Source organism: Nothobranchius furzeri, chromosome 7 (genome assembly GCF_043380555.1).
Source record: "Nothobranchius furzeri strain GRZ-AD chromosome 7, NfurGRZ-RIMD1, whole genome shotgun sequence".
Lineage (NCBI taxonomy): Eukaryota > Metazoa > Chordata > Actinopteri > Cyprinodontiformes > Nothobranchiidae > Nothobranchius > Nothobranchius furzeri.
In genome coordinates this window covers 79,243,358-79,527,053 of record NC_091747.1, presented here as the reverse complement: position 1 = coordinate 79,527,053, position 283,696 = coordinate 79,243,358, and the positions used below count along the sequence as shown (strand labels likewise).

Sequence of the window (283,696 nt, the reverse complement as noted above, 5' to 3'; positions counted from 1 at the left end):
CCTTTGACCTTGTCTTGATTATGGATAAGCTTGCGTGTGTTTATGCTGATTTGCTCTGTGTGCACACACACACACACGGAGGGATGTCCTCTGGTAGCCCCAAATGTGAGAAACATAAGACTGGATGTCTGGTTGTTAGCTCATCAATAATGGAGAGTACCCGCATGTCCAAGGCGAGAGGACCGGATTGTCTTACGGTGCTGTTGCTTTGTGACACGTGCAGGGACGCCTGACTTTAATTAACCTGGAAGACCTGATGGGGGTTTCTAGATGGTTGAATCTGAGCAGCAACATCAGAACAAAACGTAAGAAAATATTCACTCACATGCATACATCACCAACAAAAATATGAAAGTTCGGACTTCTGTTCACATTCAAATCAAAAGCTGGAGATGCTGAAGGGTTTGTCCTAGTGATGAAGAGTCTGTCAGGACGCCTTGGCAATAATAAGGATGCTCATGAGGAAGACCATGAAGAAGAAGATCCACATGAAGAAGCGATCCATCACCTTAGCCACCTTCTTCCACTCGGCCACCTTGACACACGTAGCTCTCTGCTCACGGAAGAAGTTAGTGATGTACTGGATGTTCTTCACCACCTGTAAGGCAGATGGAGAGAGTTAACTTGAGCTGTGAGGGCTGTAATGTGGGGAGGTGTGTGACATCACCTGTTTATGTTGGAGGCAGGGGCAGCAGCAGGGGCAGGATGGGACCTGAAACCTCTCTGAGGAGTAGAGATTCTGCTCCTTACGTCCTCCGTTTAGATGCTGGAAGTTGTGTGGGTCTGGAGGAGCCCGGTAAATCAGTTCGTCTCTCTGGATGTGGTGATAGCGCTGTGTGGCCTCTACCCTCACGTCACCCCTCTCCAGCCTGGAAGCATGGTTGTTCTGATTGTGGTAATGGTACCTGCTGTTGGCATTCCCATTCGCTTGGTTCCTGTAATGTTTGTTGTGATGGTTTCCGGCTAGACCGTTGCTGTACTTGTATGGGTCGCTGTCCTGATGGTAGAGTTCATTGTGGAGGCTGTCGTCATGGTAACATCCTTTGTCTCCCATGGGTTCCTCTGGGTACAAAGGGGTCCTTTTACTCTCAGGAGTGGTGCAGTTCTCTCCCACTTCATAGACAAAAAAGATCTTGGACATGTAGTCAATGATTAGCACCTTGGCCCACTGTGGGACCGGTTTAGCCTCAGCACCACAGAAATGGATGTTCATGATGAAGATGGTGAGGGATGTGGAGGCTGTGATCATGGTCATGGTGGCGATGTAGTACTTCCCTATAGGAGAGGAAGGTGAAATAGATTGATTAATTATGAATTATCTGTTTTGGACATCGTGTTTGTACATTAAGGCATGAAAAGGTTCAAGAAACCCAAAAAACAAGCAACCCAACATATTTGACAGCATGTTATTTAAAACCATGTTCCCTTAGTTTCCTTCTCTGCACCAGGAGAGATGGACTAACAGTTAAGAAGTAGTTTCACACGTTTCTGTTCACAGCTGCAATCTTGCAGGGCTTAAGGACACTACACTGTTGTAAACAAGGAAGTGTTGAGGCCTAGAATTTCTGGATGAAATGCAAAAAAAAAAAAGAAGTTTGTGATAGGAGCTGACTAAGGTTTTAAAAACATTTGCCAAGAATGAATAAAATATTTTCCAAATAATAATTCTAAATATTCTTTTCGGGGTACAAAAATGTTCAGATCTGTAACAGTTTCCAAAGATGGATTTGTACCAGTGATAGAATCTGCACAAACTTTAGATCTGTTGGAACATTGAGGAGATAAATCAGTTTATCTCCATTAAGGTGATGCGTTTAAAAAAAGATCATCCTTTACTCACTCAGACATTCATTTAAAACATAGATCAAAGGTAACAGATGCCTTTACAAAGTTAGAAGGTGATATACCAGAAATATGTCACAACAAAATAAAACAAACATCTTAATACCATGACATAATGCATCCATATGTATGTCCTTCGCCCTCTGGTGGACAATCTAAGTACTGAAGAAGGCAAATGCTAATTCTATGACATTTCCGATTTTATGCATCACAGTTTTTATAAGTATAGGCATTAACTCTGATCTAGTGGTAAATTAATAGTCAGCATCTTATCTGTTTCCTGTTTTAAAAAGGTTAGTTGTGTGATGAAAATCAGAATCCAAAGAAGAACCCAGACCTATGTAGGGCATGCTTTCTGCAGGAGGCATGCTCTCTGCCACCAGCAGCTGGAACACCGTGAGTGCCAGCAGCACCGTCACCCCCAGAGAGACCTTCTCCCCTGAGTCGGCCGGCAGGTAGAACCCCAGAGGAGCCAGGAAGGAGATGAGGAAACAGGGCAGGAGGAGGTTGAAGATGTAGAAAGAGGAGCGACGCTTCAGGTGCAGGGTGTAGGTGACCTCTGTGTAAGGGTCCGAGCAGCATCCGTACATCATAACATTCCTAAACGCAGGCATGCCGTGACACTCCCACTCCACGTTCTCCACAAAGTCAGACAGGTCTCCGGTCTCCATGGCCAGACTGATGTCCAGCTGTCAGGAGGACACACACACACACACACACACACATGCACAGGAAAAACAATGTGATTAAATAAAAGTGTTCAGAATAAGATAAGTCGAAAGCCAGCAGTCTTTAAAATGTTTGATGTCTAATCTGTACTCTTTTCTAACGTGTCCTCAGCTGTCTGAGTTCACATGGTCTACCTGGTTGCCGTTGTACGTCCAGGAGCCGAAGGTGAGATTGCACGACTGCCAGTCAAAGGGGAAGTAGGAGACATCCACCACACACGTGCTCTTTGTGATGGCTGGGGAGTCCCAAACTATCTCTCCATTATAACGCAGCTTCACGTTGGTGTTTGATGGTCCAGAGGACTCCTCGTCTGCTCTAAAGAAAGAATCCACACACCCAGTGAGATCCTGTCTTTATGTTTGTCTCGTGTGTTTGCAGCCTTGTGCTGTCTCTAGTCACTGACTTGTTGTAGAGGACAATGTCTGGCTTCCAAACCAGGTCACTGGGGATGTTGATCATCTCCAAGTCATCGTAGTCCTCTTTATTCCACTTCAGGTAGGCATCGTGCCAGACCTGCCTGATCCACAGGTAGGTGGTTAACACCTGGTTCCTCTCATCCTAAACACACACACACACACACACACACACACACATACACACACATACACACACACACACACACACATACACACACACACACACATTCAATAGAAAAAGAAACCTAATTTCTACAGAGAGTTTGTTTATCCTCTTGAGACTTGTGCCTTCACTTGATTTTTTATTTCATTTTTGTTTTTGTTTTTTCCTGTTGTTGTTCAGGGACACATATATTTCCTTTTTCTAATTTTAGATGGGGTAATTTTTTAATTCATAAACTACTAATTGGTCAAAATTAAGCTTTGTTTTTTGTGTGTTTATGTGGTCAAAATGATTCCACTTAACAGTAGTGGTGTGCATCTCTACCTGCCTCACGATTCGATCTGATTCCGATTATCTGCCTAACGATTCTATTTGAGTCTGAAATGCATCACGATTCTTCACACAAAAATTTTCATTACTCAGTAAAAGCAGTAGAATAGTTTTCAATTTCTTTTTGATTTCGAAATCCCTGAAAAACAGAACATTCATCTATTCACTATAGTGAGCAATAATGTTTAAAGTGTGCTGCCTATAATGACTTAAATAATATAAGAAATAATGTTTGCGGTAGAACAGCTTTAAGATAGAATATTACTGAACTTAAAAATAGTAAACCAATACTGTGTTAAGTGATTCTTTCACATCCAGGATCCCAAAACAGAAATTAGCCCAGACATCCGATTTAAATATAACGGGTACATCTTTGATTACTGGTAATGTTGGCCCTGTATCCCTGTCCAATTGCTTCTAGGACAACGCAGTGCGCATGCCATTGCAACTCTGCCCCCAGAAGTAATACCTCAAAACTTTATTGTCCTCGCATAGACATAGACCAGGGGTCGGCAACCTGTTCCCATCAAAGAGCCATTATTACCCGTTTCCCACAGTAAAGAAAACACCGCAGCAGCCGCGGCGTTGTGGGCGGGGCCTACCCTCAGACAGCAGCCGGTACCGGTCGCTCGTGTACGTCAAAGTTATCTTTCATAAGACGATAATCAATAAAATGATTTATATAAAGTGGATCCAGAAGTTGTAGCCCGTCTCTGCCTACAATATTTTGATATTTTTCACCCTGTTGGTGGTTTTACTGAGCAGGTGCCACTTTTGTCATACGTTTCTTTTTAAAACATGTTTAGACTGTTCAGAATACTAATCCAGGCTCTGTCACGTTTGATTGTTGTAATTAAACTTTGTAGGTGGGGAAGGTCAGAAAAGGATCCGATCATTTTGTTTTTCCCTCATTTACAGTGACGGAGATAATGGCGCGGTGCGCCTGGCTCTGGTGTTAATCAAGTTAAATTTAACTATTTTCACAAGAAAACAGAACAGTTAAAAGCAGGGCTTGTGTTGTGTTGACCGGATAGTTCCCGTTTTTGACTATTTATTTTGACGGAGAAAGAATAGAAAGAATTACCCCAACGCATGCAGACGAACTGACACTTTATTTGTTTCGCACATCGCAGATGTAGCTAAATCACTTAAGAAAAGATTCCCATCTGAGCATCTGAGCTGGACACTGAGCTCAGCGCAGCTCACTGTCAGCATGTACGTACGGCGCACAGTGAGCTGAAGATGTGGAGAGGGGCTTTGAGCACGTCGCAGAACCAGAGCGCATGCGGGAAGATTCCTCTGACTGAAGCGAGACTTGTCACTTAGAAAATGTTCCCTGATCATGAAACTTTGGCTGAATAGCGCTTGTTCCTGTCTCCAATGTGGCGACACATCCAGGAGCCGTCTGAGGAGAATCCCAGAATCTCACATCCTCGTCAGCTCAGAAAGCGCCTATGATTACGCACAAGTGTGACGCGTCAACCCGGTCGCACTTTAGACCGGGTTGGACCTGTTCAGGTTTACGCAGACAATCTTTACATAGAATTAGCTTACAGATGTAAAATTAATGCAGTAAAATATAAAGCATTTTATTTAAATATCCATTCATTATTTTACAAGCACAGAGAGCCGCATCAGATGGATGGAAGAGCCGCATGCGGCTCCAGAGCCGCGGATTGCCGACCCCCGAATAGGGAGAGAATCTCATTATGTCACGTTGCTGCATCGATGCGGAATCATGCACGGCTGAATCGCGATGCTTCTTAGAATCGATCATTTTTCCCACATCTACTTAACAGGGAAAAGGACTCTGAAAGCTAAATATGTTGATGCCTTCTTAGATGGTGACTGTTCGGCTGACACATTTAAGTTTATGTTTATGTTTATTCTTTTAGCAGATGCTTTTATCCAAAGCAACTTACACTTTTACTCTGTCATTTACACCAGGTTAACAAGTTTCTGTTCTTGTGGCAAGAGATCATATTTTCCATGATAATTCTGGTAAAGATGTGCAGTTCTTTTATTGAACTGGTTTTAAATTGAGACGACTCATTAGGTTTCAGGACTCACAAACATTAGGATCACAGACCTGCATGGGGCCAAATATTTTCTTTTTTTAAAATGTAAAGAAAATAAAGATCCAGTTTTAAACACAAAAAGTTTGTGCGAAATTAAGTCACACACACACAGTGTGTGTGTGTGTGTGTGTGTGTGTGTGTGTGTGTGTGTGTGTGTGTGTGTGTGTGTGTGTGTGTGTGTGTGTGTGTGTGTGTGTGTGTGTGTGTGTGTGTGCACAGCTCCTTAAGCCTATACGTGGTTTTGTTTTGGCTCTCAGGTCTGAGGTTTTGTCTCTACTAACCATGTCTTTGATCTGCGACAGCGTGATCTGCAGGGAGACGTTCAAGGACTTGTCTGTGTCCTCCACAGGTCTCAGAGCATTGGAGTAGTTCTCCATCAGGTCATTCAGAAGCTTGTGAGCGTACAGACCCTGAGCACACTGGGACACTGTGGGGACAGGAGGGAAACGGTGGGGCACACACACACACACACACACACACACACACATTAAACTATCAAACGTTTCTTATATCTTAAACATCAAGAAACAAAGAAGCAACCAGAATAAAAGTGACTAGCAGACATTTGAAGAAGACCTGATGATGCAGCTTAGATAATAAACTTGTCCATCATGCAGAACTAACCTCTCACCAGAAGCATTATCCAAACCATCAGCGCTGCCCACCTCATTTTTTGCTCCTCAGCAACCGTGCAATCAATAATTTAACTAAGCAGTTGCTGTGGTGGCCCGGGTCCAGAGCCTGAGCATCACCCGATTCTGATCTGTGTCGTGCCGAGCTGAGGCAGAGCGTGGAGACACCACAGAAGAGTCTTCAACATCCTGTCAGGAGCCCTGAATGCTTCACTAGCTGTTAGTCACACGCCTGTGTGTGTGTGTGTGTGTGTGTGTGTGTGTGTGTGTGTGTGTGTGTGTGTGTGTGTGTGTGTGTGTGTGTGTGTGTGTGTGTGTGTGTGTGTGTGTGTGTGTGTGTGTGTGTGTTGCGTTGCTCTGGAACAAGACCTGACGATATATCTCACACACACACACACACACACACACACACACACAGAGGTATACTGCTGTATCACTTTGCACAATGACACCGGGTGAAATGTGACGCCTAAAGTTCTCTCCACTTGTGTACACGACCACGACGGCCTGTACAACACACCCAAACACACACACATTACTGCATTACACAGCTAGTGACATGTGGCAGTCGCTCAGGTGTCAGGTCACCCAGCATAGAGGAATTTACACATCGTGTTTGTGAAAAATCATATCCGACCCATGATCAGGTCGGTAAAATGAGCCGTGGACGTGAAGAGAGTCAGACTGTTTGCAGATCAGATCGGCGATAAGAGCGGGTTTAGCTTTCTTTCTACACAGCTACAAGAGGAAGCAGCAACCCATTGATTTTACATCTATCTCTGAGACTGAGACCCTCGAAAGATCGTAGTATCTTTATTCATGTGATTTATCTGATTATTTTTGTCTGTCAGGAATTGCTTTGTCTTTTTTTCATCCCCAATAAAAATGCTTATTGTCAGCTGCTGCCTTACATGCCTAAGATCTGATCTCCTAGCGCTCTGACTACGTGATGTGAAGGACTCTCAGTTCCTATCACATCAATATTTAGCTTAATGTCTGATAATGTAATGTATCCAGTGGTTCATTTAATAATTTTCAAAAAATCAGACACACAAATACATGAAAGCAAGGACTTTGTCTCCTGTCATTCTCCTTCTGGCAGCAGGTGGAAGTTCTAAGTAAACAGCAAAAAAGTGACAACCAGTAAAATGTAGTGAACACAAAGAGAAAGCCTCCATTTGTCTAAAGTAGCTGCAGGGGGAAACTGCTGAACTCATCGTACATCAGAAGAACGTGAGCAGTGAGACAAGCGAAGACGGCAGAAAAGAGCACAGTTCTGTGCATTTCACAACCTGCTTGCATCCTTTGGTAAACTTTGCTTTAGCCCTTTATGGTCACACACCTGCTTCCACTGCTGCATGTCTGTACTTTTTACTGCCAGTGGATGTTGTTCAGAATAAACTTTGGGATTTGTTAAAACAGGACTAATTGTTCATGTTTCTCCTTAAACTAAGATTTTATGATTTAATTGATTTGCAGAGGAGCGATGCTCTGTTTTTAGATCTGTTTAGCACAATTTGCAGTAATTTGCATGATTTGAAATGTATTTATTACACAAATATTGTAATAATATGAGTGTGAACTTTTTGTCTCACTTCTTCTCTTTTTATATATATATTATTTACAAATACTTTTCAAATTAAATTCCAGGCAGATCAAAATGTCATCATAGGATTGCTCCAAAGAAAGCAATTACTATTGCTATTACCAAGCAATCCACAGACTGGTACCAGTCTTTGACCCAGTGACTGGAGGTCTCATACCACAGACCAATTCCTGGTCTTCAGAGGCGACATTCTTGCAAGCTGTAGATCAGGGCTATTCAATTCCGGGCCTCGGGGGCCGGTATTCAGCACGTTTTGGTTTTAAACTTGTTTTAACACCAGATTTCAATCAGCAGGTGATTAACAGACTTCTGAAGAGCCTGATGAGCTGCAGCCCAGGTGATTCAACAACTGAATCAAGTGTGTTGGAGCAGAGAAACCACTAAAACATGCTGGATACCGGATACCAGAATTGAATAGCCCTGCTATAGATACTTTCCTGTTCCAAGACGCCTGATTTAAAGACCGAATCATTAAAGTTCTGCATAAATTTCAGGACATACTGAGGAGGAAATTCAATAAAAATCTAGATTTTGTTTCACTTCACCAATTTATATGATTTCAGATGAACCATCCCAGTAGTAATAAAAATAAAGCAGTGTGTGCTTCAGGTTAGAGTAAATAAATCATTTTAGTCTCTGAGGAGAATCAGAAATGTTACTGACTAGAAGCTGCGTTGTGTTAATGCATCACTCAGTTTCTGTGGTACTGAACTCACACAGGACAGGTGTTTCCTGTGTTTGTGTGTGTGTGTGTGTGTGTGTGTGTGTGTGTGTGTGTGTGTGTGTGTGTGTGTGTGTGTGTGTGTGTGTGTGTGTGTGTGTGTGTGTGTGTGTGTGTGTGTGTTTGTGCGTTTGCATGCGTGTGTGTGTGAGCTCAACACAGTCATGTAGTCATTTTCATTCATTCATTGAAGTATAAAATCTCCATAATTATGTTTCATAACACTCAGAGATATGGTTACATGAATTCTTGGGGGAAAAGTAAAACATTCATAATACTTTATATCTTTTTTGTTTGTTTTGCCTGATCAACGGGAATAATTAAAGCCTTCTCACTGATTTCAGATTGAATGAAGTAAAATTCAACTTAAATATTTATTTAGAGGCTTTTTACAAAATCAGGTTGTTTTCACTCTTCGTGTGATGGCTCAACAGCTTGTTAAGACACATAAGGGGATATTTGATGAAAAACACACTAATTATGTACAGTATTGTAAAAATGTAATTACACTGCAAAACAAAACCAAGTGTTAAAGGCAGAATATATAAATTAATGGTTGTGAAGTGTATGATTCACAAAAGTTCATTCAGCTCACTACATACAGCCAGGCGCTAACCGCTGAGCAGATTGCACAAATAATTTAAATTCCAGCACAAGCGCCCAAAAACATGAAGTAAAAGAACAACAAATGTCATTACATCTACTCATAAATATTAAGTTGCAGCATTTTTTCCTGTGAAAAGTAAACAGTAGACACAAAAGTGTACCGAAACAAACATTCTTATAATATTGAAATCCAATATCGCTGCATTAGCTTTTCTGTGAATAAATAAAGAAACTGGAAGGTTTAACTTCAATTAGTTCAAGAAAATAAAACTATTTTCTGTTTTTTTTTCTAAAATAAAATGTTTACATGATTTTCATAAGTAAATAATGCACTAAATCCAGCTTGTTTTATCTCACTTTTTGTTTTCTATTTTTTATTTAAAATAAGACTTTACATTTTTAATAGAAATACTCGATGTTTTCTGGTAAGTAAGGTGTAGAAACGGGAGTCTGAAAGGGATTGTATGTATAATAAATTAGATGAAAAACAAAGAATGCACAGATTTTTGTGAAACACACTGACCTAGAACAGATTACGTTTTAATACAAATTTTCTTACAGTTTTTAAAGGATGTACTCCAAAGTTAATCAAAAGTTTTCAAGTTAACCTTTCTCTTTCATTTATTTGTTCCTAACTTTATTGATATCTGTAAAAATGAAAACATTTAGAATGTCATTAACTTTATGAATACAACCCATGTACAAAGTATTTTGGTAAAACTGCATGAACATGTATTTAAATTACAAGGCTGTAGGATTTTTTTTATGTTTGCTTTGGTTTGTCGTAACATCAGGATTCAAACATAAACTGTTTTAAAGGGTCTCAGGTTTATCTGGGATCATTGTATCAAAAAATCCAAAGAACGTCCACTTCTTTACGCTGGAACAAAAAAATCAGTTAGGTGTATTTTTTTATTATTATGTGCTTGGGTTTCGTGTGTTTGGTGTTGAAGTGAAATAAGTGGAACCCGGTCTGGCTGCTTGCATGCCTCCATGTCCGACTGAGTCTGAAAAGGACACCAAGATGCAAAATCGATGAAAACCGAACAAAGTCAAAGGTCAAAAGATTTTGCACTGGTTGATGCCGAACATGCGTCTCCTTTCTTGTTTCTTGTGTTTGTTAAAAACTGTCCGCACCGCGTGTTCAAACACCTGCTGCACGCCGCGGTTACTCAAAGATGAGCACTCCAGGTAGCCCTTGGCGTGCACTTCGTGAGCCACGCGCTTCCCCTCAACCGGCGTGATGCAGCTACCTCGATGAACTCCCATCTCCCTAAGGTCCGTCTGCGTGGCCACCACCAGCACCGGCACCTTGGGTAGGTTTTCTCTCACCTCAGCAATCCACTTGCGCTGAATGTTGGCTAGGGAGTTCGGGTTAGCCACAGAGTAACAGATGAGGACGACGTCAGCGTGTTGATACGATCTGGGTCGGATCTGCCTTAAGTTTTCGTTGCCCGCCGTGTCCCACAGGCCGAGGCTGATCTGGACCCCATCCATGAACACCTCCACTCCTGTGTTATCAAACACTGTGGGCTTGTAGGAGTCTGGGAAGGTCTCCGAGGTGAAGCGGACCAGCAGGGCCGTCTTACCCACCGCACTGTCTCCAACCAAGACACATTTCACAGACAAATCCGTCATCCCATTCATGTTTGCTGGTTATTATCTCCGTCTGTGTGGGATTCTTGGTAGAATGCCTGTAGCTAAGGCTGGGTTTAGATCTGATTCATGGAAACTCCATCAGTGGAAGAGCTCCTCTGCAGAATGACCTCAGTTAATCAAATACCGATAGATCTGGTGTGACTCGGTTCCCCAGCAAAGGAAGTTATCTCCTGGGTCTTTAGGCCATATCGACGCGTCTCACGTCCACTCGGTCTCTGCAGCAGGTTCGACTCGAGCACTTCTCCTCAAATCATCACTCGACCCAATCAGAAGGCTAACTGGAGAAGACAAGAGAAGGGAGGATACCGTAGGTTAGCCACATCCACAGTTTATAGATCTTTCATTTATTTGCCTACAGTTTCTGCTGACATCTGTCAGACTGGACCCAGTCAACAAGGCCAGATAGCAGCAGCTTATTTCCTGGATAAAAACACTCATCTGTAGCAATGGTTGGAATACGGAAGTAAACGTTATGCATGGTTGGGCGTGACCCAGAATTCACAGCTTGATCCTGAAGTTTTAAGACATGTGCTCTAGAAAAAAACATCCATCTGAACCAAGCTGCCATCCACCAGTCTGTAGCTCTTTCATTTTAATACCAGACATTTTGATCCTGTAGTTTAGTATCAAGCACGACAGCTGATTTCAAATTATGTGTCAGTTTGAGTCAGAGATGCAAATATTTCTTTTTTCATGGTTAACTAAAGATTTACTGATGATTTCTGATGATTTCTGAGTTTTCATGGGCGGTTTTGGAGTATTTATCTAAAGCATAAGGAGAAATAACCTCAAAACAATCCACCATGACATCTGGATGGAAAGATCATGTCGATGCGACGCATTCATCATTGGGTTTTCCACCATTCACCTCAGTGATCTTACAAGAATATGTCTATTTGGATATTTTACAGAAAAGACTAAACCTTATTACAACAATTAAACTTTTTCAACCTATTAAAACAGCTCATTTTCTGATTTATAATCAACTTTTTTGAAAAATGTAATAAAATATATAATCCATAAAGAAATGTGTTGCAATCAAGACAAATTACAAACCTGATCTGAGAATAAAGGCGACAGAGAGAAGATGTGTAGGGCCTACCTTGTCAGTTAGTCCAATCTCTCACAGACGGATGTCGGCTGATGCCTCTGAACCTTCACCCAACTGCGAAGTCAGACCAGAAAAACGACTCATTAAACTTTAGTCAGCACAACTCTGGTAGTCAGGTCAGGTCATGGAAGATTAGGACGACACGGATAGATAGGGATAAATGTTCTGGATCCTTCTGAACAGTTTGGGCGGTGGGTGAAGGAGGGAAGTCAGAAAGTGAGAGAGAGAGAGGTAAAAAGCATCCGCTTGTTGGAGTGTGGAGAAGTGACTGAAGCGCTTACCTCCCCCTCAGCAGCTGTACTTGATTTTTATCTCTCTTCTGACAAATTTTCTCATTCTGCTTTTTACTGCAGGTGCACACCACGGACTGACTACACTAATAACCTCCTCTTCAATAGAAGCTGATATTATTATAGTAGATGATGTCGAAGGGAGAAAAAAAACTACCATTTAAGTTAAACGATCAAAACAAATATCGATGGATGGCAATTATCCTTTTGGCTGCAGCTCAGCTGACCTGTGTGAACTGAACAGGAAGTCCGATTGTGTTCCAGCCAACCTTTTTTGGTGAAACACAAAAGAAAAATAATGTTATTTTTATTCAATTCAATGGAGTTTATTTATGTAGCGCCAATTCACAACAAGTCATCTCAAGTTGTTTTCCAAAGCAAAAAGTACAATTGATGGTATTAAACAGTATACCAAGTTCTGTTCATCATTCTAGCTGGTTAAAAGTTTTCTATCTATGGGAACCCAGCATCGTGTCACTGACTTGTTACATCAGTGACTTTACAGCAATCCTCATACCAAGCAAGCATGTAGTGACAGTGGAGAGGAAAATTCCCTTTAACTAGGAGAAACCTCCAGAGGATCCTGGCTCAGTATAAGCAGCCATCTGCTACGACTCAAGGCTGACTTATACTTCGCCGTCTGCGTCGGTACGGAGACACGCAACAGCACTGTACGTTGGCGCGAGGACTCTCCGACAGGCACACAGAGAGTGATGGAAACATGCCCAAACTTTTAACTATCCGTCCAAAGTGACCGAGATCACATGCTTGTTATTAGACAGGACACTGCTTCCTTTAAATTCGTCAACAGCACTGCCACTGCCCCATCAAAAAGTAAAAGGACATTTAGCAGCAAACACAGAACAGGTTAAAAAACACCTTGTGGAAAAATCCTAAAACATTTATGTTAATTCAACCATGACTGAGGGCGAACAAAGATAGGCAGCTAATGCCAAACCCAAAAACTAGCCAAACCCTTGCAAATTTTCTTCTTAATTTAGAAAAAAAATTGTATTTCTTCTAAAATGAGAACAAATCTTTAAATATTTAAGAGAAAAAACATCACTGACTTACAGTAATGCAATAAAACTGCATGAAATTCAGACTATGAGGAGGACCATGAGATATTTGACAATATTGATAGCATCAGCTTCACAACCATTACATAGACATTGTCCAAACACGGAGTGCGGATGAAGCAGCTCTGCACTGTTCCTTTTGATAGGAACAGTGACAGTCATGGAGCTACGATGACTATATGTCCAGAAATAGCGTAATTCTTTTCTCAACCCCATAGAGAAGTTCTTTTATGCATGGAGGTGGAAGGTTTACGACCATCAGCCACATGACCACATGTCCCTGCTGGAAGCTATGGATGCTGGCTGCATGGTTGATTGCCAAGGGTGGATCCAACATAGCAAGCAGTGTTATCCCAGGTGCATTGCTTTGGATGATGTCAGGTGCGATGTTGATGAAAACATGTGGCCTAACCCAGAAGATCACAGAGATTAGCTACAGTAATTTTGTGTGTTTTGCCTCCTTTCTATCTGGGCTTTGTGCTGTTAATTTTTTTTGTTTGGTTTTTTGTTCAGAATGCTCTTGTTTGTTTCATTGATATTTTGTTCACTACAAGCAATAATGCTGACATTTTTCTGTTTTCATACTGTAAACATAATTCCTGCTGTACTTCACGAAATAAACAGTAAACAAAAACAAAAAAAAAAAACAGAAAAGGAATTAGCTTGTTACTGGAATGCTTTGAAATGTGCGTGTATGGACATACGGTTCACAACCAGTGAATATAGTGTAAAACCATGGATTGCATGTTTTGCATGCAAATATCTCTGAAACTGAAACATAAAACTCTACGCAGTTTTTCTAATGTCAACAATTGCCAGTATTTTGAAATCTGCTGTACTTTGATTGGCTGAATATATCTTGTGAAGTGAAAACGAGTTCTACTTTTGGACAGAATAATTTCACTTTACAGATGTCCAGTTTTTGGGTGAAGGTAGTGTGTGCAGAGAAAGATATGTTCTGTTTTGAAATGAAGAGTTAGTTTATGTTTATCAAGATGTGTTTTTGGGAAGGCAGTTCTCCATTTGGCCAGTCGTGTTTGTGGGAGTCTGTGCTGAGTTTAGAACAAGTATCTGACGTATGGGTGAAAGCTTGTTAGCAATTAAAAAACTGTAAGCTGAGTTATTAATGGTTACTAACCTCAACTCACATCTAAAGAGCTGAAATACAACCACCAACTTATCACCATCATATTTATATTGTTGAAAATGTATTTTGCAGATGCCTAAATACAGCAATAATCCACACAAACATATGCACAAAATGTTAACAAATACTTTTATTTTACATTATAAGGATCTCTGTAAAAATCATATAAACAAAGCAGATTAAAAACACACATTTTTCTCCTATATACCTAGTATGCTTTAAAAATATTGGATAATCAAACCTTTGTGGAAAAAATATCACAAAAGTAAATGAATTTTTTTATTTTAAATGCATAAAACTCCTGCAGTGGTCTTTGGAAAACAAGTACTACAAATTTTGGCACAATCTGCTTTTTATTGTTTTTAAAGCTGCAACCAATCCACTGGCCTTAAAAGAGAAAAACACTCAACATACCTCACCTGAGATTTAACACCTGTATTACCAGCTAGAGTTAGCTCTGTATTCAACTAAATAACACTAATTCGACTAAAGTCCTACACTAAGGAGGCAGCTGTTGAGAGAAGGAGGGCAGTCCCTACAGAAGGACAGTAAAGGCTGCTCAGTCTGTTAAATGAGGTTGTTTAACCTTTACGATGACCTTTGACCTCAGGTTGTGGTGACTGACACACTCATCACCTAAAGTCTGAGATAACCAGATCTCGATCATCTAAGGTGGTGCATTCACTGCATCTCAAAAATATGTTAAAATCTGCATGGAGTCAGCATGGCTCAAACAGATACGTACACCCTGAGTGAAGCAAGACTTCAGATGGAGAAATGTTCAAAGCACAAATAACTCCGCCAGCTAACCACTGTGAAACACATAAAGGCTGATACACATTTTAAAACTATTTTAGAGATAAAATGTTTGTTTAAGTATGTAAAAAGTACTTCATATGTGCTTCATACAAATGCAATAAATTATGTGGACAGAATTAAATAATTAATGTCAAACATAACCACATATGTAATTATCAGTAGCAGAGATGAAGATGAGAGGGAGTAAAAACCAAACACTAAAAGAGAATGACTGATTTTATGCACACTGTAAAAAAATATGTACATTTCTTTAAATGGAGGAGCAGGAGGTGAAGAAATGATCTCAGCGGCACCAGCAGCATACACGAAGGCTTTTCACTTCAAAGAGACCAACACGAGGCCTGGCTTTGGCTCAGTGAACCTGAGAGATGAAGAGATATATACGAGGTAGGTGAAGGCAAACGTGTCTAGCTCAGTCTGTGTGTGTGTGTGTGTGTGTGTGTGTGTGTGTGTGTGTGTGTGTGTGTGTGTGTGTGTGTGTGTGTGTGTGTGTGTGTACCTGTAGTGGTTGTTGGTGAGGTAGTCTATAACGGCAGGCCGGATGCGGGCCACTCCCCCCTGGCTGTGGTTCCCTCTTCCTGTGATGACAGACAGCTGGGGCTGACACAGACCCTGCTCACAATCTGCTCACAAGAGATGAACCGAATACAGTAAACGTCACATTCACACCGCAATGCAAACAGAAGTGTGCAGCGGTTAATAACAAGGTGCTTTAATATGTATGACAGTAGGGGAGGTTAGAGCACCTGCTGTTTTGTCCTGTAAGACCTGAGCCAGATGTTCCAGGGCTTCGTCCACGTGCAGGCCGTGGAGGTCCAGGATGTTTCTGGGCAGCAGCGATGAGTTGACCCTCTCAAAGATCTGAACAGCTGCTCGGTAGTTGGCTTCACGCATGCGCTGGCCATGTAAGTGTCCCTAAAAGAAGAGCAGACATGACATTACATCTCACAAGTCCATTAATGACCCACTCAGAATTGGAAAAATAAGACATTTTTTTAAACTTTAATACATGACTGTTGCTGGTTTTTCTTTTGGTCTGTTTAGATTATTTATTGATTTTTTTGTATTTAAAGAAAGGCTAAATGCTATGTTTTGAATTTTTACATCTTGACAAATCTCATCAAAGTTCCAGATTTCAAACATGAATCCTCCAGTTCAGGTGGCTATCCTGTCATTTGATCCTAAAACAAGAAGCGGTAGAGTTGGTGGTCTAAAACAGGAACAGCAGCCTATGAGAAGGAAACTGAACCGCTCAGTTGATGCGATTAATCATGAAACTATTCTCACCTGTTGAGCATAAAATGAGGCTACTTCTTTGCGCCCCTGTTTGTAGGCCTCTGCGGCTTTGGCAAAACTTTCGAGCTGTCGCCTCCTCTGAAGGTTGGCCTCGGCCCTGAAGTCTTCATATTCCGGGTCGTCGGTGTCCTGATAGTTGACTACGGATAACTCCTCCAGCTTCTGCCTCTGTCAGGTCCAAACAAACCACAACACAGACCTTTAATCAGACAGTTCTGATAAAGAGAGGAAATTAAACATGTTATTCAGCTAATGGAGTCGCTACTCAACACTTTAAAAACTAAATAAAACAATATCCGAGATGTGGAGGTTCAACTCATTTATGATCATTTTATGATTAAATTTTATAATAAATCTGAGTCAAAAATAAATTTGACTCTTTTTTTAGATTTAGAAACAAGTCTGGATTCATAAGAACTAACAATAACAGATCAAGCTAAAATACAAACATTAAACCAGCACATTTCTAGCCTTCCTGTGAACACCTTCTCTCTATCCTTGCTGGCTGCTCTGGGGGGGTCGGACCGAGGAGCTTCAGGAGCAACTACGGTCTTCACAGGTTCCTCGTTCAGTAGAGAGCGGATAAACGTCTCTGTCTGGATGAGGTTGTAACTGCAACAAGGAAATGCACAAAAACATTATTCAGACGGATAAACACATCCCCCCGTTTCTCCCATTTATAACGGAGAATAAATAAGTCAGATTTTATGTTGGATTTAGATTTGTCCAAAGGAAATCAGTAGAAATGATACAAATTATAAATGCAACGATACCACTTTTTCCCAAACCGATACGATACCAGTACTTTGATCTAGTACTCGCCGATACAGATTACTGATACAGATACTTCCACCACACAAAAAAATGCTATGAATTGGAATACAGGTTTTATTTTCTTCTCTGCTTTCAACAGGATGGTAGATAAAAAGTAAAATACATGAATAGAAATGATCACAAAACTAAATTATTAGGTGAACAGAAATGAGAAGTTACAGTGAAGCCACTTTCAAGCAACTGCATCGGTATGGGTTCCTGGTATCGGTATCTGCACAGGTATCAATACCAATATCGGTATTGGTGCATCCCTAATACAAATGCTTGTTTGAACAGCTAAATTTGACATTTTTGACTAAAAACTGCTCTCTTAACTTTTGACATAGGTCTTAGGCCCTGTCCACACGTAGCCGGGGATCTGCCAAAACATAGATATTTTTCTACGTTTTGGCCTGTCATCCACACGAAAACGGAGTTTTTTCACACGAAAACGGATCTTTTTAAAAACTCCGGCCAAAGTGAAGATCTGCGTTTTCTCTGTTTTGGGTGTCTGCGTGTGGACAGACAAAACCGGAGTTTTAAGGTCACTTTCCGCCACAAAAAAATTCTGACATCACGTGTGCGACCTGTGTTTACACTAGCCGACAGCATGGATGCCCTCAGAGCTGCGCTCGCTTTATCAATTGTCCAAGCGCTTTTTGCTTGTTTGTTTTTGCAAGTGGAATTACTGCTCCTTGCGGAAGACCACAGACGAAGGACGAGGTTAAGAACGGGGGAAGTACTGCCGCCTACAGGTCTGGCATGTCCTTAACAACGTATTTATCCGGGTACGTGTGGACAGAGTTTTTTTTTTTTTAAACGAGGTGGTGTGGATGCAAGTTTTTGGAGGGGCGGATATTCGTTTTTTTTTAAAACCAGCTACGTGTGGACTAGGCCTCAGTTTCCCTCAGAGCACTACTGAGAGGTGCAGACTGATGACAAGTGTCCCTCCTGTCAGAGGGAGGAAGGAAACACCACTAGGGGGAAGTGATGAGTAATACTTGAACAATAACACTAACTTTTGTCTTTCCGCTAATATGATACAGAGCTATTACAGGTTTAAATGTTTATCCAAGCCTTACAAAGACCAACACAGATGTATTGGGTGGATGGGTGGGAAAGCCTAGATATTCCTGAGGGATGTAAACACCTTCAGCTGGAAGCCATTCCAGAATGATTTTCCGTTTCTTATTAAATTTATCTTGGGTTTCCTCGTTGATGCATCTCAACACAACACCTGCTGCACACAGACACTAACGTCCTGGTGAAGCTGGACACACAGCTCTGAACTCAGTCTACCTTTCACTCACCGAACTCTGAACACTCACAGTCTGAGATGATGAAAACAGTTTTCTCACTTGTGATCTCTGAAGATGTCCTGGAGAAAATGCCTGTCGATGGTGGGGAAGAGCGAGTACAGCTGCTTCTCCTTCAACAACGTGGCTCCATCCCGACGGTCAAGATCACAACGACTCTGTCTTGTCTAGAAGGGAAACGACAAGGTAGGTTTTTGAACAAAGGAAAAAAAATGATTATTTGATGACCCCCCCCCCCCCCCAAAAAAAATAAAAGACAAATAATAAAACCTACCTTCTGCACATTCTCCTGCAGAGCCTGTTCCTCTTTTATAATCTCTCTAAGAGAGACGTGTGGATGGGACACATTCCAGTGGTCCATGAAGGGCATCTGACCACAGGGATCTGACTGGCTGACCCCTGGCGCATCTCCGTCTTTACTGGTGAGGAAAGTAGCTGGGTGTGTCGACTCATGTGGTCCGTGTTTGGTTACCTGGGACTGCCCTCTGCTCACTAAACCCAAAGAGCCAACAGAAAGAATAAATATTCAAGACAGTGTATATCCCTGTCGGTCTGTCCCTAACGATTTACTGATGCTTCGAAGATAAAATCTAAAATCGCATTTAGGTACGGTACAACTTACTTTGCTGAAGTAAGTGAAAAGAAAGAGTTTCTTGTCTTTGTCTTTCCTAAGTACACAAACACACACACACTCACGTTATTTCCAGATGAAACAACATAAACAACCACAGGGAGACATTAAATCAATAGAAAAACACTAAACTTCACACCTGGATGGTTTCCTTCCACTTTTGGTGAAGCTGTTTAGCCAGATTCAGGTCCATCTGCACCGCAAAATTATCTGCAGAGCATGAGCCTTAGAACAAAGAGCCAGACAGAACAGAGAGTCATTTCAGTGATGCATATATGATACATATCTAGTTGGTTCAGTTAACAGCTCATCAGTTACCTGGGTCGACCCCAACAGGCCCAAAGAGTTCTGCTAGCTGTAGCGCCAGCTCGGTGGGAAGGGTGAGCTCCACTGACTGAATATCCAGATGTTGGCTGCACCTCTGCTCCTTCCTCTGTTTTTCCTCCCTCTCTATGTCTTCTAGCTCAGCCTGCAGCAGCCGATTGATCTCATCTATGCTGGCCATCTCGTCCTGAACATCAACCCTCGGCTCATTGGGGGGATCCTCCTGTTTCGCAGTCCCACTCCAAGCTCCTCCTTCCTGGCTAGGTTTTAGTTGGAAACCATTTTCTGCTTCAGGAAGGAAAAGCTCTAATGGAGTAGATGTTTCCACACCAGAAGCTGCATTTGAGCGCTGCTCGTCTGCTACTGGAAGAGAAGAATCTGTTTTGTTTTCTGTCCCACAGGCTGACGTCTGACCATCACCTTCAGTCTCAGTTTGTTGATTTGATGTATCAAAACTCTCACATAACCAACTAGCTGTATGCTGGTCTACACCAGCTGCAATATGCACCTCCTCATCCTCCTCAGCATCTTCTTCCCTGAAGAACCTCTCTCCAGAGTCCAGCAGGAGGTTGGTGGTCCAGTCTAAGTCCTGATGGCATTTGTCATACAAATCCTCCAGTGTGTCAAATCTAACAAGCTTAAAATGACGATTCAGAATTTGCAAGTTCCCAATCTGGTCCTGAGTCACCCCGAGCTCCTTCTCCTCCACCTGAGTGCCTCTCTCGTGCACTACACGGTAGGGAACCTGACTGGCAGCTGCTGCAGAAGCCATGGGGCCGGGCTGCGGCTCAAAACAAGAAGCATGGCCCTCTAGGACAGTGACGTCACTGGAGTGTCTGCTCACAGCGACAGCTGAACTGTCAGAGGGGGCGCATCGATTCAGGCGCCAGAGAAGAGCAAAGTCCCGAGGTTCTGTTTGCGTGCAGCAGCTCGTTCCCACCAGAGCCAAAGGAGCCAGCAGCTGTGAGAGTTCCTCAGATTTAGGCCGGGACAGCAGGTCCAGATCTGTTTTATGATTAAGACTGCTGTCACAATCAGGACTACACACACAGACTTCTGTGTTAACCTTGTTGGTGTTGTCATCTATGGGTTCATTTGTAGCGTTAGGATGGATCAGCTCGGTCGGTAAAGAAGTAGGACAATTCTGAGTGAATGTGAGGGCAAGTTTACACGGTTTCCCTGACCTACGACCTTGCCGCTGCTTTCTCTCCAGACTGCCTCCAGAACTTTGTGTTTCTGATAAGCCCTTGCACGCCGGACTCTCGCACGTCTCGCTGACAAGACTTCCATCAGCCTCCGCTGCAGACTCTTTGCCATTTTCTGCAGAATCTTTCAGATCCACATCCGTGCTGACCTGATCAGGTGTACTGGAGTCTCCCTCTTTACTGCTGCAAGCGCCGGTTAAGTTGGAATCATCTGATTTGAACACAACCAGTTCTCCACCATCCCCTTCACTGATACTACTCACTAAATCATCCGTTTGAACTCTCTGCCATTCATCAGCTCTTAAATCCACACTGACAGACGAGTCCGCTGCCTTCCAGTCTTGGACACAATCCGGTAATTCACCCTTGCTGCTGGACTTGCTGCCATCTTGCTCATCTTCTTCATCGGAGTCTGCTCCAGAGCAAGGAGAAAGAGACTGAGAGGGCGAAGAGCTCATCTGAACTGGGACCTCACCAGTTTGAATAAGATCAAGAAGCTTCTGAAACTCAGTTACATCTGGCCCTGGCATCACTCCCTTTTTGTTGTCATCATCAATGGCTCCTCCCTCCTCGCTTTCCTTTACCTGCCTCTCTCTTCTCCTCACTTGTCGCTGCTTAAGAGTCCCTTCAGTAGGCCAGTCTCCAACGAAATGAAACGTCTTATGCACTTCCTCCTCCTTTTCACGCCTTGTCGCCTCACCATCTTCTGATTCCTCATCCTTGGAGTTCTGTCGGTCTGATCGGTCAGCGTCTTTCACAAGATCTACAGGCTCCTGCATGTCAAAATCAGACCTCCTGCTCGCCCTTTCCCTCCTCACCCTTTGTCCAATAGATGCAGAGAACGCCACATTCATCTCATCCCCTTCACTCATCACCGACTCCACAATGCAGTCTGGAATTCTCTGGTCTCCTTCTGGGAGGTGCTGCTCTAACTGGAAGTCCAGATGAGCATCTAAGTCACCCAAATCTGTGACATTATCCACATCAGAACCATCAGGCGAGCTGGAAGGCTTTTCCTGGTGGTTGAGGGACTCTGTGGATCTGCAGCTGGTGTCCTCGCGTCTTCCAAACTCTCCGGAGCAACTGAGAGACGAAACATCAGGAAGGGAGGAAAACAGCTGAGGTTTTTTATGTTGCTCCATCAGTCCAGGTTGACCCACGAGGTCGGGGTTAACTGAGCTGAACAGAAAGAAAAATAATATTAAACAGATTATGACAACTAGTAATAAACATAAACTACATAATCACTCAGGGATCGTCAACACTCAGCTCTGGAGCCGTGTGAGGTTTTTCATAGCTCAGACCAAAAATAACATTAAAATTTAATATATCGTTTAACCCTCTCAGGCTCAAAATAAGTTTTGAGAAAAGGACGAACAACTAAGTCCTTCAGGGAACTTCTGAGTTAAAAAATGCTGATGAAATACGTGTGTGGAGTAACCAGGTAGGTAGGTTTTAACGTTGCATATCTGCAACGCCTGCCTCCAGAAGGTTAAAAGACCATAACGTTAAAACCAAGTTCACACATTTTAACACCTCTGCAGTGGTCTCTAGTATAAATTAATGTCTTGTGAGTCGATCTCTGTGGGAAAAAGCTCTGGTGCTCCTGTTTCAGGAAGTAGAAGTCAGCCAGAGCAGAGGTGAGCTTCAGAAAGCAGGATTTGTCTTAAGCTTAGTTTATACTTCTCTGTCAGCAAGTTTGTTCACAGACAAACACAAACACACACACACACACACACACACACACACACACACACACACACACACACTATAGACACAGAAATGTTTTCCTTTTATACTTCTCTGTTGGTTCTCTCCGGGTACTCCGGCTTCCATTCCACCGTCCAAAAACATGACTGTTAGGTTGATTGGTCTGTCTAAATTGTGTGTGTGTGTGTGTGTGTGTGTGTGTGTGTGTGTGTGTGTGTGTGTGTGTGTGTGTGTGTGTGTGTGCGCGCGTGTGCGTGCGTGTGTGTGTGTGTGTGTGTGTGTGTGTGTGTGTGTGTGTGTGTGTGTGTGTGTGTGTGTGTGTGTGTGTGTGTGTGTGTGTGTGTGTGTGTGTGTGTGTGTGTGTGTGTGTCCTGTGTGGCTCTGTGTTGCCCTGCGATGGCCTGGCTCTCTGTCCAGGGTGTACCCCGCCTGATTGCCCAGTGACGGCTGGAGATAGGCACCAGGCACCACCCCCCACCCCCACCACCACCCCACCCCCCGCGCGACCCTACATGGACGAAGTGGGTTCAGACAATGGATGGGTGGACTTCTCTGCTGGGTGTGTTAGTGTTGTTAGTGTTGCCAGGACAACAGAGGGCATGGCGCTTTTCTGGGGTATCCTGCCATCATTGCAGTCATGTCTGTGGTGTGTTGACACGTTGTGTGTTTACATTGTGTTTATGTATCTCAGAAACTTTACAACACTGAAAAATGTGTCTGTCCCTCATTCTCCTCTACCTCTTCATGCAGTCGCCCCCTCTAAAATCTTATTTCTCATAACTTCCGTCAGAGAGTAAAATGTTTGCTGCATGTGTTTGTGCTTCTTAAGTTATGACTCGAGTGTATTAACTTTTATATAGTCTGACTTTGTCCGCAAGATATTCTTCAATTTGCTCCGTGTCGGTCACAATGATTTGTTCAACTCTCGTTTTATTTGTTTCCAGAGGGGATGGCGGTGCTGTTGAGGAAGTGGCGTCCTGACCAATCACAGGCTTGCTGCCTCCATCACATTTGACGGATAGTTAGAAAATTGAACTCTGTTCCATCTGTTGGAGAGCCCTTGCCACCACAGTCTCTGCATGTCTCTGCACCTCTACAGATGGAGAAGTATAAACTAGGCTTTATTCCTGAGAATTGAGAACTGGACTAAACCCACTTTGAAAAGCACTCACAGGGGGCTCCTGGTCTCCTGAAGAGGGCGCTGTTTAAACTCAGGCATGTGAGAGCCCATGATGGACTGGACTGTGACGAAGCGCTCGTATCCGTTCAGCATGCGGCAGATCGTTTCCACTGGAATGTTGTGGATGGAACGCCTGCATGTGTGCACGTACACACATACAAAAGACAAACCAAAATAAAAACTGGTTAAGTTGCACTCGGCACCACTTTTCACTCATGTGTACCAGAATTCAATCCAGACACGATGTTACCTCTCCAGTTCTCCGGGCTTGTTCTTCCACCAGGTATCTGGCTCTCTGAACAGCACTTTGTATCCGTGTCTCAGAGCCTGAAGCAGACTTAAAAACTATGATATGCTGCCATCTATAAGTAACAGTGACTACCCCTCACATCTAATGCAACATTATTGATTTTGTTATTTAAAAGCCTGCTTTGGTTACTGGGAATCATTCTCATGTAAACTGCCACACTTTGCATGTCTAAAAGTACAGATGTTAATCATTTTAAGCTCATCTGGTTTAAAAACAGACTATTGATCTTTAAGAGCATGAGTTAAACAGTTAGCCTGTCCTAGCTGAATAACCAGACCTGAGCCACGTAGGGTTTCATCTCCCAGCCCTGCATGTTGGTGTTGTCGATGATGATGGGGTTGGCGCCCCTCTGAAAAGCCTCCATAGCTGTGACGTAAAGGTGGCACCAGAGAAATATATGAACTGAGGTCAACAAAACACAAATAATCCAAATACGTTGTTGCTGTAGGATTTTCTAACCTCGTTTATGATTCCACTCATGGGCCTCTCCCAGAACCATGGGGTTAAACTGGTATTGTCCCCCAATGGTGAAGTAGTCATCGGTGCTTAGTACAACTCCATCTGGGTTTTGCTCCAACATGGCTCTACAGAGACACAAAAAGATGGATTTTAACTGATGTAACATGGAGGCCGAGCTCCGATTGTAGCCAGGAGGGCACACCTGTAGCCACAAACGGCTGTGACTGCTATCCCGTAGCTACGAGAACAACCAATGGCTAAAGCTATGATTTGTTGTGACACTGCCCGGACAGAAACAAAAAATGTCCACTAGATGGACAGGATGAAGTGTAGAACTTTTTTTACATACCGGCTCAAGAAAATGATTTAAAAAATATGGCTGTTGAAAAACTGACTCAGTTTCAGAAGTTTGGTGAAAATGCGGTGGAAAACGTCGATATCGACCATGAAAATCAGCCCAAAATATCGGCAGCACTAATCAGCCGACCATGACGTTTATCTATCAGCATCGGTATCGGCAATAGAAAAACAAATATCAGTCGACCTCTAGTTAGGGTGAACTTAAACACTTGTGGATCTTTGACAGAATGCATCATCAGAACTTGGGAGGAAGTGTTGACATTTTAATGTCCACCTATAATTTAACCGTAGGTGTGGTGATGTGATTAGCCTTTTTGTTCATTTTTGACCTAAGCTACAGTTTCACATCATCAGTGGCTGGAAATAGGGAGCCTAAGTCATGCCCATCTACGTCCAGACCATGGGCCTGAGGCTAAAAACACTATTTTCTAATTCCGCTTGTTTTCCGCCAAGGACTTCACGTATGATGTCCGTGAATTTTAAAGACTCATCTTGATACCAAGAACGTGCTTATTTTCGAACAAGGGGAAACGCTATTTTAGGTTTTGTGTGAAAATAAGTCCAGGACTACAAATGTGCGTCACCAAAGCGACGTCATCGAACCAGACACAGAGAAAAACAGAAGGGAAATGGTTGTAAGTTCAGCAAACTTCAAATCTTTCCTTCAGGAGGAAAGAAGCACCATGAATCTGGCAATGTGCAATCCTAAAGAAAACTCCAACTTTATTTGTTCTTTTAGGTTTTTATCCATTCAGGTTTTGTTTCAGTCTTCTTTCTGCCATTTATTGGTTTATTTTAGTTGTTTTGGTGATGCTTAGACAACTTCCTACCTCTAGGATTAGCTTTCAAACCTCCCATGAAACCTCCCATGAACACAGCATTAAATATCTTTCTCTCCTTCTATGGACCCATGTCAGTGCCAATTGTTCACATGCCACAGGTCAACGTGCACGTCAGATTTTATTACAAATATGCACATTTGTTATTTTTAAAAAACAAATGAGCTCTCTGTTAAACTGTAACTTGTTTTCATTCTACAGAAACATATATCAGTTATGAGAATAAGATCACATATTACAAGAAACCAAAACATTTTGTCAGATGTACTTTTACCTCGCCAGAGTTGACTTTCCAGATCCTGGAGCACCACGAAGCAGCACAAGCAGCTTCCCTTGCAAATGCAGCCTGCTGGAGTGGGAGGTAGTCTGTGGAGCAGTCGGCAGGACCCAGGACCTCGGAACAGCAGCAGCAGGTCTGAGAGGCGGCTGACTGACAGGACCCTGATTCAGCCATGTGGAGGCATGTCTCATATGACCAAACCAAACGGAGGATGTCTGAGCAACAGGGGTGATGAAGGTCGGCCTCTTGTTTCCATGGAAATGGGGAGAAAACACTGGCGGTGCCAAGTTCCAGGGTACTGACCTATGGCTGTGTAGATGGGAGGATTCGTTCTCTTGAGATCTTGTTCCACTGACTGAGTCGTTGGGTTCAGTCCTCTCAGAGGACGAATCCTGTTTTTTATACACCTGAAATGCTGAAGGGCGTCCTGAGGCTACCAGGTCCAAAGGAGGCTTTGAGTTATCTGAAGAGGTTTCTGTCATCAAGTGGGTGAAATCCAGTATGTCATTTTGCATCTCAGGGATCTGATGCTCCCAGGTGCTGAGCTGGTTGAGAGGAGAGGAAACTCCAGACAAAGGTTCCACCACACCCCCCGATAGTGTTGGCTGATTGCCAAAATGCTCACTAGATCCAGCCTCTAGGCTGGTCTGAAGCAGCTCTGGGAGTTTCTGCTGAGGGATGGGCAGTGGAGGGAAAGAGGAGAACGCTGCTTCAGCACATAAAAACATGCTACCGTGCTGCTCCTGCATAACATCCTGCTGTGTGGCTAGTGTCCTCAGTTCTTGATCAACAAGCAGATCCAGCTCTTCTGTCAGGAGGCTGGTGGACAGAGGATGAGAGGAAGACTGCTGCAGTGGACTGGACAAGCCTGCTTCCGGTTTAGGTCCAGAACAGTGACGAGGGCTGAGCAAGGCTGCAGCAGTGCGCTCAAAGCCAGAAACAGGTGGAGGATTCGGGGTCACCACCTCAGCAGCTCTAGACAGCTCCAGAAGGGAGTCCATTGCATTTTCAACTACAAGACACACATACAATGATGGCAATACAAATACATGCGTAAAGCAGAAACCAAAATGCTAGCAGGTTATATTTAATTTCATAGAAATAATTTTAATTATCTTTAACAATAAAATAAAATCTCTAGAAATAAACTGACAATGGTTTTAAGAATCAGTACTGAATTCCGATCCTCCTCCAGCTCTGACCTGCTGATTCTAATTTTGGTTGATGTGTAATTACTAACAAAATATTTAAAATATAATTATTTTTTCAATTTCTGATGAATATTAAAACTGTGATTCTGCAACATACATATGAAAGATCTAAAACTGCCAGCATGAATAAGCACTTAGCCATGGTGACTTCATGGTGTAGGAAAAATGTTTTGTTTGTTTTTTTATCACCGTTTGTTAGTGATGCATTCATGGATCCGGGGAAAATCCGGTTTATTTGTTTCAGACTGACTGATCACTCATTAAGCTGATCCTGCTGAATACTGGCTGATCACCATCAGATATTTTGGTACGTCTCTTAAAATCACACTTAATTAATTTGCTTTAAACAAATGTTTACATGTCTAGTAAAAAAAAACACGACTGTTGATTCTGATTATATGCTCACTGGTAGCAGCTGGACTGTTAAAGATACTAACGGTAGTAATAGTGAACAATTCTGCCATTCAAATAACACATGCCGTGTCTCCAGAGAGGACAAGTGGACTGGGAGAACGTGGGTTTGTAAACCTCACCCATTGGGTGAGTCCTGATGTACAGCCATGTGCTTCAGTTACGATAAAAATCAGTCCCACAAACCACCCAGCTGAGCTAAGTGTTTAGCTACAACCTGAACCGTTGCTACTAGTTGGACAGCTTGGCTTACGTGTGTTTTGGTACCTTTAAAGTCGCATTCAGAAAGCACAATGTGTATAACATCTGGGTCCAGGTGTGAAAACATCTCCTGCATGCTTTTAACGACCCTCTCCTTCTCGGCGCTGCTGGTCTGGAAGTTGCTCGTCATACCGAGGTGGTATGCTTGAGGCAGCGGGTGACTGGTGGTGTTGTGTCTTTCTGGTGGCCCAGCGGGCTGCCTGGCCGGGCTTTGGCCGTTTTTCCTTTTCCGAGGCATACCGACGGTCATTAGCTGCTAACAGAGCTAACAGGTGACCGGGTAGCTACCAGGAGCTGACTCAATGCTGGAAACAAAAACATGCTACAGTGATATATTACAGTAAGTCGGGTTTAAGCTAACCTACAGCAGCACAAGAGGAATGGAGGAATGTTTACGTTCCAGCAGCCGTTGAGAACACCGGAAGTAATTCCTTACAAAATAAAAGCTTCCCCTCGCAATAAAATACCTGCCAAACGTCACCAGCAGTTTGGTGGAGATTTTCATATATAGTGTTTTGTAAATGTTATAATATGAGCAGATATCTTCCGTCCACAATTCTGTCCTTGGCCTTCTTATTTGCGTAATAAAAAAAAACAAAAAAAAAACTGAAATCTCTACCCCCAGAATCAGAACTGAATTGGACAAAAGAGTTTGTATTTGTAGCTACTGCATGTTTTCTTGAAACCCACAGAAGAAAATAAACATATAAAAACCGATTTTATTAGGTGGATTTAAAGCACTAAATATTGGCAATTGTAGCAGATTTTAATAATGAATTTAGTTCCACTTTAAGTTTTTAGTAACATTTTATTGTCTAGACATTGTTTTGGTTTTAGTGTTTGAATTATGTGAACATTTTCGTATTGCTCTTGTCCTGCCTTCTAGGACCAAGTCATTCTTGAAAAAATAAATTTGATGTCTCATTGAATTTATTTTTAACTTGGTCAATAAAAGAATAATAATCGCCTAATAATGTGATAAATTTATTTTGATTTAAGCCACTTTGAAAACGGGCATCTCTCAAGCCATGTGTCAGGGTTTTGCTTAATTTATTTTTCTAAAGAATTATTAGCATGTCCAAACACTGTTCTAGTTTTAGGCGCGACTCTTCCTGTCATGTGAATGCTGTTTGCTGTATACTGCATCTCCCGCCATGGATTTGCAGCTGTAATACTACTTTTCAACCGATGGGGGCGCTCCACACCCAGCCTTCAAACACAGCATTGACTGAACGGACAGAGCTTTGTGCCGAAAACTAAACCAATCTGAGTGAGACTAATGAATTAAAACGGCCCATTTGAGAGGTAATACGTTAAAAGAAGAGCGTCGCATATATTACATGTTTCAGGTTGTCGGTGTTTTTCGGAAATGGGTCGATTTAGCATGTGTTGGTGTGTTTCAAATCATTCGTGGGGCAAGTTGTTGGTAGAGAGAGGACTCAGGGCGACGGTAGCAGCCCTGCCTCGCCAGTGACTAGCGGCAGTGAGAAGCGATGCTTGGAAGTTGACAAAAGGTCGTAACAAGTAAATTAGCTACATTTTTAAACAGATCAAAGTTGTTGAATTAATTGAAAACCACAGGAAGTAACCATAGGCACGGCTATTTGAAGCATAAATGATAGGATACTTGACTTCCTCACTGATTGTCCGTGGACGCAGATGTGATGGGTACCTGGATAGTTTGCGGCCTACGCTAACACAGTAGACTAGCCAGTTAGCCTAGCTTACACGGCTTCCTTCCCGCAAAATGATAGCTAAGGCTGTTTGAACTGTTTAGCTAACTGGCTAACTCGAGAAGCTGTTTGACAGTAGACACACCGGCTGTATCGTTCGTAAAGTGCTTGCTCACTTGCGTACCTCGGTAGATATACTTGTAGTCTAGGTAACAGTCATGCTCTTTTATTTAGGTTTATGTTGTCTTGTAAAGATAAGTAAACAGTTGATCTTTAGCTGTGGTAAGTTAGCGTGTAAGCTAATAACATTCATTATGCTACTTCATTTTGGGCCATTTGTTTAATAAGTGTACTAGATCCAAATGTCGTTTAATAGTCAGGTGTGCTTTCATCAATTTTAACGGGTTACAGTGATCTTGTGATGCTGTAAAATGATGTCTAAAGTGAGGTTTTGGTGAGTGCGGTAGCATGATTGTGTTGAACTTTTGTTTTCTGACCCATAGAGGCCAGTAGAAGACCGTGTGGACTATACAGTATCAACAAGCATGGAGTTCCCTCAACAGCAAAAACCGGCGGGGGACGGGAAGATCATCTATCCACCCGGAGTAAAAGAGATCACAGATAAAATCAGTAATGATGAGGTGGTCAAACGATTGAAGGTACGTTGATGAGGTTCTTTGCTGCTCAAAAACATCCTCTAACTCCACTAATTTTAATATAGACTTGGACACACTGGCCTCTGACTTTACTGTCATTATGACTGACTTACTTGGCAGGCTCTTTTACTGTATTGCCGGTTATATATCAACCATGATCATTCAAAAGGACATTTTCTCAATCTATTAGAGCTGATGCTGGTCAATATCAGATATTTAACATGGTGAGTACTTTTAGTATAGTGAGAAAATACTTAATCCTATTTAGCTCAGACTTACTGCATTATCTGTGAATGTCTTGCAGGAGTCCTCTCCTTACAGTTTAAATAGGGGCTTCCCTTTTTATTTCTTTTTGGATCACTCTGGAGGACACTGATGTTGCATGCAGGATGTGATGTTTAGTTTAGTTTGGTTTTATTGTACAAGGACAACACAAAAGACAATGTTACATGTAAGGGCAATGCACTGTTGTTTTGTACAGAGGTTTTCTAGCCAGAGGCTAATTTGTACACCTAGTCCTTGATTGGTCTTTTAGAGACAATAAAATATGTATTTGACAATTTTAAATGGTTAAATTGGATCAGTTCAACCTGTTTCCAATTTAGAGACAATCAAAAAGCAGCATTTATAACATTTAACACCACATGCACACACACCCAATCAATATCAATAAATTATTTTAGTTGATTAGAAACATCAGTATTCACAAGTTTGTTTTTGTTTCAGCCATTTTTTTCACCTGGGAGTTAAAAGTTGTAAAATTTGTTAACTGCTTTATTGCTCATGGTAGATTGTTCCAAATATGAGGTCCTCTAAATGAGAACAAGGATTGACCAGCTGATGTTTTGTATTTCTGTGGTTTGCAGTCTCCATTGGCTACTCCTGTGGTTGTAGCTCTTGTGCTGCTGGCTTTTGCGATCAGTCTGCTCACCAGCTCTGGGACAAGGCCATTTAGACATTTTGATGTCAATTTTACTACAGAGTTTATAAGTTAGCGAAACTTAGGAGATTGTACGTCTCCTGTATTTTGCAGTGGTGCCACTTCATTGGTTTTTGGTCCAGGATGTTTTGGGCTTGTTTGACAAGGTTTTAAAGCAGATTGGGTTACTTGGGTCCAAACAGTTACACAGTAAGAGAGGTGAGACAGAATCATGGCATGTAGGTACAGCTGGGCAGCTTTTACAGGTAAATATGGCCTTATCAAATGGAAGCAGTTGAGGTTGGTCCTAATGGTTCTGGACACAATGGGACTCAAATTTAAGAAGTGAATCCAAAACAACAGCCAGACTCATCCACTTGTTGGATGGTGAATGAGCACAGTACAATTGTCAGGAATCTTGCTTTTGATCATAAAACACATGGGGGTGGTTTTACAGTAGTTCAGGGTCAAAAGGTTATTCTTGAACCAGTGAGACACCCCCACTCTGTTCATTCAGTAACTTTGCAGCCTGTTGGGTGTCTTTGCAGTTGCATAGATGACGGCATCATCAGCATACGTTTGGCACTAGACACACTTCACATCAGCGCTTTGTGATTTATATCTGTGAAAGGCGCTATATAAATAAACTTTTACTTACTTTTTACTTAATTACTTACAACTGTTGGATAAGTCATTGATGTGTAGTCAAAACTGTAATGGACCTAGGATGGAACCTTGTGGAACTCCTATTGTACAGTTTTTAACGCTTGATTTAATTCCATTGACTTTAACACACAGTTTTTAGTGTTTTAGAAATGATTGATCTAAACCAGTTAACAGCTGGATGTGAAATTTTTTTTAATATGCTGAGTTTATGTTGGAGCATCTCGTGATTCACTGTGCCAAAGGCTTTTTTCAGATCTAAGACAACAGCTCCAACTGCGTTACCATCGTCTAAGGATCTTGTCATATTTCCTGTGATATAGGTGTTAGCCAGTTCGGTTGAGTAACCTGAGTGAAACCCAAACTGTTCTGGATGCAGTAGCTGATTTTTGTCCAGGAAACCGATTAGCTGCTCTGCTGCTCATTTTCTAATGTTTTGTTTATTCTGTTGGATGCAGGATTGGACATAACGAATGATAGGCTGATCAAATGTCAAAGCTAATCAAGATGAACATTTGCCTAACGTCTGAAAGGGTCAATTTTTCACCATCTACATTGACCAACATAGTCACTTTTCTTCTACAGAAATAAATCCACTTTCTATTTGGCCTTCCAAACCCAGAAGGTTCTGCAGTGCTTGTTTACATACCATGAAGACAAAACATTCAAACAAACATTCTCATCCAAGGTTCTTGCACTCACTGTGTGAACGTCAGACGTCAACATTCTTCACTCTGAATAAGGGAAGACTCCATGACTTTTACAACTCATGAGCTTACAGTAATCATATGTGATGAATGAACAAGAATGTTTAAATTAAATGTTTGAATAACATGTTCCATACTGTATAAATAGAATGTGTAAAAAGTATCATTTTTATGTTTAAAAGGTGAATTTTAGCATAATTAAGTGATGTCCCAAATACAACTTTTTTCACTTCCGATATGATACCAATATTGCAGCCTTCAGTATTGAACAATATTAATCTGATATATCAGCACAAATCATACATACTTTTTCCTATTTCATAGTGTGGAATGTATAAAAGGCTTGATCAAGTCATATTACTCAAGCAGAAAACAAAAGCCAGCAACAGTAATAAACTGACCAATTTTTGTTAACCTTTGGTTGCATAAATGTGAACAGCTGAGGGTGCTCAACTCAACTTTATTTCAATAGCACATTTACACAATTCTTATTGACCAAAGCGCTGCACATATAACAACACAATATAATAGTACAAAACATTAAAAATGCTAAATCACTTTGAAGTAAAAGCTAGAGAATATAAATGAGACTTTAACCCTCTCGCTGTCTTTTTTTCTAACTTTTATTTTAATGCAGTTTTTCAACAAAAAAAAACAAAAACAAAAAAAAAACAGAACGAAAGAGAACCTGGTCAGAGGAGATGAAGGAGGTTATTCTCATTACCACAAATACATGTATCAGTCATAAGTATACATACAAAAGTTATCAATACACTTGTCACTTACTGCACCCATAAAACAAATCCACATTTTCCATTTATTATCGTACTCCTCTTAACCTTAAAATATATGTAAGTTTTCACATCTGTGATATGACTCGTACAGTTGTCATCCATTGGAGTTGGTCCAGTGCTGTGGGCTTGAGCCAAAGTCTTGTTATGGTCTTCTTTGCAGCAGTTAACAAAATCTTTACAAGGTAATGGTCCTCACTCCGTACCCATTTAGTTATGTTTCCCAAAAATAGTACAGTAGCTTCTCTTGGCACGTTGTATCCCAGGATCTTTTGTATTGTGGTTTCAACATGAGTCCAAAACGATTGAATAGTGGGACAAGTCCAGAAAATATGGGTGTGATGAGCATCAAAGCTGCCACATCGTCTCCAACACGACTGTTTTATTTGGAGCTGTGTGCTCTTCACATGTGGAGTGATGAAAAACCTAATGATACAGTTCCAGTTAAATTCACGCCAGCACATAGTTTGTAGATGTCCGTGATATACTGCAGATTTGGTACCATTCCTCTTCTGTTATTACAACATTTAGTTCTCTTTCCCATTTTGCTTTAACACAGAGGGATGTAGTCTTTAAGTTATTCATCAGGCTGTTATATAATTTTGAGATATTCTTGGTGTTCTTTTGATTGTAAGATCGACATATTGTTTCAACAACTGGGTTAAGCTCTTCAGAGGCTGCCCCTTTAATCTCCTTGTTGAAATAGTCTCTCAATTGAAGATATCTAAAGAGATCCTGATTTTTCCAATCAAATTTGTCTTTCAGGTCCTGGAAAGTTCGTATCATATTATTTTTAGTAGCCACACAGAAGGTTGTTAAACCATTCCTCATCCAGTCTTAAAAAACAGAGTCGTAAAACCCTGGCTAAAACCCCTCATCCTGGGCAGTCCACTTTAGCAGTTTTTGACAATTTTTCAGTTTTAGTTGTTTGACCAGCGTGTACCATGATTCTAAAGAGAATATAGTGACAGGATCTAATTTATCTCTAAGTGATTTGGTCAAACCCTCCTCCCCCAGTGCAGCTTGAATATTATAGCCTGGGACATAGATCTCAATGTCTTTCCGCAGTGCTACATAAGTACGGTCACACCAACAGCATAAGGGTCTAAGTTGTGCAGCTTGGAAATAGGGTTTTAAATTTGGCACAGACGTTCCACCTTTGTCTTTAGACAACTGAAGTGTAGAAAATCATATTCTGGCCCTTGTACTACACCCCCACCCCCCACCCCCACCCTATATGAATCTGGATACCATTTTGTTCCACACTACAAATTGTTGGGCTGGGACTTCGACTGGAAGAGATTGAAATAAACAATGGCCTTGTTTGATACCATCTCCAGCATCGTGTCTTCTCCTCCGCATCAGGCTCAGCTATCTTCAGCTGATGACTGTAACAGATTTCTTCACTTTTTTGAAAACAAGGTGTTGAATCTGAGATCCAGCATTCCACCAACATTTCAGATGGACCGTATGACAGCTGCTAACGTTGGCCCTGCCCTACTTTACCTCTACATTACAGTTCCTTTATCCATGTCCATCCTAGAGCTCCTCTCTGACCTTCATGCTTATTTAGAGCAGCTGATTTTTAAAGTTAGCAGAGTTCATCCTTGGTAGTGGGTTCACTCACTCATTTAACCCTTCACCACTGAAACCAGTTTGTTCATTCCAATCCTCCTAAATAATCCTACAATCATCCAACTGGAATCCTTCCAGGTGTTACTAGAACTAATGGTGTCTCCTCACCAGCGTGAGCCTCCAAACTGTGAAGGTTGGTCTCCAAACATGAACTTTAAATTCATGCATTTATCTCATCTTGTAGCACTTTAACATGTTTTAAAAGGCTTGTATCATGATAAGTTACACCTCCCAGACCAAAGATAAGATAAAACATTATCGTAAACACTATTAAGAAGTCATTATTTATGATATATGTTATTTTCCTGAGCCATTACTGCAGCCAAGATATAAGATGCACGGATTTGATGAAACCACGCTGTCTCATGCAGTCCTATGTCACATACACGTGCGCGCGCACATGCACACGCAAGCACGCGCACACATGCACACACTGCAGCATGTCAGAATCATTTGAATGAATAATTTAACTACATTGAACTGCTTTTGTAATCATTAATCTCTTATTCTGGAGTAAAATAAAGAAACAAGCTAAATCATCACATATCTGTGGCATCAAGAAGCATCTTCTGAGTTCAAACAGGGATGGAGCACAATGTTTACACCTGAACAGTATCAGGATGTTTTAACTCACAGAGGCCTGCAGGTCTTCTGTTTTATGAGCAAAGCACTGAGAATCCGCTTGTTAGGAGCGCTAAACATTATTTTGCCGCTTCCGTGCGGAGCGGTAGAGAAACACAATTCAAACACGGAACCGAGTCCGGCGACCGAACCAAGCAGAATTCTGACGACGTCACACCGGTGCGCGAAGGTGCGGGATCCAACCCACAGGAGAGGGAGGAGAGAGGAGGTAAACAGCGAGTTGATCGACTGATCTGATGTCTTTGAGCAAAAGTGTACACCCACACACCCCCAAAGGTTTAGACGTGGCGCTCATGCAGGTGATTTACGTTCCGACGCTGCTACACGTAATATTTTTAATTTATTAAGCCTATAATTTATTTTTACTCAGTAACGGATATCATTTAAAATGTAGCGAATTACAATTCTTTTTTAAAAACTTACTCAAGTAAAAGTAAAAGTACAGCTTTTAAAAATGACTTAAAAAGTATAAATATACAAAAAAGCTACTCAATTACAGTAACGTGAGTAAATGTAATTCGTTACTTTCCACCTCTGCTATTGGCATTCTATATTCTTCCCCTAGCTGGCATCATTCAGTCTTTCCCAGACATCTCCTACCACATCTACCCTGATGATATTCAGCTCTATATGTCCTTTATGACCACCCTTGTACTCTGCCTGACCCAGATCAGTAACTGGCTGTCCAGCAACTTTCTTGTCCTCAATGCTAACAAGACAGAGACCCTGATCGCTGCACCCCCGGAACTTCAGCCAAAAATCGAGCAAGAAATTGCCTCTTTTTGCCCATCAGCCAAGGCCAACATTAGAAACCTAGGAGTTATTTTTGATCCAGCTTTAAGTTTAGACTCGCACGTCAAAACCATCTCCCGGTCTTGTTTCTTTCAACTGAGAAACAATTCAAAAGTCCGTAAACTGGTTTCTACTGCAGATCTGGAAAAAATAATCCATGCCTTTGTGTATTCACGCTTAGACTACTGTAACGCTCTTTTTACTGGTCTCAGCAAAACCTCCCTCTCACGCCTTCAAGCCATCCAAAATGCAGCAGCCAGACTCCTAACCAAATCCAGCAGACGAGCTCACATCACTCCAGTTTTACAGTCCCTCCACTGGCTCCCGGTAGAATATAGAATACAGTTTAAAGTTTTAGTCCTGACCTATAGAGCTCTTAACAACCAGGCTCCAAGCTACCTATCTGAGCTTTTATCCCCACACACCACCTCTCGGAACCTTAGATCCACATCTGAAAACCTCCTGGCTGTTCCTTGAACCAGACTGAAAACCAAAGGGGGCAGGGCCTTTCAGACTATTGCACCCAGACTTTGGAACAGTCTACCTTCAAATCTCCGTCTCTCTAACACTGTAGAGGTCTTTAAAAATCATCTAAAAACTCACCTTTTCATCCAGGCGTTCCCTCCCTAAATGTTCAAAAAGATGGCTTTGTTCGGGTTCACACCTTCACTTTGTTTATACTCATGATTTTATTTTCTATTTTATCACTGCTATTGTTTTTCTGATGTTTTTATTGGTTAGAGGTATTTGCACTGATCTTTATCTGGTTGTACAGCGCTTTGTGATTTATATGTGAAAGTCGCTATATAAATAAACTTTTACTTACTTACTTACTTACTTACTATGTTCATTTTTACCACACTTATTTTACTAGCAAAATCAAATGGGTAGGTGGACCATCTCTCCAGATCCTTTCGTAAGTTATCATTAACTAGATTATAGTTAGCCGCATATAATAATTCTGTTTTTTTTAGTTAAATTAATCCCCAAGTATTTTATTACTTCTGTTTTCCAATTTATATTTAATCTATTTCTAATTTCCTCTCCCGGTGTATAGTTGAAGTGGATAATTTGTGATTTTGCCATGTTCATTTTGTAACCTGAATAAAGATTGAATATTTCTAATGAATTCAAAAGTCTAGGAAGAGATGTATCCAACTCACTGAGGTATAACATAACATTGTCCGCGAACAAGTCAATTTTGTGTTCATTTCCACCTATTACAATCCCTTTCAACCCTTCCTCTTGTCGAATTGCCTGCGCCACTGGCTCGATATACAGCGCAAAAAGCGTGGGACTTAAACAACATCCCTGCCTTGTGCCTTTATTTAGCTCTAAACGATCTGACAAAGAGCCATTCACCTTAATTCTAGCAGTGGGGTGCTGATGCAATGCCTTAATGGTCTTGACTGCATCTTCATTAAATCTGAATCTTTGCAAAGTTTGATAGAGAAACCCCCAATCTACTCTATCAAATGCCATTTCAGCGTCAAGGCTTATCAAGGCTCAACTAATTTTATCTCTATTAATTTTATGTAGTATGTGGATATTTCTTCTAATATTGTCCTGTGTTTGTCTTCCTGGTATAAACCCACACTGGTCCTCGTCAATTAGAGCTGTTATAAAGGTTTCTAGTTGCTTTGCAATAATTGAGGTGTATATTTTGTAATCTATGTTCAAAATTGATATTGGCCTGAAATTTACACAGTCTTTATCTTTATTTTCCTTAGGTATCAAGGAAATAATAGCTTCCTTCCAAGAGGGTGGTATCTGACCTTCCTTAATAGTCCAATTAAAAGAATTTAACAAAAGCGGGTTTAGTCTATCTCAAAGTCCAGTACCATTCTGCAGGAAAAACATCACTACCCGGAGCCTTATTTGTCTTCAATCTGTCAATTGTGTTATTTATTTCGTCCATTGTGATTTGTTTTGTGATTGTTTTGTTCTGTACTTCACCAATACTGGGTAAATCCAATGAGCGTAACAAATCTTTAACTAATTGTTCGTTAGTAGTGTTGTCCTTAATGAACTGACCTGAATTGGAATGTTTATTATGTGAAGTGCCTTCAGACGACTCTTGTCGTGATTTGGCGCTATATAAATACACTTGAATTGAATTGAACTTGAATTAAAGTTTTTTGTAGTATTCTATAAAAATGTATTCTATATCTTTTGGTTTAGTTACTATCTTCTGTGTGATAGGGTTTTTAATTTTGTGAATGGCGGTATGTACCTGTTGTCTACGCAACCTTCGTGCCAGCAGTTTTATAGATTTGGGACCATTTTCATAATACTGTTGTTTTACATACCTAGCTTTTTTTTCTACCTCTTGTCCCAACAGTTCCTCTATTTCATCTCTCACTTCTTTTATTTTTAACTGCAGTCCTTTTTCTCTCTAAACTTTAGTTCATAATCCTTTAAAGTCTTTGTCAGGTCATTATATTTTTCCAATCTGGTCTTTTTGAGGTGTGCAGTTTTTGCTATAAGGTTTCCTCGCAATACAGCTTTCAAAGAATTCCACAGAATTAGTGGGTCAACTTCACCGTTGTCATTCTCTTCTACGAAGGTGTCAATTTCCTGTTCAATATCCTTGATTATTTTATCATTATTAAGAATGCCAACATTAAGACGCCACACTGTATTCTTTTTAGGGCTATCTACCTGAATAGTCAAAACAATTGCATTGTGATCTGAAACATCAGCGACCCCAATTTCACAATCTATCATCCTGTAACAGTCCTCATCCCCAATGAGGGCCCCCTCCCGGAACTAGCGAATACCCCTCTTTGGATTTCACTCATCCCAGTTCAGTTCAGGTGCTTACCTAACAGTAGAGCTATTGAGTTATTACAGATGTGATGCGATAATTTAAACACAGGACAGAATAGATTTACTTAAGCACTGATACTCCTTGTGTGCCCAATAAAGGGCTAACGAGTACCTATTGTTAAGTCAGCAGGTCAGACCTTGTTATGTTGAAATTCCTGGAGCCGTTCACGCACGCGCTTGGCCGTTCCCTCGTTGTGTCGCCGGGCGACATGTTGCCATGGTGACGTGCCATCCAGCTGATCCAGTAGAGCTGTAGTGTTGATTCCTTCGCATTCCTGGGGCTCCGCCACCTCCATGCCCCGACACTTCAGGTCTCAAGCTGCTTCACTCGGGCTTTGGTAGATCTGAGGACCCAACTCCCAGTGGACCTGCAGCTTCGTAAAAGGGGACTGGAAGCGGATGCCTTTCTCCTTTAGCGTGCTCTTCACCTCCTTATAGGCTCAGCGTTGTTGCATCACCACTGTCGTGTAATCATGGTCGAAGCTCAGAGGCCTATTCTGAACAGATATTTTCTTCCACCAAGCATTTCTAAGCACTTTTTCATTTATTTTAAACTGAAGAAAGTTGACAACTATAGATCGAGGAGGCGTATCGGGGGAGGCTATGGCCCGAGAGATCGGTGAGCTCGCTGTATTTGAATGTCTGTCCCCTCTTTGACAAGTCTCTCATTTCGGATCAGATTCTCAACAAACTGTCGTAGCGTCCCCCTCCTCTCCCCCTGGGACTCCATAAATAAGCATGTTGTTTCACCTTGCTCTTGACTCCAGGTCATTTATTTTGTCAATCATTTCCTTTTGTTCTGCTAATGACTGTCTAAGTGAGTCATTGTCTAAGTGAGAGCATCTACTCGTGTTTCTGCCTCCTTCAGTTTTTTACCTTGATCCTGCATGGTTAGCGTAGCTTGTGTGAGCCGCTGATTGATGTCTTGTTTGAGCGTGTCAATCTCTTTCATGGTTTTATTAAATTCGTCCTTGAATGAGCCCAGGTCGGACTTCAGTTCGGACCTTAAGTCGGTGGTTTGTTGGCTTAGTAATTTTAGTTGTTCAAGCAAAGTACCAGCAGTAGCCGCTTGTTCACCACCGCTGTTGCCCTTCTCCTTGCCGTCGTGCTCTTCATCCCGTGCTTGATATATCTGTTTCTTTGGTTCTTGCATTGTCTTCGTTTTCTTCTTACAATCCCCTGGCATACTGTCCATGGAAAATGTAGACACAATCAAGATTTGTTTGAATTTTAGGGGGAAATGCTGCTCTACCCTCAGGAGCTCAAGCTCAATCAACCATCCTGTGTCGCTGCCAACCCGGGAGTCCCTCCCACTGTCTTTATGGGTGACCCCCGCAAGGAAAGTTGACCATTGAGCAGGATTGATGGTTTGTCCCTTGAGGTCCACGTGGCAGGGGTGAGGTGGTGCTCACTCCTCACCCCTGCCACGTGGGCCCAAGGGATAAACCATCAACGCTTCTCAATGGTCAACATTCCTCGTGGGGTCACACCCTTTAGGACAGTGGGAGGGTTACAAGAATCTTAAACGATCAACTGAGGAAGCTTGTTTAATAAAAAGCGGAAGCTGGTTCAGCAGTCTGGGAGCCACTGCTGAAAATGCACGATCACCTCTGCGCATTAATCGTGTCCTTGGAATCACCAGAAGACGAGCACTCTCAGATCGTAATGCCGTCAGATTGTAATGGTTAGGAACATGAGGAAAAATACACAATATTGTTCACTGACCCACTGCTACAAGTTGAGTGTCTAAAGTTTCTATTTCACACACTGGAAAAATCTTCATGCAATGTTTTGTGATCCTGCTTCTAATGCACGATGAATCTTCCCCGGTTCTGTTCCACCATGGGAAACATGTGCATGACAAGTGCTGCACTGAGCCAAACTGTCTTTTTTGGACTTTTACGAACAATACAGCCGCATGGCTGACATTGTTCCTTGCTACTTAGCTAGCTCACACTATTCTGATCAGGGTTTTGCATGCTGGATCTGGGTGATGCTGGATAGAAATGCTGGAATGGAATTTAAAGTGGAACGTACGGCTAACATCAGAGATTTTTGATGCAGTCTGATATAATCCGATCATAATTTGAATGGCAACATTGTTACCCCAAAGTGCTGCACAACAGTAATAATGATAAAAACAAATCAAATTAAATTTAAAAGATGACAAAGAAACACAAGTCTAAAATAAGTTATCACAGATTAAAAAAAAGACATAAGAAAAACCTGGGTCACTTGATTATAAAATATCCAGTCTAAAATGCCAAAGAATACAGATGTGTTTTCAAATATGCTTTAAAAGTGGCCAGTGTATCAGCTGTCCTTACATCCAGGGGCAGGCTGTTCCACAGGGTAGGAGCCACTACAGAGAAAGTTCTGGCACCCTTGGTTTTGAGCCGAGACCTGTGTGTGGCTAACAGATTTAGATCAGCTGACCTAAGCGCCCTGGACGGGACGTTTGGTTGAATAAGGTCGCTCAGGTTTGATGGAGCCAGCCCGTTCATTGTTTTGGGGCTGATATCAATATTGGAATGGGACACCCCTACTAATTAGTTTATTTGCTTCCTTAGATGTTAAACTCTTTTACTTCATTGGATTATTGAGCTTTGGTATATTTCTTGTTTTGTAGAGAAAGTTCAACAGATGATCTTAAATAACAGGGACATGTCTTACACAATGGTAAAACTCTAGGATTTGAAAAGCCTGACAGCTCTACATCACACTCTCACTTAACATTCATGGAGTCACCCATCTTGACTCGCGACAGGTAAGGCTGTTGTTGCCTTAGCGTCTAGAAAACGGCAGAGAACGTCGCGACTAGTAGAAGCTAACCATTATCATTAGTAACTCCACAACATAGCAGGACTCATTCAGGCTTGTGTTATTTGTGAAGATAATGTTGCAGAGCAAGCAGAATCAGTGGTAGAGTTGTGTTGTTGTTAGCCAATCCGGGGGTGGGGGGTGGGGGGGTCTCCCATGTAGGGAAAACACTTTTGTCAGCCAGTCCTAGGTGAGGTGTTTGCGTATCATAAACATCCCTATAAACTTCTACCCCGTGACACAAAAGTGTGAGAACGTTTTATCCACAAGTCAGTCATTTATTCTAGAGAACCCAGACTTGTTTGCTTTGGCATCAACTTTGAACGATTTAGACTTGAACTTTTATTTGCGACGTGAGCAGATGGAAGTACTTAAGTTCTTTATTTAATAAAGGGATGCATTTTCTTCTTCGGTAAGGACTGCCCCTTTAGCTGATTTTCATTGTGATGAAAATGTCCAGTTGTTTGTCACTCTGATCCTGGCGCTGTCCAGTTGTGTGCTTTGACAGTTGGTAAGACAGCCGTAGATTCCGCCCTACGACAGGCCCATTTAGACTGTGGTCATTGCATTTATATTGGTGTTGTTCATGTGCTGCCTGTACGGAGACAGCCGCGTTTTTGTCCCTGTTTCTCTGTGGTCCATTTCATGCTTAGCCGACTAGATACAGCCACCTGTGGACTGATTGGCCGACTGAAGTTATTTCACTTTCACATCTTGCTACTGGTAGGAACCTCCTATTGGTGTGGGTAGAATCGGCCAGCGACGCTTTCCCGCATGCGCAATTATGCAGTGGGGTAAACATCTTCTGACTACAGCAAGGACCAGTTGGAGCTGCAGTGGCAGTGCGAGGAGGACTGGCAGTCTGCCTTAAACATATTAGATGGGAGAGGAGTCCACGGCAAGTAGGATGCTGTGTGCATCATGTCTCAGTCTCCAAAAGCAACACTAACTCCTCTTACAAATCTGGTGAAGTGGATTGCCTGACAAACCAGAACTCAGTTGTAGGGGGGAATCTATGGTTGTCTATCAAACATCTCCTCACGCAATTGGTCAGCCCTAGGACCAATCACAGCAACAGGGACGGATTAAGGACTGAAGAACATCCGGGGCTTAACACACGCGCGCACACACACACACGTGACACGCACTAGTCAACATCATATATATATATGTGTCTTGTACCACATAATTTTTAATCTGAAGCTACATGTTAAGCATTTTCAGGGCAGAGTATTGTTCCTGTTAGTGTTTAGTGTGAGAAGATAGTAAATATTCCCTTTCTTTCTCCAACAACTTTACCTGATAGTAAGCTAACTTTAGGCAAACCAGCAGCACAACAAATATTTTCAAATAAGACTCACAAACCTGAGTCAGCACCAGTCTCATCAAAGCTGGGGTTCTGTCGTTGTACTTTTGGTCTAAAAAACGTTCTTATGTCCATCTTCACTCATGCGTTTCAGGCAGAGACTGTAGAAGAAGCCAGCTGCTGAAGGGCTTCTTCTTCAGTGGTGGAGGCTCAGGCAGGCTGTATACAAACTACTGCCAGCTGCTCCCTCTCTGTTGGACTTTGGTAAGGCATGTTACTTCCGCGATTTAGATCCGGGGCTTTCTATGAAACATCCGGGGCTTCAGCCCAAGTAGCCGGGCCTAACGCCGCCCCTGCACAGCAACAAACAACGTGGCTTATTCATCGCCATGGAAATCAGTCAACAGTGCAGTTTGCCATACACCATCAAAGAAGAAGTACCTCTATCTGCTCATGTCACAAAGTAAAGCCCAAATCTAAATGGTCCAAAGCAGACACCATCTTTGTAGTTTTTCTCTTTTGCAGCTCTGGTGCAAAACCCACAAAACATTTCTTTAGACCTGAGGCTACAAGGGAGCATGGCTAGACCAACATGCAGAGTAAAATCTTTAGCTACTGCTATGGTTTGTCTAGATTTCTGGGCTAATGGACTGCATGACTACGTGCCAGAATGTTTGATGATATAATACAGTTGCATGTAAACACAGTTTTTTAATTTAACTGCTGGTCAAAGGAGAGTTCTGAAACACACAGCTGTCCAGCTCATTCTGTAAAGATGTCAAATATCTGGTTTAGTTTCACATGAGCTGAGACCATTCTGAAGAGATCTGCCATGGTGTCATCACAGCTTCCCACAATGGCAGGAGATGCTGCCCACGTTGAGAGAGCAATGCTCACAGTGGAGGCGAGGGAAAAACTATTTAACACTTCCTTTATATGTTTCTCTTCTAACTGATGTTTAGTGTTGTCATTGGGTTCAAACAGACAAAGGACGAGGTGTGTGTGTGTGTGCGTGTGTGCGTGTGCGGGTGTGCGTGTGTGTGTGTGTGTGTGTGTGTGTGTGTGTGTGTGTGTGTGTGTGTGTGTGTGTTTGTGTGTGTGTGTGTGTGTGCGCGCGCACGCGAAATTACGTTTTGTCTCCACTCATAGTTGGCAAAGCCTTCTAAAGTTGCACTTATTAGAGCCGCTTGCATAAGCTACTAGGCAAAGTTATGGCTTTAACAAGGTCTGGATTTTAGGCCATGTTTGTATTTCTTGCTGGTTTTGTCCACATTCACTAAATATTCAGGCTTTAGAGATGCAGGCTGTGTCTGGCTGATGAGACCCACACAGTAGTCTGTGTACTGGAAGCTTTCTTCATCTAAGAACTGTAAACGTGTGCGTGGACTGAGCGTGCTGCTCTGCAGTATGTAGGGTCTGTTTTGCCCTTCCCCCACTCCAACTGGCTGCCCGACTGTTTTCAGCTTGTGCTTCAACTCTTGTGCACTCACTAGTGCACAGAGGAAGTGGCGGCTTGAAGTATGATGTTTTATCACTTGTCCACCAAGCAAACATTTGATAACTTGTCTGTGAACATCACCTCTTGACATAAGTGTTCGTATTTTGCTCAAAATGAAAACTCCAACTTATCCTAACTTTAAGAGATGTTGGTTTTGTATGAAACAGTTGGGAAAAGCAGACCTTGTACATAAAATGTAAACCGAGCAAAGTGCTTCAGCAGAGCTGTGGGGAACGTCTGAACTAATGCTCCTGGCACGACTTGGCCTTATTTGATGCTTGTCACCTTTGAACCTTTTTCACTTTATACTCTGGTCTATGGCATCAGTCTGCCTGGTGTTCCATCCATTTCCATCCATCCATTTTTGGCTGCTTATCCAGGGTCGTGTCGGAGGGGCAGCAGCTTAAGCAGAGAGGCCCAGACTTCCCTCCCCAGCCACTTGGGCCAGCTCCTCCGGGGGAATCCTAAGGCATTCCTTGGCCAGCCAAGAGACTTAGGCCCGGGCCGGGTAGCCCCAGTCGGCCCCAGCCTGGCCCGGTTGATTCCACACATCCTTGTCTTAAGCCCATGTGGGCTGATTCTACCCACCAATCAGAGGCTTGCTCTAATGGAAGGTGTGAATTTGCTGTCAGCAGTGGGTGTGTTGGCCCTGGTCGGCCTGAAGCAGACCCCCTCGAGAAGAGGGCTGAGAATGAGCCTCGGTTGGCCCGGAAAAATACCAGGCCACCCAGATATGTAAACAACCTACGCTACCCGGCCCGGGCCGACCCGGTACAGATGGGAATGGCCCAATAGTCCCTCTAGCATGTCCTGGGTCTTCGTTTAGGTCCTGGTTTGACGTGCCTGGAAACCTCATCAGGGAGGTGTCCTTACTACATGCCTGAGCCACCTCAACTGGCTCCTCCTTTGTGTTGCAACACAAAGTTGTTTTACAAGAAAAAAAATCCAGCTGGAATAAAAGGTTTGATATGGTTACAGTGCAGTGCTGCTGGCTGCTCCTGATGGTACTTTAGCCTCCAGTCTGATAGCTGCAGCTTTCTCATGAGACCTGTGTAGTTTTACTAAATGCATACTGACACGTTTTTGTTTGGATACTTGAGGTTTTTGTATTTTACAGGGTATCCGCGGGTCCTTGAAAAGTCTTAAAAAGTCTTAAATTTACTTTTCCAAATTTAAGGCCTTGAAAATCCTTAAAAATGACAAATAATCCTTAAATACAGTTTCCAAAGGTCTTAAATTACCAAAGATCCAATAAACTAGATTATTTTATTTCTATGAAATTTTTGTGAATTTCTAGTTAGTGTTCAGCATTTTTGTGTACGATGTTGGCGTAAGCAGAACCGTACACATTCAGGTGGTTGTGAAAGGGGGCTATTTTTAGATGAGCACATTAGCTGGTTAAGCTAGTGCGAGCTTGTGCCATGGGGAAGTGCAAGTTTAATGGATGGCTAATCATACGTTCCCGACGTGGTTAGTACCGGTTCCAGGCAATAGCTGGAAATTATTGCAGAAATTTAATTTAAAAAAGTAGCTTAAATTTGGTCAAAGTGGCCTTAAAAAAGGTCTTAAAAAGTCTTAAATTTGGCTCCCTTAAACCTGCAGATACCCTGATTTTAGAACAGTTCTGTCACTAATGATATTTTAATTTACTTTGGAAAAATAAACACACCACTGTCACAGTCTTGTTACAGTAAAAATAAAATATGCAAAAATGGCTTCCTGTTACGTGGTTGGTTGTTTTATTTATTTACAGATTGAATTGGTATTTTACATTGAGAAGTGAGATTATGAGGGCTTCCTGGCGAATCACTATAGATTACCTGGCATCATGTTGTACTGCGTTCAGAGCGGCTGTTATAGTAACGGTTCTATATAAGTGCAGTAATCCTGATAAGTGACATGGGGAGAAGCACAGACATTTGACCACCCTTTTAAATGTGTTCAACAGATGGTGGTGAAGACCTACATGGACATGGATCAAGACTCTGAAGAAGAGAAGCAGCAGTATCTCGGCCTGGCGCTCCATCTAGCCTCTGAGTTCTTCCTAAGAAACCCCAACAAAGACGTGCGGCTACTGGTGGCCTGCTGTCTGGCTGACATCTTCAGGATCTATGCTCCTGAGGCCCCCTACACCTCCCACGATAAACTAAAGGTTGGAAGCTTGGAGCTGTGTCTTGTAGACAACAGTATTTAAAGAGGCATTATGGAAGTGTCACATGCATGTATAGAAATAATAAATGTCTTCTTCATACATTCTCCTGCAATGCCCTGGTCCTGTAGAATGAGCCCTGGCATTTTTACTGTGATTGCCTGTTTTTCTGTAAAATCACAGAAAAAGAGAGATGCTCGGGTCGAGCAGGCTGCTTCATGCACGTTCACGCTCAGGCATAGCCCTCCGAACCGTTCTTTGAACATTGTTTCAGCTGCGATCAAGGATATAAATGTTACAGGTACAGAAGACACCACTGGTGGCTTAACTCGCCTAGTAATACTTCGGGCTTTCGTGCAGAAGATCTGGGTTTGATTCTGGATGTGAACATGGTTGTTTTAGAGTTTCTTTTTTACATTAATGGTATATTTTTTTACAGTAAGATGCCCAAATGTTTATTTGAGACTCGCCGAACGGCATTGAATTCACAGAATTCATTTTGGAACAATTTTTCGAGCAAGGGAAGGGAATGATCTGAGCATGCAGGAGGACTGACCCATCATAAACCTTTGCAGGGTATCTGCAGGTCCTTAAAAAGTCTTAAAAAGTCTTAAATTTGCTTTTCCAAAAAAAAATCCTTAAAAATGACAAATAATCCTTAAATAGTTTCCAAAGGTCTTAAATTACCAAAGACCCAATAAACAATATTCTTTTATTTCTATAAAATGTTCATGAATTTCTACTTAGTTTGGCATTTTTTGTGTATATTGGCGTAAGCGGAACCGTACACATTCAGTTGGTTGTGAAAGGGGGCTATTTTTAGATGAGCATGCTAGTGGGAAGTGCAACATTAATGGTAACTGGATGGCTAATCCCACGTTCACGACGTGGTTAGCACCGTTTCCAGCCAATAGCTGGAAATTATAGCTTAAATTTAATTAAAATAAATAGCTTACATTTGGTCAAAGTGGCCTTAAAAAAGGTCTTAAAAAGTCTTAAATTTGGCTCCCTTAAACCTGCAGATACCCTGCTTTGTCGGCTGTGCTGAAGAGAAAGGTACAGAACCAAATTATTTAATTAATTAGCTGCGTGTTCTCCTGTCCTCTGTCCTCTGGGCCACACACACACACACACACACACACACACACACACACACACACACACACACACACACACACACACACACACACACACACACACAAGGGACTGTCCCAGCTGTTATTTTCGTTAAGGAGTGTGCACGTACAGCATGCGCGCCTCGTGCACAAGCCTCCTATTGAAGCTGCCGTTACACTTTTGGCCTGAGGGGGCAATCGCGAGCATAAAAATTCAAAACTCTGTAAAGTCCCTTTAAAAACAACCAACCACATGCTAGTTTTTGCTTGTAACTGTTATAGTAGACATCCTGGGATTCTGTCATGTTTGTTTTCATCTGGTTGCTTCATTTTGACTGGAACAAGATGAACATTTTAGCTCTTGCATTGAACTAGGGGGTTCTGTAAAAGTGTAACACATGTTCTTTTCCCTTTAGGATATCTTCCTTTTCATCACAAGACAGTTAAAAGGGCTGGAGGACACAAAGAGCCCCCAGTTCAACCGATACTTCTATCTGCTGGAGGTACGTTGTTACAGTTAACTCTTAAACTTTCCAAATACAAGCTGTTATGGCCTTGTGGTTTTCAGACATTAGCTGAAACAAAGCCACAACAGAAAAATAAAGCAGCATGCACCATGATGTAGTGTAAGGATTCTGTGAGACTGATGGAAAAGGTGGATCTGTTTTGTGTTGTTGGCAGAACCTTGCATGGGTGAAATCGTACAATATCTGCTTCGAACTGGAGGACTGCAATGAGATCTTCATCCAACTTTTCAAAACCCTCTTCTCCGTTATCAAGTAAGATGTTTGTGTTCGTCGGCAAAGTTTTACATCCTGTTGCTCCAGTGGCTGGCGCCTTTTCTTCGGGGCGACGGTAGTACAGGCGTTAAGTGTTCACCCCATAATCGGAAGGTTGCAGGTTCGAGCTCCGCTCTGTCTGTCGCTGTCGTTGTGTCCTTGGGCAAGACACTTAACCCACGTTGCCTGCTGGTGGTGGTCGGAGGGACCGGTGGCGCCAGTGCTCGGCAGCCTCGCCTCTGTCAGTGCGTCCCAGGGCAGCTGTGGCTACATCGTAGCTCATCACCATCAGTGTGTGAATGGGTGAATGACTGATTGTGTTGTAAAGCGCCTTGGGGGGTTCCAGGATTCTAGAAGGCGCTATATCAAATACAGACTATTTACCATTTTTCTGGAGCTGAAACAATCAAAGCTTTATTTATAAAGTGCCTTTCGCTACCCTGTCGGGAAGCCCAAGGCGATGAACATGAGAAAAAAAGGTAAAAACATTAAAGTAGAAAACAAACGGGTAAAACAAGAGATAAAGACCGATGAAAGCAGGGAATTAAAATCAACATAAACGAAGGCCTAACTCAAACACATTCAGGGAACGCCAAGTGGAGGAGGTGGGTTTTTAGGTGACTCTTAGAGGCTGGCAGAGATGGGGATAGCCTGACTGAGGGTGGCAACTGGGTCCAGAGTGACTGGGCTAGGACTGAGAAAGCCCGGTCCCCACGCCTAGAACGAGGGACAGCTTTTCGTCTATTCTGTAAATTAAAGGTTTATATTGACCTGTTCTCTTGTGTCTATTGAGAAGAATTAATATTGCAATGGTATCAGCTCTAATTAGAAGCTTAGTGACAGATTTTATAGCTGCAGGGTGCATCATGTTTTTATCTTGCAGCCTATAATTAGCCTATTTTGTATTATTTATTTAAAATATGTGACAGAATAAAATGTAAATTGTCGGGTATCTCATTTAGAAAGCTGCCAGAGCCAGTAAAGGTGCTGCTGAAATGTTACTGTGATGCCTGTCACTGCTTTGGCCTCATAATCACGTTGTGATGGATTCCTTTGTGGGGTTTTTATTTGACAGGAATTTAAAGAAATTATGAAATTGCTGTTTTAATAATTGTGATTTAATAGGTTAACTTTGCTTATTCCTCATCAGTAACAGCCACAATCAGAAAGTGCAGATGCACATGATGGACCTGATGAGTTCTATCATCATGGAGGGAGACGGAGTCACGCAGGAGCTGCTGGACACCATCCTCATCAACCTCATACCTGCACACAAAGTAAGACTACCTCACACCTGGCTGGCAGGGAAGTCTGATTAGTGTTGTTTAGATTTGAATGGATTTTCTGAGTTGTCTTAGACTTGAGTCACTGGAAATGATTGTTTTTTGTTCCACTTTTATCTTATGGGTTTTTTATTCTCTACTATTTAAACAGAATCTGAACAAGCAAGCATACGATCTTGCTAAGACTCTGCTGAAGCGGACGGTCCAGACTATTGAGACCTGCATTGCAAACGTAAGACAGATCCTGTTGTTTTAATCCTCCACATGCTCACTGCTCTTTCTCTATCCTGTCATACGTGATCATTTCTTACATTTACACACGTCTGACTGTTTTTCCTTTCCCCCCTCAGTTCTTTAACCAGGTTCTAGTGATGGGGAAGTCATCAGTCAGCGACCTATCAGAACACGTCTTTGACCTCATCCAGGAGCTGTTTGCCATCGACCCTATGCTGCTCACCTCAGTCATGCCTCAACTGGAGTTTAAACTAAAGGTTAAAACAACACACACACACATACACACATTTAGAATGAACCACTACAGCGACACGAGGCACTTATCTGTGTTTAAATTGAGCTTTTTTCATCTTGTGTTCCATTGCTGGTATTCATATTTTAAACCATAAATGTGTTAATGGGTGTTTGATTTGGGCTGCTTGAGTAAAATAATAGAGACGTTATAGAGGGCTGCTGTTTTGACACATGACCAAACTAATACCGCCTGTCCTTTTTATTTATTTTTTTATTTTATTTTTTTTTTTACACAGCTTAGTTAAAAAAAAAAATTTTTTTTCTTACATTTCCGATAATGACTCATCATCTAACTCTGGAGAAGGCTAGAGTCATTAGCTGAAACACGTAAAACAATTTTTTTACTAAGCTGTGTTAAAAAGAAAGAAAGAAAGAAAGAAAGAAAGAAAGAAAGAAAGAAAGAAAGAAAGAAAGAAAGAAAGAAAGAAAGAAAGAAAGAAAGAAAGAAAGAAAGAAAGAAAGAAAGAAAGAAAGAAAGAAAGAAAGAAAGAAAGAAAGAGCAAAGTAACGGAAATAAACCAGTTATTAACATCAGCCCAGAAACCGATGTTGATGCTGATTTATCATCCCTTGTTTTGTCACATGAAGTGTTGAGAAACAGTCAGAAATGCCTACATGCCTTTACACCATCGACATGCATGTAGCTTTACACACACATATACACACGTCTCACACACACACACACACACACACACACACACACACACACACACACACGTCTCACACACACACACACACACACACACACACTTTTGTGTATTTAACCCGTTACCCTGCTGAAGAATTATAAGCTTTAAGCAATTAATTTACCTGCAGTCAATATGACATTCACGTGAAACATACAGATCCAAAGTGTGTGTGTGTGTGTGTGTGTGTGTGTGTGTGTGTGTGTGTGTGTGTGTGTGTGTGTGTGTGTGTGTGTGTGTGTGTGTGTGTGTGTGTGTGTGTGTGTGTGTGTGTGTGAGACAGATTTAAACACACACACACTTCTTTTTTTATCTCTCACTACATGCTGAATATTCAGACTCTTTTTTTCTTCTTTTCCTGTGCATTAATAGGAGCTTTATTTTGTTGACTTTTGTAAAGCTGTAGTTGTCTCTATATTGATATTTTATATATTAATTTGCAACTTTTCATTTTGTAGGACTGTCTACCACAAGTCCCAAAGTGAACAGTTACAATACAAATAATTGAATTTTTGCTAAAGAAAACATCTTTGTTGTTCAATAATGTAATAAATATTATACTTTATGGAATTAATATATAATATTATATTAATGTTAATTAATGAATTAGTGCTTGAGGAGAAGCTTAAAGATGGATTCTGTGTTTTTGTCTGTAGAGCAACGACGGTGAGGAGCGCCTGGCTGTCGTTCGACTGCTAGCAAAGTTATTTGGGGCCAAAGACTCGGAGCTGGCCTCCCAGAACAGACCACTGTGGCAGTGTTTCCTTGGACGGTGAGTAGCGTCAGCACCGAGCAGCCCTTCAGACTAGGGCTGCATGGTGGCGCAGTGGTTAGCACTGTTGCCTCGCAGCACCAAGGTTGCAGGTTCGAAACTCGGCTGTGGCCTTTCTGCGTGGAGTTGCGTGTTCTCCCCATGCATGCGTGGGTTTCCTCCGGGTACTCCGGTTTCCCCCACAGATCACAACATGCCCTATAGGTTATAAATTGTGTCGCTTTGGATAAAAGCGTCTGCCAAATGAATAAACATAAACAAAAACATAGACTAGAGCTAGAGCAGTTGGAGCTGGAGGTCTGAATAAGCTGCTAGCTGCAGGTAAGCTGGGGTCATAACCAGCTTTCAGTGATCAGAACCATAAATGGCTCTAATCTCTGTTTCTTATTCATTAGATGAGGAAGATTTGGGTTTTTACTCTTACTAATCATTGCATGCTTGTTATGTTTATCCCAGGTTTAACGACATCCATGTTCCAGTCAGGCTGGAGTGTGTGAAGTTTGCGAGCCACTGCCTCATGAACCACCCTGACCTGGCCCGGGACCTGACAGGTGTGCTTTGTCCTGTGTTTGTGCTGATTTAACGTCTGTCGCTCACCGCGTTTACAGAAACACGCTTGTGTGTCTGTCATCTTTCTTCAGAGTATTTGAAAGTGCGTTCCCACGACCCGGAGGAAGCCATCCGCCATGATGTAATTGTCACCATCATCAACGCTGGAAAGAAGGACCTGAACTTGGTCAACGACCAGCTGCTGGGCTTTGTGCGAGAAAGGACCCTTGATAAAAGGGTGAGATAAATATGTAGGAGAGCTGTTGGGAATCTGGACTCAGGTGGTTCATTAGTGTTGTTTGTTCTTAGGGTGGAAAGAGTTTCTATCCTCTCCTTTGACACATTAAAGGCTGAATATGGAGCACAAACACCAAAGCGACATCTAGTGTGTGGAGGTTGTAGTTGCAACAATAGAACAAGGTTTCTAGCTACTGGGATACCAGGTTTGCTGTTTCATTTGTGTCCATCTGTTGTTGGCCTCACCTAAACTCACTCTGGTTCTAGATCTTTTATGGCCACTCCTCTTCTGATGAGCATAACTACGTCTTCTTGGCTCAAAAGCAGCTGCTTGACTTGCCGAGTCCGTCATTTTCCACAGCCTTGCCGTGCCGAGTGCATGTTTGACAACCCACACCGGTGGCTGGTAGATGTAAACGTAAACCCAGTGTTGTACCCGTCTAAATAAATATTTGATTATTTTTTAATGAAAATATAGCTTTTAAAGGAAATACTCTACCTTCATTCTGCACACCTCTAAATGCCCCGTGGAGGTATTATTTTGAAAAATAAAGCTTTAAATTGTTCCATATTCAGCCTTTAATATGCAAACACCATCACAGAGGTTTGAAGTGAATCTCTGACCACAAACTTGATCCTAATTTCATTCTCCCCTCTTTAATCTGGTTTCCTCGCCTTCCCCTGCAGTGGCGTGTGCGTAAGGAGGCCATGATGGGCCTGGCTCAGCTTTACAAGAAGTACTGTCTGCACCATGAGGCTGGAAAGGAGTCGGCCCTGAAGATCAGCTGGATCAAAGACAAGCTGCTGCACATCTACTATCAGAACAGCATCGATGACAAGTGAGTGGCCTCCCACCGAACCGAGGAGGCAGTTGTACGTTTTAAATTTCATGATTAGTAAATTTGATTTGTTCTTCCCACAGATTACTAGTAGAGAAGATTTTTGCTCAGTACATGGTTCCCCACAGTCTGGACACAGAGGAGAAGATGAAGTGTCTGTACTACCTGTATGCCTGCCTCGACACCAATGCTGTCAAGTTAGTAACTAGCAAAGTCTGCACAATGGTTTTAATGTTTTACACATAAATGTTGACTTGTGCGTTAATTCAGAAGTGTTACGTTGGATAAAAGGTCAGCCATATTCCACACACAATATTAAATCAAAAGCATTAAACCATCAACAAGTCCATAACAGGAGGATGTTTGTCTTTGTGATCTTTGCTTCCAGGGCTCTGAATGAGATGTGGAAGTGTCAGAACATGCTGAGAGGACTCGTCAAAGAGCTGCTTGATCATCACAAGCTGCCAGCGGTGCGTTCAAGCTCACCTGTTGTCCAACAATTATGAGACAAGAATCTAAAATTAATCTGTAACAAGTTTTTTCTGTCTTCTTCCTGGCAGTCCGAGGCCAATAACACAGCCATGTTTGGGAAGCTCATGAGCATTGCTAGTGAGTTAGAAACATAAACATGCACATATAGTTATTCATCTTGGCTGTTAAGCAGGTTTATTTTACCTTTATTGATGTTTGCAGAGAACCTACCAGATGCTGGGAAGGCCCAGGACTTCATGAAGAAGTTCAATCAGGTTCTCAGTGAGGATGAGAAGCTCAGAGTCCAGCTGGAGATGCTGATCAGTCCAACCTGCTCCTGCAAACAGGCCGAGATCTGTGTGGTGAGACGAGGCTCTCTAGCTGTGGATTACATCCAATTCAACGTGCACAAAGCAGAAACCTAATTCAGATTCTGAGTTTCATAGGTCAAGTTTTTTTTTATCATGCAATAATTAGTATGAATGCTTACAGGGGGTACGAAAAGAATTCAGACCCCAATCAAGTTTTCACTCTTTGTTATATTGCAGCCATTTGCTTAAATCTGTTAAATAAATTATTTTCCTCATTTATGTGCACACAACACCCCATATTGACAGAAAAACACAGAATATTAGACATTTCTGCAGATTTATAAAAAAAAAATAAACCTGAAATATCACATGGTCTTAAGTATTCAGACCCTTTACTCAGGATTTAGTAGAAGCACCCTTTGACCTAGTACAGCCGTGAGTCTTCCTGGTAAAGATGCATCAAGTTTCTTACACCTGGATTTGGGGATCTTCTGCCATTGAATACTTTCTGTACCCGCTGTATATTTACTGTTTCCTATTTCTACTTGTGCAGAGGGAGATTACTCGTAAGCTGACATTCCCCAAACAGCCCACCAACCCTTTCCTGGAGATGGTAAAGTTCCTGCTGGAGCGGATCGCACCGGTTCACATCGACTCCGAGGCAATCAGGTCGGAGAAAATCCTCAAAGATTAAGACAACAATACTAGAACTGGCTTGTTTTATGTTGCGGTGATTTTAAGTTTTTTAATTTTATTGAGGTGAACATTTTTTATTTAAATGTGTTTTTAAATTCTAGTTTTAGTTTTCAATCACAGAAAAGAGAAACTGTGTCTTCAGGTTTCTGAACCTGAGTGCTTAATGTGTGTGTGTGTGTGGTTGCATAACACTGAGCTATCATCATTCACTGAGCCACCTAGCGGTGGTCATGTGCAACTGCAACTCCAGTCTCCGCTCCTCTTTAACCCTTTCATCTTTTTGGGAAACCACACTAATAAATGAGTCCAGACACACGTGTGGATTAGGGATGTTGTGTTTTTGGTTCAGTGCTCTGGTGAAGCTGCTAAACAAATCCATCGAGGGAACAGCGGATGATGACGAGGAAGGCGTCACCCCTGATACAGCCATCCGCTCCGGACTGGAGCTACTCAAGGTTTGATCGAAACCAGAGAAAACCTTGAAATGGCCCTTTACAGTTGGATAATTAATGAGTTTCCCTCTGCTTTCAGGTCCTGTCATTTACACACCCCACAGCCTTTCACTCGGCTGAGACCTACGAGTCACTGCTGCAGTGTCTAAAGATGGAGGATGACAAAGTGGCAGAAGCAGCCATCCAGATTTTCAGGAATACCGGGCAGAAGATTGAGACAGAGCTGCAACAGATTCGATCGTAAGAAGATGGATGCGTTGATCCTTTCATGTGTTTGTGTTCTAAATAATTGACGCTTAGTTGGATTTGACACAGGTTTCCTCAGTTTGACAAGATTGTCCATTAAAAGAACATTAAGATGCCTCTGTGAGAATGAACATGTAAATGAAAGATTTCCTGTTGTTCTTCAGGACACTGATTCCCATCCTGCACCAGAAGGCCAAACGAGGAACACCTCACCAGGCCAAGCAGGCGGTCCACTGTATCCATGCTATTTTCAACAACAAGGAAGTGCAACTGGCACAGATTTTTGAAGTAGGGAATAATTTCATGTTGGTCTGTAGGGATCAAACTTTTCATGTTAAGTGTTTTTATTGGTGTCACCAGACCGTTTATGTGTCAGGATGTGTTCATCTTCCTCCACAGCCTCTGTCACACAGTCTGAACGCCGACGTCCCGGAGCAGCTCATCACTCCTCTCGTCTCCCTGGGCCATATAGCCATGCTGGCTCCAGATCAGTTTGCATCACCGATGAAATCCATTGTGGCTAACTTCATCGTGAAAGACTTGCTCATGAATGACAGGGTGTGTGCAGCAGCCATCCTTTCACCTAAATCAGGAGTCACACACACACACAAGGCATCAGGAGTCACTTTTTTTTTTTTTACCTGTCTGGCCCGTTTAGCTTTAAGCTTTAGCATCTTTTTTTAAGTTGTTACAAACTGCATTTTACTGGGCAAATACATACAGCTGTAAATAAATGACATGTGTGTTTGTTTACATAAAGAAAGCAAAGATGTGGTTTATCTCTGTGTCTTCAGTCAGTGGGAAACAAGAACGGGAAGCTATGGACCGCTGATGAGGAAGTTTCTCCTGAGGTCTTAGCAAAGGTACCTGATTACAGATTGCTGTTTGGGCCCTTTTTAAAATATTAACAAACAGATGTTAAGTGTCACAAGAAACAAAAGACACGTTTCCCCTCTGTCCTCCAGGTCCATGCCATCAAGCTTTTGGTGCGCTGGTTACTGGGAATGAAGAACAACCAATCCAAATCGGCGAACTCCACCCTGCGCCTGCTGTCGGCGATGCTCGTCAGCGAGGGAGACCTGACGGAGCAGAAGAAAATCAGGTAGCTCAGCTGAGCTCTCAGTCACGTGTGGCAGCCATCATTCCCCATGAGACTCCAGACTTTAGCTGCTTCTGTCCTCTTTCTCCCAGTAAATCGGACATGTCTCGTCTGAGGCTGGCTGCTGGGGCGGCCATCATGAAGCTGGCGCAGGAACAATGTTACCATGAAATCATCACACCAGAACAGTTTCAGCTCTGCGGCCTCGTCATCAATGTCAGCGTCACTTTTACAAATATTTTTCATTCCGTAGTTTATTGGACTCTAGCGTTCTTAAAACGTAAACAACCAAGTGATGGATGCATCTTAAGGCATGCTGAATCATTTCACACAAGTCCCACAATGTGCTGTGAAAACAACTTTCTTACAGCCAGATGTCTAAAACATGAGCTCCATGTGAGCAGTTGGTCTCATGAGCATCTTAACTCTCCACAGGACGAGTGCTACCAGGTTCGTCAGATCTTTGCACAGAAGTTGCACGTAGCTCTGGTCAAGCTGCTGCTGCCCCTGGAGTACTTGGCCGTTTTTGCTCTGTGTGCCAAGGACCCGGTGAAGGAGCGGCGGGCCCACGCCCGACAGTGCCTCCTCAAGAATATCTCCGTCCGCAGAGAGTACATCAAGCAGAACCCCGTCACTCAGGGTCTGTGGTCATAATTCATAATTCAGCTGATGTCTCTGGTTGTTCTCATTAAAAGGAATTTTCATTTTCCCACCAGAAAAACTCATCTCCCTTCTTCCTGAATACGTGGTTCCTTACATGATCCACCTGCTGGCCCACGACCCAGACTTCACCAAACCGCATGAATACGAACAGCTGAAAGACATTAAAGAGTGAGTGTGTGTTGTGTTTGTGTCGAGCTGAACGTGTGTGTTTCAAACACGGCTTTTTTTGTTGTGAATCCTGAAAACCAGACAAATGTGGTTTAGCTACAGCTTGAATCCTTTTACGCTTTGCTTTCTTCAGGTGCCTGTGGTTCATGTTAGAAGTCCTGATGACCAAGAATGAGAACAACAGCCACGCTTTCCTTCGGAAGATGGTCGAGAACATCAAGCAGACAAAGGACGCTCAGTGTCCTGAGGATGTGAAGGCCAATGAGGTGTTTGGCACATGTGACGTTAAAAGATTTAATCTGGTGTTGTAACGGGCAAGCAGAATGTGGAAGTCTGACATTTAACACATCCATTTTTGTGAAAGCAGGAAGTTGATTTGTTTACTTTCAAATGATTCTTACCGGGAATCTTGTGACCTTACAGAAACTGTACATCGTCTGTGACGTTGCACTATTCGTCATCGCTAACAAGAGCACCGCGTGTCACCTGGACTGCCAGAAAGAGCCAGTCTTACCCTCAAAGTTCTTCCTTGTACAGGACAAGGTCATACCACACACACACACACACACACACAGAGATGTACATTATATAGTGTGCTCATAATGTTTTGGGACCTTAAGCCATTTCTAACACTAAATGCATGTTGTCATAACATTTCAAATCCTAGTGTGTGCGTGTGCGTGCTTGTACGTGTGTGTAAATAGATGGAGAGAGAGAAAATAATGATTTTGTAATTTTCCTTGTCAGGATTTCAAAAACGATAAGGAGTACCTCACGGCAGAGATGAGACAGATGCTGCTCACTGGAAAGGTAAACGATCAACACTGGAGTGTAAATCTTGACACGAGTTACTCTAGTTTTCAACTTATGGGAAGTTTAATTTGGAATAGCTCGGCAGCAGTAGTTCAGGAGGTTGAGCGGGTTGTCAAGTAATCAGGCTCCTGTCAGAGAATGCTGCTGTTGTGTCCCTGGGCAAGGCACTTAACCCTCCTTGCCTGTAGGTGGTGGTTAGAGGGACCGGTGACGCCTATGTTTGGCAGTCTTGCTTCTGTCATTGCGTCCCAAGGCAGTTGTGGCTACATTGTAGCTCATCATCTCTCTCTGTGTGTGTGTGTGTGTGTGTGTGTGTGTGTGTGTGTGTGTGTGTGTGTGTGTGTGTGTGTGTGTGTGTGTGTGTGTGTGTGTGTGTGTGTGTGTGTGTGTGTCACTCTAGTTTATCATCTCAGCTGGTTCTGATTACAAAAAGGAAACTTGTTGCCGTGTTTACTTTATTTTTTAAATAGTTGCAGGCCGGAGCACGGCTGCAACTCCCCACTCCTCCCTCTGTTGCACCAAGGCGTAATATGCGTTCACAAGTCTGGCATTGCGGTAATATGATTACCAAGCATGGCGGCATGAATGCCACAAAACTCCCGCTACGCCATGCCGCCACGTCACATGCATGACACGCCGTGGCGGCAGTGTTATGCGGATTTGCCGGCATGGTGTCTTCTAAAAAGGACTTCAGATTGATAGGTTGTGAGATGGAAAACATTTGCAACAGCACTGTTTTGTTAGGTGAATATTTACTGTGGGGTGCTTGTTTTAAATTGGAACCGGTAAACTTTGACAGAATTATATTTGAAACAAAAACCAATGATGCATTTTAAAAGTTTGGTTTTAATGTTTTTTATCCTGCAGCCAAAACCAGCTCCAGTGTTGGCCGCTGTCAACAAACCTCTGACAGTACCAGGGCGGAGGATCTTCAAGACCCCCACAGCTTCTGACACATCCAGTAATACAAGCACCAACGCCTCTCCTATCATCAAGAATAGGTAAGCACACACACACACGCACACACACACACACCCACCACCTTTGCCTAACCAGAACTGCCCAGTGCTGTCCTCTTGGTCCACCAGGCAATCCCTCCTGTTGGTGCAATTTTCAAACAGGAAGTGTGAGTGGAGTTGGATTCTGGTAGGGGGTGATTTGCTCTTTAAGCTCAAAACCAGTGGATTGTCAGACTTCGCACCTACAACACTGAGTGCATATCCATGTCTTCAACCAACCACTTACCACCACAGCACTGTAAATTATCAGACCGACACTACTGACATAGGGAGAACCACACCACCCATCTTATGGAGGACAGACTCGAAGCTTTGTTAAACTTACCACTTCGCTCAACTGTGGCACCACTCATTGTCAGTTTCACATGGACAGTTACGAGAGAGAGAGAGAGAGAGAGAGAGAGAGAGAGAGAGAGAGAGAGAGAGAGAGAGAGAGAGAGAGAGAGAGAGAGAGAGAGAGAGAGAGAGAGAGAGAGAGAGAGAGAGAGAGAGAGAGAGAGAGAGAGAGAGAGAGAGAGAGAGAGAGAGAGAGAGAGAGAGAGAGAGAGAGAGAGAGAGAGAGAGAGAGAGAGAGAGAGAGAGAGAGAGAGAGAGAGAGAGAGAGAGAGAGAGAGAGAGAGAGAGAGAGAGAGAGAGAGAGAGAGAGAGAGAGAGAGAGAGAGAGAGAGAGAGAGAGAGAGAGAGAGAGAGAGAGAGAGAGAGAGAGAGAGAGAGAGAGAGAGAGAGAGAGAGAGAGACCCTCATATTTGTCTCTGTTCTCTCTGATTTCAATAATCTCTTGGTCTCCAGTATTATGATTTTGACTACAACACTATTAATTCTTTTTCTGTCTTTCCAATTGATCAATCAAACCCAATTATTATGCAAAAAGAAAGCTGGGATGCTTAAAATTGGCTTTTTACCAGTGCACCCTAAATATTATAAGACTCTTAAATTATGATACCGTTATGAACAGAGATCTTTTATATAGCGCCTCTCAACATAACGATCATGAGGCGCTTCATGAAAACAAAAAAATTAAGATATTAATATTTCTAAAAATGATAAAAAATGATCATCTACCTGATGTGATGACTTATACAAAAGCAGTTTTTCTACTGTTTGTATTATTTTGACCAAAATAACAATCCCGGGCAAGCCCTCAATTTTTCACGCCTGGCTCTGGTGTCCACGACTAAAATTACAACATTCAATCAAACTGTTGAATCAAGCTGTTGATAGCTCAGTCATAAAACTATTTGTTTCATTTACTTTGTTTTACAACAGCACTACTACAGAATCATCAGAGAGTCGAGCGCAGGAGAACAACGAGAACCCGGTCATCAAAAACGAAGAGGTGAAAAAGATAAACGCAGATGGGTGCAAAATATTTCCTAACTTCACTCCTCGTTCTCCTAACTCGACATTTGTCGTTGTCATTCAGGATGCATCCGATCAGAAATCAACCCCCGACACTGGGACCGATGGGTCACCTGTCAAACGGCGTGGCCGGCCTCCTAAAGCTGTGGCTGCTGCTTCTGCAGGAGCAGAAAAAGAGGGCACGGTGCCGTCAGCGGGGGCTGGAGGTGGCCGAGGAAGGAAGAGAGCAACTGATGCGTCTGCAGACCCCCTCAACATCAAGATGTCAAAACAGCAGCTGCAGCAGAACGATGAAGGGACAAAGAGACAGATTGATCTGCAGAGGTAAAAGTGCAAAATGCCGGATCTCAGCAGCTTGAATTGTTGTTTCTCAGCAGATGATTCTTTATAAGCAAACAGGCGTGCCTGAAAAAGAGAAGGGATTGGAGGATTTTCCAACTTCAGCTCAGTGGAACAAAACTTTTAAGGGCAGTTTTAATATCTAACTGAAATCTAAGCTTGACATAGACAGGAAGTAAGAGGGTCTTTTGTTTTCTGCAGCCTCTACTAGGGCCAGATTTTAATCACAATTACCATCTGGGTTTTGAACAATAACAAAACGAGCTGATTATTTGTTCCTCCCTCATGTGCTGCTCTGAGTTGCAAATCAAGCGCATCTCCCACAGTGTTACCAAATGTGTCGCTTTTCATATCCCCCTTTTTGACTTTTTATCCTAAAAGCACCCAGCAAATAACGTGGTAACATTTCTGATAACTAGCTACTTTGTCATCGATATTCCCCGCTGGTTAGCAAACCATCAGGAGAGGTAAACAAGTTCACATGTGCGGTGTATGTCGTCTGACTAATCATTCTCTGCGGATCTCACTCATTAAAACACTTTTTTGTGAGCTAAATAAATTCGAGACATAGCGAGTCGTATCTGAAGTGGATTTATATTTTATCAGGGCTGCAAATTCTCTCACGATAGGTGTGAGACACACATTTGACGTTTGTCTTCATGTGCTCTCACACCACACCTCCAGTTTCTCACACAGATAAGTAATAGTAGTTCATCTTTCTAAGCGTCACATTGCATCGTGCTGCTGTGCACACACACACACACACACACACACACCTACGGCTCCGCTGACAGGACTAAATAATTATTATGTAGCAGGTTGTGAAAGTTCATTACAACAGAGATATTTATATTTTTATTACAGATGTTTGCACTATGTGGCTCTTTTGTGTCAGCATTTTCTTTTATTAAAATAGGTCTGTATTGCGTAGGCTTAAGTCAAACTTTCATAGCCTTTTGGTTATGAACTCTATTATTTCCATTAACGCTTTACAATATTTTCAGAGTAAAAGTCAAAATTTGCAGCTAAAACAGTAAAATGCATGAATGCAGTCAGAAACAGGTTTGATGATTTATTTTTTCGTGTGGAAATAATATCAGATGGTAAAAAGCTCCAAAAAGTATTTTTTCCATATGTCCTCTTTAACAACGGGGTTGTTGGTTTAGTGTCGAGGCAACAGCAGAGAACGTCTCCGCTAGTAGAAGCTAAGCATCAGCAAGTTCACCACACAGCAGAACTGCTCCAGGCTTCAGTTATTTGTGGACATAAAACACCAACGTTGCAAGTCAGTGGTAGAGTCGCGTTGTTAGATCTGAGATGTTCAAATATCAGGAAATAAGACTCCAAATTCTGTTGTGTTCAGATCAGCTGTGATCTGGCACACTTCTAGTTCCTGATATAATTGTAAAAAGGTGTGTTTCAGCTCGTTGCGTGGCTAGAGGTGTATATTCATGGAGAGGCAGTGCTTCCAGTCCTAAGCAGGGACTTAAGGTGCAATATATATTTTCTGCCTCTAGATGGTGCCCTTTAAGAAAAACTGATTTTTGCTTTAAGTTTTTTCTTTAACTCTGAACTAATTTAACTTTGACCAATATTTTTTATGTTTTTGGTGGAGAAAGGACAGAATTAACAGCCTTTAGGAGTAGTGTTGATCTTGAACAAATTTTTTTTTTATCAATCTGAAGATTGTTTTTTATATTTTCCTGCACCTTGAGGTCAGTCTGGACTCCGGTCAGCCTTGCAGCAAAGTGCTCGATTAAAAAGTATTTTTTCCTTATGGATTTCTTCCATTTTTGCTGTTTTTCACTCTTAAATATTTCAGATCACCAAACAATCATAACCCGAGTAAATGCAAAGTGAGGTTTTCTGATATTATTAAAGTCTACCTGAACCAGCCCGGTCCAGTGTGAATGATGAATAAATCTCTCATATCACTGTGGAGGAATCTTCCCCCATTCCTTTTTACAGAAATGGTTTATTTCAGCCACATTAGAGCACCTTTTCAGCACTTGTTTAAGGTCAAAAGTCAGACATTCTCATTTTCTGCTAGAAAGCAGAATTCCTGCTCCCATCAGTTACAGCAAGTGGTCCAGGTCCTGGAGCAGCCCAGACCATCACACTACCACCACCGTGTTTGACTGTTGGTGTAATGTTTTTTGACATGCTGTTGGTTGGAACCGAACAGAAACCTTCCAGAAAGGGCTTTTTCACATGCGTTTTTTTTTTTATGAATTAAAACTTCTTTTTAGAAACTGCATTTAATTTTCATTAGTTATCTTTGTCTAATAATATAAGCTAACTAATCCAAAATACACCACTCAAAAAAAACAAATTAATAATGGGAACAACACAATGCAACTCGAAGTCGATCACACTTGTGTGAAATCAAGTTTCACATGCTGATGTGGAAATGGAATAGGCAATTAACAAGACACTCCCAATAAAGGAGATGTTCTGCAGGTGGTGACCACAGACCGCTGCTCTGTTCCTTTGGCTGATTCTTTGGTCACTGTTGAATGCTGGTGGTTTTTTCAGAGTTTACAACCTGTGGTTCAGGTAGTGCAGCTCATCCAGGATAGCACGTCACTGAGAGCTGTGGCAAGGCGGTTTGCGTTTTCTGTCACATACTGTGCATGGAGGCACTGCCAGGAGACAGGCCAGCACAACACAGACGAGGAGGCCGTAGGATGGCAACAACCCAGCAGTAGAACCGCTACTTCTGCCTTTGTGCAAGGAGGCACAGAAGGAGCACAGCCAGAGCTCTGCATGATGATCTTCAGCAGGCCACAAATATGCATGTGTCTGCTCAACGGTCAGAAACAGACTCCACGAGGTGGTATGAGGGTACGACGTCCATAGGTGGGGGTTGTGATTACAGCCCAACACTAATAAGATTATTTCATTCAGATCTGGGACGTCTTATTTTTTGAGCAGTGTGCTTAGTGTGAACAATTCACAGCACAACAAACATCAGATGATGTCATTGATCATGTGACGTTATTTTTCAGGTAAAGAGGAGACCGACGAAGGTGAAATCAGGACTGTGGAGAAGGGGCCAGAATTTTCCTCATATTCCTGCCTCTACACACCAAGCTCCTGACTCTTAAAGCTTTCTTGGAAATATTATGGACCTTTCTTAAAATAGACAATATACAAACACAAACACACACATACACACACACACACTAGGTTTGAACATCTTGTAGTCATCGATTGAAGCTCTGTACGTAGGCCTTCAGATTTTTCCCCTTTGTGTTTGTTGCTCTTTGCTTTTGTGGAGCCATTTTTAAGACAAGAAAAATCAAGATGGACATTTTACAAGAATTTTAATCTGATAATAATTGTTGCCTACTAAATTTCCTGGGAAAACTCCCCTCACCGAGTCTCCACGTCTTCCTCCTTGTGTCTGCAGCACGTTTCCTCCCAGCTCACTAGTTTCGGTTGTAAATACACACGCGTGACATTCCAGGTCAAGCTTTCTAAACCTCACGATTGCAGCGAATCACAGAAATAACGGGACACCGAGGCCTGCTAGAGTGCTTCCTACAACCTTTAGGTTCACTCCCAACTGATCAGTTTGTTTTCTAACACAAATACTCCTCTGTGAAATGGTTTACTATAAAGTATGTGAGTGGAGATTTGTTCCTATTTTTTATTAAATACATTTTTTTTTTTTTTTTGTACTTTGTCACTTTTCCTTTGGGTGAGTCCTACTTTTGTGCTCTGAAGTGGAGCCCTCTGCAGGTCGTGATGACTTATTTTTCTGTAGTAAGTATGCCTTTTAACATATTTAATTTTTTTCTCCAAATAAAAGCTTTTAGATGTCCCCATCTCCATTTCCACATGCAGCCTTCAGAAACACCAAAAGTTTTTACTTTTCTTTTTTTTTAATCAAAGAAAACATGTCACTGTCACAATAAATAACCATGCTTTTTGAACCGCTGATGATTGCTTCCAAAAAACAAAACGGAAACAAGCCTCTATCCAAATAGCGATGCAACAGCCTCTTGCTCTATTATGTAAATACTTAAGTCGTCGTGCAGCATCGTACATGGTGAGAACAGCAGGAAGACGGGGTGGAAGAGGCTTCTGTTTGTGTTTTCTTTCAAAAACAAAATAATCCGCTGCAGTTGGTGCACTCGTGCGATTACATCATGGCTCTAGATTCAAAACCAAACCCAAGTTATTTACAAGAAGGCTGCCTTCGGTTTGGGGCTCCGACGGGGAGCTTGTTCCGGTCCAGCTTTTGTTTTTGGCTCCGTAGCACATTGACCACCAGTTCTCTTGTATTTATGACAAATGTTCTGATCAGCTGGTGCTGAATGTAATTGTGGTTTAATTTCTTAATTTGGAGGGAAAATTTTTAACCTGTCTGAAAAGAAATAAAGCACTTCAAACGATAATGTTATAACACTCAGTCCCTGCTGAGGTGTAACACTTACATGTTCCAGAAAGCAGCTTGTAAGTTAAAAATAGAAAAGTTCATTTTCCACAGATAAAACTCCAAACAGGCAGCTTTCTGAACAGAGGTGTACAGAAACTAATTCAACCTAACACCCAGTACACCGTTTAGCCAAATAAATTAAGGCAACAGACCATGCAGCTATTAAAGAAAATCATTTCCACAAATCTGCGTTGGCATTACGGGCAGAAGCTTTAACACAATCCCAGAAGATGGAGGTGTAGGCGGGAAAGAACCAAACTGATCAGAGCACCTCGTCATCGATCTCAGAACATCGCTCCATGGGATTGTAAAGTAGGCGTAGCATCTATTCAAAATAACCAGTTTTACAACGTCATCCATGTAATAAAAAAGAACATTAGTGTTATAGTTTAAATTTACACTCATCTATTTACAGGAAACTTGTGCACGGCAACCCTGGAGGATGTGGCTGATCTTTACAGACGAGTTTAAAAAAATATTCCAAACTTGTGTTGTGGATGGAAACACGATGGCACATCGGGAACACCACTGCTCATGCACCGCGCTATCCAGTCAAGTCTGTTTAACGCTGCAAGACTTTTACAGTCAAAGTCTGGAGGAGAGGACAGCAGTTACACTTTACCCCGCAAGAACCAACCATGGCAGCCGTTTAGAGTAAAACCACAGAGCGTCCAGATGAATGAAAGTTTTCCTGCTTAGCTTTTTTCTTTACAAGAGCACGGATTAAGTCGAGAGGAAGGAGCGCCTCGGTGTAATGATGGGATCAGACAGGCAACAGGGTGGTGAGCATGTCGGCAACGGGCGTGTGTGTGTGTGTGTGTGTGTGTGTCTGTGTGTGTGTGTGTGTGTGTGTGTGTGTGTGTGTGTGTGTGTGTTGCTACTGGTGTTGACTTTGTAGCTAACTGATTGAATAACGGAAGGCTCAGGCTGCTGTGTTGAACATGAAGAGGTGCTCTCTGCTTCATGAAATGCAACGCTGGAATGGTGCCGGGAAGCAGCTGGTGCTGTGGTGGACATGATGGATCTCAGTTGCTGAGCAGCAGTTCTGTCGCCGTTTCCACATCCCAGGATTTCGAAGACAAGGCTGCTATTACTGCATTCTGAAAAGGAGAGAATTCTCTGTCATTCGTTCAGTTTGATGCTTACGTTCTTAAATAACATCTCAATAGAGTTAGATTCCTAAAACAAGCTGTTAAATATGGCTTCCAACTACGGATGTCAAAATTAGGAAAATATAACACCTTTTACTCTTTTGAATAATGATTTGACAATGAAAATTAGGAGTTCTACAGATTTATGTCAATCTCTACACATGTACAGGTCCACTACACATTTATGGGTCAAATGTACTGTTTCCTAAAGATCCAGATGACAACGTTGTTTACTCCAAACACGAAGGTGTGGAACACTGAAAGACAATTTTTAAAGTCTCATTTCTGATTCTAATTGGTTATCCTCAGTTTTTCATGCAGGCTGAACATGAAAATAGTCTCCTACACCTATCTCCTTCATTCGCTTCTAATAGAAAACAGTGAATTTGTGGGATTCAGTCACACTGTCACTTAACATTCATGGACTCACCCATTTTGAATCGCAAAGGGGAATGCTGTTGTTGGTTTAGCGTCTGGGAATTAGCAGAGAACATCTTTGGTATGTTCTTACTGTGTCTAGTCTCTTAATTCCATTTTTGGTTCTTTTTAAAACAGGAAAGGTTTCTCTACCTTGCTGTCCGTTTATCCGTGGGCAGCAGAGGACGTTGTCGCCCTCTGCTAGCCGCTCTCCCCTCTCCGATGATGCAGTCCCATGCACGATCCAACGAGTAAACTCCATCGTCTCTGTTCATGGTCCCACATCCACGTCTCCTTATCTCTATAGCTTCTTTTATCCATCTTTTGTATTTCTGTCGTTCGGTGTTTATGATCCTTGTGTTGTCCCAGTCCATTATATGGTTTTCTCTTGTGCAGTGATCTGTTACGGCTGACTTCTTTATTGTACTTTCTGCTTCTTGTTTTGCTGCTCTTGTGTGTTTTCCACTTGTTTCTGTCTCACACTCCTTTCTGTGTTCTATTGGTCGTGTGTTGAGTTGGCGTCCGGTTTCTCCTATGTATGTTTTATTGCAGAGTTTAAATGGGATTTCGTAAACAACTCCACATTTAACTCCAGCTGGTTTCTTGTCTTTTGGGTGTACTAGTCTGTTTCTAACTGTTGTGTATGGTTTTGTTTGTGTGTTTATGTTGTGTTTTTTCATTGTTGCTCTTATTTTTTCCGTTATGCCTCTGATGTATGGTAGGGTTATCACTGGTTTTGGTTCTTGTCTTTCTGGGTTTCTGGTTCTTTGGTTGTTCTTTTCTTTCTGTTGTGGTTTGTTGTTTTCCTTCGTTTATTGCCATGTCGGTACCCGACACCAACTCAACACACGAACATAGAAAGGAGCGAGAGAGAGAAACAAGTGGAAAACACACAAGAGCAGCAAAACAAGAAGCAGAAAGCACAATAAAAAAGTCAGCCGTAACAGATCACTGCACAAGAGAAAACCATGTAATGGACTGGGACAACACACGGATCATAAACACCGAACAACAGAAATACAAAAGATGGATAAAAGAAGCTATAGAGATAAGGAGACGTAGATGTGGGACCATGAACAGAGACGATGGAGTTTACTCGTTGGATCGTGCATGGGACTGCATCATCGGAGAGGGGAGAGCAGGCAGCAGAGGGCGACAACGTCCTCTGCTGCCCGCGGATAAACGGAGTAGGAAGTGACGCCACCATCAGCGTCAGCTCTGAGGAAGTTTTGCAGTCGGCAAATGTATTATTCCTACTAGAGACTACTGCAAATGTATTGAATAAACGAGTGTTCCACACCTTTAAGTTTCACAGTGGTTCAACCAAAACTGAACAGTGGTTCTAACCTTATCAAAGCCCATGGCACAGAGTTTGTCTATTTTTCGTGTGTAGTCGGGACTGGAGACAGCAGCGCCTCCATAGACGTGCGACCACAGCCGTGCTGTCTGTTTGAACATCTCTGGATTTTGTTTGTACTGGAAATTCAAACCAGAAAACACTGACTGCAACATTATACCTTACAAAAACAACAATTATTATTGATATTATTTTGAACCATAATTTTGAACCATAATTACCAAAAGGGTAAATCTACCCAAAATTAAACATTAACCCTGGAAGTCGGGCCCACCTGATTTGCTACTACTGCATCCTGTGGATCATCTGGTTCTGCTGCAGCAAGAAGGGCCTGTAGAGACAGCAGCACCGTCCTGAGGGTCATCGCAGCTGCCCTGGGTGAGACAGGTGAGATGTCGGAGTAGATACACAAGACAGTTGACCACTGAAGCCCAGAGATCACCAAGCTTTCACCCTCCACACTCACCACTGGTCCTTTAAAATGTCCAGACATATTGCTCCGGTCACTGAACTGATGTTAGGATGCCAGATCTTGGTAATAAAACGCACCTGAAGCAAGTGAGCAAGAAAAGATTATTTAGCATATATGTTTTAAAAGAAACAGAAAACCAGTCATTTTCATCAGCATGACATACGTAACATCTTACACTTCATTTACATCTGTACCTACAATAATGTTAAATGTTCTGTTGTCACACTTGTTTTTCCTGCTGAGCCGCTGCAAACGGATAACTACCTCATTAGATCTCATATGTGAACAATAAAAACATTCTCAGATCAGTACTCATGGATGCAAACTGAGGACATTCAGGAAGCTACAACAGATATGAGTAGTTATTTATAAAGTTTAAACACAAAACAGCCAAAATGGATTCCCTAAACACATTTTTGTCACTGAATGGCTCCAACTTAGGTAGTTGCATCACCGCTGATTCAAAGGTGAGTGACCAGAAAATGTCTCCCAACTCAGCATTTCAAGAATTTGCTTCCACTAGTCATCTGATGTTTGATTCAAACAAGTAATAAGGGCATAAGACAGACTCACTATTGCAGAGGGACATTTACCTTTGGTGGGTTAAAAGGGTATGTTTCTGGGATTTTTATTTCAAGTTGATATCTGCCACCTTGGAGAGAGACCACACAAAAAGAAACGTTGAGAGTAAATGAATGAAATGATCTGAGTGTTGTGTAGGAGAGAGATGGTACCTTCGTACGGCGTGTCTGGAGGTCCTGCTATCTCCCCCCTCAGCTCTGTGAAGTTCTCATCCACTAAATCAACTTTAATCTGGTTTTTACTTGTCTGAGGATTGGGACAAAAACAGGGACACCAAAAGCATTTTTTACCATCCCTAGTTCCCATTTACATGTGAAAGGTGGTTAAATGCGGAAACTGTAATGTTCGTTTGATTGGTCCATTTATAGCAGTTACAGTAAAACCAGGACGTCTACATTAGCAAAGCAGACCACTAGCTGCTAGAGCACAGCGAGACACCGTTGTCTACAGATGATCTAAAACACACCTTAAAAGGCAAAATAAAGACGGTTTATAAAGAACCGGGAACAATAATTTCAAACAGATTAGGTTTATCGACGTTTACGTTTCAACACAACATGCTAATGCTAACTAGATGAGATGTCATAACACCGTTTCCCCAGCTAGTCAAAAGCTGCTGCGTAGAAATGACAATATTAGTGAATACAGAAAGAACAATGGTGGCTACTTTTCATACGAGGCTTGTTACATTTTTCTAAAAAAGTATGTGGTGTTGTTGTTGGTCACATTGGGCCTGTCGGGTGATAGAGCTCAATCCCCGGTGTTTCCTGAACACACACCCCTGGCACAGCAGGAGAGCTCCGGGCATTTGTGAGGCTAAAGCTAGCTAAAGTTCTGACTGCTAGGGCCTGACCTGCTGCTGCATTACAGACTTCAGGTTATTTTGTTTCCCATAATTGTTGCTGTCACAGTAAGAGTTTATCACGATCTAAACCAAATACAACCCAGATAGTGTAAGAACAAACTGTGGTAGAGACTCACCTCTTCGCTCTTGAGAACTTCTTTAAACTCTCGCTTAATCCTTTGGACTGCGATGTTAGCCATGGCTGAGTGTGTCTGTGGAGCTAGTGCTGCCTCTGAGGTAGGTAGACCCGGTGTTCTGAGAAAACGTCCTACTTTGGCAAAACGTCCTACCTGTGGGCTAATTTTACGGTCTGGGCTCCACTCACGGTGGCGCGCGCGCGTGTATGTGTTTGAACACAGCAACAGGTGAATTAACCTAAAAAATTACATTTTAAATAAAATTTGGAATAACATTTTAAATAACTGAAATGTACTGTTCTGAAATATTTGTGTTTGTAAAATCAAGTTAAATGTTTTGGATACATGCTGCTTTTTAATGAAAATGAATAAAGGAGCTATGCAACACATCACCACAGGCTAAACTCTCCCAGAGTTGTCACAAGGACCAATTTGGTGTGCCACCCCAAAAAACTGTTTGGCCCCATCTGGCCACCCCTATCAAAATTTTCTGGAGGTGCCCCTGGCTTCAGTGCAGTCCATTACACACTGGGAGAGTCTTGGCCATGAAACAGCTTCCTCTCTTAACTCGCGAGATCACAAAATCCCTCAAGACTTCAAAAGTCATGTTTTTTTAAATGCAATCTGCTATTAAACAAAAGAGAAGGAAATCGTGTTTTGCTGTTTGATGTCATATTTGATTATCCTCTCCACTGCCAGGATTAAAGCCCTGGAAAAAACACGGCTACCATTCTAGAACGATGCATGGAGCCGCAAAAACTCTGTGCAGCCCGGTATCAAATGACCCAAGGACCAGTACCGGTCCATGGCCCGGAGATTGGGGACCTCTGATCTAAAAGAACAATCATGGGGTGACTAAGTTATAGAAAGTTAAAGCTGTTGATTTATCTTCTGTAGGCTTTCATTTAGTGAGCAGCTGTGATTAGCAGCAACACCTACAGATGATCAGACCTGCTGCATCAGTGCCACGACCTGGTGAAACAGCTAACTAGGATGAGCATCGGTCAGAATTACTGCCTAAAAGTAACTTCAGGGTAGTTTCATTTTGCGTTTCATGGCGATGACGTAGATGTTTCAAAAACCAAAACTGTTGGGACCCTTTTCTTTAAATGATTCTAAGAAGTTAACTTTAATGACCTGCTGCACACCTGAAGTGTTAATAGATTCATAGTAGATGTCTGGAGAAATGTCCAGTCTCCCTAATGAATGATGAAACAACTATCTATTAGGTGTTTTATCACCGTGTGTGTGTGTGTGTGTGTGTGTGTGTGTGTGTGTGTGTGTGTGTGTGTGTGTAGCGAGTTAAACTTATCATGTTTTAGGGACAACAGAACGTTTTATGAAGTTTAGAGGTGAAGAGTGAAGCTGTTTACACACACAACCACAGAAGTTCTGCTGTGAAAAGTAGTTTTACATTCAGGGATTTACACAGCTGACACGTTTTATTTAAGTAAAAAGTTTGTGTGAAGAATATAATTTTTATCTTCTCATGTGGATAAATGTAAAACTGTGTTTATTGCCTTTTTGTCACCTGTGCTCTGATTTTCTCTGTAGGACTGCAGGTGTCCAGGGTCAGGACAGTCTTTACCTGTTGGTCCTCCTGGGAGAGAGGCCTTCTACTGTAATCATGTTAATGTTATTTAGCTGTTTGATATTTGAACACGTTTATTAAAACAAATACTAACTGATAACTCTTTCTGGTCATTGATTTTATCACCAATTTTATTAATTACAGATGCTTTTGAACATGTTACATGAACAGAAAATGAAAAGATGGTAAGGAGACAAGATTATTTATAATAGGTTACACTTATTTACAGATCAAAACCAGTATGGACCAGTTTTGTACGGTTAAAGCAGGATTAACCTGAGTGACTCTTCCTGGATCATTTATTTAAACTGAGTGAGCAGGAAGTCTTTAACAGTGCAGCTGGATCTGCTGCAGGAGAATCCAGACGTGGATGGAGGGCTGGAGCAGACCCGTGGCTGGACGTTTCTGGCCAGAGGAACATCATACAGGACGGTCTGCAGAGAGAGCTTTGGGACGCTTCCTCTCACTGTCCACTCCATCGTCCATCTACAGGACCTGCTGGGCTGGCTCAGACGACGGCTGTTACATCTCTAAGATGTATTCAGAAATATGAAATGAGGAGATGGTTTATGGATCCACTGGTATAACAATTGTGACTCTTCAGCAAATTAAACCACAGTGTTGTTTTTAATAAAGGTTCCTACATAAATGACTTGCCTGTTAACAGTAGTGGTGGTCTGCTGGGACCTCCTCCAGGACAGAGCGCCACTGACCTCCTCCACACACATCTTCCTCAGGCCCATCCTCCAGGCCTAAAACTTCACCAGCACAGATGCAGATGTGCAGCACGGTGCATGCTGAATGCCTGTAATAGATTAAAAGAGTTTTTTTTTTGAAAAATGTAAAACAAAACATATAACCTGCAGTACACTGGTTCTGTTCAGTTTAAAGAAAAGCAGCAGGGAATAGTTAAAAACTACAGAGAATTTACATTTTAACACAGATCTAATCATTAGGCTTAAGTTGAATAAACAAATGCACATTGAAAACACTATTTTATTAATAAGCCTGTTTTTAAAGCATTTTACCCCCATTTGATGCAAAATAAGAAGTTCTAAGGTCCAATTTACATTAGAAAACATCCGACTGCATTTAACATTTCTAATGGATTTGGTTTATATTAATTACCTCTGTACACTGTGTTGTGTATGTTTAACAAGTTCATTCTGTAGCTTAAAACATACACGAAACGATCTAAAGTTAACATGTAAGTCCTGAAGACTTTTAGAATAAAAAAAAATTACTTTACCGGAAAACGTTTGTGAACAAACGCTGCTGATGGACGTGAAGCTGCTGTAGCTCCTTAATATTCCTGCTCGATTTTCGCTAGCTTTAGCATTTTTCCTTTTGCGCGTAGCTGCCGCCACGGCTGAGACGGGACCTACAGGCCACCGTAGAGGTGAAGGCCGCAGCGCTGCCCGACGAGCGGTGGCGCCGCCATCTTGGATTGGTCAAGACCCCGCGGTTCGACAGTGAAACATCTTGGCAGCGTTTACTCTTTGACGCTTACAGTGCTCCGCGACCTGCCGACGTGGCGGGGCGGAAGACGCTGTGCTGGCTGGTACTGAACGGGTGAGCTGTGCTCTTTCTGGAAAACAAAATCATCTGAGGTTTACAACTTTCCGTGTTCGTTTAAACTACAGCGCTAAAAAGCTGCAACTAAACAAACTAAAATAATGTAGTGACTTAAGTAAAGTACTGGAAATGCGATGGCGTAACTTGTCATGAGGAATTCTTGATTTATTGGCTTATAGACACAAAATAACAATGGTGTTTTCTGTTGGTCTCTAAGTTTTCACTCCTTTGTTCTGCTGCTATTATAGTGTTTCTGAACGGGATTAAAATGAAGCAGATTTATTTTAAAAAGACATCTGTAGAAAATTATTTATGGAAAAGTTTACTGCTCTATACCGATTGGATTTTTTTTAAATTTGTGCTTGAAGGGAAAATTGTTAATCTGTGTTCACCATCCGAAAAAAATGTGTGTTTATTTAAAAAATAAACTTTAAAATAATGAAATTCAACTCTACACATTTATATAGTATATTTTTCATAGCATGTTGTGCATACACACAATTTAAGATAAGGCTTTACTGATTTTGTCTTTTGACATTTAGTTAAATAACTTATTCCTGCCTGTAAACAAACAAAACTAACTCAAATCAAAGAGGGTGACATTATGTCTTATGAATGTATTTGCAGAAAGTGACCACAAGGTGGCGACATTGTTTATCCATTTTAATCAGTGTTTCCTTTTATATTTTAGACACAAAAGGGTTCTGTAGGATGATCGTCTCAGGGCAGGATGTTTTTATTTAGGTTGTTCTGCAAACAATACAATGATTAAAATGTAATGAGTTCTTTACATCCCCTCTCAAACATTTAGCTCACAGTATGGTTAAGTTTTATTTTAACCACCATGGTAATGTGAGAAAAGTTGCTAACTGTTTTTATGCACATGAATTGATCTGCATTTTTGATGGTATTTAATCTGGGCTGAAGGACTGGCTGTGTTTTCCAGTTCACTTATTTAGTCTAAAGGAGAATATATTACTTGTTTTTGCTTCTCAAGGGATTTAAATGTCCTGCTTTGGGACATTGAGAAAGATCCGTTATAGCTCATGCGTTGCTTAGCGGGTCCATCCTGTTTCAGATCACCATGTCCCAGGCTTCCCGCTCTGATGCAGAGCCCTGCACTGACAGCAGGACTCCATCTGATCTGGGTCTCTGTCAGGATGTCCCAGTGTCCTCTGAGCACCCGTCCCCTTCACCAAAGCCTCCTCTCATCCCCACGATTGTTGAACTTCAGTTGTCCGCTGAGCAGACAGCAGAAGAGGATACGAGCGCCAAACCTGACCCATCAGAGGATCGGCCGCAGCCCCCTGCTGAAAATCAGCTGACTGAATGTGACCAACCAGTGAGCCTGGAGCCAGAGGCCGACGGGTCAAAAGAGGAGGTGAATGTTTGCTTTTTGTTAGTGTTTCTTAAGTCGGTGACCTCTAGCCCCTCAGGTAAAATATTTTTTTAAATCAGTGTTTTAAGGGCAAAGATTTAAAATTCATACACAATTTTCTGTAAGACCTGGTTTATCTACAACTGACACACCCACAATATTCCCTCTGTGCATCCGTTGATTACTGACCTGGGGATCTAGCTGCACACTAACACATCAGACTGCTCTCATACCAAACGCTGAGCTCAGATCAGCTGTTTATTCATCTCTTTTGCTGGATCAATAAAGTTAATAAAGCCAGTGAATCCTATTGGATTGGGGTGTTTGCTCATTATGACTTTAACTGACTAATGTTCACTCAGGAGGAGAAGAAGAGAACCCGCTGTGTTCTCTTAGCCTCCAGACTTCCACTTGGACATTACTGATGTCTAAACGAGGGAAGTCTGAAAGCTTTTGTTCATTCAGACAGTGTTTTTGATCAAAAATGTTCTATTTTTACTATTTATAAACTAAACAAGTGTCTCTCAATAAAAACCTGTTAGCATCTCTGCATTATAAACATAGTAAGTGACTTATTTAAATGTCCCTGTGTGGACAGATGTCTCTCCAGCAGAAAAGCTGGGGAGGTTGGAGTTCATGGGGGAAATCTCTCCTGAGCAGTGCCACCTCCACCGTTGGTACGACTCCTATTTTAACTTGTAATACCTCATTTTATTACTGTCCCCCTCCACACACTCATCCACCATGTCTTTGACTTTCTGCGTGCAGGGCAGAGTCTGACCTCTGTTAAGGTCAAGGCAGGAGAGGCTCTTCGTCTCCACAAGGCCTCGGTAGGTGAGGAGGCTCAGGAGGTGGAGGAGGAGGAGGGCGATGGAGGTGGAGCAGAACAGGAGGATGGGGGAGAAGGTGGCCATGTTGACCTGTCCAACTCAGAGGAGTGTTCAACATCAGGTGCTGCTCCTGCTGCAGCTTCAAGCAGAGGCGTCTTCTCTACAATCACAAATGCAATGCAGAACACTGTGAGCACACACACACACACACACACACACACACACACACACACACACACACACACACACACATTTAGCATGATGGAAGTTCAGAACTAAGCGGTGTGATCTTTCGTGTTGTGCTTTTCCTGCCTCTACAGGGTAAGTCGGTAATCAGTGGAGGTCTGGATGCTTTGGAGTTCATTGGAAAGAAGACCATGACTGTTCTCGCAGAAAGTGACCCTGGGTTTAAAAAGACTAAGACCCTGATGCAGAAAACTGCCTCGCTGAGTCAGGCATGCACAAACCAGTCCATCTACCTCTGAGTGAGAAAACCCAGCGCCAAACGTCTGTGCTCTGTTTCAGATGTTGAAGGAGGCGAAGGAGAAGGAGCGTGCACGTCTGAACAACCAGCCTGTCAGCGCACCCACCGCTCACTACGGGATTCTTTTTGATGACTACCAGGGTTTGTCACACCTGGAGGCCCTGGAGATTCTGTCTAATGAGAGCGAAGCTCAAGTAAAGCAGCAGACACTACCGGTCAGAAAGTGTCTGTTTAGTCATGGTGAACGTAACGCGCTGTGTTCACGCTTAGGTCCAAGCCTTCCTGTCCGCTCTGGCGGAGGAAGAGCAGGATGAGGTGAAGAAGGAGCTGATCTTCATCAGAGACATTTTCATCAAGCAGCAAGAAGAAGAGGAAGGAGAGGCAAACGGAGGACAGACGAAGGATAATGGTGATCTAAGTTCCCAAACACAATGTTCTACCCCTCTATGTGAGTGATCCAGAGCAGCCAGAGGTAGAGCCGTCCCTGAGCACTGACCCAGGATCAGGTGGTCTTAGGAGGCTTGATAAAAGCAGTCTGACATGATTATAGGTGAACTTTGAACTTCAGCCATTATTGATGCATCATGTGCTACTGGCAGGTTTTAGACTCAGCCGGACAACAAAACATCTCTTCATGAGGTTACGCTTTACTCCAGACAAGCTCTTTTTTTATGTGAATGTTGGTTTAGGGTTCCAGTGATGATCAAATTCTATATTTATATTTATTTTACTCTGCAGACACTTATTTAGCATGCATGCTTTTGGTCTGTGGGAGGAAACCAGAGAACTCTGAGATCCCACGCAGGTTCATAGAGAAAAGCTGCAGCCAGGATTCAAACCTTGCTGCGAAGTAACCATGCTGCCCACTGCACCACCATGCAACAAACTGAAAACTCATTTCATACAAAACATCACATGTGTGATCTGCTACCGCTCACATTATATGAGCTACTAACACCCAGAGTGAGAGCCATTTTTGTGTTCGCCAACGCTGATTAGCTATAGCGGCCATCTTGAAATGGGTTGTGATCCAGTGTCGGTGTTCAGGGACCAGCGTCACACTCACCTTGACGAAAGACACTAGAAACAATCCACAATCAAAACATGCATGTGTGCCGTGCATCTAAACGTAATTGTGATAAATTGTTGAATTAATTTGGCATGAAAAGATCAATCGGGTACCTGCACAGATCCTTTGAATCCATGCATGGAGGGAGTCCAAACGTGGGCGTGTCAGAGCTAGATTTTAATGTGTGAGCTAATCTCTGCTGACTGGTTTGTCTGTTCTTATCAGCTGCTGATGGTGAGGAGTTTGTCAGCGTTCTCACTGAGCTGCTGTTTGAGCTTCATGTTGCTGCAACACCAGACAAACTCAACAAGGTAACACGAGTTTGACCATTTTAGTTAAAACCAGTTTGGATGTGAGGACTCATCATTTCACCAAATATAAAAATTACAGTCATCAATGATGACTCATCCCGAACACACATTCTTGGCCTTGCTGGCATCCTGCTGCAGTTTTAGAGACAATATTAAATAAAGTCATCACCTCTGCAAATCTCCAGCATTATAACATTCCCGTTCATAGAAGTGACATTAGCATCGAATCGTGGACATGCATCTCATCAGCATACATCAGCTCTTAGCATGCAGCGCTGATGGGTGGTAATTATGCATCTCCAGGCTCGAATGAGGGCCCATGAATGGGTGAACAAGGTGGAGCAGCCTGTCACTACGGATACGGTTGTCAGGGAAACGCAGGACAAGCCAGGAGGAGAGGACTCCCCTGGAGAGAGCCAGGAGGAGAAGAAAGATGGAGAGGAGCTGCAGGAGAGGAACGAAGATAAGAAAGCAAAAGAGAGTGACGCCAGATCAGTAGAGGTCATCTCATGATTTAGTTTACCTTCTTCATGCAGCCAGTGTCCTCCTCGGCAGTCTCACTGTGTGTGTTTGGTTTTTGTTGTTTGTCTTTCCCTCTGTAGGTTGTGTACATGTCGTCAGTCGGCAGCCTGGCGGAGGTGACTGCTCGCAGTATCGAGCAGCTCCACAAGGTGGCAGAACTCATCCTCCATGGTCAGGATCTGGAGAAACCAGCGAGGGACCAGGCCCAGATCCTCACCAGGTACATGCACTGGTATTCAAACACACGTCATGAGAAACAGACTTACTTTAAAGACATTCCCACTAAGGAATTTCACCCATGGAAATAACTCTCATTAATGTGATGTCCTGTGGTGGGACGGGAGTAAACCTGTTCTTGTGTACTTTGGGTCTTTGGTGACATTTGTAGAACTTTGGTCTGGGAACATTTCTGTTAAGCTAAAGACGTTGAACTTTTTGGCAGAGTGAGGTTACAGCATGTGTGAATCACGGGGAAAGACTGAACGCTGCAGTACAATAATCCGTGTTTGGTATTCCAGGTTGACGTGTGCCATGTGTGCGGAGGTAGACTGTTTGTGCAAGAGCTTCTCTGATGCTCTCCTTCTTGTTGGGGTGAGTCTGACTCAATACAGTTTGAACTTTTAGTATTTTAAACGTGTCAGTAGAGTAATTTATGATAAATGACCCGCACTTGTAAAGCGCCTTTCAGTGTCAGAGGACTCCAAAGCGCTTTACACTACAGTGTATCATTCATCCTTTCACACACACACACACACACACACACACACACACACACACACACACACACACACACACACACACACACACACACACACACACACACACACACCTGCTACCTACAGTAAAACACGGTGGTGGTTCCATAATGCAGTGGGCTGTGTGGCCAGTGCAGGGACTGGGAATCTTGTTAAAGTTGAGGAATGAATGGATTCCACTCAATATCAGCAGACTCTGGAGACCAATGACCAGGAATCGGTGACAAAGCCGAAGTTCCACCAGGGCTGGATGTTTTACCAAGATGACCCTAAACACTGCTCAACATCCACTAAGGCGTTCATGCAGAGGAACAAGTAGAACATTCTGGAATGGCCATCTCCTTCCCCAGACCTGAATGTTATTGAAAATAACTAGTTCAAACAGTTTAGATGCAGAGGCATCAAAGGCCTTGAGCAATATCTCAAGGAGATTAGTTCTTCATGAGGAGAGAGATGACCTTTAGGTGGAAAACAGTCCCTTCATGACGCTACACTGTGGTGTGAGTTAAAGAGAGCTGTCCATGCTCAGAAGCCATTAAACCTGAATAGTTTTATATCCATTCAGTTAAATCTTACTGAATCCACTGGAGACATCGGTCAGCCCTAATCCACCAGTGTTGCTGGATGTCTTTCAGGCCCAGAGGAAAGCAGAGGAGTTGAATCCATTAGTAGATGGTGTGTTGCAAGAGGTAAGGTGTTTAAGGTTATTTTATAATGATAAAGACTTTTATATTGTTTTAAATGCTAATGGATTCAAATATCCCACTTGGTGAGGAGATTAAGTATGTCCCTTCCTCAAAACTTTGAAATTTGCTCAAATATAAAAATTGGTAACTCCATAATATATTGATAATGACAAGTCATCATCAGCAAGTATATGGTGCAATTAAAAATAGCTTTTTGACTACATTTTAAATATATGTACCGTGATTTCCGGACTATAGAGCGCACCTCAATATAAGCGGCACCGGGCTAAAAGCCGCAGATATCTACTGGATTGAAAACGTAGTTTAACTGGACGTAACTGAACTGATCAGTATCAGACAAAACAGAAAAGTTATTGATTAGTTTATTCATCGTCCTCCTGCGCACTGAAACCACTGAAGCCATCTTCTTCAGTGTCAGAGTAGAACAGCCTCAGAAGAGCTTCGTCACATACCTTTTCTGTGGCGATGTCAGTGTCGCTCTCCGTGTTGCTGTCATCATCCCCGGGTGAAGCTGGGAAAACAAGCAGCGCCGTTTTACTGTGAAAAAAATCCTCCTGGGCACTTTCCGTAGCGCTCCTTTAACCATTCCTTCATTAGACTTTCCAGCATCCATCCTTTCTGGTTGACTAAAGCCACACCTCATTATAAGCCGCATGGTTCAAAGCGTGGGAAAAAGTAGTGGCTTATAGTCTGGAAAATACGGTATATATACACTCAACAAAAATATAAACGCAACACCTTTGTTTCTGCTCTGATTTTTCATGAGATGGACTGAAAGATCTAAAATTCATTCCAGATACACAATATTACCATTTCTCTCAAACTTTGTTCACAAATCAGTCTAAATGTGTGATAGTGAGCACTTCTGCTTTGCTGAGATAATCCATCCCACCTCACAGGTGTGCCACATCAAGATGCTGATCTGACATCATGAGTAGTGCACAGGTGTACCATATACTGCCCACAATAAAAGGCCACCCTGGAATGTGCAGATTTTGCACAGTATCTATCTATCTATCTATCTATATATATATATATATATATATATATATATATATATATATATATATATATATATATAGGTCCTTCTAAAAAAATTGCATATTGTGATAAAGTTCATTATTCTCTGTAATGTACTGATAAACATTAGACTTTCATATATATTAGATTCATTACACACAACTGAAGTAGTTCAAGCCTTTTATTGTTTCTAATATTGATGATTGTGGCATACAGCTCATGAAAACCCAAAATTCCTATCTAAAAAAATTAGCATATTTCATCCGACCAATAAAAGAAAAGTGTTTTTAATACAAAAAAAGTCAGCCTTCAAATAATTATGTTCAGTTATGCACTCGATACTTGGTCGGGAATCCTTTTGCAGAAATGACTGCTTCAATGCGGCGTGGCATGGAGGCAATCAGCCTGTGGCACTGCTGAGGCGTCATGGAGGCCCAGGATGCTTCGATAGCGGCCTTAAGCTCATCCAGAGTGTTGGTTCTTGCGTCTCTCAACTTTCTCTTCACAATATCCCACAGATTCTCTACGGGGTTCAGGTCAGGAGAGTTGGCAGGCCAGTCGAGCACAGTAACACCATGGTCAGTAAACCAGTGGTGTTGGCACTGTGAGCAGGTGCCAGGTCGTGCTGAAAAATGAAATCTTCATCTCCATAAAGCTTTTCAGCAGATGGAAGCATGAAGTGCTCCAAAATCTGATTGCTAGCTGCATTGACCCTGCCCTTGATAAAACACAGTGGACCAACACCAGCAGCTGACATGGCACCCCAGACCATCACTGACTGTGGGTACTTGACACTGGACTTCAGGCATTTTGGCATTTCCCTCTGCCCAGTCTTCCTCCAGACTCTGGCACCTTGATTTCTGAATGACATGCAAAATTTGCTTTCATCCAAAAAAAGGTACTTTGGACCACTGAGCAACAGTCCAGTGCTGCTTCTCCGTAGCCCAGGTCAGGCGCTTCTGCCGCTGTTTCTGGTTAAAAAGTGGCTTGACCTGGAGAATGCGGCACCTGTAGCCCATTTCCTGCACACGCCTGTACACAGTGGCTCTGGATGGTTCTACTCCAGACTCAGTCCACTGCTTCCGCAGGTCCCCCAACGTCTGGAATCAGTCCTTCTCCACAATCTTCCTCAGGGTCCGGTCACCTCTTCTGGTTGTGCAGTGTTTTCTGCCACACTTTTTCCTTCCCACAGACTTCCCACTGAGGTGCCTTGATACAGCACTCTGGGAACAGCCTATTCATTAAGAAATGTCTTTCTGTGTCTTACCCTCTTGCTTGAGGGTGTCAATGATGGCCTTCTGGACAGCAGTCAGGTCGGCAGTCTTACCCATGAATGCGGTTTTGAGTAATGAACCAGGCTGGGAGTTTTTAAAGCCTCAGGAATCTTTTGCAGGTGATTAGAGTTAATTAGTTGATTCAGATGATTAGGTCAATAGCTCGTTTACAGAACCTTTTCATGATATGCTAATTTTTTGAGATAGGAATTTTGGGTTTTCATGAGCTGTACGCCAAAATCATCAATATTAGACACAATAAAAGGCTTGAACTACTTCAGTTGTGTGTAATGAATTTAATATATATGAAAGTCTAATGTTTATCAGTACATTATAGAAAATAATGAACTTTATCACAATATGCAAATTTTTTTAGAAGAACCTGTATATAGGATGGATGGATGGATAGATAGACGGATATCTTTTTTTTTCAAGTGACAAATGAAAGTTGACTATTTTTTATTAAATGCATCACAAAAAGAAGCCGGCTTGAATGATCATTGTTAAATTAACTCATTTGCAAATAAACTGTAAAAACATAAAGGAAAACTACAGTTTGGCTCAGGGTTTGTAATGACGCGATGCATTAACTGGCTAACAACTCAATGGAATGGCGCTTTTGTTTAAATCATCAATCATTATCAAATGATAGAACTGCAGAGTAAAACAAGTTGATATGAATTGTGACGCTGAACGCTCGGGGTTAGTGTGTAGATCATGTGTGTGTTCGCTAGACAGCTAAAATCCACGAGATGTAGAGTCACACCCCCATCAGCAAACACATCTGCTGTCATCAGATGAGGGCAGCGTGACAGTAATCAGAGGCATAGTCCTAGATGATGATGATGATGATGATGATGTATAAAAGTGATGGGCCTTCTGTCTGCAGGGCACCAACAGCACCAACTACATACATAATGCATTTCAGCTGCTGCTGCCAGTCCTGCAGATGTCCCACATCCAGAGCCAACGCTGCCGACCTGCTGAGGAAGCTGCAGCTCCGTTGCAGCACTGACACACTCAGATAATCCACTTGCCTTTACTTACAGCTGTACAGTGAAGTACACACAGTAACTCAGTGCTTTAAGTCACAAAAAGTGCCATGTTAAATATCAGAGGATATCAAGTCTTAACATTAACAAAATAATTGTGTGAATATTAGATAAAATGCAGGTTGTGTCTCTACCCATTTATATTTATCAGTGTTTTTGCCTGTGTGTTTATTTTATTTTTTTGTTTTTGTTTAATGCTGCCACAGTGAATAATCTGTCAGTGGTGTAGCCACCAGTGAACTCTATAGTGTCACTTCATACTCGCTGGCTGTGTATGCTAAGATTATACATTAGTATTGATGATATTAGTTACCTGCTTCTCAAATACACATCAAAGTCAGAACTTGATCATTAAAAGTTCGTGTTTAAACTAGAAGATCAAATCTCACTTTTCCTGCCTGAAGATGAATAAAAAATACCACAGAAAACAAAACTGACTGAAGTTATCAATGCAAGTATGAAAGGGTTTAGAATATTTTATATAAAAAAACTATTTGGACATTACCAGATGTTAGGCAAAGGGACCCCCCCCCCCCCCCCCCCCCCACACACACACACACACCCACACACACTTAAACCTACACATGTACCATGTGTGCCACCACATGTACCATAGAAACTTCCCTTACAGAGTCTTGCTGCTGAAGATAAATCACCAGGAAACAAATGTATGTTAGATATTCCTGTAGAGGTGATGTTCCAGAAGTGCACACACTAGTCACTAGAATGTGACTCTAATGTAGACTGAATTTCTCGTGTCATCACTGACTAGATGTCTAAACAGACAGAGATTAAAAACAAAAATCTGATAGTTTTCACTAAAACATGTCTGCAGGCCAAGAGGTATTTTTATCAGTAGAACAAAAACAAAAATCGTAGTGTGTGTTTTTTCTCCTTGAGTATTTCAACTAAAAAGTTAATAAACTGTCTTTTTCAGTGTTTTAATCTGGTTTGAAATGACATTCTTTTCTGAAAGTACACAGTGAATATTGCTTGTTTGTTTTTGTGTTAAATTATTTGAAGCAAAATTAATTTTGGACTGATTCAAAGCTTCGGCTGCTTTACCAAAAACGTGTCCTGAGAGCCAACTATGTAACTTGACAGTATGTGATTGTTAAAAATGTTTATTGTGCTGCTGCAAATAAAACTATCAGTTTATATGTCGTCAATTATCAAGAGTTGTCTCAAGGCGCTTCTCAAAGTAAACATTCTAACTGAACCTACTTATCAGTGCATGGACTTCAAGTCATTATTCTAGTTAGTTAAAGGTTTTCTATGTAAGGAAACCCAGCAACTTGCATGGAGTCATTTATTTTAAAGCAATCCTCATACTAAGCAAGCACGTAGCAACAGTGGAGAGGAAAACCCCCCTTTGAACAAGAAGAAACCTCAGTACCTGGCTCAGAATGAGCAGCCATCTGCAACAACTGGGTGGAGGTTAGAGAAGGTGGAGCACACACAAAAAAAAAAACAAATGCCCTAAACTATTAGTGTTTGCTATTCGCTCAACATACTATATTTGTAGCAATAGTTTAGATCAGTGGCCCTCAATAGGCGGCCCAGACACCTCCACTTTCTGTAAGGGTGCAAATAAATCTGCAAAAACTACAAAAGTGTACAGACAGTAACAAGTTCAGCTAATTGCTAATTAGTGTGATTTATTTTGTTGAACTACCTAAGATTAGTCGGACCTCCATAGAATTAGAAAGAAAGTATAAGTTCAAATGTTAAAATTATTTTATAATAACCATCCTTTCATTTTCAGCTGCTTATCCAGAGTCTGGTTGCAGGGGCAGCAGCCTAAGCCAAGATGCCCAGACTTCCCTCACCCCAGCTACTTGAGCCAGCTCTTCTGGGGGAATCCTAAGGCGATCCCTGGCCAGCCAAGAGACATAGTCTTTCCAGCTTGTCCTGGGTCTTCCCTTGAGTCTTCTCCCAGTTGGATATGCCTGGTAAACCTAACCAGGGAGGCATCCTGACCAGATCCACTTGAAGCAGGACCCCGTTCCTGACCCCCTTTTTTGATTCAAGACCATGGTCTCATCCCCGCTGCTTCACACTTGGCTGCGAACCGCTGAGTGTGAAGATCATTGTCCGATGAAGCCAAAGGGAACACATCACTATACATTAGTATGAGACCTGATCCTTAGGCCACCAAAAACAGATCCCCTCAACACATTGGCTGCACCTAGAAATCCTGTCCATAAAAGTTATGAACAGAATCAGTGCCAGAGGGCAGCCTTGGCAGAGTCCAACCCTCACCAGAAACAAGCTCCACCGACTGCCGGAAATGTGGACCAGCCTCTGACACTGGTCATACAGAGACCTAACAGCCCGTATCAAAGGGCCTGGTACCCCATACTTTTGGAGTACCCCCCCCCCCCCCACACACACACACACACACACACATACACACAGGGCCTCCCAAGGGATGCGATCGAACGCCATCTTCCCCAGGATCCCCCTAAGCGTATAGAGCTGGTCCAGTGTTCCATGGCCAGGACAAAACCCAAATTGTTCATCCTTAATCTGAGTGTCGGCAATCCGACGAAACATCCTCTCCAGAACCCGTAAATAGGCCTTACCATGGAGGCTCAGGAGTGTGATCCTCCTGTAGTTGGAACACATTCTACGGTCCCCCTTTTTAAATAGGGGACCACCACCCCAGTCTGCATATCCAGTGGAACTGCTCCCGATGTCCACACAATACTGCAGAGCCACGTCAACCAACACAGCCCCACGACATCCAGGGCCTTAAGGAAATCTGGGCGGATCTCATCCACCCTTGGGGCCTTTCCACTGACCACCTCACCAATGGAGGCACGAAACATGGTGCACTCAGACTCTTTAGCCTCTTTTATAAGACAGACCATCGCGTCATTACAGAGTGATAAATCCGAATTTGTGGGTCTAGTAAATGCGGCAAGGAGCAAAGGGGAAAGGTGATAAAACTCGATTCTGATGCGCTTAGCCTAGTAGTAATATTGCCGCATGAGCCCCTTGCCTCTGATGGCTAAACTCGTGTCAGCCCTGCTAATTCCTTTGGAGCGACCCCCCCCCCCCCCCGCAAAAGACGGTGGTCGTGTTAGTGATGTATACTGCGCGCCGAGTGCCGGCCGGAAGGGATATAAACACAGATAAACATGGCCTTTCACTAGTATCTTTCAACCACTTACAACATGGCAAACGGGACGGATGTGGAGACCATGGAGCTTTTGGCCGTGCGAGCGGACAAACAAATTAGTCGTCTTTTTACGGGGACGGTGAGAGACAGCCAGCTGTTCGACAGAGTGGTGAAAACACTGGCTGAGTGGGTGTCAAGCGGGACAAAAAGCAGGTCACATCAAAGCTAAAGGTCCTGAAAAAGAAATTTAATCAGTCTGACGTTTCTTCCGTCTGACGCTGAATGCGCAACCCTGTACGTCACATGCGGGGGGGCCGCCCAGCGACCTCCCTCTATCCCTTCTTGGTTTGAGAGGTGCCTGATGGCAGCTTCAGCTTTGCTACTATAAATGCCAAAATCCTCCCTAGGGAGCTGCGGCAAATCCCATGTTGCAAACGCTATGGTCCTATAAAAACAGCTATTGTCTCCCGCTTCTCACGGGACAAGTTCGACAATCTGTCGGCGGTGGGAATTGAAGCTCCTTCTGACAGGAGACTTCGCCAGACGCTCCTAGCAGACCCTCACAGTACATTTAGGCCTGCCAGGTCTGACCGGCTGCCCCCCACCATCAAAGCCAACTTACCACCTGGTCAGTTGAAAGCTCCACCCCTCTCCTCAGATCTGATGAAACTACAACAAAGTCGATCATCGAACTGCTGCCTGAGAGAACATGTGGACACCTATATGCTTGAACATTGTGTTCGTTATGGACAAGCTATGATGTGCACAGAAGTCCAGTACAAAACATTGCTCAGATTCAGATCGAGGGGCCATTTCTCCCATCCACACGTCTCCAGGTCTCACTTTTTATGTTTAAAATTTTTTTGTTTTTGTGAAGCGCCTTGTGATTTTTTTCTTGAGAGGCACTATATAAAAGATTGTTTCTTCTTCCTTCTTCTTCACTGTTGTAAAGTCCTGCAGCAGAGCGAGGGAGTCACTGGAAGGAGCACTCTCCAGCACCCCCTCCAAGGACTCCAAATTGGGTTGGTTGTTTGAGCTGCAGTTTGGTGCATAAGCACAAACCACATTCAGGACAGGCATGACATTAAAGCAGAAGCGTTGATGCTCCACCTGAGAGTGAGTCTGTAGTGCTTGTCACCAGCATTCAGACATCAATTCTGTTTGTTTCACAGCCAGACAGGACACGGAAAAAAAGTAAAGCCCAGTCAGGGAAACTGTTTCTAGAGCTAGAGTCCAACTACAGGTGCTGGCCAGTAAATTAGAATATCATCAAAAGGTTGAAAATATTTCAGTAATTCCATTCAAAACGTGAAACTTGTACATTATATTCATGCAATGCACACAGACCAATGTATTTCCGATGTTTATTACGTTTAATTTTGATATTTATAGGTGACAACCAATGAAAACATCAAATCTGGTATCTCAGAAAATTAGAATATTCTAAAGGCCAATGAAAAAATGTTTGTTTCTCTAATGTTGGCCAACTGAAAAGAATGAACATGAAAAGAATGTGCATGTATAGCACTCAATACTTAGTCGGGGCTCCTTTTGCCTCAATAACTGCAGTAATGCGGCGTGGCATGGACTCGATCAGTCTGTGGCACTGCTCAGGTGTTATGAGAGCCCAGGTTGCTCTGATAGTCATCTTCAGCTCCTCTGCATTGTTGGGTCTAGCGTATTGCATCCTCCGCTTCACAATACCCCATAGATTTTCTATGGGGTTAAGGTCAGGCGAGTTTGCTGGCCAATCAAGGACAGGGATACCATGGTCCTTGAACCAGGTGCTGGTGGTTTTGGCACTGTGTGCAGGTGCCAAGTCCTGTTGAAAGGTGAAGTCTGCATCCCCATAAAGTTGGTCAGCAGCAGGAAGCATGAAGTGCTCTAAAACTTCCTGGTAGACGGCTGCATTGACCCTGGACCTCAGGAAACAGAGTGGGCCAACACCGGCAGATGAAATGGCACCCCACACCATCACTGACGGTGGAAACTTTACACTGGACCTCATGCAACGTGGATTCTGTGCTTCTCCGCTCTTCCTCCAGACTCTGGGTCCTTGATTTCCAAAGGAAATGCAGAACTTGCTTTCATCAGAAAACATAACTTTGGACCACTCAGCATCAGTCCAGTCCTTTTTGTCCTTGGCCCAGGCGAGACGCTTCTTGCGCTGTTTCTTGTTCAAGAGTGGCTTGACACACGGAATGCGACACCTGAATCCCATGTCTTTCATGAGTCTCCTCGTGGTGGTTCTTGAAGCGCTGACTCCAGCTGCAGTCCACTCTTTGTGGATCTCCCCCACATTTTTGAATGGGTTTGTCGTCACAATTCTCTGCAGGGTGCGGTTATCCCTAGAGCTTGTACACTTTTTTCTACCACATTTTTTCCGTCCCTTCGCCTGTCTGTTAATGTGCTTGGACACAGAGCTCTGCGAACAGCCAGCTTCTTTAGCAATCACCTTTTGTGTCTTGCCCTCCTTGTGCAAGGTGTCAATGATTGTCTTTTGGACAGCTGTTAAGTCAGAAGTCTTCCCCATGATTGTGGTGCCTTCAAAACAAGACTGAGGGACCTTTTAAAGGCCTTTGCAGGTGTTTTGAGTAAATCAGCTGATTAGAGTGGCAGCAGGTGTCTTCTATATTCAGCCTTTTCAGAATATTCTAATTTTTTGAGATACCAAATTTGGAGTTTTCATTAGTTGTCACTTATGAATATCAAATTTAAATGTAATGAACATTGGAAATACATTGGTCTGTGTGCATTGCATGAATATAATGTACAAGTTTCACGTTTTGAATGGAATTACTGAAATATTTTCAACCTTTTGATGATATTCTAATTTACTGGCCAGCACCTGTATATCTACCAGGACCCTCTCAAACTCACACACCAACTCCGGCTCTTTCCCCACCAGAAAGGTGACTTTCCACGTACTGAGAGCTAGCTTTTTGTAGCCGAAGATCAAACAGGCCCTAACCCTTCGGCTACCACCTTTTCATAACTTTAAAAAAAAGTTTAATATTATAAATCTAATTTATTAAGAGTCTAAATAGTAAAAATGTCCAAATTGAAAAGAATAAAATATAGTGCAAGAAGGCAAGGTATCTTTATTTTTATGGCACGTTTTATACACGGAGTATGTTCAGTGTGCTTTTCAGGTGTCTTCATATAGGTTTTAAAGCAGGTTTTGTCTCAACTTAGCATCTGTTTCAAATATTGATCAGACTGCACAAGTGCAAATACGAACATATTTTAGCACAAACGGAACTCCGTTGAACCACTAAAGCCCAAGACCCACAAAACCCTTGAGGTTTGTAGAGCCTGGTGGTTTTAATGTTGTGGCTCATGGGCTGTAGATTACAACAGCTTCTTATTCAGCTTAATGACAGAAAAAAATGTGTTTATTCTCTGCTTCTCTAATTTTAAAGATTCTCCAGAGTAGATGAGAAAGTTATCACATAAACAACTTGTAGAATGTTTTGTTTTCTTCAGCTGGAAACTTTACCAACTGTTTACAGTTTTCCAGACTCAAAACTAGTTGCACCAAAGAAGAAATATGTTTACAGGGCATTAAATTCATTTGAATTAGGACAGCTTGCTTGTCAATGTTAAAACATTTTAATTATGTATTGAATACTTGAAGATGAGACAGTGAAATTAACCGTATGTAGATCCACCTCGAGGTGGATCAGATGCAGCCACTTTTATTTGTCTTCAGTGGAACTAAAGTTGCTTTCTGAGCTCCTCAGGTGCTTCTTTGTCACCACATCTACAAATGTAGGAATGTGAACACGATGGTGCAGATTTCCTAAAGACATGAAAAAACACAGGAATTACAAAAAAAACCTATTAAAGTACTAAATTATTTAAACATTTTAACCCTCTGGAGGCAGGATTTGCAGATTTGAAAGAGTTAAAACCTACCTACCTGGTTACTCCACATGCGTTCATGAGCCTTTTTAACTCAGAAGTTCCCCTGAAGGACTTAGTTGTTCGTCCTTTTATCAAAACTTATTTTGAGCCTGAGAGGGTTAATGACTATTTCTGATTATAATTGTGGAAGTGCGAGTATTGGGACTGGGACTCTGATCTGGCTCTACCTCCACTCTAAAATGTACCGGTGCCATGCCCATGCACTGCCTGTAGGGCACCATGTGACCAGGGGGCACCAACCTTCCCCCCAACAATGAGTGCAATGGAGTGTGTCTGTCAGTGCTCACACTCCCGCACTCTGACAATCATACGGGTGTGCTGCAGAAAGAAATTCCACAGGTAACCTGTATTTACAAATACACGTGTGTGTGTGTGTGTGTGTGTGTGTAGATAGATAGATAGATAGATAGATAGATAGATAGATTGATTGATTGATTGATTGATAGATGATGGGTAGGTAGGTAGGTGGGTGGGTGGATGGATGGATGGATGGATGGACTGCTTGGATGTTATAGTTTACGTCTGGGTGATGGCACACATCTACACAACGCTGGGAGGCAAAAGGACTGCAGCTGCTTTCCAGACCTGTAGTTTCACAATTTAGGCTAACAAAATAAAACCTAGATACTACGTTATTACTATTTTTGGTCCTCTGACACATTTGTGCAGATGATGATTAAGTTTCATCCCAAAGCTAACAATATTTAGCACAAAGCTTCCAGATCCAAATTTAAATAGCTAATAAGCTGTGGGGACAAAGGTCCTCAGAACTGGCTGCTATAACAGAGAAATCTGCAACTATTGGATTTCCACGCCTGGACTTTACATAGATTAATACAACGAAGGTGTAATTGGATCTCTTCTGCATTGAGCGGGTTAAGGCTGAACAATCGCCATGCACGGTTCATCTTTGGAGATGAACAGATGCTCCATTTATTCTGACAAGCACAGTAAACACAACATTAGAGGCTGCCCGCTCCAAGTCCTCTCCAACAACACAGGAAAAATGAGCAGATTTCAGGAGGAACAAACTATTTATAAATAAATAAATAACTTTTATACATTTGACATATCTGACAAGCTCAGTAAACACAAAACGAATGACATTAATGGCTGACCACTCTAATTAGAGAACACATTTTGTGTAGTTATGTAAATAGAAACTGATTTAACCTTGTTACAAAGTCATTTAAGTCATTAGAAGGCTTTAACTTGTTTGTGTCTGGACACATGGGGCAGATATTTTATTTTTTTATTCTGTCATGAGACTTAGGCTCTGATAAAATCTCTTTGTGGCTGTTAACCACTGACTTCACAATATTTCATCAGCTGGAAACCTGTAACATTTTTCGTTACTGTCCTTCATTTGTCTACTTGTGCAGCCTACAGCTCTACGGGTTTAAACCGCGCTGATAGATTTTATTTTGCCGCTATTTAGCTCAATTTATTGACAACTGACAGATAGTAACTGTGGTCAACAGGGAGGTGCTGTCTTCTTCCCTCCCTTGAGCACATGACATTGTGAATCAAGGGGTGTGTATATATATATATATATATATATATATATAGCGAGAGAGAGATTTGTGTTTTTAAAAAAAGCAGTGGAGGTTGTGGAGTCACACCTCAGGCAGAAAGAGCTGGTGGGGACGCTGGCCACCAAGAAAGCTGACTTCAGTTTTTTTCCAAAGATCCAAGTAGGGAAGGCCCAAGGGAAGGAGATACACCAGCTGATTCAGGAAGTGGTTCGAGCAGGTGTGGAGGAAGAGCGAGTGAGCAGGACAGTGGTGCTCAGTCAGCAGGGGTCATGGAAGACGTGGGAGGATCTTTCACTGCAGAAAGTTACCTGGACAAACATCATCAAAGTGGATTTCCATCGTGTCCATTTCCTTGTCCAGGCTGTATATAACGCCTTGCCAAGCACAGCCAACCACCACTTGTGGGGCAAGAGGGAGACTCCAGCATGTCAGCTATGCTCTGGAAGGGGATCCTTACACCTGCTGAGTAGCTGCCCGAAGGCTTTTACAGAAGGTCGCTACAGTTGGCGTCCTGACCAGGTGCACCATTAATGGTGGAAAGCATGGGCACTACAATCATCCCAAGCAAATACCATCTTGACCCAAAGACAAAGATTGCCTTTGTCAAAGTCGGAGAAGAGCAAACACCAAGGCCGGGTCTTCATCATACTGCATTGGATCGGCAGCTTCAAGCAGATCTGGGAAAGCAGTGGAAGTTACTGAAGCACTTTACTTCGCCCAGACATAATAATTGTTTTGAGGCGACAAAACAGCTCATAATTCTCAAACTCACTGTGCCTTGGGAAGACCACGTGGAAGAGGCACATAAAAAATTGCATCAAGTACCAGTTTCTTGGTGTTTCTCCAAAATTAAGTTCTTCAAAGAGCAACAGGTAAGATGTAAATCGTTCTGCACCTATTTACAGAATCCAACTTTAAGAAACTTGAACAATCCTTTTGAGAGAATGTCAGATTTACCAGTGACGCTTTGGTCGGTGTTTTCATTCAGTAGAGTTTCAATTTCACCTGGAAAAGAAGCATAAAACAGTTATTAGTCACTCAAAGGCACACAGGGTAAGAAGGAAAGGAGAAATCAAAGAGAAAGTAAGAAAAAGTCAGCAGGTAATGTACTGAAGTCAGAAGAATGTCCTCTGAAGTCATAGAAACACGTATGTGTGTGTGTGTGTGTGTGTGTGTGTGTGTGTGTGTGTGTGTGTGTGTGTGTGTGTGTGTGTGTGTGTGTGTGTGTGTGCGCGCACGCGTAAAACAATAAATCTTTGTGAGACTTGTTATTAAAACGTTTGACCAAGGGAACTGAGCAAAGTTAAGTAACATTTTCAGGGTCCTTTGTGTTTCTGTTATGGGGATCAAGACTCAATTTTAATTATCAACATGATTAGACGCATTAATATAGCTCACAGAAGCTCCCTAGTGGCTGGTTCAATCAATACAACATGGAAGCACTGGTGTATTGGGTTATTTGGATTCATCTTCCCACAACAGTAGACGGAAAAAATATCTGTATTATTGTGTGTTTTAAATGTTAGAACTGAGGCCAATAGAAAGTGAAAATAAAGAAAAAAATAAAGTTTTTAATTAGGTTTGTGGTTTAATGGTATGAAATGACTGTTTTCCACCAAAAGCCATCTTCCCCCTCTCCTCTGACACAGAACTAGTCTGCATGAGATATTGCCTCAAGGTCTCATGCATTTGCTTCTATACTGCTTCTTTCCAGCTCAACAGAAGAATGAAGAAAGGACTCTCTCCTTTTAATAAATCAAAGTACTCTATTTTAATGAGCTAATCAAATAAAGTATTAGTCAATAAATAAGATGTGACCAATCTGTGAAATCAAAATATTAATTACTTTATTATAATCCTATAGAATAATAAGTAATATGACTTTAAACGTTTCCACCAGGACTGATCTCACGTAGCATTAAAAGACATGAACCATTGCATTCACTGATCCAATCAGAATCTGCCAGATCTGACGGAGGCGTGGTTTTGGTGGTGTTTGGTAAATCTGTCAACTTTTCATTCGACCATAAACCAAAACATCCGAAGTATAAAATTCAATTTCACTTTGGAAAAGAAGCATAAAACAGTTATTAGTCACTCAAAGGCACACAGGGTCCACATCATCTCCAACGCCAGTTCAAAGCGTTCTAGAGAAGTTGTTGGAGTGGCCAATCCGTAACTTTCCTCTTCAGCCAAAAGAACCAACGACAAGCTGGACAAAATCTGTTGCTGTTCCAACTGCTGCAACGGTTCCTTTCAGAATAAAAGCTGAACCATCACGACCCAGGTTTGGGTCTCACTAGATGCCAACAAAACCGTTGTGACCCGGAAGTATCTCAAAGACTGGTCTGGTCGGCAACCGCTGCTTTTCCTACAGGCTTCGGTTCCAGAGAAGGTCTAGCTGAACCTCGACATTCCTGATCTAACGGGGACTTCCGCTAAGGGTATACAGGCCGAAGAAATGGCGTTGAATGTGTTTATGAATCTCCTAATCAAGCTTAGCGCGAAGACATCACCTTCATTTCCCATCAGAACTAATCGCTTCTTTGGATTTGCTGGTTCTGAGCAACATTCCACACTACACCCTTCTCCGTCTCATTCACCTTAGTTACAGCATACATGTAGTGTTAAAGTTAGTCTAGTTTAATTTGTTTAGCAATAAATTTTTAAACTTTTAAACTCGACTCTCTCTCTTCTCTGAGTGAATACAAAGCTGTTAACTAATCTCTGCAATAAAAAGTTCCAATCTTCTGGTTAAAATAACCTCACAGATCCATAAGGTTGATTTCATATTTGCTATGGAATCTTTTGTCTTATGGTTTATTAGCGCCGAGCTGCAGGGAGGAGAGAACCGGGTGGAACACAGAGGTCTCCTGAGAGCTCCACAAGCCGGCAGCCGCTCAGCAGACAGGCACCGCGGCAATCAGATGCGCCAAGCTGCGGGGAGGGGACCGATAGTCGGAACCCAGCTCCACCAACATGTTATATTTCACCCCATTTTCTAAAATGCAGCGTCATGTTAAATGCACTGGGTTTTACCCTATTAAATTTAAATTTCATGGTTAAACAGTACATGTTAAAATCTAAGCTCAGCTCGGCAGTGACCTAAAATACATAAATATAATTTTACTTACTGAAAAAAATGAAGTGGAGACTCCTTGGACGCTCTATTAGTGCAATTAATGCCACATGAAGTCATTTTGTCCAACAATTGCACAAATAATTTCCAAAAAGAACGCACAAACGCTACAACTAATGGTCTAAGTTGAGAGACTGAAAATGGCGGAACAGTTTTCAGGCGAGGCCGAGGCTCAGGCTGAGACCTTTCCCCGGAGCTAGCTCTGCGGTCACGTGGGTCTGATGCTCATTAATTATACAGAATTTTAGGCTTTTAATACACTTAAACAGAAGAGTGAGAAAAACATTCACCGCCCTCAGAGTTGTCATGAGTGTAAACTAGATCATTTAAACCAAAAACATGTTTTGAAACAAGGCTGTAAACATGTTTATTTCTGCTGTGAAATTGGTATTTTTAACATGGGAGTCATTTGGGAGGATTTGCTCTTTTCTGACGCCAGCCCCCAGCGGATGAGGGTGGCACTGCAATTTATTTCACTTCCGCATTGGCCTCAATTTCAGACCCAAATTACGGGGGCTTGGTTTGTGGTCAAACCATTGAGTTTGGAAAAGTGTGTGTATGTGTGTGTGTGTGTGTATACCGGTCTATACATCAAAGTGAGGACCAAAACAAGTTTTTTACCTGCAAACTGAGGACATTGAACCAAAGTGAGGACATTTTGCTGGTCCTCAATTTGGTACAATGTTACAGAGCTCTACTGGTTTTAGATGTTTGGTGTGAGTTAAATTTTAGTTAAGGTTAGGGTTAGGAGTGGACTGGTTACGGTTAGGGTTAATCCAGTCACTGAAATGAATGGAAGTCAATGACCGTCTTCACAACGAATGCTAAACTAGAGAGAGAGAGAGAGAGAGAGAGAGAGAAAGAGAGAGAGAGAGAGAGTGTGTGTGTGTGTGTGTGTCTCACTTTGACTGCCAGCTTCTTGAATAGGTGGAAGTTCTGTTCATTATAATTAGGACAGTGTCCATTAGAGGATTGAAACATCTTTTTGATCAGTACAATCTTTTTTTAACCATATTTCAGAAACTTACTTGAACAAATCTGAAGTCCATATGACTGGTGAAAACTTCTTGTTCCTTCTAGAAAATAAGTTTAATTTAGCTGCTGAATATTTAACGCAACTGGAAATTAATACATTTCTTTTTGCAAGTTACCTTTTAAGGTCTCAGCGTCTGATTTCTTCTCTACAGCTGAAGGAAAGAGCATAAGAACAGACGTTACAAATAAGTATTATAATTTCTGTCATGCAGAAGGCAAATTATTCTACAAAGTGACATTTGCATGATTTTCTATGACTTTTGAAAGAGTTTTGACACAAAAAAAGATATCCCGATAATTTATTTTTTCTAATGGCACGATCTGACAAGCATATCACACCAAGCCGTGGTTTTCACTTTTATATTTACAGCCGAACGCAACGCCTCTTGTTCATAAATGCGCTCTGCTAGCCAACAGAGTTGTTTTACAATTATTATGCTCATGTTAAATTGTGTTTTCAAACATTTATGTTTAAAGACTTGCTTGTCCACGAGAAAGGTTGCCAACTCTGCATCAACCGAGGTATGCTCCTAAACACTCGAGCACGCTCTGTGATTATTGTCTGTACATAAGCAGTAGCCTATTGCTATTAGAGTGCTGACTGGCGCTCAGCTCATATTGTATGGAGCTCTATGGGACAGGGGGCAGACTTCGCAATTAAAAAAATTATATTTCCTACATTAGTTCACAGTATAATGTAGACATTATTAGACAATCACTTTTATGGTTTTCTAAAAAAAATCATACATAATTTGTGAAAGAGGAAAATTCTGGATAGCAGCTTTAATAAACACACTCCTGAAGCTCAACAGGTGATTAAAATATGAAATGAATAATGCATAAACTATCAAAGGTGCATGAAGTGAGAATGACATGTGGCCAAGTCTGGGTACTACACTCCGCGTATCAAAACAAACGATTCTGCGCTGAATGACACCCCTCCTTCAGATCGCCAGAAGATTCTAGATGACGAGCAAAAAAAGTAATTCACAGTAAGTTGATAAGTAGATTAAAACATTTCACTGCAACATCCGATTAATATTTTTAAAGCCAACAATTTTTTTTTCTAATTTTCTATTAGCATTGTTAGCTCAAATGTTAGCATTCTTAGGGGTACAATAAATAACTTTCAGGTCGCTCCTGTTAGTGGTTAACATTTTATCCACAGCTCTGCTGGCACAGCAACTTTGCAGCCTATTTAAAAAGAGAAAAACTGACAAACATCCAGCTGAATGAAAGGACATTTGTTTTAATGTAACTTGCCTTCCAAAATGACTGAAACATTAGCCATTTTATTATTTTACTATGAAATTATCACTTGTATTGTATCTTTAAATATCTGAACCCCCCCCCCCCCCCCCAATCACTAACCCATCTCACTATCATTACCAGATTCTGCTATGTTTTGTAGTCTATAGTGATCTGTTTGATTCTAGCTTTGTGACGCTCACACTAACGCTCAAATGTTTGGGATTACTGGGAACCTTTTAACACACATGAATAGGATACACATCACCCGATGTAGAAATTAATATTTTAATGGGCAAAATGAAGGTCTTCAAAAGACATTTCAAACTTGACACATTATTACGTGTTTTGGGTCCTCTAAATGAGATGTTTTGGGCCAGGGGAACCAACGACCATCAGAAAAAATTACGTAGATGTTTACATTCTCTACAAAGAAATGAGACATGTTTACCATTTTGTTTCTGATTGGGAGAGTGGTGACTGATGGGCCGTACCTTGGACTTTTCTGTGAAAGTAAAAATCATGTATGTTCTCTTCAGACTTAAAGATAAATGAATAAACAACTAGCTTGTGTGCTAATCTTTAGCTTACTGCCCAAGAGTTTTCTCCAGTTGATTTGTCTGATCACAGCGGTGAACACAGTCAGCAGCACCACACACAGCAGGAACAACCAGATCACCCTGGACACACACCACCACTCACCTGCAGGGACCAGAAATATGATGTGAAAAGAACATGTAAAAGAGTGCATGCTTTCGTTCTTTTTTAAACACAGAAACAGTTTTGTTTACCTGTTTGTAGCTACAAACAGGTAAACAAAACTGTTTCTGTGTTTAAAAAAGAACGAAAGCATGGATTTACAAAGACACAGCAAGAACACACCTAAGATGTAAAAGAGTGTATGACAGTCCACACTGAAACAAGATTATAATGTTTTAAACGGGTTGGAACTGGAAGCAAAGAGGAAAAGAGTGACTGTCGGTTTTATCATGTACAGTAGAAAATGTGACACATATTAAGCTTCAGGAATTATGGGGAATCTGAGGTCAGAACAGAAGAAGGCAAGCCTAAATCAATAGAGAAGACAAGATTAGTGGGTAGCGTAGTCTTTGAAAAGCACAAAGGGAGCGAAAGTCACAGCTGAGAGTTGAGTCAAGAGAATTGAGGGAAATTTGTTCTGTGGATAAAAATGAGCCAAGTGGGAGAAAGGACAGCTGTGAGTGAAATGAAAACCAATTGGCCTGTTTCCTGGTCTCATATTGTCTCCTCTCTGCTCACTTCCCATCTCAAAGTGAAGCCTCAGTGGCCACACTGGGAAACAAAGAAGAACCGCTCCCTCTCATCCTTACACCAACCTTTATCTAGCTGTTTCCATGGCAGCTTTTCCTCTTCTGTTCCAGTCAAAACTGTTTGATTGGCGAGCCAAAGGTGACAGAGGCATTGATTGGCTGATTTAGCTGTGGGAACGTGAGGAGGACAGCAGTAAAATGCCTCTCTCTGGCCTTCATCGTCACCCGTTTGGTGCTCCTCAGTTGGGTAGAGATGTAAGGAGCTGTCATTACTGTGGCCGTAGAAATTCAGATTCAGGATAAATGAATCGTTGAGTTGGAGTTCGACTGATACCTCAAAATATGTGTCGAGACCTGAGGATCAGAAGGAGTAATGTGATTTTTTTAGACCTTTTAGAGAGTATTTCAGTGTAAATGATAATTTACATATAATGTTTACTGTTTCAGAAACAGAGTTCACAACCATCGGAATTGATGCGCTAACGGCTAGTTGGATACCTTTTTGACAATTCCAATCCCTTGAGATTCACAGCTGCTTGTGCAACATTATTTTATAACCTTTAAATCATTGTAATGTAAAAGTGGTTCGGGTGTGAAGGTTGACAAAATATCATTGTGAGAACCAGTTTAAATTTTAATTTTAAAACAACAGCAACGTCCAGAGTCTGGGTCACTTAAAATCCGGTTAAAGCACATTTCTTATGGTTTCCAGTCCTGGTTGAACTCAGTGTCTTATTTTTATTGTACAAGGTATTTTTTAGTTTTTATTTCATGCTTTAATAGCTGTCTCATAGAACCACAAGTACAGTGGGATGTGAACGTTTGGGCAGCCTTGTTAATCTTCATGATTTTCCTGTATTAATTGTTGGATGTTACGATAAAGCTTTACGCCAAAGAAAAACAAATAAGATAAAACAGACATAAAAACAGAGGACTGTTCTCATATACAATATGTACAAGTAATCAAAACAGACTTAAAACAATCTTCAAGTATTCAGAAGCGGGCACATTGATCAGAAGCTATTGATTGCAATGAATTGTTGAAGGTAGATAATGGAATGTAGATAGGGAGCTTTAGTGAGGTAGCGAACTGCGATGAGGAGCGGCCAAAGGAGGTGCGAGTTTTGGGCATAACCATAGAGATTAGGTTACTGGAACGTAAAATGTGCTGGTTGTTGGAAGTGATGAATGAGTGACGGTATGACGTGGTTCTACCGATGATTGTTTTGTGTATAAATTGATACAAATGTAACATCCTGCAGGAATGGAGTGATGACCGGGTAATGAGTGAGTACATTTCACAATGATGAGCAGTGAAAGGACTGCTAAGTGATAGATGACATCGAGTTTATGAAGAAGTTCTCTGAAGAGCAGCAGCATGAGGTCTCACAGCAACTCTCACATGACCTGAAAACAAAGATTGTTCACCATCCTGGTTTAGGGGAAGGATACAGAAAGCTGTTTCAGAGATTTCAGCTGTCTGTTTCCACACTTAGGAACATGTTGAGGAAATGTAAGACCACAGTTCAAGTTAAGGCTCAAAGTGACAGACCAAGAAAAATGAAGAATGGTGAGAACAGTCAGTCAACCCACAGACCAGCATCAAAGACCTACAACATCATCTTGCTGCAGATGGAGTTACTGTGCATCGTTCAACTATTCGGTGCACTTTACACAAGGAGATGCTGTAATCAAGAGTGATGCAGAGGAAGGAAGCCTTTTCTCCGCCCACAGCACAAACAGAGCTGCTTGAAGTGCTAAAGCACATTTGGACACGCCAGCTTCATTCTGGAATAACATTCTGTCGATGAATAAGAACTAAAATTGAGTTATTTGGGCATAACAAGGGGCGTTATGCATGGTGGAAAAAGAACACAGCATTCCAAGAAAAACACCTGCTACCTACAGTAAAACATGGTGGTGGTTCCATCATGCTGTGGGGCGTGTGGCCAGTGCAGGGACTGGGAATCTTGTTAAAGTTGAGGGACACACGGATTCCACAGTAAATCCTATGAACTTCGCTTCACTTCTCAAATATTGTGTCTCCTATATGACATATTTAACTGAAACCTTTTCGTCATAACAACCAATGATTTATACGGGACATCATGGAGATTAACAAGGCTGCCCAAACTTTCGCATCCCAATTTATGTGTTGTTGTTTTGATTTTAGTGATTGTCTTTTCTTCCACAGCAGGAAACCGACACATTTTAAGGTTTAGCTTTAAGAATAAGAAGCCTGGGCCAGTTTAACCTGTTTCCAGTCATTAGTGAGAAGAGATAAAGTAACTCAATAACAAAACAAATCAACTGATTCATCCTGTCAGATAAAAAAGTCTCATTTTATACAACTTATCCTCGAGGCACCATGTGAAGAAAATCTTTAAATTCATTACTGTCTGTTTGTTGTGAGTCTGGATGAAGCCAATCCTAAGCTGGTCTTGCTGAAACAACTTGTGTACCTGAAGCTGAGATGTTGTAGAGTTCCTCCATGTTCTTGTCTGCTTCACAAAGGAACCAGCTCCTTTCTGGATCTGTTCTGGTTCCCTGAGCTTCAGGCATCCTGAGGTCTGTTCTGTTGCTTTGATTCTTCTGGGTGCAGATCTGCTCCCACGTTTCAGGAGCTGGACTCCAAAAACCATCACAGATGTCTTTTCTCATTTCTTCAGCTTTTCCAGGCCTCCTGTTGCTCTTTATCTTACAGAGTTGGTGAGTAAGGCAAAGGAAGTTTACCCTTGATGCTGTGAGGATGAGAATGGAGATCCAGATCAATCAGGAGAAGCAGAGAAGAGGATGTAAGGTCTAGCCCCCAGGTTGTAGCACCAGGGAGAAATGCTCTGAGAGAAGACAGCCAATAAACGAGGAAGGCAAACAGCATGAGTTTAAAAGTAAAGCTCTTAAAAACAACAACAAATTACACACAACTGTTAGTCATGGTTGGAGAAGGCTATGGTTGGACCTTATCTCCACAGAGACGTAACATGATATAATAAAGTTTACTTCCCTTCTTCCTTGTTAGGGCTTCAAATGGATCAGCAACATGAAACACAAAGTCCATCCGACGTTGCTCTGGATGACCCACCTGAGTGTGTTCTGAAGAACTCTGGGAGGCAGATGATGAAGGCGAGGATCACAAGAAGGATAAGTTTGATCAGCGAAGCTTTTGTCATGGCAACAAAACAAGGTCTTACACACACACACGCACACACACACACACACACTGGCTCAAACTAACACACTCTTCACTTGTGTCTCTACTTCCACCTTCAGACATAGAAACGCATTCTTTCACATCATGCTTGGGTCCATTGGAGTCACTCTGGGAAGCAACAAGAAGCTCCCATGATTTTCTTCATGAAGACGAAGGCGACAGCGTGTGTGCAATCTACAAAGCAACTTCACTTCCTGGTGCACTTCCTGTAATTTTCTCAGAAAGAGTGAGAAATGGTGAGAAGCAGAGACAACAAAAGGTTCCTGTTGTCTGAATGTGAGTACCAGAAATGTTGTTTAGTGAGTGATGGCAAATCTGTTTGTCCAGTAAGAACTTTAATGATGTTTTCAGGAATTTATGTTTGACTTTGGACTCTTTACACAAAAGAGTAGTGGGTTAGGGTTGTGTGTATACAGTCATCAGTAAGTGTGTGTTCCTTAATAACAGCACGTGTAAGGGCTGTTTGCTGGTCTGGGGCATACAGGCGTGTGTTAACAAAATCACAGACATAAAGTTCACCTCTGGCTTAGCTGCAGATGGGTTTTACTCTAAGTGTGATCCATGAAAGCAATTAAGAAGGTTGAATGGTTTTGAGTGAAACAGACAAAGAGCAGAAACAAAGAGACGTTTGTTTTTAAACCATAAACATATTAAAGCAGAACGATGCCTCTCTGATCAGCTGAAACTTGTGTTTCATCTGCTGACAAAGTGAGGAAAAATACAACTTTTCACAATTAGAAAATTCAAATATATTCAAACTTATGGGGCAGCAGTAGCTCAGGTGGTAGAGCGGGTTGCCTCATGATCGGAGGGTCATGGGTTCGATTCCAGCTCCTGCCAGGAGTATCCTGCTGTTGTGTCCTTGGGCAAGACACTTCACCCAACTTGCCTGTGTTAGTGGTGGTCAGAGGGGCCGACGGCGCCAAATGGCAGCCTCGCCTCTGTCAGACCTCCCCAGGGCGGCTGTGGCTACAAGTAGCTTACCATCACTAGCAGTGTGCGAATGTGAGAGTGTGTGAAAGCGTCTTTGGGGGTCTAGAAAAGCGCTATATCAGTTCAATGCATTATTATTATTATTATTATTATTATTATGTAACAGAGTCACTTTTAGATCAGAGAAATCTGACTTAATATATTAAATCCAGGAATCTGTTGATTGAGTTTTGACCACATTTAGAATAATAATGTCTCCAAAATAGATGTGATGGATGAAGCATGTTCAAATTAAGCAAGGTTATGACACAGAAAAACACACACACACACACACACACACACACAGATATACTCGGTCAGCCCCATAAACACAGTGATTCGTGTGTTTGACAGCTGGAGTCTTATCTCTCTTCCACAGCAGCTTGCTGCTCTCAAGACTCATGAAGGAGGACACAAGCTGCCAAAGAAAACAATGAGAAGTGTTGTTAAAATTAGCTAGTCACTGCTTAGTGAGGTGATTTTGAGCAGGAGACTCATTATATTTTACACTTTATTTTATCATATTTTATGCGATTTATTTGGGATGAATTTTTTCATTCTTTAATTTTCTATACGGGGAAATAAGCACCTTCATTCATTTTAAAATAAAATGTAGTCATTTCTTTGTATGACCAAATTATATTATATTATATTACATTACATTACATTACATTACATTACATTATATTATATTATATTATATTATATTATATTATATTATATTATATTATATTATATTACATTACATTACATTATATTATATACTGTATATAATAATATATTTGTATGGATACACAGCAAAGGGTTTGAGAAAATAAACTGCAAGAAATTACTCTCAACGGATGTTTCTATTGTTGTGGTCAGAAGTTAGCCTGGCTCTGGAGATCACTAGTTCAATCTAAGGTTTGTTTGTTTGTTTGTTTAAAGATGTAAAAATTGTACAACATATGTTTTCACCTGAAAACAGATATCCTCCAGAATCAGAGGAGAAGTTTGCTGGTGACTAAAAAACATGTGGTCATGTGTAGTGTTTTATTTGTGCTTGTGTGTGTGTGTGTATGCCTGCCTCGTAACAGAAGGTTGGTGGTTCGAGCCCCGCTCAGTCTGTCACAGTTGTCTTGGGCAAGACATTTAACCTACCCTGCCTGCTGGTGGTGTTCGGAGGGACAGGTGGCACCAGTGTTCATCATCATACCATACATCAAAGGCATAACAGAAAAAATAAGAGCAACAATGAAAAAACACAACATAAACAAAACCATACTCAACAGTTAGAAACAGACTAGTGCACCCAAAAGACAAGATACCAGCTGGATGTGAATGTGGAGTCGTTTACAAAATCCCATGCAAACTCTGCAATAAAACATACATAGGAGAAACCGGACGCCAACTCAACACATGAACAATCGAACATAGAAAGGAGTGCGAGAGAGAAACAAGTCAAAAACACTCAAGAGCAGCAAAACAAGAAGCAGAAAGTACAACAAAGAAGTCAGCCGTAACAGATCACTGCACAAGAGAAAACCATGTAATGGACTGGGACAACACAAGGATCATAAACACCGAACAACAGAAATACAAAAGATGGATAACAGAAGCTATAGAGATAAGGAGACGTGGATGTGGGACCATGAACAGAGACGATGGAGTTTACTCGTTGGACCGTGCATGGGACTGCATCATCGGAGAGGGGAGAGCGGGCAGCAGAGGACGACAACGTCCTCTGCTGCCCGCCGATAAACGGAGAAGGAAGTGACGCCACCATCAGCATCAGCTCTGATGATGTTCGCAGCCGCAAACGAAACTGTCAGCAGCAAGGTAAAGAGAAACTTTTCCTGTGTTTAAAAAAGAACCAAAAATGGAATTGGAAGACAAACCCAGCAAGAACGTACAAAAGATGAGTGAAAGGGCGTTGTGTTGTAAGGCACTTTTGGGGGTTGTCGAACTCTAAGGCACTATTTCAAATACAGACCATTTACCAAGTTTGTTTTATAATTACTCCATCGGGGAGTCAAAGGGTTTAAATGAGTCAGCAAATGCTGAAAATGAATGACATTCATGCTCAAGATGAGTGCAGTTATTTTTAATATTAAAAAGAAAAAACTTGTATCAGATGAAGCAGATAGGAAGAGATGCAGGCAGCAGTGATTCCTGATATCAGCACAAGCTGGAGGCCAGAAGCTGCTTTGCTGCTCTGAGTGTCAGAAATTTAATTTGTCATAACTGCAGTTGATTAAATGACAACTCAACTCTCTTCCAGGCAGTGAATTAAGTTTATTTTATAGATAGAAATGCTCCCAAGAGCTGGATTAGACTGTTTTTAATACTCAGAGTGCTCTTCTGAAGGTAGACATTGCAGCAGCATTAAAGTTCTCATAAACATTGTCGTTTATCGACTGTGTCCACCGACTGATGATTAAGAAGTTTTATTTCATCATTTGCTGAACTTTTGGAAGAGTTCATGAACTCCCTGACCCCTGAAGTGAATTACAGAACATAGCTTACAACAAACACTCGCTTTGGACTTTTGATTTGATTTAAACATTTATATTTACTCATGAGGTTAAACGGGTGTTTTGTTTTAAAGTGATCTGTCTTGTTCAGCTAACACTACACATCTATCACCTATACCGTGTGTGTGTGTGTGTGTGTGTGTGTGTGTGTGTGTGTGTGTGTGTGTGTGTGTGTGTGTGTGTGTGTGTGTGTGTGTGTGTGTGTGTGTGTGTGTGACTCTGTAGGTTTAGGGCAGCTTTCACTTTTATTCCAGACATTAAATGAAGGATATTAAATCCACTGCAGTGTGTTCTCGCTGAAATGTCTGAACCTAATGCCTGAGCGCCGTGGTGTTTTCAGACAGGCAAAAACAACACATTCAGAGACTTTAAATTCTCTTTTATCCTGATGACAAAGGAGAAAAGTTGAAATGTTAGCCTCTGAGGTCATGAGCTGTTGATTGAAAATTTCAGAAAATCAGTAAATATCAGAAAATATTTTCATTTGTGTGTGCAACCTACAGCAGTTGCATTTCTAAAAGATCAATGTTCTGTGATTCAAACTAAAGTTTTAAAAATGAGTTGTAATTGCTTTTGCAGGAAACAAACAGCACCTATTAACTATTTAGATTTTCATGAGACTGAATCAATGTGATTTATATTCTGTTTTCATGTAACGTAGTTCCAGAGAGGACTGTGTCAGCTGCTCTGGTCCAAACTAAATATGATTTTAGTTCATCCAATCTTTTCATCGGACTTCATTTATTGAGCAAAGATGAAGACAAAGTGCTTTAAAATGGAACCAACACAGAACTATTGTGAAAGAAGCAAACGATAATGATTATAATAAGAAGGAACCAAGCAGCGGAAATTCCAAAATGAGACAAGTTAATGGTCTGATTTCTTAATTGATTATTTATTCCCCAGTTGATTTATCACTGAGTGGAATGACCTGCTGGGCCTTCCTTAACAAATTATTAAATTACATGGACCGGCCTGTAGTTCGCTAAAGGGGTTTGTTTTCTTCATGGGACACTTTAACTGTCAAACTAGTAATTTATGACCCAACAGGCCTGCTGAAGGACTCCATGTGAGGTAGGAGGATGTGGAAATACGGATTTGGTTTTTAAACCAATAAAAATAGTAATGTGATGTCACAAATGGGGAACTTAGCATAGAACCACCTCTCACATGAGAGAGAGAAGCTGACGCTGGAGGAACAGCAGCTCTACTCTGAACCCTTCCTGGATATCAGAGCTTCTCAGCTTATTGACCCTTTGCACCGACGTCACCTAATCACGTGGGTCCACCAGGCTGGACGGCAAAAGCATGTAAACAGTGAGCGACACGATTACTAAACAAAGGGAAAAGTAGAGCCTGAAATTGTTTTTGCAATCAAAACAAAAACAAAACTCCTCCAGCATTCCTTCCAACTAGTTCATGCCCAGTTCAGTTATCAGAAGTAGCGCATCTAGCGGGGCTCATAGAGAGCAGTATGCTAACTAGCTTACCAACATTAGCTTACGTTCTCTCTGCAGCTGTTCACCGACGTAAACATGTTGCTGACTTTGCCTAAATTCACCCCTCTGGATTTATAACTTTATGTTGTAAACAGCGTTTCACTTTACACCAAAGCTGGTTTTTAAAAAGTCCGGATCCCTACCAGCTTCTGTTGCTGGTGGTGTTACCGGGTTCAGCTGCTGCTCTCACACCGGAATGAGAAGGTCTCTGAACGCCGATGCTCATATAAATAAATAAATAACGTCATTTTAACACACGTAATCACTCCTCTGGATTGAAAGGAGTCAGTTGAGGTGTTTCGGGCATGTCCTGCCGACAGGAGGCCCCCGGGTCGACCCAGGACACGTTGGAGAGGTTACATCTCCAATCTGGTCCGGGAACGCCTTGGGGTCCTGCCGGAGGAGCTGGTGGAGGTGGCTGGGGAGAGGACGGTCTGGGGCTCCCTAGTTGGGATGCTGCCCCCGCGACTCGGACCTGAATAAGTGGAGGAAGACGACGACGATGACGTAATCATACAATCGGAGCTTTAATATTGTTAATAATTGTCTCGCTTTACACTACAGTGGACGGCACGCATCCTCTGTGGTGAAATACTCATCCATCAGGATTATCAATAACTAGTATAAGCACATCACGTGTATCCCTGTCTTCCTCGTGAAATAAATGAACGTTAATCTTACCTGGTAAAAACACGTTCGCTGCTAATCTGAGGGCTGCTAGTCCACTTGATTGATTGCTGCAGTTCATCTACATCCTTGTCTGTTAGTGCAGCCGACCACGCAGGAAGCTGAAACCATTTTACTGTCAAATCAACTAAATAAAAGCGATAAAAGGCTACAAACTGGCTTGTTTTGACTAGCTTCACTGGAGTTTCTATGGGTGTAAATGGTCTTTTTGCCGTTCATCATGGCGAATGGGGCGGTCACATGAGTGGCGTGACGTCACGTGCAAAGGGTCAATAGCAGCCTGGGGGAGGCATGGGTGGGCGTGGCCAGTTCCAGCTTCTTCTCTTAAAGTGACAGAGCCCTGAAACTGCTCATTCTGGAAGGTGCTAAAACCAACTGGCCAGAAGAAAACTGATAAAATCACTTTATGTGTGAAATTTTGTCCAAAGAACTTCATAAACATGTTTGGTATCAATCAGGCATTGAACTATTATAACTTAAGAAAAAATGTCCTACTGTGTCCTCTATAAACCAAACCACACAAATGTTAATTAGAGTCAAGTATAGATGGAGGCTAATTGCATGCCCCAATAAATAAACAAATATTTTAACTGTCTATTGATTTTGGGGGATTTTTTAAAAAAATTACACAAGTTGATTAGGAGGCAAAAGATGGAGAGAGAAAAACAGAAAAGGACATCTGAGTGGTGAGGCTGTTTTTTCTTTGGAAATCTGAGCAGGAGGAGAGGGAGTTAGAGGAAGAAGGAGGAGAGCGTGTTGATTTAGTGCTGTGTCAGTAGCGAGGCGTCGTCTGGCTCCCAGGAGACCAAGCTGCTGTGAAGCTTTATGACTTTTTATGGAGAAATTATGATGTTTCACAAAGAGATTATGATTACGGGCGATGCTTAAAGGTGATGAAGAGTTCCAGACTCATCTTCCTGGAGCTTTAATCTATGAGTCTGTCTGAGTCGCAGGATTTAATCGTTCTCGTCCCTTCCTTCCCACTTTGATCACTGAGAGTTTTGGAGGATTTTATTTGAGGGACATGATTGTGTTTCTGTTCCTGTGTACGGAGAGGCTGTGTGCACTTCTGAAGGCTGAGGCAAACCTTAAAGTGGACTACGGTAGCATGAATTGTCAGAAAACTCTCAGCTGCATTTCTTTGCGTTTCACCTTCTCTGTCCCTCTCGCCTTTCCTCTGCTGCAACCTTTTCTGGTGAGAAAATGCCACGTCAATAAAAGCTTTTTAACACGAGTAAAAAAAATCAATGTTCTCCAACTGCAGCTTTTACCAAGAAACTGTGTGTTTCTGCTTCAACACACCAGGACTTTGATGGGGAATAGTCAGGTTAAGTGTTGAAAATGAATTTAAATGATGTTGAAGTACACGTGCTATGTGAGGGCTTTAGACTCTAAAAAGCTTTATTGGTCACCATCGGCGTTTATTAGCCAGGGTGGAAATGAAAACTTGCAGTGTTGCAGTAAAGCGCTCAATAAAAATCCCATCATAAAAACAAAACAAACACAGTCAAATATATTATTAAAGCCCCTCAATAAAAAGCATAATAAACAAATACATCACTATTTACCTCTACATCAGTTAGACCGCTTCTAAAATGACTATTCTGCTCATTAGATGCCTTTTAGGATGGATTTTACTTTAATTCATTCTAGAAACACATCAGGGACAAAAATATTATTTATTCACTGAGTTTATTTTGATTCTCTGAGCCAAGCTACCATTACTGAGTCAGCTTTTTATTATTTTTTAATTTAAGCTTTATTTAAGGAGACTGAAAACCTCTTTTTCCATTGAGGCCTGCCTGGCTAAGATAGGCAGCAGGTTTAATAAAATAAAGTCACTTAGAACCAGCTGGAACATTGTGTTTAACACAATGCCTCTTCTAAAGCACTGGACAAGAACCAACTTTTGCTTTTCCTAAGCTTGCTGTTGGTTGTACGGCCACTGGTTCAGACCTGCTGCAGACTGGAAACATAAAGGTTATAGTAGCAGAGATGCAAAGCCCTCAGAGTCAATCACATCTGCGTGCTTTTCCTTTTGTTTCTGCTCTCACCACTCCAGCTTCACCGAGAGAACTTTGACCTTTAACCTTTCTCTGAGGTAACAGTCCGTTTTCTCCACCCTTCACCTTCGTGTGATCACGCGTGCTGTGTTCTGCACTTCACCATAACATCATAAAAATAACATTCTACCTACTTTAAAGTTTGGGCAGATAAATTGTAGATTATAAGAAACTGGGTTTGATCAGTCATTTCAGATTTTGACAGAAAAGGAGTGTGTGTCCTGTCAGAATACTGATGGGTGGATTAGACATTTTATGTCTCTGCTAACTGCAGTATTGTTATTATTAATAATTTTGGCATGGGCCACTGATGGGACCATCCACCTAGTTTGATTTGTCTGTAAGTTTATTCTGACACATTCTGAATGATCCTCAGCCATTCAGCTATTTAATTTTCTCTTTCATCCAGTGGGCTCACCAGCAGCATGCTAAATGCTCCTTTGTGCCTCGGTGTGGTAGAACGGTGAGACCTGATGGCTGGTTACGCCTTGATGAGCTGCAGTGTCAGCGTCCTCTAAATGCTCCCCCTCCTGCAATTATCCCACCTGCTGCTGATTAATGCCTCGTCTCCCACTCCAACAAGACCTCCAGTCTGTTCCTCCTCTTTTTCTGATTACTAAACCCTCATTTTTATTCCAGGACTGTCTCATTCGTCCATGTTTCTTTTATCCTTCAGCCAACTGCAGACATACACTTGGCTGTTGGAATACAGATGCCATCACAGCTGCAGCCTTGTAAAAATGTCCTCAGATACCCATCCATCCATCCATCCATCCATCCATCCATCCATCCATCCAGCCATTTTCATCTGCTTATCCGGAGTCGGGTCGTGGGGGCAGTAGCCGAAGGCGAGAGGCCCAGACTTCCCTCCCCCCAGCCACTTCGGCCAGCTCCTCCAGGCCAGGTGAGAGACATAGTCCCTCCACCGTGTCCTGGGTCTACCTTTAGGCCTCCTACTGGTAGGACGTGCCCAGAAAACCTCACCAGGGAGGCGTCCAGGAGGCATCCTGACCAGATGCCAGAGCCACCTCAACTGGCTCCTCTCGATGTGGAGGAGCAGCGGGTCTACTCCGAGCCCCTCCCGAATGACCGAGCTTCTCACCCTGTCTCTAAGGGAGAGCCCAGTCACTCTTCGGAGGAAACTCATTTCGGCCGCTTGTAGTTGCGATCTCGTTCTTTAGGTCACTACCCAAAGCTCATGACCATAGGTGAGGGTAGGAACGTAGATCGACCGGTAAATCAAGAGCTTCACCTTCTGACTCAGCTCTCTCTTCACCACGACAGACCGGCACAACGCCCGCATCACTGCAGATGCAACACCAATCCACCTATCGATCTCACGCTCCAGTTTTCCCTCACTTGTGAACAAGACCCCGAGATACTTCAACTCCTCCACTTGGGGCAGGACCTCATCCCTGATTTAGAGGAAGCATTCTACCCTTTTCCGAATCAAGACCATGGTCTCAGATTTAGAGGAGCTGATTCTCATCCCTGCTGCTTCACACTCGGCTGCGAACCGCTCCAGCGAAAGCTGAAGATCACGTTCTGATGAAGTCAACAGGACCACATCATCTGCAAAAAGCAGAGACCTGATCCTCAGGCCACCAAAACAGATGTCCTCCACTAGGGCTGCTCAATTAATCGAATTTTATCCCAATTATGATCTGAGTTTTGAACGATTATAAAAACAAAACAAGCCGATTATTTGCTCCTCCCACTTGCGCTGCCCCGATTTGCAAATGAAGCGCTCCTTCCACAGTGCTGCCAACTTAGCGACTTTGAGGCTATTTCTAACAGCTTTTCAGACCCCCTTCTTGACTTTTTAGATCTTAAAAGTACTTAGCGAACACCTCAGAAACATCTCTGGTAACCCTTAGCTACTTTCTGGATAACTGTCGTTGATGCTTCCTGCAGGTTAGCTAAACACTCCACCTGCGCTCTGGACTGTTCTTCATGACATCAGGAAAGGGAATGATGTAGTGATGTGTCAGTCGCTAAAGAAACGGCTCTCAGAGGCAGCTCCCTGTTGGATTAACCAGAGTGAGTGACACACACCGTACCTGCGGGCTCCTGAGCTGCAAAATATGGCTAAATGTGCGTGTGCTGCGCTCTAAACACATGTGCAGCTTGCCCCTGATTACTGTGAGACCGGGTTGGGGGGTGGGGGGTGCAGCTGTGGTTGGGACAATTATTACATTAACTGATGGACCTGTAAATAAATAGCTTATAGATAAGGTAGAAATAGATATAAATAAGTTCCTCATGCTGATAAATAATAACTAATCTCTCTAAGGACACGGTACTAGTGCACTCTCCTACAACACCTACAGAATTTGGCTTACTGGACAAATAGAGCTGGGTGTCATCCGCGAAGCAGTGAAAATGAATATTGAATCTGCGGAAGATATTGCCAAGGGGAAGGATGTATATAATGAAAAGGAAGGGCCCCAGGACAGAGCCCTGGGGCACGCCAGAAGAGACAGAAGAGGGCTGTGAGCGGGAGGATTTGATAGTAATGAACTGAGTGCGACCTGATAGGTAGGACTGAAACCACTGAAGTGGGATGTTAGCAATGTCAATGGAAGATAACCTATGGAGGAGAATGGAATGAGATATTCTGTCAAAGGCCGCACTCAGATCAAGGAGGACCAGGATGGATAGTAGACCGGAATCAGCAGCAATGAGGAGATCGTTAGTTATTTTGAGGAGGGCTGTTTCTGTGCTGTGAAGTGGGCGGAAACCACACTGGAAGGGTTCATAGAAGGAGTTTAGTGTCAGATGGGTGTGGAGCTGGGCAGCGACTTTTTTCTAAAACTTTGGAGACAAAGGGTAGGTTGGAGATGGGGCGGAGATTATTAAAAAAGTTAGGATCCGAACCAGGTTTTTTAAGTATTGGAGTAACTGCAGCAGTTTTGAAGATAGAGGGAACAATACCGGAGGAAAGGGATGCGTGTATGAGAGCGGAGACGAGAGGGAGCAGGGAGGGGAGGCAGGATTTAACCAACGCCATGGGAAGGGGGTCGAGAAGGCAGGTAGAATACTTTGACTTGTGGATAATATCTGATATCTCAGAATCACTGGGAAGTTGGAAAATGGAAAATAACTGTGTTGGTTCGGGAGGATCATATGGGGAGGTAGGGGGGATGCTTTGGTTGATTGCACGGTGAATGTTTATTATTTTTTTGATGAAGAACAGAAGAAGGGCATTACAAGTAGCAGTAGAGCACATGTGGGGACAGAGTATCGGATGGCCGGTGAATTTTATTGATAATGGAGTACAATGACTTAGTGTTGCCTCGATTGGAGTTGATTAGACAGGAGTAATACTGTTGTTTGGTTAGTATAATTAAGTCCTTTTACTGAGTCATATGATTTTTACATAGTTCTTTGTGAATGGTGAGACCAGTTTTTCTGTAGAGGCGTTCAAGCTGCCTGGATTTGGTTTTCAGCGTCCGGAGTTGAGGGGAAAACCAGGGAGCAGACTGACAGAAAGTAACAGAACGGGTTTTAACTGGAGCAAGGGAGTTTAAACTGTGAGCTAACTGGTCATTGTAGAGAGCAGCCAGGTCATCAGGAGAGGAGAGATTGTCCGGTAGCTGAATATTATCAATATAGGAGGATAAAGTGTCGATATTGATGTCCTTTATATTCCTAAAAGAAATGAGCCGGGTTGGTTTGGTAAAAGAAAGCTGGGTTACAATATTGAAGGAAATAAAATAGTGATCAGTGATGTGGAGATCATCAGCTGCACAGTTAAGAGGGGTGAGACCAGAGCAGCACAGCAGATCCATGCAGTGTCCTTTGGAGTGAGTTGGAAAGTTGATGTGCTGATTAAATCCAAGGCTGTCCAGGCAGGATGAAAAGTCTTTGGTGAGAGGAAGATCACTGTTGTCCATGTGTATGTTAAAATCTCCAAGTACTATTACATTAGATGAGAGTGTAGATAAATGAGTGAGCAGTACTGAGACTTCTGACAGAAAGTCTTTGTGAGGTTTAGGGGGGCGATAGATTAATCCAATGATGGTGGGGGTAGGTCCATTAAGTTTAAAAACCAAATAAAGGAATTAAAATCAGAGATAGACACTGGCAAAACTTTCCAATTCTCGCGATAGATTATCGCGAGACCTCCTCCGCGAAAACCGCATGGTTTGATGAGATAAACAAACCCGGGAGGAGTCCAGTGCGACTGTCCCCGATGTCCACGTGATATTGCAGAGCCGCGTCAGCCAACACAGCCCCACAGCATCCAGAGCCTTAAGGAACTCCGGGCGGATCTCATCCACCCCTGGAGCCTTGCCACAGAGGAGCCTTTTAACCGCCTCAGTGACCTCAGCACCAGAGATTTGAGAGGCCAACCCAAAGTCCCCAGACTCTGCTTCCTCAATGGAAGACGTGTCAGTGGGATTGAGGAGGTCTTCGAAGTATTCTGCCCACTGATCCACAATGTCCTGAGCAGAGGTCAGCAGCACACCGTCCCCACTATAAATAGTTGGTAGCACACTGCTCCCCCTTTCAGCACCCCCTCCAAGGTCTCCAAAAAGGGTGGGTAGTCTGAACTGTAGTTTGGTACATAAGCACAGACCACAGTCAGAACCCATCCCCCCACACATAGGCAGAGGGAGGCTACCCTCTCATTCACTGGGGTAAACCCCAACGTACAGGCACCAAGATGGGGGGCAACTAGTATGCCCACCCCTGCTCGGCGCCTCTCAGTGGGAGCAACTCCAGAGTGGTAGAAAGTCCAATCCCTCTCAAGGAAACTGGTTCCAGAGCCAGAGCCATGCATTGAAGTGAGTCCGACTGTATCTAGTCGGAACCTCTCAACCTCACACACCAACTCAGGCTCCTTCCCCACCAGAGAGGTGACATTCCATGTGCCAAGAGCCAGCTTCTGTAGCCGAGGATCAGACCGCCAAGGTCCCTGCCCTCGACTACCACCCGTCACACACTGCACCCGACCCGTTTGAACTCTCCCACGAGTGGTGAGCCCTCAGATACAACAAATATAAAGTGTGCAAGCCCATTATTGCGGTTTAAGTTCCTTTTTGTCAGTTTCAAATAATTTAGGTAATTTCAGAAGGGTTTAAACACCTTTATCCAGGTCTGAAGATGCTTTTGTACAGCCTTTTCTTCCGGCTCTCAGAGGGTGCAGACGCTTTTTTCCTCCTCCGTATCTTATCCTCAAGGCCCTTTGTCTGTCTCTGTGTGCTGGGTGCACGGCTGCTTCTGCACTGGAAACTGAAATCACTAAAATGGACCTCGTCAGTTGGTCACTCAACGCGATTGATAACATTTTTTCAACTATGAGAACGGGAGAAGGGGCTCCTGGATGCCCCTCTGGGACAGACCCAGTTGGACACAACATGGACTCCTGGAAACAGTGGAACTTGATTTGTTTATCTCAGCTGTCTGTGGAGGACTCTGAAGACGTGTGGATATTTGTAGTGTTGGTGTCAGGTTTCCTGCTCATTGGCCTCGGAGGCTTCCTGGCTTACTGGAAAATTAACGAGCTGTCAAGGAATATTGGCCTGCTCCCGGAGCTCAGAGATGGTTTGCACCGTGCTGTGAATTCACAGACTCACATAACTGTCGAGATGAATCGTAAGCTTGGAACTTTGGCCGAGATTCATTCATTGGCACAAAAGATGGATGCCATCAAGGATAGAGTGGACGAATCAGCATGGATTGGGATAGATTAATGTTCATTATCGGGAGTTTGAGAGGTTGAGGACCAAGGAACTTTAAGACAAAGAGGAAATTATCTCTGTCTGGCCTCAAAACAATTTCTAATCGGAATCTGGTGCCCTTTAGCTTGCAAGGCTCCAACGAAAACTCCCCCCTCAGAAGATATGTGGAATGTGCCATCGCTATGGCAACTCAACTCTGTCTCCTATCCCAGCCTGGGCAGGACTGCGGGAAGGCCGCCGAATCGTTCCAGGGTCACTGCAACCCTCCAACCCTCAATGCTCCTCCCCCTGTTCAAACTGAGGTGACATGCGCTGCTTGTAGTGGCTGCAAGAACCAAAGTGTGGATAGTCCCAAACCCACCACCCCACCTAGTGGACGCTTATGTTTTGTGATGTCTGAAGTCTTTTGCATATCTGTATATGGGTAACTCTGAAGTGCCTTTTTTTCCCCTCCACCTGAACCAATCCTCATGAAACCCGCTGATCTCTATTAAGGTAGCGCGACTCAGGGTTGCGAATGACCGCAATCACCAATTCTTGTCATGTGTCTTGCCCATGTATGCCTGATCTTAGAATTGTGTGTACTGAAACTCTAATCTCCCTCTGGGATTAATAAAGTATCTTTGAATTGAATTGAATTGAAGCATGCATATACTTTGTGCTCACTGTGTTAATCGGCGGTGATGTTTCAAATCAAGCATGACTAGATGATCAGGGATGTCTTTCACTTTGTGCACATCAAGCTTTCTAGGACTAATAGCAAGAGTGCAACCCAGTAAATGTTGCCTGACTTCGTTATTATTACATTTATTAGCACATTATCTTCTAATCAGAAACCAAATGTATCATATTTACATATTTGTTTATGAACACAGGTATTGCTTGAAAAGTTTTCTATCTGTTCCTAGAAGAAGGTAAAAACACCATACACACACGCACATGTTGGTTCTTCTTAACCCCTACAACAGGCTGATGTCCAGTCCTGGCTCTCCAGGGCCACTGTCCAGCATGTCTTTGAAGTTTTTTTTTTCTTCAACACACCTAATATTAGTAATGAATCACTAGAGTATCTATCAGCTATCACCAGCTGGCTAGTAGAAAACTTCCTTCAGTTTAACTCTGATAAGACTGAATGTCTGATCATGGCCCCTGAGAGCATGGTTCCCCTGATTAGTCATCAACTTGGTCATTTATCTTCTGCCATCAGGACGAACTTGAGGAATTTGGGTGTTGTTTTTGACCAATCAATGTCTCTTGAAGGTCACTCAAAAACCCTGGTCCAAAACAGTTTTCATCATTTAAAAAATATCTCCAAACTGCGAAGGTTGTTGTCAAAACATGAACTTGAAATGGTTCTCCATGCCTTTATCTCCTCCTGTCTAGATTACTGTAACACACTTTTCACATGTGTTGGGGTTATTAGGAGCGAACAATTCGTAAGCGTTAACTTACTTTTGGATTCTTCAATAAATTCTGTAAATATGTAAATATTTACTGATTTATTAATTAATTAAGATATTCTTAGATATACGGGGCACCATTCCCCTTTAACCGGGGAAAAATTGAATCCAAAACTCTTATCAGTCTTTCTTGAAGTTCGTAGAATCCTTGGAGCAGAGACTTCTCTTCGACACAACAAAGCTACTGGAGACGAAAATCTGAATTTTATAACGTTTAATTAACAATTTGTCAAATGAATAAACAGTGGCATAAATGAATAATAACCATGTGATATAATAAAAGGATGTATATTCAAAATAATGTTCAAGGTGTTTTGTGTGTATGTAGGATGTATGAATGGGGTCCTTTGTTCTCACAAAGGAGTAGTGTGTGTGCGTGTGTATGGATTCAAAATGGAGTCTTGAATACAAGATGGCTGACTCCTTTGTCTGGCTAAAGTGTGGGTGGCAACTTGCACTTTAACTTCCAAAGCACTTAGAATCAGTAGTAACTTAACCTTAAATCACTCAAAACATTTCAAAGGATCATGCAACAACACAAAAGATTAATCACGAGTTAATATCCTTAGTTTATCAGCCTGGCCATGGCCGAACATTTAAAGATACCAAACAATGATTAATAAGCAGTTTATTCTTTCAAAATGACCCGAAGGACGAATTTGGAACGAAAGAGGAAAACACGAAGCTACTTTTTTTAAGCAATAGCGCGGTTTTATTGCTTATTCTGGACTATAGAGGAAACGGGAGAAGAAAAGAATGAGAGAAAAATGAGTTTTCTGATCACCAAAAGAGCGAGGCGTCCCTCCCCCTTTTGATTTGACGGTTCTCCGTGTTTCTCCGCAGTTTTCAGCGTCATCCGCCGGTTTGATGCTTTCTCCGTTGTTTGGCTCCACGAGTGTTTCTCCACGGCTGGACACAAAGAAAACGAAGTTCCTTTTGGGCTGAGTTTGACAACTTACAGCGTTTCTGAGAGCTGGATGGAGTTGTTGTTTCCCTCCGCTGGTTCTGTGTCCTCAAACATCAGCTGGAGGGGAGCAGAAACGAGCAGATCAGCGGTCCCGTGGGCTCAACTTGGCTCTTAGAGCTTCCGCGTGCTCAAAGAAGTCGGAGCGTTCGACAAGCGTGTCCTCACCGCCAGGTATCCTGGGCAAAAGAACGAGGATTCTTTGTCTCTGCTGAAGATTTATGGTCTTAGTTCGCGGGAAAAGCTCCACGGCTTCCCGCACATGCGCAGAACGTGTTTCTGGTACTAGGCGGTAACATCACCCAATGCTTCCGTGTGCAAAGCATCATGGGAAATGAAGTTTCTTGGCGCTGATGTGATTATTTGCTTTTCAGAGCAATTTAAGCACAGTCATTTTGGAGAAAATCACTGCATAGTAATTTCCTCATGAGGTCAGACCCTCAACATTCCCCCTTTTGGTTTCGGGGATCGCGCCCAAAGCTCGATCGTCGGAAGCACAGATGGGTTTGTTCCTCATGAACGTAGGTCGACTTGATTGTCGGAAGCACAGGTGGGTTTGTCCCTTAGGACGTTGGTCTCCTTGGACGCCTTTGTCTTTGGTCTTTGTCTTGGATCCTGGCGCCTTTGGTCTTTGATCCTGGTCAGGCACAAAGAGGATAGGAAACGGGATAGTCCCCAACGCGCATAACGAGAAGAAGCCACTCACGCAGGTGGTACGCAATGAAGATGTCGTCCATGCGAGAGGTAGTAGTGTAGAAGGAGGAAGGTCGGTGGGCGGTTAACTCCACGAGTGGACACAAAGGCATCTCACCGCCGGCCATACAGTTCAGTTTATGGAGCACGCGGTGATGTACGAGGTCCATAGTTCGCAAACGCGCATTGACCTATGTGGTCCCAAGATTCCCCCCTTTTTGGTCCAAAGGGTGGATCAGGACAGTCTTTGGGCTAAAACAAGGACCATAAAACTAAGAGGTACTACAATGTGCTGGTGCGTCAGACAGAGTCATTGACAGACTGAGCTGGGCCGGCACATAACCACTAGTTAATATGTGACCAAGTACGAAACAAAAATACAGAAAACCCAAAAAAAAAAACAACATATAACACCCAAGAAAATTCATAGCAACCTTGAGGTCTCATAAAATACATTCTTAGGTCATACATTCAGTGTGTAGCTTATAAAGAATGTGTCATAATGCAACACTCAGATAAAAAATGTGAGGTAGACTAAAGTGAGAACTACTCTTAGGGTTACAGAATAACAAAGAAAATGTTGCTCACCCCCTTTAGACAGGTGTGGTACATTCGCGCTTGGAGTCTACCCGAACGCGGTCACGAGGCACACCGTAGGTGAGCAAGTGCATCTTATCTTGGAGTTTCTTAACACGCCTGTAGGCGGAATAAGCAATCACGGCCGTGATGAGCCATTCCATCCCCAGGGCGACCAATGTGCAGATTAAAGTCGTATAATCTGTGTCAATGTAGCGTCTTGGGCGTCAAAGTAAGTTCACGCGGGTTTTGTGTGAACTTAGCAAATTTGGTTCCTTCAATCAGTAATTGTTGGTCAATTTCTAAATCGAAGGCAAAGTTATAACCCTGGAAAGCGTCCATGATCTCAATCTCTGAGTCATGCTGTTCGAGGTTGAGGTGATGGAGTGCCAGGTTTCTAGTTCAAAGTGGAAATGCCTACCGTCCTTTCAAATACCAATGTTCAGCATCGACTTAAACCTATAGATGTGAGGTGTCACAATTATGGGAACATGTAACAGGAAACCGAGTTCTAATTTTCTGCATCAACGTGAATGGGAATTGCACTACCTAGGCTGTACGCTAGGTGGATTTGTGAAAGGTGCACAGTAGAGGGGTAGCAGCTGTCAAGCTAACTTTGAGCAGGTCCAGTGGTACCAAGTACGGGGAAATACGACTTTCAACCAAGCTGTCCAGCGTGGAACTTACTTCCCTGAGCAGGTCCTACATCAAATCTCTCACCACTCGTGTGTACACAATATCCTGAGGTATGGTTTCAGACAAAGTCTTGATTGCACGTAGAGATCCATTAATCAGAGCCTAGTGTAGGTACCAGAGTACCCTGTAAGGTTTTAGTAGGTACATCCTGTTAGCGGTCTAGGAAGGAGTTTCTCTTGGTTAGTGAAAGTGACGGCGGGGGGGGGGGGGGGGGGGGGGGGGGCCTGGTTCTTTGTCGGTTAGTACATGTTAGTGGGTTAAACGTGCACTTTCCCCCCGTTTCCATTTCCATGCATAGAACTATGTCGAGACTACGTCTACCTCCTGCGGGGAGTCTGGTCTCTGTACCCGCGGGGATGGTTTGACGTAGGGTTTGATTTGGTTCGCATGCACCCATTTGTAGACAGGCTCCTGTCTCGCTTTGGTGATGCGTAACCTGTATGCAACTGGAGAGAGTTTTGCCACGATCTCAAATGGTCCTGACCAGCCAGGCAGGAACTTCTTAGGTTTGCGTGCCGGTTGGGCGAACCGAAAGTAGAATACTTTGTCACCCACCTCGTATTCGCGGCTGGTTGTCTTTTGGTCGTAGTAGGCCTTAGCGCCTTCTACGTTGGTCTCCAGTTTCTTCTGAGCGTGCGCGAACGTAGCTCTGAGGTGTGTTTTCAAGTCTGCCACATACTGATGAGCGGTATAGGCAGTGGCAACACCGACATCCTCTGGGTGATACAGGAGGTGCAGTGGTAGAGTCATCAGTCTGCCGGTCATCATCTCAAAGGGCGTAACCCCTGTGGATCGCTGTGGAGTGGACCGTATGGCCATCAGGACCAGAGGGAGCTTGACGTCCCAGTCCTTCCCAGTGGAGCAGACGTACTTTTTGAGCATAGAGACGACCGTGCGGTTCATCCGTTCGACCTGTCCGGATGACTGTGGGTGATAGGGGAGGTGGAATCTCACTTCCACTCCCAGAAGTTCAAACAGGGACGTCATTACACTGGATGTGAAATGAGTTCCCCGGTCAGAGTCAATGCAGAGTGGAAGTCCCCATCGACTGAAAACGTGGTTAATCAGCAGTACAGCGGTTGTGACGGCTGTATCGTTTGGCGCTGGAAGGCATTCCACCCACTTTGTGAAACTGCAAGTTACAGTTAGCATATATTTGTTTCCTCTTGCCGATTTGGGAACCGGTCCAACCCAGTCGATCTGCAGGTGGGACCAAGGGAAGGTTATTCCCCTGCGTTGCAGTGGTGCGCTAGCAAGCGGCTGGGAGGGTTGAAACTGGGCACAGATGAGGCAGCCTTGGACATAGCTGTGTACATCCTTGGACATCGATGGCCAATATGCTACTTCTGTCAGTGACGCGAGGGTAGCTTTTGTTCCGCGGTGACCTCCAACCGGAGTGTCGTGGGCGTAGGCAAGCATCACTCCTCTGTGGTCGAGTGGAACAACCCAGCGCGGCGGGCTGTGATCGTCACGTATGTAAACTAACAAATCGTTTTGTAGTGTCAGATGCGCGAGTTGACGATGCAGGGTTACCAAATCTCGGCTTGCGCCAGTAGGTGATGACGGTTGTTTAGACATCGGGCCCTTTTGGAGAAGCTCGCGGATGAGCTTCAGGTCAGGATCTTGTTCCTGCATGGTGACTAGGTCCGCGTCATGTGGTTGTCTGCCTAGAAACACGGGTACCTCAACGGTCCGAGGTTCGTCTGCCTGTTTAGCATGGCGACGAGTAATCGCGCAGACCTTGTGAACGGCCTTGGGTGGAAGCCACTCGTCTTTGAATTCCCAGCAGGTTCCCTGGTCAGCACCGAGCTTAGCAAGGCGGTCAGCTTCGTCATTACCATCTTTCTCTGGACCTAGGGTCCTGGAGTGACCTTTGACCTTTTTCCAGTAGACCATTATGCCTTTCTCAGTGGTGAGCAGATCACACGCTAGGAATAACTCCGAGTGTTTCACGTCTCTGTTCCTGGCGTTTTTCATGTTGTTCTCCTTCCACATGGGGAAGTGAGAGATGAAGCTGTGTCTAGCGTAGTTTGAATCAGAGCAAAGGACGATTTGAGTGATGTCCAAGGCTGCCGCCTGCTGGAGGGTTATCAACACTGCAGCAATTTCGGCGTACTGACTAGACTTTTGGCCCAACCGGTAGTGATTTGGTTGCTTGGTGTCACAGTCCACCCAAACGACTCCAACCCCAGCACGGAGCTGGCCTTCGTGAAGGTAGGCGCATCCGTCAGTGTAAACCTTCGGAAGCCCTTGGCAAACATTCTCATCAAAGTAGCGATGATTGGATGCGGTTGGGTAGACTGCGGCAGGTGTGTCCAGGGGGCCCATGACGGAGTCAGAGTCACAGTGCTGGCAGCCAGCTAGCCCTTGTCCTAGCGCTAGCTTGGTGTTCTGACCATACTTGACCTCAATGTTGTATCCTTGGAGCACCATCATCCACGTCGCAATGCGGCTGTTTGACACTCTTCCTTCGCGCAGACGCTGGCTGTTTAGGAAGGTGACAGGCTGATGACACGTTTCAATGATCACTTTCTGTCCACCGATGTAACTACAAAAGTGTTCGACGGCCCAGACTGTAGAGAGGAGAACTCTCTCGCAGTCTGAGAATTGGAGTTCCACCTTGCTCAGAGGCTTGCTGGCGTATGCCACAACTCTCATGTCCTGATCGTGTTTCTGCTTCAAAGCAGCGCTCAGGCAGTGAGAGGAGAAAGTAGCCTCTATGTAGAACTCTTTATCCTTGTCTGGGTAAGCCAGACAGGGTGCGGACGCCAACTTCTGTTTTAGGAACTGGAAGGAGTGTTCTTGGGGTCTGTCCCACACGAAAGGTGTGTCGTTCCGAAGTAGCTCGGTGAGGGGCCTCGCTATTTCAGCGTACTCCTCAATGAACTGCCTGGAGTAGTTGCAGACTCCGAGGAAGCTCCTGAGTTCAGTCAGATTAGCTGGGGCTTTGATGTCCTGAATGGCTCTAATGCGTCCCGCTTGGGGCTCGACTCCATTAGGGCCAACCAGCAGTCCAACATACTCCACTTTGGTTCGACACCACTGTCCCTTGAGAATCGCCAATTTAGCTCCGGCATCAGCGAGCTGTTGCAGCACGTGACGGAGTTCGGCCAGGTGCTCCTCGAAGGTTCGACTCCTCATCAAGATGTCATCGACATATATGAGGTTCCCTCTGGAAGCAGCATCTGACATGGCTTTGTGGAGGAAGATGTTGAACTCTGCAGGTGAGTTAGAGTAGCCAAAGGGGCAGCGGTTCCAAGTATATTGGCGATTTCCAAAGGAGAAAGCTAGTTTATACTGGTCCGCCGGCTCAACCTTCATGGTCCAGAAGCCGTTGGCTACGTCAACCGTAGAGAAGAAACGAGCATCTCTGACTCTGGCTAGCTCCTGATCTAAATGGATCACAGGCCACCTGGAGAGAGGTACTTGTTTGTTCAGTGCACGATAGTCTATGGTGAGACGCCATTTCCCAGTCGGTTTCAGAACCGGCCAGATGGGAGAGTTGTAAGTGGAGTTACACTCTCTGATGATGTTTTTCTCCTTCAGCTGATCGAGGATCTCCTGGATCGACTCATAAGCAGCGAGGGGAATCTTGTACTGACGTACAAAAGTAGGAGGGGCATTCGGGTTCGTTGGAATGCGAACCGTGTGCAGGTTTGTGAGTCCACAGTCCAGGGAGTCCCTGGATAAGACGGACTGAAACTCATAGAACAGGCTTCTAAGCTCTGCTCTCTGCTCCTCTGACTCCAGCGCATCCGCTTTGTCAAGCTGCTGGCTGACTTCGGCCTCGAAGCCGTCATAAGGTTCAGAGGAGGAGGGTCTCTGGTGTTCCGGGCTTTCAACCGGTGACTCAGAGGGTTGAGTATTTATTGCAAAAACCGTTAGACACTGACCGCTGTCAGTATCTAAGGTTGCACTGCAAATGGGTTCCTCAGGAAGGGCTTCATGCCGCTTGATGGTAATCATTTGTGAAGGGAAAGTACTGAATGTGTCTACACCAACCTGTCTGTCGTTCAAGAACAACGGAAGTTGTCCGATCACGGGGACTGACAGTTCGAAGTCATGGAATGAGCTATCTATCAGCATGCCCAAGGGCTTTCCTGCCGGCATGTGGATAGGACTCCGGGTCGGATTTTCGACCAACAAGTACGCAGAACGATTGTTCAGCTCCAAGAGTGGCGTGCCACAGACGGCTAAGTTGAGCTCCAAGAAGTGTGGTGATGGCTGGAAGAAGGCCTGTGTGCCTGGCAGCTTCTGATGCTTCATCAGAGTCAGACGAACAGGCACTCCTTTGACCAGTGGGGGCAGAACCGTGCTGGCCTCAACCACTGCACGGCAGGCCTGTGGAATGGTCTGACCGGACAGCAAGTGTTCAGGGCCTTCTGAGCCAGGCTCAGAGGATGGTGTGGCCCGGGCCCAAAGGACTTGATTGCAAGTGTCCAGCTGGGCACCGAGTCGAACCAGCAGATCTGCTCCAATGAGTGCAGGTGGATCAAGCTGTGGTATGATGCTGAATGTATGTGTGAGCTGTCTTGCTCCAAGTTGGATAGTCAGAGAGCAGACCTCTGGCGCTTTCAGGAGCCTCTGCGGCCAAGTAGGTGACAAGAGCCGATGGCTACGTGTCACACTGACCAGAAGGGGGTCCTTCTGACGCAGGTGTTCAAACGTCTGCTGGCTGATGGCTGACTTTTCAGACCAAAGAGCAAGGCGAGCATCTGAGATGTGGGTGCAGTTGATGGTAAGACCACCAACTATGTGTGGTGCATATGGCTGCAGGCTGACGTTCTTCAGCGAGCAGAGAAAAGATGAATGTGTGCGGAACGGAGTTCCAGGAGCGGTTTCATGCCTTTGCAGGCGGTCATCGTCTGTGGGAGCCGTAGGGAGGGGCATGACCTTGGAACAAGGGTTTTGCGGCTCACTTATGCTGACCTCAAGAATGGAGGATGGTCGGCTGCTATCTGGGTTCCAGGGCTTAGGTGTGTCCACCTGGGCCCACAGTTGACCCTTCTGGCAGTCGATGAGGGGAGCTAGACGTTCAAGCAGGTCCTGACCAATGAGAAGTGGTTCAGTGTCTAGCTGGCAGACATAAAACGGGTGAACCAGAGTCATGTCTTGGAAGGTGATATCCAGCCACGCCCGGTGAGTGATACACTCCCGGGTCTGGGTGTAGCTGGTGATTTTCAGGTCACAAGGTTCAACCTGGACTGGTTTCCCGAGCGACCGCATGGTGTCAGACACACGATGGAACAATGTGGAGCACATCAGGGTGATTTCTGAGCCGGTATCCAGCAGAGCATCAACCTGTATGCACCCACCTACGTTGGTGCTACAGTACAAACGGCGAGCATGATCATGGTTTGTTAAGTCACCAAGGAACTTCAGAAATTTAGCATCAGGTTTCTCTGTGGGGTAGATTTCAGGAGACTCCTGTGATCTACCAGTAGTGTTCCCCCAGCTGATCAGGTAGGTCCTGGCCACGCTGGGAGGTTGAGCCACGCCTAGTCATGCGGACGTTGGCTCTGGGTCTGGCTTCTTAGAAGCAGACTTTGGTGCAGGGGTCTCATCTGCAGATCTCAGCTGTTCCTTCTGTTTAGCTAGGAACTGCTGAAACATCTCCTGGAGGTCGGCTTTGGTCAAGTACTCACCTGCGGACTTGTGTTCGGGACCTACCTGTGGGCGGCGCTCCTTAAACCTTCCACTGTTCCGACCTGCCTGCCGTTGGTTTTGGTTGGGCCACTTCCTGTCTGATTGTCCAGACCTAGGCGGCCAATCAGCACCCCCCTTCCCCTGTTGAGGAGATTGGGACTGCTCTCGCGGTTTAACAGGTCTAGGTTTAGCAGATTTTGGCTTAGTGGGTGGAGCTTCTGTGCCTTCAAGCTCCAAACGCGGCTCGGCGTCGGGAGCTAGGTGCATGACGCGGTGATGTGCGTCAGGCTTTTGGGGCTTTCCGCCGGCTTCCCAAGCCTGTTGAGCGTATCTCCTAATCTCCTGAGTTGTCAGTTTTTTTATCCGACAATACATTGAGACTTCGGAGCGAACACACTCGTGCAGGTTGTGAATGAACAGGGATCTGAAGGCAGGGTCTCCCTCGAGCCCAGGGCCGTTTCGACCTTGGAAATAAGCACTTTTGAGTCTGCGATAATACTCTCTGGGGGGTTCGTTCCTCCCGTGTTTGATGGAGAAGGCCCCCATTGTAGCTGACGCAGAGTCTGCATAAGTGGCGTATTCATCCCTCAACGCTCGGCAGAGCGAGGAGTACCGATCTCGAATGTCAGGTGGTAGAGTTTCCATGAAACCGTGCACCGTTCTAGATGTGGTTTTCCAAATTAGCTTGAGCTTTTCCCTTGAAGAGGGTGCTGGAAGATCAAGCAGACAACGTTCTATCTCCCTGAGATAATCGTCGACGTTGGATTCATTGGTGTTAGGATCAAAGCGTTCTATGTCTTTAGCTAGCGATTCAATTTGACGTACACGGAGCCCTGACTCACGGTACGGCGCGTCATCCTCAGACTCTGACCCACGGTCTGTCTCAGAGGGCGCTGGATATCGCTGGTGTGCTCTGGGCTCCCAATGTTGACTCCTGGGGCCCAAATCAGGGTTCGGCATGCTGTGGCGGGCTGCTGGCACGTCACGTGGGTGTCTTGGGAGGTCCTCCTCCCGGGGCACGTCTGCGTAGTGCAGCCTGCGTCTTTCAACTGGGGCTTCTGCGTAATACGCACTGTCCGGGTACGGACTGGCGTATGATGCTTTGTCCTGCAGCTGGTTATCGGCATGCCGAATACCGGAGTAGCTAGGATGGGTGGATGGTTGAGGTGCAGCTTGGGCTTGTGCATAACCCCAGCCGGCACCTTGCACCCTTCGTGGACTGGGGGAGCGGTCTAAATAGAGGTGCCGCTCAGCTGGTCGACTTCTCACAGATTGAGAAGGCCGTGAAGATGAGGGTGGTGGTCCAACCTGGGGTTCGAGGGCGAATTGCCCTCGGCCCCTAGATGGTCCTGAATGCCCTAGAGTGTGTGTAGGGAACGGGGCCGAAGGTTGGGACAGATAAGCTTCATCTCTCCCCTGCGGCGTGCGTCCGTCCAGAGAGTCCCACACCACATACTGTTGATTATCGTATGGAGCCGTATCAGGAGGTAGCCTACCTTTACGGCGGGACGGCGGTCCCTCGCTACCTTGGGTGGAGGAAACCAATTGGTCTTTGGCGATCGTCCTGGGCGGACCCTGGTTGGCTTTGCCGGCTTGCTTTCGTACCGGTGTGGGAGAGCACTCTGGCTCAGCCTCAGAGTCACGGTGTTCCCCCCCTTCCCACTGTCTGTTGTCATCAGCAGAAGGGGGCGGGGTCTTCTCCCCATCTTCCCCAGAATCGGTGCTGGCTTCCTCCTCGTCATCCTTCTGCCTTCCATTTTGCTGCCTTTCAGCTAGCATGCTCTGGAGCTTCATGATCTCTCGATCATGTTGGAGTTCTCTCTGATAGAGGATCAGGGCTAACTTAGCTAAGTGAACCTGGATTGGTTTTGTACCATCCGGGTTTTCTATTTGATCAATTACAGCTTCTAGCTCGTCGCTACGCTGTTCTTCAGTGAAATCCCTAGAAGGGTAGTCGGGTTCTCGAGCAACCGCGACCAGTTTGGACAATATTTGTCCAGAAAGTAGGCCAGGTTCATAGTCGTGGGCCGCAGCGTCACCTGGTTGCTGGGAGTTGGTCAGTTCACTACTCTGTCCCTCCATTTTAACAACCGAACCAAAAATAGCCTAGTAGAGCTTCTGCAGATAGCTCAAGGCTGCACCTTTGGCAGCAACTGCTAGCTTTGTAGCAGAAAAACACTAAATTAACCTTTGTGCGCACAGGTTTTAGCGTTTTAAGATTGCACGGAATGCCGTGACTGACGCTTAAAATACTATTCCTTTCAGTATTTTAGCAAAAGCTGGTGCGTTGCCGTAGCAACGTCTTACAACACTTGCAGTGTTAAATATGCTAGTTATTCCTTCAGAATATTAGCAAACAAGGTGTTATCAGTCTTTGAGTGAAGGTTTCAGTTAGTTATAATAGCCACTGTGAGTTAAAGTCGCTAAATTAGCAGTTAATTTTAGCCTAAAAGGGTTAGTCAGAATTACTTACACGCTGCACCTTTAATGAGGAACTGAATTTTAACCTAAAAGGTTAGCCAGAATTAATTACACGTTGCACCTTTAAGGAAAAACTGAATTTTAACCTAAAAGGTTAGCCAGAATTAATTACACGTTGCACCTTTAAGGAAAAGCTGAATTTTAACCTAAAAGGTTAACCAGAATTAATTTACACGTTGCACCTTTAAAGAAGCACTGAGTTACTGGTGAGAGTTCGATGCAGCTTCCTGCTCAGCGAAATCAGCACCACTCTGTTGCTGGTTCAAGGCTGAACAACGGATTATTTTTAATTCAAGCTCTTTGGATTTATTTGTTTGTTTGTGCCGGATAGAAATCTCTGTGTATCCAAGCCTCACACGGCCGCACCAATAAAATGTTGGGGTTATTAGGAGCGAACAATTCGTAAGCGTTAACTTACTTTTGGATTCTTCAATAAATTCTGTAAATATGTAAATATTTACTGATTTATTAATTAATTAAGATATTCTTAGATATACGGGGCACCATTCCCCTTTAACCGGGGAAAAATTGAATCCAAAACTCTTATCAGTCTTTCTTGAAGTTCGTAGAATCCTTGGAGCAGAGACTTCTCTTCGACACAACAAAGCTACTGGAGACGAAAATCTGAATTTTATAACGTTTAATTAACAATTTGTCAAATGAATAAACAGTGGCATAAATGAATAATAACCATGTGATATAATAAAAGGATGTATATTCAAAATAATGTTCAAGGTGTTTTGTGTGTATGTAGGATGTATGAATGGGGTCCTTTGTTCTCACAAAGGAGTAGTGTGTGTGCGTGTGTATGGATTCAAAATGGAGTCTTGAATACAAGATGGCTGACTCCTTTGTCTGGCTAAAGTGTGGGTGGCAACTTGCACTTTAACTTCCAAAGCACTTAGAATCAGTAGTAACTTAACCTTAAATCACTCAAAACATTTCAAAGGATCATGCAACAACACAAAAGATTAATCACGAGTTAATATCCTTAGTTTATCAGCCTGGCCATGGCCGAACATTTAAAGATACCAAACAATGATTAATAAGCAGTTTATTCTTTCAAAATGACCCGAAGGACGAATTTGGAACGAAAGAGGAAAACACGAAGCTACTTTTTTTAAGCAATAGCGCGGTTTTATTGCTTATTCTGGACTATAGAGGAAACGGGAGAAGAAAAGAATGAGAGAAAAATGAGTTTTCTGATCACCAAAAGAGCGAGGCGTCCCTCCCCCTTTTGATTTGACGGTTCTCCGTGTTTCTCCGCAGTTTTCAGCGTCATCCGCCGGTTTGATGCTTTCTCCGTTGTTTGGCTCCACGAGTGTTTCTCCACGGCTGGACACAAAGAAAACGAAGTTCCTTTTGGGCTGAGTTTGACAACTTACAGCGTTTCTGAGAGCTGGATGGAGTTGTTGTTTCCCTCCGCTGGTTCTGTGTCCTCAAACATCAGCTGGAGGGGAGCAGAAACGAGCAGATCAGCGGTCCCGTGGGCTCAACTTGGCTCTTAGAGCTTCCGCGTGCTCAAAGAAGTCGGAGCGTTCGACAAGCGTGTCCTCACCGCCAGGTATCCTGGGCAAAAGAACGAGGATTCTTTGTCTCTGTTGAAGATTTATGGTCTTAGTTCGCGGGAAAAGCTCCACGGCTTCCCGCACATGCGCAGAACGTGTTTCTGGTACTAGGCGGTAACATCACCCAATGCTTCCGTGTGCAAAGCATCATGGGAAATGAAGTTTCTTGGCGCTGATGTGATTATTTGCTTTTCAGAGCAATTTAAGCACAGTCATTTTGGAGAAAATCACTGCATAGTAATTTCCTCATGAGGTCAGACCCTCAACAACATGTTTTAACAAAAAGCCCTTGACCGCCTTCAGTTGGTCCAGAACTCTTTAGCGAGGCTCCTAACAGAAGAGCACACATCACTCCTATTCTGATGTCTCTGCACTGGTTACCCGTTAACTTTAGAGTTCATTTTAGAATCCTGACTACAACTTTCAGGGCTCTTCATGGTCAAGCTCCTCCCTATATTACCGAACTGTTAAATATGCTCCAACCCGAGCCCTCAGGTCCACACACTAGAACCTTCTAGAAGTTCCAAAGACTAGACATAAAATTCGAGGTGATCGCTCCTTCCAGGCTGTTACATCCTTCCCGACCAGAAGGATTTTCCTTTATCCTTACGTAGGAGTGACAGTCTGAAGACACTTTTATTTAAAACTGTTTTTACCTAAATCTTTTCTTATTATTTAACTCAAATTTGTAACCATTGTTCATTTGTTTCATGGTATTTTATAATTTTATGACTTTGTTGTTCTGATTTAAAAGAGTAACTAAGCTCCAAAATAACTTTTTTTCTTATAAACTGTATAATTGGGTCTTTACAAATGCAATCTTTCTGTTTCTGTGCATTTTTCGACAGGTTTGTGTAAACTTGATTAAATCTACAATCTAGGTCTTAAAACGTCTTAGTGCTGCCCCCTGTGGGTTGAACTGTGGCTACTGCATATTACATTTGTGAGTGACTGTGGCTGGAACAATTTCACATCATCGGTACAGTCTCCCCCCCCCCCCCCCCCCCTCTCCCAGGATGGAAACTCCTTGTCTCCTGGCAATGCCCACTCTCATAGCATTTTTCAAATCTTGACTAGGGGTGGAGTTACATTATCTGATGTTGTGCAGTCCCTCTTTAATTTATTTCTGTTTTAAGCTCATTACGATTTTAAGACTTTATGCTTTGTTTTGTTTTGATGTGACGCACTTTGAGTCTGTGATGAGTGCTATACAAATAAAATGTACTTACTTACTAATTTCAGTAAGATGAAGGCTAACAGCTCACCGCATAACCATCACTGAATCTGCTGTGCTGAGCAGGAAGGTCACCTGTCTAGCAGTGGTTGCTTAGAGTGGTTCAGGTGAATATTTTAGACACGTTTAAATTTCCTGGTACAGCAAAGGCTGAGACAAGGATTGGCTCCTCCTCATCCTCCACCAGATCATTTCTGTCATTCTCAGCTTCTTTGAACTGGATCTTTGCATCTGTTTGTTGCTGTGAACTATACTTCAAATTCAATATAATTCAAAGAAACTTTATGAATCCCAGAGGGAAATTAGAGTTTCAGTACACACAATTCTGAGATCAGACATACAAAGGCAAAGACACATGACAAGAATTGGTGACTGTGGTCATTCGCAACCAAGCCCCCACAATGCGGCTCAAAAATTGAGTCAAACCCGGAAGTACCAAAAATTGCAGTTCCACCCTCATCCGCTGGGGGGCTGGTGTCAGAAGCGAGCAAATCCTCATTGACTCCCATGTTAAAAATACCAATTTCACAGCAGAAATAAACATGTTTACAGCCTGGTACCAAAACATGTTTTTGTTTAAATGATCTAGTTTACACTCATGACAACTCTGAGGGGGGTGAATTGTTTTCTCACTCTTCTGTTTAAGTGTATTAAAAGCCTAAAATTCTGTATAATTAATGAGCATCCAACCCACGTGACCACAGAGCTAGCTCCGTGGAAAGGCCTCAGTAGAGCCTCGGTCTGGCCTGGAAACTGTTCCGGGATTTTGAGTCTCAGTGGTTGTGTATTCTTGTTTGGATATTTGTGCAATTGTTGGACAAAATGACTTGCTGTGGCATTAATTGCACTAATAGAGCGTCCAAGGAGTCTCCACTTCATTTTTTTCGGTAAGTAAAATTATATTTATGTATTTTAGGTCACTGCCGAGCTGAGCTTAGATTTTAACATGTACTGTTTAACCATGAAATTTAAATGTAATAGGGTAAAACCCAGTGCATTTAACATAATGCTGCACTTTAGACAATGGGTTGAAATATAACATGTTGGTGGAGCTGGGTTCCGACTATCGGCTTGTGGAGCTCTCGGGAGACCGATGTTTTCCACCCGTTTCTACCCTCCCCGCAGCTCGGCGCATCTCTGTCTGATCGCGGCTCCTGACTGCTGCGCCGGCTACCGGCTTGTGGAGCTCTGGGATGGAAACCTTTCCACCCGGTTCTCCCCAGCGGCAGCTCTGCACATCTCAGATCGCAGCAATGCTTGTCTGCTGTGCGGCTGCCGGCTTGTGGAGGTCTCGGAGACCTCTGTGTTCCACCCAGTTTTACCCAGCGGTCAGCCCGGCGTATCTCTGACTCAGAAGCTCTGGTGTTGTGCACAGTTAACTCCGGTTGTAGCTAGGTTGCTACCTCCGTTAGCTTAGCTCCCACCTCTGTGTTAGCTTTGGGTTAGCTTCAGGTTAGCTTGTAGCTAGTTCGACCGGGTGTCGTCAGTTGATCCCAGCCTTACAGCCCCACCCTCAGCTCCACCTCTCTTCCCTTTTGTGGAATTGTCTGGGCTTGACAGAACCTGTGACACGGTCAAAATGGCGGTGGTGGCCACCTCCCATTTTAGCACAAAAACTTATTATTGGAGCCTATGGAAACCCATTGTCCAATATTTATATGTCAATGTTCACAACCTGAGTCGCACTACCTTAATAGAGATCAGAGGGTTTACATGAGGATTGGGTCAGGTGGAGGAAAAAAGGCACTTCAGAGTTACCCTCCACAGGGAGGGTTGCTTTGTCATGCAAAAAACACCTCAGACAGAAATGCAACAGACTTCAGACATGACACAAGTGTCCACTAGGTGGGGTAGTAGGGTTTGGGACTCTCCACATGTCAGTGAATGCAGCCGCAATGAGTAGCGCCCGTCACCTCAGTCTGGACAGGGGGAGGAGGTTGTAGGGTTTAGAGGGCACAGTGACTCCTGGAACGATTCGGCGGCCTTCACAGCTCGCAGTCCCATTCAGGCTGGGATAGGGAGACAGAGTTGCCATGGGGTATTTGTTTCAGTCTCACAGGCTCAAGGGCACCAGATTCAGATAAGAAATTGTTTTAGGGCCAGACAGAGATAATTTCTTCTCTGTCTTAAAGTTCCATCGGTCCTCAACCTCACAAAATCCAATAATGGCGAAAGTAATCTATCCCAATCCGTGCTGATTCATCCACTCACTCCTTGATCGCATCCATCTTTTGTGCCAATGCATGAATCTCAGCCAACGTTCCAAGCTTACGACTCATCTCGACAATTATATGAGTCTGTGCATTCACAGCGCGGTGTAATCCATCCCTGAGCTCCAGGAAAGAGCCAATATTCCTTGACAGCTCATTAATTTTCCAGTAAACCAGGTAACCTCCCAGGCCAAAAAGCAGGAAACCTGACACCAACACCACGAATATCCAGACGTCTTCAAAATCCTATACAGACAGTTGAGAGAGGCATATCAGGTTCCACTGTTTCCAGGAGTCCATGATATGTCCAACCGGATCTGTCCCAAAGGGGCACCTGGGAGCCCCTTCTCCCGTTCTCATCGTTGAGAACATTTTGTCTATCGTGTTGAGAGACCAGCTGACCAGGTCCATTTTTAATAATTTCCAGTTTCCTGAAACAATGTAGAAGCGTTGTGTACCCAAAGACAGACAAATAGCCTTGAGGATAAGATAGGAAGGAGAGGAGGGAAAAAGTGTCTGTACTCTCCAAGAGCCGGAAGAAGAAGGTTCAGTAATATTTAACATTTAGATCAGCTAAAATGATGTGAAACACATACATGCTGGTTTTTTGATTATTTTAGGCTGTTTCTATTTTAAATGTAGCAAAAGTGGGCTAAATGTAAGTAAGACATCAAAAACTGTCAATTTACACTTGGTGTCCCACATTCGTCCACCTCCTTCATGGACATGGATGCCAGGCTGGCTGTGTCTTTGTGAGGGCAGCTAAATCTGGCAGAAATGGGTGCAGATGAGGAAGTGGCATCATGAAGTCAGCTAGGTTGCATCATGGGTTGCATAGATCTGTGTAAATTGATCAAACATATAAAATGGTGGTCCTTAAACACCAGGATGGAACACAATTTGACTGCTGTGGTCTAGAGAGGTTGAAGCAAGTCACCTACTGCAGAAGCTTCATGTTCTGGAACATTGCTTTTACTTTAATTAATGATGATGCATTTTCATCTGTCACCGAGTTGTGTTGCACATAACCAGGACTAATGGTGTCTGTGATTCTCATGCATGTTACTTTCCTGGCTGGATGTGACCTGCTGACAAAGCATCCACTCAAAGACATCCATTTGTCTTTGAATGTGAATTATAAATCTAATCCTTTGTGACAACAGCATCATTTCATCTCTTAACGGTGAATGGAAAATGTGTAAACCTGCAATATTGTGTTGAAAATGGCTGCTGTAATGCAAAGGATGCATCTTCTCTTTAAATAGGAGGAGACTGAAAGGCTCAAGGAAGCTTTTATCATTTTTATAGTTGGTTATGAAAGCACACATTATACTCATTAACACATCCGTCGCTCTTTTTCTCCACAGAAAATTACAAATGTAAAACACAAAACCCCTCAATATAAGGAACTGATCCTGCATCGATCAGTTATCAACCTCCTCATTAGTTAATTGAAAGTTTACCCACAGACTGTAATTTCTTTCTAATTAAGATTCAGTTAGAGATTGTTTTTTACTGTCTTCAACCACTGCTTTATTATTCATTGATTTCCCTCTGTTCCTCCTCCTTTATCCATCACTCTTATTACATTTCTTGTTCCGCCCGTCTCTGTGCTCTGTCTGCAGTCTTAGAGGGTTACGGATCAATCATTTGTGGGGGTAAGGTGACCTTCTTCACAATGGCCGACTCAATAATCTACTGGATGGAGCACACTGGCTAATCCAAGGGCTACAATACACCTGAAAATATGGGTGTTTCAAAATGTTGTAGCAAAAATTGACACGTTCCTATTGATGAACATTAATGGAGCTCACTTCACAAAGCCCTGCTGTACTCAGAATTAAACAACTACTTTATCAAGAAATAAAACTAGATTCAGAAATATTGAAACCAAAATGAAACTAGTACCTAGTGGCTGGCTGCAGTTTAAGCGTCAAGCCCCGCCCCTCCATCTGAGACAATCCATAGATTCATTTAGTTTGTTCCTTGCTGCTGTAGGCCCAATATTCATTTTCTTTATATCTGTAGTCATAATCACCCTTTTGATTCTTAATAAACACTATGCACAGATGGCTAAACAAATTATGAAAGCTTCAGTAATGAACAACAAATAACAAAAATCATGCATTCATATTTCATTCATGTCTGGTTTTGACAAACAGCTTCTGGAGGCTGACAGAGTCCCACCGCTGTGTCTCAAAGCAGCATCGATGTGTTTCTTATATCAAAGATAAAATAAAACACTTGTGAGATTTCTCATTCTTCGAATACATTCCTAAATGTCAAGCAAGAAAAAGGGTTCCTCCGTAAGGGGGTCTCTCCCACAGAGTGAAAAATACAGCCTCCCAACACTGAGGTGGCTTGTTTTAGCTGCAGGCTTTTCTTAAAAGCATTAGGTTTCAACACATTTTAAAATATCTACTTAGTGGTTAGACAGAGTGCAAAAAGGATTTTCAGTCACGAGAAACGTGTGTTTTTACAGGCTTGGAAATTCTTTTTGAAGAGCCCTAATAATAATGTTAGGGTCAGATGCTACATACCTGAGAAGACTTCAAGTCTCGAGTCAAGTTCATTTTGATTTCTAAACAAGTCATTTGACCAAATTTATAATTTATTTAAGAATAATAATACATGAATGTTGATGTTGATGACTTAGGTCTTTGCATGAAATAAGCTAGTTAAATGTTGTCACTTCTCATCCTGAGCTTTATAGAGGACTGAATTTCCTCCTAGAAACATCACCTCCAGTGATGAAGCCATCCTGGTGTGTGCTCATGCGCTCCAGCATCATAACCAGTTTGTACAGTGAGATAATAAAATATCCGTATTGTGTTTAGCTCTCAGGTGGCCGAGAATTTGATTTAATTTTCAGTGCATTAAGCTCCATGGGGGTCTTAGCTTCGTCAGCAAAACACACAGCTCTGACCTCCACGACAAACTCCATCATTCTGCTCATAAATATTTCAGTTTATTCAGAGAAAATCTACAACTCCTACATGTTGTCAGGGAAAATGTCACAACGTGATCGTTTGATAGCCTCTGCGGACGTCTCAGCTTTATTGGGTGAACATTTCAGTGCTCTTTTTCTGCATCACACCAAACTATTCATCACATGATCAAGGTATTGTCAGTTCTAATGTAGCTGCCTCTGTGTTTTTCACTGCTCTCATTCTGTGGCAGCGAAGGGTTCTGATTGGCCCATGGCTTCAGGGCAGAGTAAATTATTAAGGCCGGCTCTTTATTTGGCCATAAATGCTCCCTCACTCCCTCTCTCTCTTACCATCTCTCAGTCCCTGGTGTTTTATTCTTCCTCTCATCCTTTAATATTCTACCCATTTACAGCCTGAACAGGCAAGGAAGGCCAGGAAAAAATAACAGACAAGGAAAATAACCAAGAGACAAACGGTGTTTGAGTCAGTGGATGGAAATCACAGAGGAACTGGAAAGAGAGCTTTTGGAGACTGATAGAATGAAAGTTTGCATGCTCGCTTCTCTGATGTGAGTTCATCAGCTCCTACACCATGTGGGCTGTGTATGCATCTGCTTCAATCCTAAATCAAAGAGGCCGCTGTCCTAAATGGTTAAATAGCAGAAAAACACACAGACCTGTATGAAGAGTTGTTTTTATTCCCTTCAATAATTCAGGAAGTGTATCATCTCCTGTTGTGGGCCGCTGCAAATGTAATGTCTCAGCAATTTTACTGTGTATACATGCCAGTGTACACAATCTCAGCATAAACTCATGTAGTTCGCATTATAATCTGTGAAATTCTCACAGCAGAGAGTAAAAATCACTATTAGAGGATAGCTTTTAACTCCAACAAGCAGGAACTTTTCCAAAGCTTATTCATCACTAGCCTATAAAACAAAATTATTGTGTGATAGGGTTGATCTCAGAATGAACTGAGATAGATCAGAGAGTTTGGATGTGGTGTGTTGGTGAGATCCAATTGCAGAAGTACGAACGCTGGGAGTGTAATCTAGGAACACTGGTTCATTTCTCAAAGGGAAACAGAAAGGAACAGGTGTTACAAATATACTGGACAGATGAGTTGAAGGTTGATGAGCGATGAAGCTCTGGACTCTTCACATGAATCAGGTAAAACGATGAGAGGCTGGACGTCATGCCCACCAGGTGACAGAATGTCTCCCAGAACAGGGCGGAGCATTGTGGACCCCAATCGGACTTCACGTTGGCAGGGAATCCATTTAGGTGCACTATGTGCTTGAGGAGGAGCTTCACAGCGCATTTAGCTGTAGGGAGACTGGGGAGGTCTACCAGGTATACTGCTTTTTGAGAAATGGTCTGTGATAGAATGGTGTCAGGTTCGTCCACGGTAGGTAGTCCGGTGATAAAATCCATCCCCACATGAGACCAAGGGTACTTCAGGAGTGAACATAGGACCCCTGAGCAAGGCTTGTTGGAGGTTTTGGAGCAAACGTAGACCTCACAGTCTGCAGCAAACTCCTTGACATCTCGTGCCATGGAGGGTCACCAGAGGGTACGTTGGAGGGGCCTGAGGGTAAGAGCAAATGCTGGATGGCCTGATAGAGGTGAGTCCAGATGAGTACCTCCTAGAGCAGCTAGATGGGACAAAGAGGTGGTTGGTTGAAGTTTCTGCCAACGCTGGGTCAGTAGGGCGTGTGGCCCAGATGACGTCCTCTAGCGGCCAGTGTATGAAAGCCAGGAAGTGGTGAACAGGCAGAATGGGACCAGGCTCTGGAGAAGGGACAAATTGGGTGAACTGACGGGAGAGGGCATCAGCCTTATCGTTTTTGGAGTTGGGTCAGTAGACGAGGTGGAGATTGAATGCCTCAAAGAAAAGAGCCCAGTGCGTTTGGTGAGGATTAAGTTGTTTGGCTGACTGAATGTGGATGAGGTTTTGGTGGTCTGTCCAGATGGTGAACAAACCAATAGCTCCCAGAGCCATTGTCGCCACTCCTCTAGAGACCACTTGATGGCCTGCAGCAGCTTGCGGTCACCTACTCCATATTTCCGTTGGGTTGAATTGTCGAGAAAAGCTCAGGTGGAGTTTCTGGTCAGGACCCCATTGTGAGAGGATGGTGCTGGCACCCACATCTAAGGCATCGACTTCCATCATAAAGGGCTTAGAAGGGTCTGGATGGAGGAGAATGGGAGCTGTGGTGAACCTATGGATAACGTCCCGAATGGCTTGTGTGGCTTCAGGCATGAGATGAAAAGGACAGTTGGTTGGAAGGTTTAGTGAGGGAGGTCAATGGGTCGACAATGGAGCCCGCCATTATTTTTCTTAACAAAGAAGAAACTGGCTGGCAATGTCTATGGCCGGATGAACTACTGCTAGAGAACTTACGAGACTTACTCATCCATAGCTTTGGTCTTGGCCGGGGAAAGAGACAAGAGATGGCCATGCAGAGGAACAGTTCCTGGTAAGAGTTTGATCTCCATATCATAGGGGTGAGGTGGAGGGAGAGTAGCGGCCCACCATTTATCAAAAACCTAGCTGAGGTTGTGTGGGCTGGAATGGCGTCCAGACTGGGAGACACTAGATCCTGTGTTTCAGCTGGAGGGATGTTGGTGGTGAAACAATGGGGACCCCAGTTTAAGAGTCGACCAGTGGACCAGGATATATGGGAATTGTGAAGGTGGAACCACAAGTGGCTGTCTCGTTGACTTTAGCACCATTGCTGCCAGCCGTTGCAGCAAATTAACTCTTGCGTCCGGTTGTCACCTGTGATGTTCAAATAATCAAAAAATAATTAAATGAAAATGTAAATTATTCATGGGTGTTTATATGTGGCAATGACAGAGGAAAATCTGGTCTTATCTCTGTAGAGTTTTGAACAGCTCTAAGTGTAATCTGAATGCATAATTTAGATAAACAGACTGTTGATCTGAACGTCACTTGGTTTCATTCCTGGAAAGCAAACTGATTTAATAAAGTTCATCTAATCGTACATCAGCTCATAACCTGCTGTTTCACCTGCAGCAACATGATTTAACATCATATTTGCACAGAAACACCAATGAAGGTCAAACGTTCAGCTCCCATTAATCCCAATGTGTTGCCATAGGGCCAGGTTTGAAAAAACAAGGAGTTTTAATGGTCTAAACGAGACACAACAGCAAGTGATTGTCTGATACTGCTTTCCCTCTCCTCATCATTATGACCATTGTTATCATTCTTTTCCACCTCCTCTTGTTCTGGAGCTGATAAACAGATGCACCGCTCAACAAATGTGGTTACATTTTACAGTTTTCATGTTTCCATCTCTGCTTTTCAGCTCTCTCCATCCTCTCAGACAATTGAGGGGAACCAGAGCTGGCAAACCAGACCATGACCATTATGTTGTGATTGCACATGTGTGTGTGCGCGCGTGCATGCCTGTGTGAGAGGGAGTGCATGTGTGTGAGAGCGTGCATAAGTGTGTTTGTGTACCCAGGTGATGTGCTTTAAGGCAAAAAGGAAAATGCTATTTTCTCCTCTTGTTAAAAAAGAAGGCACGAATCAAAGTGATCGGACAGTTTGGGTCACACTTGGGTAGCCCAAAGCCTAGGAGTGTGTACATTTATATGAGAATTCTCCTACACACACACACACACACACACACACACACACACACACACACACACACACACACACACACACACACACACACACACACACACACACACATTATTTTACTCTCTTGTGTTTGTGTTAATAAAACATGGCAGTAAAAGGGTATCAAAGTGAGGCTTATCATTAGCAGAGGGAGGCTTCTCCTCCGATACAAGATCAAATAAAGAGCTTGTGATTGTGTGTGTGTGCGTGTGAGTGTGTGTGTGTGCGTGCGTGCGTGCGTGTGTGTGTATGTGTGTGTGTGTGTGTGTGTATGTGTGTGTGTGTGTGTGTGTGTGTGAGTTACAATTGTGGAATATGTGGGTGTTTTGTGAATCAGCGTCTGATTATTCATGTATTTCGATGACATTTTTCCTACACTCCTTTCCCAGATTCTTTTTACTCCCACTCCACAACTCGCCTGTTCAAGCTGGCTTTTTGTACTGTCATTTTTAATTATTTTTTTAAGCGCTTCATGATTTCTATCTTGAGAGGCGCTATATTAAAGGTAGTTTTCTTTCTTTCTTTCTTTCTTTCTTTCTTTCTTTCTTTCTTTCTTTCTTTCTTTCTTTCTTTCTTTCATCTGCATTCAAGAACTTCTGCACACATGAGACACACTTAATTAATACCGATCCGATCCCTGAACGGGGAGGCTATAGCGAAGAACGGCTAATGTAATGGAGAAATGATGTCAGTAAACAGAGACCAGAGGATGTTACAGGAAATGAGTGAAAAACGAATCATAATGAAAAGGAGCTGTTAAACTAGTGTACAGACGTCTCTGCTGAACGATGGCCTAAAGCCACAACGACCCACCCCCCCACCCCCCCACCCCCCCAGGATTGTTGCTTATGTTCTGTCTGATAGCACAAATAAGGAATGACAAAAAATAAACAGAGAACTTCAGAAGGAATCATCTAATGTTGCTGGTGGCCTTTTCTCTTTATCTGGTGTGTTTGTTCCTCTGTGGGGAAAATGGGACAGCATGGTCCGTTTGGGGCTAAAACACTCAACACATAAACAAAGCTGTGATGGGGTTGATGATGCAAAAAGGAGAGACAAGATGAAGGTAGTGTGAGTTTTATTTCATTTAGACAGACACACAGGCACACTTGTGAGGACACCCTTTGGCACAACACATTGACTCTCGTTAACTCTGACTTTAACAGGGAATGTCATCAATTTTCCACACCAGTGACTGTTTACAGATGGAGAAGATTACTCATTTTTGTTAGGCAACAGGAAATGTTGACACTAAAGCGGCAGAAGAAAATGTTAGATGGAGCCCTCCATGTGATAACTGTATGTGTCAATTGTTCTGTTCAGTTAGCTCAAAAAACAGATTTTTTTTTGGCAAATCGTCATGCAAAGAAAACAGATGTTTGTGTTTTATCCCAGTTTTTACACTCCAGCATGAGCACAGTAGTGGAACCAAATCTTGAGTAAACACTTCTCGTTATATTTGTCTGTTTACAGTTCAGACCAAGCAAGATCAAGTATTGGAAAATATTTACAAGTTAATAAATTTCTCCATGACTTTAATTAGAACAGAGATCGAGTTACTCAACACTGCTTGTATCATTGGGCACTGCAACAGTTAAACAAATTGTATAAAGTAATCATTGGGTGCACATCTGCAGCTGATTAACTTTTGAAATCAATCCCCTTCGTGATGGCTGTGACAGCTGATCGACCATAGAAAACAAAAATGGCCACAACTCAGTCAATTTTACAAAAACTGAGCTATAATAATAATAATGCGTTGAACTTATATAGCGCTTTTCTAGACCCCCAAAGACGCTTTCACACACTCTCACGTTCACACACTGCTAGTGATGGTAAGCTACTTGTAGCCACAGCCGCCCTGGGGAGGTCTGACAGAGGCGAGGCTGCCATTTGGCGCCGTCGGCCCCTCTGACCACCACTAACACAGGCAAGTTGGGTGAAGTGTCTTGCCCAAGGACACAACAGCAGGATACCCCTGGCGGGAGCTGGAATCGAACCCGTGACCCTCCGATCATGAGGCAACCCGCTCTACCACCTGAGCTACTGCTGCCCTATAAATTGTGAGTCATTCACATGAATGCATTGGGTGCTAACAGATCAAGTGACATCTTATAGAATTGCATAAGATATGCAAATAAATATTTTTCTGATTTTACCACAACAGCTAGACCTTCTTCATTTACTGACATGATATAAACAGCAGGTGCAGGTAATGCTTTGAACTTTTTTCTGTATATTCAATTCAATTCAATTCAAGTTTATTTATAAAGCGCCAAATCACGACAAGAGTCGTCTCAAGGCACTTCACATAATAAACATTCCAATTCACAGTTCATTAAGCCAATCAGAAATAATGTTTCCTATATAAGGAACCCAGCAAATTGCATCAAGTCACTGACAGAAAAATACTGGTAAATCAGTCGTTTTAAGTATTTTGGTGTAATTTCCAGACCTAAGTAAAGGTTTCATCGATTATAAGACTAAATTGTGTAGATTTTGTTCAATCTGAGCCTTGCTGATTTTACAAAATACCCAAGTCTTTATTGACTGTGTTTATTCTCTAGCACTCTTGTCTTTGATGAGGAATAACAAACGCTGCGCCAGAAACGTGTTATTGGTGGAGGTTGTTAGACAAATGTGAGAGAACCACTTGATCAATTTGTTTTTTAAATATCCACACTATATTTACAGTTATCTCATGTTAGTACGTTGTTAAGAGGAATTAAAAAATGTTTTAGACTCATTTGTTTTCCAATTTGCTATAGCAGCTTTAAAGCTATAAAAGATAATTATCCATATCATTATCTCGATAAAAGGATAATTAGTAGTTTTTGGGAACAACATGCTTCTCTTTAGCTCTACGTTTGAATAACTATGTTGGTTTGGTTAAAATTATGGCAGGTTCCGGTTCAAAGCTGAACCTGAAGACTGAAAAGTGAAACTGAGACAGAGGTGCTCTGAGTTCTAATTTTCCCGTCTTTGAGAATTTGAAGCAGAACACCTTCATATATCAAAAATCCATTTGCATTTGTTTAAGATTGCAAAGATTCTGTGTGTTTTTTCATTTTGCATACACTTTAATCCACAGCACACATGGAGAGAGCCACCTAATGCCACACAGGAAAGCTACAGCTGGGATTTGAACTTTGATGCTACAGTTTTATAATAAAGTTCTTAAGTATCGGGAGCTAAGGTTAGTAGTCAACAACTTTAAATTTACCTCTGTCAAATGTTTTGTGTGTGTGTGTGTGTGTGTGTGTGTGTGTGTGTGTGTGTGTGTGTGTGTGTGTGTGTGTATGCATGCGTGTGTGTGTGTGTGTGTGCATGTGTGTGTAGCTAGCATGGCTCAGTGCTGAGAGGTAATTATTAGCTTGGCCAGTCTGGGCCTCCTTTGAGTCTCAAGGACGGACTTACCCATTGCCACGGTACCAAACTACACAACGATGACACAAACATGTGAATGTGTGCATTTCTGAAAGTGCACTGGAATCTGTGACTTGATTGTATGCACACAGAATATGTGGAGGGTACTTTTTTTTGTTATGTTCAGAGCTGTGAGTGTGTGTTTTCTTGCAGCATCAAGCCTGCAGGTCTACACTTCAGGGAGTGAGTGCTACAACTGCACGCACGCACACACACACACACACACACACACACACACACACACACACACACACACACACATACACACACACACACACACACACACGCACACACGCACGCACGCACGCACACACACACACACACACACACAATTCTCCTGTGTGTTGCAGTGTAATAGCAGGGATGATAGGGAGGAAATTAAGGTTAGGAAGGAGGGCTAAGGAGAACAGAAGAATGTGGAAGGCAAACATAAAAGAAAGATGGAGGAAAGACAAAAGGGGAAAAGAGAGAGTTGAGGTATAAAGAAAGCTGAGCATCAGTCATGAGAGATGATCATCACAGCCAGACCTGACAGAAAGTGTTTCACTTTCTGGCCCTATAAAATCTTTTACGACAGCTTTCCCCAGATGATGGTGAACTAGTTTTTATTTGGCTCGGCGTGTGTTTGAGTGTGTGCAGCCAAATGTGGTGGTGTAGTGGTTGTGATGGTCAGCATATAAAGTGTGCATGCATGCTGCCATATGCAGATGCACATAAGTGGGAAATGTTGATGTAATAAAGATCATGTGGCTTATCACAGTGAATCCATTTGCACGCATGTGTGTGTGTGTGTGTGTGTGTGTGTGTGTGTGTGTGTGTGTGCGCGCGTGTGCGCGCGTGTGCGTGTGCGTGCGTGCGTGTGTGTGTGTGTGTGTGTGTGTGTGTGTGTGTGTGTGTGTGTGTGTGTGTGTGTGTGTGTGTGCGTGTGTGTGTCCAGAGTGCTGCAGAGCCATAAAGTTTCTCCAAAGACCTTTTGAGTGATGGTCTTGGACTACAGCAGCCAGGAGACTAATAACACAGGCGGCTCAAAGACGGCTCCTGCCAACTGGCCAATGATTAGATCCAACTGAAGGGGACTGGAGCTGAATGAGCCGTCATTCAACTGCTTCATTCCTCCTTGGAGCCAAATTCCCACACTACCCCAGTATGATGTAATTTCTATCAGTGAGCCGCCGAATCACCTTGGTGTGCCATGTGCTTCAACTCTGACATCTTTTACTTGTCTGAGTCTGGGTCACCGTAAAAGCAGTCTTAGCAGGGAAACCAAGCCGTCCTCTTACAAACCAGTTCCTCTGGTGGGATCCCAAGGTCATAGCAATGTGGGCAGCAGCAACTCTATTCTGAGTCTGAGCTGAGCTGAGATCCTTCTTTGAAGTTGAGCTACTCTCAGGGGTGTCAAACTCCAGTTCTCGAGGGCTTGTGTCCTGTATATAGTTGTTGTTTCCCTGTTCCAACGCAGTTAATTCACCTGTGCAGCAGCTTATCAAGCTCTCCAAAAGCCTGTTAATCACCTGCTGATTGAATCAGGTGTGTTGAAACAGGGAAAACACTATAACATGTGGGATAGCTGCACTCGAGGACCGTATTGACACCTGTGCTGTACAGGAAGCTGTTCTTCCAACCACAAGGAAGTGGCAAAAATTGCAGTTCCACCCTCATCTGCTAGAGGTTGGCACCAGAAGTGAGCAAATCCATATTGAAAATGTTAATTTTACAACAGAAGTATATGCTTACAGCCTGGTTCAAAAAAACATCTAGGTTTAATAGATCTAGTTTACATTTATGACAACTCTGGGGGAAACTTGAGTGGGTTCCCAGCTTCTCTTGTCTCCTGCCCAGGAACAGCAGGGCTCTGATGCGAGGCTGTAGTCATGCTGGTCCCTTGTGCATCTCTGAGGGAGACCACAGAAACACCGCAGTTCTTTTAGTTGACACTGCTTTACTTTTGAGTCGTTCAACTGCATTTTTCTCACTAATAGTTTGCGGGTCGAATGAGGGTAAATTCTATGTGTTTACCATAGCATCGCTTGGTCATACGGCTCCTGGTTCTTTGTAGACACAGAGCCGGGAGCCAAGTCGATGCTCCAAGAGCCGGGACCATCGACAACGGCGGACTCATGGATCTTTGATTGCAGTGGACCAGCAAAGCCTGATATCCTCAGTCAGCTTACCTAGTTATGATTTTGTTACTAAGCAGGCTGGAGATGCCTTCACTTTGGAGTCATTCTACCATATCTCTCTTGCTAAAAACGTCCGAAAATCTTTGTTAGCTTCAGATTATCACGTAGCTAATGTCCTGCTGGTTAGGATTAGGGTCATAGGGTTAGGGTTAGGGTTAGGGTCATAAAATATTGGGTCCATCATAAAATATTGGGTCATAAAATATTTGAACAGAACCATGGACAAAGGGCAGCCCTGCCAAACAGATACAGGTCTGACTTACTGGCTATACAGATGAGACTCCTTTAGAACAGGAGCCCATAACAAAAGGTCATTCGCACCCCACTCCTTCACACGGTGCTTCCAAATCCACAAAATGTATGTGGACTAGCAGGGCAACCCTCCACCTTCTTCTAGCAAAGGCAAAGAGCAGAGCCAGAGTTGTACATTTTCTGTGCGTTTTACAGCAGTAAGACCTTTTTAAGAGAACTACTTGATACAAGAGACCTTAAAGTCAACAACATATAAAAGAAATGTAGAATCAATTCTCTTTTCCCAGAACTAATGCTCGGAAATGAGAATGGATTGATGGTGATGCAAAATTGATACTCAGACAAGAGAAAAGTCATTAAATCCATATGCCTGGCAAATAAACAAATTAATAATTTAGTTCCTCAGACCAGCAACGAGAGACTTACAACCAAAGTGCAGAGCTGAATCATTTTAGAGTGAGGTAACATTACCACATCAAATGATATAACAATAATAATAATAATTCAAAAATACTTCATTAATCCCAGAGGGAAATTCAATTAGAATAAGAATAATATTGCACATTTGTTTAGCACTTTTAAGTCTACTTTTTTCTAACTCAGGGACTCTAAAGTCCAACAATCATTCACACAATGATGATGATGAACTACAATGTAGCCACAGCTGGGTCACACTGATAGGGAAGAGGCTGCTACACAATCCGGGCCACCGGTCTTTCTGGCCACCACTGGCAAGCAAGGAGGGTGATGTGTCTTGCCCAAAAACATGAGAACTGACATGGATGGAGCCTGAAACCAGCAACCCAATGATTACAGGGCGAACTCTTACCAGAGACACTCTTAACCTACTGATCGTCTTAAAAGAGGAAATAAAGTGAAGGAACTTGCAGAAATCCCTCGTGTTATATTTAGCTTGTTTATATTTAAAAAGCATTAAGGCTTTTTCATTTTAGTAGAAAAATTTTATTGCTAAGTTTTATTACCTTGGAATTCACCAGAGGAGCTGGCTCAAATGGCTGGGTAGAGCAAAGTCTTGGCCTCTGTTTAGGCTGTTGCCCATGTGGATGGATGGATGGATGGATGGATGGATGGATAAAAGTTCAAAATTGTTTTAAAAACCAGGATGTGTCAAAGTCAAACATTCAAGATTTATTGGGCTGTTTGTCTTTTCATCCATCCTGACTGTGTGTGTGTGTGTGTGTGTGTGCGTGCGTGCGTGTGTGTGTGTGTGTGTGTGTGTGTGTGTGTGTGTGTGTGTGTGTGTGTGTGTGTGTGTGTGTGTGTAAACATGTGGTTAATGACTTTGCAGTATTGATCATTTGAAACAGCAGGGTTGTTTAAATCAGAACATCCTGAAACTGAAGACCGGGCGTGTCTCAGAGTCCTGCAAACAGCAGTGAAAGTGAAGCTGACCTCAAACTGCTCTTTCAGTCTGTAGGACCTGAGTCTGCAGGATCTCATGCAGGCCTGGATGCTGGTCTGTGGGGCCAGTTTATGAGTAACACATCTGCCATCAGTGTATGTCTAAATCTGACCTCGGCTGCTTGACTTATTGATGTTTGCTGGCGTGGGGCTCCTGAAACAGTGCTCCCGTCCTGCTGGTGGGACTCAGTCAAGATTAGAACACACAGCAGCACCACGGTTACACCCTTAGGTTAATCAAGGGGAGGACTGTGGAAGGTGGGTAGGGGTTATGGTCTGGTTGGCTGGTTTGTGGAGTTCCCCCAGGTGTCTGAATAGGATGGCTCCCACAGGACTCACTCATCACATTATTTCCTATGAATAGCTGCTGCATTGCAGATGGTAGAAAGACATTGAAGTGTGAAAAACGAGGAGGAAGTGTAGTATTGGATGGTGAGAGTAATGGATGTGGTACAAGAGCTGAATGAGATGGTGTGAAAGCTGTGAGTGTACATATTTGATGGTGTGAGGATGTGCCTTACTGATGAATTAAAGCTGGCTGTTTTCTCAATGTTTCAAGACAGAGAGGAAGGCTTTGAAAGGAGCCTGAGAACCACACTTCACAGGAGTGAAGATAATAAAATTAGTGCATCCTTCTGTTCATTACATTGCAGAGTTTTTAATAAACATGAAAGGATTTCCGTTGTCTCGCAAATCATTTTTTATCATGGTATATACTTGCTGGCCACTTGATTAGGTATTTGTGTTAATAAACAATTAAAAAGGTGTAACTAATCAGCCAACTGCATTTACTGCAGTTCAGGCATTCAGATGCAAAGACGGCTTGCTGAAGTTCAAACCAAGCATTTGAGGAAGAAAGGGAATTTAACCTCTGGTACACTGTTGATGCAAATTCACATCAAATCATTTCTGGCCTTAAAGTGACTGTGTGTTTTCCCTCCCTCCTCCGGTCCAACAGACGGTCATCGTCATATGTTACCAAGCCCCCAATATTCATCAACAACTGGGCATCGTTTAAATCCTTTTCAACAACATTTTGATGAATATTCCTAGAGATTAACAGTAAAAACTACACATTGGCTCTTTCAAGCCATCAAATGGATTATTAAGATTAGTACCTTCATCACCAATCTGCCCTCTGGTGGAGAAACTAAAGGTTGTAAGAGTCAATTTTATTTTTTTATTACTGTTATTTAATCACCTAACTAAAGAAAATGGATTATTATATAGTTGTGTTATTAACACTAGCCAATAAATATATCAGTTTCACAATCCAGATTTATTACTGACTTTTATTTAGTTGTGAGGCTTTAAAGGAGGGAGCCCAGCCGGCACAACTCGAAGAGGAAACGTGGGTCCCCCTTCCCATGGGCCCACCACTTGTGGGAGGGGCCAAAGGGGTCCGGTGCAACGTGTGATGGGTGGTGGCCGAAGGCAGGGACCTTGGAGGTCTGATCCTCAGCTACAGAAGCTGGGTCTCAGTACGTCGGATGTCATCTCTCTGGTGGGGAAGGAGCCTGAGTTGGTGTGCGAGGATGAGAGGTTCCGACTAGATATAGTCAGACTCACCTTGATGCATGGCTCTGGAACCAGTTTTTTTAGAGGGGCTGGACGCTCTACCAATCTGGAGTTGCCCCCACTGAGAGGCGCCAAGCAGGGGTGGGCAGACTAGTTGCCCGCCATTTCGGTGCCTGTACGTTGGGGTTTACCCCGGTGAACAAGAGGGTAGAAGACCTTGACTGAGGTTTGTGCTTATACACCAAAGTTCAGTTCAGACTACCCAACCTTTTTGGAGTCCTTGGAGGAGGTCCTGGACAGCCCTCCTTCCCGTTACTCCTTCGTTCTGCTGGGGGACTTTTAACACTCACGTGGGCAATGACAGTGAAACCTGGAGAGGTGTGGTTGCGAGGAATGGCCCTCCTGATCAGAATTTGAGCTGCGTTTTGTTATTGGAGTTCTGTGCTCATCGTGGATTGTCCAAAATGAACACCATGTTCAATCATATGTTTTCTTGGCACCAGGATACCTTAGGCCACAGCTCAATGATCAACTTTGTTGTCATCTCATCTGATCTGCGACCGCATGTGTTGGACACTCGGGTGAGGAGGAGCTGTCAACTGACCGTACCTGGTGGCAAGTTGGTTTTGATGGAGGGGAAGGATGCCAGTCAGATCTGGCAGGCCCAAACATATTCTGCTAGGAACGTCTGACAAAGTCTTCTGTCAGAAGACGTTTCAATTCCCACCTCTGACAGAACTTCCAAAATGTTTCGGGGGAGGCAGGGGACATTGGGTCTGAGTGGACCATGTTGTGTGCTTCCATTGTCGAGGCGACCAACTGGAGTTGTGGCCACAGGGTCGTCGGTGCCTGTTGTGGTGGCAATGTCCGAACTTGCTGGAAGACATCAATGGTTAGGGATGCCGTCAAGCTGATGAAAGAGTCCTATTGGGTCTTTTTGGCCTGTGGGACTCCAGAGGCAGCTAATGGGACCATGGAGCACGCCATCTGTACGGCTTCAAGGAGATTTTGGTCCACCATCTGGCACCTCAGGAAGGGAAAGCAGTGCACTACAAACGTTGTTTATAGTGGGGATGGTGTGTTGGTGCCCCTCGACTCGGGACGTTGTGGATCGGTAGGTGCAGTACTTCGAAGATCTCCTCAATCCCACCTGCACATCTTCCAGTGAGAAAGCAGAGTCCGGGGACTTTGGGTTGGGCTCTCCAATCTCTGGTGCTGAGGTCTATTACGGCTACCATCCTGGCCATTGGGATGCAGGAGCCAGGATCACCCAGCCCTGGTGATCAGCCCGACACCGCCCCTCCTCCTCCTCCTCTCTTCCAGGCTGCTGAGGAGCACAGCTGAGCGGAATCCTTCTGGTGACCCACACCTGGGATAAAAAGCAGTCTGGGAGGCAGCAATGCAGGGGTTCTGCTGTCCTCCAGGCCTCATTTTGTTTTCAACCCCTTCGTTTGTGATGAGTTTTAACTTTTAAAGTTTTAACTCTGAGTTGAGGAGTTTAAAGGGAAAAACTCTGAGTGATCCATAGGGATCTTTGGTTGATGTCAGCTTAGTTGACTCTGTTTTAAGGTTAACTCTGCTTTAGTTTTTAGACTTTCATCAACGTCATTGTTTTTAAAACAACTTCAGTTTAGGTAAAACTTTTAGTAAAGTTTTAACCAGGTGTTTTATATAGTTGATAAGTTGTCTTTTAACTGTTAACCTTATAGTGAATTTTTCGTTTTTCGTTATTTTAATAATGCTCGCCATCTGTTTGCACTTGTTTTTAGAACCTTTTATTACAATTAAACCCATTTTAACTCCACTGTCGCATTTCTTATGTTACCCCCTCCTTCACATTTTAACACCTCCTGTCGGGGACGTAACAAGGTTTCTGAGGTGGTCAAAAGCTCATTGGTGGCAAGGCTCCAGGGGTGGACGATATCTACCCAGAGTTACTTAAGGCTCTGGATGTTTTAGGGTTGTGCTGGCTGATGTGGTTCTGCAATATCGCGTGGGCATCGGAGGCCGTTCCACTGGATTGGCAGACCGGGGTCGTGTTCCCCCGATTTAAAAGGGTAACCGCAGGATGTGTTCCAACTAGAGGTGGATCACACTTTTGAGCCTCCCTAGTAAAGTCTATTCTGTGGTTCTGGAGAGGAGGGTCCAGCGGATTATTACACCTCGGATTCAGGAGGAGCAATGTGGTTTTCGTCCTGGGCGTGGAACACTGGACATACCTTTAGGAGAGTCCAGGAGGGTGCGTGGGAGTTTGCCCAACCAATCTACATACCGTAAATCCTCTAATATTAGCCTGTATTTAATTAACTGCCGGGTATCACATTTTGGCCGGTGTCGGAGTCGGCAGAGGTGAATAATGGCCGGTTTTTTATTGTGGCCGGGTGGAATGTGGTAACAAGCAAGTACGCGGGGCGGTTGTGTCATCCGTCTCACTTTTGATTTGCCAGTGATAGACCGCAAGGGTAACTTTAACCATGCGGAGACGAAGAGGAGGCGAAAATTTGATATCAAGTTAAAAGAGAATGTGCTGATTATGCTGCAGAACACTCTGGGGAGCAGTAGCAGGGGTTGTATGAACTAGTCACTAGTCGACTTCACTATAGTAACTTGTTATGCCTGTCATCGAATAGTCGCTGTCACGTGATAATGACCGGCAAGATGCAGTCCACGGAAAAGACAGCAGCCTGCTGTCAGCAGGTGACAAGCTCCTGCGCGTCAGGAGGCAACGCGCTGTGCCAGAGCGTCGGTACTGACACCCGCCGTAAAACGGACATTTAACCAAATTGTGACCTTTTCCCTCTTGCAATTTAACCTTCCCCTCACCCCCATCCTAACCTTAACCAGCTTGCACATGCAAAGCTCTGATCATTGACGCGCTCCAGACATCTGCGTCCTGAGCACGGCCACAGTAACATAATTAAATCAGGTGTCGCTGTTGCCAGTCCCCACATGCCAAAGACGGTGGAAAGCTGAAACACACTGAACTGGCTTGTGTGAGCAAAATCAGCCAGAAGACAGGAGCTGGGCTGCAGGTCAAAAAACTGTGGTCAGAAACAAGGGTCCAAAAGTTCTCAGGAATGCTGAAGGAAGACCTACAATTTGCTACAAACATGAAGATTTATGACCTGTGCTCTCATGAACCGTACTGCATATAGTGTTTTGAGCTCCCATGAAGAGTGCTGCATGTAACGTTTTGTGCCCTCATGTGAATGCTGCATGAAGTAATACTGACACCAGATGTTTTATATTGAGCTAAAATGTGTATCTGGTAAATGACCTCATGACCTCACCGTCATGAGATAATGATATATGTGTCTCTTACATTGTCTAAGCTGACCCAGGAATGATATAAAAGGAGGATTCGGAGAGAGATTCGAGAGAAGTTTTGGGGCGATTCTCAGAAGACCGAGTTGGTGTAAATCAACTCTTTATTTCTTAATCATTAGAATTAATCCCTCCTTGGGGGAAGCAGTTGTTTTATATTTACTCATTTTTGTATTTTTTGATTTTGTAATAAACTTTTTGAAAAAGAAACATAATCCTGATTCTTTCAGGTTTTCTCTAAAGCTTCACGAGTGGGAGCCCTGACCATTAATTGCACAGAGATAAGCACATTAATTATGGGTTCTTGAATTATCAGGACTTACTTTACGGTTTGTGACGAATTAATATAAAGAAACCTTAAGATAAGAGGAGCTTGACTCCTCCCTCACCCGCGAGTGACGAGTTGTCTTAAGGATGATAAAACCAGAACATTAGTGGTTAATTTTGGCTCTGATTCGCAAGTTGAAAAAGTCTCTATCAGCTGGAAGGTTGGATTAATTAAAATAAATTGATAAATCTATGTTAGCCTGATCAACTAACAGGAATCATTTTATAGTTACCAACCTCCCACATAAGCTGATAGGGGCGCAATTAATCCAAATAACCCAAACAATTGCTGGAAGGATTGGCCTTTCTCCAGGCTTCGCCCTAGTATTTTAACCAAAAAATAACGGGATTGCTTAAAAAGAAGTGAGCTACTACAGAAGGAAAAATCTTGCATATTATTTCACCTTTAAAATAAAAGATATGATTCTTACTTAGGGAGTCCAAACCAGGGTCTAATACGATAATACTCACCGACACCCCCACCGAACCCTGATGGATGCACAGTCTCATAAGTTCTAACGGAACTAGGTTTTAACGGAACCGGCAAATGGGACGTGCACCTCAAAAACTAATTTAACACGCGATCGTTCATGTCTGCTCATTTCCTTTTATGTTTTCTGTCTTTTATTCTTTTATTTGTGCCTGATGCTTTTCGCTGCTGTGGATCGGGGCGCATCACCAGTTTTGTCCTCGGTGACGCACCGATCACTGATGTGGCCGGCGAGCACTCCGCAGTTTTTGCGGTCAGTAGATCTTTTAGAACTGCAGTTCAAAGGTCACTCATAAGGTGAATATATATGAAGCCAGGTAGCAGTTTTTCTTTAGGATTGAGAGGAGATGCAGGAAGATAATAAACAGGCAGGACAGAAAAATAGTCAAATAAAAACAAGTTAGTTTTTGTACCTGCTGGTTGCAACAAACAGACACCATTGAAGGTAATCAGAAGTGAGGAACAGAAAATGAAATAATTATTTTAATGTTTAGAGCAGCAGGAACTCCGAGAGGCTGCAGGCGCATCAGTGAGTTTGCGGCCGCTGCGCGGGGGAGGGGGGAGAGGGCTGAAGCAGAATCTACCGTTGTTAAAAGAAATGTGTTTAACTTTGAAAATGTGGGCGCAATTTTAATTGTCAAAAACTCCAGCGAACCATTAGTTCATTTTGCTCAAATAGAAATAGAGGCCTGCCTCTAATTCTGGTTCTCCTTCCAATAAAGGCCTGGAGCTTGATGAGCTTGAGTCAAATACAGGCCCGGGCAAGGCCGGATTAACCATATGGGCAACTGGGCAATTGCCCAGGGCCCACAAACTCTAAAGGGCCCAGGGCAGCAAGGGTACGAGCAAAATACTGTATCTGTAATCTCCCGCTTTATATTATACTAGGGTGACCATACATCCTCTTTTCCCCGGACATGTCCACTTTTCACTCTCTGTCCGGGCATCCAGGGGGGTTCTTGTATTGATGAAAATGTCCGTTTTTTCATCCAGGAGCAGGGATCGAATTATGGAAGAGCTGTATATCCTACACATCCAGGGGAGCCGGATAAAACGTTTTCTACCTAAATTACACCATTTATGGACTATTTTGAGCAGAGAGCACATATAGCGATGATTGTTGGTGTTCAGCACTCCAGGCTGCTGCGTCCAGCGCACGGTCCATTCTCAAAGTAGCGCAACCAAAATAACTATAATTAACACACGATGGTTCATGTCCACACATGTTCTCTATTTTCTGTCTTATTTGTGCCTGAAGCGCTCTGCTACTGCGGAGCTCATCACCTGTGCTGCGGTGATGTTACCTCACTGACGCAGCATCGAAACACGCTCTCCGCTTTACGGTCAGGAGATCCCTTTAATCTGCTCAGAAGTAACTGATGAGGTGAGAAAGTAAGAATCCAGGCAGCAGATTTTCTGGAGAGTTTAGAGGAGATGCAGGAAGATGAGAGACAGACAGGACAGGAAATAGTTCAAGAAAAACAAGAAAACAAAACAAAAAGTAAAATGTAGGTACATTTATCTCCACTACACGTTTTTACTTGTATAAAACAATAAGTTATACACATGTAATATTTATACATCTGATACAATTTAGATCACCTTCAACACTCAGTCACACACCCAGGGCCGTTTCAAGACATTTTGGGGGCCAAGGCAAAATGACAGCCCCCCCTTGCAGACTGACCAATGAAGAGAGGGCCTCAAGTTAAGACCATCTCCTCATTGGTCAGTCCACCCAAGGTGGGTCAAAGGTTACCTTGAGCGGGTTACGTGATATCAGGCATTCAAGTATTGAATATATTTACGGCATATTACAGTAAAATATTCGGTATGTGACCATTTTATGGTAATCCTTGGGTCGTGATGATGGGGCCCTTTAATATTCTTGCCCAGGGTACAACAAAGTGTTAATCTGGCCCTGGGCCCAGGCCTGTATTAGAGGATTTACGGTATGTTTTGTAAATTTGGAGAAAGCGATTTACCACATCCCTCAGGGGGCTGAGGGGTTCTTCTGGAGTATGGGGTACCAGGCCCTCTGATATGGGCTGTTAGGTCCCTATATGACCAATGCCAGAGCTTGGTCCACATTGCCGAAGTAAGTCGAGCTCATTTCCGGTGAGAGTTGAACTCAGGCCCTTTGTCACGGATTCTGTTCATAACTTTTATGGACAGGATTTCTAGGCATAGCCAAGGTGTCGAGGGAATCTGTTTTGGTGTCCTAAGGATTGAGTCTCTGCTTTTTGCAGATGATGTGGTCCTGTTGGCTTTATCAGAACATGATGTCCGGCTCTCATTGGAGCGGTTCGCAGCCGAGTGTGAAGCAGCTGAGATGAGAATCAGCTCCTCTAAATCCGAGACCATGGTCTTGAGTCAGAAAAGGGTAGAATGTCTTCTCCGGATCAGGGATGAGGTCCTGCCTCAAGTGGAGGGGTTTGAGCATCTTGGGGTATTGTTCACGAGTGAGGGAGAGATCGAGCGTGAGATCGACAGGTGGACTGGTGCTGCGTCTGCAGTGATGCGGTCGTTGTACCGATCTGTTGTGGTGAAGAGAGAGCTGAGCCAGAAGGCAAACTTTTCGATTTATGGGTCGATCTACGTTTCAATCCTCACCTATTGTCATGAGCTTTGGGTAATGACCGAAAGAATGAGATCGCAGAAACAATCGGCCTAAATGAGTTTTCTTCACAGGGTGGCTGGGCTCTCCCTTAGGGATAAGGTGCGAAGCTCGGTCATCCAGGGAGTAGACCTGCTGCTTCTCCACATCGAGAGGAGCCAGTTGAGGTGGCTTGGGCATCTGGTCAGGATGCCTCCCTGGTGAGGTTTTCCGGCCACGTCCAACCAGGACATGCTGGAGGGACTATATCTCACGGCTGGCCAGTGAATGCCTTAGGATTGCCTCGGAGGAGGTGGCCCATGTGGCTGGGGAAAGGGAAGTCTGGGCCTCCTTGTTTAGGCTACTGCCCCTGCGACCCGACCCCAGATAAGCGGCCGAAAATGGATGGATGGAAAGATGGATTTTGAACATTGTATGATTGTTGGTGCCAGATGCGCCAGTGGTGGTAGTTTCCATAATTGCTGTCTACTGGGATTTTCTCACACAGCTATAGGAATTACAGACAATCGCCTGAAAATGCAAAAATATGATCTGATGGTCTGATGAGTGTCGATTTCAACTGCAACATTTAAATGATTGGGTCAGAATTTGGTGTCACTAACATGAAAGCATAGGCCGTTTCTCAACATGCATAATCATTTGAACTTGTGAACTGAAGTATTTGTGAAACATGATAAACATTAGCCCAAGTACTGCTCCAATCATAAGTATGCATCATGGCAAATACTATGAAAGTTTCTGAAGTTCTTCGTCCGCCCATTATATTGAGGATGTATCAATTCACCGAACTTGGGTCGGCAAGGTATACCATAATGTGTTGCATTGTTATACCCCAGATGGAAAAAAGCAGAGTAGAAAGCTCATAACTGTAGTGTTTTTACATAAAAAATACAAATAACTAAGTCACACAATTAATATAATATTAAAAAGTTGTCTGTTACTATATTTAATTTTGTATAACATGTAAACTTTGGCTGCACAGTGGGGCAGTGGTTAGGGCTGTTGCCTTGCAGCAAGAAGGTCCATGGGTTCAGCCTGGGATCTTTCTGCATGGAGTTTGCATGTTCTCCCTGTACATGCGTGGGTTCTCTCCGGGTACTCCAGCTTCCTCCCACAGTCCAAAAACATGACTGTTGGGTTGATTGGTCTGTCTAAATTGTCCTTAGGTGAGTGTGTGTGTGCATGATTGTTTGTCCTGTGTGTCTCTGTGTTGCCTTGCGATGGACTGGCTCTCTGTCCATGGTGTACCCCGCCTGATTGCCCATTGACCGCTGGAGATAGGCACCAGCCCCCCCGCGACCCTGCGTGGACAAGCGGGTTCAGAAAATAGATGGATGGATGGATTTAATTTTGTGTAACATGTAAAATTTGGCTGCGCAGTGGTTAGGGCTGTTGCCTTGCAGCAAGAAGGTTCTGGGTTCGCTTCCTGGCCTGGGATCTTTCTGCATGGAGTTTGCATGTTCTCCCTGTGCATGCGTGGGTTCCCGGCTTCCACCCGCAGTCCAAAAACATGACTGTTAGGTTGATTGGTCTGTCTAAATTGTCCTTAGGTGTGAGTGAGTGTGTGTGTGCATGATAGTTTGTCCTGTGTGTCTCTGTGTTGCCCTGCGGTGGACTGGCTCTCTGTTCAGGGTGTACCCCGCCTGATTGCCCGTTGACCGCTGGAGATAGGCACCAGCCCCCCCCCTCCAGCCCCACCCCGTGACCCTATGTGGACAAAGCGGGTTCAGACAATGGATGGATGATTGGATGTAAAATTTGCTCTTAACTCTTGACAATACCAAAATAACTAACTGGCTAATCCACTGTCAAAATTAAAGCATCTTTGTTTTGATGAAAACAAAACTTTTTTTCTTCATTTAACAGCAGGAAATGTTAATATTTTATCTATTTTGATTAAAAGTGGATTCAATATTGTACACATGTAATGTATTAATTTGTATTTAAGGGACAAACTAGACTTTTATTTTCATTTCAGCTTGTTTTTTTTAATCCGTAGCATAAAACAGTGCATGTTGCCGTGATGTATGGTTCTGTTTCAAATGCTTTCCTCGTCCTCATACTTGGTAGAATGGACTTTCTGTTGCACTTGCCAAGAACATTACTTGATAAGAATCCAAGAACGTTCTAGCGTACTTGAGCAAGGTTTCTCCCAGTACTTTATGAGGCTTGGTCACCTGTTAGGCTAAACATAAAAGTAACTCATGAGGTTAAAATATAGGAAGCCAAACTGTAGTTTTTCATAGGATTGAGAGGAGATGCAGGGAGATTAAAGACAGGAAAATATTCAAATAAAAAGCAAAAAAATAAAACAAAGTGTTTGAAAAGGAAAATGTAGGTTTGTCCCACCACACGTTTTTCATTTTCTGAAGCAATAATTTATAAGCATGTAATATTTATATATTTTATACAACTCGGATCACCTTCAAAACTCAGTGCCATTTCAAGGCATTTTGGGGGCCACGTAAAGAATAAAGCACCCCCGGCCCCCTTGGGCTCCCCCAGAAGCCTTTGTGTAATTCATGCCCTGGGCAGATGTATTTGTATAGTGTTCTTCTTACAGAGGCAATTGGTAAATTGACTATTTTCAACCCCAAGGCACATTATAACACAAATAGTCATTAATCCATTCACACACACATTTACATGCTGGTGATGATGAGCTCCAATGAAGCCACAGCTGCCTTACACTGACGGCGCTAGGCACAGTGTTTAGCCCAAGGACACAACAGTAGAAATCTCTGACAGAATTCAATTAGCTTTTCAGGTGCATCAAAAATCTGTTTCTGCAATTAAAATACACAACGCACATTTTTTACTAAACCGATCAAAACAATAGAGTTTTGCTGGTAAATCGGTTTATAAGCACAATTTGCCTCCTTCACTCACTCCCCTCCCAGTCCTATAACTCCGCTTTATCAGGTCTCTCCTCAGTCGCGGTAACGGCACAGACGCGCGTGCAGCTTTAACGGGGAAGCGGCACGGGATCTTCCCCGCCATTTCCTCGTGCCGAGCCCTGGAATGTCGAATGGTGGCTCAGGCTCTTCCTCACGGAAGGAGTTTGATGTGAAACAAATCCTCAGGATCCGATGGAGGTGGTTCGGTCACCCCGCGGTTCCTCCGCCTCACTCCCCGCCAGTAGCTGACTACTTCAGCGCGAGGGGAACGGGAGTCAGCTCCGCGGACGGACCCTCCGTTAGCGGTAACTTCCATCCAGCCAGGGTGAGCCCAGGCGGACTGGTGGCCAGCGGCAGCGCTGGCTCGAACCTGTGTAACGGCAGCGGCAGCTACCGAAAGTTTGCTGATCCGGTGGAGAGTCGGGGCGGTCCAGGAGGAGCGGCGGTCGGAGCCACGGGGAACTCCTGTACCCGCTCCATCAGCCAGCCCGAGTGCAGAAGCTCCACCGCGGCGCTCTCCTGGGTCTCCCCGCCGTCTCGGCGTCGTTCTCGTCCATTGACGAACATGGAGCCCCCCGCCGAGGCCGCGGTGCCCCAGCTGGTGGCGGAGCCCTCGGCGCACGCCGGGATCGAGGAGGAGGTGGAGGCGGCGGGTACCGAGGACAGCAACCACCCGGAAACAGACTCCAGCTCCTGCAGGTAGGAGGAAAAAGGGTCATCATGAGTTTTCAGCTGGAAGTCACCAACCTTAGCAACACTGTTCAGACTGCTCTTGAAACTTTCTTGAAAAGTTTTAACAAGCAGATCAGCTGTGTTGCACCACTCCATCAGCATGATCTGATGCAGGCACGCGGCAAGTAAGGATAGACTGATACCTTCCATCTCCACACCCTCAAAAAGAAAGAGTAAATATGAATTTATTCAAGAGGTGAGTTATTACATCATGCGTATCTCACAGGATGCAGCACCTGAAGTGATTTCTGTTTCCTCGGGTTTGCCTGAAGCATATCTGTGCACATGTGGCCATCCAGCTGTGGTAGTGTGGGGAGACTTATTTAAAGCTTCCTTGGAGACAAATACTATAACATCTCCTGTACACGTTGAGCTGTGATTGTTTTTAACATTTGATTGTAAATTAGCAAATGTCATAAAGCAAAGGCAAAATGTGGCAGTCTGATGCATTTGAATGGCTTTAGTGTTCTTAGCAGTAAAATGATTCATGAGTCCCCAAGAGATGCTGTTTCAAGCTTTCCAAAGGGACAAAAACAGTATATTTTTAAAAGTGACATTTTATTCTAAGCCATTTTGCTGTCACTGTAATTGTTCACATTTCTGTCAGGAGAAGAAGAGATTTATGGATTTCATTGTTATGCAAGGCTTGTTGCTTCATGGTGGGTGATCATCATGAGAAATTTACATCCATCTAACACATATTCAATCCACATGAAGGAAGGAAATATTCAAGTTTCAGTGGATTTAGAGCTAGTATTGTACACAAGTGCCTGCACAGCCCTGCACGTTTGGTGGTTGCCATACCAACGCACAGACGGGTTTTGCTTCATACATGTGCTGCTATGAGCTTATTTTTAATGTTTGTGTCATTCTGCACGCGATTCATCCTTTCCCTCAGAGACCATCTGCATGCACTAAGATATTCGAGCCCGAGTGGCTGAATCCCAAATGGGATCATGGAAGGGATGCACACAGAATCCCAGAATGTCTGAAAACTCTGCTGGGCTTCCATTCATCACCTCCTCTTCCTTTCACAGTATGCACCCCCAGCACCTAATTCTGCTGTGGCTTTTTCACCTACCCACTCCCTCCTTATGTCCATTTTCGCCCACCCTCAGCTGTTCATTTGCCCTATCCTGGTTGTTCGTGTGCTAGATTATGTGTTCACACATGTATAGAATAGAGGAAGGAAAGGGAGGGAGAAACTGAATGACAGTTGGGTGTGTGTCCTTGCCTGATGTAGGGCTTTAAAGAAATCTGGCTGCATGGTGAGGCTCTCTCTCTCTCTCTCTCTCTCTCTCTCTCTCTCTCTCTCTCTCTCTCTCTCTCTCTCTCTCTCACACACTCACTCTCTCTCTCTCTCTGTCTCTTCCTGTCCATGTTGAGTGGTTGCCAGGCTCAGCTAAGGGGACTGGAAGGCAGTGTTCTCCCACTTCAAAGCCTTCCCCTCTGGCAGTATTTAGCCACACCATTCATCTACATACACACTTGTAAAGACACATGCACACAAGCTTTACACACTTGAGGGCTAGAAAGCAAGCCAAAAAGCGTCCCTCTGAGGGTTAGAGCTGAACAGGGGAGACAGGAAATGGATGGATGGAGGAAGATATGAGATGGAATAAAGTGAGAGAGTAATGAGATAAGCGGGAGATGTAAAAACAGACAGGAGATGGCTAGAGGAGACAGACGGAGTGAATATGGCTCCCAGTTGTAGCAATTCAGCATCCTACACAAAGCAATAAAACAAGCCATGTACACCATATGCACCAGTCATTTTCTGAAAATGGCTACACCGTACTTTAAGTATCAGCTACTTCTTTCTTTGCAGAGATGCACACGTCTTGTGTACTGCACAATTCTCATGGTTCTTTCATCAAAACTGGAAGTTTTCACCCATCCTTTAAGCTACAATGGCACATCTGGAAAATAATACATCTTAAAAAAATGTTCATGCCTCCTAACAACCTTCTAACAGTATAACTATAAATATTTTGCAGAGATGAAGAAAACTTGATGAAGTGGCTCTCACACATTTGTCTAAAAACCTCTGCACATGACATGTTTTGGACCAAAAGCAACTATTGAGCCATCCAGTTGTCAGTCTACCTGAACCTCCCTGGGTCCTCCACTCATTATGCAATTACATATTTATCAACAGAGCACCACTGGTGTGAGAGATTCTCTGCTCAATAACATCAGGGGAGAAACAGCCGGCTGCTACCACTTCAACTTTAGGACAAATTACCAGTCCCAAAAAACAGCATTTGAAGTCACAGACAACAAAAGACAGTGTTTAGCGCTATCTCGTTTCCTCTTGAAATGCAGGTGTCCTGTTCGGGAAGAAGTGTCTCAGGGAACATATCTGAGGGGTGAGGTGAGTGTTCCGTGACTGTGTTTGCGTTAAAAATCTACCTTGTTCTGTAGACTCTACTTCTTTTATCACTTTTACAACAAAAAGTAATGGTGTCACTTATGGTTGTCACAGTGTGAAAATGTAACCTCACGGTTATCGTGACCAAAATTACCACGGTTTTCGGTATTATTGCGGTATTTTTTTTAAACGTGTTACATTTTCAGACAACTACATAAACCCTGTATATCAGGAAAATATTGTCCTCAGTTTGTGTCTAAATTTTGCCTAAAATGTGTTATTTTGTAATTATGTTTATTTGTTTACATTTTTTCCTTTTAGTCTTTAAAATACCAATATTTGCCCATAACTTCTTATTTTTTGTCTGTTTGATGTCATCATTTTAAAAATATTAGATCAGATGATACTCAGTACTCAAGTAGCCTTCTAATCAGATACTTTTTTACCCTTACTTGAGTAATAAACCCTATATCAGGAAAATGTTGTCCTCGGTTTGTGTCCTTCCAGTGAGCTTTGCAGATGTGGGAAAATGTCATCAGGCAGTAATCGTTGTTAAATTCATAATTATTCTCGGAGAGAGACCAACTCTTATCTGCCCCTGGGAGCCCCGTAATGCATAGCGTCATTTCAACATGGCGGTGTCCGCGACACGGTTTATATGCAGGTAGCGGCGCTGCGGCTGCTTTATATAGCGACTCGTTGCTTTCTCCCTCAACCCAAATCCTCGGATCACGCATTTTAGCTAAAGCGCTAACGTTAGCTTGCCTTGCGTTGACTAGAGTTGTGGGTGATGGTCACGCAGATGTGGCATGAGATTTGAAGCGTTGCTGCCTTTCACAGACACTTTTTCTGCACGTGCTGCAAACAGGATAGCCGTCTTCTTTAAACTGTCCCTCAGCATTCTTCAGATATCCAAAACATGCCCGTACTTCCCGCTTTGTCTTCTTTGAGGGATAATAAATGTCCTGAGCACTGCCGTCTCCTCCTTTGGCCATTATTTCAGCTTTATCTTCAAGAAAGTTTTGGTTGTAAACAACTAAGTGTGCATGTGCCGCCGGCAACTTCAGCAGATGATACGGTGGCTGGTAAGGGTCACCGCAGCCACGGTAAACCCACCGAGATAATTTATTTTTAAAACAACAAGATGGTTATTATTATTGTCAACCTTTTATTGGGGTTTACCGCTACACCGGTTACCGTGACAACCCTAGTGTCACTTCCAAAGGACTACATCGTAACCAAACTTTATCACCAAACTAGTTCTTGTTGAAATCCAGAGCCAGCTCTTTGCTGGGCTGGAAGACAGCTGCTTTAGTTGGGAGCTGGATGTGATAACGATAAATGACCCGTACTTGTATAGTGCCTTTCAGAGTCAGAGATCTTTCATCCATTCACACACATTCACATGCTGATGATTATGAGCTACAGTGAAGCCACAGCTGCCCGGGCACACTCACAGAGGTGAGCCTTCTGAACACTGGCACCACCAGTCAACTCTGACCACCGCCAACAGGCAGGGAGGGTTAAGTGTCTTGCCCAAGGACACTACAGCAGAATTCTCTGTCGGGAGCCATTATCAAACCTGCAACCTTCCAATTACTGGACCACCTGCTCTACGTCCTGAGCTTCTGCTGCTCCTAATGTGGGCTCAAAAATTTCTCAGTTTAACTAATACTCTGCCTAATTTAAGCCTTCAACACAGCTTAGATGTCAATAGCAGTGTGATGACACATTTTTAGACACCTCTTTGCAGACATAATGAGACACACTCAGTGATCTGTGTTGATAAACTCTCGGCACAGTGATCTTCCGTACAAAATCAGAATACTACAAGGGGCGGATCAAACATTTACTGGAAGAGATGTCTAAAGTGACGTGGTGACGTAACTGAATTTGCTCTCTGGCTGAGGAAAATAAAACCAGTTCTAACAACAAATGCACCTATACTGAAGTGTATGACTGTTACTAACATCATTGGATGAAGGATGATTCAAATGTTGGAGCAGTGGATGGGGGTAGCAGGCAGCAGCCGGAGGATGCTGCTGGCGGCAGTAACCAAATACAAAATGTTGCCAAACAGTTGTTGAATGATTTTTGTGGGAACAGGCTTCTATACTGAACCAAATCTGCCAACGCTAGTTGGCATTCATTTATCGTTTTTGAGGCAAACTGCTCAATATATCAGCCTTACATTCTTGTTAGAAATGATTCATTTCTTATTACAATAATTAATTTCAGTAAGTGTAAGTCAAGGAAACACCAGTGATGCAGGGTGCATTTCCCCATTTTCTTATTACAATATACAGTGTTTCCCTTACATAGACGTAGCTGAAATCCCACCGCCACGCCTACAAGATCCCAAGTTTTATTGATTTTTAATTTTGTTTTTTTTTGGGGGGGGGGGGGGGGGGTTCCCGAAGAAGCAGCGAAAACTACTCTGTTGTTGCTTGTGATCACAGCCGGCAGGCAGCAAGGAGGAGGAGGTGGGGCAGGGTGGTTACAGCTAGGGATGAGCGTACGGATAAAGCATTTTTGACAAATACGAGCATGAAACGAGTAAAACTCGTAAATATCTGTAATCGTGCTGAAGGAAAATCCTCATTGGGTAACTGACTGTCTTCACGCTCTGTGATTGGCCAGTCACATTGAGCGCCCGCCCCTCCCTACACTCAAAACTCTGCGGCCGGGAGCTCAGTCTGTCCGGCCCGCGCACACACACACACACACACACACACACACACACACACACACACACACACACACACACACACGCACACACACACACACACACACACAGTAACGGATCTCTCTGTGCTTGATTCACTGTTGCTCACGTTTCTTCAGTGCTCCCTACGTTTTCTTCAGCTCGCCTCTTTTTCAGTTCAATATTTAAAGTTACTTTTTTCGTAACGTACGTGGTGCATTTGACAAGACAGAGCAGAAAACGGCTCGTGCATGCGTCAGTCACTGCCTCCGCTCCGGTTGGTTTTTATTATTTTAACTCTCCCTCTCTCACACACACACACACTTTAATCAACATTGTTTTGTTTAACTGTGTGTGTGTGGGAAAAATGCCAACAATGTTAGGAAAAAATCTGTTTAATCAAATTAAAATAAAAAAAAAGTTGTGTCTGGTTCTAGTATTTCATATTTCCTAGTTCCTACTGCATGAGTTCAGATGCATTAATTCATGCATTTAAACATTAATGTTCTGATTTTACTGAAAAACTTGTTCTGTAATACTTTTACTATTGTGATCAAAAATATTTAATCTCAATTCTAAGGCTGCTCTGTAAATAGTTTTCAAACAAACAATAGTTTATAAATAAACAACTTCTTATCAATCCATATCAATTTCAGATTTAAAATAATGTTTTGATGTAAACCACACCCACTAATTTCCAAATAATAAATAAGAGGTGCATTCATCTGTGTATCTGGTCCACATTAGTGATGTTTTCAGCACCAGAACAATGAAGCAAAGAAACTGATTCCTGAGTTTATGTTAGCAATTTTATTTATTAGGTGCATCTGACCTGTTCTATTTTTCTCTGAAATGAGATCAAATCAGTGCATCTATGGGTCGTCTCCTCTCTGCACTAGAAACATGTACTTTATTATAATGTTCACTGTAATGCATCTCGATGTTCTTAAATAAATTAAATCAAAGATATTGGTCAATAATGCCAAATATGTAAATTTGTGTTTCAGTCATTTTTATACTGACTTAAAAATACTTTATTAAGTCTACTAAGCAGGGGTGTAGAAGGTGTTTAATAGGGCCAGCCCAGTAATGATCTTGGACCAAAATCCAGGGGGCAGAAGCTGTTTTTCCAGAGACCAAGAAAAATTAAATACCAAACCCCCCTGCAAAGTGTGTCACTGAGAGTTTAAAACAAAAATTATTGTTGTGCAAATATTGGTGTATTCACCTTTAATACTAGTTATTAAAATGCAGCAGTTGCTGAATTGGTACAGTTCAAAGTGGAGTACATCAAATAAAACAATATTAACGTAAAGGTGAGACATGTCATAATCCCCCCCCCCCCACCCCCACCACCACCACCACCACAGCTGGAAAATTTTCTAGGGGAAACACTGATATATATATTAATATATATATATATATATATATATATATATATATATATATATATATATATATATATATATTCTTGTGAAGTGTCTCGTGATTTTTATCTTGAGATGCGCTATGTACAAATTTCTTCTTCTTCAACCATATTTGGTTTTGCTTAAATGCAAGGTGAAAATGAACATGGGTTCCACCTCCTTAGCTCTTATTAACAAGGTGCTAAGCTTCATACAGAGAACGTAGACAACATTTTTTGGCTTGTTTGTTTTTAAAATGCTGGAAACGGCTCTCTTCTGTGGCAGATATGGAAAAGCTGATGAAAATGCAAAAACAATTATAAACCCAGAAATAAAAGACTGCTGTCAAGTTTATTGAGCTGTAAACGACTAAAATGTCTGGTGTCCGTTTGAGGATTTGAGCAACCAATTTATACTACAGCTGAAACATGATACGTCATGCATGGCTGCATGGTGGTGCAGTGGTTAGCACTGTTGCCTCGCAGCACGAAGGTTGCAGGTTCGAAACTCGGCTGTGGCCTTTCTGCGTGGGGTTGCGTGTTCTCCCCATGCATGCGTGGGTTTCCTCCGGGTACTCTGGTTTCCCCCACAGATCACAACATGCCCTATAGGTTATAAATTGTAAGTCGCTTTGGATAAAAGCATCTGCTAAATAACTAAACAAACATTAACATAAACGTCATACATTTGATGATAGAAATCTGTAGTTTTTGTATATGAGTCTTTAGAAAGAAGAAATTAATGAACAGTTCTTTTAACGAGTAGCATCTCTGGTATGTTCAACAAATACCCGCATTAGTTAATAGAAAAACTGGTGCTTGAATAAATTGTACAACTAAATGCCCATGAAGAGCTGACTTCCGCTTGAAATAGGAGACAGGAAGCAAAAACACAATTATTGACCTGCTTTAGATTACCAGTCCTTTGCCTGTCATATCATATTTAGCAAACAATCAGCATTTTTTTTCAGTGGTTTCTATTCTTTGAGCTGTTAATTTATACTTAAAGGGACTTTATGGAGTTTTGAATTTTTATGCTTGCGATTGCCCCCTCAAGCCAAAAGCGTAACGGCAGCTTCAATAGTAGGCTCGTGCACGAGGCGCGCATGCTGTACGTGCACACTCCTTAACGAAAATAACAGCTGAGACAGTCCCGTGTGTGTGTGTGTGTGTGTGTGTGTGGCCCGGACGACAGAGAACAGGAGCTAATTAACCAAATAATTTGGTTCTGTACCTTTCTCTTCAGCACAGCCGACAAAGGTTTTTGATGGGTCAGTCCTCCTGCATGCTCAGATCATTCCCTTCCCTTGCTTGAAAAATTGTTCCAAAATGAAAGTTGAACCCACATCTTTTTTATCTGTGAATTCAATGCCGTTCTGCGAGTCTCAAATAAAAATGTGGGCATCTTACTGTAAAAAAAATACCATTAATGTAAAATATAAACTCTAAATTACTTTGTTCACATCCAGAATCAAACCCGGGTCTTCTGCACATTAGTCCGCCGTCGTACTGGGTGAGCTACAACACCAGTGACGTCTTATCTGTAACATTTATATCCTTGATGACAGCTGAAACAACATTCAAAGAATGGTTCAGAGCGAAAATGGCTATTTTGTTGCCAATTTGCAGGAAATATCTAGAAGAAAGTAGCTAAGGGTCCTCAGAAATGTAGCTAGCTTTGTCACTAGGCGTTAGGAACAGCGACAAAGTGGCACTGCCTCTCTCTCTGCTGCTAAAGCTACGGATAGCAAATGCTACGGGCTATGCCTGAGCGTGAACGCGCATGAAGCAGCCTGCTCGACCCGAGCATCTCTCTTTTTCTGTGATTTTACAGAAAAACAGGCAATCACAGTAAAAATGCCAGGGCTCATTCTACAGGACGAGGGCATTGCAGGAGAATGTATGAAGAAGACATTTATTATTTCTATACATGTTTTGGCTGTCAAACTTCCATAATGCCTCTTTAATAAAGTAAATGTCATTATGCTTATTGTGTTGGATAAGTGTTTAATTTCTTCGTGCTGTAGGGCTCGTCCTGCCGTTTTCTTTGAATAAAACTTGAATTACAGCTTAGCCTCTGATAAATTAAAAGCTGCTTTGGGAGTTGTGACAGCTGATACTTCACAGGGTTTCCATATTTCTGTTATGTCTCTTATTTTTGACATAAATGCTCAGTTACAGACAAGCTCACCCGCACGCCACATCAGAATTTGACTGGGAAAGAATACATAATGGTTTTTATGTTAGCTTGGAAAGGCCTTTGTTCCCTTCTCCCATTAATCGGTGGAGTAAATTACGGTGTATCCTATAGGCTCAGCTCTCACGGTGATTTAATCGGCACATTCTCTGTTTAACCCTCTCAGGCTCAAAATAAGTTTTGATAAAAGGACGAACAACTAAGTCCTTCAGGGGTACTTCTGAGTTAAAAAATGCTCATGAAATACGTATGTGGAGTAACCAGGGGTCTCATTTATCCAACATTGCGTAGAATCCTTACTAAAACCGTATGTAAGCTCAGCAAAGAAAAAGTACTTACGCCAGGTAGGTTTGTGATCTATCAAACATGGAGGACGCACAGCTGCACGCAATCTCCGCTTCATAAATTGGAGACTAACAAGAAAGTTTCTCAGCTGCATTTTAGTCACATCTCGCCCTCACCACGCCCACTTACTGCCATAAATAGTCAATGCAAAGTGCCTTGTGGATCTCATGCATATAATTAAGCCAGCTGTTGCAGCACTCCGCCAATGACATGGCGACCGTAGATCAAGGCAGATCAAGGAAGCGCCATTTCACAGAAGCAGAAGTTGAGGTACCTGTGGGTGAGGGAGAAATGAAAGGAAGTGCTTTTGCAAAACAAATATGAAAAAATCCACGGAGTGGCACAGCGTTGCTGAAGCCGTCAATGTTGTGAATTCTTCAGAGAGATCTGTGGCGGACATAAAAAAAATGGTCCAATCGGGATTTGATCCCCAGACTCTCGGGTGAAAGTCACGCACGCTAACCAGTCAGCCAAATGGAGATCTCCCCTGTACAAGTAGCCAGGGCGCATGATCAATAGGGTCACAGTGACAGGACACACACCGTCACAGACGCATGACATTCTGTTCTGCATTCCATATTCTGTGTGTCAGGCTGTGCGTGTGTGTGCACGTGCGTGTGTGTGACTGTGCGCACATGTGTGTGTGCGTGTGGGGGGTCTTGTTCTGTGTGAAAACGAAGCAGTACAAGTGATAATGCTGCAGGATTTCATAATTGTATCTTCTCAGCAGCAGCACTGCAGGTGCTCTCCATGTCCAACATGTACGTAAGCCAGGTCCTTAGTCAACTTAAAGTTGCGCAATTTTTTCTGCTAAGTTTTCTTTCATAAATCCCAAAGTTTGCGTGGAAAGTTGCTCACGCAGTTTTCCGACCCCGTTTTAGGCGTAAGCAAGATTGATAAATGAGGCCCCTGGTAGGTAGGTTTTAACATTGCAAATCTGCGACGCTTACCTCCAGAGGGTTAAGTGAGCAAAATGTTTCTGGCCATTTACTTTAAGTAATTGGACCATTATTTAAAGAGCTTTTGAATGCTCCTGGCAACATACAGCCACACAATCAGAGAGAGTGAGAACATGTGAGGAGATGATGCAAAGGAAACATACAGCTGTGGCCAAAGGTTTAGACATCCTTAAGTTGTGGTTTTCACAAAGTCTGCTGCTTTTACGTTAAATATGCAGCATTTTAATTACAAGCATTTCACAAGTTTCCAATGCTTTTGTTGAAAATTATGTTTATGCAGAGTATATATTTTTAGACAAGACATTGTTTTCAAACCTCTGCAGTTCACTCTGGCATGCTGTCAGTCACTTCCTGGTGCAAATCCTGACTGAGGCTTTCTTTGCGATTTTCAGAAATGGTGGGTTTCTGTTTTTCCACCTGCCTCTTAAGGATAGTTCTTAAGTTCATTGTGATATTTAGGACTGGGGAAATTTCTGGTCATGGATCAGATAATTGATGTTTTGTTCCTTGAGCCTCTCGGTTATGACCTTATCTTTAAGGTACAGTTTTCATTGTGTTGGAAACGGGATTATTTATCACCACACCGCTCTTAGATTGTTAGATGTTCCTCTTTTATGCTCATCTTTTATCAACGTTCTCTTTTGCTTTTGTTGTCTGAGTTTATCTTGACGGTTTGTGCGTGTGTGTGTGTGTGTGTGCATGCGTGCATGCGTGTGTGTGTGTCTGTGTGTGTGTGGGCCTAGGACGTCTAACAGCAGTGCCACCCTGTCCTCCTGCGTGTCCATGGAGCCATGCGTGTGTCCAGAGGAGTCATTGTTCACTGCTTGTTCCCATGCTGATGCTACCTTCCGCAAGATGGAGGGCTATCTGAGGACCCGACAGCTGTGTGACGTCATACTTGTTGCTGGGGATCGGCGCATACCTGCACACAGGTGAGGGAAGAAAGTGCTACAAAATGACAAATACGCAATAGGGCTGGACGATAGAACAATAGCAATTTACATTTAGAAATAAATTTTCCTTGGCAGACATGAGAACAGGTAAATAAAATCTTTGATATAAAGAACAAATGAACAGCCAATCATAATAAATGTTGCTTTGCACTGCACCAATCAGTGACTTGAATAGAGCCACGTGGCTCAGTAGCAGTCGGGCACGTTAACAGCTAATATTTGTGCAGCTGTAGCTTCTTACTGCAGATGTCAGATAGGACGTGGCTAGTAAAAACAAAAGTGAGGAACCAGAAAGGCAGAAAAGATGGAGGACAGTGAATTACATTGTTGACAATGCGGGACCCAAATGGTCAGTTGTGTGAATGTATTTTGGCTAGTTAATGTGCTGCTAACGATGTTGAGCTCAGATCCTGACAAAGGCCCAATCCCAACACTCGCACTGAGCCCTATGGTCTTCTGTGAAGTTCACTTGGAGGAAGTGCCCAGTAGCGTAGTGTGCCGAATTGGGACAAGGAGCATTGCATCATCGACCACAATGCATGCTGGGATAGGGAGTCTAAGTCACGCCCATCTATTTCGGAAGTAACTTAAGCTACCTATGCCGATTTCTGTTTGTACACTACTTTAAAAAAAAATCTTTATTAACAACTTTCAAACAAACAATTATTTGAAAAATTTACATTCATTGGTGTGCACATTTAATCTTAGTCCAAAACATTCAGAGCATGAATAAATATCATTAAATGTCCTAAAAATAACTTCTTTAATTAGAAAATACAAATTTTTCAGAAAGTGTAATTGTTCCGCCTTCCTCTCAAAACTGCCACATAGCAATAGATTGTGGGTAATACCCTTGGCCGAAGTCCACATCGATGCAAACTTGGGCAAAGTGTGGGTCAAAGGTGCAAAAGGGGCGTGCTCACGTTCCGCACTTAAGAATCGGGACACCCTACGCACTCGCACCCCTGGTCGGGATGGGTGGAAGTGTGAGTATTGGGATTGGGCCAAAGTCTAGTAAAACCACTGATCTGTTTGACCAGTGCCACCAGCTGGAGCAGCATGATGTAAAACTTTATAATCTCTAATGGGAGCGTGTTGGATACCACCTCCGGGTGCAGATGGTGAAAACAAGCTCCATGTCATACTAGAATCCTCGTGTGTGTGAGAGTTTGTTTGTGTGTGAGCATGGGGGTAGGTGTAAGTCTTATTTTGTTGACTGTTTATGATGCCATTATGGCTTTTTAAAAGTGAACCATTCCCCTGTCACTTACATGATTCACATTAGGAAAAAAGTTAATCTCAGCAAATTAATTCTGGGTTAAATCAGATGGTGCATTGTTTAAAAAGACTGAACAAGATTTGCCTTTTAGGAATTGCCACTAGAGGTTTCTTCCCTCTCAAATCAAAATGGTGGCAAAGATTAGATTTGTAAAGATAAACAAAATCTTTAGAACATTGTTCTTTAGGCTGATTAGACCAAATATGGAGATAATTATTGATAATCTACTGGGCTATGCTCAAAGAAACTCCACATGCTAGTAGGAACATGCTGTGTGAAGCACGGTGGTGGAGGGTCGATGATTTGGACTCATTGCAGACACTGAGTCAACCATGAACTCCTCTGTCTTCCAAATTATTCTAGTGTCAAATGTGGGTTCATCTGTCTCACAACTCAGGATTAGTCAAAATTAGGTCACCCAGCTGGACGGTAATCTCACGTAGAACAGAAGGACTCTGAGTGGTTCAGTTCTAGAAATCTGCCTCATTGACACAGCATTGATATGAAGGTCTCTCCATCAGGTCACACAGAAAAGGCTTATTGGCCTTTATTGTTGAGAAAAAGATAATTTAGTAATATTCTAAATAATTCTACCAAGTAAATAATTCCCCAATGTAAGCGGTTTTGTAGATTTTGTGTTCACGGCAGCTTGCAGATTTATTTTTTGTACTTAACCATGATCCCATTCACATCTGGGCCTTTTAGAAGATTCAGGCTGTGCAGAAAGCCAAAGAAGCAAGAGGTTCGTTTAAAAAAGATATTCATATTCTCAACCTTCAAACAGACGTTTTCCAATGAGTCATTCAGTACTTTATTATAGTTTAAATTTACACTTTTTTATGACTAAAGGAGATTGCTAAAGTCATTATTAGAATCAGATAAAAATGGCAAACTTAAAGAACAGAAAAGCAGGGCTCACGTGTTGCGTTACGTCAAGTCACCCCGGCCATCATGACTAACAGCTGCCCTTCGTTCCTTCCTCTCTTCCTACATATTTCAGTACATGTGGAGAAAAGTCACAAGATTTAGGGAAGTCCCTCGTGACCCATATGTTGTTTTTCCCTCTCTGTGTTTGAGTGTGTGTGTGTGTTTTTTTTTCCCAGAGATTCAGTGATGGAAAAACATTCACAGTGTTCAGTTCTTGCCCTCCTTTTCCTGCCTTCAACTTGTCTGTTTCCTGCTTTCTTCACTCAGGCATTTTGTCTTCTCTCTGCTCTTTCTATCAAAGTCTCACACACTGCTGTGTGTGTGTGTGTGTGTGTGTGTGTGTGTGTGTGTGTGTGTGTGTGTGTGTGTGTGTGTGTGTGTGTGTGTGTGTGTGTGTGTGTGTATTTTTACATTGTATTTGTGTGCAAATAACATGGTGCTGGATTTAGCTTGTGTTGCTCACAGAGTCAAGAGACCCACATAAAAAATTGTGTGTGTGTGTGTGTGTGTGTGTGTGTGTGTGTGTGTGTGTGTGTCATGCCAGAGCGATTAAGATTAAAAAAAAAGAAAGACACCTGACTGGAATTCTGGCAGAACAACTTCCTGCTGACTAGAGCGTATTCTGACATCTTTCTCAGCACAAAGTACACACACACACACACACACATGCACCTGGACCACACACACACAGGTACACATCTTTTTCTGCCTCAGGCAATCTGTCAAGGTCTCAGTGTCAAACTCAGTAATGAAATTATACTCAAGGGTAAAGATATCCACAGTGCATGCATGCGTTCAGCTGGAGTCTAAAACAACAGAGATATTTGTCATCAGTCTGCCTAAAAATGATGATTGTTTTTATCACCAATTACTCCAGATGGTGTGGTCACTGAGAGACATGATTTTAAAAAGCATGAAGAGCTCTCAAAGCTTGGCGTTGTGAGGAATGAAACTCATCACACGTGTCCTCTAAAGGCATGTTCTACATAACATGTCCTTCACCCCAGTTCTTAGTTCCTGTTTCCACTGTAAGCATGACATGTAATGTGCAAAACCTAACTAGGTTTTCAGTAAAACTACTGGATCTCACCGGTTCTATCAAGAAAATCAGAATAAGTCGTATTTATTTCTAACTTTATTTAGATTTTAATTGAGGCTTTCTGTGGATGAATGACTGTCCAATAAAGTTTTGTTGATGAATTCTGTCCTAATTGCTTTCTGACTTGTTTAGCCTCGCCTCCATTTCTCCAGGTCGCCCTTTCCCTTGGTGTGCTGCAGCTTTTTCTTTTAATGCTCTGTTCATTCCGTCAGCAAGGTCAGAGTAGTCTGTTCCTCCATTACAGCTGCCCATCCTCTCTGACTGATGCCGGATACAATCGTTTTTTTCTTTCTCCCCACAGACTGGTTCTCTCATCTGTGTCGGATTACTTTGCAGCCATGTTTACTAGTGATGTGCTGGAGGCCAAGCAGGATGAGGTGAAGATGGAGGGAGTGGACCCTGAAGCGTTGTGGGTCCTGGTTCAATATGCATACACAGGTGCATACACATTTACTTATGTTATTAAACAAATAGTTCAGACTTCTACTTTTTTCCAGTAAAAAAATCATATGCATTGTCCCAATTATAAATGGTTAATATTCTCTTACTTGTTTTGCCAAAATTAAAAATTAAGGGTAAAAAAAAAACTTAGAGACAGTCTACCTAAATAATCATTGCAATGATTTCATAATTTCAGCCGTCACTTCTGATTTTTAATTCACAAAGAAAGAAGCACTAATGTAAGTTTTATTTTCAAATTTGGCATCTTTGTCAGCATCAAATAGTGTGGCAGCACAGCAAACGAGTAGGATGTTGGAACTTTCTGGGAAAAAAATGATGTGTTCAGAAAATGTAAAAAGACGCAACTCAAAAAGTAACACTTGAAGTTGTAGCTTAAAGTTGTGGTTCACTGAAAAATTACATTTTAATGATTATCTCTGATTATAAATGTTCACTAAACATGAAAATAGTCTCCTACACCTATCTCCTGCATTAGCTTCTGATAGAAAATAGCCGGTGAAACTCTAGGATTAGAAAATCCTGGCAGATCTATGTCATGCTGTCTCTTACTTAACATTCATGGACTCACCCATCTTGACTCACTACATGGAAGGCTGTTGTTTTAACGTCTAGGAATCAGCAGAGGACATCTTGGCTGTAAAGGCTAACTGTTAGCATTAGCAAATTCACCACACGGCTGGAGCTCCCCAGGGCTTGTGTTATTAGAGGAGATAAAACATTCACATTGCAAGTCAGTGGGAGAGTCATGTTACTGTTATCCAATCCAGGGTGAGATGTCCAAATATCAGGAAATAAGACTCCCAAACCTGCCGTCTGAAGCTCAGCTGTGATGTGGGTAACATTTAGGTCCTAGAAATGGTGCACCGTTTATTCTTCACTCTTGAGAATGACTAATGCCGGGCATACACTGTGCGACTTTTTCACTTTTTTTGAGCCGATTTTCCAGTCGTGCGAGAATCCACGACATCAGGGCGAGTTTTGCGCCGAGCGTCGTGTAGTGTACAGGGGGTTACGAGAGGCGATTAACACCACGTGACCAGCTGCCGATCAGCAGTCGTGAGCTCGCACGGACTTCTGGTGTGTTTAATATTTCGCTCGTCCCTCGTGAGGGTATCGCACTGTTGAAGCGGTGCTGCGAGCAGCTGCGACCCAAAAAGTATCAGAACCGCTCACGGCGCATGCGCAATCCTGCATCAACACCGCTCCCCGCTATTTCCCTAATAACACACGCTGTTCGTTTTAATTTCTACACGTTTTTTTACTCACAAAGATTGTCAAGAAAGCGTGTTTGTCGTGTTCATGTCAAATTAAACTGATCACTAAACACAGATTTACTTTCTTTATTTGGTTTTCCTCATCCAACCCCCATAAATCCCTGTGTGTCCTCTTGCAGCACTCCCGAAGGACAACAGGCAAAACAAGACAAAAAAGTCTGACGTGTTGAGTAAAAACTGCTATTTTTAGCATATTTTTAGGGCCGACGTGTTGCTACCAGACGTACAGCGTGAGCAGTCAGGTCGCATGCGAGAACTGGGTCGTGCAGTGTGAGCGCCTGGCTCGTGAGATCTGCTCTGCGAGGAAGTCGTACAGTTTGAGCTGAAGCTGAGTGCTACGAGTGAAAAAGTCACACAGTGTACGCCCGGCTTTAGAAGACATTCATTCCTACTAGAAACTACTGCAAATGTATTTATTAAACACATGTGGCACTCATTTATTATTAAAACTGAGTTATTTAAATGTTTGTGGTTGTTTTAGTGTTAGCTGTAGCCAGGGGTGGACTGGGACCAAAATGTGGCCCTGGCATTTTTACTAATCGTTGGCTCTCAGTCAGTCCTCCCCATTGGGAGAGTGGTGGGGGTCGGGGGTGTTGCCGGACTCATCTCTAGGCCGAATGTGAGATCTAATATGGACTGGGACTGTTGAATTACAAGCAGGGCCAGACCACTGTGACCGGGAGTGCTGGCCTTCCAGATCAGCTCATTCTCCACGGGCAGAGATCAGCGGGACATTAGCTACATGCAAACGCAGTAAAACAACTCCTACGTCATCGCTCTATCGCGTTTTTCTTGCTAAAACTGCCTGGACAAACTCTTGTTAGCTTTGGGTTACCATGTAGCTAATGTTCTGCAAATCACCAACTGTGCAGTGTCGGCCCAAGCTGGGCAAGCAGCCCACTTGGCTAAGCGGCCTACCGGGACAGTGCCAGAATGCCAGATAGGCCAGTCCACCCCTGGCTGTAGCTAACTGAGATGGGATTTGCTCCCAAGAGACAATGAGTTTTTGTTATACAAGAAAACTGGTTCAAATTGTTTAAAATGTTTTAAAGTGCAAATATAAAAGTTGTGGGTTTGACAAACTGAAACTAATCACATCATTTTATTTAAAAATCACTTAAAGCAACACCAAATAGATTTACCCTCTTCTCACTCCTACTGGTCGAAAACGGAATTACAGCTGTCATAAACAACCCTGCTGTAGCCAGCACTAACAACGAGCTAACGCTAATACAAGCCAACTAAAACTAAATAAGGCATGAAGTAAAAGATCCATACTGTTGGGTGAAAAATGTTATTTTTAACAAGTCCAATAGCAACAAAACCATGCAGGTCACCATCAGCCAATGATTTTGTAGCCTCCTTCAGCTCTCTCAAACGGGTGTAGGTCACACTGATGTTCACTCTTGCTATTTGGGTTATGAGCTTCTTATTTGGGCTGATCAATGATGGTTTTGAGATTGATTTGATTTACATTTAACAATGGTTGCAGATAAACTTGGAGTGCAGGCATCCTTGTCAGTGTTATGCTCGTCATCCTGTGTTCCTGAATGTTTGTTTGATTTGTTTTCTGTCTTTAACCTTAAAATTGTACAAGTTAACCTGAAAAAGTTTAATCTGTAAAAAAGACACAGACGGTTTAAAATAAAAACTTTTAGCAGTAAAATCAAGAGTTCAGGGCAGATTTAGTCAAATGAACGGAGATAATTCAGGAAACGTGTTAAATAAACCCTTGTTGATCAGTTCTGGGTATCATTTGTTATTGAATTATGTTTTGTGTGATAACGAAACACAACAACATAAAGCGGACATAGATATCTCCCATTCTGCTCTCAACTTACACCTGAAGACACTCCACACCATGGCTTCTGTTTTGTAGCTCTGTAAATCTTCAGGACAGTTATGATAATCTCGCTGTGGAGCATACAAAACAAGCCAACCACCTCCTCCTCTCTTGCTGTGCAGGCCGTCTGGAGTTAAAGGAGGACAACATTGAGTCTCTGTTGTCCGCCTCCTGCCTGCTGCAGTTGTCATCGGTGGTCCAAGCCTGCTGCTCCTTCCTGGTGAAGCAGCTCCACCCCTCTAACTGTTTAGGGATTTGCTCCTATGCTGATGCTCAGGGCTGCCATGACCTGCAGAGGGCTGCTAACACCTACACCATGGTGGGTACTCAGCTCCTGTAAACAGACACTACTTCTGAAGTCATTACAGGAAACCAAAGAATCTGATTTAATCTTCGTAGGACAAATATTTCCTCTCATCTTATTTCCTATAATAACAGGTTTCCTTTTATCCGTCCCTTTTCCCAGTTAGATCCCAGTTAGATTGCTTATTCCTGATCTTATTCCTCTAACAAATGAGCTTCTTATTCACAGCACATCACACACCATTACTGCCTCAGTAGATGCTTTTCTAGCACAGAGTTGCTATGGCGACTATAAAAAAGCCTCTCCATTGTTGTTATTATTCTTTTTCCTGTTAGTCATCCCTGCCTTTAAATGCCTCATTTGCATTAAAGACTTTTTGTATTTCTGTCTCTGTCAACGTTCCCTCTGTTCACTCTTTCTCAGAGTGGATTTTTGTAAGTAATCAGAAATAATTAGGTAGTAAAGATGGATTCCCCTATTCTTACGGTCTGCTATTCGGTCTGCTATTCACACATGCATGCACACACACACTCTCTCTCTCTCTCTCTCTCTCTCTCACACACACACACACCCTTATTTTCTATGAAGAGAACAGAGAAACAACCGAAGTTTGTTTTTGTAGGTGTTTCTTGCTTTTTCCTTGTATAAAGGCAATTTATATATTTTCATCCATCCATCTAATTTTGGCCACTTATCTAGGGGTCAGGTCACGGGGGCAGCAGTCTAAGCAAGGAGGCCTAGACTTCCCTCTTCCTTGCCACTTGAGCCAGCTCCTCCTGGGGAATCCCAAGGCGCTCCCTGGCCAGCAGAGAGACATTGTCCCTTCAGTGTGTCCTGGGTCTTTCTTTAGGTCTTCTCCCAGTTGGACATGGCCAAAAAACCTCACGAGGGAGGCATCCTAACTAGACGCCCAAGCCACTTTAACTGGCTCTTCTCGATGTGGAGGAGCAGCAGGTCTCCGGCGAGCCCCCCCCCCAGATGACAGAGCTTCTCACCCTATGTCTAAGGGAGAGCCCAACCACCCTGTGGAGAAAACTCATTTTGGCTGCCTGTATCCGCAATCTCATTCTTTCGGTCTCTACCCAGAGCTCGTGACCATAGATGAGGGTTGGAACGTAGAACGATCGGCAAATTGAGAGCTCCACCTTCCAGCTTTCTTATCACCACAACAGATCGGTACAACGCCTGCATCACTGCAGATGCAGCTCTAATTCGCCTGTCAATGTCACGTTCCAGCTTTTCCTCACTTGGCCCCAAGATACTTAAAATCCTCCACTTGGGGCAGGACCTGATTCCTGACCTGGAGAAGGCATTCTACCCTTTTCCGACTCATGACCATGGTCTCGGGTTTAGAGGAGTTGATTCTCATCCCAGATGCTTCACACTCAGCTGTGAACTGCTTCAGTGAAAGCTGGAGATCACGTTCTGATGAAGCCAACAGGACCACATCATCTGCAAAAAGCAGAGATCTGATCCTCAGGCAACCAAAACAGATCCCTTCAACACCTTGGCTGTGCCTAGAAATCCTGTCCATAAAAGTTTTGAAGAGAATCGGTGACAAAGGGCAGCCTTGGCGGAGTCCAACTCTCACTGGGAACGAGCCCGACTTACTGCCGGCAATGCGGACCAAACCCTGACACCGGTCATACAGGGACCTAACAGCCCGTATCAAATGGCCTGATACTCCATAATCCCGGAGTTCCCCCCAAAGGGCCCTCCGAGGGACGCGGTCGAATGCCTTCCCCAAATCCACAAAACACATGCCGCAGAGGAGTATAGATTAGTTAATTTAATGATTTCCAAATGTATAATTTTCTTATAATTCTTGTTGAAAATGTTAAACTTGCCTTAGTGCATATTAGTGATAATAGAAACGTGGGCCATATCAGATTGATTATGTTTTTTTTTTTACTATTCTTAGACTAAAAGAGTGACGAAACACTGAGTTTCAATTTTATTTTATTTCCTAATTTTACCTTATATTGTGGTTTTTTCGTCATCCAGAAACATTTAACCACTCATTCCTTAAAGTATTTTCAAACTGCAATTTTCTTTACTTTTTCCCCCATCTGGTTCTCTGTCATCCTCTGGGAGTGACAGATGGAATGCAGAAACTCTTACTTTTGCCCCCAACCATTTCATCACTCAGGTTTACCTTATTTATTTATTTATTTTATCCCCCCCCCCAGGAACATTTCCTGGAGGTAGTTGGAAGCCAGGAGTTTGTTTTACTACCAGTAGAGGAGATGGAACGGCTGCTGACATCTGATGACATCAACGTGCCTGATGAAGAAACCGTAGTGACCTCTCTGCTAAGTTGGGTCGGTCACGACCCCCTCACTCGACAGCGCCACCTGTCCTCGCTGCTGTCTCACATCAGGCTACCCCTGCTGCAACCACAGGTGAAAACAGGACTTCTTTTGGCCACCATGTAACTAAATAAAGTGGCACTGATTGGTTGGGTGATCTCAATGATTGATTTGATTGAAAGCTGGCAGTAACATGTAGGAGAAGAGGAGCTGTACTCTGTTTCATACACTCTCACTCATTTTCTGGACCATGTCATCCTCATCAGGGTTGCAGCGAGCTGCTAACTCCAGCTGTCCAGCGGGGGACACCCTGGACAGGTCTCCAATCAGGGACACACAGAGAGACAACCAGTCATAACTAGGCTAGTTAACGTGTTTTTGGTGTGTGGGAGGAAACTGGAGTACCTAGAGAAAGTCCATGCATGCGTGGGAAGAACATGCAACCAACTGCTCCACCGTGCAGCCTTGCTCCATAGCACCAGAGAAAATAAAAGCCTGCGCCTTTGTTGACTTTTCATTAGAAGATGTGTAAGCTCCAGGAAAGTATCAAAAATATTTTGTGGTTCTGACATCATAACCTTTAAACACTGGGCTTTACTTTGACACAGGAAACCAACTTTGACAGTGACACGCATTTACTCCATCTGAACTTCACCTCATACCTTCAAAAATCTTGTCACCTGCCTCCAGGTGCAGCAAGTTCCTGTTTAGATTTTGTTTCTCTTTGAGGCTTTGGTGTGTTTTCATTTAAAATTTACCATATCTGTAAATGTGTGACTTCATATTCATATTTTATATCCTTCATATTTTTCAGTTATGACAACTCCTCTATGAGATAGCCACACATAATTTTAGGCGTGTAGTTCACATGTAGTGAGTAGCGCCTGCTTTAGCAGCGGTGTGATCTGACCCATGCGTACTCGCTTAATGTCTCCTGAGTCATCATCAGCAAGCAGACGGGAGTCAACGCTGCTTTGAGGTTCTCTAATAATATTTTAGATAAAATGATGGAGCAGTTTTAGTTTGCTTTTTATTTAAGATAAAGAAATTAATCTACACATTGATAAACTAGTTAACTGTAATCTAATTTTTTATTTTGCTGACCCCATTTTTTAGCACCTGTGTAGCAACAGTTCATATCCTCGTGTCTTTTACGTGAAAACACAACACACAGAAGTAATTAGTCCTCCCCCTGAGATGCAGGTTGTTTTCATGGCCTGATTTGTCTCCTGCCCTCTTTTCTTTACCTCCTCCTGGCCACAGCTGGCCCCTTTCTGTCTCACTTTCTTCTTCAGGCAATTAGAGGGACAAAAACGATTATATTTATCTTGGATCAAACCCATTTCTGTGTGAAAATTTGTTTTATCTAAGTTTATTTCCGCTCTCTGTCATGCTCTTGTAGCAATGATTGATGCTGGAAAGGAAAAATTCTCCAATTTGCCTTAATTTCTATACATCTTCTTGTTCATCTCATGATAAGTAAACTGTACAAACACTTGGATGGATGACTTTGCCTTGGTCAGCTAAAATCTCAAGTAGCAGTAGCATGTAATCTGAGGAGAAGATGGATAGCACAGAGGTAAAGCGGCAGAGTGGCTCTGGAGAAGAGAAGCCGAGCCTCGGGCCGACTCTACCTTCAATACTTCATCATGCCTGATGGCCCCCTCCCACCTCACCTCTGTGTCAGCCTGATAAATGAATCAACATTTAGCAACCTCATGAGCTGTGAAATGTCAATAAAGTGAAATATAAACCTCACAAACTACCGATCAATACCCATCAACAAATTGGTCTGCTTTTTATCTGGGCTACTACATGATTACTCACCCCAGATTGTGTCAATTCGCCAGATTAATACCTTTTGATCCCTGCTCCCGTCATCACCACTGTTGCATAAACGGAGGCATACATACTCCATCTAATCTTCTCAGACAACCATCTGTGGGGTGAAACGCCAAACTGTTGTATAAACATGTGTAGGTGTCGGGAAAATGTGTGTATTATGAAGAAAATTATTATACAGCCTCTGGGAAAAGAAGGTTCTCAGGTTTTGTTTCTTTTTCAGCCAGCTGGAGGGTTGCCAATTTTTCTCCTTTCCAAATGGCCAAAGAGGGACTTAGTCTTTGTTTACAACCTGTGAGCTTGCAGGGTTGCAGAGTCTGCGCTGGCAAATTGGCATTTGTAACCCGACACCAGCCAGCAATCATCATCATCATCATCATCACCTTTATTTATAAAAGCACCTTAAAGACATTTATCATGTCACCAAGGTGCTGCACAAGACTAAACTAAAAAGATAAAAACAAAGAATATATAGGAACCCAATAAAAAAATTAAAAACAGCAACATACAAAACATGAGTTAACACACAGATTTAACAGCCAGATTATAATAATGGGTCTTCAGCGCCTTCTTAAAAACCTCTACTGACATGGAGAGTCGCACAGATAATGGAAGATCATTCCATAATTTTGGGCCTGCTACCGAAAAAGCCCCGTCTCCTCTTGTTTTGAGTCTAGTTGCGAGGACTAGAAGCACATGGTGACTCTCTGAGCGGAGCGAACGACTAGGTATATATGGCTGTAGCAAGTCAGATAAATATTCTGGTGCCATCCCATTCAAACCAAGCCTTGAAAACCAATAAAATAATTTTTAAACGCACTCTAAAAACGACCGGTAACCAGTGCAGATCTGCCAGGATGGGTGTCACATGATCATATTTCCTTTTCCCTTCTAGGAATCTTGCCGCGGCGTTATGCACAAGCTGCAGACGAGCTACTGTACTCTGTCTCACCCCAATTAAGACAGAGTTACAGTGGTCTAAACGAGAGGTGAGAAACGCATGCACAACAGTCTCGAGGTCCTTTCTAGTTAAAAATGACTTCACTTTGGCCAGACGTCGCAAGTGGTAAAAAGAGGACGATACAACCGCACCCACATGTGCGTCAACGGTGAAAGCGTTATCTAATGTCACTCCTAAGTTGACCGCCGAAGAACGTAGGTAGGCATTCATATCCCTACAATCTAGTTTTGATTGCTCTAAATCACGATGTAACCCAAACAGCACTGCCTCAGTTTTGCTTTCATTCAGACATAAAAAAATTGTCCGTCAACCATGACTTAACTTCAGTTAGTGCATTAAGGTAATAATGGGACAGTCGCTTCTATAATCCGAGGGTAAGTAAAGTTGGCAATCGTCAGCATACATATGAAATCGAATTCCATACTTCCTCATGATGTCCCCCAGTGGCAAAATGTAAATCAAAAACATCAGTGGTCCTAATATTGAACCCTGTGGGACCCCCCACTGCAGTTGTGTGAATCCAGAACTAAACCCACCCATCCTTACACTTACAGTCCTATCCTTCAAATAAGATCTGAACCAGTCTAAGGCCAGACCAGAGATTCCGACATTATACTCTAAACGATGGAGCAACACTTCATGGTCCGCAGTGTCGAACGCAGCTGTAAGGTCCAACCAAACAAGTAGCACAGGATTTCCCCTATCAGTTTCCAACATAATGTCATTTAATACCTTTATCAGTGCCGTTTCCGTACTATGAAAAGCTTTAAAGCCAGACTGAAAAGTTTCCTTAATGTTGGACTCTTCTAGGAAATCCATTAACTGAGTATAGACACATTTTTCCAGAATTTTACTCAGAAAAGGGAGCTTTGCAATCGGCCGGTAGTTGCAAGGCTGCATACCATCTAACCCCGATCTCTTTAACAGTGGGTTAGTAACCGTCTAGCAATACACAGCAGAGTGTTGTAAAGATTCTAAGCCAGTAAGCGAACCAGAAGTTGTTTTTGTGCCACATCTTTTTGCAGTACCCAAATTTAATCACAGGCCGTCACTCCTCCTTCATATATGGGGCGACGGTGGCACAGGAGTTAAGTGCTCGCCCCGTAATCGGAAGGTTGCAGGTTCGAGCCCCGCTCAGTTTGTCGCTGTCGTTGTGTCCTTGGGCAAGACACTTAACCCACGATGCCTGCTGGTGGTGGTCGGAGGGACTGGTGGTGCCAGTGCTCGGCAGCTTCGCCTCTGTCAGTGCGCCCCAGGGCAGCTGTGGCTACATCGTAGCTCATCCCCACCAGTGTGTGAATGGGTGAATGACTGATTGTGTTGTAAAGCGCCTTGGGGGTTTTCAAGAACTCTAGAAGGCGCTATATCAAATACAGGCCATTTACCATTTTACCATTTATATAATGTCTGGTACTCAATATAACCCAACCAAGAACACGTTTTAACCAATTTTATTATGAATGTGGAACCGGTGGATGCCACAAACTGGTCATACAAACATTCATGATTAACATTTTCATGATCTACATCTGCTCGTCTTCTGAACACCGAAACCTCAAACACTTCAAAGGAGGTTTTAGGGTGTTTTTCTCCACCACTCATCTAATGGCAAAAACTGTTTAACTGGCTAAGACGAGGGGATAAGGCAGGTCAGGGTCAGACACACTCCATCTTATCAGAAACTGTCATTCTAGAATAGAGCCTGAAGTGAGAGTTGACATCTGTGAAAATGTGGGTTTATGGCTAATGTTGTCATCATGGACTTTCCTACAGTTCATCAGCTCCCACCTCCCTGTGGTCATGAGAACGGAGGAGATTTTCTATCTGATGGCATCATTAAGGATATGGATTTAAAGGGAAACTTTAAACCTTTTTCATATTTTTAAATAATTTTCTTGAGCCTTTATGTGCTAAAATTACCCTTTACAGGGTTAATGAAAAGTCACTCAAACCCCCTCCGCCCTCTGTGGCCAGAATATGGCACTTGAAACTTCAGAGTGCCAGTCCGGTCTTACTTAACTGTCGCTGTAGTCTGCTTCCAGCACATTTCCTGCATGTTTTAGATCATGGGCATGGTTGATTTGTTTAATTTAGTGATCAATCACTCCTGTAGGCACTAAGGAAGGCTGGGGAGAGATTCAGATTAAGGTGTAAAAATGATGAACACACAGCGAGGAGAAAAGTTTTGCTTTTGGTTCTACTAAATGGAAACTAGGGGGTGCTAAAACAAGCCAAAACTGTCTAAAGCATGAAGAATGTCCACTGCTGGGGAGTGCATGCTCTCAGTGTGTTTGCTAAGTGGAATGCTGTCTCCTCCACACATGAGCTCAGATAGAGGATAACACAGATTTTCCTCCTGCACACTGTGAGGTAAAGAGACGATGGGGGTGGGGGGGCTGCAGGATTCGGTCTTATCTCGTCCTCCACGTTCAATCCTTCACAGCATGATGGATAAATTACCAGAGAGAAGGACAAACATGTTTTTCTATATCTGTCCTCCTTCAGCAGCCACACACACACACACACACACACACACACACACACACACAAATGAATGAGCAAATAGGGTTCTGTGTAATTTGTTGGTCTGTGATTGTAACCAGCAGAAGTGTGATTTGACCCCGGCATATAAGCTGCTTATCCATTTACCATGCTTGTTTTGTGCTTCACGCTTCTGACTGTCAATTAAATTTTATATTCTGTGACCAAGTGTTGCCGTTTGGCCCAAATCTTCTATTTATTTGCAGGCTGGAATCACAGAGGACTGCACAGGAGGAGAAGAGAAGATGCATTATTATCTGTGTTTAACATTGCATCATTCCTTTTTGCTTTGATTTTAAAGACATTTTCTAATCTGGCTTGATGTTTAATTTAAATCTTAAAAAACAACATGAAAAACACTTTAAAATTCTGGGAGCCCAGAACCAGAAAACATAAGAGCACACTCACACACACACACACACACACACACACACACACACACAGAGCTATCTAAATGTAAATCATGTATTTCTCACCTTCTGGGAAAACTTCTCAGACGTCTTCTGGATGTGGTTTTACAGAACCATCTGGTGGGTGGAAGAGCGTCGTGGTGCAGCCTGTTAATATTTGTTGGTGTTTTGTGTGTATGTGTGTGTGTGTGTGTGTGTGTGTGTGTGTGTGTGTGTGTGTGTGTGTGTGTGTGTGTGTGAGATCAAATCTCTCGTTCAATGAGACTTCTTACCTTTACTTGCAGTGACGACATGCTAACCGATACAAGCTTCCGTCACATGACCCTGTGTGTTGATTTGTTCTGTTTTTCATGTGAAGTTCTTGGTGGATCTAGAGTCCAACCCCTTCCTCCGTGACAGTGTGGAGTGTCAGCGACTCCTGATGGAGGGGATGAAATATCATCTTCTACCCCAGCGGCGTCCTCTGCTTCAGAGTCCTCGCACCCGGCCCCGCAAGGCCACAGTAGGGGCCATGTTTGCTGTGGGGGGTATGGACGCCTCAAAAGGTAGAACAGATACTCAGAAATTGTTTAAAAATGCATTGTTATGATTTGGCCTGTGATTTCATGACCATGTCTGTGAATATATTTATTTGTTGATCTTATTGTTTGTTTTTTCAGCATTTACTTTATTGTGTTGCAATGTATTTCATGGGAAGCACTTTTGGCAGCTCTCATGCGGTGTGTGTATACATGCTATTCAAATAAACTGGTATGGTAAATAACAGCACGTGATGGCATGTGGTTACCACACATCAGCCCGAAACTGTGCATTCTGTCTTCATTGGATGTTTGTCCATAGTTGACTTACTTTTGGAGTCTGCCCAATTCAAGATGGCTGCCAATGCCACAGCACACAAAACAACTATAAATCAGACATTGAGCTGGGTCATTAAACTTGTTTGAAATTGTTCATAAATAGTGAGCGAGATTAATAAAATCTGTTTTTTAAAACATAAGCAGCTTAAGTGAAGGCAGACATGTGAATCAGGTGGGCTGTTTGCACCAGCTTCTCTTTCATACCCACCTAACCTGAGCTATAACTGGCTGGTTCTATTCCTGCTACCCTATAAAACACACAGAGACCTTGAACACATGTAGAAAACAGAAACATCATGATCACGGTGTGTTGGTTTCTTTGTTTCCAGGAGCCACAAGTATCGAGCAATATTGTCTGCGTCGGGACGCGTGGAAGCAGGTCGCCACCATGAGCGGACGGAGACTACAGTTTGGTGTTGCCGTCCTTGACGATCGTCTTTATGTGGTCGGAGGCAGAGATGGACTCAAGACACTCAACACTGTGGAGTGTTATAATCCACACAACAAAACATGGAGCGTCATGCCTCCCATGTCCACACACCGGCACGGCTTAGGTTAGCACCTGTTTTATGTTTGTGTTACAAACCCACAGCCCAAGCTGGAAACACTTGTTTGTTTGTTTTTTGTATATGATTTATTTATAACTTGTTTCACAGTCACATCATATCCACATACCTACACACTAAAATAAAATAAAGAAAGAAAATTAAATTAAATTAAAATAAAACATTTATGTGCTGCAGTAACAAATAGGCAACCAAAGTGTGGCTATGCCGGCGATAGCTCTACAAGGCCAAGGTTAAGTGTCCATGTCGAGTGTCACAGAGATCACATGGTCTTGGAACGGCCTCCAAATTTTGGCAGTTTCCGAGCCCCTCTGGATGAACCTTATTTTCTCTAGTTTCATAGAATAGAGGGCATTTTTAATCCAGCGGGAGTGGGTCAGTGGGTGAGGTTCCAGTGAATCCTATGCACTACCTTACATTGAAGTATGCAGTGCCTTGCACAAACTGAGGAGGAGTGAATACGCCTTGGGGCCTATTCCCATTGGCTGTTATTAATCTCCGTGTTAAGTTCCTCGGACCAAGCAACACGGAGGTGATCAGATCGCGCCACAAACATGGAGAGAAGAAAATTATAGTTTGGATATCGCTCCTTTCTGGGAGGGTTTAATCTCCATCATATCATCTAGCATAGTGTTCACAGGTACAATGGGAAAACCCATAAAATATTTTCTGATAAAGTCCCTGGCCCGCAGATACCGGAAAAAATGTGAATTTGGCAGTTGGTATTTAAGCGACAGCTGTGTAAATGAGGCCAAAACGCCATCCACAAAAAAGTCCTTCACATGGATCAGCCCATGGCTCCTCCATACCACAAAAGTTTTATCTAACAGGGATGGAGGAAAAAGCGGATTCTGGTCAAACGGTGAGTGACTGGGTTTTAATATGACACCTCATTTGAGACCAAATCTTAAGACAGTTTTTAACTATAGTATTGCTAGTGTACAAATGTGGGCTAACGTTTGAAGGGAGACACAGGAAAGAGAGCAAAGAGGCAGAGGCAGATGTGGCCTCCTCCAGTCGCAGCCAAATTGGCTCTGTAGATTTGGTGTGACACCAAAATAACATTGTGCGAATATTAACAGCCCAATAATAGTACTGAAAATTTGGAAGGGCAAGGCCCCCCAGGTCCTTACTTTTTTGTAGAAGGCTCTTGCGCATTCTAGGAGGTTCTTTGTTCCATAAGAACTGCGAAATAGAACTGTCAAGAGTCTGAAAAAAACTTTTTGGAATGAACACCGGGATGCATTGAAAGAGATACAGGCATCTTGGCAAGAAGTTCATTTTAATGCAGCTATCCCTTCCTGCTAAAGAAAGAGGCAGCATAGACCAGTGCTGCAAATCCTGAGCCAACTGCTCCAACAGAGGGTCAAAGTTAGTTTTAAAAAGTTTTGAGAAGTCCTTGGTTACATGGATACCCAAATATTTAAAACTTTGCGGGACAGCCTTAAAGGGCAGACTAGAAAGTGGGTATGCCGTCGCAGCTGAGTTAATCGGAAGGATTTCACTTTTATCAAAGTTAAGCTTGTATCCGGATATCTGTCCAAAGTCCCTCAGCAAAGATAGAATTGGAGACATGGAGTTATCTGGGTCCGACATAAAGATCAATAGATCATCCGCATACAACGACACTCTGTTGTCACAGCCGCCACGTTGAATGCCTTGCATGGCACTCGCCCTAAGGGCTGCCGCCAATGGTTCTATCGCTATTACAAACAAAGATGGAGAGAGGGCACCCCTGGCGAGTCCCGCGACCTAGGGGGAAAGGCTTTGAGAAATAATTATTCGTACGAACTTGTGCCAATGGTGAAGTATACAATAGTTTAATACAAGAGATAAGAGTGGGACCAAAACATTTTAGAGTATAAAATAAATAGGGCCACTCCACCCGGTCGAAAGCCTTTTCAGCATCCATAGATATGACCAGTTCCGGAGTGTCAGATGATGAAGAGGAATACAGAATATTAAGTAAGCGCCTCACATTATGGTATGGATGTCTGGTCCTGACGAAAACTGTTTGTTCTGGATTTAATTGAAGGTATTTTCCAATTCCAAACGTCTCGCCAACATTTTGGCCCAGATTTTAACATCTGCACACAGTAAAGAAATAGGGTGGTAGTTACTACAGAAGCGAGGGTCCTTACCTTTAAGGAAATTGTAGCTTGTCGTAGGGTAAGCGGTAGGATTCCAGATTCAGCTGCCTCTTTACAAATGGCAAGCATGAGGGGGGATAATTTGTCAATAAAAGCCTTATAAAATTCCGACGGAAAACCAACGGGCCCTGGACACCTTCCACTTTGCGTGGACATAATTGCAGTTTTAATTTCACCTGCAGTAAATGGTTTATCTAGGTGCACCGCAATATCTGGTGCAACTGTCCGGATCATCAGTCCATTGAAAAAGTCATCCAAATGTGTGTCACCAGGCAAATTTTCAGACGTATAAAGAGACGAATAAAAGTCCCTAAATCGATCATTAATTTTCTGGGGGTCGGCGGAAAACCCATCAATTCCAGAGATCTCCGAGATACACTGCCCAGTAGAGGACTGGCGGATCCAGTGGGCGAGGACTTTAGTTGGCTTATCCCCAAACTCGTAATAACTATGCTTGGTCCTGGTGATTAACTGGACAGCCTCATCAGTGGCCATAGAATCGAATTCAGAGTTCTTTATTAAAAGCTCTTTCACCAGATCAGCCGATGGGGACTCTTCACACTTAATTTGCAGCTCTGATATAGTGTCGTAAAGAGCCTGCCTCCTCCGGGAGACCATCTTATTTTTATAAGCAGTGTACGCTATTATCTAACCCCCTTAAGAAGGCTTTACAAGCTTCCCATATCGTTGCTGCCATCACATCTGGGGTTACATTGGTAGAGATATAAAAATCATTACTCTGATTTATATATTCAACAAAGTCTGAATCATTGAGTAGCGAAGAATTGAAACGCCAGGAGGAACGCATTATTGGAGTATCCGGAAATGATATGTCCAAAATAACCGGAGAGTGAGCTGATATCACTATAGCGGCATAATCACAATGGTTAACTGAGGAGAGAAGTTTTTTACCAGAAAGAGGTCAATTCGTGAAAAGGTTCCATGTACATGAGAAAAGAAAGAAAAATTTTTTGTGGCAGAATTCAGATGACGCCAGACATCCAGAACTCCATATTGCTGCATAAATATTTGTATTGCTTTTGCTGATTTAGATTTAGGACTTGGGTTAACTGAGCTGCGATCCGATGCTGGGTTAAGACAACAGTTAAAATCACCGCCCTTGATAAACTGGCCACTGTTCAAATTGGGAAGTGAGAAGAAAAGTTTCTTAAAAAAGTCTTCATTATCCCAATTCAGTCCATACACATTAGCTAGAACTACTTTATTTCTTCCTATTTTACCCACAACAATAACATAACGCCCATTGGGGTCTGACACCACCTCCGTGACTGCTAGAGGGATATTTTTGTGGGTTAAGATGGCTACTCCTCGTGCCTTTCCACTAAATGAAGAGTGGAAAGTTTGCCCCCCACCCACCCACAACTCAGTTTTAGGTGATCTGTCCGTTTTAAGTGAGTTTCTTGTATAAATGCAATTCTGGTATTTAAAATTTTTAGGTGATTGACAACCTTTCTCCATTTCACAGGAGAATTTAACCCTTTAACATTCCAGCTAACAAATCCTAATGTGCCGCTGTGTGTGGATGAATCATTAGAACTCAGCATGACCGTTCATGAAATAAACAGTCCTCATACAAAAGTACAAATAGCAAATAAGTAAAACGCTCCACAAAAGCCACAGGTACACAAACGCAGCACATAAAAACGGAAGAGAAGAGAAAATAAAATAAAAAATGAGAATATAATAGTTGTTGCAAAAGACAACATATTGTAATTCTTCCTTTCCATATAGCTCTCCTGCTCCCGCCGGGTCATTTAACAATAAACCGATCAGCAGAGTTCTGTGCATGTCCGTTTCAACCTGGTAGGAAGCTTAGTGTTCATATATAAGTTGGCACGCACAGCCAATGCAGTCAAACAATGGCGAACCCAAACATGGAGGGGCTAAGAGTGAAAATTAAATTACCCTGGAACGGCTAGGTGGTCTCAGCCGGTTCCTTGATGAATTTCTCCGCCGCTAAGGCAGACGGAAGCCATTTCTTGTCTCCATTAGGAAGGGTGGCTGGCTTCCCAGCCTGGCTGGAAAAAGCAGCGTTGGGCGATATCCGCGTTGGTGCAGCTCCGCCATGGGGTCTCGGTATTCGCTTCACTGCTTCACTAAATCCGGACTGTAGTCCTCATAGATGCAGATCGAATGGCCCTTGTAGGAAAGATCCCCCCCTCCGACAAGCTTCACAGATGATCACGTCTTTGACTTGGTAGCGGTGGAGGCAGAGGAGGACAGGACGGGGTCTCCCACCAAGGGGAGGCTTGGGAGCCGCGGTGCGGTTAGCGCGATCTACCTCCGGCGGCGATGAGAATGTACCCCCGCCGAAGACCTCCACCAGGAGCTCAAAGTAGAACACCGTTGGACGAGGGCCGCCAAAGTTCTCCGGTAAGCCCACAATTCGGACATTATGACGCCTGTTGTGTCCCTCGAGATCTGCCAGTTTTTCCTTCATTAAATTATTCTCCTTCTGCATCGTGTAGTACTTATCCTCCAGCTCCGTGAGTTGTTGGTCAGATATAGTTGCGTTTTCATCCAGCGAGGGCAATGCGGGCCGAGTGGTCATCTATTGCAGCTTTAATACAATCTAGTTTTGGAGTTAGGGAGTGGAACAACAATTTAAACTCTGCCGCGAGTTCCTCTTTATGCTGAGCCAGCAGCGTGATGAAATCCTCTAGCGTCGGGCTAGCGTTAGCAGAAGAGGTCAACGCCGCTGCTTGCTTTTCAGCTTGTTTCCCTTTGAACTTCGACATAGCCACCACTAAGTTACAAAAATGTGTTTTCAAATCCAAAGAGGCTAAAACGGTGCAAGTAATACTACGTAGAGTGCCGAAACAGGGTAGAATAGTTACGCCAATGCGGGAGCAGACTTAGCGTGCAACTACTCTGCTTGCCCCATAACCCCGAAGTCGTCATGCCTCCCATGTCCACACACCGGCACGGCTTAGGTTAGCACCTGTTTTATGTTTGTGTTACAAACCCAAGCTGGAAACACTTCTGCCTCAAACCTTCCTTTGGTTTGCTTTGATCTTTACTAGAAAAAAGATGATTTCTAAAACAATCGAGTGGCGTGATCCTCATCACATCAATGATTTCAGTAGAGCGCTCGGCTGCTTCTGTGTGGAGGAAAGAAGCGATCCAGTTTCACATCTGGCAGCACAGATGTTCAGGCAGATACATCCCTTCTGTGTGGAGGTGTCAGCATGCTGCACTGCTAATGGTTTTAGTTACACTCACCATGACTGTTGTAGCGGTATGTGCTTCTAGAGATCCCATCGGCTGTGTTGAAAAGTGACCCTGATTTAAACAAACCTGGATGTTGTTGCAGGTGTGGCCGTCCTAGAGGGACCCATGTATGCAGTGGGAGGACATGATGGCTGGAGCTACCTCAGTACGGTGGAAAGGTGTGAGGATGCTTCTGACTGGTCATACTAAATAAATGATTTAACTCGAGGTTCTGTGGGAGGGTCATGAACCTGCACTAGAAAGCTTTGTAAACAACCTCAATTTGGACAAATTTGTTCTCTCCAGGTTGATAAGCTAAAGGCTAGTCACAGTGAGTTCAGCCATTAAGTAGATTTTTGCTATTTTAAAACCGGCTGCTCCACCCTGCAGCTCCGTCACTTTTCATCAATCAGATTTGCATTACCTGAGGATTTGGGCAATCTTATAAATGTAATGCACTACTATGAGGTACTATCTGCTAAGTAACCACAGAATTGTATGTGAGTGTATGAAGTGATGTGACCCCAGTGCTAACAGGTATTAAATGGTGTTTGCATAAACCAATGGTTGAGTTGCTTTAAGATGGCAACAATCGTCTCTGTGACTAGCCGTTAGCTTGTCAGTCCAGTCAAAACTAATCTCTTCTCCAGAATGAAGAAAAATGTAAAACAGTAAGATCATAATTATCAATATTTCCACTAGAACTTGTGTTTACTGATCTAACATCCTTCTGAGAGTGCATTTAACCCAAATAAGTCCTGTTTTCTTACTAAACTGTGTTAAAAAGACCTGTATGACCTGTAGATGGTTTTGGTTCAGGTTGACCTGTAATATTTGTGTCTGAGATCATCTTCTTCATCCATAAACTAACACAAAAACAGTTTTCCTGGTTGATAGTACACCGGGGGCTTTTAACCAGATCTGTTCATAGCTGTTGGAGGAGAGATTTGTCCTGTTGTGACATAAAAATCCGAACTCTGTTTTTAAGGTGGGACCCCCATGCTCGCCAGTGGAGCTTTGTAGCGAGCATGGCTACACCCAGAAGCACAGTGGGTGTAGCTGTCCTCAACAGGAAGTAAGTAACGTTTATTAAAGTTCACATTTGTGTTTAGATCCTCTTTGGGTTCCTGTTCTGTTCTGTTCAAAGAGCAAATCCCCCAGGAGCTAATCAGGAACGGCAGATACATCCTTTATGACAAAAATAGTAAAATATTGTTTTAAACAGTGTACCCTCTGAGGAGTATTGTGCTGCAGGGCTCTGATCGGACCGATAGTCTCAGGTTGGTGAGGAGAATTGGTCTTTCCTAAGAATGTACAATCACAGCTGCCAGCTCTCCGCGGCAGCCTCCTGCTGTGGCTGCAAATCCAAGTTCATCATTTTACAAACTCAACTGATTCTGGACGACACAAACACTGAAGCGCCTCGTAGGTTGTTTGCTACTGTACTTAGCCATTAGCCATACGCTAATTAAAGCTCCTCTTACGGTTTGGAGTCCATCTGGCCAGAGCTCTACTCTCTCTGCTTGTTTGGAAGAAGGAGATGAGGACTTCACACACACGCGCACACACACACACCCTGTTACAAACCAGCTCACATATCCAACAGTACGAAACACACGTACTTTATAATTAAGACTTAAGAACAACAGGTCTGACAGTAACACAGCTGTAGTAACCTGTGTTGTTTTCATTATTCTGTTTCTCTGAGAGAGAAAAGCTTTAGAGATGCTAATTAAAACAGAAACAACTGATTTGTGCCAACCATACCCAGGAGGTGTGTGTGTGTGTGTGTGTGTGCGTGCGTGCGTGCGTTTGTGTGTGTGTGTGTGTGTGTGTGTGTGTTTATTCTCCAGTCTCTCTCTGATGGAGCTCATTACTTGCCTGACCGCTTATTATGCCCTTTATTTTTAACTTTCCAAATTCACATTCACAAATTCTTGTTTTCACACACACACACACACACACACACACACACACACACACATACAAGCATTCAAGATGCTTATCCACGAGGATTTCCAGTGTCTTCTATCTTCCTCAGGTTGTATGCTGTAGGAGGTCGTGACGGCTCATCCTGCCTGCGCTCGGTGGAGTGCTTCGACCCCCACACAAACAGGTCAGAGGCTGGGGGGATTCTTTCATCTGGCAAGAATTAATTGCCCTCCCCTGGTTTACTTCCTGTCTGCTGTTTCCACTAGTGAAGCACCTCTTTGTCTGAGGTTATGAGAAGATGGCGTAATCCTGTCAGGATGTTAGAAGAGACCCCAGCTGTCTGCTGGAGCTTCTGTTAAGTGGCTTGTAATGGATTTCATGGTTTTTCTTCCCATTTCCCTCCTGATTTATAGATGGGCTAGTTGTGCTCCCATGGCAAAAAGGCGAGGAGGTGTGGGCGTGGCCACGTGGCATGGCTTCCTGTACGCCATCGGGGGTCATGATGCTCCGGCGTCCTCTCTGGCATCTCGGCTAAGTGACTGTGTGGAAAGGTGAGGCTGCATTTATCTCAGGAGGATTTTTAGTTTTATTTTATTGCAAAGAAAATTATAAAAATGATATGAAATGATTTACATTTGACTTTTCCTGAAACTTTCTCTTTGTCTGTGAGGAAAATAAAATACAGAAAATAAAGTTCAGAATATGGTAAACGGCCTGTATTTGTAAAGCACCTTCTTAGGGTTCTGCAGCCCCCCCACCTTGCAACACAGTCAGTCATTCACCCATTCACACATTGGTGGGGATGAGCTACCATGTAGCCACAGCTGTCCGGTGGCACACTGACAGAAACAAGGCCTACCGGACGCAGGCGCCACCAGTCCGTCCACCCGTCCCTCCACCCACCACCAGCAGGCAAGGTGGGTTAAGTGTCTTGCCCAAGGACACAACAGCATTCTCAGTTCGAGCTGGGATCGAACCTGCAACCTTCCGATTACTGGACAACCCATCTACCTCCAGAGCTACTGCTGTCTATCTTAAGATCAAAATACAAACAAGAATATTTCAAGGCTGCTCAAATCGAGCTTTAAGCGACTCTTGTTCTTAATTTTAGGGTTAGGTTTGTGTTCAGGTGTGTCCAAAGGGTTAGGGTTAATGTAGATCAGCACTTTATGCATATTTTTTGTTCAGATTTTTGCTATAATGCCAATTTTGGTCTTACTTTAAGGAGTGCAAATTTAAATAATTACCATGAAATAACTTTTGCATCGTTTAAATAAAAATGATCGTTTTTGCCTGTCAGGACAGCAGAGACGAGGAGTGATGTGCTCGTTTCTGTTGGCTCTTGTTACGACTCTAGCAGCAGTCTGAGTAAGCTGCCGTTGCTTTACAGCTGTTTTGGGAAGACCAGTCAAAAGACCACTGCAGTAGTCCAGCCGGCTGGAGATGAATGCATAAATGAGTTTTTGTAGGTCTTGTCTGAGACCTTTGAGTCGTGCTATTTGATGAAGATGCTAAAACACTGATCCAGTTATGGCCCTAATGTGAGCAGTGAAGCTCAGGTCTGAATCAGTTGTGACACCAAGATTTCTAACCTGGGTCTTTGTCTTTATTCCTCTGGAGCCGAGTTGAACAATAACTTCCATCCCATCCTTCTTATTTCCAAAGGAAATAACTTCAGTCTTGACTTTAACTGGAGGAAGTTTGATTGCATGCAGTTCATTGACTTGCTCCAAACACAGAGTGAGTCTGGGGGACCACATTCACTAGGTGATAGATCTAGGAAGATCTGGGTGTCGTTTTTTATTTTATTTAATTTTTTACCCCATGTCCTGTCCGGCTGTAAAGCAATCAGAATCTATGTCTGAGTGCCGAAGACATGCCTTACAGTTTTATTCTCACAGGTAGAGCAGAATAGATTCAGCTATATTGTCTCGCATGTTACCGAAACGTTAAAGCCCAACGGACACGGGCACAGAAATGAGAGATAAAGGGGGAGAGGAAAGGAAGATGTGGGGGGGTCACAAAAATAAACAATAAAGGATGTACATGATACCACTTCTATATTTGCAGAAAGAGAGAGAGGAAAGGGGGACACACAAAAATACAGAAAAAGTTTGGACACCCTGATTTCTTTAATCCGTTTCATTATTGGCTTCAATTTCTAGAATAAGTGTTTCTTCAAAAATATACTTTTAGCTTTTTATTTAGTAGGGATGTAAGAAAATATCGATATGGCAATATACCTCAATATTTTATCCTGCAATATTATATCGATATTCAAAAGCCATGTATCGAATTTTTGGAAGAAATTACATGCAAACATTTGTCTTTTCTATTCTTTTGGTACAATTCAAACGCCCACCGCTAGTTGACAGAAGTATGCAATGGGGTTTGTTTCCACCTCTGAAATGTAAATCCCGCTTTTATGGTTCAGATACCTCATGGTAAACATTTTACATATCATTTTGGACTGTTTATTGAATTTTCCTACAATTATTTCAGTCTAAAAAAAATCACTAATATTATCTGGCTGAATGTATACATCGTATTGTCTCCCCATATCGTGATACGTATCGTATCGCCAAAATTTCACCAATACACACCTCTACTATTTAGTCATTTTACTGCGACAAATATATTTTTCCAAAACATTGCTGCTGAGCTGAGTGAATAAGTAGTTATTAAACTGTAAATCTTATGTTTGGACTGCTATCAAACACCTGAGAGGATCAGGCGATGTTCAGGTGTTCATCTCAAAATTACTCAAATGAAAAATGTTTCTAACTAAAGTAATATGAGAAAATGAAATCACCCTTAAAACCTGCAGCAGATGAGCACAGATCTAGCAGATTCATCCAGTCACCAAACCCTGAAATCAGTTTATTATTTTATAATATTCTACAAAAATCATCATGTTTTGTTTTTTAAAGTCTTTGGGAAAGCTATAGCAGCTAGCCTTGCTTTGTCCAAAATTAAACACATGAACTTCCTCAAGTCCCCCAAAGCTGAATGAATATTAAACATGTTTTGTTTACTAAACAAGAGAAAACACACAATTGTTTCAGGGTCTTGTCGTGTGGCTGCATCCCAGAGCACTGTCAGCTGTTCTGCTCCAGATTAACGCCGGTTTAGCAAACCTCCACCATCAGTCGTCAGCGCTACACTGACCTCTCCTACATACAGCTGTATTTTATTATTGTTGTTGTTTGTTTTCAGATATGACCCGCAGACAGATGTGTGGACCGCAGTCGCCCCTATGAGCATCAGCAGAGATGCTGTTGGTGTTTGTCTCCTTGGCGACCGTCTCTATGCTGTGGGCGGCTATGATGGACAGGTGTACCTCAGTACTGTAGAGGCTTATGACCCTCAGACGAATGAGTGGACACAGGTAGCACACACACACACACACACACACACACACACACACACACACACACACACACACTGAATCCTATGTACAGATGAACAGATTTGTGCGTTTTTGCTCGCGATCCTCAGTTGTCCTGTCATGAACAACAGCTGTTGTTATTTTAGAAACATGTTTGCCCTTCCTGCAGCTCCTCTGTTTTTATTCTGACGCAGTTGTTTGTTTTCCCCGAGTTAATATTGTCCTTGGGGCTGCTAGGGGGGACTATTAAAACAGCGAGGGGGATCTCATTCAGGAGCCTATATCTCACTCCCCCTTATACCCCATCTCCTGCAAATCCTCAAAGGATTTCCAGCCAAAGTCACAGGAAGTCTGGCATTTCAGACAAGCGCACCACGTTGAGAACATGAGAGGTGTGGGCGGATACAAAGTACAGAGGAGTGTACATGCTCTGGATAATCGGAGATGTGAGGAAGCGTGCTGAGAACAGTAGACGCATCCTGCAGGTGTTGTCAGAAACACAGACGAGCGTGCCCGTGGGTGTGTTGTCTGTCTGGACTCTTTACCATCACTTCTCCTTATCTCAGCACAAATCTGTCAGTCAGTCCATGGTGCTGATTTCTGTTCAAACTGAGGCTCGAGTCAGTGTGTGGAAGCTACACTCAGGGCTACAGTCCCACAACAAGCGCTTGTTTATATAATTATTTTTAACGAGTGTTATTACGGTCGACGGAGAGCATTTTTTAACTGTCAGAGATTCGTGCTTCTCCTCCCAACTCCATTCATAAAATTGAAGCCCAGCATTTGTCTGCCTTTCATGCAGTTTTAAACAAACGTCTAAGGATGAGAAGTGGTGACCATCAATAATGCACCATCTGTTAGAGCTAGGAGTGCGTGTTGTGAATGACTCTCATTTTCTACCACATCACTTTTAACTAAATATCTGTGACATGCACAGAGACGTGGAGTTATTTGTAGATTAGCTGATGTCTACTTTAGGACTGGGTCACACAGCACCATAAATATGCAGATTTATGACCCGTTCCTCGTCTTCCTCTTAAAGACATGCCCATCGACATACATATATGGACAATGGGTTTCCATAGACTCCAATAATAAGTTTTTGTACTAAAATGGGAGGTGGCCACCACCGCCATTTTGACCGTGTCACAGGTTCCGTCAAGCCCAGACAATTCCACAAAAGGGAAGAGAGGTGGAGCTGAGGGTGGGGCTGTAAGGCTGGGATCAACTGACCACACCCGGTCGAACTAGCTACAAGCTAACCTGAAGCTAACCCAAAGCTAACGCGGAGGTGGGAGCTAAGCTAACGGAGGTAGCAACCTAGCTACAACCGGAGTTAACTGTGCACAACACCAGAGCTTCTGAGTCAGAGATACGCTGGGCTGACCGCTGGGTAAAACCGGGTGGAACACAGAGGTCTCCCGAAAGCTGCTGAAAGCCGGCAGCTGCACAGCATGCCATGTTTGTTTACTTGTGATATTTCCTGTCTGATCATGGGATGTTCGGGTGCGAAAATGGCTTGTGTGTAGTTTTTACCATATGGACGGACATCACCTTCTGCAGAAACCTGGGACATCCATGACTTCTTTATCACTGAATGGGGTCTCTGATGTTTTGAAAAGCCCTGTTGGTTGCAGCCATGCTGTGGTTGCAGATGTAAAATCCATGATTAAGACTTTACGAGAGTTTTATTAAAATCTATTCAGTGATTCATGAGATATTTTCCTCCTGCCCCCAAAAGCAGAATCAAGTTCTTCTTTCTTCAGTTTTAGGAGTGTAGCAGCCAGGTGGTGTTGACCTTTTGCACCTTGAGCCAAAGACCTTTTATTTGTGTTGTTGCTGTACTGTTGACAGCGTCTCACGTATGTCTTTGTGGTCCAGGTCGCTCCCCTGTGCCTCGGCAGGGCCGGTGCTTGTGTGGTCGCCGTCAGACTGTGAGAACAAGAACACACACACGATGACATTCTAACTGAACATGATGCAGCTCAGAGGACGTCCACCAGGTGAAACAGATGCCTTCACCGGGGTGACGGCCGGATCAGTGGGGTCTTCAGGTGCGGGTCGGGTCGGGTCTCTGTCTGGGTTTACATCCTGGTAACTTCCACTGCAGGAAGAATCTGAAACCGCCGAAGAGGAATCAGCAGTGCTTATCTGTAGAGGACACACACACACACTCACACACACACACACACACACACACACACACACTATAAAACCCACAAAAATGCTCTCTTCTGGTTTCTGCTGACAGATAAGTGAGACGAGGAGATTTTTAAGACTCTCATCATTTTCAGCTCCCAGCTTTCCCGAACACACTTTCATGGATGCTATTTTAACACACACCCTGTTTTTATTTGATATTTTGCTGCTGTTGGCGAGTACACCGCTGTTTTGCTTTGCCATTGCTGCCCGCTGACAGATGAAAGCAAGGCTTTTGACATAATCAGCACAGCCTCGTAAACAGCTATTCTGTATGAGGTTTTATTCCCGTCTGAAACACTTTCTGCTCCATCTGATACGTCTTCACACGTCTTTCATGTTGCATCAGCAACATCTAAAGCCTCTGCAAATGGGGGCGTGCAATTTTTTGTCATTTGTTTCCATGTGCAGTTTGACCCCCCCTCCCTACACACACACACACCAAGTGGTTGATGGTTATTATGCAGCGTTAATAGTTTTACAGCCAGAGCAATAACACCAACAGAGTGGTCCTGTGTTGATCCCTGCAGGAAGAATTTGTTTTCAATTTCCAGCCCAGAGCACAAGGTCAGCTGTTTACTGGCTCAGGATTTTAAACAGGGTCCACTCAGCTTTTCCATCTACCAGCCTCCTTGATTTTCCTCCGCTGTAGCTGCTCAGTGTGTGTGTGTACGGGTGTTGGCTGTTTGGAGATTGCCCAAGAATATATTTTTATCTCAAATGAGAATCTTCCTTCTGTTCCTCTCTCCTCCATCCTCTATTCCCTGCTGTTCCCTGACACACACACACACACACACACACACACAGCTTCATTTTAAAGCAGGATTTGATTCCCAGGCAAAAAAAAAACCTAAAAGCAGACAATATAATGAGACTCTGACTGTAATGATCTCACCAGTGGCAGCGTTTTGTTTGATGTCACGTTCAAAGTGCTCAGATGTGATGCTGCTGAAGACAAAAGCATCTAACCTGAAGGAGGAGGATGAATCTGCTGGAACACACTCGTGCAGTCGTGCTGGTGGGCTGTGACAAGAAGCAGGAGCAGTACAGACACTTCCTGTAAGACACCATCAGTGTAGTTCATGTCTGATACAAAGAAGGAAATGTGATGAAATCTGAGCTAGATGCACTTTACACACGCACACACACACACACATGCACACACACCTGACAGCTGAAGAGTCCCAGTAGCCAGCAGAGATTGAAAGACCACCCTAATTTGCCAGCAGGAGGTCTAAAAAGCTGCCAAGGTCAGATCAGGATGTTAACCAAACGCATGGCTGCATTACCCCATCTTTCTCCCCTTCCAACCTGCTGGTTATTTACAGGAATTCTCTTCAGATCCCACAAGCGTGTCCTCTCCGCCGTGTTGTCATGTTGTTTTAGGCTGAGATTAACAGATAAAAACATTCCAAACGGGGTTCTCTGTAGACTGTATAATATGTAAAGGAGTAAATCTGTTGTTGCGTTCTGTTGTATGTAATTCACACTAAACCTTCCGTGTAGTGTGTTTGCTTTTGTACCATGAATACAGATGAAGTGTAAATAAAGACTCGCTGCTACGGCTGCTCGTCGTGTCCTCTTTCTACTCTAGACGTCACGTATAAAACAAAATCTGAAAAGTTTGAGCCGCCGCTCTGTGTGATTTAAAAGTTGTTTTCCTGTGTCTTCCAGAGGCACCGATCTGGTTTATGGTGCAGATGTTTCTGCAGGCCGTCTGCATTTTTCACCATCACTATAAATGTCATGGCGCTGTAAATTAGTTTGTTTCTACGTGGCAGTTGGACTCCGGCGATGGCCTTTTCAGCCGAGCTGCTGGAGTGCAGCTCTGCATTAATTTTCTGTGCCCAAAGCTTAATGAACCCGTTACTGAACTCAGCTGCTGCAGCCAAATCAGAGGCAGCAAGTGTGTGTGTGTGTGTGTGTGCGTGCGCTCACAATTTATAGGTACTTTAACCCTGACACAGCCAATGGAGTCCCGGTTTTATTTATTGCAGGAGAAGGTTTAAATCATAAGCGGTTTTGACAAATGGCTCCCTCTGGTGTTGAGAAATGATGCCGGTGACCTTGTCTCTCGGCCTTAACAGCACCTGATTCACTTATGTGTGACAGAAACAAGAAGGAGGTATAAAACAGTGGTGTTGGAGTGTTCTACACCCAGATGAGCAAACATCCTGCAGATGTCACATGCAGCTGCATATCTTACAACTGCTGCACTAATTATTCAGGTTCTGATCCAACACGTCTACAAAAAACCCAAATCTGGTGATTATACTCGAGCTCCTCGTCTATAAAAGCAATTGGTGTGTCACAAATTTGTATTTTATGACTTAATATTTCATCTTTAATCTGTTTTCCTATAATGAGCTGCACACTGAATGCAGGTGAGTGCTTGTGTGTGAATGCAACATCTGGATCATGATTAGACGAGCTGATGAATCTGATACAAACAGCTGCAGGAGGGACGGTGTCCCTGCGTACAACAGCAGATATGTCTCCTACCAGAAACCACGCTGCACACTCAGGATGGAGAAAGGCATGATGTTACGCTGTGATTATTATGGTCTATCAATGCATGCCAGAGCAGAAGGAGCTCAGCTGTCTTTGATTAGACTTCTGGTTAATTACACCTCAGGTAAGTCTCATTTGTGTTGCCCTGTCTGGATGTTCTTCAGTCGTTTCCTCTTCATTAGGAGCGGAGATCGCTGGGAGCAGGTTCAGCACCTTCTGACCTCTGAAGAGGTCACCGGGGTCATATGAGCAGATTCATCTGGTCAGAGAAAATTTCATTTACAGCATAAAAATGACAAAAACTGTGGATCCAAACTTGTTAAAACAACCATTTGTGTTATTTTTTTAAATTTTGATTGTGGTTTTTATTTATTTTTTCCACCTGCTATTAAAAGCAAAAGGTAGATCATAATATTTTTGCCCAACTGTGTCTAAACGCTTCTAATGGTTTACGGAAAATAACTCATGGTTTTTTTTAACTACTGTACCTAGACTTGAGCAGATTCAAAACATTCAAGGGGAACTCGGCAGTTTAGGCTTGCTTTTAGCACCCTTAGTGTCCGTTAGGTTTTGCTTTTGGTTCTACTATCTTCTTGCTGTGCGTTTGTCTTTTTAACAACTTAAAGGGATACTTTGCAACTTTTTCATATTTCCAAGTCATTTTCTTGAGCCAGTATATGCTAATGACCCTTTACAGGGTTAACGAAAGCCCCCCCGGCCCCTATCGCCCACAAAGTAATACCAGATTCAACCAAATCTCTAAATCCTCCACAGGACAGCTTCAGAAATTTGCAAAATTCAGACAGATCCAGACTTCATTCTAGATGATCAAGATGCAGATCCAGATAAGAAAAAAAAACTAATTATGACCTATTTTCTTCTGCAGCTACAGAAAAAGGAGGTTGGGCCCCCGCAGCACAATTTAACGGTGTCAGCTGAATTAATCATGCTTTCTTTTGTGCTAGTCTGCAAGCCTCTACTCATTTGGGATTTATCTTCTTGCCAGCAGAAACAAGTGTTTTTAATATATTTGCTCTTTGGTCTATTTTTATCTGTTTGCTTTAAAATTCATTCAGCTGCTCCCTTCTATGCCTCTTAATGAGATCTGAGTCAGCAGGGCGTTTTCTGCTGTGGCACACGAAGGAGTTTTGGTGTCACACGGCTGTTTTCTCATCAGATGCCCCCCAGGATGTGGGGAGGAGTAAGCGGTCACCCCCCCATCAGCCCATGAGAGCGTGGATGATCTCATTAAGGTCAATGGCACTAAAGATCAGTTTACAATGTTGAGTTTTTAGATGAACTACAGTGAAGGTGTCTTAATTTACACTTAAAGGGTGGCAGAAGTGGCAGATCTAGGATTTTTCTGAGTATGGCGCCATCTACAGGCCACAATACTTCAGAGGGGGCCAAGCAATGGTCCAACATTTGGCTCATTGTTGGTGCAAGTGGTTGGACTTTGAATTACACCAATCCATAATTTGATAATCGCAAAGGACAAATGAGTGACCGGACAGGAGCACCTCAGGGGACCAATCATATTTCAGCAGGGGCCAATGCCCCTGTGGCCCCACCCCTAGAACTGCCAATCTCACACACTCACACACACCTAAAGCGTGCCTGATGGCCCCGAGGCGCAGCGCCCTGACGTCGGGTGTTGTAGTGTGAAGAGCTGTGAGCAACAGAAATAATTAAAAAATCCATGGCTGCAAATACATGATCATGTACTGTAATCTTCCTGTCCAGGTTTCACGATGCGATGACTCTACAAGCATGGAGGGAAAGAATTTAGGGTAAAATATTGGACTTCTGGACAAGAACAAATCACATCTAAGAAATCCGTCTGCAGACTGTAGCCTCGTAGGCAGCAGATAAACGGCTGGTTTCTCCTGGAGGAGGGCAATAGGCTGCAGGAGTCAACAGCCTGAGTGGTGAAGGTTGGGCTACATAAAGTTAAAGTCCCATTAGTTGTCACACACACTGATGTGTGTGCGAAATTTGTTCTCTGCATCTGACCCATCCCCTGGGGGTGCGGTGAGCTGCAGACAGTCGCGCTCGGGAACCATTTGGTGGTTTAACCCCCCAATCCAACCCCCGTAATGCCAAGTGTCAAGCAGGGAGGCATTGGGTCCCATTTTTTTCAAAGTCTTTGGTCTGACCCGACCAGGAATCGAACCCTGACCTCCCAGTCTCAGGGCGGACACTCTACCACTAGGCCACTGAGCTGGTACAGATCAGTAAATTAATTACTGAACAGATTTATTAAACCCACCGCAAACGTATGACCCAAATTCTGCAACGTAGCAACCAGGCTTCTGTTCAGTCTAGAAAAAAATAATCAAAATATCCTCACCAGACGTTGTCTTTAAAGCCTTTATGTTAAAAAAAACAAACATGTGGAGCAACACCACATTTACTTCAGTGATGCTGAATAACACCTTTATGCAAAATGTGATTTAGAGTTTCGGACACAGGACGTACGTCGTTTTTCCATTTGCCTCCTACAAAATAAAACACCAGAGCAGCTCGTTACAAAATGTACATGAAAACTATCAGCTGCACCTGCTGGAACAGAAGCAAAGTTCTGGGGGTAGAAATAACTGTCTCTGTTGTCATGGTAACTTTATTTACATCGACAATCCCAGCACTAAAGTAATGCCAGGTGTGCAGACATGATGACGGGTGAAAAGAGCAGCATGGAGTTAAAAAGCAGGAAAGGAGAATCTGAGCGGAGTGACGAAGGTCAGAAGGTTCCCTGCTGAGTTTCTGATGTTTATAGGTGCAGGACACTTCTCAGCTTCCTCGTCAGTTTTTAGCCTTGCCTTTTCCTTTTCCTTTGCCCTTGCCCTTGCCAGAGTCTTCCTTCTTCTCCTTTTTAGACTCTTTAGCGGATTTGCTCTTCTTCTGCTGCAGAGACAAACAGGAGAAGTCAGGAAAACTCTGAAAGACAACGATGTCGCCACTCTGGACCGACTTACTTTGATCATAGCATCGGTCTGGACCCCCTCTCCGTCATCCTCAGATCCTGGTCCATCCTGGTCTGCATCCTCCCCTCCAACATCCAAGTCCCCCAAACCACCACGCCGGCCTTTTTTCACAGCTTGCAGAGCGTACGGCGTCATGTGAGCCTCTCTGTTGTACGCCCGTGTGAACGCTGCCTTCACCTGAAGGGAAACAAACATCACCTCTCACCGAGTTAGCTTCATGTGTTCCAACATTAACATGTGCTAGCTGCTAAACATGAAATAATGTCAGCAGCCACCTGGTGATTACGATAGACTGCATCAGATATAAAGACATCTGAAGGAGTAGGTGGGAACATCCACCTAAATCAAACAGAAACATCAGCAGTCACCTTGGAGTCCAGTTTAGAATACGGATCAGGCTGACCACCCCAGGAACTAATCTCCATGATGCTGTCCACATCCTCCTTGATGAGCTGGTAGTCATCCAGAAGCTGCACAGCCTGCCCGGTGCCCTCCGCCCCGTACTTCTGCAGAGGATGCAGCAGAATCTGTCGGAGGTAGTAGAGGTAGTCCAGGTTCACCGCCTGTCTGCTGCCCATCGTCCTGCAGGAGACAGACCCAACCAGGTTAGTCTGCAGGACTGCATGTGTGTCAAGAATAACAACAACAACAATAATAATAATAATAAGGTCCAGAATTTGTTGACAGGGTTTTTTCCACCTGCTTCCTTTCATCTCAGAGTTTAAGACTGTGAGAAATGATGGAATTATAACCTTTTGGTCTAATCATCACAATAATCTTACGAGTGATCTCCTGTAAAAGGGCCGAGTCAGCAGCGTTCAGTTATTCATTTAGAAGTTCCGTCCAAAATGGTGGATTTATGAAATGCATGTTTTTGCTCTTCGTAGAAACTGGAAAACTGGGAAAACACACACACACACTAGGGTTGGGCGATTTGTATAGTTTTTCCCACCGCCAATTGATTATATTTTAGCAGTTTTATTATTTAATATTATTATTTTGCTGTCTATATGATTTTATTTATTACTTATTTTCTAACTTTTGTCCCTTAGCTCTTTTATTATATTTTTACTCATTTTAATCCAGTGTTTCCTCTGTAGGGGCCCTCTGCCCCGGGAGTGGTGGTCGACTGTAGCTTCCTGGGCGCTCTATAGGTGGGGGTCTATGCTCCCCCTCCACTGAGCGCCCTGACTGTGTGGAAGACCTGATGCTGCCGGGACAGACGGCTCCTCTGATGGCGTTTCCTTACCTTACCTTGCTTGGCTCATCTGGACTCAGCCAAATATAATTTTTACGTGCGTACGTGCGTGCGTGTTAATGTTTTTAACCTGTTATGGGAATCTGGGGTCATTTTGTAAAGCACTTTGTTTGAAAAGCGCTTTATAAATAAATTTGATTGGTTGGTCAGTCCAAAAAAAGACGATGGACGATTTATTCGTTCATGTGACGTCATGACGCACGGACTGATTTGCGAACACAGAAGAAGCTCAAAACAGATTGTTTTAATACAAGTGCAGCACACATGTTTGCTGGAAGAGAAATTGATTTTTCTTTTTGTCTAATTTTGTATTTGTAGTTTGGTAGAGTGACGTATAAACGGCCCGTAATAAACACGGTTAAAATGTTCAAAAGAAGCCTCGCAGTTTCCCTCTGGTGCCCACTGTTGTGGTTTTTATTTAAGCTAAATGTTTCCGTCGGATCAAAGGCGACGAGGTGGGGGATGGGATGAATCGCTGCTGCGTTTGGACGCACCTGAGGAGGCAGCATTTGCTCGCTGCCAGAGGTCACATGATCCATTTATCCCCGTCACTTTCCTTTTGAAATTATTAATAATCATTCGTTAAATTTCCATTCATTTAAACTAATATTTAGTCCAACCAAGCTGACGAGAAAGCCCCAGTAACATGAACAATGTAATTAATCGATTTCACTTAAATTAGGAACATTTCACCTGCTGCGGCTCGAACGCACGTTCCTCCTGCGCCGCGTGCACCTGAGCTGGTCACCTGCAGCTTGTGTGTGATCACATGTCTCTAGGGAGCTTGCTGAAGACGTTATGAGCTTCTAGACTCGTGCCTCAGACGGACTCATGACTGTTTCAATAAGGTTCTGGATGGATCTGTGCTCAGCTGACACTCGAAGCAGGTGCTGAATAACGACGAGCGCTACTTCAGCCAAAGTTTTAAATCAGGAAACATTTCTCCACATGAAATAACCAGAATTCTTCCAGACTCTGAAAGATAGAAGGGTTTCCACTGAACGCTGCGCCGTAGTGCACGATGTCGAGTGCGTCACGAACGCTTTCCGAGACTCTCAGCGCGCCGCTTGTGCGTGCACTGTCAGCAGCCAGAGGCGGAGGAGGTGAGAAAAGGCTCAGATGCGCGGATGGAGATCTTTTCTTGATTGTTACCTCCGCAATGTTCTCTGTGAGTAGCGTGTAAAATATTTGTCAATAACAAACAAATAAACAAATTGCCTCCTGTAAAAAAACAACTGTAACGGTTCAGCCCATCGCCGATGGTCGATTCATTCGTCCCATCGCCCAACCTTAACACACACACACACACACACACACACGTTGGGAGAACAACATGGTGTGCAGAAAGGCAGCAGCTAAATTTTGAACTTGCAACCTTCTTGCTGCAAGGCAACAGTTCCAGCGTGCAGCCAACAACCCAAACTAGACCCCTGCTGAACCACCCCACCACATCATCTCCTCCACCTTGCTGGTTGCTATGACAACAGAAAAACACTCACTTTAAACTCATGTGAGAGGACAGCTCCTGAATGATGCGGGAATGTTTACTGGTGGAGGAGTTTTTCCCGAGCCAGCTAGGGAAGACTGGGAACTGAGACATGTAGCCTCTCATGAGCTCTCCTGGAATTACGCTGGCGTAGATGGCCTACACACACACACACACACATACACACACACACACACACACACGTTAGGAAATAAGCCAGCTTCAGTCTCAACGGGTTAAATGTGGACCATCTTGTGAGCGTTACTTGAGTAGGTAGCAGGGACCAGTTCTGCCCTGATCGGATCCGCCTGTCCACCAGGTCGCCGTCGCAGATGGAGTCAGCAGTCTTACTGAGCAGCACCAGGTGGGACTTCATGTCCCCGCTGTGAGAGGAGGCAGCACGGAGACATTAAAATAATAACTGGACGACTGCTTTGCAGGCAAACCAAGAGGTGGTCTCACCGAGCTGCGGCGGGACGAACGTGCACGTAGTTCTCCTGGACGAAAAGAGGCGCCAACGAGTAGTCGTGGAAGAACAGGTCAGACTTGTCGATGAGGCTCATGCGGGCCGTCTCCTCCCCTGAAATAAACACCTTCCTGCACACGTCAAAAGGGCCCAGCTTCATGTCCTTGTGGGCATTTGCTGCGTCGGACTTGCACCTGTCGTACGTCATCACCTTGTCCTTGGCCGACCACATGCTCAGGTTGTGAATCACCTGGAGGCAAAAAGCCAGAGTGGAGATAAAAGAAAACAACTCAAGTCTTATAAAGCATGAAGCCTTTGATCTGTGTACCTGTCGGACATCCTGGTTGGAGGCTAGGATGATCTCATTAAGAGCTGGAGGTGGGATCTTAAGTCCTTCCTTGTAAGCGATGGACATCATGGCTCCCTGTAAAACAAGAGAGACTTACACCATTCTCTGGGATTTATTCAGCCCCTCCTTCAAGCTAACCACATCCATGCTTCTGCCAGGAGAGCAGGAGGGTGTGTACCTTGATCTGTTCCAGCCGTGGCCTCTGGAAGCGAAGGTCGAAGCAGTAGTTGGCCAGCGATCTGATCTTTGGGTGGTTGCGGTCGTTGCACATGCAGATGATGGGAATCTTGGTGTTTTTTATCAAAGCAATCAGCTCCTACAAGAATCAGGAAAAAGCCACTGATGTGAGCTGTAGCAGCGTCGGTATCAGTCCAAACCCGTCAGTTTTACTCATTTAGTCTAAAATCGTTTGTTTTCTCTTTGGCAGACTCCAACAGTCCAGGGGGGCGTTACAGAACACACGTTTAAAACATCAGGGCCTTCCTGACAAATCCCTGCTTAACAAAGCGCGCCCCTTCCCTCCTGCTTTCGCCAGCTCCACCAACAAATCTCAGGTGGATTCAGTCGCCTGTAATTCAAGCGAGGAGCAGCAAGCGAGGCTCCCGTGCGTCCGAAGGCAGCCCCTGTTCATCCATGCTAGATAAATGAGAATGACAGGAAAGGACGGCGCCTCGTTCTTCATCCAGATGGGGGAAGAATTCAAACAAAGATATCAGAACTTAAAGACAGCTGGTTGCTTGATTAAATTTGTGTTACTGCCGTTATTGAGTCAGAACGCTCAGTGTTTCCATGGCAATGCAGGAAGTCTGATTCAGCTCTGTTTCTCCACATATTTTATTCAAGCTTTCATCCTTTATGTGTCATTTTCACATTCTCCTCCAGAGTCCGGATGTTTAGAGACTGGAGGACTTAGATTTTGCCGAGCAGCGGTGAGTTTTAAGAATATACGTTTGTGGCGCTCACGTGACCCTAACATTACCTCTGTGAACCTCTGTAAAGACTTAAATCCAATTAGAACTCAATTTTAAATATTAAAACTCCACATTTAATAATAATTTAGCCATCAGAAGCAAAGCTACAGCTGCTGCTACCGCTGTGGGCCAGCGGTGTCGCTAATTCACCATCTCATAGCTGCCAGACACGACAAGAAAAAGAAGCCGTAACATGCCTCGTCTAATCATTTCCTGCAATGCTAGCTGCTAGCCTGCCAAAGAGCAGGTTTTTTTATCCAGCATGTGTTACCATGGTGAGTGGGAGGGGCTTCATGCTAGCCGTGTTCGTAAAACCGATTTTGCGGCAGTTAAATTGAGATTTTCAAAAGAAAGCCTGGTTTTTGGGATTAGCTTACTTTCTACAACAGACCCCAGATCTATAAATAGAACAAATAAAGCGTCTTTGTTCCCTCCTTCTTATGTTGTAGATGCAGAAACTACATCAGAAAATGTGAAACATCTGTTCAGAGAGAGCGCATGTTTACCTGGACCCCCCCTCGGTCCTCATTACCAGCCATCCCATCCACCTCATCCATGATCAGGACGTGTTTGCTGCTCACGGTCTGAGACGTTCCTGCAACGCAAAAAACAGCCGGAGTGGGGTGCTGCTCCAATTCCTCCATAAACTCAAAAACACGTGAAACATGAGGCACCAACAGGGTCACAGGTGAGCTGTCACTGACAACAGTTGGACGTGCAGCTGTTGCAGCAGCGTAAATCATAACAGAGCTTCCTTCACAATAAGAGTCTCAACATCTGCAGCTTAAATTAAATTATTCTTCTCTGACTGGCTCTAATGAAGAGTTATTAAAGAGCAAATTGCAGGTTAGAGACTCCCATGAACCAATATTTAGAGAAAAATAATAGAAACTCATTAAAAAATGTTTTACACAAACATAAATTATTTAGGTTTTTAGTGTCATTTTAGTGAGAATTATTATTATTTTTTTTTTTCAAACTAAGTGTTGTCAACAGAGGGAGTCCTGTTAGCTTAATCCAGAGAAAAATATGGACTCTAATGCCGGCTCGGACACAGAGGAAACTTTAAATGTTTATAATTCTACTTCTGATGGACCAAAACCATGAAGTTATGAGTTTGCTGCTCGCCCCAGAGCGCAGAGACACACCAGAGGGAGAAACGATCGGCCAAAGCAGAGAGATTGTGCTGCGATGTGAGGAGAACAGTGGGGAAGCATCAGGTGTCTTGTGAGTTAACGATATTAGCTTAAACTCACGTGTTAACATTACAATACTATACAGATTCCTATCATGTACCAAATAGTATCCATCAGTTAATACAACATTAATAATAATGAGCGTCTGTCGACTGTCTTGTCTCTGCGCTTAGAGAGAGAGAGAAGAGAGAGAAGAGAGAGAGAGAGAGAGAGAGAGAGAAGAGAGAGAGAGAGAGAGAGAGAGAGAGAGAGAGAGAGAGAGAGAGAGAGAGAGAGAGAGACGCCCATCATCCGGTTCTGGACCTCATGCGGGCTTCTGTGAGCTGGATCTAACCCAGACACCAGCGAACCAGTCGAGCTGGTATTTTTAAAAACGGTGCATGATCCTGTCCTGGAGGTCTGCGATGGTTCTGATCTGGTTCCCAGAAACCAGCTCGACTGGCCCGCTGAGCTGCGCATCTCTTCTGGTGGTCGGTTCTGACAGTGATCTGAGTTCCAGAAAATCGCAATTAATTTTTTAAACCCTGCCACGAGTCTCCGGAGCCCAGCGCGGACCTCCCTGTCCCGGTACCGACCGATGTGGACCACAGAAGTCCCGTCTTGTCAGCTACACAAAAGGCCCTCAGGCACGAAGATAGAGGCGTCGTTTCTCTTATCTGGAAACCCGTGGACTCGACGTCCAGACAGGCTGGAGTTGGTACAGCCTTCACACACTCTAGTTTATCAAAATGAACACAACCCAACACTAGTTAACACACACACTGACTGGATCAAACGACCTCTCTACTCTAAAACTAGCCACTCTTCCCACTGAGCTGAGGCAGCGCCTAGCTCCTAACTCCCTTTGGTCACGTCCGTGGTTCACATTTAGAAACAAGTGTTTTTAGAAGCTTGGCTGAGAAAGGACACTTTTTTATATGAATTAGAAAAAGAAATTAACCTACAATTTGCTCTTCGACTCCAGATGTAAAATTTAAATTAATATCTACTGTAAAATAACCTAAAGGTGCCACTAAACGTTTCAGTCTTTGATGCAGGAACTCAGAAGTTACTTTAACAATTAAACAGAAGTGAGACAGTAATTGTAGAGAAAAGCTTGTTTTTAGTTGTTGTTGTCCACACACACACACACACACACACACACACACACACCTTTGTAGAAGCCCTCGATGCTGGTGTTGTTCAGCGACTCGGCTACGACTTCCTTCAGGCTGTTTTTGCTGCGTGTGCAGCTGGCGTTCATCTCTACAAAGCTGTAGCCCAACTCCTTCAAAACACATTTATAAAGAGCGTTTGCTGTTGAACACCCAGATGTCACTTATGAGTGTGTGTGTGTGTGTGTGTGTTTTCAGACTGACCTCACAGACCAGGACAGCGGTGGTGGTCTTCCCCACCCCTGGTGGTCCAGACAGCAGAGCAGCTTTGTGTCCTGATCCATCGTCCTTCCCTCCAAATCGACTGAACTTGGCTGCTGCAGAGCAGAAAGCACCAGAGGAACATTCTCATCTGCTACTCATCAAAGCCCTGAGAAATAATTAGCTCATTCTTCTGCTACCTGCTGGCTTGCTGCCTCCGGCGCCGCTATGATGCTGGTACCAGCTCTGTAGCCAGCGGAGCAGCTTGTTGGCACAACTCTGGTCCCCCTGCTGGCCAATCACAGCCTTCAAAGAGCGTGGACGATACTTGTCCACCCACAGAAGACTCTCCCCCTTCATTGATGGAGGTGAGGGCTCTGACGCTGAGGAGGAAGGAAGGTCCAGCTCCTTCTGGGTGATGCGACCTGATCCTCTCCCTGTTGGAGTGCCGTAACCGCTGGTCCTGGTCACGTGACCTTTGGCCTGTCCAGTCTTAGATGGACTTGGGGTGTGGGGGGACCTGGAGTTACCTTTAGAGGGGGAGATCTTCTGAGCCTTGGGGGTGCTCTTTTCGGCATGGCTGGGTGGAGACCTGGTCTTTGAGGCTTTGCTCTAAATGAGAAACATCCATCAGTCACACTTAATCGAACCCTGATGGATCAGATCACTTAAAGAGTTAAAACCTCCTAATAATGTCAAAACCACGACGTCCGAGCACTCACCTCAGCCTCAGCAGTAATCTCGTACTTTGACTTCTTCCCTGGTTTGGTTCTGATCAGCTCCAACAAACCATCCTCATCCAGGATTTTGGTGCCTAGACTCTCCGCCTGAGCAGTTCAAGACAAAGGAGAGAAAATCGGAACGGACTCAAAACCTTCTGGGATCAGAGGGGGGATCCAGATCTGCCACGGAACAGTCATAAGGATGCCTTTTCCTCTGTGTGTGTGTGTGTGTGTGTGTGTGTGTGTGTGTGCGTGTGTGTGTGTGTGTGTGTGTGTGTGTGTGTGTGTGTGTTTACATCTCACAAACTACTGAACTCATCATGAAACAAGCCGACCCGGGTGACTCACCTTCTCCTGCTTTGACACGCCGCCGTCTCTGCCCTGCACCAGGTAGCTGGTCTTCTTGCTGATGTTGCCCGTCACTTTGCCTCCATAGCGTTCGATCAGAGATTTGGCGTCGTCTCTCTCCATCGACTCCAGGACCCCCGTCAGCACAAACACACAGCCCTCCAGACAGTTCTCTGCACCCTGAGAAACGCAACATTTTCTTAAGCTGCCTCCAGAGCCCATCTCAGCCAAACCACCTCTTATCACCAACAAAGCAGCCGTGCAGCTCTGCTCCAACCTTTGGGATGTCCTTGGACCCCAGCGCTCGTGGCCCTTCTCTGTTGAGATAGTTCCTGTAAGCTGAAGAGTGCAGCTTCTTCTTCTCTGCATCGTCAGGACTTGTGTTCTGATGGGAAAACAGAGGAAAACCATTTTCTTTTACTGGTTTCCACACAGCAGCCCTTCCTGACCTGTGCAGCTGAGGCTCACCTCAAGTTTCTTGGGAGATTTTTTCAGTTCTGTTGGCGTCACTTCTGGTTTTGGTGTGATCTTGTCTGAAGTTGGAGATGTCTTTGGCTCCTTTATGGGAGAACTTTTATTTCTCATGGATGTTTTCCTCGTCGGTCCTTCCTTCTTCTCCTCGTCTCTCTTCTTCATCATGGCCACTTTGGAGCAGACCGTGACTGGGGTGTTTCTGGGCGATGGACTGATCACATCGCTGCTCTGACTGGTCTTCAGCGGGCTGCTTGATGCGCTGACAGAACCTGTGCGGTTCTTTTGGGGCGTTGTGCTCAGACCTGGTTGTTCCTCTGAGCTTTTGCGAGCCTGGGCAGGAGAATAAATAAAACAGTGAGATTTTACCTGAAAAAGATAACACGCTACATAATCATGGTTCTCATTACTTTCTTAGCCTGCGGCTCTGCATCCAGCATGGCCAGAGTTCTAGCAAACCCCTCGTCCTCATGGATCTGTTTTTCCAACTGAATCAAAAATAATAATAAAAAAAATTGTTATTGTGGGAAAAAAAGGTCAAAAGACTCTGAACAATTCTGATGACTAAATATTTTAATTTTTAATCTTTTTTTTTATTTAAAATAAAACAAAATCACAGATTTACAACAAAATACCAAACCAGGTGGTTTTGTGAGGAAACTAGATTATTGTACAGAAAGGCAGCATGTGCCATCACATTCACACGTCTGGAAACCGCCTCAGTGACAGAACTGTCTCTGAACAGACTTCAGATCCATTTACCTCCCTCACTTCTTCCATCTGCAGCTGCCGAGCCATTTCTTCATCACTGATCAGGTCATCCAAGTCGTGGGTCGGCTAAAGAACAAGAGTTTTTACGAGTTATGTATGTATTTAGCAAACATGAAAAGAAATTAAAAAGAAGTCAAGAGGAAGAAATGGGGATGGTTTGTCGGAACTCACTGTCTTGCGTTTGGTGCTTGCTACCAGCTTCTTGTCGGAGCGGTGAATCGTCCCGCTGCCAAAGAAGTCGAGTACGGAAGTGGGGGTCTGTTTGGGTGGAGGTGGGGCGGACTTGGGAGTTGTAGGCCCAGGAAGACTTTTCAGACCAGGTTTACCTTGACTGGGAGACTTCACTCGCTCTTTGCTTTCTGCACAAGCATGTTCTGGTTCGGACTTTGTGCTTTTGGCAGTGCCGTTCTGTTTGGGTTTGGAGTCTTTCTTCAAGGACAGGAAGTTGTCGCTGTCGGAGTCTACAAACAAAAAAAATCCATTCTCTAACTGGAAATCTACATTTTTGAAGACTGATCCCGGAACAACAGAACAGTAAATCGGAATGAGACGAGAGTGTCACCTGTTTCAGAGACATACTGAACAGGATCCTTTTTAGGAGGTGGTGCCGTTTTACTGGTTGTTGCTTTTGACTTGATCACAGGCTCCAGCTCTTCCTCAGAGTCTGAACAAAACAAGTGAGGAATCGTCTTTAAAATAAAAATATATTTTAGAAAGGAATAGATTTATCATGGAGTTTACAAGCAATTTAATCTTTTTTCATGGTAAGAATTCCTGATTAAACAAGAATTACATAAATTATTAATATTATTGTGTAACATGAAAGTTTTTTTTTCATTTATTTTATAAGAAATTTAATTAGCGGCAATGTAATGTCAGAAGTCTAGCAGCAGTGATAAAATAAATAACAGACTGAGGCGAAGTTGCTGCTATAAAATGTGGAATGGAGCTTGCAAACATGCAGAGAGTCAATATTTGGGAAGCTAAAGAAATAAATGTTAAATCTACCGACTTAGACCTGAAGCTTACCCGACTCGATCACTGCATGCTTCTTTCGTTTTTTCCCACCACCCTTGTGGTGCTCTTCTTTCTTGGAGTTTTTGATCTAAAAAAAAATAAAACGTTCAAAATAAAATCAAAGAAGAAGAAGAGAGATATTTTCTATAGCACCTCTCAAGATAAAAATCACGAGGCGCTTCACAAAAACAAAAAATGTAAAAATATACAAAAATATTTTAGAAAATGATTGAAAATATATTTAAAATGAGCAAAAAATAGACAAATTGTGATTAAAAATGTAAAGAAAGAGAGGGAGAGTGGATAGGAACGAGGGAAATCAGTGGATCCTGAGGAAGGTGGAATAGGTGGGGAGAGCAGAGCTGTTTTTTAAAGGTGAGATGTAAGATGAGGGATGGAGTTATTTTTATTTGTTTGTGATCAGTTGAGATCAGAAGTTAATGAGTCCTTGCCTTTGTGCTCTTTTTCTTTTTTTCATTTTCATCTGAAGATGCTGAATTATTTTTCTTCTTCACGGTTGATTTGGCGTTTCCAGGCAGGGCTGGCTTCTGCACCACCGGCTTACCTGACACTGGTCCAAAGAATCGCCTGATGTCCTGTAAAACACACACACACACACACAGTTGATGACACTGGAACACATTCATCCACACAAGCTGGAGGGTATTTATTCAACCCTAAAGACTTACTCTCAAACGTATTCCTTCAGTTTTGATTTGAAAGACAGTCTGAACCAGCGGTTACATGTAAACTTGCCTCAATTTTAATTACTAACCGAATCATGTACACGACGCCGTTTACAGCATGACACGTTTCTAGTAAAGATTAAATACAAACTTGCTAATCTGCTGTTTAGCTGCAGCAAACTGTGCGAGGAACTGAAAGCAGCGTAACGACATGACTGACGGTTATTATTTTTGCTTTAGTTGTTTACATTTCTATCTGCAGCTTCTCGCGTGTGCGAATTAAATGTTGTAACGTTTAACATACCATTCGGGACAGCTTCTGTAGGTTTGTTGACAGAAATTTAAGAAACTCCTTGAACTGCTTGGCGCGAAGCAGTAATCTGTTCAGTCGCCGGGAGATGACGTAGCAAAATCTGGTTGGCCTGCGTCAGTGCAACTTTATGTAAACACACAACAACAAAAAAAACTTTATGGAAGCACGCGCCTCTTATCTTGCCTCCGGCGGGACAAGAAGACTAACCTACATTTAGAAATGGTTATTCATCATTCACAACAAATGGCACATTTATAAACATACGCTTTTTAAAGCCTTTTTACGTTTTTATTGAGGTCAAATACTAATCACACACCGTCCACAGCACCTCAGGTGGTTAGATCAACTATTCGGTATCTTCATTTCTAATATTCTTTCCCCTCCATGTTGCATATTTATATTTCTAACCTTTTATTTAACGGTTGGTTTATTGACAAGGTTAGGTGTGAATGCTTCACCTTTAGTTGCTAGATTTGCAAAAAATAAAAATAACTTACCAGATGTAGAAACTTGGCCTGGTGAACTAGACCAAATTCTTGCATTGCAAAGTTAATATATATATTTGTCTGGTTTACCAAACCGTCATATTGAAAAAAATACTACACATCAGGTGGAGTAGGGCTAGATTACAAATACTTATATGCTTCTTTTTCATAGCCTATAAAACCCACATTTAGCATAAGGGCAGTGGACTTTAAAACAACTAGATTTGCTTATTACTCCAATATCTTTTATGATACCAATACTTCAAACTGTACACAAACAGAATGAAGCTGTAATGGAAAATAGTAGAGTAATGTGGGCTAAATAAATTGCTTTAAAAGCTATGTATTACTTGTGACCAATAGCTGTAATACTCTTTTAATTATAGAATATCACCTTGCTTGGTCTTAGGATGATTAATTAGAAGGTTCTAGGATTCTTTTAATTATTAAGGGATCGTTCACACTTCGTTTATGATTCAAGAACCAGTCAGTGTTTGCAAACAAATAAGAGTTTATTTTACAAACAATTAAGACTTGACAAATGGTTTATCCTGTGAGTGGATGGAACTAAAAGATGGGTGTCTGAAATCTATGTGTGAATATGAGATGATGAATCAGAATCTCTGTATCTTCAGAGAGGTGCGTTCTGGTTTACATTTAAGCTATAAGCTGTTATTTATCCAACTGCATACAGATGCTGTGTGCCTACATTACCGTAGAGGCACCCTCTTGGTGGATCCAAAAGTCAGAGTGGTCGGATGACCGCTGGCACCGGAGGGCTGTAGAGTACAGAGGTGCCGTCCTTTCAGTCCTAGAGATGTGTCTCGGGTCACGACAGATGGATGGAAACCACGCGTCTTAAAATAACTCTGAAGGATTTCAGCAGTCAGCTTTGTTCTGCAGGAAAACTAGTTGTTCTCATCTTCACAGGTGCGAAAAAGGTGTAAGGTTTTGACGTGTCAAAATCCTTTTGGTTAAAAAAGGCTGTAGCTAAAGATGGCCAGTCTAAAGCTTTGCTCTCCAACCCTCGAACCGTTGCTGTTCGAACTCTTGTCTAAGGGTGGAAGCATAGCGGCTGGTTTTTATAGACCGCTGTTATCTATTACCAAAGTTAGCAAAAATCTCAAACACACCCGCCTACTTGATAGAGCCCCTGAGTCTGGGTGAAAGGTTAATCTGTGTCACGCATTAATCTTTACTCTGTCTGGTGTGAGCACATGGTGATGACCTCACCTAGTAAACACTACTAAACCTTGAATAGATTCATGACATTTCATTGCTTATAATAAAAGTTCATAATGACTTTTTTTAATTATAAGATCTTTTCTTTTGGAGAATAAAAAGTTTATCTAAAGAGTTCTCTTGTGAGGAAATTTGGGGACAGGAATGCTACTGTTCATTATTATCTGATGAAGCTGCGGTCCCGCTGATGAAGGCTTTGATTAAAGAGACTGTGTGCAGACACAAGACTCCTTTCAGCCAGGGTTAGATGACCTAATCCCAAAATCAGGCCACTTCATGACGTTACAAAGCCAACACTCAATTCAGCTCAGTTTAATCAGGTGACAATAAGGCAGAGTGATCCCATAACTTGAAAAAGAATCTTTATTGGTCGTTATCAGGACACGCGAATAGTCATTCAATATCTTGCTCCACCACAGTGGTCTTCTCGCTGACATAGATGCCATCCAGAAACTTCCTGATGTCCTTCTTTCTGACTGTGGTGGCTTGTTGGATCAATGCCGCTAAAAACAAAAAGGAGCAGAGCATTAGAAAAGTGATCTCCTCTGATAGCGTGAGGGTGGTTAGAGCATGCTCGACTCACTGGGCCTGATGGCAAAGTTTTGAATCATGCATCAAATAAACAATTTAAGGCCAAAAGCATAGAGAGAAAAGGGTTAGGAGCAAAGCTGCTGAGTTTTTAGAGGCAAACATGCAACAATCTAAGGACCAGGAGTAACTAAACGTTAGTGATGTACAATGTCAAACTGCTCCTCTTTCATAATTTTAGCAATGGAGAGTTGCCATTTCATTTTTATAAGGTGCTACATGTTAGACTGATGTAGAGTTTGGATAAGACAGCAGAACAGAAACGGTTGAAATCTGGTTTTCAGAGCTGACGAGACTCATGGATGATAAAATGACGGCACTGCCCAGTCCGCTCAGACGCTTTAGACAGATTAGTGTGAAATAGACTCTTCAGTAATAGAAAGAGTAATTAGACATGATATGTAAAGAAAGTAGACATTTCCTCTGAAACACAAAGACAATTATGACGGCATCATCTAACCTCTACACCAGATGTCATTTTTACTGGTCTGGTTCCACTACTGTTCCCTTCTCAGACACATAAATGCCATCCAAGAACTTTCTGATATCCTTATTTTTGACTGTGGTGGCCTGTTGGATCAGAGCAGCTGGAACAAAACACAGCTGGGTTAAAATCAGCACAACAAAAACGCCATCACTCCTAACAAAAACCTACAGAAGATATTATAGATTAAACATTCAGTCTGACTGGTCAAAGAACAGAAAAAGCCCCTTGTGAGTTTCTTAATCTTAGTGTTATAATTTCCCTCGTGGTGGATCACTCATTTAATCAATGCATTTGTAGTGGTCTATAGTGGGTTTTAATTACTTCATTTTTACACAATGCACCTTTAAGGGTATTTAAAAGTTATTTAAACAGAATCTCTGAAAAGCAGCTGTGTGTGTGTGTGTGTGTGTGTGTGTGTGTGTGTGTGTGTGTGTGTGTGTGTGTGTGTGTGATTTATATATGTTAAGATCTGAAGTTCTGAATATGTATGGAGACACAACAGCTGAGAGAACCGGGACATTGAATCTCTTGGTCAATCTCCCCCTCCCAGAAATTACCATGAAGTTCCAACAACGGAAACAATGATGCCTATAAACGTTCATTTAGTCCGGCTAGACAGAAGGTGGACATACCCGAGTTAGAAACCAGCTCAATGTCGTTTCCCTCCAGGACCAGCTCGTCCTTCTGGGCAGATGAAACGGCACAATTCACACCTGGAAGCAAGAAATGTTTTCAGAAAGAGGCTTTAGTGCTGGAAAGCATCTTAAATCTGGGATTTTTGTCAGAATCAAGGCTTAAAATTTGACTCTTCACTATAAATCCCAAATTTAAATTTAGCTTTAGTCAAGTTGTTGCACTGAAACTTATCCTGGTTCGTGTCTGAAACTCACCAGACCGCATTTAATGTGTAGAAATCTGGGGAACTGCATATAGAACTTACACACAACCTTTGTTTATTTTACAGAAAAGAGCTTTGAGAATTAATAATAACCACAGTAGAGTTCCATCTAACCCGTTTTTTATAAAATATAAATGAAATTTCATGATTTGGTTGACTGGACAATATTGCATACAATGTATAAATCTAATATAGGTACGTTGTCCAACAACACTCAGCGATTGAAGAGGGGAAAAGCAATTATATGTAGAAGGGAACTGAAGTCTTAAAAAGGCCCAGATTTAGAACCAGAATGAAGGAAGTAAGTATTTCGGTGAATGGTGTGAAATTATGGAAGAGCCTGGACAGAGAAGGAAGAGAGTCAAGAACTTCAAGTGTTTAGAGAATATATTAGATCAAGTGTGTTGGGTGGATATGAATGTGAATAGTGTCTGTGGCTATAACTGAAACATGGACAAGGAACGTGACAGAATGAACTTAGAGGGAAAGTATAAAGATAGTTTTGTTATTTTTGTTTAAGGGGGCAGAAAGGATGAGATATTTTCCTTCCATCTGCTCCCTTTCATTCAAGTTTGTACTGTGTTTATATGTACATTGTATATTTATTTGTTGTTTTTTATTTAATTAAATAAATATTTGGAATATATATATATATATACACACACACACACACACACACAAACAACAGAATCCACATTGATCCAACTCCATGACGCCACTGACTATTTGGGTCACAAAAATGATTTGGTGTAATTCCCGGACAAAATGAGAAATTTTGTGACCTCTTCAGAAGTCTGGGTTTCTAATCTGATGTAAAACAAACCATCAAATGATCAGTCAGGCAACCCAACAGGTGTTTCTCAATGTCATTTATGATATATACACAGGGTCCGAAATTAAATGTTTTACTCAGCGGCCAAGTTGGCTGGTAGATGATGAAAATCTACCGGCCAAGCATATTTTTTACCGGCCAAAATTCTAAATGATTTAGATCTACCTAAAGCATGTTATTCTATATTATGTTGATTCCAAACAGAGTGACAAAATAATTAAAACATCAATTAATAAGAAAAACAACTCTTTTGTCATTTTTACTATTTATTTATTTATTTTTAGAGATGTTTTTATGAACTCTTTCATTGAAATCTAGTCAGACTCCTTGTTTTCTCTGTCCATGAAGGTCTGGCCTTCTGCTTCTGACACAGTCTTTGTGCCAAAGCATTACAGCCTCATTTGGGTCATAGTCCTTGATCTCAGGAGAACACAGCTGCACCATGAGAATATCTGAAAGTGTGGCAGGGCTAGGGTTGTCACGGTAACCGGTGTAGCGGTAAATCCCGGTAAAAAAGTTGACAATAATAATAACCGTCTTGTTTTTAAAAATATATATTATCTCGGCGGATTACCGTGGCTGCGGTGTAGGTGCGGTGACCCTTACCAGCCACCGTATCATCTGCTGAAGTTGCCGGCGGCACATGCATACTTTGTTGTTTACGACCAAAACTTTCTTGAAGCTAAAGCTGAAATAATGGCAGGAGGAGACGACAGCACTCGGGACATTTATTATCCCTCAAAGAAGACAAAGTCGGAAGTGCGGGCATCTTTTGGATATTTGAAGAATGCCGAGGGACAGTTGTCTGTGAAAGGCAGCAACGCTACGTGGCCATCATGATGTAGCCATTGTCTCACGACTCCGCCGTCTCCGCTTCGCCACTTTTCACAAAATCTTCTGGTTGCCACTGGTCCTGGTGGTTATTCTTCCAGTTCGACGAGTTTTCCTTTGGAAGGCTGGCTGACTCCAGTTAAAAACCGCCACATTTCACCGCTAGTTTTAACACGAAGCTAACTGCTAACTTGATAAACTGATTGAATGGGATAGGTGGAAATGACGTTGGATGCGGCGCTCACGTTTCGCGTACGTTGCATGCAGGCGGGAGGAGTATCAGAAATCCATGGAAGGTGACTGATAAACATAACTCATTTGGTGCAAACATTTACTCGCCAGGTGGCAGATAGAGCTAAAACATTTACTCGCCAGGTGGCAGATAGAGCTCAAACATTTACTCGCCAAATGGAGCAATTTGCTCGCATTTGGCGAGTGTTAATTTCGGACCCTGTATATACATTTTTCAATTAACCACCAAACAAATACCTGTGCACAAACTAAAGTATGCTGCTGTACTGGAAGGAAAATAGAGCAAAAACATTATGCCAGTATATGTTTTTCTTCACTGTAAACATGATGTTTACATTGATCTGACTTTAAAAACTAAAAAGAAAATACTGTAAATCCTCTAATACAGGCCCGGGCCTGTATTTGACTCAAGCTCATCAAGCTCCAGGCCTTTATTGGAAGGAGGGCCAGAATTAGAGGCAGGCCTCTATTTCTATTTGAGCAAAATGAACTAATTGTTCGCTGGAGTTTCTCACAATTAAAATTGCGCCCACATTTTCAAAGTTAAACATTTCTTTTAACAACGGTAGTTTCTGCTTCAGCCCTCTCCCCCCGCACAGCGGCCGCAAAATCACTGATGCGCCTGCAGCCTCTCAGAGTTCCTGCTGCTCTAAACATTAAAATAATTATTTCATTTTCTGTTCCTCACTTCTGATTACCTTCACTGGTGTCTGTTTGTTGCAACCACCAGGTACAAAAACTAACTTGTTTTTATTTGACTATTTTTCTGTCCTGCCTTTTTATTATCTTCCTGCATCTCCTCTCAGTCCTAAAGAAAAACTGCTACCTGTGTTCATATATATTCACCTTATGAGTTACCTTTGAACTGCAGTTCTAAAAGATCTACCGACCGCAAAAACAGCGGAGTGCCGCTGCTCGCCGGTGTTCCGGGAGGCAACGTGCTGTGCCAGAGCGTCGGTACCGACACCCGCCGTAAAACGGACATTTAACCAAATTGTGACGTTTACCCTCTTGCAATTTAACCTTCCCCTCACCCCCATCCTAACCTTAACCAGCTTGCGCATGCAAAGCTCTGATTGTTGATGCGCTCCAGACATCTGCGTCCTGAGCACGGCCACAGTAACATTACCAAATCAGGTGTCGCCACCTCAAAAACTAATTTAACACGCGATCGTTCATGTCGGCTCATTTTCTTTTATGTTTTCTGTCTTTTATTCTTTTATTCGTGCCTGATGCGTTTCGCTGCTGTGGATCGGGGCGCATCACCTGTCACCTGCTGACAGCAGGCTACTGTCTTTTCCGTGGACTGCATATTGCCGGTCATTATCACGTGACAGCGACTAGTCGACGACAGGCATAAAAAGTCACTATAGAGCGGTGAAGTCGACTAGTGACTAGTTCATACAACCCCTGCTACTGCTCCCCAGAGTGTTCTGCAGCATAATCAGCACGTTCTCTTTTAACTTGATATCAAATTTTCGCCTCCTCTTCGTCTCCGCACGGTTAAAGTTACCCTCGCAGTCTATCACTGGCAAATCAAAAGTGAGACGAATGACACAACCGCCCCCCGTACTTGCTTGTTACCACATTCCACCCGGCCACAATAAAAAAAAAACGGCCATTATTCACCTCCACCGACTCCGACCAAAATATGATACCCGGCAGCTAATTAAATACAGGCCAATATTAGAGGATTTACGGTAAACAGAAAATTTAAGTTAAAAATATTTAAAACAGATCATGCAAATTTGTAGGTCACCAGGTTCTCATCCATCATGTTCTAATTATCATAACCCAGTCTTGCTTTAACCAATGGAACCTACATTTTATTTTACTTTTTCCAGTTCCCACATGTCCAGCATCCATCAGCATCACTCACCAGCCCTCATCCTGACACGACGGATGTATTTCTCTCCCAGAAAGTTCCTGATTTCCACCAGAGATCCACTCTCCTGAATGACCACGTTGATGGGGAAATGGGCATACACGGAGCGCATTTTATACCGGAAACCCTGCAAGTAAACAAGCATCAGCGGCACTGAACTCGACTGGCAGGCCAACAAAATCTTCAAAAACATCATCCAGCTGCACGTTCACAACACAAATCCACTCATTCGGTCGACACACACGCTGAACACAAGCCTCACCAAGGTGACACCCTTGATCATGTTCTGGACATGGCTGCAGATGGTACGAACTGTGGCCAGCTCCTTTCGGTTTCCCCACCATTTATCCACACGAAGCTAAGGAAGGAGGCAAAAGTCACTAGTAAACCAGAACTAGTGCAAAACAACTACAGAAAAACATCCAATAACTGGCAACAAATGTTGTTCACACTCTAATATGTAGAGCTTGTAATTTTAACGGTTTGCATGCAAAATAATCAATCCTCTTTACTAAATCTAAAGATGAAAAATGCAATATTCATGCTTTTGTGCGCTGATAGTTACACAACAGAAAACGATTTACCAGCCCTCAGACTGTATACTACATGTTTTCTTTATAACACTGACTATCTCATGTCCCACATCTTCTCACCCTTACCTTCTTCTGTTTCTTGCCCAGCAGGCTGAGCTCCAGGTTGATGTGGTTGAACTCCCTGGTGAGCTTACCACGGGGCCCTTTGACAGTCACTGTTCGCCCCTTTAACCTCACCTCGACTGCAAACGCATAACAAGGTCGGAGTTATTAAACAAACAAAAAAAAACATTAAAGACATCAAAGTAAACGAGACACACAAGTTTCTCACCATTGTCGGGGAGGTCGACAGTCTGGCTGCTGAGAATGGTCTTCATTCTAGAGACAAGCGTGTTTTAAGTTAGAGAACCGTGTCTAAACAAACTTCACCATGAAGCCCACTTCAAGTGAACGGCTCAAGAAACTGATTGGGCAACTCAATAACGTGCTTGTGTATAAATTCGAGTATACGTGTTGTAAGATGTTGTTTCAGACAGAACAATTCAAACGTAGCCATTCTGGCTGTGCTAGCGTTAGCATTAATGCTAACATACTGATGCAGCAGGTCCAGATTGGGATTTGTTCGTAAAACGCCACATTTATTGCAAACGTTTAAACCCTTTTCTAAACTTTAAATTTAAAAATAACGCTGTTCAACTAGCTGCCGGATTAAACATCAAGAGCGTCAGGCCTCAAGACTGTCAATCTGCTGGATTACCGCTGACCTTTCTCCCCCAAAACACAAGACAATAAAAATACAGCCTGCTTATTGAAGTGTAACTTTAATCACACTGGAACTCTCATTAATGAACTAAATTTAAGTTTTAATCACTCAGATGGGGTTAGATGAAACCCTCGGAAATATTTCACAGCTATCCTCACCTCGCCGGTAGCAGAGGAAAGGAAGAGGGGAGGACGTCACGACGCTGTTGTAGGTCACGTACGTTCCACCGCCAGACATTGCTATCGATTGACGTGTTGTTTTAACTTCACAAACTTTTGATGGATGTCTAAGGAAATGTGCTTAATTCTGCTGTAATAACACATTTACGAACAACACAATAAATAAATTAGGTATTTTAATTGCCGTTTTTTCCATCGTGTTTGGCTGCGCCCGTGTAATATCTCACAGAGTATTTTAAGGGGCCAAGAGTGGTAATCCATCGTCTTGGACGTAAAACCCCACTAAAATATGAAACAATTTACACATTTAGAATGTGTTTATGAGATAAATAAATAATAATTAATGGAAAATCAGTAAATGGAAAATAATTCGTAAATTTTCGCGTTTTCCAATTTTGTTCTCAGGCCTTGAATGCAGCACGAGACCAAAAAAGCTGATTACCGAGTTCGGTTACCAATGACAGCTGCTTGCTAACTAAAGTCATGGCGTTGTTTAAACAGTGTTGCTGTTTGACGGGTCGGTTTTCCACAAACCGGCTGGGGTTGAGTCCCAGATACATCCCACGTGTGAGTAATTCACCTGGTTGATTAACTATCTTACAGAAACGCGTTATTTCAGGATTACAACTCCAGCTCGTTTGTTGTGTCACTGTAGCTCATTCACATAGATGATTTAGAACATCATGACAGTAAAACGGATCCGTCCTTCCATCCATCCATCCATTGTCTGAGCCCGTCTGACAATCTGGTGCCTGGTGCCTATCTCCAGCGGTCAATGGGCAATCAGGCGGGTACACCCTGGACAGAGAGCCAGTCCATCGCAGGGCCAAAGAGACACACAGGACAAACAATAGTAAAACGGATCTTTAAAATAAAAACAGAACTAATCATTATTGTTTGTGCATGTAGGTTTACACCAGCGGTGTGACAAGTGCGGCCCAGTGCTCTCCGGATCGGAAAAACAAGAAGGAGTTCCTGGGAGAAGATGGGCCCGACCTGCAGGACTTCATATCAGGAGATCTGTCTGAGAAAAGCAAGTGGGTTGAATACAGAGGCAACCTGAAGAGACAGAAAGGAGAAAGGTGAATTTAAATCAGGTTAAAAGACTAGAAAATACTGTGTCACCTTCCATGCTTTCAGTATTATTCATCCTACCAGGAGCCTGGCACCAGGCTAATTGAGCTCACTTTTAAGGTTTAATCGCTGAGGATTTAAAATCAGTCCATTCTTTGAGCACACGTGAAAATTAGGATCTAGTGTTTTTTATTTAGTCCTGCTTTGTCTTCATGAACAGAGGAAAGTTTATTTCTTAATTTGATCATTTTCCAGGTTTGCATTCAAACTAGTTAATTCACACATACCACTTAAAGTTGTTTTTAATTTTGGAGCAGTGGAACTAGATATATAATTTATTTGGAAATTAAAGGCACCATATGTGAAGCTAACACTCAGATATATGGCATATTTACTGTTGTTATTAATCTGCACAGCCTGCAGCAACAAATCTACTCATTTAATCACTGTTTTCTGTTTACTCAGTTAAAACGTATTTGCATATTTTTGGTGAGTGAAGTGATGGGTTTTATTGTCAGGCTGAGACTTCCTCCATGGCTGAAGACCGAGATCCCCATAGGGAAGAACTACAACCGGCTGAAGAACACCCTAAGAGACCTGAACCTGCACACGGTGAGTTCAAGGGTTCCTAAAACGAATGCAGAAGCAACATGCTGATGCAGATCAATCTGATTTACAGTAATTGTAATTATCTTTTAGCGCAATGTCTAACAAATACCAGAAGGTCATGTTTGCGCTTAAAAATCCAAAGTGTCTTTACAGCAGGTATATATTTTTGAGTGTGTGTTTTTCAGGTGTGTGAGGAGGCCAGGTGTCCGAACATTGGGGAGTGTTGGGGAGGTGGAGAGTATGCTACAGCTACAGCCACCATCATGGTGAGTCTGACACTCTGGGTGGTGACTTTATCCGATGTTAACACATTTCAGCATCAGTTTTTTTTTCTACTCACAAAGATGGGCTCTCTGTTTTTGTATGTAGTTGATGGGTGACACGTGCACCCGTGGGTGTCGGTTCTGCTCAGTGAAGACGGCTCGCCAGCCGCCTCCTCTGGACCCAGATGAACCGTACAACACAGCCAAGGCCATCGCTGCCTGGGGGCTGGACTACGTGGTTCTGACGTCTGTGGACAGAGACGGTAAAAAACCCTCTCCTGTCTTCTTCATGAGTTTATTATGAAGTATTAAATTCTTACATATTCACAGCTAAATTCATCAGTTTGTTGTTTTTATTGACAGATATTTCTGATGGAGGAGCTGAACACTTTGCTAAGACTGTAGCTAACCTGAAAGAAAGGTAAACTCCTGCTATGGACATTACAGATCTTTGTATTTTGACAAGTTTTCACAAAACTCATTATTTTATTCAGAAACTCCCACATCCTCGTTGAATGTCTGACCCCTGACTTCCGCGGTGACCTGGCCGCGGTGGAGAAAATCGCCCTATCAGGGCTGGACGTGTACGCTCACAACGTGGAGACGGTGCGTGAGCTGCAAAGGTAGTCATTTAGCTTTAAATATTGGCAGTTCTAGGGGTGGGGCCACAGGGGCATTGGCCCCTGCTGAAATCTGGTGGGCCCCCTGAAGTGCCAGCCTCTCACTCAATGCGTTTACATGCACATCTAGGTCAATCTAGGTCAGTCTAAAGTAAAATTGGGAGCTTTTATCCTACTTTACATGTATGTTAGAAAATTAACATCTCAAATCAAGTTCATTCCACTCCGTTACAGTAGGTAGCAACGTGCCCTGTTATGACGGCATTCTTCTGGTTAGCTTGTAGCAACAAAAAATGGTAAACAAATGCTGGCATAACTTATTCGGTACATACTGTACTGCTTGATGGTGTTACATTGTGGTGATGCTTCTGCGGTCTCGTCACCTCTGGAGGTTACTGGCATCAGCTCAACCGTGCGATTTACTTGCAGATGAAGTTGGTTACCTACATTATCTGCGTTCTTCGGCACAATTACAACCAGTTCACTTTCAGCAAGACTAACGTGTTTACATACTTTTTTTTAAAAATGACATCAGTCCATGTAGAGCAGGGGTGTCAAACTCAAACTCACACGGGACCGAAATGAAACTCTGGGACAGAGTCGAGGGCCAAACTTAATATTTTTTGAAAAAGTGACGGCAAATTTGCACATTTTCTTTATCAACATAAATGCAATTTTGAACCTTTAAATTTGGAAACAAACTTATTTCTGCATTAACACTGAATGTGGAATAACCAAATTACACACAAGCAAGTCAGTTTTAAATAAAAGGCATCAGTGGTATTCATTACTTGTGGTATAATCAGCATTTTTAAAATCTATTCAGGATTTATGTTTTCTTGTTTATTCATTTTTCTTATTTTTATTCTCCTTTTTTCTCCTGTAATAAGTGTCATCGCTGCGGTGACGTCTAGCTTTCCCCACTGAGGAACAATAAAGGGATTTTCTATTCTGTTCATCTATCTGCAGCCTTTCCACTTCCTGTTTACTGTAGGTTAAATATTTTCTCACGGGCCAACAACAAAATAAAAATATCATTTTATCTTAAATGAAAATGCAACATCTCACCTGTTAACTTTCATGTTTTGGAGCAGAAAAAGAGCATAAAACCAACATATTTAAAGCTCAGTTTGCTCCACTGGTTTACTGTGATGCTCACCTGTTCCAGCCAGATACCTGCATCATGGGGTTGATCTGAGCTGAGGAGGAGACTCCTGTTGTTTTGTTCATCTTCATCATAATAATGACAACATTAGATGACAACAGGTGCTCACATAGGTTTGTGCTGATGAACATGTCTGAGCAGCTTGACCACGTTGTTGTGTGTCGGGGAGGAAACACAACGACAGCAACCACAGAGTCATGCTGGTTTGAGCGTGCCGCTGCTCGCTGGAGTTATATCAGCTCTGTCTGGATGTTAGTTGGAAAACTTTCTCTTTCAGTCGTGAACACATTACTGAGCGGCTAGAATCTCCGTTTCTGGGCTTCAACGTCAGAAAATAGCTGAGTGAGAGGAGTGTAGTTTGTCCGAGACAGCGGAGCTGCACACCAGCAGCAGGGGCTGGAAAAAACACAAAGGAGGGGGCGCGTCGGCTCCGCGCTAATGCCGCAAAGCATCATGGGAGTTGAAGTCTTTGCGGTAAAATCGGCCAGCGGGCCAGTTTTAATATATTTTTGATATTTATCTCGTGGGCCACATAAAAATGCTCCGCGGACCGCATCTGGCCCGCGGGCCTTGTGTCTGACATATGTGATGTAGAGCAATAGTTCAGTTTTCTGATGTGCATGTAAACGCACCGACTCTTCTGTCCTTTGGACAGTGATGTTTACAAGTGGATGCAAATCCAAGTCCAAACACTAGTGATGTTAATGAGCCAAATAGGAATTTCCAATGTGAAATCTTGTGTAAGGACTTTGGAGTAAAACTTGTCTGTCCCCCCCCCCCCCTTGATGGCCCCCCACTCAGAAAAATCCTAGATTTGCCTCTGATTTTATCCAGCTGCAGCTTTCTTTAGACGCCTTAACCGATACACATCTGCTAAAATGTGAACAAATGAGGTTACAAATCAGACTCCTCTGATCAGAAGAAAATCTGCGATCTTTGGTTTTGCTTTCATGTTTCTGTAACCAAGTGGATTTGTGTGGATTATAGATAATAAATTATCCAGACATGTTTTTCTGTACTGTTAAATAAATGTTGAGAGCTTTTAGTCACAGACGCGACTGTAGCACAGTCTGACCCAGCAGGTGTTGTGAAGCGTGATGTTTGTTCTTCCTTTTGAACCCCTGGAGCTGATGTTGAGTGTGATCTGGTTCCAGGTATGTTCGTGACCCCAGGGCAAACTTCGACCAGTCTCTGAGCATCCTCAGACACGCTAAAAGGGTCAAACCCAACGTGCTCACCAAGACATCCATCATGTTAGGACTGGGAGAGTCCAACCAACAGATACTCAACACTCTGACTGGTATGTATACACACACAAACACACATTTCAGTGTAAATTGGCAGAGCTCTAACAGCTTGTTGATGTCACAGAGCTGCGGGAGGCGGGAGTCGACTGTCTGACCCTGGGTCAGTACATGCAGCCCACGAAGCGCCACCTGAAGGTAGATTCGTTCACACTTGCTACAGAAACAATCGTCTGGAGAAACTGAACAATGACCACGTGTGATTGGGTTTAGGTGGAGGAATATGTGACTCCTGAAAGGTTTGCCCACTGGGAGAAAGTAGGGCGTGAGATGGGTTTCGTCTACACAGCCAGTGGGCCGTTGGTCCGATCCTCCTACAAAGCAGGTCAGCAGCTTTGAGCCGGGATCCATTTCTACTTCAGATTAGATTCGTGAGACAGATGTTTGAAGTTTTACTTTTAATGTCTTTTGAGCGTCAGGCAGGTCTAGGTTAGACTTCAGTGCTGTAGGTGATAAAAATTTAATAATCCAATTATTATGTGAGGTGTTCAAGAAATGGAGAAATGGAATGAGTTGTTCTAAAATCCTAAAAAAATATATAGAAAATAAGAAAGATCTGCATGTCCATGATCCTGGTACCTGTTCTTGTTCGGCTACAGGTGAATTCTTCCTGAAGAATCTACTGCAGAAGAGAAAATCTGAAGTCACTGCAGCAGAATAAGCAGCTGCTCATTTATTTGACCCCTAATCTGTCTAGTAGATGAAAACTACATTCATATCAGTTTAGGAACACTTAGTTTCCAGCTGTGGCTGCAGGATGAAAGGAAACAAGCAGAAGTAACCCTTAAATCTGCGAGTCCAACTTCAGTACTACTTGCTGTCATTTTCCACCAGAATCCCTCCAGAGCTCCTGAATCCCACCTGGACTGGAGGCTGCTAGTCAGCGACGATTTAGGATAGAAGTTTTCTTCTCTAAAGGACGGGCTTTTCATTTTGTACTGTTAAATCTCTAAGATGTATATTTGTATTTAAACATTAAAAGTCTTCACCTGTATTTGGTGTTTTTGTCCTCCGACTTCAGCAAAAATGAAAAGAAACATCCGTTTATGGCGCTGGTCTTTAAACAGCTTTAGACGCAGGAGACCAACATACTGCAGGGATGATTTACAACAATAGCTTTTAAAAAATTTAATGAAAACTTGTCAACAATTAAGAACAATACTGGAACAGAGAAAAGTTCACATCTGTAAGGTATGGACAACATAATTTCTGCTGAAATAAAAAGACTGAGGGGAATGTGTTTTAGATATTTGCTACGTTGGTTGGAGGTTCGCTGGCAGTGATGAGAGGACAAACGGCCGCCGGCGTGTAGGGGATTCGAGTCGTCGTCACCTTCTTTCCAATTGTCTCGATCTGCAGTCGGAGAGAAGGAGTTAGTGTCTGTCTTTCATGCTTTGTATGTACAATGTGCAGCTTTGTGCGCTCACGCAGAAGCCGATGCACTGCAGCTGAGCATGGAGGTGATCCAACACTCTGCGACCATCAAATATGAAGGCAGGCTTCAACATCATCTTGTAAATGTTCTCATAGTCCAGCTCCTGTGGTGGGATTAGAGGATCAGGAGTGGTTAAAGTTCTGCTCTGTTCTGTAGATTATGAAAGGCTAAATATGACCATGACCTTAAACATGTCCCACTCGGTGCAGATGACCAAAGCGTGTGCGCTCTGGCAGGCCTCATAAGGGTCGGAGGCCACGGTCACCAGCTCAGACACTAAAAAGGATCGACAGACAATGAATCAGGTCGTCAAATATCCCAGGGCTCTAAGTATACGTAATGTAGCTTCCGCTAACTTAGGAAAAAAGCTGTTCTTTAATCTCTAAAGAGTTTAATAACAGCCGCCATGATCGCTCATATTTCTTTTTCTGAGGAGCTTACTGCAGATCATTTCTCTTTAGCTACTCTTCAAACATTTTTAAAACTGCTCATGGTGTTGGAATCTAGAAGGGCTTTCTTCTCATTGGCCTTACCAGGCTCATGGCATTGTAAGTTCAAATTCTCTAAAGTCTATAAACGAAGAATCCCTGATCAAATCTCATCAGCCGGATGTGATCCTCCAGCTCTGATCATTATTTAAAAGGTTCTTCAGATGTGTGAATATTTACAGACTCTGTTAAAGTCTTACCCAGGGACTTCATGTTTTCTACAAGGATCAGGAAGTTAAAAACTTCAAACAAAACCAGAGCTGATAACGGGGTCACCAGAGTTCAAAGCTGTTAAACTGATCAGGGCTGCAGCATGACTACACACACACACACACACACACACACCTCTTTTGGGGTTGTCCTCGGAGATGCTAGGCTGAGAGAGGTCGTGAATGATTTGCTCCTTAAGGACTTTGGGGTCATAAATGAACAGCTTGGCTCCTTCATCCATCAGGTACTTGGAGATGTAGATACTAGACGACTCTCTGCAGTTACCAAACACACAAGCGTCACCTCTGACCGGGGTGAAAGTTCACTGCTAAATAATTTGGAGAACTTCCAGATAGAGCAAAAGGATCAGCAGTGACTCAGCATGTTCAGCATGAACAGCCACAGTCCTGTTGTCTACGCTCTTTATTCCAACAGTATTTGGTTTATATTGAATTTCACCAGAGCTGAGAGGAACTAAAAGGAGACCAACCTTGTGTCACCAGTGTCTTTTTTGAAGGAGAAGCCCAGCAGAGCGATCTTTTTGCCCGTGACGGTGTTGAAAAGACAGTCGATAATTCTACAGGCGAAGCGTCGCCTCTGGTACTCGTTCATGTCGATGACCTGGGAAGAACCAGGTCCACCAGATCAGAAGGAGATTTGTGGACATCTGATAGGTGTGCTGTGGCATGTAGTTATCACCTGCTGCCAGTAGGACGCCACCTCTGGCAGGTTGAGGGCCTCACACAAATACACCAGATTGAGAACATCCTTCTGGAAACAGCTCCCACCGAAACCTGTCCAAGGAGTGGGGCAACACTCAGATCTGTTCAACCGTGCTAGAGTTAGCTTTTCTCATAGTTCTGGTGTGTTCTGCTCAGGTGGACGTGAACTACTGTCTTGAACTTTTCTGATGGGGATGCAAATGTTTGCTGCGGTTGTTCAAAGGAACAAATGACTGTGTGTGTTTTTAAACACTTGAGAATATTAGTATCCTGTCTCATGGTCCCAGTACTTACCAACACTGGCTTTGAGGAACTTGTTGCCTATTCTCTGGTCCATGCCGATCGCCTTGGCAACCTCCTCCACGTCAGCGCCGGTGGCCTCGCACAGAGCGCTGATGCTGTTGATGCTGCTGATTCGCTGTGCCAGGAAGGCGTTAGCTGCCTGCACACACAAGAATATCTCTACTTAACATTTGTGTTTGTTTATCGCCATGTAGTGATCGTCCAGTTTTAATGGATTTCAAACATTTGTACCATCTTTCTCTGATGTCATTAGTATTTTCTGGAAGGACACAAAATGTTTCATAAATAGACTTCACACCCAAAGTTGTTTAGTGTTGTTAGACAAGATTAACAATAAAACAGCAAGAGCTTTTATATCAGATGAGTTTCACTCGTATACAGTTGGTTTATTCTGCATACATGTTTTTAAACTTTAATTCATGAAGAATATGAAAGGTTAAGGTTCTGTTATCAGCATTTGAATTGAAAGATTTGTGTTACCAGTTTGGAGAGCTCTGATGACCATGTGTTGGTGGTGATTATTCTTGTTTTGGGAACCCAGTGTTCGTATACAGCACTCAGCGCTCTGATCGCCCTTTGACCTTCAGCAGTTTCGTCTCCACCAATCAGGACACGATCTGGCTCCTTCAGATCTCGCACCGCTGTTCCCTCAGCAAGGAACTCTGGGTTGGACAGCACCTAAAGCAGACATATTATTTTATAATTAACAGAAACACGACAGATCTGGGATACGTACCAGCACACACCTGCAGGTCAAGGCTGGGTTTGGTGTTAGCGTCAAATATCCGTCTGATGCTCTCAGCAGCTCTCACTGGCACCGTACTCTTCTCGGTCACAATCTTATAGCCATCAGACACCTCTACGATCCGCCGAGCACAGGCCTCGATAAACTTCAGGTCAGCCGCACGGCCCTTCCCCACCCCGTACGTCTTCGTTGGGGTGTTCACCTGTGACACGGGCGCAGTCATGACATGACAAGATGCAATCCAACCATCCAAATGGCAGAAAACACGAGATGCGGTCTGTGAAAACCAAACTGAAAAGCTTACAGAGATGAAGACGAGGTCGGCCTCCCGGATGGCTGAGTCGATGTCTGTAGAAAAGAACAAATTCTTTCCTCGGCATGACTCAACCACCTCTTTCAATCCAGGCTGGGGGAAAAAGGGAGGAGGTGGGAAACATCATCGGTGAATGTTCAGGGGAGAAATGAAAGTCAAGCCCTAACTGACCAGCATTAGTCACAGTGATGCAGTTCTTGGTTAGAGCTGACGTAAGAGAACTTGCACAGTCTGGAACTAATTTAAGTTTCATCTGGTCCACGAGAGAGCATGACTGAAATGTCTCTGACTGTTCAACAGTTCCTGAGTGTAACTCGTGAAACCCTCCAGAGACCTGAGGCGTGGCTTTTAAACAACAAAACCGGACTTATGAATCAAACGATCACTGGTCTGAATATTCCAGAGCCACGTCTCATGTCTGGTCATGTCAAAGGTCATGAGAGCTCCTTGTTAAAGTCTTACCAGACGTTATCATTTATCCTGATCTTACCTTTAGCACACAGAAGTATTAATGCTGATATGATACCTCATATATGGGCAGAGTTTCAGAGTTCCAGGCTTTAATACGAGACTCGTTGATGTCCACCACTGTCACCGTGATCTCTGGACACATGTGAGCGATTACACTGCATGTTGGGCCACCGACGTACCCCGCTCCAATGCAACAAATCCTTTTAATCTGAAACATCTGGAAAACAGTGAAGTAAACAAAAAAGAGCTTGTATCAGCCCCTGTTCTGTGCTTAAGTAACAACTAATCACAGCTGTAATTAAAGAAAAGCATGGTGATTTCTGTAGTTACAAAAATATTAACAGATTTGTGTAAATATAATTTTTTTAGCTCTGATGTTGATGTTGGATGTTTTCTAAACAACGTAAAACCAGCTTTTCAGTTGGATTTTAAACATTATGGTGGATTAAATTCAATTTAAGTATATAAAAATCAAATTAATCCGTTATAGTCAAACTAATGTGTTGCACTTCTGGTTTACAAGTCTTTTTTTATAACCCTCTAAAACTGTAATATCACGTGTTATTACAGTTTAAAAGTTCTACTTTTACAACGAAAATCCCACAAACATTTCAGTTTGACTTTAAGGACCTGATCAAAGTAAGTCTATAAATCATTGCTCGATCTGATCGCTGCACTGGTTTTGTCCCATCCGTACCGTTACAGCAGCATAGCCACGTCCTACACTAACGACAAAAGAGTCCTTCATCCAGCCTGGACCATCGCTGCTCTCACACACACACACACACACACACACACACACACACACACACACACACACACACACACACACACACACACACACTGAACTAAACACACAAAATGATTCATAAGCGGAAACCAACGGTACATGAATGGACTCCGCTAACAGAGGTTAGCTAAACTAACGTTACCTTTGCCAGCTCGACAGTTTGTGAACTTCAAGAAGGAGCAGATTTTTTTTCCTCTTTCAGACGAGTCTCCGAACCGAACCGACGTCAGTAACGGGCCTCCGGTTCGATACCGGGTGATAAAAGTGTCTTAGCCCGGGGTGAAGAGGTTTTGGTCGGATAAAGTCAGTCTGCTGGATCTCCTCTGGGAACTTTGTAAGCCGCAGTCTGAATTTAAGGGTCGGCGACGTATGTCTGTGGGTGGGCACGCGCAGCGAACGCACATTATTTTTCCGGTGGCGGCCCTTTCAAAATAAAATAATGTAAACATCAACATTGATCGATTATTTTTGTTTTTACTTATAGTATCCAGGCACAACGACTTTATGATTTCCTAGGAAATTTTTATTCAGGTATAACATGTTTCTAATCATTGGATACATTCGAGTATGTGACAGCCTGATGCAGGACATTCTCCCCATTTCCTCCTTCCGCTGCTTTGCTTTATTAACACATTATTTCTCTAAGCACTTTTTGATCATAACACAGATAAAAGATGGGTACCTTAAAAACAACTGAACACAAAATGGCATTTATGTGTTTGAGTTGTAAATATTTATTTATTTTCAGTGTTGAAACTTGAGGTGTCACACTGATGAATCATAAATAACACCAACCACATTTATTGAACAAATACATCATGTCAAGTTGTAAATAACATTTCATATAGCATTTAAAACTGCTAAACAGTTCATTAAAGCTGCTGGTTTTAAAAGTTGGCAAAAAAACAACAACAACCTCTCTCTCTTTATTAAACAAATTTCAGAAAAAGAAAAAACTTTAAATGTAAAACACTAATGTTCTGGTGGTTCTATGTTACAAATTTACTGTTATTTTTTAAACGGAACAGTTTTATTCGGGGGGCTCCATGGCGGGGGAGGACTGTCCTGGATTATTTCTCGTACTCGTCTTTCTTCTCTTGTTCTCTTCTGCTCAAGATCCTTTCTTTTCTGTTGAAAAACAAATAAATTAATGAATAATGTTGCAGTTCAATTAAAGTTACATTGATTATTAACATCATGCGTCACAAACATTGTCCGTAAAATAGCTTTGGAGAGGAAATAATAAGTAAACACAGTTTTTCTTACCAGCCAGTTTTCATACATTTCCAAAGCCATTTTTTCCTTTTCCTCATTCATGTACTGCTCCTCTTCTACTTTCGTTTGGATTTCTTTGCGTTCCTTCTTGAGTTTTTCATGGAAAACACCTTTCTTCCTTTCACACCTTAATCAGGTTTAAAAGACAGATAAAACACAGCTTCGAGGCGAGAGTTATCTCATTACTGGGGTGTTCAGTGAAGAGATAGGGGCGGTGAAACATGAAAATCCAGCTGTGACCACCATGGAAACAGAATCATATAAGAGGGAGAAGAAACATCTGCAGCCACATCATGTGGTTTTCATGTGCAAACATTTAAAAAGGAGGCATTGATAATTCTGAAAAATAAATGTTATTCTGATAAGTAAATTAGAGATTTTAAAAATGTTTTCTGTTCATCATTTCCATCTAGAGTTTAAACAAAAGTATTATAATTTCATAACTAATAAATATGAGCTGAAGATGATAAAGATTTGCACCCACCAGTCAGAAAAGGCCAGTTTACTCTCCATCTTCCTTTCTTCCTTCTTTTCTTGTTTCTGCAGCAGGAGCTTATTTTCAGCATCTTTCTGTTGTCTGTACTTTTCTCTCAGCAGGTGATCCTGCTCCTGCTTCCATTTCTCAAACACCTTCATCGTCACCACAGAAGTGCAGATGAGCATCATATTAATGCACAGTCGTTCACGTCAGCCTCCAGATGAATCCACATCTGATAAACACTTCACCTGTTTGGCAGACTGTCTTTTTTCTTCTTTGTCTTCCGTAGCTTTTTGTTCTTTTCTAATCCTCCTGCTCATTTCATTTGCTTTGGCTCTGAGGTTTTCTGCCTTCTTCTCCTCCCAAGCTTTGAAGGAGGCAACAGCACTTTCCCTTTTAGCCTCCTGCTCCTGCTTGTTAACAGAGAGAGGGTTAGCAGCATTCATTTGGTTTATTATAACCTCAGAGACGATAAACTGTAATCACCATTTTCTCCTTTTCTTTTAAAAGTTTCTCCTTCTTCTTTAGCTGGACGTTTTGTCTTAATGTTTCTCTTTTTGTTTTAAGCCATTCCTGTTAAAACACAAGCAGGATTTTAGCTGGAGTTATAGCGTTAACACGCAGACATAAATACACGGACTTTGTCTTAATGCTGTGAACATATAATGAGTCATGCCTTCTAACGATTTGCAACTCTTCCTTTAGATGTAATTGCATTAAGAAGGGTATTACTGTTACATCTATGTAATAAACTCATTTTAAGTTGTACTGGCAACACAATAACATCAATGCAATACTCGGTATGTGTGCAATACCGGATTTACATAGCATGTCTGTGTCCCTTACAGTGGAACCCAAACTTTCTTTTTTTTTCTCGAAGTTTTTAGCGGTCGAAGGTTACAATACTAGCTCAGTGCTCATGTGTATAAACATGTACCTTTGTTATTTTTCTTCAAATTTATCTCTTAAGTATTTGTGTTGCTGTAACAAGTGAATTTCCCCACTGTGGGATGAATAAAGTATTATTTTCTATTCTATTATAAGACACTGTTCTACTTCTGTTGAACATCATAATTACATGTTCTCACTAGGTTTTAACTGAGATCAGGTGAGAAACAACCCTTTTCCTGTTCCCCTCCTTTGTCTCCAAACAGCTGGTTCAGGTTTGCAGTGATGACTGAACTGGAGAGCAAACTTGTGAACTTAATCACCATTACGCCCTCTTGAATTACAAACTGGAAACTGCATCACATGTTATGTCTATAGCTGCTTCTGCTAAATCTGAAATGTTCTTAAAGGTATGGGACATTCATCTAATGAATACATTTGCAGTATCTGCCTTGTAAGTCATAGTCAGGAGGGAATAAATCCTCAGCTGTGCTCGCTTCAGGAACTAGCAAAATGCCTCATCAGAGGAGAGCTGAACACGGCAGGACTTGGAGTCTTGTTTCCTGATATTTGGAGATCTCGCCTCAGATTGGCTAACAGCACCAAGACTCACTGGGTCAGTTTGTCCTGTGACGTTGATGTTTTATCTCAACAAATAACACAGGCCTGAAGGAGTTCTGCTGTGTGGTGGAGTTACTAATGCTAACGATTAGCTTCTACAAGCAGAGACGTTCTCTGCTGTTTCCTGGACGCTAAACCAACATCCTTCCTTGTTGTGAGTCAAGATAGACAAGTCCATGAATATTATGTGACAATGTGACGTACAGTGGTGACGGAAAGTATTCAGACCCCTGTCAGTGGGGCAGCAGTAGCTCAAGTGGTTGAGCGGGTTGTAGGACCATGTCATATTTCAGTTTTTCTTTTTTAATAACTCTGCAGAAATTTTTCAATGTTTCACATCTTTAACTTCTGATCCGACAGAGTGTAGATCTCTCGGACTTTACAAAGTAAATAAAGCGACACACTCAAAGGCCAGCAAACCCCAAATACACTCATTTATTTCTAGGCTCTGTCAATAGCATGGCTGTACTTGTACAACAGCTGATGTAGCTAAGGGTTTTATCTATTTTTTGCTGCTGTCAATAGAGTATGAAGCAACAGGTGGAAAACAAAGGTCCCCTCCTAGTAGCTTGAGTTAGTTAGGGAAATATGAACATAAACACTGAAAAATGCTAAAAAAAATTAATAACTGAAATTTGGGAGGAAAATTAATATAACTAACATTAATATGTTAAGATACAATTATGATAAAAATGTATTTTAGAAGATCACCTGGCCCTAACAGTGTCTGATAGAATAAACTCTGGTCCTTGGATAAATCCAGGTGAATACCGCTGATCTAAAGGCTCAGGAACCTTTTGCAGGTGTTATGGATTCATTAGCTAATTCGAATGTGAGACTTTGAGTCTAGAATATTGAACCTTTGCACAATATTCTAAATGTCTGAGATTTCGAATGTGGGTTTTTCATAAGCTGTCAGCCAATTTGTACCACACTTGCTGTTTTATAGTCTTGATGTTGCCGTACATTTCACACATTTAAGCAATTTCAGCCGGAAACAAACTGGCATATTTCCCTAAACCCAACTTATTGCAGAACCAAACAATCATAGAAAAACAACTAGACATACAAAATATGAAATTTACAACAGTTCTCATGAAATACTATAAAGTTTTTTTTAAAGATTTAACTTGATGCCAAACGCTGTTTCTGGCCTTCTCATCAGTTTGGTGAGAACCAGTCTCTGTTTTTCCAAACTTAGGTTGTTCAAAGGGCCTCCTATGACATATATTGATTCTAAATAACTTTTTCACAGACTAATGATTGCCAGTTGCATATTTGAATACAACCGTTACAAAGAAAACTATTTTAAAGAAGGTTAAAATAAAAAAGTTGCTGTCAGGGCTGTAAGGCTGGAACTGTGGCCTAGTAGGCTGCTCTGAAACAGCCATCAACGACTCAGTCTGACCTGGTAAACCGCTGCTCTGAGGGATTCTGCTGCTTGTGGCTGAGATTCTTGTAAGGAGATTTTACGGTCCAGAACTTTGAGATTCCCTAAATAATTTGATTCCATCTTTTTGGAGCCGACACTCTGAGACCTCGCAGTCTTCTTGGAGTGCGAACTGGAAAGACAATGTGATGTTCAGCCAACTTCCTGTTTCAAAGAAGTATCTGTTAGTTTAACCTGCATGCTCACCTGTTATCAGGGTCACAAGAGAGTTGAGTTGAGAGGTCTCTGGAGCATCCCTGAGAAAAATTAATTAATCCCTTTTTAATTATTAATGTAAAAGTCATACTAAAGAATGTACAAATGACCTTACATTAAATTCTTCAAATGATGTAGAATAGTTCTCCTCAGTTTCTTTTCCATCATCTGACGCAGTAAATCACATATCTATATTATTACATTTTACATTAATCTTTGTTAGAATTGAGAGATTATCATGAATTACCTCTGGAGACGGAATCAAATGTGGACTGCAGTTGTGACTGTGTGCTCTGGTATGAAGATTTGTTGAGGACAGGTGAGTTTGTTTGATCTGTCCACTGCCAGCAAATGATACAAGAAACATTGGTGTACTTTCCAATTAAAATCTTTAAATGTAAGCAGTAAAATAAACACATGAATCTTACATTATTGTGGCTGGATGTATCCGTCGAGCAGAGAACTGACACAGAAGAGGTCTGGGGTCGGTTTGGATCCTGAGTTTCAGTTTCTTCAACAGGTTTTTCCGAGGTGTGTGAATTTAATCCAAAGGTCCTCTGCCGAGGTTTGGGTTTGGGAGGCTCCCTCTCTGCCACACACTCTGGAGAACACAGAATAAAAAACCTTGATAAGGATCAGTACAACTTGCTTAATAAACTGACATTTTGTTTAAATGAACAAACCAGCTGAAATATTGTTGTTGAAGGAAGATGTTGATGACTGAGGAGTGTCAGAGGTTTCGGCCACAGCAACAATCTCCTTCTCTTGCCCTGGAGCTTCCACTACACTGCCGTCAGATGGTAGCGGCAAAGTCAGCGAATCATCTGACGTTTGGTACGACCTACTTGAAGTCTTCCTTGTCATTAGAGAATCGGTAGCTTCCTCATTTGTAGATTGTAAATTTTGTTCACTGAGGTTTGTGGAGTGCTTTGAGGATATTGACTCACTACTGAAGGACTCTGATGCCTTGTTTTCATGATGCTCTGAAGCCGTTTGGTTTTGGGAGTCAGAGCCATTCTTTTGAGATTTCAGGAATGAAACTTTCTTGGGTCTGCTATCTTTATCTTCGTCATCTGAAAGATCAAAATTGTTCAACTTGGTTTTATTCTTTGAAGCCTTAAAGGCATCAATCCTCTTTTTTCTTGAATGAAGAAGTTTGTTCAACAATTCTAAAAAACAAAAACATGAAAGAGAAGAAAAGACATTAAACAAAAACATCAAATGAAACGTGCACGTTTTATAACTATGGAGAGTAAAATGGTAAATGGCCTGTATTTGATATAGCGCCTTCTAGAGTTCTTGAAACCCCCCAAGGCGCTTTACAACACAATCAGTCATTGATTCACACACACATTCACACACTGGTGGGGATGAAAGTTCTGGATATTTTGATGATTACCATCCTCAACTTCATTCGTGTCTTTAGAGAATGGTTCTGCTTTTGTTTTGCTTGTCCTGGCGAACACAGCTGCTTGAAGTTCATCCTAAAACAAAACAATTACACTTCAACTGTTTATAACAACCATGCAAACCAGGCTAGTTAGATTTTATTCCTTTCATTTATCTAAATAACTGCGTAGTGAAAAAAGTAAAGACCTCACCTGAAATGTTGTTCTTTTTGTTGTTTTGGGGCTTTTAGAATAAGCGAGTGTCCTGACCTCTTGATCTGTCATAACCGAACTATAAATAAAAGCACGGAGAAATAGATTAGCATGCTAGCTAGTGTCAGCGGACGTAAGTCGGCCTCTAAACCAATTCTTTTGAAAAAAATAAAAATAAAACTTTTCACCCTAACCCTAACCCACACGTACTGACGTTAACTGGAATGTATTTTCACGCTTCTATAAACTATACGCAGCTTAATAACACGGGTTACGTAGCCAGATGCAAGAGTAGCGTAGCCTGCTAAGCTAACGTGGCTGTTACCGGTAACCAGGGAAACGAGCGAGGTTCATTTTTCACAAGGCGCATGCCCAGAATAACGGAAGGGACGGGAGTCAGGGGCCTCATTTATCAAGCTTGCTTACGCACAAAACGGGGTCGGAAAACTGCGTAAGCAACTTTCCACGCAAACTTTGGGATATATGAAAGAACTTAGCGGAAAAATGTGCGCAACTTTAAATTGACTAAGGACCTGGCATACGCACATTTTGGACATGGAGAGCACCTGCAGCGCTGCTGCTGAGAAGGATACAATTATGAAATCCTGCAGCTTTATCAGTTGTACTGCTTTGTTTTCACACAGAACAAGACCCCCCACAATGCAGCTCAAAAATTGAGCCCAACCCGGAAGTACCAAAACTTGCAGTTCCACCCTCATCCGCTGGGGGCTGGTGTCAGAAGTTAGCAAATTCCTCATTGACTCCCATGTTAAAAATACCAATTTCCCAGCAGAAATAAACATGTTTACAGCCTGGTTCCAAAGCATGTTTTTTGTTTAAATGATCTAGTTCACACTCATGACAACTCTGACGGGGGTGAATTTTTTTCTCACTCTTCTGAAGTGTATTAAAAGCCTAAAATTCTGTATAATTAATGAGCATCCGACCCACGTGACCGCCGCCTCAGACCCACGCCTCTTCTCCCCTTCCCGCAGCTCGGCGCATCTCTGTCTGATCGCGGCTTCTGTCTGCTGTGCGGGCTGCCGGCTGGTTCTCCCCTCCCCGCAGCTCGGTGCATCTCTGACTGCTGCGCACGCTGTCGGCTTGTGAAGCTTTCGGAGACCTGTGTTCCACCCGGTTTTACCCAGCCCGGCGTATCTCTGACTCAGAAGCTCTGGTGTGGTGCACATTTAACTCCGGTCGTAGCTAGGTTGCTACCTCCGTTAGCTTAGCTCCCACCTCCGCATTAGCTTTGGGTTAGCTTCAGGTTAGCTTGTAGCTAGTTCGACCGGGTGTTGTCAGTTGATCCCAGCCATAAAGCCCCACCCTCAGCTCCACCTCTCTTCCCTTTTGTGGAATTGTCTGGGCTTGATGGAACCTGTGACACGGTCAAAATGGCGGTGGTGGCCACCTGGGTAAAACTGGGTGGAACACAGAGGTCTCCGAGACCTCCACAAGCCGGCAGCCGCACAGCAGACAAGCGCCGCTGCGATCTGAGATGCGCAGAGCTGCCGCTGGGGAGAACCGGGTGGAAAGGTTTCCATCACAGAGCGCCACAAGCCGGCAGCCCGCGCAGCACACAGAAGCCGCGATCAGACAGAGATGCGCTGAGCTGCGGGGAGGGGAGAACCGGATGGAAAACATCGGTCTCCCGAGAGCTCCACAAGCCGATAGTTGGAACCCAGCTCCACCAACATGTTATATTTCAACCCATTTTCTTAAGTGCAGCATTATGTTAAATGCACTGGGTTTTACCCTATTACATTTAAATTTCATGGTTAAACAGTACATGTTAAAATCTAAGCTCAGCTCGGCAATGACCTAAAATACATAAATATAATTTTACTTACCGAAAAAATGAAGTGGAGACTCCTTGGACGCCCTATTAGTGCAATTAATGCCACAGCAAGTCATTTTGTCCAACAATTGCACAAAAAATATCCAAACAAGAACACACAAACACAGAGACTCAAAATCCAGGAGCAGTTTCCAAGCCAGGCCGAGGCTCTACTGAGGCCTTTCCATGGAGCTAGCTCTGTGGTCAGGTCACGTGGGTCTGATGCTCATTAATTATACAGAATTTTAGGCTTTTAATACACAAACAGAAGAGTGAGAAAAAAAATTCACCCCCTCAGAGTTGTCATGAGTGTAAACTAGATCATTTAAACCAAAAACATGTTTTGGTACCAGGCTGTAAACATGTTTATTTCTGCTGTGAAATTGGTATTTTTAACATGGGAGTCAATGAGGATTTGCTCGCTTCTGACACCAGCCCCCCAGCGGATGAGGGTGGAACTGCAATTTTTGTCACTTCTGTGTTGGCCTCAATTTTTGACCCGCAATGTGGGGGCTTGAATGTGTCTGACAGTGTGTGTCCTGTCACTGTGACCTGATTGATCATGCGCCCAGGCTACTTAGACAAGGAAGATTTCTGTTTGGCTGACTGGTTAGCGTGCGTGACTTTCACCTGGGAGTCTGGGGATTGAATCCCGACTGGACCATTTTTTTATATCCGCCACAGATCTCTCTGAAGAATCCACAACATTGATGGCTTCAGTAACGCTGTGCCACTCCGTGGATTTTCTCTTATTTGTTTTGCAAAAGCACTTCCTTTCATTTCTCCACCTCACCCACAGGTACCTCAACTTCTGCTTCTGTGAAATTGCGCTTCTTTGATCTGCCTTGATCTACGGTCGCCATCGTCAATGGCAGAGCGCTGCAACAGCTGGCTTATGTATATGCATGAGATCCACAAGGCACTTTGCATTGATTATTTATGGCAGTAAGTGGGCGTGGTGAGGGCGGGATGTGACTAAAATGCAGCTGAGAAAAATTCTCGTTAGTCTCCGATTTATGGAGCGGAGATTGCGTGCAGCTGTGCGTCCTCCATGTTTGATAGATCACAAACCTACTTGGCGCAAGTACAGTTTTAGGAAGGATTCTACACAATGTTTGATAAATGAGACCCCTGGTCAGAACATACCCATAATTGACAGACCAAAAATAAACTCCTTTTAAATTGAGAGGCACGTTATATTTTTGCACTGCTTTTGAAAGAATTTTAAAAATGAATAATCCTCAAACAAAAAAAGGTAAACAAGAGAAAACAAATGATAGAAAACAAAGCTTTAACCTAACCTTTTATAGATATTATAGGTGAGAGTTGACTTTCAATCCACCTGAGAAAATATGAAGAATGCAAAACTACAATTCTATGGATTTTAAACATTTTGCATAAAACTGAAACATTTTGGACACAGTTATGCAGATAGAAATGTTAAGACAGAAAAGTGTGGGTTCATAATAAAACAAAGACAAGATATTTAGACTTTGATTTTTATTTGTTTTGTTGTAGGAAAAGTGCGTAGCTCAAGCCCTTTAACTCTTGTTACATTATCATTTGAAGTCTCCTGTCATACTAAATATTCTTACAGATCTCTGAGAAAGTCTGGCCTCCTAATTTATTGTATATGAATGCCAAAGTTTATTGTAATTGTTACAGCTGCTCCCTGCTTTACCACACAAAATACAACTAAAAGTTATATAAGAAGTAAAGACATCTGGTATAAAAACAAGGAGTAGCATATCTGAAAGTACGAAACAGGTCCTAAAACAATACATTGAGGTTTCTGATATTCTGGAAGTAACCCAAAGCCCAGATACAGTTTAATGGTCAATCAAGACACAGATAGATGCTCACAATATATCTTGAGAAGAAAGGAAAATGTTGAAAAGCTATAGAATATTGTTTCAGTAAAAAACTGATACATTGGGACTGAACTTGTGTGTTGAATTATGGTTTTAGATAAATGGGTGCAAGAGACCAACAGGAGACTAACATACAAATCCAGTAAAATCAATGAAAAAATACAGACTTTTGGAAAGAAACCGTTTGCATAAAGGGCTTTAAATATCAAAACTAAAAATCCACATTGGCACAGTTGAAATATAAACCTTTCAATTCAATTAAGTCTGGCACAATACAGGAGTTCTGTTGAATCAGGACATCAGACCCTCCGGAGGGAACAGATGGGCTGATAAAATACAGTTTTTAGTATACATTACAAATTCTTTAAACTACAAAATTATTTACAGTACACAAAAACTCTTCGCCATGTGTCTGAATACTTTTTTTTGAGTTTGTCCTGAAACCTTACCCTGTAATTAACCACAATCTAAACTTTCTAAAGGGCCAGATTTGCATAAACAAGCTCACGTAATAACGCAAACCTGACAATTTGGTAATCATGCTGGTTTTATTATTGTGTCTAACTATTTGATGAGATACGACTTTGCTGGTTGTGATCAAAGTTTTAGCTTTCAAACAGAAAAAGTGGAATGTTAGAGTAGGACCCAGGAACCCATCACCGCTCATCTACTGAGGGAGCATGGAAACAATCATGTACCCACCCAACAAGGATGTCCTAGGATTCCCTTTGTCCCCTCTGCTCAGACCATGTGATACATTCTGTCATGCCCGAGTTTCTAAGCATGCGTGGACACCAGAGACAGACCCAGGACCAACTTCAAACCTGGACCTAAGAACGGGTGAAACAACTCAAGGAGCCCAACTAACACAATAGTACTTTTTATCATCTGCTTCTTAACATTAAAACACAAAAGTATTAGAGTTTATGGTACATTTCGCTTACATTTTCACTATTTACTTGAACTTATACTTTTTGAAAATATATTTAGAAGTTTTCTCATTTAGACATTTTCTCCCTTATTGGTTACATAAATTATAAAAACTTGCCCTTTTACCATAATGATTATAACAGTAACACCTATGCTGTGTTCTGATGTAAAACAGTCCAAGTCAGATGGGCTCCTGAAACCAGAATCAAATAATATCATAAAGAAAAAAGATGTGGATGAGAGCTGACAGAGATGCTGTTGTCCTGGTAACGTTTACAGCCTGATGTGCTGCTCCTATCCAACTGCTGGTGTTATGACTCCATTATTAGTCCACAGGTGGTGCTGGAGGCTCCCTTCTTTCACTCTGAAAACCCAAAGGAAAAAAAACAGAAAAAAAAGAGCACATCAAAAAACATTTGAACCCTCTGCTCCTCTAAAGTACCAAGATATCACTAAATTTGAACAAGTAATGCTAAAACTTAGCAGTAAACTCTTTTTTTTTAAATAACACAGGTTATGTAGCAATACTGATCTCCAAACTCCTTTCAACTTTTTGTTATTCAATTATTCAATGCTGGAGTAAATTTACAGATAGCCACTGGAAAAGGCAGGACTAAATGTAAATGCTGAATCAGTCACAGGTCGTTAAATTACTGAACTAAAACGCTTCAACTGGTTTGTGTAGGGAGCAGAAATGTAGCTGTGTTTAAATGAAATACACCAGCAATAGTTCCAAGGACCAACAGGAACTAATGAGGTGATAAGATGGAAAATTTCTTGTGTCACAACAGCAAATAAAGCCTTTTTCAAAATGTATTGACTAAAACTTTATTTTTTTTATTAGAAATGGTCATCCCAAGACTTACGATGGTAACTGGTCATCTGATATCATGTTTATGAACCTTACACCTTTCGTATGCCTGAAAATATGGGTTATGTACACACCATTTAGCTAGATCTTCATTAATAGAGCTGGTAAACACCAATTAGTGTAAAACATGCTGGATTTGCTGAACCCACCTAAAGTCACACAGGAAACCTGAACATGAACAGGCTTTACAGCTAAGTTGTGCAGCCATACAGCTGGTCAGTAATCAGATCGATAACAAACTAAGAAGTTAGAACAGATCAGTTTTAACTACCTTGAGGAATCTGCTGTACACATTTGTTTTTGACACACATATGATAAACAGATGACATAAATACATAAAGAAATGTACAAATACTAGGGAAGTCCAGTATTGGTCAACTAATATTATCGACCAATATTGGCCTTAAAAGGGGAACTAAGCAGTTTTGGCTTGCTCATAGCAGTCCTCAGTGTCCGTTTGTAGAACTTTTTAAACACCGTAATCCAACAGCTGAAACTTCTCCCAGCCTTCCTTAGTGTCTACAGGAGGGATTCATCACTAAATTTAACAAATAAGCTGTGTTCATGATCTAAAACATGCAGGACACATACTGGAAGAAGACTGGAGTGCAGTAGGTAAGCTCAATTTTCTCAACAGAGCAGTCTCCAAGCAGCCCACCAGTATGAAGTTGCAAGTGGAATATTCTGGCCACAGGAGGCAATAGGGCCTTTCATTAACCATGTACAGGGTCATTTTAGCACGTATTGGCTCGAGAAATTGCAGTTTTTTCCACATTTTAAAATCAAAGTATCATTTTAAAATGTAACCTCAGAAAATGTCTGTTTTTACTGCTTCAGTGACCCAACTTTTATGTACCGTGCGAAAATTACACAAACTCTTTTGTTCTTTGGTTCTTCTCTTTCAAAATGCCAAAATATGACAAATCTGATGTTTACTTTTTTAGATATTTTCATTTTATTTGGGACAACTTGTGAATAATTAGGGATTTGCCCTGCTGTTCATAGAGCCTGTAGCTATGTGACACACACACACACACACACACACACACACACACACACACACACACACACACACACACACACACACACACACACACACACACACACACACACACACACACACACACACACACACACACACACACACACACACACACACACACACACACACACAAAACGGAAACTAGGTGGTCTTGGAATCAGTGATGGTCTGAGGTGTGAACACTTATATTGTCTATGCAAAACGTTACAAAGTAAGATTATTTTTAACAGCTATGCAGATGACACCCAGCTCTATCTGTCATTTCCACCGGACGACCACACTGTCTCTGCACAAATATCAAACAGTCTCTCCGACATATCAAAATGGATGAAATCCCACCATCTCCAACTCAACCTCTCTAAAACTGAACTACTTTCATCCCAGCAAAACCATCCATACAGCACGATATCTCAATCCAAAATGACTTCCCATCTCTGGCTCCTTCAAAGGCAGTTCGAAATCTGGGTGTTGTGATTGATGAACACCTGGCCTTTAAAGATCACGTTGCCACTGTTGCCCGTTCATGCCGCTTTGCACTGTATAACATACGAAAGATCAGACCATACCCAACACAACATGCCACCCAGCTCCTGGTGTAATCTACTGTCATCTCCCGCCTCGATTACTGCAATGCTCTTCTAACTGGTCTTCCAGGCTGTACTGTGAGACCTCTTCATATGGTCCAGAACGCAGTGGCGCGTCTGGTCTTCAATCAACCTAAAAGAGCACACGTCACCCCTCTGTTCATTGAGCTCCACTGGCTACCGCTAGCAGCACGCATAAAATTCAAATTGCTAACACTAGCATACAATGTCCGAGACGGTACAGCTCCCATCTACCTGAATCCTCTTGCAAAGGCTTACATCTCGGCCCGGCCGCTCCGGTCATCACAGGATCGTCGGCTAGCAGTGCCTACACCACACTCAGGACAATCCAGACTTTTCTCATGCATCGTTCCACAAATGTGGAATGACCTTCCTAACACTACCAGAACTGCGGCTTCCTTTTCTATTTTCAAGAAACTCCTGAAGACCCTGCTCTTCAGAGAGCATCTTGCCTGCACGCGTCCCACCTCTCTACTGTCCACTCCTTGTTCCCTCCTCTCCATAACTGATGTCAATGTTGTTGTTGTTACTGTTGTTGTTAGCCTCAAGGGCAAAATGCCGATTATCACTTGTAAGTCACTTTGGACAAAAGCGTCTGCTAAATACATAAACATAAAACGGAAACTAGGTGGTCTTGGAATCAGTGATGGTCTGAGGTGTGAACACTTATATTGTCTATGCAAAACGTTACAAAGTAAGATTATTTTTAACAGCAATGTCTCACTTTGATCCATTTTCAATTCAATTCAAATATACTTTATTAATCCCAGAGGGAAATTGATTGCTGTAGTAGCTCAGAATAATAATAATAATAATAATCAAGTCATCAAAGTGTTGTTGTATATTACAATGGCTGTTGGAGAATCCTTCTTTGCATTATCTCCTCCAGTGGTTCCACAGTCGTCCCCAGAACAGAACCAGCCTTTTTTATTAGGCTGTTGAGCCTTTTCAGGTCCCTGCTTCTGATGCTGCTACCCCAACAGACGATGGCTGAAGAGATTACACTCTCAACAACAGACTTGTAGAAGATCTGCAGCATCTTGCTACAGACATTGAAGGACCTAAGCATCCTCAAGAAGTGCAGTATGCTGTGTCCCTTCTTGTAAACGGCTTCGCTGTTCTTTCTCCAGTCCAGTCTGTTGTCCAGGTGAACTCCAAGGTATTTGTATTCCTCAACCACCTCCACTTCTTCTCCCATGATGGAAACAGTGTTTGACTCCACCCTGTTTCTTCTGAAGTCTAAAATCATCTCCTTTGTTTGGTTCACGTTCAAGGTCAGATGATTGTTTCCACACCATGCCACAAAGCGCTCCACCAGCTCTCTGTACTCAGCTTCCTGTCCATCTCTGATACACCCGACAACTGCAGAGTCATCTGAGTATTTCTGTAGATGACAGGTCTCTGATTTGTACTGGAAGTCTGAGGTGTACAGGGTGAAAAGGAATGGTGAGAGTACAGTCCCCTGTGGTGCTCCAATGTTACTGATCGCCTGGTTTGATGTGCAGTTCTTCAGCCTCACAAACTGTGGTCTGTTTGTCAGGTAGTCTTTAATCCAGGCGATAGTTGAGGCCCCCACCTGTGTCTTCTGGAGTTTCTGGCAAAGTACATCAGGCTGGATTGTGTTAAATGTACTGGAGAAATCAAAGAACATGACCCTCACAGTGCTGCCTGCTTTGTCCAGATGACAGTGGGCTGGTTGAAGCAGCTGGATGATGGCATCTTCAACTCCAACTCCATGGCGATGAGCAAACTGCAGCGGGTCCTGATCTGTTCTAGTTTGCTTATTCAGGTGGACCAACAGGAGTCTCTCCAGGACCTTCATGATGTGGGATGTCAGGGCAACCGGTCTGTAGTCGTCATTGACTGATGGGCGAGTTTTCTTTGGAACTGGAACAAGGCAGGATGTCTTCCACAGGACTGGAACCTTCTCCTGGGCCACGCTGAGGATGAAGAGGTGCTGCAGAATCCCACAGAGCTGCTCTGCACAGGCCTTCAGTACCCTGGGGCTGACACCATCTGGACCTACAGTCTCTCCAGCTGCCTCTTCACCTGACTTCTAGAGACAGATAGGTGGGAGGGGGAGGTAATAGAGCAGCAGCATCTCCAGACTTGGTTGAAGACAGATTTATAGAACCAGAAGAGTCCATGACTGCGCTAGAGGACAAAAGAGCTGGCGTGTGACAGGCAAATGTTGGATTAGAGGAGGATGGGATATCTGACTGGCTGGGGACAGGTGAGGAGGATGCTGGGTTTGTTCTTGAACTGAACCTATTGAAGAACTTGTTCAGTTCATTGGCTGTGTCCAGGCTGCCATCTGTGCAATCCTTCCTCTGCGTGAAGCCTGTGATCTTCTTCATCCTTGACCAGACATCTCCGATATTGTTCCTCTGTAGTTTGTTCTCCAGCTTCTTCCTGTATGCCTTCTTACTGTCTCTGATCTTGATCTTCAGTTGCTTCTGTATACTCCTCAATAATTCCCTGTCTCCCTCCTTGAAGGCTCTTTTTTCTCATTTAGCAGATTCTTCAGTTCACTGGTGATCCAGGGTTTGTTATTAGCGAAGCATCTCACTGTTCTGGTGGGTATGATGTTGTCCACACAGAAATTGATATAGTCAGTGACATATCCAGTCATGGCATTGATGTCCTCTTCATATCCTTGGCAGAGAGTCATCCAATCTGTGGTCTTCTTCAGTGTCCTGTGACCATTTTCTCACAGTTCTCCTTGTCACAGGTTGCCTCTGAACAAGTGGTTTGTATTCTGAGCAGAGAAAAACAAGATTGTGATCTGATTGTCCCAGAGGAGGTCTTGTTTTGGACATGTATGCATTATTTACATTTGCATAACACAAATCCAATGTCTTGTTTTCTCTGGTGGAGCAGCTGACAAACTGTTGAAATGCTGGAAGTGTAGCAGAGAGCGAGGCATGATTAAAATCACCAGATATAGCCACAAATGCATTGGGGTGCTGGGTTTGCAGCTTAGCGACAACGGAACTGATGGCATCACATGCATTTTCAGCAATGGCTGAAGGTGGAATATAAACAATTGCCAAGACAACACTGGTGAACTCTCTTGGCAAATAATATGGGCGACAACTTACTGCCAAGAGTTCAACATCTGATCTGCAGAGACGATATTTCACTGAAACATGACCTGGATGGCACCATCTTTTACTGACAAGCACTGCCACTCCACCTCCTTTTCTTTTCCACTCCTCTTCAGATCTCTGTCTGCTCGTACAGTCAGGAATCCTGGCAGAGAGACGCTGGAATCGGGGATATAGTCCTGCAGCCACGTCTCGGTGAAACACATAACACTGCACTGCCGATACTCTGGCTGAGTCCTTGAAAGGGCTTGGAGTTCCTCCATCTTGTTGGCCAGTGATCTCACATTGCCCTTTATGATCGATGGAAGAGATGGTTTGAATTTCCTCTTTCTCCGTCTCCGTTTTGCTTCCGCTCTGCACCCATGCTTCTTGCGTTTTAGCTAATTTGGGATGTGTGGCTTCAGTTGAGGTATTATTTCAGCCTTTCCAATGTTAATCAGCTGCTCCCGATTGTAAACCAGCTTGTTGCCATGGTTACACATTATAACAAATGCTCAAAAAGTGAAAAAATAGCAGTAAAAATCCTCTAAGCTTCACAGCACCAGAAACAGAAAAGTAAAATGTCCAAAAAAATACAGTTTTTCTTGAGAAACAAGAAAAAAATGTCCAAAAAAGGCAAAACTTACATATAGTCAACAGAGCTACTCCAACATGCAGCCACCCAGAGCAGAGCAGTTCCGAAACCAAAACCCAAAACATTACTCTTCATCATTAATTCACTTGTACTATTTATGAACTTATCAAACTTCTTCCCCATCATGAGCTTAATATTTATCTTTGGCCTGAAGGTGTCATAGGATTATCTCAGGGAGAAAGTCATTCAGCTGCTGCTGGAGATACATTAAACATGGCATTTCTTTCTGTTACCAACTTAATTTGAAGTAGTTGCAATCTTGCATAGATAATGTTTAAAGCTTAAGCATTCATGATAGGTGATATGCAATGTTACCAACCCAAATTATTTCTTTTTTCTCAGTTGTCATGGGGGGGGGGGGGGGGGACCATGCATATATTACTATCTGTTTATATCAGCTTGGATATGTTGTCCCTTTTTCTTCTTATTTTAATGCATTGCTAAAGTAATGGATCGGGACTCTGCATCGGCAGATACTCAAAATCAACTGGCTCGGACTCTGTTCAGGACCAAAACAACGTGACAGGAACATCCCTAGTTACAAGTGGTTTGTATCAAGAGTTCAGCATTAATCTTATCCTGGAGTAATTGTAGATCAGTGTCTTAAAGGAATACTAGGCAGTTGGCTAGCTTTTAGCACCCCCCATAGTGTCCATTACTGAAAGAAAGCTCAAACATATCTCCTTGCAGTGCGTTGGTTTTTTTAAAACATCTTAATCCAGTGGTTCTCAATTAGTGGGGGCACGCCCCTCCAGAGGCAGGCAAAAGATCTGAGATTCCCCGACGGAGAATACAAACTCCCTCCTCTGCTCTTGATACCGCAACATCTAAATTCTTACCCATACCAACTCCCCCACCCTAGGGCTGCTCGATTATGGCAAAAATAATAATCACGATTATGGTGACTGAAATTGAGATCACGATTATTTAGGACGATTTTTCAATTTATGTTGATTTTATTTGTTTTTATTCAGTCATAAAACTGCTCAGGGCACAATCAGGACAAAAATAAGAAACAAGATGATCACTAAAAGAACTCCTGATTCCCAGTATAGAAAGACCAATATACTTATAGCTCATAGTCTATGACCCAAGGGCTATAGACCTTGAGTCTAACCAGTACAGAACCAAATACCAATATCTTGCAAATACTGACAGCAAGAATTATACAGTGGCATTTATAACAAATAAATGCAAATAAATTGATGTTCACAAAATGTTGCATAACATTTATTGAGTCGTGTCAAGGTGCTGTAGGACTGTGTCCTCAGAGAGATTAGTTATCAGCGTGAGGAACTTATTTCTACCTTATTTATAAACTATTTATTTACAGGCCCATCAGTTAATGTAATAATTGTCCCGACCACAGCTGCACCCCCCACCCCCCCACCCCGGTCTCACAGCAATCGGGGCAAGCTGCACGTGTGTTTAGCACGCTGCACGCGCACATTTAGCTGTTTTTAGCTGCTCAGGAGTCCGAAGGTGCGGTGTGTGTGTCACTCACTCTGGTTAATCCAACAGGGAGCCGGCTCCGAGAGCTGTCTTTAGCGACCGACACATCACTGCATCATTCCCTTTCCTTATGTTGTGAAGAACGGTCCGGAGCACAGGCGGAGTGTTTAGCTAACCTGCAGGAAATGTCGACGACAGTTATCCAGAAAGTAGCTAAGGGTCACCAGAGATGTTTCTCAGGTGTTCGCTAGGTACTTTTAGGATTAAAAAGTCAAGAAGGGGGTCTAAAAAGCTGCTAGAAATAGCGTCAAAGTCGCTAAATTAGCAACACTGTGGAGGAGCGCTTCATTTGCAACTCAGGGCAGCTCAAGCGGGAGGAGCAAATAATCGGCTTGTTATGTTTTTTATAATCGTTCAAAACTCAGATCGTAATCGTGATTAAAATTCGATTAATTGAGCAGCCCTACCCCACCCCACCCCTGGTCGTATATTTGGCACCCCCAGGGGGCGCAAAATCCCTCAACACAGGCACCACCAGTCCCTCAGACCACCACCAGCAGGCAACAAGGGTTAAATGTCTTGCCCAAGTACATAATAGTAGCATTCTCTGTTGGCAGCTGGGATTGAACCTGCAAACATCCGCATACAGGACAAAATGCTCTACCTCCTGAACTACTTAGGGATGGGTACCTTTGACATTTGAATCGATTTGGTACTAATTCCCGGTACCTAGGAATCGATACCGGTACTTAACGGTACCAATTTGATACTTTTGAGTGTTTATTATTTTAATTCTCTTTTATAATTAAATATATTTTTTTCTCAATATATAACCATATTTGATAAATATCACGATAAATAACATTCAACTGTTTGTATTTTAACATTGCCCTTGTAGTTTTATAAGCTGATAATTAAACGGAAGCAAACATCTTTACTGTGAACTAAATTTACTGTGTATCTTCATTCCTTTTGCCGTCTTTTTTCATTTGATTTTTCCTACTGGGAAGTTAGAATTCCCGAGGAGAAAGCGAACGCACCATTAGCTGATAACAACGGTGGCAATGGAAGCTAACATATCAAGCTAACGTTATCTTAAACAGTTTATTTAGCTGCTGGAGCAGATTAAAACGATGATGCCTCACACTTAGATCGTTGTCGCTGGTTTCATTTTCACCCAATCACCCATCGCATTTAGTAACGTGAAGCCAAACTTTAGAGCGCGTTCATGTTCTTCTAGTCAGACATTCGGAGTTCCGAGGAGCAAGCGAACATACCATTAGCAAAACGGAAGCTAACATATCAAGCTAACGTTTTCTTAAACATTTTATTTACCTACTGGAGCAGATGAGGATGTCTCACTTAGATCGTTGTCGCTGGTTTCATCATCACATTTAGTGAAGTGGACCCAAGCTTTAGCGTGCGTTCTTTCTACCATGCTGCTCTGTTTACAACTCGCTTGCAGCGAGCGACGACATAACGCTCTTGCGCATGCGCAGCTGTCTTGGCAAGTTCTCATTATGAAGGACGGGTACCGAAACGAGGCACCGTTTGAAATGACGTGAATCGGTGCTCGGTCGGTACTATGGAATTCGGTCGGTACCTTAAAAAGTACCGAATTTGGTACCCATCGCTAGAACTACTGCTGCCCCAAATATTTGATGTCTGAAGTCACCGTTTCAAAAGCAGAGGTTGAGCAGAGGTTGATGTGTGGAAGTAGTTCTCACATGATGGGGTCCAGAAGGCTTTCCTGTAGGACGTGCTCCCCTGAGACTGGATGGGCGCAGCACAAACAGGACCAGAACCACTACTACCCACCCCATCAGGACCATGGGGAGGGTCAGGTCATCTCCTCTACCCATCAGCCCACTGGGTCCCGGCACTGAGAACAACGCAAGGCAGCTTTATATAAAGCACATTTCATACACAGAAGCACTGCAATGTGTTTTCCAGGAGCAAGAACATAACATTAAAATCAATGTCACAACATAAAACAGCAGATTTTTTCATCCAATTTAAAATAAAAATTTAATTAGATACGTTTAAATTCACATAAAAAGGTAAAGTTAAACAATGTCACATTTACACAGATAATCTAAAAATTCTAGTCTAAGATGATGATTGCTCCCACATTTCACTGATTAACAAGAAAACACAGTTGAGTGTTGGATGAAGTGCATAAAAAGAAATGGGGGTGTACATACGCTCCTGAGGACACTCGATGTCTGTGCAGTATGACTGAGATTGTCTGAGCTGAAAAAAGAAGGATCAAATCAGCATTTGTGTGGGAAAACAAATGTCCAATCAATTAAGTTGGAACGTTTTATCGTGGTCCTCCATGCTTTGAGAGAGATTAGAATTGCTGCTCATTTGGGCAACGCCCTTTCATATGTTAAGCAAATCAGATTGCTCATGGTGGCATCAAGCTCTCAGCCAGATGACTGCAACCTGCCATACAAGTTACACCCAGACACACAAAAAAAACAAGGTCAAATAGAAACAGATACCAGGTGACAAAGTGGGTGTCTTTTATTCTAAAACGCATCATTTTGGTCGAGCCACTGTCCACCAGTTAGAGCCTGTGCTAGCCAACAAGCACAGTGAAGTCAAACATGGAACAGCCAAGCAGAGGTAGACATCAAGACAGGGCAGCACAGTAAGAACAAACACCAAACAGGAACCAGGATGTGTCCTGTCCCTGTGTCACAGTCTCATGTTTGATTTCCTGATCACTCAGTTGATAAAAACCTCAATTCCTTTCCACAATATCTGCTACTAACTTCAGCCTCATTACATATTTAGCATACTTCAACCCTATGCTTCAACTTGGTAGTCAAATCTGCTGCACTGTTTCGAGGAACTGAGATAGCGTCCCATTGGTATTGCTTACCAGGTTGATGAGGCGCCTCATGGCATATTCCTGAGTGCAGACACACTCGCAGGGGTCAAATGATCCTCCCTCTGCCATTTCTCACCGGCAGATCTCCACCCTGCGATACAAGCACTGCTTGTAATTGAGACGTGCGTGAACAAGGAGAGAAACCCAACGCTGCTTCCCAATGTTTGTTGTTCCACAGCCTCACACAGATTTGGGGGAGGAGACTGCTCACTCAGGAACAGTTAGCATCCGTGTTAACAGAAAGACAGGGCATCTGCAGGTTTAAGAGAGCCAAATTTAAGACTTTTTAAGACCTTTTTTAAGGCCACTTTGACCAAATTTAAGCAATATTTTAAATTACATTTAAGATATAATTTCCAGCTATTGCCTGGAACCGGTGCTAACCACGTCGCGAACGTGGGATTAGCCATCCAGTTACCATTAAACTTGCACTTCCCCATGGCGCAAGCTCCCGCTAGCTTAGCCAGCTAATGTGCTCATCTAAAAAAAGCCCCCTTTCACAACCAACTGAATGTGTACGGTTCCGCTTACGCCAATATCGTACACAAAAAATGCTGAACACCAACACCTAAATTTTTATAGAAATAAAATAATCTTGTTTATTGGGTCTTTGGTGATTTAAGACCTTCGGAAACTCTATTTAAGGATTATTTGTCATTTTTAAGGACTTTTAAGGCCTTAAATTTGGAAAAGCAAATTTAAGACTTTTTAAGACTTTTTAAGGACCTGCGGATACCCTGGAAAGAGATGGCTCTTATCCTTTTCAACTTTTAATGCTTTGCATATATTCATTAACTGTTATAATGACTGTAATAATATGAGGACAAGCTTACTAGAATTATTGCTACTGAAGTTTGTGCAGAGTATTGAAGCTGCCTAAGTGGAAAGCAAAAAATGTGATAAGTTGTGAAACTAGTTTATAGTCTTGCAGAAAACAAATAATGCAGAAGGAGAATGTAAAGGTCAAGTCTTGGGGGTCTGTCTGTCTAGAAAACACTATAAGCACCTCACGTACTTCCTCAGTGGTTTTACCTACTTTAAATAGTATAAAAGCCTGGGTGAGGGACATTTTGGTTTTGTCTGTTCCTGAGGTGATGGTGATTTCAAACAAAGGAAGTATGGAACTGAACCCAGAGCTCTGTACTTTAGACTTTTGTGTGGCTTAGAATCCTGTGTTACAACTCCATCAGTCTCTTTAACTTATAAATTAACTAATAAACACATTAGAAATAAAAAAATCACATTGTTTTAACAATGAAATCAACCGCACTTACTAACTAGCCTTTTAACCTCCATTTTAGATCTTCATGTACAACTGTGTATTTTTCTGTTATTTATCTGATGGTTTAAAAACACAAATCTATAAACTAGATTAGCGATATAAACACAAACAAAAAACACATTTTTACAAAATAACTTTTTTTCATAAAGAATAAGCTAAAACTCAAAGAGCATAACAATTTATACCTGAAATGCTACCAAAAGGCTTAAGATTTTTGCCACTTTAAATTGCAGTTGAACAAAAAAAAACTACAACAAAACCTATACCTGTTGACAGTTTTTTTTAGCCATTTGTTGGTATTGCTAGCTTAATCTCATTTTAAAGGACCATGATTAGACTGAGACCAAGCTTTTGGACACTGAACAGCACATTTCACTCCAGAATGGCTTGACAGGCTTCATTTTTCATTGGACCCTGAATGCATACTGTGATGGATACGTTTGATTACAGTCTTATCTTATTTTCTGTATTTTCTTATTTCAAATGGGATTGATGCTCATTTTTGTGATTTGTAACTAGAACTAATCTTACTTTCAAGGATGAAGGAAACATGTTGATGTTCTAATTTAATGGTGTTCCACTTTTCATATGACGTTCTGGAAATTAAAATCTTTATTTAATCCAGGACTGTTAAAACTCAACAATCCAAATGCTGCAAAGCAGCTCCTGAGCTTCCACCATGTTTCACAGGAGGTGACCAGATGTGGATGTCCCTTATAGTAACAGGTCCTAACAGGTGTAACGGACACATACAACTTCATGAAGTACATATGTGTACTACTGGGATGACGTAACTTGTACGGATTGATTCCGTTGCAGCTATCAGGCAGTAGACCATCTGTGTTGTGATGAGGAGATAGACTGAACAGTCTAGTCTTCTACACACATTTGAACTTCACCGAGGTCTCAAGCAGCACACCAGCGCTTAAGCTAAATATTAACTGCGCTTTGTGAACAGTAAGCTAAATTAGCTTCACTTCAGACAAGCTAGCAAAGTCAGGAATATCACACTTCGTCCGGATTAACTTCTCATTCGCGCTTTCTTTTGCTAACTGGAACAAGGTGAAACTAAAGAGAGACTCGACTCACCTTTATTGAATTTTAGAAGCGACGAGGGTCTTCTTTAGCGGGCCTGTGCTTGGCTACTACGGCTCTGTTGTTGCCTAAATTTGCCGTCATATATCCCAAACATGTCAAGTTCGGATCGCGTTGTCTGCACGTGAGCCAATCATAAGCGGTTGGGAAAATCAGCCCCTCCCACAACCATCCAGAACGTCTGTGATTGGTCTATTTCTTTAACAGATATGTTATATAGCCAGTCACAGAATAGAGAGACGTCCATTAATCTGGATGGTAAACAGACAATCCAGCTAAAACCTGCGATTTTAAAAACAATGTTTAAAAAGTTAATATGACCATAGTAAGTACTCGTTTATAACGCTAATATTTTTGTATAATTTTATATTGCTTTTAGGCGTGTTTGAAAGGTTGATCCCAATATTTCTATATTTTTGCAGTAAATAAAATGTAAAGCCTTGGAGTTTAACAAATCTTTTATTTTATACAGTTATCCCACAGATTTAGCAACTTTTAAAAAAATAAATAATTTAAATGTTTCTTCCAAGATCACTTAGAGTCAATCACAACCCCAAGAAGTTTTGTTTCAAAAGCTTTTTTGATTTAATTTAAATACCTCATTTTTTACATTTTGATTACCAAATATCATAATCTTATTTTTTTTAAATATTCCTTAATAATTTATACACGTTGAACCCTGATATTAGGACATTGAACTCATTTCAGTCTTCTTTAAAAGTCATTTGAGATATTTTTGAATAAAAATGGCATGTAGGCTGGAGCAATCGAGTGAGAAATTTTTTTAATAGATGCGAGCACAAGAGAAAAATATTAACGATTCAATACTTCTTGTGTCTTTATTAGATGTCTCTGATGCACTGTCTTAGCTGTTCCTAGAGCATCATCTTTCTTAATGATATGTCTGATCTGTTTCCTGGGATCTGCTTTAGCCACTCCTTCAGTTTGAGGGTTACTGCCCTGATTGCCCCGATGACCACGGTACCACCGATGTCTTCACTCTCCAGGCTTTTTCAAGTTCTTCCTTGAGGCCCTGGTACTTCTCTAGTTTCTCATGTTCCTTTTTCCTGACGTTGCCATCACTTGGTATTGCCAGATCTACATATAGAATAGAATAGAATAGAATAGAATAGAATAGAATGTATTAATCCCACAGTGGGTAAATTCACTTGCTAGAGCAGCAAACACACTTGAAAAGGAAGAAGATAATAACAAGATTACAGCAAAAAGCTATTATCGCATCCTTCAACTGCTTACAAATGTAAAAGTTTAGTCTTCTTTACATGTTCATGGTTTATGCAAAGTAAGTATTGTAAAAGTCTATTCACACAAAGAACAAACTATAAAAAGGACTGCAATTGCCTTATGTTAGAAAAAAAGATATACAATTAAATAAATAAATCTCAAACTTGAGGGAAGCTGGGATTAAATTTAGGAATGCTTCAACACACCTAAAAGCAGGCTGGAAACATACGAGAAGGCTCATTATTCTCTTCTAATTGACTAAAACGTTTAAAAGTTTAGTACCAGCGTTGGCCACTGGAGGGCAGCAAGTCCCTTTCTTCACTTCTTTAAATGGTGTTGAAATCGGTGTTTTTCTAGCCTAGTGAACTAGACCAAATTCTTGCTTTGCAAAGTAAATAATACATTTATTTAGTCTGGCTTGCCAGGCTAGTGTTTTTCTATTTCTTGCCTGCAAAGGGTGCAAATTCTCCATTCTTTCAATGAAACAGTACATATAGAGCAAGTGCTTTTAACAAGTAAGTCTTGTAAAAGTTTTTTAGACAAAGAGCAACCAGTAAAGAATATCTGAAATTGTTTTCTGTTACTTGGTACTTAAAAAAACAGGAACAGTAAAAATAAATAGATATTTAAATAAACAAATAAATCTCAAACTTGAGGGAAGCTTGGAGTCAATTTAGGAGTGCATCAGCACCCATGTGTGTTCTACTTTTTGCCAGCGGAGGGCAGCGGAACTATGATAATAAAATAAGGTGAAAAGTTATTTACAATTGATTACTTCAAGTTCCTACTATTTACATTTTATGCACCGCGGTTGTCTCAGTCTACTACTGAAGGAGTTGTCATGGCCTCCATGACATTTCCAATGTGGAAATATATATATATATATAATTTAATTATTTTTGTCTGAAAAAAGCGCACCAATGCTTTATTACCGTAATGTTATGTTCGCTAAAAGAAACCTATTTTTATTTGTTTCTTTTTCTTTTTAACATCATAGATAGATAGATAGATAGATAGATAGATAGATAGATAGATAGATAGATAGATAGATAGATAGATATTACCGTAATGCACCATGTAGGCACGAAGGTAATATTTAGGGCTGCAGCGTCGGCTGGCTTGACCGCGGTTCGGTGCCTCAGTGTGTCTCAACATGAGACATAACAGAAGGTTGTTCAGGTGCTTTCGTCTGGGCCGGGGGGGCTAACTTTTAAAGAAGAATGTGAGCTCAATAATCGCGTGTGAGGTGTCGAGACGTGAGCGAGCGCCTAGTGGGCGGCGAGCCCGCTGCGGCGCTGCATGCGACGTTGGTGCGGAGGCTTCAAGATGGCGGAAGCCCTGACAACTCAGGAGGAGCTGGTAAGGGTTTCTTAACACTATTTTTCTCTTCCCTTGTATCAACATCATGTTCAGCATGTGGACGTGTCTTCACCAGCTCATTTTATAACCGGTATAATTTCCAATAAATCTAATCACAATGTTGTGTATAACACTGTATAGTAAAAAGCCGTGGCCCGTTGCTCGACTTACTCCGGTGTGAGTGACAGTAGTTAGCCTGATGGCGTAAATGGAATAATTTAACCGGCATTGTACTTGTCCTTATAACTTCAGCTTTATTTGGCGCTCGTGAATATGTCAAAAATATTTTTACTAAACTAAGATAACGACTTTCTTGAATTTAGTGAAGTGTTTCCAAATTTCTATGGGGTTTTATTCAGCTATAAAGATTTAGCTACCGCATGTACCTAGCCTGTTAACCAATGCTAAAATAGCTATAGCTATTGTTGACCTCAGTGGAATCTCCCCAGCAGCTGCCTCGTCTTACTATAAATATTATGTGAGGCTACATTGTGAGTTTTGGGAATAAAAACGGGTTAAGTTAGCTTTAATTGTAGGATTTATCCTGTACCATTGTGGTGAAAAACTAATGAGAACGTAGCATTTAGTCTCGGATGCGCAGTCGCTAGTAGTTCCTAGCATTGTTGTTGTTGTGGCTTTCTAGTAAAACAGGTGGACCTGAAACCATTTGCACTGCGGATCTGATAGTACCGTTATGTTGTGGCTGCCTGCCATCTAGTCCTACATTACAACACAGCATAATCCCAATGGCTTTCCCTCCTGGAAGAACGTGTCATGACGGCGTCTGTGCTGCATCCAGTGATTTCACTCAGATAAACAACTCAAACAATTATTAGTCCCTGGTTGCTTTCTTGAGACATCGAGATTGATTTTCTCAGCAGTAACTTGCACTAGTATCTGGTTTCCCATCATTTGCTGGTGTGAGTCTGTGTTATCTCTAAATTTAATTATATTGTGAGAAAAATACTCACAATCTCAATATATATCAGGTACAGGCCATTTGTCATTTAGAAACAGTTTGAAAAGTTATGTTCGCTAAAAGAAACTTATTTTTATTTGTTTCTTTTTCTTTTTAACATCATAGATAGATAGATAGATAGATAGATAGATAGATAGATAGATAGATACTTATTTTAGTGTACATCACACTCACAAGTACCTTGTGGGTTTGGGGATATTGTAGAAAAATATTATATTAGGGTTCTTTTTTTAAAATTTCCTAATCAAGATCAAATGGAGCTGATGTTGATAAACAGCAGAAGCTAAGGTGTTACGGTTTACTAGTTTCCTGTGAGCAGCATTTCCTGTTTAGATCTCATGGTTTAGTTGCAGACTGTCCAATTACATAGATGGCATTGCTTAAGTGTTCATCTGATCGGTCTTGTATCAAATCCTTAAAGTATCAATAGAATCAAGTATCAATAGAAAGCAGTCCATTTTCTGTGTTGTTTTCATTTGCAGAAGCAATCTGAAGTTTAGCAGCTTGATTTTAATTTTATGATTTAAAGCTTTGTTATCAAAATGTTCCACTGGAATATAATACAAAAGAGTTGTTTTATGAAAATTAAGGTTTTACATCAGTGAAGGATACATTGAACATAGTTTTATTTTTTGGGGTTTCTTAAACAAGACCTTCTCGTTGTCACTGTAAAATACTTTCTTTAATTTTCATATGTGATATAAATCAAACCCATTATTTTCCTCGTGTAGGTTTGCTGTTTTACATTTTTAGGATATTTTGTTAGTGTAGCCCTCTTATTCACAGATTGTTTGAGTGACGGGTTCAGCATCACACACAAGATGAAACTGGCAGGAGAGAGGAAAACCCTGATATGTGGATTTTCTACCCCGTCCCAGCTTTCATCTTAGCAAATAATGTGTTTCACCAATTGAAACAGACCAGGGTGTTGGCTTCTTGTTCTTATTAAGCATCAATTATATCACCTTGCCTACTATATTTTTCCAGGCTGTGGAGGCCTTCCTGAATGAGGTACACAGCAGGGAGCTACCTCACAGCGCTGGGCTCGTCTCCCAACCTACAGCTGTTAAGTTTCTTATGGCCCGCAAGTTTGACGTCTCCAGAGCCATCGATCTATTCCAAGCTTATAAGGTAAAGCGTTTATTTATTTTTTCATTCTTGGTCTTTTCTTTTTGAATTTACATGGTTGCTTATTTAGGCCTTCTAAGTGATTGTGTTTTACAAGAAGTGTAACTTCTATTTGTTAACAGCTTTTCTGACATAATGATCATTCAGAACTAGGGCTGGGCGATATGGCAAAAATAGAATATCACGATTTTTCCAATATTTTATCACAATTTCGATTTTATCACGATTTTTATCCATGAATAGCATAACTTCAATTGCGTATTAAAGAAGAGAAACATTGAATAAATAAACATTTATTCATATTAGGGATAATAAACACAGTGCTAACACACTTATATTTTAAACTCACACCAGAGATGATAAAAGCCCTGAGAGAAACAATTACAAAAATCAGTTTTTCTAATTTTTCAAGTAACTTAACATAAATTTAAATCGTAAACATATTTAAAGTGCAAACATGTCAATTGCAAACATATTGTGCAAACATTAACTTGTTCAAAATACTATGTAGCTCCCAGTTGCTCATGTAGTGGATAGTTAAGCTCAAATACGGCTCCGATGTGCAGCTGGACCAGAGATCGCTTGTGGTAGCAAAAAACTGCGCATTCTGAATATTTTCTGCAACTCTCACTTTGCATTCAGCGTACATGCGTCACGTGGAATGGCGGTGTTCGAAAAATACTTGCAGCTGGAAAACTCGTAGGGCGGATCCAATGTTACTATCATTTTCTTAAATCCCGCTCCTACTGTTCGCACGGGACACAAATCTTTAACCAAGTGGTACGTCACTGCATCTGTCACGCTGTTCCATCGTCTGCTGTCTCTGTCGTAAGGAGTGAGTTTTGCGAGTGTTTATGTTAGCGTTTGCTGCCTGGAAGAAGCACTAGCCGCTGCCGCTGCAGCCGCAGGCTTTTTAGCTTTAGCTGCCAGCTGGCTCTCATTGTATTGTTTGGGATGCCTGCTTTACAAGTGATTAAACAAGTTTGTGATGTTGCCATCACTTGCCTTGACGCTCTCCTTGCAAATGACGTTTCGCTGCTCTTTATCATCTGGTGAAAAACCAAACCAGTTCTATATAATGGACGAGGCGTTCCTCTTCGGAACGAAAACCTCGTTGTCGCTCTCAGCCGCGGCCGAAGCCATGTTTGTTCACACACAGGTGAAAACAAGCGGGGCACTAATATATTACTGTGACTCACTCTGATTGGTTAAGGATCAAACAAAGGCGTGTCATTCGCCTGAGGTAAGTTCCCTTTTCATTCAGAGGCAGAAATTCAACAGCAGAGCTGTGAATCATGATAAAAAGTTCTCTCAAAAATGACAGACCGTCAGATGTGTAGATCGTAAAACGGTCTAAAATCGTCATATCGCCCAGCCCTATTCAGAACATTGAAAAATAACGAGCCCAGAGTTTCTCCTAGAAACTTTTCCAGCCTTGGTGCTAGTTGACCGAGGTGGGTGGGGAGTGGGGTGGACACTTGTCTCTCCTTGATGTCAGTGTTGTTTTATTTGAAACATTTGGGTATAGGAACAGTTAGCCCATTTGACAACACATCCTGCATGATGTGGCATTGGTTCTTTTACCTGACCAGAGTTCTCTTCTTCTGTTGCCGTTCATTTCTTAGAAAATTACTTCAGGCTCACCTGAAATTGCAACCTGTGGTAATAAAATGTAATGCAATTGCGTAGGTACATGGTTTAAGCTAACCAGTGTCAACATCATTACCCTACAGTAGTGTGATGTCCAATTACTCAAACATACATAGAATTGTAAGCACTGCTCATCTCAGTCACGTGCAACACAACAGAGTAGTTCCTGCTGCTTCTTTGGGAAGCAGTGCAGGTTCAAGTGAAGTATTAACAAGGTCCCCGGTAAACAACAACAACAAAAAAAAAATATAGGCATTATGTAGATGTGGTGCTGGAAATTCAGCCATGGCTCAGTGCCACTGAGAAGCTTTTGGGGAGAAAATGCTGAATCCAGTATTAATCAGACAAACTTGTTAAATGATCAACCTACAGCACAATCTGCGGTTTCACTGGGTTGTGGGAGGACTTTAAGGCACTTCCACGTCTGGGTCAGTATGGTCGGGGCTGGATCACGTCGGTCTGGGCTTGTTCTGGCGGTTTTTGTTTGCATTATAGTTCCCACGGACTTCTCAGAAATGCAGAAATCTTGGAGCATGTGGGTGTCACAAAAGATGCACGGAAAGGTCCGTGGTGTCCTCCTTAAAGATGTGGCAAAGGATGTTTCTGAATTTCAGAAAAGAACCGCCTTCTCCACGTTTAGAAAAATTTGCATGAGATTGTCCAGTTACCCTCGACACACTGTTTACAAGTAGCTGCCGGCCTTGCAGCACACGCACACTTAAGAAGATTTATGTTTTTTCAACCATGTTCGATTTAAATGTATTTATGTGCAGTTCATTCAATAAAATATTTCTATTGGGATAAACGTCTCTGCTAATACCCACTAGGTTTATTCTCTACTCAGAATCAAACAATTCTTCCCCAGAAAATAGAATATAGTAGTAGATAACTTCTTCTAACAATAATCCGACACAAACTTCTCAAAATAGCATACTGAATTTTAGCTTACCTGTTGAGCAGAAAACTGAGAACAGAGGCATCTGTGGGAAGACCAACATTTGCTTTTAGTGCTTGCCATCTTTGAAAAGAGTCTCCTAAAAAACTTTGGACAGGAACGAGCAAGTACGATGACGGCCTTGTGTGATAGCTTCACCAGAAAGATAGACAGGCGGACCAATGGTTCATAGGAACCACCTGGAAGACCAAGATCCTCTGCTATGCCTTTAATAAGATAAACAAGGGTGGGTGTGATCTATGTTGCTTTCGGAGACTCAGAACCACATTTTATTCATTTGCTCCCTGTTCTCTTACTGATACTGCTGTGCGTGTCCTCACTGTCCTCAGCTGTGGAAGCTAAAAGTAAACAAAGTAAACTGTGAGCTGTGTTGCTTACAGCCGTTCCTCCCTGCTCCCTCCTCTCTCCCACAGAGCAGCAGTCTGCCGCCGTGCTGGAGCACTGCAGGAGCTTCATGCTGCAGAGAGATGTTTAATTCACAGCATCCAGAATGATAATGAATCATGCATGCGCAAGGCCTTGCTGACTAGTTCGAACCCCAAATCGGAGGCGGTAGACATGAATTTCAGCCGGCCAATCAGTTCGTAGTGTCTCCTCAGTCCCAGTTGTACCACCTAGAAATAGGTCTGGAAAAAAGAGTCACATCAGAATGGAAAACGCTTGTATTACCCAGGTGTGAAATCAAAAAAGGCTTTCCAGCCCATACCTGGCCCAGATGTGGAAGTGGTATTAGAAAGCAAATGTTCTGACTGAGAATGTCTAGCTGCAGTCATGAAGACACGGCAGATCTTATACCAGCTCAGATGAACTGCACTAACGCACCTGACATCATTTTTATTGAACCACACAACATGTGAAATGAAGAGGAAATACAGCAGGAAGTTCGATTTTGGCGTCTGTTTTGGGTTTGGGATGAAGTTTCGCTGGGTGTCCTGTCCCGTCTGTGACCAGCACAATGTCACAATGTTCAAAGCAGCAGACAGAAACACCGACTGGTGGTAGAAGTCCTCCCAAAGGTGTCTTATTAATCCTAGCTATTTCCAGTGGAGTGTTTGGAAAACTGGTTAATAATTAAACCTGTTTGTTGTGACACATTTGTTTTTGAACCGTGGTTCTGAGCAGAATAGCTCCACAAAGCATCCACCATTGTGAGATGTTGTCTCTTCACATGAGTCTATACATCAGCATGTTGCTCCTATGGTTCAGTAATAACCACAGCTTAACGCTATGATCAGTCAGGCATAAATCTAAACCCTGAGACGGTCTGTTGTATTCCAACGTCTGTGGTGCAGAATATTAACATTTTATCTATCTATCTGTCTATCTGTCTGTCTGTCTGTCTATCTGTCTATCTGTCTTTCTGTCTTTCTGTCTTATTCATTTATTTATTTGCAACAGTAATTTCCCCCCATCCATTTTAAGAAGGGAAAACAACATAAACAAGAGACTGATTTTTATAATTCAAATGTCCTGTTCTCACATTTTGCTTGAGTAAACAAAAAGTATATCTAAAAAGGAAAAATGTTTACCAGCACTGTGATTGTTTACATTGATGAATATAAATTCAGGGTTTCCCCCCAGCGCTTTATAAGCCTGGCAGGTCGCCAGGCTTTGCTTGCCCACCCGCCAGGCTAAGCGTCATGCCCCGCCCCCCTCCCCGACCCTAACCGTGACACGCTGACACGAACGGCGCAGCGAAACTAGAACCCTCCGTCAGCTGATACTGGTGAGAAACAGCAGTGGAACGTGTGCCCCCCCCCCCCCCCCCCCCCCTCCCCCCGACGGCCGAGGCCGCCAGGCTTAACTCATTTTCTGGGGGAAACCCTGAAATTGGTTCATATTTTAGCGAGAATCGTTCTGCCCTTTTCAGACTAATTAAATAATGTGAACTATAATGCCATAAGAAGAGACTCGCTTCTCACGATTCAACTTGTTTGTTTTTTTGTTTCATTCCAAATTAGAACACAAGAATCAAAGAGGGCATCATCAACATAAACCCAGACGAGGAGCCCCTCCGCTCTGAGTTGCTGAGTGGCAAATTTACAGTGCTGGTGAGTTGTAACCTCGTGCACACAAGTGCTTGAATTTGTGATTTTTTATGGATGAAATAGGGAGCACAGACTAGACCCGGTCACCTTATTATTAACGACTGATGTTCCCACCAGCCTGGCCGAGATGCAAAGGGGGCAGCTTTAGCGCTCTTCACCGCCCGCCTCCATCGACCAGACGTCACCACCCACAGAGCCGTGCTACAGGCCATCATCTATCAGCTGGACAAAACTATAGAGAGGTGAACACCTGACCTTCAGCTTGGTCCCCTCTTCTCCATACATTGTTTTTCACCAAATTCCTATCATCATTTTAATTTATTACTACTAAATGTGGAATAACGACTGGCAAAGGTGGATTACAGTAACTTTAGTAAAGCACCTAATCAGACATGTTACTCATGAAAAAAGCCTTGTTTTTAAACATGTGACATAAGAATATAAAGAAAAACGAATTGAAAACACAAGAAATGGTCAGAATTTAAACCCAAATTCAGACAATAAATGCTGATTAAGCCAATCTGCTCAGCTCTCTGGTTTGTTTCTTTCCAGCTCACAAACTCAAAGAGACGGGCTCATTTTTATTTACGACATGACAAACTCGAGCTACGGGAACTTTGACTACGAGCTCTGTGTCAAGATTCTCAATCTGCTCAAGGTAATTCAGAAACAAAACCATCTGCTGCTCAATCGCCTGGTCCCTTTCAAAGTTTCAGTTGTTTAACAAGTGAAATCTCCTTTTTAATAATTTTCTGTCTCCTCGTATTTCCCAGGGAGCGTTTCCCGCTCGTCTGAAATGTGTCTTCATCGTGTCCTCTCCACTTTGGTTTCGAGCCCCTTTTGCAGTTCTACGCCTCTTTGTACGAGAGAAGCTAAGGGAAAGGGTGTGTGCTTATTTACCCTCCTGGATTAGTCCCAGACCATCTTTTAGATATTTATTTCACGTGTTGTCTCTGGTTTCCAGGTATGCACAGTGAGAGCTTCTGAGCTGGCCATCCACATCCCAGTCTCCTCTCTTCCTGAACACCTGGGTGGGACATCCCAGTACAGCCACGTAGCTTGGATCCAGTCCTGTGTTAACATGCAAACAAACACTTTTCAGGGTGACACACAGGAACACGACGCCCATGACTGTGTGGGCAGCTTGTTGCGCTCCTACAGCTTGGACAACAGCAACACGAGCATAGACGACCCGCCGCCCCACGCTCTCATGAATACACAGCTGGGTACTGAGCATAGCGTGGCTAACTGCTACGGTGACAACAATGCGAACCCACACAACCACTTTGGTGCTGTAGAGGGCAGGACTCGAGGCCCGGGCCAGTGCCAGCAGAGCTTAAGTTCTGGTGCCGACAAGGGGAACCACCAACACTGGAATGGCTCAGCAGTGAGCGCTGCCAACACCAGTGGTAGTGGCCCAAACACAAATATAAATGGCCGTGGCTGCCAAGCTCCTCCCCAGTCTGACACTCCTCCCAGCACGCCACTTTCACACAAAGGAGATGGAGACACAGCCGATGGCGAAGCAGCACACTCTACAGTTTCCTCTCACAGTGAGGGTGTGAAGGGCAATGGTGAGGGTGGAGAGGGGGCTGCAGTGCCTCCGTTGCCTCAGAAGTGCCTCCCTCGCCCACCCAACCAGCCTTTCTCTCATTCCCCACCCTTGTCTTCATCGTGGGGTCCTGATGATGAGAGGCGCTACGCTGAGGTGTCTGTTCACATGCCAGACCAGGGAGGCTTGACTGTTCATAAGCTGGTGGATTATGTGAAAAGGAAGAAGAAGAGGGGGATCTACCAGGAGTACGAGGAGATCCGAAAGGAGCCTCCAGCAGGGACCTTTGACTACTCAAAGTAAGACTCTGGACGCTCTGTGTGTTTCAGCATCTTGTGATGGTAAACTGTGGACCTTTGGACGGATGCACAGCCTCGTACTGAAACTTAATTCTGCTTTTGTAGGAAAATGGCCAATCAGGTTAAGAACCGGTACAGCGACGTCCTCTGTCTGGACCAGTCACGAGTACGACTCTGCCAGCTTTCTGATGAAGAGGATGAGGTCATTGTCAACTTTTGTTGTTCTTTGACATCCCTGATGAAGTTCTATTTGACATAATAAACAACATGTTTGGATTGATTACTAAAGAATTGTATCGATAAAAGACTGAACAAATGTACTGCATCTTAGTCAGCAGGTGAATCTACAGGAAACGTCTTATTTGGTAAAACTTTTGTGCACCCAGCCTTACGGACAGTAACAGAAGTGTCCTCTCTCAGGGGGGCAGTGCATTGTAGCTGAAGGCTGAGTTTTATTCCCCTCTCTGGTGTGTTTTGCAGACATCGGATTACATCAATGCCAGTTTCATGGACGGGTACAAGAGGAGCAACACTTACATCGCTACTCAGGGTTGGGGACTGTTTTCATGATTTACTTTTTAAATTATGTAACATAAGCATCTAAATGTTTCAAATGTGTTATAATAATGTTGTGGTTAGCTTTGCTTCGGTAAATCTAATCGGTCCAACTATATATTTCATATGAAATGTAACATTTGAACCTCTGATGGTAATTTAATAATCTTGACATGGATTATAATTCCTCTGTTCAAATAGCTTATTTTCAGTTTTACTCCACCGACATTTAGCTCTCGCACCTTTTTCAGCTTCTATGAATTGACAGAACTTTATCTTATTCAGGTCCTTTGCCAAAAACCTTTGCTGACTTCTGGCGGATGGTATGGGAACAGATGGTACTTATCGTTGTCATGACCACCAGGTGAGGCTTAAGTTATCTACAGTCAGCTTTACTGGTTTTAATAATTTTTATAAGTTGTACCCAGAAGTGTTGGGTTTTCTAAAAAACAACGGCTGAACTGTTTTCCAGGGTGGTTGAGCGAGGACGTGTCAAATGTGGTCAGTACTGGCCTCTTGAGGAGGGCAGGACTGAACAACATGGATACTTCAGGGTCAAGAACACACAAATCCAGGTGTTTCAGGACTTTAAACTCTCCCATCTTGAATTATATAACACACAGGTAAATACAATTCAAGTTGTGTGACGAGAGCTCCAAAATATGAGATATTGAGTTCTGCTTAATCTTTTTAAAAACGTTTACTTTTAAACATTTTTTAAAACTTCCTCTTAGTCTGGAGAGAAACGAGAAGTGTACCACTACCTCTATGTCAGCTGGCCAGACTTCGGGGTACCTAAAAGTGCGTCTGCTATGTTGGACTTCCGTGAACATGTACTTCAAACAAGGAAGGTTGCAGTCCAGAACCTGGGATCCAGCTTGAGGGGGCCTCCGGGGGGCCCTCCAGTGGTTGTGCATTGCAGTGCTGGCATTGGACGCACAGGTAAATGTCTAGAAGTTTAAAAACTAGGGATGTCCCCATCAGGTTATTTTGCCCTCAAGTCCGAGTCATTTTATTTTGAGAATCTGCCGATACCGAGTCCCGATCCGATACTTTCTATACATAAAAAATAAAAATAAAGAAAAGGAAGAAACAGTTCCAGAATGCTCCTTATTTTTTATTTAATTACCTTTTTATTTTAATTTTTAACAACAGATCACTTCTGTGAGGTAGCTTGACAGTCAAGTAATAAATAACATAAATTCTTCACTTTTGGACTTTATTGCAAATATAAAAAGTAATATAAAAACAGATAGCACTTCAACTTAAAATTCCTGGCAGGGGTCTTTGCCTCGGCCCCCAAAATGCTTAGCTACGTCCCTGGGCATGGGACAGAGTTTTTGAAGATGATCTGAACTGTATCAACTATATAAATACTACATGCTGATAGGTTATTGCTTTATACAGGTACAAACGTGTAATGGGATAAATTACCTACATTTAATTTTTTTAAGAACTTTGTTTTGTTTTCTTGGTTTTTATTTTCCTGTCTTCCTGTCCTGTCTCTGATCTTCCTGTCCCGTCTGTCTCTGATCTTCCTGTCCCATCTGTCTCTGATCTTCCTGTCCCGTCTGTCTCTGATCTTCCTGTCCCATCTGTCTCTGATCTTCCTGTCCCGTCTGTCTCTGACCTTCCTGTCCCGTCTGTCTCTGACCTTCCTGTCCTGTCTGTCTCTGACCTTCCTGTCCCGTCTGTCTCTGATCTTCCTGTCCCGTCTGTCTCTGACCTTCCTGTCCTGTCTGTCTCTGACCTTCCTGTCCCGTCTGTCTCTGACCTTCCTGTCCCGTCTGTCTCTGATCTTCCTGTCCCGTCTGTCTCTGACCTTCCTGTCCTGTCTGTCTCTGGTCTTCCTGTCCTGTCTGTCTCTGATCTTCCTGTCCTGTCCCGTCTGTCTCTGATCTTCCTGTCCCGTCTGTCTCTGATCTTCCTGCATCTCCCAGTCCTCCAGAAAAACTCCTGCCTGCTTCCTTTTTCACCTCACAAGTAACGTTTTAACCAGCAGATCAAATTGATCTACTGACCGCTAAAAAAGCGGAGTGTGTGCTGCGCTGCCCGGCTGCGCCAGTAACGAGCGCTGCAGAGCGAGCGCGTCCACACGTCATGCTCAAATACAGACAGAACTTACCAGAGAGAAAATGAACGGACACGAATGACTGTGTGTTAATTATATATTTTTGGTGTCGCTACTTAGAAACTTAGAACATGTTACTGTGGCCGTGTGCAGAACGCAGCTGGAGTTCATGAATAATCAGCGGTCTGCCTGCCGCTCTCTGCATCTCTGCTCTAAAGAATCCCCGCTGAGTCCATACAATATGGGTAGAAACTGGATCTTTGTTGTGCTCCTTCTGGGTGTGTAAGTTAAGGGCATCAGGGGAGCCTGACAACCTTTAGGAGAACCAAGTTGCTCTCCTGTAATTTGAACCCAGTATCCAGTCCGGATCAGGGCTTGGATCGGGAAGTAAAGCCGGAGTCCCGATCAGTCTGAAACCACGTGATCGGGGCCGATTTCCGGTCATGTGATCGTATCGGGACATCCCTATTAAAAACACTTGTGTGTTTTGTTGGAGATTACACCTAAATGAATCCTTTCATGCAGTAGACCAAACCATTAATGGTTTTGACTTGCTCTATTTGGATTTTCTTCAGCTCATTCTTATTTGAACTACACAATTTTTGTCTTTAATCTTTTGAGTATAACCTCCATCTCACTCCTCTCTGCTTTTTGTAGGCACATTCTGCACACTCGACATATGCCTATCCCAGCTGGAAGACGTTGGCACAGTAGATATCCGCCAGACTGTGCGCAGGATGCGCACACAGAGAGCTTTCAGCATTCAAACCTGGGACCAGTACTACTTTTGCTACACCGCAGTCATCGAATATGCTCAGCAACGTGGGAAACTGAGTCCTGTGCAGTGGTCTGACTCGGACTTAGAGACCGACAGCGAGTGAGAGAGACATGCAGAGATGACTAGATAAACCCAAACACAAGTCGTGAATAAATGAGAAGCAGCATTTCAGAGTGGAGAGGTAACCCCGCGAGAGAGAGAGAGACAAGGGGGGCTCGAGTGATTGCTCTTTCTTCATGAAAGTTGATGGAAGGTGAAAACACCGGAGGAACAAATGCAGTGGACATTAAGCATTGCATCACTGAGCAAGCTGGCCTGCCAATGTCCAAGCCTCCTCCTTTTTACTTAGCCAACTGGGGGCTTGGTCCTGACACCAAACCCGTCTGATTGACAAAGCTTCGTACGAGTTGTAGCATTTTTATATTGACTTGCACTTGAGGAATGACTGACTTGAACTTGTACCCATGTGGAGCCCTCAAAACTCGAGTGTTTGTTCCGTTTTATATTTCTTGTTGCTTTTCAACTCTGAACGAGTCTGATTACAAATGAAATGTGAGGGGCGATAAAAGGTGAAACTTGAAAACATTTCTCCTTAATTTTACGTTTTTACTTTAAGCTGGAATGGTTCTCTGCGAGAAAAGTTGCAACAGATTTTTCAGAGAGCCATTTAGTCCCATTTCCTTTTTTTATGTCACTTATTTCCAATGACATGTTCTACGTGTGCTTTATATTTGTGCATATTTAGTCTAACGATTCAAAGCCAAAGTACTCACCCTGAATGCTTGGATGAGATATTATAAACTGAAACCATCTATATTCTTGTAACATACATGTATACTTTATTGTGTATAATAACATCTAAAATAAGAGCATAAAAAGCCTTGTTATGTATGATTGATCTAATCTTCAAAAAGTGCTGGTGAAGTTTCAGTCTTCTAGGTCATGTTAATCCAAAGGGTTCATGTGAAGGCACCTGGACTTCGTTGTTTTCTTGAAGACGTCTTGCTTCTCATCCGAGGAGCTTTGTCCATTCTGACTTCAATATGGGAGGGTCAAGCTTCTAAACTGTAACTATCAGTTGTTCTTAATGAGCTGAAACTACATATGAGTACCCCTCCGAGGAGTTGTTGACGTCATTAAGACCTATTGTGTTAGTGTTGAAGGTGCTGGAAAGGTGAAACAGGAGGCCTCAAGTTTTACCTTTCCAGCACCCGCAATGCACCTCTAAACCTAATTCCCAAACCGTTTTAAGTCTAGGTCACACCTTGCTGAATCTAAACAAAACAAACATTCTACCACTATAGGTCTTATAAACATGGACTCTTTGGAGGGCAGGGAGGAGGGGTATTCATGGGTAGTTTCTGCTCATTACGCAGCAATAGAAAGTTACGTTTATAAGTGTGACCCTCCTATTTTCCAGTCAGAATTGACGAAGTTCTTCGGAGGAGAAGCCAAACGTCTTCAAGAAGCCATAGTCCAGTTGCCTTCATATAAATTCTTTGAGTCTTCAGAAAGAAAATCTACAGAAGCTGGATTATGTAAAAGTACAGTTCTGGTTTTAAACTCATGGCGGATATTTCGGGTCTAACATCTTCTTTGCAGTCTGAGCATCCAGACTGGACGCTCTTAAGTGATTTGGCCTTAACTAGATTCACTGCCTCGTATAGTTTTCAGATTCAATACTATATTTCAAACTTCTCTTGTTGTTGCCTGTTTTCAAACATTTCAACTTTAAAAGCCACGATACTTTTTAATTCTTGAGGGGTATTCTGCCTCAGATTACTGTGCCTTCACACTTTCCTTAGCTTAACGTCTTGTTAGTGAGTCAAGTCACCCAAACTAGTACACTTACATACAGTGAGGATCATAAGTATTTGAAAAACCTTTCAATTTTGCAAGTTTTCCCACTTAGAAATCATGGAGGGGTCTGAAATTGACATTGTAGGTGCATTCCCACTGTGAGAGACCGAATGTAAATATCAGGAAATCACATTGTATGATTTGCAAAGAATTTTTGTTTTGCACTGCTGCACATAAGTATTAGAACACCTGAGAAAATCTGTATTAATATTTGGTACAGAAGCCTTTGTTTGCAGTTACAGAGATCAAACATTTCCTGTAGTTCCTGACCAGGTTTGCACATACTGCAACAGGGATTTTGGCCCACTCCTCCACGCAGATCTTCTCTAGATCTGTCAGGTTCTGGTGCTGGTGCTGAGAAACAGAGTTTCCACTCCCTCCAAAGATTTTTGATTGGATTTAGGTCTGGAGACTGGCTAGGCCACTCCAGAACCTTGATATGCTTTTTACAGAGCCATTCCTTGGTTATCCTGGCTGTGTGCTTCAGGTCATTGTCATACTGGAAGACCCAGCCACGACCCATCTTCAATGCTGTGACTGAGGGAAGGAGGTTGTTGCTCAAAATGTCAATACATGGCCCCATTCATCCTCCAGTGCAGTCGTCCTGTCCCCTTTGCAGAAAAGCACCCCCAAAGCATGAGGTTTCCACCCCCATGCTTCACAGTAGGCAAGGTGTTCTTTGGATGCAACTCCTTTTTCCTCCAAACACGGCGAGTGAAGTTTAGACCAAAAAGTTCTACTTTGGTCTCATCTGACCACATGACTTTCTCCCATGCCTCCTTTTGGATAATCCAGATTTGGCAAACTGCAGACGGGCCTGGACATGTGATGAATTCAGCAGGGGAACTTTTCGTGCAATGTGTGATTTGAATCCATGACGGCATAGTGTTCTACCAACAGTGACTTTTGAAACTGTGGTCCCAGCTCTCTTCAAGTCATTGACCAGCTCCTCCCGTGTCGTTCTGGGCTGATTCTTCACCTTTCTTATCAGTGATACCCCACGAGATGGGATCTTGCAGGGAGCCCCAGTCCGAGGGAGGCTGACAGTCATCTTTAGCCTCTTCCATTTTCTGACAACTGCTTCAACAGTTGACCTATTTTCACTAAGCTGCTTGGCAATTTCCCTGTAGCCCTTTCCAGTCTTGTGGAGGTCCACGATTTAGTCTCTGGTTTCTTTTGACAGCTCTTTGGTCTTGTCCATGGTAGTAGTTGGAGTCTGACTGACTGTGGTGTGGACAGGTGTCTTTAAAGAGCTCAGACAGGTGCTGCTAATTAAGATGACTAAGTGGAGCAGAGGTGGACTTCTTAAAGGCAGAGTAACAGGTCTTTGAGAGCCAGAATTCTTGCTGATTGCCAGGTGTTCAAATACTTATGTGCAGCAGTGCAAAACAAAGAAATTCTTTGCAAATCATACAATGTGATTTCCTGATTTTTTTTACATTCTGTCTCTCACAGTGGGAATGCACCTACATTGTGAATTTCAGACCCCTCCATGATTTCTAAGTGGGAGAACTTGCAAAATCGCAAGGTGTTCAAATACTTATGTTCCTCACTGTAATACACAGTAAACACCCACATTTTTTGCCTGGCATAACACCTTTACACAAGTAGTGAATTATCCAGTTGGTGACTGATTTAAGATGTGGCTGTTTTATCATTTGACCTCAGGGGGTATCTTTATTTTTTTGTTTTAAAGGTTTTGGGTTTATGTCTTATAAATTGCCATTTCAGAGTTTTTTGTACTGTATTGTATCCTACTGTATTTGTATACCGTCTCAGTCGTTGAATGTTGGTACGATGCTACAGCAAAAACAGACAAGTTATTTCCTTTATTAAGCTGAACAAATCACATGGGGACTGAAAGTTATATTTTTGTTGCTGACCGTGAAATGTAGCTAGAAAATGTTGGTTGTCAGTATTTTAGATCCATCTTGTAAAAACCAATCCAAAGGGGATGAGCTAGCGGTTGACATTTTTGTAGAGGTCATTGCCAAACTCATAAGGACAACATTAACAGCCACAGCCTTCACCAGGATGCAACAGGAAAGTAGATGTCATAAGAATCCATTTTCACTAAACAAAGACAAACCTGTCATTTCTGTTGACATAGAAATATTATATTTAACGTGTTAAAGTTTAAGCATGGAACAAGAGCCTTGAATGTTTTTGGGGTAATGGTGTCAGATTTTAGTCAAACATGGTTATTTTCTCATGAATGTGGACCCTGCAACCCTCCAAGCCAAAGGCTAGGCTCACCTTAGGATTTTATTTATTTGTTTTCTTAAATTTTAGTTCAATTTTTTTAATTCATCCACACCAGCCTACTTGCATGGACACTACCAGTGCAGCCTTTGACGCAGGGACTCTGGAGCACCTCGGGAACATAACTAACATTTCTATAGCTAATGGGAGAGTGTGTACAGAGTCTGTGCTTTCTTTTTCTTTTCATAAGAGGCAGAATGCTATGTGGGTTTGCCATTTGAATTATAAGTTTGTTTCTGTGCTTTAATTTCTTGTGATTGATTTATTGCCTTTTACATGCTGATGACCCGTCTGTCCCATTAAAGCAACGGTCTTATTATCTTTACTGAATGTACAACTAATGTGATATCAATCTAAACTAAAAGAAAACCAGCATGCAAGTAGTTCAGCCATTTTTTCAGGTATAAAATATTTTCCTCGAGTAGAAATATGGTTAGCGTTTGAGACCTGGAGGAAGCTGGGATTTTATCTAAATCAACTCCATGTCCAAACTGACGAATTGAAAACAAGCAAGTTCCGAAATGCGTTGGTAATTAAAAAAAATACTTTAGTATTTACTAACTTAGTGTCCTTTTGAGTTTAACCGTGTCAGAGCAGGATGAGCTGCAGATTAGCTGCAGATGGAGTGAGGATGTTTTTGTGCCTGAGAGCCGAAGCAACAATAAGCACATCTGTAGCGAGTTGATGTAAAATTGGCCTTGAAATGCATTTGCGGTGTTAGTCACTGCATCTGTCCACAAGTAGTGGTGAATTATCCAGTAAGAGACTGTTGGAAGCTGCAAACCAAAAACATTTTTGATATGTTTATATATGAATATATTGTTAGTCAAATCATTCCTCCTTTAAGGTTATTTCTAGTTTCTGCATTTCTGTGCTTTATGAAAAAAAAGGTCAATATATTTTCCCAGAAGAAATCTCTAAACCTACCTGTTTACCAAGTTTCCTGCACCAACATGCCTAGTTTAAAGAAAGGGGTGATTAAAAGGCTTCTGAAGAATTTGAGGACTTGCTGAACTCAATTACTGAATTGTGTGTGTTGGAGCAGAGAAACAGATGAAACATGCAGGACTGTGGACCACCAGGACCAGGAATAAACAGCCCTGATCTAAGCTGCATTAGAACGGAGCACAAACGTGCATTTACCGGCCTGTAGCACTGCTCATTTTCACATTTAAAGCAAAAAGATCTATTCAAAATAATGAGTTCTCCAGTCCAGTGGTTCCCAAATGTGGTCAGACAGGACTTCACTGTGGGTGGTAAAAACAAATGAGTTTGGATCACAGAAATCAAATAACAAATTTTTTTATGTAGCCTCCTAATGTAAACGTTATCAGAGGATAAATTAGTATATATATATATATATATATATATATATATATATATATATATATATATATATATATATATATATTTCCCACCAGCAACATTTGAGATCTAATTTTCTATTTGATAATGTGTATATTTATTTCTGATTGTGTATTTATGACAATGAAATCACAGTATTGCATGTCTTAAAATGTCATTTTCCCCTTTAGACAGATGATCAACATCGCAGCTGTGTGAAATTTACTGAGCCGAGATTTTGAATTTTAAAAGATAAATGAGTCATGTTCATGTCCATAAGCTGCTAAGATGATGTGAATGGCCGCTTAAAAAAAGTGATGACTGATGAAAACCAGCCCAAAATGATCAAGCAATGTTTATCTTTTGTGTTTACTTGTTTTATAGCCATGTTTCAGCACTTTCCTTTAACAGATAGCTTTCTAAAGCCACATAGTTCAGCATTTGTGAATCAAGTGTTTGCTGTTGTAATTTACATTCAGCATTTACAGATGGACAATAAAGTAGTCCTCCTCCAATTCTCAAAGTTTTCCCACTTAAAAAGATGAAAGGCCTGTAATTTTCATCATAGGTATAACCTAACTATGAGAGACAAAATGAGAAAAAACATCCTGATAATCACATTGTCTCATTATAAAGAATTCATTTGCAAATTGTGATGAAAATAAGTATTTGGTCATAACAAAATTCCACCTAATTACTTAGTTATATACTCTTTCTTTGGCCGTGACAGAGGTCAAACATTTTCTAAGTCTTCAGAAGGTTCTCACATACTGTTGCTGGTATTTTGGCCCATTCCTCCATGCAGATCTCTAGTGTTTTGGGGCTGTTGCTGGGCAACATGGGCTTTCAACTCCCCTCTAAAGATTTTCTACGAGGTAGAGATTTGGAGCTGTCCAGGCCACTCCAGTACCTTGAAATGCTTCTTACGAAGCCACTCCTTTGGTACCTAGGCGGTGTGTTTGGGATCATTGTCAGGCTGACAGACCCAGCCGTGTTTCATCTTCAATGCCCTTGCTGATGGAAGGAGGTTCTCACTCAAAATCTGATTATACGTGCCCCGTTCATTCTTTCTTTTATATGTATCCGTCGTCCTGGTCCCTTTGCAGAAAAATAGCCCAAAGCATGATGTTTCCACCTCCATGCTTTACAGTTTACAGTTCTTTGGATGCAACTCTGCATTCTTTCTCCAAACACAACAAGTATACTTTTTATCAAAAGGTTTTATTTTAGTTTCAATAGACCATATGATATTCTCCCAATCCTCTTCTGGATTATCCAAATGCTCTCTAGCAAACTTCATATAGGCCTTCACACATACTTGCTTAAGCACGGAGACTCATCTGACACTAGGGGCAGCAGTAGCTCAGGAGGTCCAGCGGGTTGTCCTGTAATCGGAAGGCTGTAGGTTCAATCCCGGCGCCTGTCAGAGAATGCTACCTTTATTTCCTTGGGTACACCCACCTTGCCTGCTGATGGTGGTCAGAGTGACTGAGACTCTGTCAGTGCGCCCCAGGGTAGTTGGCCACAATGTAGCTCATCATCACCAGCGTGTGAATGAGTGGATGACTGATTGTGTTGTGAAGCACTTTTGGGGGTTTGTAGAACCTCAAGAAGGCACTACAGTATACAAATATGGGCTATTTACTGTAGGATTTCAATCTGTTGGTATAGTCTGTAACTGATGGTAGCCTTTGTAACTTTGGTCCCAGCTCTCACTATGCGCCCCCCTCCCTTGTGCAGTTCTGGGATTTATGCTCACCATTCTTGTGATAATTTTTGACCCCACAAGGTAAAGTCTTGCATGAATCCCCTGATCAAGGGAGATTATCAGTGGTCTTGTATGTCTTCACTTTCTAATAATTGCTCCCACGGTTGATTTCTTCACACCAAGATGCCCACCAACTGCAGATTGAGTCTTCCCAGCCTAGTGCTCTTCCCAGCCTAGTGCTCTTCCCAGCCTAGTGCAGGTCTACAGTTTTGTTTCTGGTGTTCTTTGACAGCTCTTTGGTCTTGGCCATGGAGTTCAGAGTGTGACTGCTTCTGGACAGGTGTCTTTTATACTGATGAACAGGTGCCATTATTGCAAGTAACGAGTGGAGGACAGAGGAGACAGAGGCGCTCTACGCACCATGAGGAGGCCTACCTATCCTAGAAAAATAGTCTTGAGCTTTATAAAAAAATAAGCTTCGACAAACTAGAACTGCTTATTTCTCAGCACTAATTGAGGAGAATAAGAATAATCCTAAATTTCTTTTCAGTACAGTTGCTAAACTTACACAGAATCATAGCTCTGAGCCATCTGTTCCCTTAGCCCTCAGCAGCAATGACTTCATGGGATTTTTACAAGTAAAATTAATTCTATTAGAAACAAAATCTTTAGCATCCTCCCTAATGAGATTTCTTCTTCCTCAGTTAGTGAGGCAGCATCAGAGGTAACTGTAGAACCTCATCTGTGCTTGAACCGTTTTGATCCAGTTGAGCTTTCAGTTATCAAAAATATTAGCTTCATCTAAACCTTCCACTTGCATTTTGGATCCAATCCCAACCAAATTATTTAAAGAAGCATTTCCTTTGGTTACTGCCCCCATTCTAGATATAATCAATCTATCCTTATTAAATGGATATGTACCACAGGATTTTAAGGTTGCTGTAATCAAACCTTCACTTAAGAAGCCTTCTCTGGATCCAGATGACCCAATGAATTATAGACCAATATCTAACCTTCCATTTTTATCCAAAGTCCTGGAGAAAATAGTGGCCATCCAAGTATGTGAGCATTTAAACACTAATGCTCTGTTTGAGGAATTTCAGTCTGGTTTTAGAGAGTATCACAGCACTGAAACTGCATTAGTGAGAGTTACAAATGATATTCTTAAAGCCTCAGATAAGAATCTTGTGTCTGTTCTAGTCTTGTTAGATCTCAGTGCTGCCTTTGACACAGTTGATCACAAAGTTCTTTTACAAAGATTTGAATATGTTGTTGGGATCAAAGGAACAGCGCTAGGCTGGTTTAAATCCTACCTGTCTGACAGATTTCATTTTGTAAATGTACATGACAAATCGTCTTCATACTCCAGGGTTACTTGTGGAGTACCACAGGGTTCAGTGCTTGGACCAATTCTTTTTACTATATACATGCTCCCAATAGGTAAAATCATTAGACAGCATGGGATAAACTTCCACTGTTATGCTGACGATACTCAGTTATATTTATCCATTAACCCTCCTCGTCGTCGTCGTCGTCTTCCTCCGCTTATCGGGGTCCGGGTCGCGGGGGCAACATCCCAACTAGGGAGCTCCGAGCCGTCCTCTCCCCGGCCCTGTCCACCAGCTCCTCCGGCAGGACCCCAAGGCGTTCCCGGACCAGATTGGAGATGTAACCTCTCCAACGTGTCCTGGGTCGCCCCGGGGGCCTTCTGCCGGCAGGACATGCCCGAAACACCTCCCCGGGGAGGCGTCCAGGAGGCATCCTGACCAGATGCCCAAACCACCTCAACTGGCTCCTTTCGATCCGGAGGAGCAGCGGTTCTACTCCGAGTCCCTCCCGAATGTCCGAGCTCCTCACCCTATCTCTAAGGCTGAGCCCGGCCACCCTACGGAGGAAACTCATTTCGGCCGCTTGTATCCGCGATCTCGTTCTTTCGGTCATTACCCAAAGCTCATGACCATAGGTGAGGATTGGGACGTAGATCGACCGGTAAATCGAGAGCCTGGCTTTCTGGCTCAGCTCCCTCTTCCCCACGACAGATCGGCTCAGCGTCCGCATCACTGCAGACGCCGAACCAATCCGCCTGTCGATCTCCCGATCCCTCCTACCCTCACTCGTGAACAAGACCCCGAGATACTTAAACTCCTCCACTTGAGGTAGGACCACTCCCCCGACCCGGAGTTGGCAAGCCACCCTTTCCCGGTCGAGAACCATGGTCTCAGATTTGGAGGTGCTGATCCTCATCCCAGCCGCTTCACACTCGGCCGCGAACCTACCCAGCAAGAGCTGAAGGTCGGAGCTGGATGAAGCTAGGAGGACCACATCATCCGCAAAA

General features: G+C 42.8%; 15 protein-coding genes and 1 long non-coding RNA gene across 29 annotated transcripts in view; 5 read left to right on the top strand and 11 right to left on the bottom strand.

Annotated features, from left to right (window-relative positions):
- chrna9a (cholinergic receptor, nicotinic, alpha 9a) overlaps positions 1-6,538 on the bottom strand; it is a 6,755-nt gene extending 217 nt beyond the window's left edge. Inside the window, exons 1-7 of the mRNA XM_054751533.2 lie at positions 6,183-6,538; positions 5,840-5,985; positions 2,975-3,129; positions 2,706-2,886; positions 2,180-2,531; positions 668-1,275; positions 1-598 (exon numbers count right to left, since the gene is read on the bottom strand). The exon at positions 1-598 is cut by the window's left edge and continues 217 nt beyond it. Coding sequence (XP_054607508.1) covers positions 428-598; positions 668-1,275; positions 2,180-2,531; positions 2,706-2,886; positions 2,975-3,129; positions 5,840-5,985; positions 6,183-6,228 — 1,659 coding nt within the window. The 5' untranslated portion in view covers positions 6,229-6,538 and the 3' untranslated portion in view covers positions 1-427. The remainder of the gene's footprint in view (positions 599-667; positions 1,276-2,179; positions 2,532-2,705; positions 2,887-2,974; positions 3,130-5,839; positions 5,986-6,182) is intronic.
- A 1,995-nt stretch (positions 6,539-8,533) lies between these two features.
- On the bottom strand, positions 8,534-12,164 carry rhoh (ras homolog family member H). Its single transcript, XM_015954133.3, has 2 exons — positions 11,885-12,164; positions 8,534-11,060 (listed from the first exon to the last, which is right to left on the bottom strand). Exon 2 carries the CDS (start codon positions 10,768-10,770, stop codon positions 10,183-10,185), a length of 588 nt encoding a protein of 195 aa, XP_015809619.1. The 5' UTR covers positions 10,771-11,060; positions 11,885-12,164; the 3' UTR covers positions 8,534-10,182.
- Positions 12,165-14,990: 2,826 nt separating this feature from the next.
- Positions 14,991-28,217, bottom strand: n4bp2 (NEDD4 binding protein 2). 2 transcript variants are annotated; one of them, XM_015954134.3, is made up of 16 exons: positions 27,841-28,217; positions 25,946-26,963; positions 24,473-24,597; positions 24,291-24,379; positions 23,954-24,030; positions 23,696-23,836; positions 19,603-21,992; positions 19,424-19,509; positions 19,276-19,321; positions 18,928-19,145; positions 18,696-18,820; positions 17,010-17,136; positions 16,516-16,692; positions 15,975-16,143; positions 15,728-15,851; positions 14,991-15,589 (listed from the first exon to the last, which is right to left on the bottom strand). In XM_015954134.3, exons 1-16 carry the CDS (start codon positions 28,082-28,084, stop codon positions 15,544-15,546), a joined length of 5,202 nt encoding a protein of 1,733 aa, XP_015809620.3. In that variant the 5' UTR covers positions 28,085-28,217; the 3' UTR covers positions 14,991-15,543. The 2 variants fall into 2 exon arrangements, 1 of the variants encoding a protein (XP_015809620.3); XR_008566037.2 differs by lacking the exons at positions 14,991-15,589; positions 15,728-15,851 and having other exon boundaries at positions 16,065-16,143; positions 16,987-17,136.
- A 793-nt stretch (positions 28,218-29,010) lies between these two features.
- Positions 29,011-64,721, top strand: pds5a (PDS5 cohesin associated factor A). 3 transcript variants are annotated; one of them, XM_070553836.1, is made up of 33 exons: positions 29,011-29,139; positions 30,011-30,166; positions 46,714-46,917; positions 48,446-48,532; positions 48,711-48,808; positions 49,959-50,085; positions 50,243-50,323; positions 50,442-50,582; positions 51,962-52,077; positions 52,534-52,628; positions 52,719-52,864; positions 53,551-53,702; positions 53,786-53,899; positions 54,091-54,172; positions 54,263-54,311; positions 54,396-54,535; positions 55,038-55,153; positions 55,530-55,635; positions 55,712-55,872; positions 56,043-56,166; positions 56,278-56,436; positions 56,673-56,741; positions 56,844-56,980; positions 57,070-57,193; positions 57,413-57,617; positions 57,694-57,808; positions 57,942-58,074; positions 58,232-58,351; positions 58,556-58,618; positions 59,489-59,622; positions 60,907-60,976; positions 61,064-61,323; positions 64,347-64,721. In XM_070553836.1, the coding sequence occupies exons 2-33, from the start codon at positions 30,053-30,055 to the stop codon at positions 64,348-64,350; spliced, it is 3,846 nt and encodes a 1,281-aa protein (XP_070409937.1). In that variant the 5' UTR covers positions 29,011-29,139; positions 30,011-30,052; the 3' UTR covers positions 64,351-64,721. The 3 variants fall into 3 exon arrangements, with proteins under 3 accessions (XP_070409937.1, XP_070409939.1, XP_070409938.1); XM_070553837.1 differs by lacking the exon at positions 29,011-29,139 and adding an exon at positions 29,228-29,348; XM_070553838.1 differs by lacking the exons at positions 60,907-60,976; positions 61,064-61,323; positions 64,347-64,721 and adding an exon at positions 59,710-60,069.
- A 1,816-nt stretch (positions 64,722-66,537) lies between these two features.
- On the bottom strand, positions 66,538-70,929 carry ube2kb (ubiquitin-conjugating enzyme E2Kb (UBC1 homolog, yeast)). The gene is made up of 7 exons (XM_015954136.3): positions 70,743-70,929; positions 69,914-70,007; positions 69,773-69,831; positions 69,174-69,256; positions 68,982-69,081; positions 68,698-68,826; positions 66,538-66,882 (listed from the first exon to the last, which is right to left on the bottom strand). Exons 1-7 carry the CDS (start codon positions 70,803-70,805, stop codon positions 66,808-66,810), a joined length of 603 nt encoding a protein of 200 aa, XP_015809622.1. The 5' UTR covers positions 70,806-70,929; the 3' UTR covers positions 66,538-66,807.
- Positions 70,930-72,724: 1,795 nt separating this feature from the next.
- LOC139070819 (uncharacterized) lies at positions 72,725-73,721 on the bottom strand. Its single transcript, XR_011521270.1, has 3 exons — positions 73,583-73,721; positions 72,991-73,138; positions 72,725-72,863 (listed from the first exon to the last, which is right to left on the bottom strand). It is a non-coding gene; the product is annotated as an uncharacterized lncRNA (long non-coding RNA).
- A 62-nt stretch (positions 73,722-73,783) lies between these two features.
- fam114a1 (family with sequence similarity 114 member A1) lies at positions 73,784-83,743 on the top strand. 2 transcript variants are annotated; one of them, XM_015954139.3, is made up of 13 exons: positions 73,784-73,905; positions 74,987-75,289; positions 75,885-75,963; positions 76,055-76,305; positions 76,437-76,571; positions 76,642-76,794; positions 76,871-77,009; positions 77,895-77,980; positions 78,284-78,481; positions 78,583-78,722; positions 79,021-79,093; positions 79,893-79,946; positions 83,148-83,743. In XM_015954139.3, the coding sequence occupies exons 2-13, from the start codon at positions 74,993-74,995 to the stop codon at positions 83,271-83,273; spliced, it is 1,731 nt and encodes a 576-aa protein (XP_015809625.3). In that variant the 5' UTR covers positions 73,784-73,905; positions 74,987-74,992; the 3' UTR covers positions 83,274-83,743. The 2 variants fall into 2 exon arrangements, with proteins under 2 accessions (XP_015809625.3, XP_015809624.3); XM_015954138.3 differs by having other exon boundaries at positions 76,871-77,048.
- A 6,231-nt stretch (positions 83,744-89,974) lies between these two features.
- LOC107382141 (uncharacterized) lies at positions 89,975-101,926 on the bottom strand. Of its 2 annotated transcripts, XM_070553835.1 has the most exons (11): positions 101,690-101,926; positions 101,070-101,348; positions 98,942-98,961; positions 98,674-98,842; positions 97,910-98,020; positions 97,770-97,823; positions 96,187-96,222; positions 96,064-96,111; positions 95,939-95,971; positions 92,854-92,901; positions 89,975-90,236 (listed from the first exon to the last, which is right to left on the bottom strand). In XM_070553835.1, exons 1-11 carry the CDS (start codon positions 101,775-101,777, stop codon positions 90,133-90,135), a joined length of 990 nt encoding a protein of 329 aa, XP_070409936.1. In that variant the 5' UTR covers positions 101,778-101,926; the 3' UTR covers positions 89,975-90,132. The 2 variants fall into 2 exon arrangements, with proteins under 2 accessions (XP_070409936.1, XP_015809626.3); XM_015954140.3 differs by having other exon boundaries at positions 98,674-98,961.
- A 42-nt stretch (positions 101,927-101,968) lies between these two features.
- klhl5 (kelch-like family member 5) lies at positions 101,969-198,929 on the top strand. Of its 4 annotated transcripts, XM_070553831.1 has the most exons (14): positions 102,043-102,094; positions 142,443-142,547; positions 169,261-169,449; positions 173,077-173,213; positions 176,477-176,673; positions 178,848-179,060; positions 185,080-185,266; positions 185,908-186,132; positions 191,629-191,704; positions 192,514-192,600; positions 193,567-193,641; positions 193,871-194,008; positions 196,674-196,845; positions 198,727-198,929. In XM_070553831.1, exons 2-14 carry the CDS (start codon positions 142,504-142,506, stop codon positions 198,781-198,783), a joined length of 1,797 nt encoding a protein of 598 aa, XP_070409932.1. In that variant the 5' UTR covers positions 102,043-102,094; positions 142,443-142,503; the 3' UTR covers positions 198,784-198,929. The 4 variants fall into 4 exon arrangements, with proteins under 4 accessions (XP_070409933.1, XP_070409932.1, XP_070409931.1 ...); XM_070553832.1 differs by lacking the exon at positions 142,443-142,547 and having other exon boundaries at positions 101,969-102,094; XM_070553830.1 differs by lacking the exons at positions 102,043-102,094; positions 142,443-142,547 and adding an exon at positions 157,789-158,503.
- A 5,228-nt stretch (positions 198,930-204,157) lies between these two features.
- On the bottom strand, positions 204,158-216,048 carry rfc1 (replication factor C (activator 1) 1). Of its 2 annotated transcripts, none has more exons than XM_015954142.3 (23): positions 215,940-216,048; positions 215,402-215,545; positions 214,962-215,037; positions 214,495-214,596; positions 214,104-214,393; positions 213,924-213,998; positions 213,572-213,649; positions 213,159-213,494; positions 212,968-213,075; positions 212,691-212,870; positions 212,343-212,447; positions 211,821-212,232; positions 211,624-211,736; positions 211,418-211,532; positions 209,576-209,664; positions 208,277-208,414; positions 208,078-208,173; positions 207,746-207,999; positions 207,549-207,666; positions 207,297-207,442; positions 204,908-205,121; positions 204,531-204,716; positions 204,158-204,459 (listed from the first exon to the last, which is right to left on the bottom strand). In XM_015954142.3, exons 1-23 carry the CDS (start codon positions 215,940-215,942, stop codon positions 204,358-204,360), a joined length of 3,480 nt encoding a protein of 1,159 aa, XP_015809628.3. In that variant the 5' UTR covers positions 215,943-216,048; the 3' UTR covers positions 204,158-204,357. The 2 variants fall into 2 exon arrangements, with proteins under 2 accessions (XP_015809628.3, XP_070409930.1); XM_070553829.1 differs by having other exon boundaries at positions 204,158-204,456.
- A 1,972-nt stretch (positions 216,049-218,020) lies between these two features.
- rpl9 (ribosomal protein L9) lies at positions 218,021-224,979 on the bottom strand. 2 transcript variants are annotated; one of them, XM_015954148.3, is made up of 8 exons: positions 224,903-224,967; positions 224,313-224,359; positions 224,108-224,223; positions 223,711-223,806; positions 223,443-223,575; positions 219,383-219,463; positions 218,724-218,850; positions 218,021-218,178 (listed from the first exon to the last, which is right to left on the bottom strand). In XM_015954148.3, exons 2-7 carry the CDS (start codon positions 224,356-224,358, stop codon positions 218,744-218,746), a joined length of 579 nt encoding a protein of 192 aa, XP_015809634.1. In that variant the 5' UTR covers position 224,359; positions 224,903-224,967; the 3' UTR covers positions 218,021-218,178; positions 218,724-218,743. The 2 variants fall into 2 exon arrangements, with proteins under 2 accessions (XP_015809634.1, XP_054607517.1); XM_054751542.2 differs by lacking the exon at positions 218,724-218,850 and having other exon boundaries at positions 224,903-224,979.
- Positions 224,980-225,339: 360 nt separating this feature from the next.
- Positions 225,340-230,952, top strand: lias (lipoic acid synthetase). The gene is made up of 11 exons (XM_015954147.3): positions 225,340-225,490; positions 225,833-226,005; positions 226,516-226,609; positions 226,792-226,872; positions 226,976-227,132; positions 227,233-227,290; positions 227,364-227,492; positions 229,809-229,954; positions 230,026-230,096; positions 230,172-230,283; positions 230,558-230,952. The coding sequence occupies exons 1-11, from the start codon at positions 225,407-225,409 to the stop codon at positions 230,617-230,619; spliced, it is 1,167 nt and encodes a 388-aa protein (XP_015809633.1). The 5' UTR covers positions 225,340-225,406; the 3' UTR covers positions 230,620-230,952.
- A 119-nt stretch (positions 230,953-231,071) lies between these two features.
- Positions 231,072-235,810, bottom strand: ugdh (UDP-glucose 6-dehydrogenase). Its single transcript, XM_015954146.3, has 12 exons — positions 235,578-235,810; positions 234,701-234,862; positions 234,166-234,267; positions 233,863-234,063; positions 233,597-233,794; positions 233,108-233,255; positions 232,791-232,885; positions 232,582-232,712; positions 232,227-232,366; positions 231,578-231,669; positions 231,386-231,496; positions 231,072-231,311 (listed from the first exon to the last, which is right to left on the bottom strand). Exons 2-12 carry the CDS (start codon positions 234,860-234,862, stop codon positions 231,201-231,203), a joined length of 1,491 nt encoding a protein of 496 aa, XP_015809632.1. The 5' UTR covers positions 235,578-235,810; the 3' UTR covers positions 231,072-231,200.
- Positions 235,811-236,145: 335 nt separating this feature from the next.
- map9 (microtubule-associated protein 9) lies at positions 236,146-242,243 on the bottom strand. 3 transcript variants are annotated; one of them, XM_015954143.3, is made up of 13 exons: positions 241,944-242,243; positions 241,742-241,826; positions 241,026-241,511; positions 240,771-240,943; positions 240,590-240,683; positions 240,458-240,510; positions 240,334-240,383; positions 240,106-240,259; positions 237,675-237,761; positions 237,437-237,601; positions 237,195-237,340; positions 236,702-236,837; positions 236,146-236,563 (listed from the first exon to the last, which is right to left on the bottom strand). In XM_015954143.3, exons 1-13 carry the CDS (start codon positions 242,013-242,015, stop codon positions 236,444-236,446), a joined length of 1,821 nt encoding a protein of 606 aa, XP_015809629.3. In that variant the 5' UTR covers positions 242,016-242,243; the 3' UTR covers positions 236,146-236,443. The 3 variants fall into 3 exon arrangements, with proteins under 3 accessions (XP_015809629.3, XP_015809630.3, XP_015809631.3); XM_015954144.3 differs by having other exon boundaries at positions 237,437-237,598; XM_015954145.3 differs by having other exon boundaries at positions 241,026-241,415.
- A 3,888-nt stretch (positions 242,244-246,131) lies between these two features.
- On the bottom strand, positions 246,132-259,692 carry smim14 (small integral membrane protein 14). Of its 2 annotated transcripts, XR_011521269.1 has the most exons (6): positions 259,563-259,692; positions 257,183-257,282; positions 256,497-256,545; positions 256,020-256,174; positions 254,345-254,468; positions 246,817-246,945 (listed from the first exon to the last, which is right to left on the bottom strand). XR_011521269.1 is itself a non-coding variant. In XM_015954149.3 (5 exons), the coding sequence occupies exons 2-5, from the start codon at positions 257,258-257,260 to the stop codon at positions 246,907-246,909; spliced, it is 321 nt and encodes a 106-aa protein (XP_015809635.1). In that variant the 5' UTR covers positions 257,261-257,282; positions 259,563-259,692; the 3' UTR covers positions 246,132-246,906. The 2 variants fall into 2 exon arrangements, 1 of the variants encoding a protein (XP_015809635.1); XM_015954149.3 differs by lacking the exon at positions 254,345-254,468 and having other exon boundaries at positions 246,132-246,945.
- A 2,286-nt stretch (positions 259,693-261,978) lies between these two features.
- ptpn9b (protein tyrosine phosphatase non-receptor type 9b) lies at positions 261,979-274,523 on the top strand. The gene is made up of 13 exons (XM_015954150.3): positions 261,979-262,172; positions 264,139-264,282; positions 268,846-268,935; positions 269,050-269,174; positions 269,485-269,590; positions 269,706-269,816; positions 269,897-270,783; positions 270,889-270,985; positions 271,264-271,333; positions 271,624-271,702; positions 271,811-271,961; positions 272,073-272,280; positions 274,067-274,523. Exons 1-13 carry the CDS (start codon positions 262,113-262,115, stop codon positions 274,288-274,290), a joined length of 2,352 nt encoding a protein of 783 aa, XP_015809636.3. The 5' UTR covers positions 261,979-262,112; the 3' UTR covers positions 274,291-274,523.
- The last annotated feature ends 9,173 nt before the right edge of the window (positions 274,524-283,696 follow it).

Bases quoted from the DNA above. Each gene is read 5' to 3' on its own strand.
- ube2kb (XM_015954136.3), bottom strand. From the start codon at position 70,805: ATGGCTAACATCGCAGTCCAAAGGATTAAGCGAGAGTTTAAAGAAGTT. The intron at 70,008-70,742 runs GTGAGTCTCTAC...CCCAATCCTCAG, and splicing joins AAGTTCTCAAGAGCGAAGAG to ACAAGTAAAAACCAGATTAA. The intron at 69,832-69,913 runs GTACCATCTCTC...TCTCTCTCCAAG, and splicing joins TCCAGACACGCCGTACGAAG to GTGGCAGATATCAACTTGAA.
- map9 (XM_015954143.3), bottom strand. From the start codon at position 242,015: ATGACAGATCAAGAGGTCAGGACACTCGCTTATTCTAAAAGCCCCAAA. The intron at 240,684-240,770 runs GTAAGATTCATG...ATTTGCTGGCAG, and splicing joins ATACATCCAGCCACAATAAT to TGGACAGATCAAACAAACTC. The intron at 237,341-237,436 runs GTGAAGTGTTTA...GTGACGATGAAG, and splicing joins AAAGACAGTCTGCCAAACAG to GTGTTTGAGAAATGGAAGCA.
- LOC107382141 (XM_015954140.3), bottom strand. From the start codon at position 101,777: ATGACAAAAGCTTCGCTGATCAAACTTATCCTTCTTGTGATCCTCGCC. The intron at 101,349-101,689 runs GTGGGTCATCCA...TCATCCTCACAG, and splicing joins GTTCTTCAGAACACACTCAG to CATCAAGGGTAAACTTCCTT. The intron at 98,962-101,069 runs GTACACAAGTTG...TCTGATCCTCAG, and splicing joins CTACAACATCTCAGCTTCAG to GTCTCGACACATATTTTGAG.
- lias (XM_015954147.3), top strand. From the start codon at position 225,407: ATGGCGTTGTTTAAACAGTGTTGCTGTTTGACGGGTCGGTTTTCCACA. The intron at 227,133-227,232 runs GTAAAAAACCCT...TTTTATTGACAG, and splicing joins GACGTCTGTGGACAGAGACG to ATATTTCTGATGGAGGAGCT. The intron at 227,493-229,808 runs GTAGTCATTTAG...ATCTGGTTCCAG, and splicing joins ACGGTGCGTGAGCTGCAAAG to GTATGTTCGTGACCCCAGGG.
- klhl5 (XM_070553830.1), top strand. From the start codon at position 157,929: ATGTCGAATGGTGGCTCAGGCTCTTCCTCACGGAAGGAGTTTGATGTG. The intron at 176,674-178,847 runs GTGGGTACTCAG...CCCCCCCCCCAG, and splicing joins CTGCTAACACCTACACCATG to GAACATTTCCTGGAGGTAGT. The intron at 194,009-196,673 runs GTGAGGCTGCAT...GTTTGTTTTCAG, and splicing joins CTAAGTGACTGTGTGGAAAG to ATATGACCCGCAGACAGATG.
- ugdh (XM_015954146.3), bottom strand. From the start codon at position 234,862: ATGTTTCAGATTAAAAGGATTTGTTGCATTGGAGCGGGGTACGTCGGT. The intron at 234,268-234,700 runs GTATCATATCAG...TTTTTCCCCCAG, and splicing joins AAACTCTGCCCATATATGAG to CCTGGATTGAAAGAGGTGGT. The intron at 232,886-233,107 runs GTAAGTACTGGG...CTCCTTGGACAG, and splicing joins GTTCCTCAAAGCCAGTGTTG to GTTTCGGTGGGAGCTGTTTC.
- rpl9 (XM_054751542.2), bottom strand. From the start codon at position 224,358: ATGAAGACCATTCTCAGCAGCCAGACTGTCGACCTCCCCGACAATG. The intron at 223,576-223,710 runs GTGAGGCTTGTG...GTTTACTTGCAG, and splicing joins TGATCAAGGGTGTCACCTTG to GGTTTCCGGTATAAAATGCG. The intron at 218,179-219,382 runs GTATGTCCACCT...TTTTGTTTTTAG, and splicing joins TGAGCTGGTTTCTAACTCGG to CGGCATTGATCCAACAAGCC.
- fam114a1 (XM_015954138.3), top strand. From the start codon at position 74,993: ATGTCCCAGGCTTCCCGCTCTGATGCAGAGCCCTGCACTGACAGCAGG. The intron at 77,981-78,283 runs GTAACACGAGTT...ATGCATCTCCAG, and splicing joins CACCAGACAAACTCAACAAG to GCTCGAATGAGGGCCCATGA. The intron at 79,094-79,892 runs GTGAGTCTGACT...GATGTCTTTCAG, and splicing joins ATGCTCTCCTTCTTGTTGGG to GCCCAGAGGAAAGCAGAGGA.
- rfc1 (XM_015954142.3), bottom strand. The intron at 214,394-214,494 runs GTGACACTCTCG...TTTTGTTTGTAG, and splicing joins TCAGTATGTCTCTGAAACAG to ACTCCGACAGCGACAACTTC. The intron at 204,460-204,530 runs GTAAGTCGGTCC...TTGTCTCTGCAG, and splicing joins AGACCGATGCTATGATCAAA to CAGAAGAAGAGCAAATCCGC.
- rhoh (XM_015954133.3), bottom strand. From the start codon at position 10,770: ATGAATGGGATGACGGATTTGTCTGTGAAATGTGTCTTGGTTGGAGAC.
- n4bp2 (XM_015954134.3), bottom strand. From the start codon at position 28,084: ATGACCGTCGGTATGCCTCGGAAAAGGAAAAACGGCCAAAGCCCGGCC. The intron at 26,964-27,840 runs GTACCAAAACAC...TGTGTCTTGTAG, and splicing joins TTCTGAATGCGACTTTAAAG to TTGAAAATGCAATGGACTCC. The intron at 16,144-16,515 runs GTGAGAATAGTT...CTCTTCTTTTAG, and splicing joins CCTCATTTTATGCTCAACAG to GGACACTTACATGGCCAGCG.
- pds5a (XM_070553836.1), top strand. From the start codon at position 30,053: ATGGAGTTCCCTCAACAGCAAAAACCGGCGGGGGACGGGAAGATCATC. The intron at 56,437-56,672 runs GTGTGTGCAGCA...CTGTGTCTTCAG, and splicing joins ACTTGCTCATGAATGACAGG to TCAGTGGGAAACAAGAACGG. The intron at 56,742-56,843 runs GTACCTGATTAC...TCTGTCCTCCAG, and splicing joins CTCCTGAGGTCTTAGCAAAG to GTCCATGCCATCAAGCTTTT.
- ptpn9b (XM_015954150.3), top strand. From the start codon at position 262,113: ATGCGACGTTGGTGCGGAGGCTTCAAGATGGCGGAAGCCCTGACAACT. The intron at 270,784-270,888 runs GTAAGACTCTGG...CTGCTTTTGTAG, and splicing joins GGGACCTTTGACTACTCAAA to GAAAATGGCCAATCAGGTTA. The intron at 271,962-272,072 runs GTAAATACAATT...ACTTCCTCTTAG, and splicing joins TTGAATTATATAACACACAG to TCTGGAGAGAAACGAGAAGT.
- smim14 (XM_015954149.3), bottom strand. From the start codon at position 257,260: ATGGCAGAGGGAGGATCATTTGACCCCTGCGAGTGTGTCTGCACTCAG. The intron at 256,546-257,182 runs GTAAGCAATACC...TTCTTTTTTCAG, and splicing joins TGAGGCGCCTCATCAACCTG to CTCAGACAATCTCAGTCATA. The intron at 246,946-256,019 runs GTGAGAACTACT...TTGGGTTTTCAG, and splicing joins AGCCTTCTGGACCCCATCAT to AGTGAAAGAAGGGAGCCTCC.